This window comes from Bactrocera tryoni, chromosome 2, assembly GCF_016617805.1.
Source record: "Bactrocera tryoni isolate S06 chromosome 2, CSIRO_BtryS06_freeze2, whole genome shotgun sequence".
In the NCBI taxonomy this organism is placed as follows: Eukaryota; Metazoa; Arthropoda; class Insecta; order Diptera; family Tephritidae; genus Bactrocera; species Bactrocera tryoni.
In genome coordinates this window covers 34,681,696-34,933,079 of record NC_052500.1, presented here as the reverse complement: position 1 = coordinate 34,933,079, position 251,384 = coordinate 34,681,696, and the positions used below count along the sequence as shown (strand labels likewise).

Genomic DNA, 251,384 nt, shown 5'->3' with positions numbered 1-251,384 from the left:
TTTTTTTTATTTATATGAGTAGATAAATCTAAAATTATTGTGGACATCCCACAAATGCAATATTCGCCGTGGCCAACACATAGAGGATCATAAATCTTTCGCAGAACCTTTCTCTCAAAAACTCGTAACGTTGACTCGTCAGATGATGTGTATGCACCATATAGCAGGACGGGAATAAAGAGTGACTTATAGAGTTTGAGTTTTGTTCATCGAGAGAGGACTTTACTTCTCAATTGCCTACTTAGTCTGAATTAGCACTTAATCTGCATTTGATTTCGAGGCTGACGTTGTTGTTGGTGTTAATGTTGGTTCGAAGAGAGACGAAATTATGTATATACGACTTTGAAGTTATGACTGTTAACAGTGACGTGGGAGCCTAGCCGCAAATGCGACGACTGTTTTTTTTTATTTGATGACAGGAGATACTTCGTCTTAAATCTGATCGACTTCGCCGGGGACCGAAATATGGTTATCTGTAGTACTAGATTTCAGCATAAGAAAAAAAATCAAGCTACCTGGCTGTCTCCGGATCGAAAAGCCACCAACCAGATCGATCATTTTGTGATGGACGGAAGACACGTATCCAGTGTTCTTGTGTGTACGCTTCGAGGTCCAAACATCGACTCGGACTAATATCTTGTTGCAGCCAAGATTCGAACACGAAATTTGGAAATGTTTCCTTATGGAAGCTGAATTCCCCGAGCGTTGTCAAAAAATAGTTACTGTCCTCACCCAGCCGTTAAAGTCGCTAGGCGCTGGTGTAAATGCCAGGACTCTGCGACGGAGTCTCACTTCCACAACGGGTCCCATATCGAACTTTCGCTCCTTTATATGGCCACTGCAGTAAATGCCACAAGGACCTACTTGTCTGAGTCCTTGTCCATCAACTAACTGAGCGGCGCTTGACTTGCCCAATTAAGGGACCAGGTACATGCCCTTAAATCGTAATCCTTAAAGCGTTTGCAGTGGGCGTTATTAAAGGGGAATTTCTCTTCCGAGATTGTGTATTGCTTTTCAGTGGGGCGTTTTTTAGGTAGCGGGCCACAACCCATCGCATAACCTGGCGAGGATGGTTCGCCTTCTTACTTTAGCTCGCCTTCAAACGGATGTCGATTTAGCCATGTCCGCCTGTCTGTCCATCCGTCAGTATATACGCAAACGAGTCCTTCACTTTTTGAGATACGATCTTGCACATTCTTTTCTCCACAAGAAGCTGCGCATTTGCCCATATCGACCACCATACCCTATAACAGCCATACCAACTCAATGATCAGAATCTAATACTTGCAAGAGAACTTTTTCATTTCTCGAGATATTTTCAAGAAATTTTGTTAGCCGCAATTGATATTACTAACTGCACCTCAGACACGACATACTAATTTACGTTTATATGTAATTAAGACGCTTCCCTGCATTTGCATCATTTTGCAAACTTCATGAACTTTTTAATATTTTAACAAAATTCGCTGAACTTTCGCAAATACCGTGAGGGAGCCAATGCCCAGCTTCAATGGAATTATATAATATATTTGCTTGTAGTGGTTCAGCTGTGGCCAAGTGCACTCTAGCAGCGCCACAGCAGCTAAATATCATTCATGAGCGCTTTGTTGATAAAAGTCTGCAGAAAGAAAAAAACTGAAAAATATTAATGCAAACATTTAAAGGAATGTACATACATACGTATGTATACGAAAAGAACAAAGATAAACGCTTAAGGCTAATAAATTAAAAGTGAATGGCGGAGAGTGTCGTACGGATTAAGAAATTGAAAATAAAAACATCAGCGACTAAAGTAAAAACCACAACAAAATAATCACAACAGCGACCCACACATATACACAGCAAGCAAAGCAAAATGCAGACAAAAGCAAAAATGAGTGGCTGCTGGGCTGCTGCTGATCTGGACGCCTCGCTATGCTCACCCCAATCAAAGTAACACTTTGGCAGCGCCGAATAGTGGTAGCGTATAACAACAATAAGAATAACAGCAAAAGCTCCAATGGCAATAGCAACTGTAACAACAAAAAAGTGACACGAGCTGCAAAGATACACAAACCATTGCTGCAACATACATAATGTACTCGTCTATGCACGTTTAACGTCTCCCCCGCCTCCACTATGGCGAACAATGCCGGCGGCCCATCTGAACCACACTCATACACACATGCATTTGTATACGCCCACGCTGATAATGACAGTCACTACAGTTTAGTGTTTGCACTAAATACGTAAAGGCACACACACACCAACGCACACAAAGGTGCGTTTAGTTGAAAGTGAATTGCAGAATGGAAAGGAAAAGGCAGCAGATAGAAAAAGCACACTTGCACCGTAGCAACTTAAACTCTCCACTCTCACAAGTTACAGTGACACAGAACAACAGACACATGGACACACATTTACTTCAATGCAGACTCTTAAACACTCTTCAGTGTAGCTCCCTCTGGCGCAGCGGCGGGCTAAAAGTCATCCGCAATGATTTACGACTTCGGTTGACTCAAGTAGGCACAACCGAAAATAAGTCAACGAGTAAGAAAAAAATACAGCCCAGTGAAGATGCGACAAAAAACTAAAAAGGGATAATTTTTTGCCGGCAGTTTTTATAGCCATTTTAACGAAGTGTCTCGGGGATTAAGAAGCGAGCAAGATGCCTACAACGGCATACACTTACACTTAGTCGTCTCTATGCATATGTACGTTTCATAAGTCTGTAAGCAAGCATGCATGCTAGTTTTTATACTCTCGCAACAATGTTGCTAACGAGAGTATTATAGTTTTGTTCACATAACGGTTGTTTGTGAGTCCCTAAATCTAAAAAAGTCAGATATAGGGTTATATATACCAAAGTGATCAGGGCGACGAGTAGAGTCGAAATCCGGATGTCTGTCTGTCCGCCCGTCCGTCTGTCCGTCCGTCCGTGCAAGCTGGCAACTTGAGTAAAAATTGAGATATCATGATGACAACTTGGTACACGTATTCCTTGGCTCCATAAGAAGGTTAAGTTCGAAGATGGGCAAAATCGGCCACCGCCACGCCCACAAAATGGCGGAAACCGAAAACCTATAGTCATAACTAAGCCATAAATAAAGATATTAAAGTGAAATTTGGCACAAAGGATCGCATTAGGGAGATGCATATTCGACGTAATTATTTTGGAATAGTGGGCGTCGCCCCGCTCCCTACCAAGTTTTTTGTACATATCTCGGTAACTACTAGAGCTATGTCAACCAAACTCTATAGAGTCGTTTCCTTCAGACATTTCCATATACAGTTCAAAAATGGAGGAAATCAGATAATAACCACGCCCACCTTCTATACAAAGCTTATGTTGAAAATCACTGAAAGTGCGTTAACCGACTATCAAAAAACGTCAGAAACACTAAATTTTACGGAAGAAATGGCAGAAGGAAGCTGCACCCAGGCTTTGTTTAAAAATTTAAAATGGGCGTGGCGTCGCCCACTTATGGATCAAGAACCATATCTCAGGAGCTACTAGACCGATTTCAATGAAATTCGGTATATAATATTTCCTTAACACCCTGATGACATGTACGAAATATGGGTGAAATCGGATCACAACCACGCCTTCTTCAAATATAACGCTATTTTGAATTCCATCTGATGCCTTCTCTGTATAATATATACATACATTAGGAACCAATGATGATAGCGGAATAAAACTTTACCAAAATACGGTATTTGAAAAATATGTAAATGACGGATAATGAAATCTCGATTATCACTTTATCATGCGAGGAAATTATAAAATGTTCAGTGACACCCGAACTTAGCCCTTCCTTACTTGTTACTCCGTCGACATCAAGCTGAGTGAGTTAAACATGTAGTTTATGAACATTTAATGAAATACTATAAATCAATTCACATTAGTAAAACTAAAACAGTTGAAATAATTTTTATGAAAATTTTTACAGTTATAGATCTAAAACGTAGTGGAAAAGAAATGGTATTCAAAGACCACTAAGTTCGGGTGTAACCGAATATTTTATACTTTCGCAACCTCTTCAAGTGTAGGCCAAACATTTTATTAAGGAGTGTTGCGAAAGAATGCAACATTTATTATTCGACGAAAAGGTGAAAGGATTACCATCATATTTGATATTATATTAAATTATATTATTTTCTGAGTAAACAACATGTCAGGAAAGTATCGGGAATTTATAAATAAAACGAAAATTTTTCAATCATCATCCAAATTTATTTAATCGCTTTCAAAGTAACATCCATTTAAAGCGATGCACATGTGCCAACGCTTCTTCCAATCGTCAAAACGTTTTTATAGGCACATTCCGGAAAGGCCTTCAGCTCTCGCCTCCAATTTGTTTTGATGTCTTCAATTGAGTCGAAGCGTGTTCCCCGAAGTGGATATTTCAGTGTGGAGAAAGGTAAAAGTCATGTAAAAATGTACCTGTCTGTCCTGAAGAATTCCCGATACTTTCTTGACATGGTGTATTCTTAAATAATTTAAGCTATTAGAGAGAAGTTAATTCAATCCAGTGTTCTCGCTCTTCGCTAGTTTAATCGAAAAAATACTGCATTTTTATCACAGAAGGCATGAGTTTGATCATGTTGACACCCTGGCGGTTTAGTCGAACAGTTCGAATTGTATTTGTTTTCTAAACAAAAAGACATTTAATGTAAGATAAAATCAATCGTAAAAGTCAGTTGAGAATACACTAGCAGACCGTCATTCCATACGTAGACCTACAGGTCTTTTATAATGCCAGAAGGCGGTTCAGATTAATACGAACTGAAATTTACGTCGTGCAGTTTGCGAAGTAAAATAGAGATTTGATATCTAATTCTGATACTTCATCGAGGCCCTTAAACTACGCACCTGCAAGAGAATGCAACTTTTGGCAATCTCATCGTCTATTTCGTTTCCCGAAATGCGCGTGTGGCTTGGCCCCAAATATATGTATGTATATGCTGTAAGGGCATTCTCTGACTCAGTCCGACTCGTAAAGATTAGTCTAATAAGAAATGTTGAACTATGAGCGCTATATGTACATACCTAGATTTGGTGTAACTTGGGTATCAGTGCGTATACAAATATTCGTCGCTGCAACTCAGAATCACTTTTCTAATATATCCCTTTTAAGCACTTGCTTTAATACAAGTACAAAGTATGTATTTCATAACCTTGACACTCGAAGTCATGAGTCAGTAAATACTGCAGTTTTAACTTGCTTAACAGAAAATAAAATTTTTCAAGAACACTTAAAATTTGCACTTAAGATTTCATACTAATGACTGCTTTTTTACTTGAATAAAAAGAGACCAAAGAGTATTAGAGCGGGTTCGCTTTGCTTTCTTAATTTATTATTCTGCCTACAAAGCAAAAGGCTTAAAGATCTTATTGGGATAAGAGAATGAATTACAGTTAAATCTGATAATACATATTTTGCTCTCAAGCAATAGTGATGATAAAAATAAGTATTTTAATAAGCAGTAAAGTAAATGTTATAAGTAAAAGCATTTATTAATATGGTACAGACTTTCATTATAAACCCCTCTAATAGTCATATACATACGTATGTGTTAGTTGCAGTGCGAGTTTTCTATGCACCTGCAATCGCACATACTACATATGCAAGCATTGCACTCACTTCATCTCTCTTAGACGGCAACAGTTGATGGATCGCGTGCTGCGGTTGGACACCCAATGAAAGTGACAACTTTAAAAATTCCGTCTAATTACTTAGCACATTTCAACAACTGGCATTTATCTTAATTTTGTCTTTCAACGATGCTTGCGACAAGCTGGAAATTTGTTGTTGTCATGTTTATGTGTGGTACTGGTGTGAGTAGTTCATGACTGGCTGGCATTTTACTCATTAAGAATACCATAAAGTAACGTAGTGGTGTAAGCTACGCTAAGTTGGAATGGGCGCAGAGAGATTCTGAGGAGAATGCTAAGGTTGTCGCTTATGCCTGGAAGGCAGAAATGTATATAAGCCTAATATCACACTTCTTTATTTGCGTTTACAGCATGCAGGTTAAATGGGCACATATGTATGTATATACTTATACACACATATACATACATATGTGTGTGAAACTGAGTATAGCATTGTGCAAAACATAAGCAGTTAGATATCAAACAGTAATTTTATTAATTTGAATGTCTAATCATTTTCAATTATATTAAATTTCAAGCAAAAATTCCTCAATAGAACAGTTCTGATTATATTACATAGTACAAAAGTTTACTCCTATAAAAAGATGATAACGTGAAGAAAACATGTGCAGAAACAAAATAGTATAAACCGCTATGAAATTTGTAATCAAATTTGGGCTCTGTACCAGGGGAATCAACCGTTGAAAAGATATTTGCTAAGTTGGAAAGAGACGAAATGAGCACCAAGGACAATTACGCCCTAAAGAGGCGAAAGATCTATGCAAAGTGGGTGTCTCGCAAATTCATAATCTAACAAAAACCACGAATCGCTGATACTGAGGAGTGTTTGAGTGCTTTTTAATCGGAATAAAACCAAATTTTTGCATCAGTGTGTGACAATAGAAACATGGATCCATCATTTCACACTGGAATCCAGTCCGCAGTCATTTTAGTGGACTGCACATGATGAATCTGTTCTCAAGCGTGGAAAGACGAAAAAGTGGGCTATAATATTCATCGACTGATTACTGAATCAGTTACAATCTATTGCACTGCGTATTTGGTGGCAGTTCTTTTCTACTATTCCAAATATTTAGCAATTGTATTATTTTTGAGGAAGGATCAGTTTGAAATTGTACGCATATACTTCATCGTTTTCGTTTAAAATGTTCCTCGCTAGAGAGCTCCGATAATAAACGCGTCCGATCGCTGTTAAATTCAAAGTGCTTTAGGGAGAACCGCGGCCTCCGACCCTACGTCCCGTAATTTTTAAATCTGTAATATCTTCGAAAATATTCGTTTAAATCATCATATAAAGATCTATAGGATTAATGCTGTGTTAGTTAAAATCGCTTCGAAAATTAGACAATATTTGTCGTAAAAAGTAAATGACATAAAAATGTTATTGTGGAATATCCATAAGAAATAGGCATATAGCATCGCGGGGGCATATAGCATGTGCAAGGGAACTACAAGGACAAGAACTAGTCATTGGAACCTGTATTATGCTGTAATGATCTCAGTTAGACCTTTTCTGCATATATTCGTGTATTAAATCACAAAAAATATTAATTTTTCAAGACTTTTTAAGAAAAATTATGAATACTTCAAGATGTAAGCTATATTTTTATATATTTCAATACAAAAGTCTATCAATTCTTCTTCTACAAAATGAACAACAATTTTTGAAAAAATTTTCGATATTTCAACTCAACATACACAAACTTGCTTCTCATTTTAAAATGTTTGAAAGAAGGAGGCACACTCTGCATCTTCAATGACAAGCTGATTGATGACGTGCAATAAAATGTGTCGTTTGGTTGGCCCGCAACGCTTCATAAATTTGCTAAAATGCGCATATGGCAATCTAAAAATAATTGGATCAAACCCTTAGCACACAAATTACATATACAATGTATATTGGTACATATGCATGCATATTTATATTTGTGACATAATTGAAACCATCTGCTCCCGGTATCAAAAATTTCGATCATTTAGAATGAGTTTAAGTGGTGTTCAGTATGATTAAATATACCATAAATATTTGTGTATTTATTTATTTATTTTTATATATTTGATCTTTTTATTCTACTAAAATCTCCTAATATGGGTTATTGATTATTTGTGCAAAAAATTTTAGATGCTTTTTTTAATATTTCACACTCCTTCAATAAATACAAATTATTGCGTCCGAACTATACTTCCTTTCTATAAGTAACAAATTAATTTTTACTCTAGAGATACGTATGTACTATTATTTCACCTTTCTTGGTTAATCCTGAATGCATGTCCTTCAGCTAAAAAGTGAAGCACATAAATAAACAAAATGCAAAGAAGCACTTATTGCAGTACGTGCAAAATGGACGGAAAATTTATGTGCAATCCAGATTATAACGCAATGTAAAGTGCTTCGCGCTTTTGTCTAACAAACAGTGATAAAGGTAAAATAGCTTTTCTATTCACTTAACTTACAATTGGCAATTTAAGATATTTTACAATCTTATTAAAATTAAGGGTGTAACTTTTTAGGTCTTTCTTGACTATTAGAGCGGAGAAATCAATGCTTGGAAGTTGAAACCTTTAGCAAATAATTTAATGATGTTTTCAGTTATTTTGAGTTATGCAGCTTTTGCTTTAAACCAGAGAGTATATGAATAAAAATCTAAGTGGCTTTGTTTGTACTTGCGGTAATATTTAAAACTATACAAAGTGAAAAGAATTATTAAGCAGCAAGGTTCAGAGTAATGAAGAATGCATTAGGATTACAAGGACATCTGTTGCTAAGCGTGGCCACTGAAGCTACTGCGTTCAACAATTGCCAAGCGATTATGTGTAATGGAGATGGGGATTTAAGAAACGAAAACTACTATTTACATATAAAACTACCAAAAAATAACATTTTGAAACAATTAAGGACGGTCTTTCGTATTTTACAAGAATAAAAGCCGGGGAAGCACCTTCAAGGGCTTAAAGTATTTCGGTTAGGGAAAGGTTTGGACTGAATAATGCATTTGGAACTTTTGGAATTATTTTGTTAATTCGAGAATATATTGTAAGTAATTTCGTGAAGGTACTCAATATTAACGAAATTATATGGGAGCTGAGTAATTTGTGGACATTAAAATATGGGAAACCCAATATTACACGTCAGCCTAGATAGTACTGGTGTCCTTTCGGGTTCAATTAGTGCTGAATGCGCTATTTTGATGCACAATCGTCGAACCTCTATAATCTTCCTACATATATCGTTGAATTTTTACGCCCATTTAGTGCTCTCAATGAAACTACTTATGTCGGCTACGCATTTTGTAGATAGTCGTTCAAGGTTTGGTGCTTGATGTTCCAAATATTCCGCGTATGGTTTGTGTTATAGCGAGATATTCACAGAGAAAGTAGATAACTGTTTCCTTATTCCCTTCCAGCTTGCAGCCGCGGCAAGCATTTCTATAGGGCACACTCATTTTTAGCTCGCTTTTTCCAAACGGCTAGTGTTCCGTTATAGTAGCTGTAAGTCTGAACTTACTATTCCCGGAATTGTGTAAAAAGTCCTTGATTCTAGTCTGATCATACTTGAGCCATATCTGATTAATTATCTTGCAGTTGGTTATTGAGTTTCTGCTGCATTGATCTATTTCTACAAAATGAGTATTAAGCTCTCTTTTAATCGTTCCCAGCGCACGTGGTATTAACTCCGCTTCGGTTTCTTTAAAGAGGCTTCCAGTTTGGCCAACTGGTCAGATCTTTCATTACCGAAAATGTTCCTGTGGCCGGGAAAACAAATTGAGAACTAATGGAATTGATCTTCTCGTGAGCTTAAAGCCTTTCTGCGATTGCTAGTTACGCTGCAATTAACGAATGGCTTCGACAAGGCAAGCAGTGGCCTGGCCTGGCTATCCTGGCTAAGGTTGCTTTTTGTATCCTCCCATATTTGTTTAATAGAGCACCACAGGCCCTCTCTATATATGATGCTGGCTGAGTTTGGTATTCGGATGGAAAGAGAGATTACCAGAACATTGGAGTATACCCCTTCCTTACTATGCAGTCCTCTGCTCCATTCCCGTTTAGAGGGTACCCTCACCCGGAAGTGGCTAAAGTGTTTTTTTAATTCTGGCCAGCAAACCAATGCTTAAGATTAGCCTGATTTCGGCCGTATTCATTCACATAACTATTTAAGGCTGCAGCACCTGCTAATTATTCTTTCGCAAGTCAAGTAGGCCAAATACGCTTTATTTCTTCTTTATTCAATATTAATTTTCCACCATGTGTCAGAGAATTGATTCTCTCGTGCTTATTTCTACATTGTTGAAAGCTCCTTCTATGTCAAGAAATTGATCTTATGTGCAAATCCAAGGAGGTGAGGCTTAAAGGTGTGAAATCTTATGTGTTATCATGTGTTCTTCTGCTTGGTTCAGGGAGGAATATCACTTTGACTCTTTTCCAGTTTCTTGGGATGTGAGATAGTAGGATACTGGCCTTATATATCCTTTCTATCCTTAGAACCATAATGGCATCTGGACATGGCGCTTTAAATGGCAAGGAGTTGTATTTTATATGGCACAGATTTATTCTTCAGCTTGATGCATCTCAAGAGTTTTCGCCTGGCTCCTCCAAAAGGGGCGGCCAATTGCGAGCACGAGATCTCCTTTCATGCTTCTCCACAATCTGTTTTTGGCGCTTTAAATTCTGTTCTTTAATTGATATGTGGCAGCCTTTTCCTCTCCCGACGTAGAGACTTTTTTCTTTCTTTCGTATGACCTCCCCTTTAGCAGGCAGTGCACCTTCGTTGATATTCATAGAATGGAGGGTTCCATATTATTGTTATAGGTACTTTGGTTGGAATCCGTTGTATTCACTGCTGTGTTCTCCGGCTTACAGTGGCTGGTACATCCAAGAGCTCAATCATCTTCTGACTGGAGGCGAGGAGGGTGTCTTCTTGGGTCTCAGTTAAGTTTAGTTGTCCTGGCCGTTATCTCTGTCGTAGCGTTGGTCGTCAAATTATTTGTGTATATTTTTTTTGTTTGTTTTCAATTTCTATTTGTTGTCCCACGAGTAGGTCGGAAGAGATTGGTCTCTCATACGCAGATTCGATATGCACAGAGGAGGAGTTTCATACATTGAACCTCATGCGAGAAACGGAGGGGCTCCTTCGGGATTATTCATTCATTCATTCAGCCATCAGAAAACACTGTTATTAGAAAGGGATGTTCTGAATTGTATTGTCGAATTACATATTGATTTATATATGATAGGGGCTAAGGGAATCTTTGAACCGATTTTACTCCATTCTGAAAGAAGAGCATGGTACACTATTATCCGGAAACGATTTTCTCTGCATACGTATATCTCGGAAATTTATCTATATTTTTAATAAAATATCAGTAAGTGACACTCAAGTCAACATATGCGGTAACTTGTGGCTTGAAAAGTCATTAGCTTGGTTGTTGTCCGATTTCACTGATTTTAAATATACATATATCATATTTCTATCTATTTTCCCACTATCGGAGGAGTTCAGCTCAGTTGAGTTTGGATATGCCAAAATACGTACTATCGATGCGACTTTGGACAGAACCTGCAGAAAACGTATTTTGGCGAAGAGTTAAACTAGTTCGAATATCACCGTGTCAAGTGTATCAAGTTAAAAGAAGTCTATGTTGAGAAATAAATAATCATTTTGGCAAGTTTTAGGTTTTTATTTTGTAGGCTTAATACGGATCGCCCTCGTATACATACCTGTACATCTCAGGTTTTGATCAATGGTTATTCTCGCTTCACTTCACCACCATTAAAAAAAGTTCACCACAGATATACGAAGAACTTTACATAAAACTTTTAATCTCGCCGCATCGCTTTGACAATTTACTATTCTACGTTATTCTGGTAGTATGGTTGCAACATGCCCAGTTTTTCAAAAAAAAACAGGGAACCATTTGCAGTCTACTGCTCTTTACTCTCGGGGTCATACGCGTAAATCCCCGATTCATCATCTGTAACAATATCAACGCGAAACAAGTAAGGAAGGGCTAAGTTCGGGTGTCACCGAACATTTTATACTCTCGCATGATAAAGTGATAATCGAGATTTCATTATACGTCATTTACATGTTTTTCAAATACCGTATTTTTGTAAAGTTTTATTCCGCTATCATCATTGGTTCCTAATGTATATATTATACAGAGAAGGCATCAGATGGAATTCAAAATAGCGTTATATTGGAAGAAGGCGTGGTTGTGAACCGATTTCACCTATATTTCGTACATGTCATCAGGGTGTTAAGAAAATATTATATACCGAATTTCATTGAAATCGGTCTAGTAGTTCCTGAGATATGGTTTTTGGTCCATAAGTGGGCGACGCCACTCCCATTTTCAATTTTTAAAAAAAGCTTGGATGCAGCTTCCTTCTGCCACTTCTTCCGTAAAATTTAGTGTTTTTCAACATAACCTTTATATGGGAGGTGGGCGTGGTTATTATCCGATTTCTTCTATTTTTGAACTGTATATGGAAATGCCTGAAGAAAACGACTGTGTAGAGTTTGGTTGACATAGCTATAGTAGTTTCCGAGATATGTACAAAAAACTTAGTAGGGGGCGGGGCCACGCCTACTTTTCCAAAAAAATTGCGTCCAAACATGCCCCTCCCTAATGCGATCCTTTGTTTCAAATTTCGCTTTAATATCTTTGTTTATGGCTTAGTTATGACAATTTATAGGTTTTCGGTTTTCGCCATTTTGTGGGCGTGGCAGTAAGCCGATTTTGCTCATCTTCGAACTTAACCTTCTTATGGAGCCAAGAAATACGTATACCAAGTTTCATCGTGATATCTCAATTTTTACTCAAGTTACAGCTTGCACGAACGGACGGACGGACAGACGGACGGACGGACAGACAGACATCCGGATTTCGACTCCACTCGTCACCCTGATCACTTTGGTATATATAACCCTATATCTGACTCTTTTAGTTTTAGGACTTACAAACAACAACAACAAAACAACAATATATGTGAACAAAACTATAATACTCTCCTTAGCAACTTTGTTGCGAGAGTATAAAAATGTTTATACCCTGAACAGGGTATATTAAGTTTGTCACGACGTTTGTAACACCCAAAAGGAAACATCGGAGACCCCATAAAGTATATATATAAATGATCAGTATGTTGAGCTGAGTCGATTTAGCCATATCCGTCTGTCTGTATATATACGAACTAGACCCTCAGTTAGTAAGATATCTTTTGAAATTTTGCAAACGTCATTTGCTCTTCAAGAAGCTGCTCATTTTTCGGAACTGCCGATATCGGACCACTATAACATATAGCTGCCATACAAACTGAATGATCGGAATTAAGTTCTTGAAAGCTTTCACATTAGACAATGTATCTTTACAAAAGTTGGCACAGGTTATTTTTTAGGGCAACAATGTAATCTCCCAAGAAATTGTTCAGATCGGCTTACTATAGCATATAGCTGCCGAACGATCGGGATCAAGGGCTTGTATGGAAAACTTTCGCATTTGACGTGGTATCTTCACGAAATTTGACATCAATTACTACATACTTAAGGTAATAACAAAATCTCCGAAAAAAGTTTTCGGATTGCTGCAGCATATGGCTTCCATATAAACTGAACAAATAGTTACTAACAGAAATGCACCTGTGAAGGGTATATTAGCTTCGGTGCAGCCGAAGTTAACGTTTTTTCTTGTTTAACAGACCTTCATGAAATAAATCTTTGAGTAATCCCCGACCTGGATCGGAGTCACCATAACATCGATAAACACTAGTCTTTGATGGAGATTAATCGCCAAAAATTTAATTAAGTTCATCGATGCACTGTTCTGAGATAATCCATTCGAAAGTTTTAAAAAATAATCGCGCGAAATTGTTCGCAATTTTTTTCATTTTTGTTTGTATGTCAAAACGTTCTGAACTTTACGATAAAGTTGTGAATCGACAGATTGCAACACTAGGGTTTCCAGATTCCGAAATATTAAAGGCAACCTATGTAAACATAAAGAGGTACGATTTAGATAAGTAGCGCGCTCAGGATAAAAGAAGAAGATTTGCAGAGATAAACGTTGCAACACCCAGCACATTAGAAGATAGTGCCAACTATGAATAAATTTTCTCTTAAATTAATTTAATTATTAAAATAAGACCAATTGCAATTTGGCGAAGATTAAACATTCTTTAATGAAATCATACAACTTTCCTCTATCGTACACTATAAAGCCGTAACTTACAATTAAATTGTCGTTAAGGTGAACAAATTGTAAATACAGTGACAAAAAACTTACTGAGCTGAACAAATGCATAAATACGTATGCAAACAACTATAACACTATATACGTACATACCTTAGGAGAAAGCCACCCGCCGCGGCGAGGCGTTAAAATGCCCATAAAACTGCATGCAAATGGCCATGAAATCCATGCTTAGTCTAGTGTATGACAGTTGCTGTTGCTGTTGGCGGCAAGCAAATACGCCAAACTGCAGATGCAGTGCTAAACGGCGTGAAAATGTTTAGTTGGTCCAACAGAGGCAGAACATAAAAAACGAAGTCGCAAATGGATATAGAAATACATACATAAATATGTATGGTATGTATGCAAGATAGTGGCAATAAAAAGAAAAACAATGGTGGGGCAGCAACCGCAATGGTTACCGATTGTTGGCAACAAAAGTCCGTTCGTGCAGTTGTCGTCCGTCCATCCATCCGCCCGTTCGTCCGGTCCGCAAAACAAACAAACGAAACTATAACGGCAAAACAACGGAACTGGCGAAAATTGTTGCGCTATTCTCGCTGGATATTGTTGTTAAGAATGGAAGAACTTTCCAACACAAAAATCAGAGCTCACCACAAACGCAGACGCAGCAGCGGGGAACTAAGCAGAACGAAGTGATGCGCATGAATTAAAAGAGTTAGCACAACTGAATTGTTTTTTGTTAAATTCATGTACAGTTACCGATAGCAGAGCGCTTAGCTAAATGTTCGAAACTTCATGTGGCGGTTGTGGGTGTGGTGATAGTTGCTATTGTGATTTAGGTATGACCACAAAAAGGGTGTCGTCGCTTTCCTAGTTTATTGAAGTATTTAAAGTCATTGGTAGATTTTATTTATGTGTGTTACTAAAGCTTTTGGCTCAAGTTAAGTTTTTACGGCAACAAATATCACTTTTGTTGGCTAGGACATGGAAACTTGTGCGGTCGAATAACGGTTGACAGCATAACGGCAAAAAAACTAGTTGCGTTAATTCGCAGAGAGAGTAAAAAGGCCTTTCTACTGTCAATTAAAGGCAACCTCACCACACAATGAAAACTTAGAATCACATAATTATTATTCACTTAAAAGATTAATAGGAAGATAAAGGAGTAATGGATCGGTCACTTTCACAATTATATAACCAAAGTTTAAAAGCCGGCGGGCTTATACATTAGCATATGAAGAGTTCCTCTAGTTGAAATACTTTGTCTTCGCCTTTCATCTCTCTTCTGCGCTAATGGGGACAGTCAAATAATACACTAAAAACGCTCAAGAAATCATACCCACTCAATTTCAATAACTGAAGGTGAACCAAGCTGTAGATATTGAACCGAATGGGTAAGATAACCCATACCCATACATTTTCAACATTAAATGGCTAAATTTAGGGCTCCCCTTTAATATTATTGAAATGCGTCACATGCGCTATAATATCAACTAGGATATATCCTATATAAATTATTGGTAAATCCCATTATTGACTGTTACCGATATCGCTCACTCAATTTCACTATTATACCGCCCAGATTGACTACATACAAAATAAGAGTGATAAATAAGTTGTGGATCGATTTATCATATGTTTAGATAAACTGTGTCATATTGACACTAAGGTTTATTGCGATAACTTCACTATTACTTACGTAAAAGAAGTTTATTTAATTCGAGATGACATTTAATTAAATGTTGACTTAAGTTGTATATGTACAAGGTGTGTTCCAAAGTAAACAGGACTTTCAAAAAAAAAAGGATAAATGGTTTTTTCGGCAAAATCAATTTATTTTATTTAAAATACTCTTCTTCTGCTTCAATACAGCTTTTTGCACGGTCCAGAAGCATTTCGAACGAGTGTTTTAGCTTGTTGGTCGGCATGGCCGCCAGTATGCCGATGCAAACCTTTTGAATGACCTCTACGTCTGCATTACGCTTTCTTTTCATGGGTAAATGCATTTTTCCGAACAGGAAGAAGTCGCACGGTGCCACATCAGGTGAATGGGGAGTGGTTAATGGTAAATATGTGATTTTTAGTCAAATAATCGGTCACAAGCGTCGATCGATGAGACGGCGCATTATCGTGCAACAAACGCCAGCTTTCATCTTCGCGATATGGCGCACTAAATGCTTCAAAACTCCAATGTAGAATACCGCATTAACGTTTTGGCCGAGTGTAACAAGCAATCAGCATTGTCTTCACTTTTAACTTCTTCATGCGCGGTTTTTTGGGTTTCGGCTCGTCCGGTGCCTTCCATTCTGCACTCTGGCGTTTCGTTTCGGGATCATATTGGAAACATCACGTTTCGTCACCAGTCACAATATTGTAGAGGAAGTTTTTTTATGATGTCCATCGAATGTTGGATTCTGAGCATTTTTTGATCGTCAATCAATTTGTGCGGAACAAACCGTGCACCCACTTTTCGTAAGCTCAAATGTTCGGTCAAAATGCGATAAATCGATGTTTTGGAGATGTTAAATTCCATTTCACGCACAGTTTCGATGGAATTTCTGGTGATCACAGATTTTGATTGGCTCACATGTTGATCGTCATTTATGTCCTCACGACCACTTTGAAAACGTTGAAACCACTCGTGCACTCTGCTACGTGATAGGCAATCATTGCCATAAACTTGTTTCATCAATCGAAACATTTCGGTAAAAGTTTTACCAATTTTAAAACAAAATTTAGTGTTGGCTCTTTGTTCGAACTCATTTTCGCACCGATAACACAAACATACAGACATTTAAAACGCAATAACTTCACTTCCAATATATGAAATGTCATGAAAATTACACTGGACAACCGATAAAGATAGCAGATCTAACGCACCAGTGGACATATAGATTGCACCACCAGGGGGTGCTAGATTCAAAAAGCCTCTTCCTGCTTACTTTGAAACGCACCTTGTGTTTCTTGCACCGTTGTACAGATATACCAAAACCTACACCATGTAAAGAAGGTATCGGGAATTTATAAATAAAACAAAAACTTTTCAATCATCATCTAAATTAATTTTATCGCCTTCAAAGTAACAACCATTTGAAGCGATGCACATGTGCCAACGTTTCGTCCAATCGTCGAAACATTTTTTATAGGCACTCTCCAGGATGGCGCGTCGAATTTGTTTTGTTGTCTTCAATTGAATCGAAGCCTGTTCCCCGAAGTGGATATTTCAGTGTGCAGAATAAGAAAAAGTCACAGGAGGCTATATCAGGTGAATACAGTGCTTGCTCAATGATATTTGTTGAGTGTTTGGTAAAAAATTCCTTCACAATAATGGCTTTGTGCGATAGTGTGTTATCATGATTAAGAATCCACGAATTGTTGGCCAACAGACTCGAACGTTTACGATGGATAGCGTCTCGTAAGCGCCTCATAAAACCAAGAAATTCTCTTTGTTGACGGTTTGATCAGTTGGAACGTATTCATAGTGGACGACACCACGAATATCGAAGAAAGCAATGAGCATTACCTTCTCTTTCGATCGGCTTTGGCGTGGTTTTTTCGGTTTTGGGCCGCCATTCGAATGATTGCTGTTTAGTAAGTGTGTCATATTTGTAGACCCATGTCTGTCACTTTTTCAACGTTGTCATCGATCACACTTCAAGGCCGTCCAGAACGAGGCATGTCTTCGACGGTCTCCCGACCCCTCTTGACATAAGTACGAAAGCACTGATAAAACGAAAGGGACGCGAGCAGAACAGTACAGAAATCGACAAAATTAAATGGCAAACAGACGTTGAACAGTCAAATTATACAGAAGAGAATTGAAATGAAATAATAAAGAATACCAAACATAAACCAATTTTCACATATATACATAATTGACTCGAAAACTAATATCAAATTTAAATTTGGATTGACTTACTGTAACATCCTTTTTCTATCAAACTCATTTTACAGGAATAGGTTAAAACCTCCATATTATTATGCAAGCATTATCAATGTTTCGATTACCATATATAGATACACATACAAGTAAGTACCATCTGGTCACTTCAATTAATTGTGAACAACTCACAACTACATAGTAACTAGTATGAAATTCAAGACTAACGACTGCTATTTTTTCCAGATTTTGATTGAAAATCTGCCAGTCTCTTACTTTCTTTAAAGCAGACGAATAAAATATAGTAGTATACAAATATTCAATTAAATTCTAAAATTGAGTCTCCGATTTTTTGGCATTTAATTCTATTATACCGTTCAAATAAATTATAAGCATTATTTTGAATTTTCATTAAATTTGATTCTTTGTAACTATTAAGATTTCGCTCGAATGGTTGTAGTCTAATACATTTTCTATCTAATTTGGTGCTTCTCTGCAAGGCATATATGTATAAATTCCGTTTGTATGCATAAGCAAATCTATAAGTACATATATGTCTGTGTTTATTATTTTCGGGGAAATTACGTTAGCTCCGATTTCAACATAATTGCAAAATATTAAAAACAAGTAAGGTTTGTTAATGTTCGGTGGCGGCCGAATATTAAGCATTCTTATCTATGATTGAATAGATTGCTTTAATTTTTGGTAGTCCATAGTTTCATTAACACGTTTGACTAATTTTGTTAGATATTTACTTTTAATACCCTGGACAAGGTATATTAAGTTTGCCATGAAGATTATAAGACCCAGAAAGAGATGTCTAAGAGCCAATCAAATATGTAAACTAGTCCCTCGGTATTTAAGATATCGATCGTACATGTTCTTTTCTTCATAACTAAATGACCATTTGTTCGAACCGTCAATATCGGACTTCTATAGCATATAGAATATGTAGCTGCCATACAAACTGAACGATCAAAATTAAGTTCGGAATAAAAAATTTTTATATTACCGTAAATGTATGTTCACCAAATTTGGCATTATTACAGTCCAATACTACTATACCCGAATAAACGTTTCAGATCGCGTCTCCATATTAAGGATAAGGAATTGAAGGAGGAATAAACACTTGGCTAAATTCGGGGCGAAAATCCTCTTCCATGCCTATTATCATGTTTTTTGCAAACCTTCGTTAATATTAAATTATCTAGTTTAATATAAAGGAAGAAAAAATCTCTGGTGCAATATGTTGCGAGTGTACAAAAATGAAAATTATTTACATTTTCCGTCAACCCTTGTTGAGGTTTCTTCCCTAAGGCGATGGTTTTGGCTAGTGGCCATAGCAACTCCATTAGGCTAACTACGTGTGCGCGAGCCAGAGAGTAAGCCAAAGTTTGCGCAAATGAATTTGGAAGGGGTCGCGTCAGCGTTGAACGTAGCAAATTTTCGGTCAGCAACAAACACAATGCTGCACACACATACGAGTAAATTGAAATGTAAACAGAATGTTAGCGAAAAATGCAGTAAATATGCATAAATATTGACTTTAGCCGCTGTGGTGCGTTCGTGAGGTAAAGTGGCGACTAACTCAACCATATGGGTATTCAGGAAATGTAGGAAGCAAACAGACCGAAAAAAGTATAAACAGCGCTGTAGCAGAGTGTCGAAAATGCAATTTGATATTAGTTTTTCACTTGGTAAAAACTCGGATTTTTAGTTTATTGTTGCTTTTTTGGGTTTTTGAGTTAATGGCGTTTCAGTAAAATGTTGTTGTAATGCTTTTTGTTTTTTAGCTGTTAATGTATGGTAAGCAATATATTGTTTTAGAGGTAAGGAAGCCATTATAAAATATTATGAAATATTTTGCATTAAATGGTGCAACCGAAGAACGAATAGAGATTTATTGAGTTAAGAGATGTGCTTGTGTAGAAGGTGGCCTAGAAATGCATAAATAAACCAATTTCCGTGAAAGTGTCAGCTTTGAAAAAACGGAAAAAAGGATTTTTAAACTAACTACATTAAATTATTACTGATTTGATGAACAGGAAGAGCGCCTAGTGCTATGAGCTAGGAATAACGAAAATACGCAACTAGGAAAATACATTTTTGAATAGATGATTTTTAGTTTTAGTTTTATCTGGTTGTTGTAGCTATTTTAATATATCCTAGGTATCCGTAATATGTACGAAGGTTGTATCACGAATTAGTATTATTCTTTCAGTCCTCTCACAAATTCTTCAAAACGTTTGTACGTCACCCAATTTATGCTGTGATCCTTTAGTAGAAAGGGCAAAATAGAGTGCGATTAGGGCTAGAAGACCTGAATTTTTTATTGACATCTTCATTACATATGTACGTAGCGGGGTGAATTTACCGTTTCAAGGGTAATTAATGAACCAGGTCAAGGTGTTCTTTATGGAGGATATCGTGTGTGTGAAGCGTTTTGAGCGCAATCAGATCCGTAAACGAAATGTGCATTCACTGTAACACCATACAACATAAATCAAAAAGCAGTCGAAGCAGAGGATTTTGTCAATCAAAACTTTTCTATAGAAGGCGAACACAATTCTATTTGGCTTAAATGTGTTGGCCACCGTTTTTTGAAATTCACTGAGGTTTAAGTCAAAAATGGTTAGAGCAATAACAGGTTCTGGTACATTTATAACGAAAATGTTTACAAAGATTTTGTATTCCTATAGTAATAAAAAAAGAAGACAACAGGAAGAAATATGAATCAAAATTGCAGGAGCATCAAAATTCCATAGTCCTGCTACAACAATATTGTTAGACTGCAAAGAATAATTTTCAATAAACAAAAGAGGTTATCAGCAATCATAGGTTTCTACTGAAAACCTTCGAAAAATTATTTTTTAGGCACAAAGATACACTGTTATGAATAAAACACCGTATTTTATTTTTATTGAGATAATCTTTAAATGAAGTATATGGGGGCTAAGAGAAGTATTGGTCTGATTCAACCTATTTTTGACACACAGACATACCATTATAATAGGAGTATTATCCCTCAATTTCAATTATATATCTCACACATTGACCGGTATTTTCAATCAAAAGTGAACTATAGGTACCGGGGTCTAATTATTCGATACGTAGGGGCTTAAACAATTTTTATTGGATTTAAAAAATTTTTAGGTCATGAGGTGGCCTACACTAAAGACATTATTCTTTCAAAGTTTCATGCCATTATATTAATGGCTTCTTGATTTGTACTCTGCAAATTTGGTTATTGTAGTGGTTTAAGAGATACATATGTACATTAAACTTGTTACAGTGCGCGGCCACGACCACTTATTCAAAAAATTTTGCTAAGAGCTGCCCCTTGCTACTGCGATCCTCTGTGCCAAATTAAAGTTTATATCTTAATTTAATGCAAAGTTAAGTAAGTTTCATCAAGATATCACAATTTTTATTCAAGTTAGACCTTACACGGACGGATAGACAGACGGACAGTCAACCGGATTTCAACTTATCTCGTCATCCTGACCATTTATATGTATACATGTATTAGTTTTATGTGATACGTACAACCGTTATGCGAGCAAAACTATAATACTCTGTAGGAACCGGTTGCTTAGTATATGGGTTATACTAATTGTTGCTCATGAACAAGGCAGCATTTTTTAGGACGAACCCGTTAGATATTTTTAACATCACAACAAAAAATGGTATTGAATGGCGAATTCATTCATAACAAACAATAAAAAATAGCGGAATAACTACAGTGCTGATAAAAAGTTGTATTATAATTCGAGCTATGCAGAAATATTCCTCGAAGCATTGTACAGAGCAGTCCAATACTCAAACGGAAATGATGAAGTATATGCGTCCAATTTCAAACTGATCCTCCCTTAAAAATAATAAATTGTTAAATATTGGGAATGGTAGAATAGAACTGCAGCCAAATACGCAGGCAATGGATAGTAACTGGTGATAATTATTATACCACGTGCATCCTAAAGGACTGATGCCATAACCTTGTCAGCCGACTTTTTCGTCTTTCCACGCTTGCGGACCGGTTCATCATATGCAGTCCACTAGGTTGACTGTCGATTGGACTCCAGTGTGAAATGATGGAGCCATGTTTTTACGGTCACACACCGACGCAAAAATTCGGTCTTATTACGATTAAAGAGCTCCTCAGTATTGTTGTTTTTCTTGGATTATGATCTTTCGCCTCTTTCGTCTCTTTCCAACTTTGCAAATATCTTTTTAACGGGTGATTTTCTTAATGCAGAGCCCAAAATTGACAGTATTTTTCTCCAAAAAAACAATGCTTTATTAACACGCGAAATATTTTTTTGATAAATTTTTAGTAAACTAACACAAGTTGCTTCACCCAAAATGCTATATTTCATTAACTAATAGTTCCTCAGTTGTCAAATTTGTATACGTATCCTTTAAAGATAGGTGCTGACTAGAAATCATATAGATGGCATAAGCAGTACCATCTATGTATCAGCCACAGTAAAGCGGTGAAATATATATTCTCTAGTATATATATATATAACCTATATCTATCTCGCTTAGTTTTTGGGGATTCATACAACCGTTGGGTGAACAAATCTATTATACTCTGTAGGAACCTGTTGCAAGACTACAAAAATCGTTCTTAATAATCTCATTAACGTCCTTCGTGGAAAAAAAGAACGTTGACAATATGACTTTGTTGCTTATGCAAAGTGGTATAACAACTGAAAATTCAATACGAGATGAATTTCTGCTACATGCATATATTCTTAGCAGAGATGTAAGTATATCACTTCCTTGAATTCATGAGCACTTTGAACATCACATTAATTTGCCACCAGCAAACTTTTTCGTATTTGCCATGGAGGGTTTTTGTGTGGTGAGTCTCACACATCCGCATAAATTCTTGTCAGTAATTGAATACCTTGGGCGCATTGCGTATAAAGTCAGACATCGTAGGTAAATAGGTAGGTACGTTTCAATGGGTATGTATGTGGTTTCTTATTTTTTTCACTTGCCCTAAATTTCAATTTCATTTGCCTCTTCGAATTATGTATTTTCTTACGCCGCATTATTTACCTTCTATCCAATTTCACATGAAATCTTCATTCACATTTTTCAATTATTTTCCTTCCTCCTTGGGCAATGAAATCAACATAAAAAGAGTATAACTTTACGTCCGTTCTTTAAAAACAATAGTGCATAGTTTCAGGCGGTTGCTCTAGACTTTATTTTCATTAATTTCACTTTTGTGGGCAAACTTTTTTTAAATGTTTTTTTGTTTTTGGTTTTAATTTTTTTTTGCAGTTTTTGTTTTTTTTTACATTTTTTTTATTTTTTTTTTCTAAACGACCAGTTTTGTGTACAAATTTTGAGTCAATTATAGTCAAACTAACGGAGTTACAGGGTTTAACATACAAGTTAAGATTCGATTTATATCAAAATTGATATATAATGCTTGGACCAAGGTCTAAACCTAATCCATTCATATATTAAGAGCCAAACCAGATAATATTTAAGAAAGTTTATCTAATTGATTTCACTAAGATATCACACATTAAGAAACATTAAGTATATTAGAGACAAAGAGGGCTTGTGCTGATTGGAAAAACTTTTGAAACTACTCTGGTAAACTCGAGAACATATTTTCAAGCAAGTTCATAAATATGTAATTCATACACTGACCGACATATTCGATGCTCTCTGAGTTTCAGTAAGGTTACTCTCATACCATTACCACTATGTGCAGTTGTATATTTGCAGTTTTTACCCGAGTTTTCCGATTATTCTCGCAATGAAAAACACAGTTGTTAAAAAAACACGCTCTCTCAATTTTATTAAGATAACTCACATATTGGACAATATGTGCAAAACCATAATATTATTAGGAAGGGATTTTATCCGAATTTCCATTGTATATCTTACACATTGACCGAAATTGCGGTAGAAAGTCAGCTATGGGTACTGGGGTCCACATATTCAATATATGAATTCTTGAACAGTTATGTCCGCTTTTCATCTATGCTGTGTGACATTTCAGATATAGGCATCGCTGCTCTCTTTTTTTATTTGCTCTCATTGCGTATGTTTTGACAATTCGAATTGGGATATGGTATTCATGCATGATAATTTGCATTAGTGATATGCCGTGATCAAGAAAAAAATGATACCAGGTTTATTAATATCTGAACGTTATCGTAGTTTAGTCAACAATCATTGCTGTACTAGCATATGTTCGAAACATATGGCTGACTTGCTTTATTGCAAGCGAGTTCATAAGCCCAACGCATAGTTCATTTAGTAAAATTTAGTCCCATGTTAGCTGGAATTTCGAATTTCTGCACAATCGCTTATACGCAGAAGGACAAATGCGTATAAATTTTTACATATAAAGCTTAAACTACATCGATTGCAAAAACTTTGGCTTAATCATTGCCCTATGCTCTAAATACTTTTTGCCATTTCGCTTATGTATTTCCATTTACCCATTTGTAGCCCTAAAAGCGCTGCGCTGCTTGTTTATCTAGCTGTTCACTACAAACGCCACAAATTGATTTTCAACAACTTTTTTGTCAACCAACTGCAGCCAAAAGCAACGGATTTTCGGCAATTTCACTGCGAAGCGCTGTGGGCATTTTAGACAAGCAATGTTTCGCTTTTTGCTTAGATAAAAGTGTTTTGCGCTTTTGTTTTTTTTCTTTTGTTTTCGTTTTTTGTTATCCGAAAGCCACTGCTCCGATTTTGCAAACAAGCCGAAAACCGAAATTGCTTTTATAGTTGCAGTCAATGAATATCCCTAAATAACTGTAAATACCTCGAACACATGTCGCTTTGTGTGTTTTTTTATAAATTTAGCGCCGGTTTTAAATTGTCACAGCAGCTGAAATTGATATTCGCTAATGAATCTTCGTTTGTTCGTGCGTACAGCCATCTTTTAAACTATGTACAAATATACATACATATATGCATGGAAACTATTTAAGAAATCGGACCATTTCCTCTGAAATATGTAGTGTGTGCCCATTTCGGGTGCTTTATCCTTTCTTGCCGATGGCCTTTTGACTAAAACTCTCTGCTCCAACTCTAGCTAACAAAGCAATACTGCCACTTCTCACATAGCAGTTAAACGCTTCTGTTGTCCCTTTGGCTCTTTGTTTTGCACAAATACGGCGCGCTTTACCCATCTTCCCGCACTGAAGCGTGAATATATGTGAACGCTCTATTCATGCCCCTGGCATGCCCAGTGTAGTGTCTCGCGATAACTCTTTGTTTACTCGTTATGCCAGTAATGCCGGCACTTAGGCACATGGACACTCACTTCTTCGGCTAGCTGGCAGCGACAGCAGCACCCACACTATATGTACTCCTCGAGCGCTACAAGTGCCTTTTTCTCTTTCTCTAAGGATATCCCTTTTTATAGTCGAGTGCTCGGGTGTATGCATGTCAAGTGTTGTGTGCTCATTTCCTGTTTCACTTGCTGTTGTCCACGAGGATGAGTGGACCGGCGGACGGAATGCGAGAATTTGTTCGTTTTGTTAGAAGATTCATTGAAATGATTGTCTTATTACATTTAATTCACAATGACCCGAGCACGTATTCCAATGCATTTGCATTCATGCGCTTATTTATATAGATATGTACATATTCACATAAATATATAGTATAAATAATTGCTATTCACGCTGCAATCTTTTTTGAGAAATGGAGACAGAAAGAGGACTTAGAAATTTAATTTTGATGATCAAATCTTCCAAGTAATTCTGCTTTGCTTATTTAATGATACAACTAATGTACTATGTATTAAATTAATAGACTTCAGTCTGGTCGACTTCTCTTCAGATTTCGCATTATCTTGACACATGTGAAAGCAGCTGGGGACTTAGTGTTCAGTGATTGCAGAAACTTCAAATAGACCAATTTTACCTGGTCTATTTTATAATCACTCAGAACACATTTTGTACTGTTATGAGCTGTTGCATACCAATTTTTTATGAAAGATATGTAGAACACTTTTTTCTAATATTAATATTAATAGTGTCAGCTATGTCGATCAATCTTATTTTACGATCACTCAAAATCAATTGGGACATTACTCACACAATTTGATATCAATATCTTTTTCACAAGAACTTATTAAAAAGGGAAATTCGTTGTTGTAATATTTCTTCCAATTACCATAGCTTTCAACAATAGAATTTGTACACTTATACACATTATTATATTATATTATTTATCTAAAAAAATGGCTTATATGTAGTGGGCTCTAGCATTTCGGCGTACTTGCAATTTGAATTGAATTTAATACAAGAAACATGGCTTTCTTCAACATTACAAGTTATGGTCTTGCAGATTCTGACATTGAAACCAATGGATAACTTACGTGTTTTTTAATCGATAGGCAAAATATCAAAAAAAGCTTCAGCTTAGGTTGGTCTCTTTAAGATGCTCCCATCCTCAATGAAATACTTGTATATATCTCCTATGTCATATGACAATCAGTTTGCAAAATTCTTCAAGTAAAATTACTGTACTAATTCTGTTCAAAATTTTTCCTATTCGCGCGTGCACAGTTCGAATACTTCAACTAACCCTCCAACTCCTTCCGAAGAAGACGTCTTACTTCATTTAAGTAAATTAAAACCTTATTTAATGATGAGCCAAATATGACACCCTCATATCTCCGCAAAAATCGGGCCGGATCCATACATACTATCTTGTCTTTGACAAGAATATTTAATTTCTTTCCTTCCAAGGTATATTTATTTCCTGGAAACTGTAACTGGACGCAAATCGCAATTAACCGAAAATCTATAAAGTGCCATAACTTAGCATTAAATTAAGTTATAAAACTATAATTTGGCACAGGGGATCGCAGTAGTAAGAAAAAGATTTTGAAAAAGTGGGAGTGGCCCCGTCCTCTAATAAGCTTAATGTATATATCTCCTAAACCACTAAAGCTTCAACAACCAACTTGCAAGAGTATAAAATATTCGGTCTCACCCAAACTTAGCATTTCCTTACTTATTTAATACTAGCCTTATTCGGCTAGGATACGTGCTCGGACTGCGCCCTTCGCTTCGGTTGGGTTATCATTGGATTATTATTATGTCTGCTGCCAGCTATCGGAAGTTAGGAAAAGTTTTTCCATCAGAAGCCTGCGTATTGACTGCAGTTAAAAATGGACTAATAGTTTAATATAACATCGGGCTAGTGATTTTAGCACACAAGAAACTTCATTGTTCGCCGCAATCGTGAATAGATTACAATCAAATTTGGTATCATATTAATTCATTTTGAAGTTCATACGCTTAGCATAATTACTATATATTATTTCCCGTCACCGAAAATTATATTAAACTCACAGCGGACAGAAAATGGAAGTCGGATGACATTAATTTTGAACATTGCGTAGGAAAACTAGGGAACATATTTTCAAACAATTTTATAAATATATAAACAAATGTATATATGGAGTAAAGTTTGCCGGATGCTTCACAATATGTTATAAGGTGGCTAAGGCAAGTTTTTTTTTCGATTTTATACGATTTAGGCACAAAGACACACTAATATTAGCAATGAGACGCTCTATCAATTTCATTAAAGAAAACTCTCACATTTGCCGATATATGTGGTTTAAAATCAACAGGAATTATTGAGCAGATTCAATGGATTTTTGACACAAAGGTACATATATTTTTATCAAGGAAACATTTCACCTGGATTCGAAAAACATATCTCACAGATTTTGGGAAAAGCTAGCCATACGCACTAGTGTTCACAAATTCAAGCTTGGAAACTTATGGTCTGGTTTTACAATTTTTAGACCCGATGGCATACCTCCAAGGCACTAAAGTTTTATCTGAATATGTTTATTGATGCTTGATTTGTGTAGTAGAAAAGGAAATAACCGTGGTTGTAGTCCGAAGCGCCCAAAATGACATCGGATCGACAGAATTATGTGGTCTACCGAAATTGGCTGCAATTTCAATTGGTAGAGTAGGCCCGAAGGTATGTGATTTCACCTAAATGTGCGTGGTGGCGGCAGCTCCTATAAAGACTTCTTCTACCATCCTTGATTTAAAATTTAATGTCTCTGGCCCATTTGGTTATTGATTTATTCCCCTTTAAGTTGATTTTTGTTAGAGGATTTTGTAGGATTGTTTATATAAATATAACCTTATATCTATCTCGCTTAGTTTAAGGTGATACCTGTTAGATGAATATAACTATTATTCTCTGCAGCACCAGAGTATGAACAATATGTAATATAAGTTAAAACAAGTAGCGGATGTAACCTTTTTAAGCATAACTAATATCTAAAACAAGAAAAAACGTTAACTTCGGCTGCACCGAAGCTAATATACCATTCACAGGTGCATTTCCTTTAGTAACTATGTATCCAGTCCAGTCTAGTTTGTATGGAAGCTTTATGCTAAAATAATCCGATCGGAACAATTTTTTCGGAGTTATGTTATTAACTTAAGCACTAATCCATGTCAAATTTCGTGAAGATACCACGTCAAATGTGAAAGTTTTCCGTACAAGCTCTTAATTCCGATCGTTCGGTTTGTATGGCAGCTATATGCTATAGTAAGCCGATCTGAACAATTTCTTCACATATTACATTATTGTCTTAGAAAATAACCTTTGGCAACTTTTGTGAAGAAATATTGTCAAATGTGTAAGTTTTCTATACAAGAACTTGATTCCGATCGTTCATTTTGTATGGAAGCTATATGTTACAGTGGTCCGATATCTGCAGTTCCGACAAATGAGCAGCTTCTTGAAGAGAAAATGATGTTAGCAAAATTTCAAAACGATATCATAAAAACTGAGGGGCTAGTTCAGATATATACAGACAGACGGACAGATAGACAGGCGGACATGGCTAAATCGACTCAGCTTAACATACTTATTATTTATATATATACTTTATAGGGTCTCCGACGCTTCCTTCTGGGTGGTACAAACTTCGTGAAAAACTTAATATACCCTGTTCATGATATAAGAAACTAGAGCTGGTAGGGAAAAAATGATTTTATATTTAAATTCAGCGTCCTAAATATACATAGTTAAAATCAACTTAAACAACCTGGACACCAAAAAAGCTATTTTCTCTCTTCACATTCTGCGTTGTATGAAAAATAAGTAAAATAAGCTTTGAAAAATCTTTAATAAATGTATTACTTACCAAAAGTCTTTTTTTTTTGGGCTATTTAACAATACTTCCAAAAGAACGAAGATTTTGCGACTAAATTTCCAGCCAAAACTAAATACGTAGCATCGTTGGAGGCCCATCAGAAGATTACCACTATCAGAAGCAACCGTTTTGTTCTGTTCGGAAACAGGAAACCGTCACATGGGGAGAGGTTCTAATCTGTCAACTTATTATGTAATACAGCTTATAAAGAAATATTCATTCAAGCTGGTGTACAAGTATATCGACTGCAATGCGTTCTGACAGTACCTATGTATATGAGTGTTTGCAGCAAAGATGTCTACCGTATAAATAGTGTATGCTTGCATGTGCATTGTTGTATCGAATTTGGTGTAATTACATTTGAACATACAAATAATTAGGCAACTATGTATGTTACTTATCTTTGTTGCGGTTTTGAGGAAAAGGAAATATTTACCATGATTTATGAGTTTCATTGCTGAGTAAGACGTCATTCCGTATGAATACATAACTTTATAACTTATCTGCAATTAGCAGGATTCATAAATGCATGCCGCAAGCGTATGGCTTTGCGTAAAGCTTTTGCTGCTTAGTGCACAACAACTTTCATGAAATTAACTTTGCATTGCCACACATGTAAACTTATACACAGACATGTGTATGTCGCTTAAATGAGTTATCCTTGTGCCTGTTGGAGCAAGTTCGGTTGATTGTTCAGTTCTAATTAAAGTTCAGGGCGATAGGCAGACAATTGCGAACTGTTTGAAGAGTCGTTGACATTTATTATATGGCGAAATGAGAATTATTCGTTGCAAATACCTATAATAACCACGGTTATGTAGTATATGTACATATGTATATTATATGTATAAGTATATCATAACATAAAATGCAAAATAACCTAAGATCACTTTTCATAATTTTACATGGGGGTGAAGAAACTACTTATATTGAGCAAAATTTGAATTGTAGTTATAACTTAGTTATATTAAATAGTGGAAGCTTATAAAAGATTTGTGCAATATGTAATATAGTGTAGTCTATATTGTGAATCGTACTCAATAAAAAACCAAATATCGATTTTTTTGATTATACGTTATTTTGCATTGCAATTGACGATAAGTTTGGTTATTTGTTTAATGTATGTCTCCACTCGAGCAAATTACTATTTAAGGTACAAACCATCTGTGGCTTTTGACCGCAAAATAAACTGTGAATATGTTCATTTCAGAAAATCAGAAGATTGTGCATTGGTGCATGGTCAATGCTCGATTTTGCGTTAATGTCATTGATCCAGTGTTCGCTTATGTTGAAGTCAAAGAGAAATTATTTCACTGGATAAGTAGAACAAGAGGTAACTGTGGACCAAATCCTTTTGTGACAACATCAGAGTGATATTTTTTGCCTCCATATTACTTGAGTTATCTACTGCAAGATAATAGAAGGAAATAAAGTGGAAAATGTCGATCAGTAGCATGACATATAATTTTTATCTTTTGCACAGGGTAACATATCCAGTAAGACTTTTTAATTTAAGTTTCACGCGAAAACCCATTCGTCAAAATATTTTTTTCTATATTGGTATGACCGTCAGTGACATCTGCGCCAAATGTCGCATCAAAAAAATAATTAGTGTGTAGTAAATGCCTGCTTTTTAAAGTGCATAAAGAGCGTTCGTCGATTTTTACGGTGAATAAAATTATTATTATACTCTTGCAACCAGTTGCTACAGAGTATTAAAGTTTTGTTCACTTAACGGTTATACATATCACCTGAAACTAAGCGAGATAGATATAGGGTTATACATATATATATAAATGATCAGGATGACGAGAAAAGTTGAAATCAGGTTGACTGTCTGTCTGTCCGTCCGTCCGTAAACACCTCACTTTAGCACAAAAAAAATTCGAGTTCATGGATGAGCGAAATCGAGCCACAGCCACGCCCACAAAGCGCCATTAAGCGAAAACATGCGTGGGCGCATCTACATATAACAAATTTAACATACATATCTCCTAAAACACTTAAGCTTTAATAACCAAATTTGTTGAGTACAAATCTTATAAGAAGAAGAACTTCTACCTACAGTTCCCTTATAGCACAATTTAAATTCCAATTGATTCATTCAGTTTCCTGTACACAAATGAAGAAGCGATTTATAAAACAGAATTAAACTTTGCACGAATGATGTCATTACTGTGTGCCACCTTATGACCAAAAATTGTTCAAATTCAATAAAAACTATTGAAACCCCTAGACATCGAATATTTAGACCCCGGTACCTATAGTTGACTTTTGATCGAAAATATCGGTCAATGTGTGATATAATAACTGAAATTACGATATAATCCTATTACCGTTATAAGAGGGTATGTCTGTATGGCAATTATTGCTTTAATCGAAACAATACTTCCCTTAGCTTCCATATACTAAATATATAAAAATTTTCGGACTTTCGGTTGACTTTGTACCGCATACATGGGCCAATATGTGAGTTATTGCAATGAAAATAAGAGAGTGTGTATTACTCATAACAGAGTATCTTGTGCCTAAAATAAATATTCGAGCTGTGACCGGAATCCAATTGCTGTTGTGGAAACATTCAGAATGTTAGAAAAGGCCTTCGGTTATGATTGTTTGTCGCGTTGAAGACGAACCACGTGCAGGACATCAGCTGAAGATCAACATGACAATTTAGTAAAGGAATAGGTGTTTGAGATTTTTCGGTTCAGATCAGCGGTTTTTAAAGTCTGTGAAACAATCGCCAGTAATAATAGGTTTAACAACTTTCGGAATATCAGAATGTTGTTAAACCTATTATTACTGGCGATGAATGTTGGATCTATGCTAAGGACTTGGAAACAGACGATCAATTGGCCGAATATCGTGGCAAAGGTGGGCCGAAGCCGAAAAAACCACGTCAAAGCATGTAAAATATCAAAATTATGTTGACAGTTTTCTTCAAATATCGAGGTGTGGTGCACTCCGAATTTCTTTATACCGATCAAATTGTCAACAAGTAGTATTATGCGTCGTTTGCGTGAAACTATTTGTCAAAAGAGGATCGAAAACTCTTGGTTTTTGCTCCAAGATGAGACACCGTAACATACTATATTCATTCTTCGTAGGTTTTTCGCCAATCGTGCGTCAACCACCGTACTCGTCTGATCTGTGTGACTTCTCCGGGGAAACCGTTTTGAGTTAATTGAAGAAGGCGGAGAATTACTTTAACAAATCTTTGAAAAGATTGGAAACAAGTAAGGAAGGGCTAAGTTCGGGTGTCACCGAACATTTTATACTCTCGCATGATAAAGTGATAATCGAGATTTCATTATCAGTCATTTACATATTTTTCAAATACCGTATTTGTGTAAAGTTTAATTCCGCTATCATCATTGGTTCCTAATGTATATATTATACAGAGAAGGCATCAGATGGAATTCAAAATAGCGTTATATTGGAAGAAGGCGTGGTTATAAACCGATTTCACCCATGTTAAGCAAATATTATATACCGAATTTCATTGAAATCGGTCTAGTAGTTCCTGAGATATGGGTTTTGGTCCATAAGTTCGAAGATGCCACACCCATTTTCAATTTTTAAAAAAAGCCTGGGTGCAGCTTCCTTCTGCCATTTCTTCCGTAAAATTTAATGTTTCTGACGGTTTTTTGTTAGTCGGTTAACGCACTTTTAGTGATTTTCAACATAACCTTTGTATGGGAGGTGGGCGTGGTTATTATCCGATTTCTTCCATTTTTGAACTCTATATGGAGATGCCTGAAGGAAACGACTCTATAGAGTTTGGTTGACATAGCTATAGTAGTTTCCAGGATATGTACAAAAAACTTAGTAGGGGCGGGGCCACGCCCACTTTTTCAAAGAAATTACGTCCAAATATGCCCCTCCTTAATGCAATCCTTTGTGCCAAATTTCACTTTAATATCTTTATTTATGGCTTAGTTATGACACTTTATAAGTTTTCGGTTTTCGCCATTTTGTGGGCGTGACAGTGGGTCGATTTTGCCCATCTTCGAACTTAACCTTCCTATGGAGCCAGAAAATACGTGTACCAAGTTTCATCATGATATCTCAATTTTTACTCAAGTTATAGTTTGCACGGACGGACGGACAGACGGACAGATAGACATCCGGATTTCAACTCTACTCGTCACCCTGATCACTTTGGTATATATAACCCTATATCTGACTCTTTTAGTTTTAGGAGTTACAAGCAATCGTTATGTGAACAAAACTATAATACTCTCTTTAGCAACTTTTGCGATGTGTAAGAGGTTTACTTTTAAGGGTACGACTTAGGTTTTGAAGAATAAACTAAGAATTTGAAAATTATGAAAAAAGTCCTTCTATTTTTTATCATAGTAGTATATATCGTACATAAAAAGTACATATTTTTGAACTATATGAAATATGGGCGTAGTGAAAAATATTATTTTCACTAAAGTTAGCTTAGGCAACTCTAACAGTTTCCAAGGAAAGCTTTGAATTTTTTAGAAGGCCTGTCAATTGCTATATTTTTAACTTTAAACCATAAATGTGGAAAATGAAACCCCTCATCGTCGCCTTTCAGTCCATGACTAGTTAAATATTAGTTTTTGCAGAGTAAATGAGAAAATGCGCTCGGTTCCGTTGTAAGCGTCTCCTCCACTGTCACCCTTAGTAGTAGAACAACATAAAGTTCGAAACAGTCGAAAAGATACGCCATTTTTCGCATAAGCACATGGTTTTTATTCATTTGGCGTGGACGCAAAGCGGAGAGTAAGAGATAACTTTTAATTTAATTTCGAAATCGCGCCGAATACTTTCACAATTAAGAGTGCAAAGATAGTAACAATAGATGTCTCTTCCTTATCCCTTGACATAGCAAATATGGCTGCAGTTGCAGAAACATCAATATTGCTAGGATTATCACAAATTTACTTTGGTTTAGTGTGGATCAGTGGCGGAATCAGCGGCGAAAATGGGGGACATACGGAGACGATGCTATATCAGTTCGTGTAGCACAACAATGGTTCGCTCTCTTCCATTCGGGAAATTTCGATATGAAAGATGCATCTCGCTCGATGAAATTATGGAAAAGACTAACCAGTACCGTCACATAAGTAACCATAACATCGCTAAAGAACTAAACATTTATCATCAAACGGTTTCGAATCATTTAAAAAATGCTGGTTTCAAAAAACGAAACCATGAATTGTCTGTGAAAAATTTAATGTACCGAATTATAATACTATCTGCGATTCTTTGCTGAAACGAAATGAAATCGAACCATTTCTGAAGCGAATGGTAACAGGACGAAAAGTGGATCAAATACGACATTAATGTGGGAAAAATATCAGGGACCAAGCGTGGTGAAGCTCAACAAATGGTCGCAAAGCCATGCTGTGTAATTGGTGGGATTGGAAAGACACCATCCAATATGAGCTGCTCCAGCCTGGTCGAGTGATTGATTCTATATTTTACTGTCAACAACTGATAAGAGTGAAGCAAGCAATCGAAAAAATGGCCAGAACTGATCAACAGAAAAGGCTTCGTCTTCCAACAGGACAACACACACCTTTGATGACTGGCAAAAACTGGGAAGTTTTGATGCATCCAACATATAGTTCTGACCTGGCACCATCACGCTACCATTTGTGTCGGTCAATACAGGATTCCCTTAATGGAGTAAAGTTGGCCTTAAGAGAAGCCTTTGAAAATTCGTAGTTTTTCGCCGAGAAACCAGAAAAGTTTTACACTGAGAGCATAATGCCTTTAGCGAAAAAATGGCAAAAAGTGGTCGACCAAAATGGTACATATTTAGTTCATTAAAGTTCGTTATAAATATAAAAAATATAAAAATAATTTGAAATTTGATTAGAAATACAAAAAGATTTTTTCGACTACCCAAAATACCAGATGTATTTTAAACCGAAATTTTATCTTTCACTTATTTCCCTACAGCACAGTTTTATAATCTGTAATAAGGTTGTGTAGATTTTCGTATTTGTAAAAGTATCCTTCAATTAAATTTAGCTCTAATGAATAAACCTCATTTGTTAGGAAATCAAAACACCAGTTTTTTTATATATCATAAGGTTACGACAATTCTTTCAACCTCTGCATTGCCCACTCATTCTGCTTATATAAAATTTAAATAATTTATCAAATTAATTAAATTGATTCAGACAATCTACTCAAGTAATGTTTTTAAACACTGACGAATTATAGCGCCTTTGTATTCGTTGCAAAGCAACTACAAACAAATTAACAAACTTAATATGCTTGAAAAATTGATTTTATACCCGCCTTTGGGGAGCTTCCAATTAATGCTCAACGCATGTTTTAATTACTTATGGTGTTGATGCCAAGGCTTTAAGGCAATACAAGTTTCAGTGAAAAATGCAAACATGTCATCTCACATACATACAAATATAGCTGCAAATTAATACGTGCATATACATACATATAAATGTTTGAACGAAAGCGTAATTGTACACATACATATACATACATACATATTTAGCAATTTTAGCGCAAACTTTCGCTGATGCTGCAAACAAGAACCAGCCAAAGTAGCCAACAAGCACTGAACGAGTGAAACAATTTGCAGCAAATGTGCAAAGTTGAATAAATGAGTGTAATTTTTAATTTGTTTTGTAATTACCCGCATTTCGTTTGCATTCCTCTCGTTTTATTTGTTCTGTATGCCGTATGCGCTGTACTAGTTAGCTAGTACTTATGAATCCGTTTTGTTGCCATCCTTCCCAGCTGTTCAAGTCCATTCACAGCCGCGTGACATTGAGAAATGCCAATTTGCGCAACGCCGCCAATATTATTCGTACTGTAATTGCATAGACGGAGTTGTGAAGCGGCAGAAGTTATACTCAAACTACAGTTCGATCGGACAGCAACAGTTTTTGTTGGGTATGGATTTTCTGCTGCCTCTGTTTCCATAACATTTTAAGGGGTTAGGCCAGTCTGGCGATATAAAATATTATCTAATATTGATAATTTCCGGTAATCTGGAAACTAGATAAAGCTAATCAAAAATGCCTCTTACAGGTTTTATTTTAAACTCTAAGTTTTGTTCTCCAAAAAGTTGATTACATCACCTAAACAAAATTGAGATAGACATGGTATGTTTATATATGTATGTATATGTATATATTATAAGTTATCGGGATAATGAGACGAGTTGAAATGTGGACACCGTACGTCTCGCTGTGCAAACTGTTTCTTGGTCAAATCGGGAGGACGAATTGGTAATCAGAGCACTGCCACCCTACAAAGCGTCTTTAATAGAAAAGCTTTAAATTGCCTTAAGGCGAAAATAAAATTGAAAAACTGTAATTTGGTGGCCTCGCCCGCTGATAGGTTTAATAAATATATCTCTCAAACCATTAAAATATAACACTCAAATTTGCAAATTAGAATCATTTCTCTCTCTTGCGTTAGCGTGATAATAAGTAAAATCGTGACAAATCAATAACTAAATACATAAGAGGGCTTCATAGGAGCAGGTGTCAAAAGGCGTCGACCACATTTAGTTGAAATTACATATAACCTTACCTGTTCAACCAATTACTTTGACATTTCCCTGTTACAGTGCGAAATTTATAGTATATCCAATATTATACCTTCAATTAGTTTTGGTAAGATATCTTACTTATTGGACGATAATAAATCAATACTACTCGAACCGTTTTTATCTATTTTTTGCTATTACCAGTTATACAATGTAAGCATTTCTTTCCTCTATCCAACAAATTGAAAAATATTCTTAGTACGCTAAGTTTAAGTAAAAGCCAAAAAGATATAATGTACATATGTAGGTGTACTATGTTTGGACTGGCAACACCTCTTAAGCGTAATTACAGTACTGGGCACACCCCCTTCTTGAAGGGATACAAAGTGTTTTATTTAATTACACTTACGACTTTAATCGACAATAGCCGACAGCAACTGTTTCTCGCAAACACCCTGATATGAAAACATACACGCAAACCATCATGAGAAAAGTTTTTCTTTGACGCAAACTTTTAAAATTCAATGAAATGTAGGTTGATGTACTATATGATAAAAATTTCTATTAAACGTTTTCCATCGCAATATTTTCTATTTAATTTTGCGAGAAAACGATTCCGGTTTTAATAATAGACAAACAAAACCCGGGTAAGTAACATTTGTAATGTATGTATGTCATACATTGTATACATATATAAGTACTACCTCGTATTCAGCAACTGCAGCTGCACTGCACTCTTTGTTAAATATGAGAGTTTAGAAAAGTTTGACAGTGGAATGAAAACTACGAATTTTCGATACCACTGAGTACTAGCGAATTGAGGGGGGTTTTTTTGTTGGCTGTTACTATCTTTTAAATTGATATCCTTTGTCTGATTTTCCTTTTGCTGCTTTGACAAATGTCGGCAATTTGCTTAGTTACTTTTGAAGAGATATTATTTACTTGGCCGGGGCATTTCGACTGCTTGAAATTCATACGACCATGCAGCTCGCCACAATTTTTGAATATGGTGTGCTTTCCAGTAGAGAATATTTAAATTATGACGTTGTATTAATACTTACATCCAATTTGAATGTGAAAATTTCCTTTGATATAGTAAAGTAATACTAGCATAATATTCAAATATTGATACTTTTAAATAAATTTTCCTAATAAAGTTCCAATCTACAAGTTTTCCATGTTTCTTGATAATTTCGCTGACCGACGACTATCACTCGGTATTTCTAATAGCCAAAGTAATAATAATATCTACTATCGAAAATCGGCTGCACCGATGCTATAACACCCCTCATTGGTGTAGTTTGTATAGTATAAATGAGGTAAAAAGATATGTAACTTGACCAGTTCTACTTGATTTTCGTTCTTCCGTGTGTATATCAGCTATATCTTATTGTCGTCCGATATCGGCGGGTTCGACAAATGAACTTTTTGAAGAGAAAAGGACGTTTGCAAAAGTTAATCGCTTTCCTTAAAGGTAAAGAAAAGAGTGTTCGTCGCTTTTCGGTTGTGACTGAAGCCAAAATCTAATACGACTAATTACCGACTTTGTCATGCAACATATACATACATTCAAAACTTGCGCAAGAACTTTTGGTAAACTTAAGCTTATTCGCTCGTATGGTCTATCTAATTTATTTTTTACCTTTTAACACCTTTGTATTCGTAGTATCAATGTTAAAAAGCAGAGTTTTCAACAGCTCTAGTGGAAAGTCACTGAAGCCGGTCTTGAAAAAACTGTTTGACTATCTCAATTAATCAAATGTTCTTTCCCAAATTCTTAAATGATCACAACGCATTGCATCAAGAATTTTGAAATTAAGTACTCATTCATTGTATTCATTGATCGGAAAATCCTAAGTATAATGATTGTCAAATCCATCAAATCCGTTCAAATGCTTTCGAAAACGTATTGTCATTTTGATACAGCATCGTAAGTCCTTATCTCGATATCACGTTCCATTGGGGTATTCAAACCATTTGGTGCCCTCAATGAAACTACTTTTTCTGCTTTTTGCAAATAGAAATTCTAGATTTGGTATCTGTCCCAAACTTCAATTTCTGATTTGTGATAAAGATAGGAACTCACTGAGGAAGTGAAGAATCGTTTCCTTGCTTCATTCGAGTTTGCAGCTACTGCACATGCTATTGTGTTTTTAACGCGTGTATCCAAATGACACGTGTCCCGTTATGTCTGTATACACTTTTTCTGTACCTATATAATAAGTCTTTGGTTTTTGTTTTGGTATAGTTCGGTCGTATCTGTTTCATTAACCTGCATTTGGATTTAGATCTATATTTACTCTGCGCTCTTTGTTAAAATTGCGTAATGCATTCCCCCTTGCGGACACGGTATTGTCTCTGCCTAGAGAGGCTCCTGACTTAGCCAACTCATCGTTGCCGAAAATGTGCCTATGACCGGAAACCCAAATTATGTATAAACATATTTAGCGCCTCATTCGGACATAACATGGAAGCCGGTACACCTGCACACGCTGCTCTCTGAATTCCATTTAACTTCCTGATGGAATATTCTTTAGTAAGCATTGGTCTAATGACGGGGTTATACTTGGTTTTAGAGCCCAGCATCTGCTAAGTATCATTTTACACGCGTAATACGCTATATAAGCTTACTTAGGAGGAGTCCCTCTGCTTGTTCGTGTCACTGAATCCTGTGATGCTATGGCGCCCTGTTTCTGAAACTCAACAATGGTGGTTATCTTCATGTTGTTAAAGGCTCCTTCTATGTTTAGAAAACAGACATTGTATATCGCTTGAGATGTAATGACTATTCTATAATAGTACATTTACTACTATCCGTTAGCCTCTCTAGGATGTTAGCCTATGCCATTGAACACCACCATCTTTGGATATGTTATAACTAGATGCAGGCCTTAGAACCATAGGTTACTTTAGCTACTGCAGCATTGTCCGCCTCTTCAAATGGTATTTTTTGACAATGAGACCGGATTGATCTAATATACTTGCAGCTTGCTCTGATTGAGCATCTATCGCCGAAGATTGCTGATTATCTGGGAAGTGCGTTTTCATCTCAAGTGATTCTACAGCAGAAGAGGTCCAAGCACCACTTTCTGTCTTTAAATATGTAACATTGCTATGTTCTTTGGATAGTATCTTACTCAGCCTGGCTGATTCCTTGCAATTTTCTATTTGATGAACAGAAAGACTGCCACAAGTCTGCAATGGCCAAAACCAGAGTTCATACAAATATATAGTATGTATACATACAAACATCTGTATATATTATACATACATATGTATGTTTATTATATTTTCATGTAGAGTTCCAATTAAAAGTTTATTTTTAAATGTGATGTGTATTTCGAACCATTAAACAAAACAGCGCATTTCACAAAAGGTTATTGAGAATGACAGCGATGCGTTATTAAATATTTTTAACGCCGCTGTTATTTTTTGTTGCAGTAAAAGTAAAAAAATAAAAGTAAAAAAGAAATACGTAATTAATATATATAAAAATTTAATGAAATTAAACAGGTCTATTAAATATTCATTAAAAAATTGACACGTTACGAACACAATGGCTCATGGCCATAAAGGATACATATACACGAAAAGGCAAAATGTGGACGAGCAAGAATTAGCGTGTGGCCGACATGTCGATGTCTACAAATAATTTTCATAACCATTAAAAACGAATTTAGAAATTATTTTTCAGTCTGAAAATTAATTCTTTTAAATACAAATACATACATACATATATTCCCCGACGAGTTTGATGAAAGGAATAAAACAACAATACAAAATGGCGATTTGCATGGAATACAGCGAAACATATCACGTACATATGTGTATGAATGCCCCGACAAATTTTATTATAGAAATAATATTTCGAATCAATTCAGTGGAGTCTCAAATTAAAATTATGTTAGGTTCAAACCAGGGAGAATTTTGACCAAGTTGATTATAGCTAATACAGCATTAATGAAAATATGTATTTTTTAAGAAGACACTTGAAAAAAAAATATTCTTTAAATTTTAACATTTGAATTTCGTACATCTTAAGCTGTTAACCTCATTAAGTAAGTTAAGAAAAGTAGAGGGCTGGCATGAGTACTCTAGGTTCAGACATATATTCAAAAAGAACCTAATCATCATTGGTTATTTTAAGGTTGTAAATGAAAAGTGCGCCTTGAGCAGTGAAGATACACTTAAGATGTTCCTTGATTGGTGTTACATACGTTCATCCCGAAGACTGTTAAGCCAAGGACTTTATGCACGTCAGCATCTCCCGTTTCTTACTTTTGAGAGGCTGATAAGGGCCGCATTTCGTTTATTGTAAAGGTGAGTCAATGGATACTGCACTGCATACATACTATCGCGTAATAGGTTGAGGGAGCTGTTAAGTTTAAGGAACTGCCTGTTGGGACTTTCTAAGATATTAAGTGTTCTTTCAATAACGTCTTGCTGGAAGCAGTTGCAACAGCGGTTTTAGAGTTTAATCGAACGTCAAGCACCTTATTTGTGACACGGTAACGGAATGGGATAACGCTCGAGCTCGGCGAACTGGAGCACCTCATACGGTGGAGCCCTTCTGAGAGCTTTTTTACTGTTAGGTCATGGTTGAATATGGTTCTACAACCCTTTATTTTGGATTTTGGAGTTCTTTCGAAGACTAGGTTTCGTGAGATTGAAAACAAGAAAATACGTTAACTTCGGCTGCATCGAAGCTAATATACCCTTCACAGGTGCATTTCTTTGAGTAACTATGTGTCCAGTTTGTATGGAAGCTACATATTTGCTATAGTGGGCCGATCTGAACAATTTCTTTCGATGTTAGATTACTTCTATAAACAATAACTCATACCAAAATTCGTGAAGATATATCGTTAAATGAGGAAGTTTCCCATGCAAGCATTTTTTTGTTTTAATATATATTTATTTGCAATCTATCAATTGACAATCAACAAATTTTTTAAATATATTAATAGTGACAGGATTGATTGCTCATCAATATATTCTTAAATAATTTTATTTGCTTAAACTTCTTAAAACTACTTAAAATCTATTTGGAAGAAACAAAATGTGAGTTCGTTTTAAGCGTCTAACATCCATATTGTTGTCTAGTAAATTTATTGCCAGTAAGTTTTCATGATTAGACAATCTATCTAAATACTTTCGACAAGATTTGCTGATTTCGTCTTCAACAAAAGATATATTTAATTTTTTGTTGATTTCGAAGTTGCTTACATACCAAGGAGCACTTACAATGCTTCTTAAAGTTTTCCATTGATATCTTTGAAGGATTTCAATGTTGGATATACTCGCCGTATGCCATAACTGCATTGCGTACGTCCACACTGGCTTAACATATAGCTACCATACAAACTGAACGTTCGGAATCAAGTTCTTGTATGGAAAACTTTCACATTTGACAATGTATCTTCACCAAATTTGGTATAGATTATTTTCTAAGGCAACAATGTAATCTCCGAAAAAATTGTTCAGATCGGATTGCTAGAGCATATAGTTTCCATACAAACTGAACACATAGTTACTAAAAGAAATGCACCTGTGAAGGGTATATTAGCTTCGGTACAGCCGAAGTTAACGTTTTTTCTTGTTTTAGTTTTAAATTTGAGCTGCTTCGTTTTTTCTTTTATGTGTATCTTCCAAGTGAGACGTCTGTCCAAATAAAGACCAAGGTATTCCACAGTTTCACTTTCAGGTATTATGGAGCCATGTAATGTTACGGGGGGACATTTCTCAGTCCTTAACGTAAACGTTATTTGAACGGATTTCTGTGTATTTACTTCCATCTTCCAATTCTTTAGCCATTTTTCGACAATATTAAGTTGTTCTTGTAAGTGAAGTAACAATGTAATCTCCGAAGAAATTGTTCAGATCGGTTAACTATAGCATGTAGCCGCCATAAAAACTGAATGATCGGTATCAAGTCCTATTATGGAAAAATTTCACATTTCACAAGATATATTCACGAAATTTGGTATAGATTATTTTCTAAAGCAACAACATAATCTTCAAAAAAAAAAAATTTCTCTTCGGTTATATATAGCATATAGCTTCCATACAAACTGAACACATAGTTACTAACAGAAGTGCAACCGAAGTTAACTTTTTTTCTTGTTTTTTATCTTTTTATGTTATAATTCAATACAATTCATAAATATAAAAATATATTTTAAATCAAAAGTATTTCTTCAAAATTCGTGTAAGAATATTTTAAATTTTCATTTCAAAAACAAAAATAACAATAATAAAAACAATAAAGAGTGAGGTTCTTTATATACCGGTTGGAAGGAATTCATAATGCACAACACCACGATATTCGAAGAAAACAGTCAACAAGACCTTGATTTTTGAGCGACTTTGGCGCGATTTTTTTGGTCTCGTCTCTCTTTTGGCACAATATTCGCTCGATTGATCGGTTGTTTCGAGGTCGTAAGCATAGATCCAAGTCTCATCGCCAGTTCTAATGAATTTCATGACACCCTGGGAGTCGGAAAGCATCGTCTCACACACTTCAACGCCTTTTTTTCCGAAAAATTCAATGTTTTCGGTACCAGTCGAGATTTGACGAGCTTGTGGCCCAAAACATCCTTCAAAATGGTATTGGCTGAGCCTTTCGATATGCCAACTTTATCAGTAAGGTCTCTAATTGTTAATCGACGGTTTTTTAACACCAAATCTTTGATTTGTTGAACGTGAGCTTCGTCGGTTGGACGCTCTTCGTCTTCGACACGTTCACGGCCGGCATGGAACTCACTATACCATTTATAAACAATTTTTTTAGACATAGCCTCATCCCCAAAGGCTTTCTGCGCCATCTTCAACGTATCCGCAGGAGAAAATTGATTCCGTAAACAAAATTTAATGCAAATTCTTTGCTCAACAAATTTCGACATCGCAAAAACCAAAAAACTCACTTTTGGCAGCTCACAAAACGACACGTATCTCAAACGCTAATGAATATTTTGTTATTAAATTTGACATAAATGTGACTAACAGTACTACCAACATACAAAAAAATAATTCTCCAAATCCTTCGACGCACGCAGTTTAAATTCACATGTCACCTTATGTTTTTGGGCACAGTAGTATATATATCCAATTATAGTATATCTTTATATATAAAAGAAAGTCGTGTTAGTTACACCATTTATAACTCAAGAACGGCTGAACCGATTTGGTGGGGAGGTAGCTTAGAACCAGGGTAAGGACATTGGCTACTTTTTATAAGCACAAAAATTATATTTTAAATCATAAGCATTTGTTCAAAATTCATGTAAGAATGATTTAAAAATTTCCGTAATTCAAAAATAGAAAGTAATAAGTAAAAATTTGCATATCCATACATGCTTGGTATTCGAATTATACTGATTTTGCTCCTGAACCAGGCAGTTTTTTTAGGATGAACCCGTCAGATATATTTATATAGAAATAACTGAAGTGTTGAAATAAAGTTCTATTATAATTTGAGATACACAGCAGTATTTTAGAAGTATTGCACAGAGCAGTCCAATACTTAAACGGAAATGATTAAGTATATACATACGTACAATTTCAAACTAATCCTTCCAAAAAAATAATAAAATTGCTAACTATTGGGAATAGTAGAATAGAACTACAACCAAATACAAAGTGCAATGAATTAAAACTGGCATCCTAAAAGACTGATGCCATAACCTTGCCAGCTGATTTTTTGTCTTTCCACGCTTGAGAATATGCAGTCCACTAGGTTGACTATCGATTGGACTCAGTTGATTTCACTGGTCCACAGCCAAAATTCAACAGTATTTTTTCTCCAAAAAACAATGATTTATTAGCGCATGAAATGCCTTTTTAATAATTTTTTTGTAAACTAACACAAGTTGCTTGACATCTGTGAATGGCACGCACCTTGTCGTAGTGCAGGGACTTAAACTGCAATACATTACGGCATCTGCCAACCTTCATGGGTGCTGCTGCATGTCATCTCTCCTGGGGGTTGGCGGAAGCTGCATGTGTGTGGCGACCAAGAGCTACCACCTCCTAATCCAGGGTGTTATTCGACTCCCGTGCCCATTGGATGATTTGCATCTAGGAGGTTAATTCAGCTGTATTCGAACGGAGCCTTCGCAACAACGGGCCGCCTTGGGAAGTAACGGTGGCCTTACCGCGTCAAGGGGCTCTGGCGTGGCGGAACTTTGTGTTTCCCCAATAAAAGAATAGACCAGTAGGCCCACCTATATGGGCCGAATGGTCGTACGAGACAGATGAATAAAAACAAAATACAAGCAACAACAGCAACAACCACGTCGACAACAACGACAACCAAAACAAAAACAGCAAATAGCTGTAGCACGAGTAACGCAGGTAAGAGCGGCCCAGGGGCTAAACGCAATTTAAGCTTCCTGGACGCTCTTTCGCCGGAAGAACGTGCACTCTTCGAGGAGCATGTGCGAGATGACGATGAAGTGCCCTCTTGTAGCGGCGCACACCGCAGAGCGTCCAACACTTCTATTGCAAGTCGTGCGAACCCCGCCCCCACAATCCCTTCGAGCAGGATCGACTGCACCTAGGATGGTGGATTCAAAAGAGTTGAATCGAGGGGCGAACGGAAGAGGAGACAGCGAGGAAACATTTCACGCACTCCAGAAGCAGGACGCCCAGGAGGTCGTGACGGCCCATGTAGAGCGGGCATGAGTGGTGCCACTCTCAAGTGGTACTTGAGATACTTACAGGACGGCATGACACCAGAGGCAGCAGAGAAGCGGTCTCTGAGTAAGAGCAGGGGCAGCAACCCTTATTTTAACAATGCACAACGTGCAGGTGCCAACGCAGAAGTGAAGACATACCACCACTGCACAACATTACGTCATTCTTTCCCCGGAGTACGGATAAGACATACGACTTCGCGCTTGGTTTAGTAAAGAACCAAAACGAGGGCTTAAGTACCTCGCCGTGGAAGGTAGTAGTGAGCAGCGTTGAAAGGTCAGGGTGGAATCTCAACACTACAATAGACTATGAATCAGTCAAGTTCATACGGCAGAAGGGGTTCAAAGAACTAATTAACCTCCCCCGTGACAAATTCCTCCTCCTCGTCGCGCTCTACACAGTGCATTGCAGGCTCAGGAAGCGCTTGTCCAACATGAGCATAGTCTCCTGCGCTAACTGCCGGTTCTGCGACTTGGAACAGAAAACACCAGCACACCTAATTCTGGGTTTTACAGCAATTTGCAGAAGAAGGCTTAAGGACCTGGGTTCCATATAAATTGGCAGGGATCACGTCACCTCAGTAGCGCCCCGCAATCTCCTGGAACTATTCAGGCTCCTAGAACTTGGTGAATATATGTGATATAGGAGAGGGCACAATAGACTCTAGGTCGCGGTGCAATACCTCACTAACAATATCTATCTATCTATCTAACACAAGTTGGTTCACCAAAAATGCTTATCTCCTTAACTAATAGTCATAATCTAATTAATAGAAATCATATAGATGATATTAGTAGTACTACCTATGTATGTAACAGCCACAGTACAACGTGGACGGGTCCTGCAGTATAATATATACTATACCTATATATACTCATAATACTCATAAATTGAATTTAAATACATATGTATTACAAAATATTGCCGATATTGCTTGTGAAAAAATACAAAATAAAGAATAACAATACCACAATACGAAAAAATTATTACCTTGATAATACGCTTTTAATCATTACTTAATTACCTCATAAATACAAAATGTTATCAGGAAATATTTTTTAAATTTTAATGCAGTTGTACTTCGTTTGTTTTCTCTTTTTTTAATGAATGACTCCATGCGAAACATTTGTATAAATAATTTCACAGTTATGTCCTATGCAACGATTACATACATACTTTTTATAGATAATGTACCATCCATATACATATGCCTATGTAGTACAAAAGCAAATGAGTTTGATTGTGCGTGTACATAAATTTATCCGCATAAATGGATAATTTTATTGGTGACCATGTTTAAAGGATAATCAGAAATAATGATTTAGTGCTATGGTCGCGCTCCAACTGTGAGTAAGTATTTAATGAAAATTGCGCTCATTTCATGCCCAGGAATTGATGAATTATACACTTAACATAGGCTGTGTTTACGTCGTAGTTATCATTCCATAATAAATTTTCGTTGCTCTAAAGGTGTGGTCGCTCTACTATAATTAGTTTAATATTAAATTTATCCAAAAATAATATTTCAATAGTAGAATAAGTAAGGAAGAACTAAAATCGATGCAACCGAACATTGCAACTTGCAAAAATTAATGCCCACACTGTATGTGTGCAAACAGATAAAATGGATCACCGGAAATACCATACATTGAAATATTAAAATATATTTAAGTGCTAAAATTTATTATTTTAAAATTTGAACTTTCTGGTCGTTGAACATTTCAACAGGACAACGACCCGAAACAGACATCTCACAATACAAAGCTATGGATATTGTAAAACATTCCAAAAGTTTTAAGTACGCCCACTCAGTCCCCAGATCTTAATCCGATTGAGCACTTGTGATCAGATTTGGCTATCCACAAACATAACATATTATACATCCAAAACCGGCCTTCAAGACGCAATTTTCAAAGATTGATCACTGTACATATGTCGCTTTATTACAAAAAATTGTCTACATCAAACCAAAACTATTCAAGCCCTTAAGTATCGAATGTGGAATCCAACACTTTTTTACCGAAAATGTCGGTCAATGCGTGAGATATAAAATTGAGATTCAGAGAGAATCATTTTCTGATAATAGAATGTCTGTGTATCAAAAATGGGTTGAATCGGGTCAATATTTCCATTAGCCCTCATATATCTAATATAAAGATTTTTTTACTTCCGAAAACGAGAAATCGTGAGCTACTCGTAGCACTTTATCTTTTTGTCTAAAATCGATAAAATTCGGCGAAACCTTATTTAACTAATATAAGGATTTTTGAACATCTAGCCGACTTTGCTCCATATGAGGTAACTTAAAGAAACCCGGGAAGTATTTTATTAGTCTACGGCATGTAAGTTGTATATGGTATTGTCAAAAATACATAAATACTCGTACTACCCCCAAATCCCATTATTGATAAAATTGCTTGAAAATATTCTGTCGAGTATACCCAAGTAGTGTCAAAAGTAATGCAATCAACCAGCCCTTTCTCTGCCACCAATATGCCCCAAAAAATGATTACCGTCTTTCCACATACATATATTTAAACCATTCAGGTTTGTGAAAATATGTTTTGCTCATATACAAGTATGTATATAATTTGTTCACCTAACGATTGTTTGTCTCACCTCAAAATAATCGAAAAAATATAGAGTTATATATATCAATGATCAGGATGATGAGACAAGTTTGAAATTCGATTGACTGTCTTTCTTATCCGTCCGTTTGTCCGCCTGTGCAAGCGGTAACTTGAGTGAGGACGAGTGGGCGTAATCGGATCGAAATAACATAACTGACCAATAATTTTAGGTATATAACTGTATTTAATGTGGGCTAAAAATGTCTACCAAGGCCATCTAAGAGGTTTAATATAGTAAATTTTTCCTAAGCCCCACTAAAGTACAATATTCAAATACGAACCGGGGTCAAAATTGTATTATGGGTTTGGCACCAACCACATTTCGTTGAAAAGCCATATCTCAGGACATAATCACCCGATATCTGCCTTATGCGTCTGAAGGTATTTTCGATCCTGGCAGGTTTCAAAAGAATGGAATGTTCGGTTACACCTGAACTAAACCCTTCCTTACTTATTGAATATAAAGTATTCGCAGCAGCTACTTATGTATCGGGCTTTCCAATAGGGACCTATAGCTCAACTAGCGAACACCGCAAAACCGCAGCCCGAATCAGCTGATACGACCTATGTATATTATGAGAGCGCTATGTAATGATTAGTCAGCGGACGGTAGACGCTTTACCGTACGTTACCGTTATACAACCCACCAATTGGATTTTACCTGTTGAAGAGTTGCCAGTCTCGATATACTGTAGAAATTATAAAACTTGTCTTCAATATATATGAAATTTTCTTAAACTAACTTAAAATCAGAGTCGAATGCTATTATTTATAATATATAAACTATTTTTAATAGTTTGATCTCAGTTTTGATATTTTATGTTATGAAAAATTATAATTGAAAAGTTAAATGTTTATTGAGCAACCGAGCAATGGCAACATTGTTCAAATGAAAACAAAAGAGAACAGCTGAATTCTACATTACTACTACGGGCTCAACTTTTGACAAATTTTGTTCACTACGGACGGCAACTAAGGAAGGGCGGAGCGGAATACGCTAGTTCTACTAACAAAATATTTAGTTTTATTATCAAAATAATCCTTTTCCAATTACCATTTTTCGTGCGCTTCTGCCATAATCGTCCACCTTTTCTTTGCATCAAGTGTTCAAAAGGAAATAAGACAAAAACCGCTCGAACGCAATTTGTCGATACCAATACCAAGCCAAGAGTTGGGCTTGCGTCCATATAAAATTGTTCTCGCTCGAGAAGTGAAGTCATTGGAACACCGTAAACGTCGGGAATTTGCTGATTTTGCCTTAAAACAACTTCAAACCGATAACGTCATTTTTAAGAAACTCATCTTCTTCGATGAGACTCACTTTCATCTGAGTGGTGCGGTAAATAGTCAAAACTGTGGATCCTGGTGCGAAGGAAATCGACTAATTACTCATTAACAACCATTACATTCACCTAAATCGACGGTTTGGTGTGGTGGAGTCATCGGTTCGTACTTCTTTCGAAATGAAGCTGGTGACACCGTTACTGTCAATGGAGAGCGGTATAGATCGTGGATAATCTTTAGCTTTACGAGCCTATATTGAATGTGTTATTCATGGCATATGATTTGATTTAGTGGGAAAAGTAATCGAAGACCAACCGAAGTCGTGGAGGCCATTTTAATGGTGTTGTAATCAGAAGTTAATTGTATCGATTGTACTTCATAATATATAAAAACACATTTGAAAAAGCACTTCCTGAATCGGCGTTGTAAACTATCCTGCTTACTACTGTGATCAAATTGAAAAGTGAAGTTTGTCCATTTCATCTCCTTCAAAGTAATCCCCTCAAGCTGCAATACACTTATGCCTATGAATTTCCCAGTGATCATAGTACTTGGAAAAATCCTCCGTCGTGATGGCCATGAGTCTTCTTCGATTCAGCTTCTACATCCTCAATTGAGTCAAAACGGTGTCCTCGGAGTGGTCATGTGAATTTGCTGAATAGCCAGAAGTTACACGAAGGTAAATCAGGCGAATGCGTTGGTTGCGGCACGATATTAGTTGAAAATGTGGCGAAATGACCACGAATAACCAATGCAGTATGAGATGGTGCATTATTGCACTTCTTTGTTCAATAAATCACCCTCAGCCTCACAAAACGACGTGTATCTCAAATACTAATGAATATTTTGACGTGAAATTTTACATAGATATCACCTACAGTACTACCAATTTACAGAAAAAAAATTACAGATTTGAAAAACACGCGAAGTATAAATTAAAAATTCACCTTTCAATTTCATCACAGTAGTATATAGATAGCTTGTTGCACTACTGTATTAAAATAAATACCTCTATACCATTTTAATATCCATAAACAGGTTAGGGAGCGTTTTGTAAAGTTATTTTTTCGTATGTGTTAGGAAAAGGGTCAACATATTAAAATTATTGTAAATGGCACACATCAGAATATTATCATATTCTTGCTTTAGTATTGATTATAATCACATCTTATATATAGCTAATGTGAACATGGTATGAACTTTAATGCAGTGTTTATTGAACAAACTATGAATGCAAAATGGTATGTTGAGCCATGTAAAGGTGCCCCTTTCCATACCTGCCCAAGAAATTTTATTGGGCTTACTTGTTGTTGTGTACAATATTAAAATACTAGCCTATTTGAACAAACAAATGAAAATTCTATGATATTGTTAAATTTTTTCTATACTATAATATTATCGTATCGTTTTTCATATGCCAAATCTGGATTGACCTCCCTATAATTTTCTATAAGGTGGGGTGAATTGTATACAGGTTATTTATACTATAATATTAAATTTTTATTTATTTTTCCACAGCACATCTCATTTTTATATAATACAAACACAAGTATTTACAGACATATGTATATATATTTTTATGTACAATATAATACATACTGATATGTACATACATATCTACACATGTAACTATAAGTACGTCGCATAATTTGGTTGAGTTATTTTGTAATTAAAATGCACAAATTAATAATTTACTAAGCAAATATCTTCCGGTTTGAGCTTTTTGTGACAAAAAATATTACAATATATTATTTTATTTTTTTCGCCATCAAGATACTAAATACTTGTGAAGTATTTTTAGTCGAAAGTCAATATTTTCCATTATTATAATTCAATGAACGTGTGTTAATATTGCTAACAAAAACACGCCTAAGTAAATATATTTGTGCTAATTAATGCAAAAGTTAACGAATAAATCCAAAAGCATGTTTTACCGTGACTTTTTTTGCATACGTATGTATATGTAAAAATTATATATTAATTTATAAATATTTAAATATTTTATATACGAGCCTCCATTGAGTTTTGTAACATTATATATGTAGCATTATCCAGTGCCGAAGAATTTCTGACATGTGTGAAAAAAGAGTTGGTTTTATCTAAAATCAGAGTTTCTTCGATTTCTTAATGTCTTAATTTGAACCTGCAAACTTTTGTTAAGCTTAATTTCTGTTTGTTAGAGCAGTTTTGCTCGATGGAAGCCATCTCATTTTACTGTCCTAGTCGTTTTTTAATTTGAGAATTACTATCCCCGTCTGCGTTTTTAAGTTATTACATTAGTAACAATAGAAAGAGTGAGGGAGACAAGATAAAACTCAGATAATTAAAACTGTTGGTTTCACACAGAAGTAGTTACAGTTAAGAACGGAATCTGAAAAAACTAGTCTGCGTTTAGTGCTTCACGACACGAAGCCACGTATGTTAAACCAACTAACTTTAGTCATTTAGTCTAAACCGTATTACGCTTGTTCTTCCGTCATTACATTGTCGAAAATCGCCCCACATCATACAGTCTATTGAAATCATAAGTGAGGATCTAAGAATATATATAAGAGTTAGACAAGGCAAAGAATGCATAGATTATAGAATCTATCTCTCTTACTAGGACACGAGGCGAGGATATTATACATTTAAAGCTTGAGAATATGTAAAAATCGTATCGATCCTAAGCCCTCCTTTTATTTGCTTTACCAGCAAATATTATTTTGCGCAATATATAAAATCTCTTCGTTGGGAACCTCTACTAAACGGAAGCACCTTACAAACCAACTAACGAAAGTTTAATATATAAATATATACATATATATTATATAGTTGTATTACAGAAATAAAATAAACTAGGTTTCTTGTAAACCATATTTTTTACTTGTTTAATCATTCCAATGCCATGAATTACACAAATAACGTTATGGTATTTAAATCGGTTTTCCATTTCTGAATGCTCTAACTCATACATTCGTTTATATAAACTACACAGTACATAGTGAAAGTGCCATCACATACTTATACCCAATATATCATAGTATCATATGTGTTAAATGGCAGTGTAATCCTAAAAATGCTCAGCGTGGCAGCAGGACATCTTCGGCAGCAGACAATTTTCTGTATCGCCCCTCCTCACTTAACTGTAGAAATGCAAATGTATGTATGTTTACACATTAGTCTCAGATAACTTTTATTTCCCTACAAAAAAGGCTAAAACTTTCAAGAAAGTCAAAACTTGGTCTTGTAAAATTTTAACTCTTAATTTTAACAGTAAAAGGTGCCTGTTTGTAAATTTCCAGTTTGCAAATTAATGGCATGCGAAAAATATGTTGTTTATTCTTTTTGTAGTCTGATTTCTGAGTATTACGTATAAAGCCGAGCTATAACAATATTCTGGCAGAAAATTTAACATTCTACAGAAGTCAATATATATGTATATATATTTAGTCGTAATTTCATTCATTTGGAATTTGAAGTTTAAATATTTTTAAAGCCGTTCACTGAGTGATTATGTATGTCAGATCTTTTTATAGAACTTTAATTTTTTAAAATAATGTTACAGTTTTAGCATATTTTTTCCATGTCATTTATATGGAAAATAAAAATTTAGACTCTTGATATTAATATTATGAGTTCAAATTTAAGAGGGTACTTTTTTTACTTTACTGAAATTTTTTAGCCTGTTTTTTTCTTTAAAACTAAAAGTTGCTTAACTTTGACACAGCCTAATATACATATGTACATACTTATATAAGTGTGAGTTCTGACTAAACCGTGTGGTATATGCTGGCAATCTCTGGCACGAAATCACATTTTGGAAGATGCTATTACTTGTATACAACTATGGAAACTACAACAATTCAGTAATGCATTATGCATACGAGTGTATCGGCTATGTGCGCCCAGTATGTCTATGCATTTATAACTATCCTGCTACGATTTCCCACATTTGTGTGAGTGTGTGGATTTGGGTAAGCATTTTAAAATTCTGTACGGAACTGTAGCACCAGAAATGAAATAGTCATTGCAAAAGTTGATACCACAAAAAACATACAAAGCAACAAGGCGATTCTCCTGAAGATGCGCAAAATCAAGCAACAAATATTACACACAGATGTACACATATATGCACGGTTATATTGTATATATTTTTTATTTGTATATAAAACGCAGTTGGTATTTTAGAACGTGATTCAATTGATAGCTCCACTTGCTTTCCTCATGTGCAAGGTTAATACTCATATGTACATACATATCTACCATATATATATACACTATATGCATGTGCATCTGTGGCAATTGCATTTTCGGCCGAATTGTAGTATATTGGAAGATATTGTGCCATTTTCAGCTTAGAAAGTGTGAGCATTAAAGGAGTTATCACAAATATCTCTTGCTCACTTGCAGCAATTCCAATTATACTCTTAGATAATTGAATCAATGTGAGAAATATTATAAATTTTAAGGAATAAATAGTAAACTACAAGTTAATTGTAACACAAAAATTGCACTAAAGTTATGAAATCTAATTTAATCGTTAAATTTTTAACAAAGCATTTTTTTATCACAAAAAATAAGAGCAAGCTTTTTTTCTTATACAAAAATAAATCTAGTTTTGTTGCATAAATGTCACAGAAATATTAGGCACGACAGGTACCTAAGTTCGTTTTTCCACTTTCAGAAATGTATGGTATAATTTCCTTAGCCCCTATATATCTAACAGATATATTTTTGAACTTACGGCTGATTACTGCATACATATATCAGCCAATATTTTTGTTATGTTAATTAAATTTCCCTATTATTTTTTTAATAACGTTGTATTTTTGTCCCTAAAATGGAAAAAATCGAGTAATGTCAAAATTTTGATTGGACAAACTTTCTGCCCCAAAATACCCTGTCATCTGAGTGTGACCTTGATTTTCTGCATTTTTTTAATGTTGAAATTAACAATAGGTCCGGTTTTTTTAATAAATAAATAAATTCTTGACGAATACAAAATGATTTTTTGTTTTATTTATTTATACGTAAAAAAAATATGTACGAAGCTTTTGTTGTTTTTTTTGTTTTTGAAATTTGGCAAAATGGGGGCGGTTTGCACAAATAGGAAGATTTAAAAAAAAAAAAAGCTTCCATAACGCGATAGAGTATGACGTTAAAAATGTTTTCTTCAAATAGGAACAAGATTTCTTCAAAACTCTTCCTTTGAGAACGGAAACTGTTTCGAAAAACACCATTCTGAGAGAAACGCGTTGAAAGATTGGAGTCGCTGCGTTCCTTGCTCTGTTCCCTTTCTACAAGAATCGCTGTAGCGATCGTAATAATTTGATGCAACAAGAAAAATATTTTTTTCGAAAATTTCATACTGAGGCGATCCCTTAAACCGTTTAGGGTGGTCAAAATGTGTGGTATTAAGTTGGCAAGTTTTCTTAAAAATGTTGCGGCTTAGCGCTTAATGTGGTTAAGACCTTGATCCCAATCTTATATCCCTAATGTAATAAATTCCGATCCTTTGAATGAGGTTTTGTTCATCATCTCAATATATTAAATTCAGCCCCTTCGATTGAATTTATGTCAAATATGCCATTTTTATTTATGTCAGATGATTGTAATATAAATTTCGCTGATGGAAAGTCAAATATAGTTATGAAACTAATTGAGTCAGTGGTCTGTAATATAAATTAATAAAGTACCAAATTTGATTTTAAACCGTTCACGATTTTGTCGAACAATGAATGCTAAATTCTCTCGCAACATTTTGAAAACCAAGCTCTTTTTACACGTAAAAGTATTTCCCCGGCTTGATCCATGCATGTTGCAAGAGTATAAAAAGTTCATTTACACATGAACCTGGACTTCTGGACCACTCAAATCAATTCGAACTTTCTTATAGTAAGTAAATCAAAGTTTTATTGATAATTAAATGGGTTTAAATAATATTTATTGCAAATTTATAAGTTATTATTATTTTTTAAATGAGGAAGCAAATTGTTTTTATTAAATCAGAACTAGGAAGGTTACAACAAACTTTTTTTGTTTTGTAAATTTAAAAAAAAGTTTTATTATAAAAACAATAACTAAATTCCATAAAAATACGATAACGATGAATTAGAACAGTATGACAATAAATGAAAAAAAATAATTAAATTTAAATTAAATAAAAAAAATATTTGTACACTAAGAGATTATATTTTCAAAAATATCCTGTGAAGTCGGCAAGGTTGTATTTTGAATAGTTTTTAAATGGCAGCGTTCTTAAAAGTGATCGCAAGTGTTTCGCAGAGAGTTGAAACTCGAAACGACGTTTTTCAGAATTGCTGACATCATAACTCAACGAAAAATTTACTGATCGACTTCAAATTGAATCTGAGTATTCTTGAATATGTTTACTATCTAATGACCTGCGACCTACTTAAGTAACCTTTTTGAGTATTTTTGTTTCAGCTACTCATTCGGTCAGAATCATGTCAGCAGTTTAGGGAACTTTTTTTTGGCATCTTCGAAGACAGCACATAACTCCGTTATTTTCCAAAATCTTTCTAAAAACAAGAAACGTTAACTTCGGCTGCACCGAAGCTAATATACCATTTACAGGTGCATTTCTTATAGTAATATGTGTTCAGTTTGTATGGAAGCTATATACTACAGTAATCCGATCTGAACAATTTTTTCGGAGATTATCAAAATGCGTCAAATGCGAAAGTTTTCCATACAAGCCCTTGATTCCGATCGTTCGGTTTGTATGGCAGCTATATGCTATAGTGAGCCGATCTGAGCAATTTCTTAACAGAATACATTGTTGCCTTAAAAAATAATCTATACTAAATTTCGTGAATACATCTTGTCAAATACAAAGGTTTTCCATACCAGCACTAGATTCCGATCGTTCCTTTTTAAAAAAAATTCACGAAAATCGCCTAATTTTTCATGGGTTATACTGGTATAGCCCCTTAATTGAATCGAAAGGGAAGGTGTAGGGAGTGGTATCTTTTTAATCTTATACGTTGTAAACCATTGTTCAGGAGTTGAATCGCAAATATATTTTTATGATGCTTCAAGGGTACGGTTGCTAATTCTTCGATTGTTTCCTTTATAGTGAACAATATAAGATCCCGGTGGAGGACATTTATGAAAAGCTTGAATTACTTATAAATTTGAAGTCGCTACTTTCCGCGTATTTGAATACTATACGTCTAGTTTACGTGAAGTTTTCAAGTGCGACTCTTATCAATTTACAATGTATTTGTAATGCCCATAATGTAGGCATGGGTTTGTTGATAACAACTGACCATATAAAGCCACTTGAGATCAGTTATTAAGAATGCAAATGATTTTAAGTGTGGGCTGCTGCAAACTACGATATCTATAGTAAAACACGCATGACTGCAAAAGAGCAAAGCAATTCAATATTTTAATTTTCCTCAAAAACTGTATTTCTAGGTGTAGTAGTTTCTATAGAATCTCTACATATATTCGCGCACTTTGCACAGTCCTTAATTTACTCTTAATGTTTCCAGCATGTATCTTCCACTTTCAGTCCTTAATCATATTCTGAAGCTCTAGATCAACTTTGTCCTAATAAAAAATATCATTAATGACCAAGTTACTGGATTCCAGTACGCCAAAACGTTCAAAAGAAAACTGTTTTATAGAATGAAGTGCTGAACACATAGAACGCGACAGACTGCAAGCGACATCTGTCAATATTAAAATACACACGTTCTTAAGTACACAGTAATTTAGATAGCTGCACGACTACACGACTGCAAGCCGTCAGTTGTCGCTCTCGCTACCTTTAAAATATTCTTAAATTTGCCGACGACAGTAGAACGACATTAGAGTTGACAGTAGAGAGAAGTGGTGCCACTAATACATATGTAAAATGTAAAATTATTCAAAGCTCTAACAAACCTGACGTTATTTTACAAATAAAAGCATAAAATAGCTCTGTTTTATCATTTGTAATAATAATTGATAATTTAAAACAAATAAATTTACCTATTTACTTATTCTTTGCATAAAAAATTTCACTTTGAACAAAATATTAAAATTTCATGGAAGTGAAAGGTATTAGTGGCCATAACGAAATTGTGTACATGCAAAATGGACAGCTGTGTTGTCTTGTGTACATGTCGGCCATTGTTATGTCGCTGCCTTCTTACAAATGTTCATGTAGAAGGATTCTCGACGTCATTTGCAGATTACTGTCGTGCTGCCATGTCGTGTCGAGATCTATGTTTTCAGCACTTATAGTCGAAGATAATTGCAGAATACGGTAAAATAATTTTTGAAACCTTAATGCATGGAACGACAAGCGGCAGGCAGCATCTGTTATTTAAGTCTGTCGTTATTTTATTTATTTTATCAACAGAAGCATAAAATAGCTGTGATATTCATCAGTTTTTTTATATGTCGCTGCCGTCTTCAAAATGTTTAAGAAGCTTGCTTCAAGACGACATTCGCGAACAAAAAAATTTCGCTGCCGTGCAGTCGTCTTGGTGCTCAAAGGATAAACATAAATAAATATGTACACAAATAAATGATATATGTATCTCATCACTCCCGAGATATATCTGGATCAAAATCTTAACTTATTTCTTTTTATTTGACAAAGTGTCTCCACGAAAATTAACACGGATTATTGCCCAATTTAATTCTATTGGAGATTCTTTAAAAATTGGTGGAAATGGATACATGACACTATCATTATGTGTAAGAAGAAGAGACTCTTTTTTAAAGCATACTTATTTTGCATAGAATAAATAGTTACTTACATAGATATGTGTATATATAATGGCCTATTTAATCCTGTATGGTATGCATAATATATAAACAATATAATTAATGGAATAAAAATATATCTATTGTAATAAAATGGTTCTGACAAAATAACGGATATTATTGTCACATTAACATAAATCGATTGTTTAATATGACCAAACACTAAATCTTTGCTTGTAACAACTTTTATTTGTTCACACATATGTAAGTATATAGAATTTACTATAAAATACTGGGTATGCCATATTGTTTTGCTATAAATGCTTTTTATTTTTTTTTAATAATTTCTTAGTAGTTGTCGAATCGAACAAACTGTATACATATATATCTTACGCTAATATCTCATGTGACGCATGTGTAATTATAATGCATTTCCTGCATGAAGTAATCGTTCTTTCCTTCCCAAATAATACTGTATTAACCCCATATTTTTGAATAACATTCATGTCTAAAATTTGTATAAAGATTATTTCAATTATTAAATTCATAAATTAGTAAAAAAATGTTTTGTATATCCCTTTGTGACTGTAATTTATTGTTTGAACCATTCACAATGTTAAAAACAGTCTAAAATCTGAAACACAAAACTTTGTAGCATTGGAAAAAGTTTTGGCACTTTAATGATATTTTCTATTATCGAATTCAATTCGCTAACTTTGGTCCAAAATTAGCGAGCAGAAAAGTAGCGCATCGAAGACGTTTAGTAAAACAATGTAGAATGATAGTCGGGGTCTAACAGATACAGTTGGCAATGCCAATATGGAAGCTGACCTAATCTATCTGAAACATATAACGACTAACTAATGACTATAAAAAGTATATTACTATATATACAAATATTTGTATCTTGTAAGTGTATTTCACTGCTCAGATGCCAATAATTCTAGACATGCTTGCGATATTAAAAGAGAAGTTCAATTCTAAGGTACTCAATTCTCAAAGGTACTTAAAAGCCTCACTATTTGTTATAGTAGGTACACAAAATCACTGTAATACTGTTTCTAAATCAAAAGTAAATAATTTTTCTGCTCTTAAAGTCACTTTTTTGGGGAAAAAATTTAATACCTATGTTTTTATAAGTCCACAATTATTTTGGGAATGATTAGCTTGAAACTGAAAACGTACTTACGCTACTAACAAGTATTATTAAAAAGACTTAGATTAAGTCACCGTTTATAAAATTTATTTCCGATAGCACGAGAACCTTCGTCGTCCGACCATTCCATTATGGAATATGAGTCTGCAGAGTGGTCAGGTAGTCACTATTTGCATCTCACTTCATGTTTAAATCAGAAGAAGAAAAATTGGATTCGTTTTGTGCTTCTCTCAGAAAAAATGTTCAAAGTTCTCTGTCTAGCCTAACCCTTTAAGGATTTATGGTCTATATGTTTATTTGGCCTAGAATAAACTTTGTGGGTAGATCGTAATTTAAAATAATATACTAATGCTTTTTCGTGGAGTCGTACAGACCCTTAATAAATGTAATGTTTTTATGGTGAATAAAAGAAAAGGAGCACCATGTATAACTACAGTAACGCGTTTATACACTTATAGATATATATATATACCATATAATGTGAAATATTTGATGATTGCATGCAAATATATAACTATGAACTATTATATAAAACTACATTGTACTAGTTGTTTAAATGTTTGTAGGCACTTTGTAAATATGCTTGTGTGCACACACACGTAAATAACGAAAAACTATTCAATTGCAATGAAATCGATGCTTGGTGAAATGCAAATTGACACAACCAATGTGCAACAGGAGCAAAAAAGGAGCAGTGGTAGTGTTAGTGGTGTGACAGCAGCCAATACTTGTGCAACAGCGTTATCGGACTTGGCCAATATCCTCTTGTCTTGCTGAGTTCAGGTCAGGCGTTATGTTCTTGTTGTATTTATTTGCTATTTTTTGTAGTTTTACTGACATTTTTTATTTGGCCTTCTGATGGCGAAAAGCCAAACAAGTTTCTGGCAACGATCACTAGAAACAGACAAATGTTGGCAATAAGTGGAAAAACTACGTGAAGAATAAAAGCGGACAGGCAATAAAATAATGCGATTCCTGCAAAGGACTTACTTGCTTATGTAGGTAAGGAGGAGACTATGTGGCCAACTGCAGCGCTCTATATCTGTATATATTTAAGTGTTACTTGTTCAGTTGTGTGTATGTATGTAAATGTACGTGCGCTTGTGCGTATATGGCGTGTTTGCAATTACGTAAGACGGATGTTAGCATGAAAAGGGAAAGTCAAAGATTATTTGCTTTATTGCTTTTGTAGTCTTTTTGTAATGTTCAATGCCACAAACAATTGAAAAGTAATAAAAACTGCGATATGAGCAATGCCGCTCAATTGAAATAAAAAACTCCACTCTCATATCTATTAAATTAATTATCATCAAATCTACCCCTGGCAACCGTCCGCCTCAGTAATTGATTTATATTATAAATTATTCTTATACCTATAGCCGGCATTCCCGAAAGATAAAAATTGAGCGACCGACAAGTTGGCACACCCCTATTTTACAAATTTTAAGTCAGCCCAATAAGCGGTGGAAGCGTTGAAATTGTTTATTTTTCTTTTCAGCTGCCACATAGCAACCTGCTGAGCAGTTTCGGAAATTCGAAATTGAAAAAACTAGTCATCATCCAGAATTTGATTTCTAAATTGATTGAAATTGAATTAGTTACAAAACCAACAATTATACACAAAACCGGTCAATTTAAATGATCTTATTTGGTTTTCAGATAATTTTTCAAAGTTCGAAAATCTTTGGCTTTCAATAATTTTAATTGTATGTATTTCATAAAACAGTTCGTAAAAGCTTATTTTCTCTTATTACTATATCTTTTTTTTTAATCAAGAAGGATAAAATTTAACCCATATTGTATATACTGTTCAATTTACTAGTACCATATATACCGTTAAATATTCCCGCCAATATTTTTATTTAATTAAATTCGTGTCATCACATTTCAGTGATCACTACATATGTTGGTAATTATTTATTTTCTTTTATTTCCAATTTTTTAACTAAAAACAAAAGAAATTTAACTAGTCCGAAAATAGTATACAAATGAATGTCTATACGAAATATGACAATGAGCAACTCATAGGAACTCACACATTAAAAATATTTGCTGCTTGTATGTACATATATGTAGAAAAGCTTATAAAATATACATTCGGCTGTCAAGCTACATCAATGGTGCATACTAGTTACAAAGTAATTTCAACTAGCTTCTTCGACTACCGGGTACATACCCACCTATACGTGCTATATACCATACTTATACGTGTTTCTACATGCGGTTTTAGTTACTTCCAGTTCACACGCCAGCCACTGAATGTTGGTAAAATTCTTTGCTCAACTCTTGGCTGCTTTGCTTGCACCTAATGAAGCAAATCGTAACTAAATTTACCTCGTAACGGTATACCAAGTATAGGAACCTTTACCGGTCAACTTTACGTGAATGAAACAATTTCAATTTTGCCTATTCAGGCACTTTCCTTGCAGTACATGTAGTACATACATACATGCAAATGTTCCAGTTGCGAGTGGGTGAACAAAGGTAGAATGAACTTTTTTGTCAATTGTTGTTTACTGTTCAGTGGGTTACACACAGTGGGTTAATATCGAACAGTGACACAATTGGCAAGCGCACAGAGTTTTTGAGCTGATAACCAAATATGATTATTAAGTTCGGTACAATATCACGAGACCTTAATTTGTTTTATATTTGTCACTGTATCTCTTTTTTCTGGAGTTTTTCAACAAACGCCCACTTCTGGGTACCCTTGCATTGTTATTACCCAAATATATTCCAAACAAGTGTGTTTTAAAATTAAAAGCTTTTCAAGATTAGCAACATCTTGAATATTTTAGCGCTGACTTAAATTCGCTGGCAAGGTCAGAATAAACTGTCTATCTATTGTTATCATGCGATGCTTATAGAGTAACATCTTGATATTTGGTACCGGCTTGGAATATGTTGAAGTGCTAGTTAGATACTCACAGAGGGAGATATTTATATGTTTGGAGAATAATCACGCGACTATATTATATTTCAAATTCGAAATTCTTTCAACCTATTTACAAAACTTTTATAGAAGCTCAACTCCATGAAAGCAACGTTCGTTTGTTAATCGTAGTTTAATACATATTTTTCGAAGACAAAATTACCTTCTTCGCTTCCAACAGATTATCCACTAGCCAGTCAGAAATAAGCATTTTATGTAATAAATAAATATCATGTACTTTAATAATCGGCGATTAATTTTGGAAAAATTGATTAGACAAAACTTTGATTTTTGACGGCTTCCAAAAAAAAATTATGTTTTGTGAAAAAAATTGCACTTCAGAGTGGTTTAACAATCCTAAATTACAAATCATATTTCTAGATCAAATTTATTAGAAGGTCGTGTGCAAATTTCAAGTAGATTGGTTCAGCCGTTTCAGAAAAATTCTTCTCATAGACTCTGAAAACAGTTTTTCGAAAGAAGGATACGCTCATATCTACGAAACTATTGGGCGAATCAACATACAATTTTGGATACAAGTTTGAAATATGTGCAAACTCGATATAAGTATGTACATATAATATGCAAAAAAAATTGATTTATGCTTTATGTATTTTGCGTAAAAAACATAGCTTCTTATGTAAATGTTTGAAACTTAGTTTTATTACTAAGCTGACATGATCCTGTAATATAATATATATTTTATTTATAATTTTATATGTATTAATGTGTATACAATACCTTTTAATAATATTTCTTAATTGATTTCTTATAAAAAAAATTTTATTCATTCTTAATCGCGAAACAAAACACTGTACAGTAACAAGAAATTTCAGTAACATAGTTAAACTTCAATAAATGGCGAGTTGTTATTTTTGGTGAATGAATTTGTGGTCATGAGAGAATGAAACCGATATGCATGCTATAGAATGAGCCACCCATGTACATACATATGTCTATACATATAAGCAAACAAACGACGAAAGCGCAACGCCTTTGAGCAACACCTCAGTCCAATGAAATTTGTAACTATTTATTGCAATAAGAATTTCGTAAACGACTTTAAATGAAGTCATTAAAAAGCCAAGACCGCAAGTAGTAAAATTTAAAGGCCGTTAATTAACCCGACGTGCAAACTCCATGCATTAAAAGCGTGTTAAAACGCGAACATTAATAAGTGAGGCAACTGCTGCACATGCGCGCCACACAAATAATAAACCCAGAAAGATATTGACTTTAACGATGTCGTTCTCGTTGAATTTGACAGCCTCTGCGCCGTAACGGGTAGCAGTTTTGTAAGTTTCTCGGAGAAGGAACAGAAAAAGCAGCGCGTTAGCGCCTTAACCAATATTTCAATAAGAACGTTTCAAGAAAAATGGGAAAATAAAATAAAATTCAACTCAACTCAACTGCGCACACAAAAGCCAAAAAAAAACTCAAAAGACAAAAAATATTAAAGCCACAGCTAATTTATCATTAATCGTCGACGAGCAGATGGCTTTCTGGCTACTTCGGAGCCTGCGCCAAACAGCGGGTGTCGAGCTCACATGACACAACAGGCAGCACAGGCAGCGGCGGAGCCAAAAAAACAACGAATTACCGCAAATGGTGGAGAGACAAAAACTACAACACAAATAAAAAAAATATAAAATAACTAGTAAAAAGTGCCACTCGTACGGACGCACGCCTTCTGCTGCGGTACGCGATTGAAAGTGCATAGGAAGGAAGGAAAGAATGCATAAAAATGCTCATAATATCATTTAACAAAAATGAGCAGGCAAACTGTCTGTGACCGACGACGGCGCGACAGCACATCGCTATCGGGTAGCCACCGCGTCATGGACGACAGGCAACTGGGCTAATGTGGCTGGCCGTGTGGAGTACTTACTTCCTTACATACAGTCAAGCTGCGGCATAGGAAAAAACGGCGACTAAATACAAAAAAGGCAAAGTTTAGCCTTGTTTGCGTTCATTGGTTTTTATGTTAGAAAAGTGCTTTCTTGCGGCAGCGAAAAGACTGCGCACAGTAAGTACGAAGTTTGTTTAGCAAACTAAAATACTTGAAAATGGTTTACATTCAAAAATTCTTTGCACATGCATATGATGGCATGAATAATCAGGTTAAGTGAGATAAATTAAATGAGAGGGTTAAAATTCAATTATTTATTTTCAAGTCGCTCTATAACACACGAGCACAACTTAGTATATGTATTGACCACGGTACCGCTAGAGGCGCGTTTCTTTTCTGTAGCAACATAAACTTTTATCAAATGCTTAAGCACCTAAATGATACACCCATTAATTACTTCTCTCTACGCAAATATTAGTAAGAGTCGAATGTTGTTCTCAACACCTTAAATTTGAAACTAATTAAAACAAAGTTTCATAAATTTCAGAGGTCCCAAACATTTTACTTTAAACGCTTAGGTTTTCACATGTTGGAGCAATACCAACATAAATTTAAATATATTAATTTTTCGACTCAGCTTGTTTATATGTATCGGGTGATTTTTTTGAGGTTAGGATTTTCATGCATTAGTATTTGACAGATCACGTGGGATTTCAGACATGGTGTCAAAGAGAAAGATGCTCAGTATGTTTTGACATTTCATCATGAATAGACTTACTAACGAGCAACGCTTGCAAATCATTGAATTTTATTACCAAAATCAGTGTTCGGTTCGAAATGTGTTTCGCGCTTTACGTCCGATTTATGGTCTACATAATCGACCAAGTGAGCAAACAATTAATGCGATTGTGACCAAGTTTCGCACTCAGTTTACTTTATTGCACATTAAACCAACCACACGAATGCGTACAGTGCGTACAGAAGAGAATATTGCGTCTGTTTCTGAGAGTGTGGCTGAAGACCGTGAAATGTCGATTCGTCGCCGTTCGCAGCAATTGGGTTTGTGTTATTCGACCACATGGAAGATTTTACGCAAAGATCTTGGTGTAAAACCGTATAAAATACAGCTCGTGCAAGAACTGAAGTCGAACGATCTGCCACAACGTCGAATTTTCAGCGAATGGGCCCTAGAAAAGTTGGCAGAAAATCCGCTTTTTTATCGACAAATTTTGTTCAGCGATGAGGCTCATTTCTGGTTGAATGGCTACGTAAATAAGCAAAATTGCCGCATTTGGGGTGAAGAGCAACCAGAAGCCAGTTCAAGAACTGCCCATGCATCCCGAAAAATGCACTGTTTGGTGTGGTTTGTACGCTGGTGGAATCATTGGACCGTATTTTTTCAAAGATGCTGTTGGACGCAACGTTACGGTGAATGGCGATCGCTATCGTTCGATGCTAACAAACTTTTTGTTGCCAAAAATGGAAGAACTGAACTTGGTTGACATGTGGTTTCAACAAGATGGCGCTACATGCCACACAGCTCGCGATTTATGGCCATTTTGAGGGAAAACTTCGGAGAACAATTCATCTCAAGAAATGGACCCGTAAGTTGGCCACCAAGATCATGCGATTTAACGCCTTTAGACTATTTTTTGTGGGGCTACGTCAAGTCTAAAGTCTACAGAAATAAGCCAGCAACTATTCCAGCTTTGGGAAGAAAGACAACATTTCCGAAGAAATTCGGGCTATTCCGGCCGAAATGCTCGGAAAAAAGTTGCCCAAAATTGACTTCTCCGAATGGACCACCTAAGACGCAGCCGCGTAATAACATTTAAAATGAAATTATCTTCAAAAAGTAAATGTCATGAACCAATCTAACGTTTCAAATAAAGAACCGATGAGATTTTGCAAATTTTATGCGTTTTTTTTTAAAAAAAAGTTATCAAGCTCTTAAAAAATCACCCGATATATTAAATCGATTTGGCGGTTTCATTTTGGGTCATACAATAATATATATAATATAATATACTATATAATTTTAATCCCATAAATTAGACGCTGTGATGATCCAACCTGTTTAACCCGTCTCAAAAATACTTTTGATAGAAGACAAACTTTTTACTCAAATTTTTCGGAAGCGGCTGTGTCGGAGTATTTTACTCTTCGCTGAAATTTCTGTCCGGCAAGTGACTTTGGAAACAAAACGAAGTCTCACTAATAAGGTGAATGGGGAGGCAGTTCGTAGCCAAATTCGACCAATTTAACCGTGGCGATAGCCGAGGAGTGAGGCGTTGCGTAGAAATGATGGAAGAGACTTAGGGTTTCCATGCATATGGGGCATTTTTCTGAAATTTGAAATCGAATCAATGTTTACCTATGTAATGTAGGTAGTCTTTACCTTCTTCGAAGACCATCAAATGTGGGTGTGAAGTGGTCTCAGGGTTGCGCTTCTTGCCCCGAGGGTTCAAACGCAGCAAACTTTTCGCCAGCGCCATTCCCAATATTGCTAGTAAAACGTGGTAGTAGTATTACCCACGTTGTCCTTTGAGTTATCAATTGCCTCAGTTACAGCTGTTGACAGCTAATTAGAAACGACACCTATCTTGAAGTAAATGTTGTTATTTTCCAATAAATTACGTATATTTACTGTTTTTTCACTTATTTTATTGAAACCTGTGTCAATCTTAAACTCTAATTGTAAAAATTGTGTTTAAAATTTGTTTTTGTTTAGAAGATTTTACCACAAACATGTGGAATCAACTTACAAATTTTAGTGCGATAACTAATTAGAAACGAAAATATTTTATTAGTAAAAACTAATGATATTACAAAAACTTGCTTACTTTCAGTTAGTATTTTGTTGGTTATCTCTTTCACTTTAAAATTGCTTCACATCGATTCCGAATCTACGTTATAAGACTCTGACAGCGCACCAATGGTGTAGCTTGCCATGCCGTTCTAATTTCATCGACATCAGATTCGATAAAACTCCCGGTAATTGTTCTCTTGGATATTTGGACATTGTATTTGTCTTGAATTTCACGTAGAATGTCGGGGAACTCTTTTTATGGGTCTCAGTAGTAGGTCTGCGGTACATTTCTGTTGAAGTTTTTCGGGTTTTTTCTTTGCGTGCAATATTGAAAATAGTTGTAAAATGCTGTATATGCTTAAGGACATTCAAAACCATGTTTTTGAGCATTTCACCTTAATCCAAATTTCTTTGCACATCTTTCCAGACCGACGAAGTTTAAAAATGTAGCTGCTAAGGGTAGCTGTACAGCGGCAGCTTTTCCTCGTTAAAAAAACTTGAATAATACATTTTAGTATATTTTAAACCACAACTTTGAAACAAATCCTTACCAGAAATCAATAATATTGCTAATAAAAATTAGCACCAGAAGGAATTCTAATACTTTAAAAACCCGTTTCTATTTAGCTGTCGCATTTATTTCACCTTCTATATCGCAACGCATTTACTATTTGAAAATTAAAAGAACTTTAACTTCACAACTACAAAACGGAGTGAATTTAGTAGTAAATATTTTAGCACGAACAATGTTTCTTCCGTTGACATGTTTTCTTCGTTTGCCAAAAACGATTGTGTTAGGGTTTTGATGATAATTAAACATTTATTATTTATAGTAATAACGCTCTCACTAAAATATCACAAAAAAAACTTTCGCTAGATAAAATAGAAGACCATTGCGAATTGCAACCATTTGCTAAATATCGTAGTAACTCAACCACGACAAATAATACAACCACTCAAGAAAGCCATAACATGTATACAATAACATTAATGAACATGAAAATTTTACGGAGGAAATATTTTTGCATAGGATCATCTTGTATTGATCAGACACAATAATAATGAGTTTCTCCTTAAAAGCCGGACAACTTTTCAACATTACTCTTGTGGGCACGGTGTGGGAATCACATGAAATCACATTCCTACAATATTTCGAACGTTGTAAAACAACCAATAAACACTATAACTGTGTGTGTAAACCAAGGACTTTTCAACCGATGAAGAACATCATATGTAGTAAATTATTATAGAGATACACATTTGGTAACTCAAAATTGAATATATTCTATTTTATGCTGTATTATTTTATTGAACCTGTCATTGATAATATAATTGTACATGCATTTTATAGTTAAATATACTTTGAACCTAAATCCGTTTTTTGAACAGATAACTAGATTGAGTAACTAGTAAAATTCTGGAAGCAGATCTAAAAAAAACAGTCTTATACCGGATATCTATACTGTGATACAGTCACAAGTCTCTAAATTTGAGATTTTAAATTAAAAACAATTTCAATGGCTTGAGACGATTTTGCAATTCAGTACGTGACAGTCACAAAAATCTCTTCAATGAAAACGAACAAGTCTAATCAGCTCTTACATTTCATTTTCATTAGAGATGCATTTACGTGTTTTAGTTGCTTAAAAATATAAAAAAATCACAATCGGTTAATATCTATGACGATCTCTATTCAGTACTATATATTCAAAATGGCAAGCAAGATTTTTTTTTAGTTTTGCGAGCCGCTAACTATGAGACAATATTTTGTGACTTGTGTTGTGAATAGTAACTTGTCAAAAATTGACACTTTACTTCAAAATGTCTCAAAAAGTGAGTAGAGACTGTTTACTGAATTGCACTATTAAATCATTATTCTTGTTATCCTGTCAATACATAGTATTTTTGCATGACTGAATATTTTGCAAGAAACATGCACTACATAATTCCACTACCCAAAGAGTTACTCTGCATTCAGCTGTATGTCTGATTAGATAAGATTAATTTGATAAGAATAAAGCACTGATATTCCAAAAAACGAAAAAATTTTAACATACTTATGTAGTAGGGCAATTCAGAATCTGGTGCAAATGGTCTTGCATCTTTGCAATTGCAAATTAGCGAGCATATTTTTGCTTTTACACTAACAAAATGTATAGCGATGCATCTGCTACAGCCTTGCAAATAAGCAACACTAAAACGCCATTGTATTATTTGCAAAACTGGTTGGCAAATTATCAGCTGCTGTCAAAAATAAAAACATTGTAAAAAAATAAAATAAAAATAAACTTTGTAAATTAAAAATCAAGAAATTTGAAATTTGTGCTACGTGCCGCATAAAAATAATTCTTACCTTCAATGTCTATAATTTCTTCAGCAGCTTCATCAAATAAAACGTCAGTTAATTTTTCCCTAAAACTTTTTTTCGGCATATTTTCCAATTTGTGCGAAAATTTTGTTTACATAAAAATGTTTTTCTTCACCGATCAGCTGTGAATAAATGGTCTTTGCAAGGGTTGCACAGAAACCACAAAATGGACGTTCATTGTTGATGGTAAATATTTGCAATTGCATAATTTCGCAAACTCAGATTCACAAGATTCTGAATTGCCCTAGTATGAATTTAGCTGTGCATCCGTGCATAGAGATTTCAGTTCAGTTTGGAAGTAAAAACATCTTTCTTTATAACACCAAAAATATTAAGACAACAGTTCACCACATTTGTACACAATGCGTTGACCAGGAGCTGCAAATATCAAGTAAATATAAATTCTCAGATGAGCATCATCAAGCGAGTTCTGTGTGTGGTTTGTTTGTCGTAAACAAATTTGATCCTTTATTGAAACGAGACTACTATTTGGACATTTTGGCGCCATTTGTCTGACATTTCTTCATCACCACATGTCCATTTATACCCTCGGTTTGACCTACTCAAATATCGATAGTTCAAAGAATCCCGTGGACGTTGTGAAAATGATGTTCTACAATTACATATTCCATTAAAATACTTACACAGAGACTTAAGTTGAAGAATGTTTTGAAGTGTTATTGGAAACCGACGTTTTTCAACAGATTAGTCAAATTTATTTGTCGAACGCCCACACTTTGTTTGCAACAACAAATATGTGAGCCTCTCTTTCATACATATAAATTAAGTAAAAGGCATTCTTATCATTTTCGAGTGTCTGTCGTAAAATGCAATCCTTGACACTTGCAAGCGGAATGCTTGTAAGACTGTGTAAGTACTTGTCTTCTAACGCGTGCGTGCGTGTGTATCTGTAGTTATCTCAGTTGCCGTCTTTTCATTTAGCTATTGTTGACGTTGAATGCTGGCTGCCATTTCTCGTCTTTCATTGTTTACTCGCGCCACGAAATCACGCAGCGCATGCTTTTGTGTGCCTCTCTTCAGTTGTACATACGTAATCTTATCCTTAATAAGCTGAAGATTGATAACAAGGAGAAGTGAGGCAAGGCTATACAAATTTTACAATATTTGTGGACTACTGCAGCGTATTTTAACAAGGCGTGTCAAAATAAATAAAAATTATCTAAGATGTGCGATTTTTTGTGCTTATCTCAGCCGAGTTGTTGATATCTGTCACTTAAACAAACAAAAGTATTGTTTACCACCGAGGGATAAATGTTGTCATGTTTACAGTTATTTTATAAGTTCAAAAGTTGATCTAAGTCAAAGAGATTCATAAGCATAAGGTGCTTATTAAAAGTTATAATTATGAAAAATTTTCGTACATAAAATTTGTATGACGTAGCGTAGAAAGTTGACACTAAGAAAATTATTTGACTTATTTATGCATAAAAATATATTTTAGGTATTGAGCAAAATGGTTAATTTTTTTTTACATTTTTTGAAAATTTTCTGATCTAACCGGAGTCACTGCCCTAGTAATTTCCCATTGAACTCCATCAAGGCGTTAACACGTTTTCTCGCTAAAGATTAATTTATATGCCAAACATTAGTAAAAGATGTTACAGTTGCGACATTAAGCATCTCTTTTGAGCTAAAATGATCAGTCGACTCGACTTCGTGTCGAAACGAGCTTTACCTAAACTAGGATTAAATTTACATTAAATTAAAATATGGAGACCTTCTCATCAAACACTTGTTCGCTATTGACTAGAATGAAAGTAACTAGTGGCTTCCACTAATCTCTATGCAGAACTATTAGAGAAAAAGTAGAGAAACTAATCGCTCTCAAATAAAAGGAGATATTTTCTAAAATAATTAAAAAGGTAAGTAAGAATTTAATATTTGCAATAATTGTAATTTATTTATTTATCAAATTTTTTACATGTTTGCAATTATTGGTATATTCGAAAGCAAGAAGATTTGGAAACTATTTTGAAATTGAACACAAAATTCAAAAATCAAAATTTTACTATACTCTTCCAACCTGTTGCTATAAAGTATAATAGATTTGTTCACCTAATGGATGTATAGTATGTAGATAAATATAAGGTTATATAATATAGGCTATGTTCAAAATCATGAGTTTAAGCAAAATTTTAGCAGCACTAACGTTGCTATACTCTTCCAACCTGTTGCTATAGAGTATAATAGATTTGTTCACCTAATGGATGTATAGTATGTAGATAAATATAAGGTTATATAATATATTTATAAATGATCATTATAACGATCCGTCCGTCCGCACTACGCACCAAATTAAGATAAAGAACTGTAATTTGGCACAGCAGATTCCAGTAATAATAGGCTAAAGATTTAGCACTTTCCGTCAGACATCTGTAGTTAAATGCAGTAAACAATTTTTTGATATAAAATTGGTATGATTACAGTTGATGTGAAGTGTTGCTTTTTTAACGCTTGATTATTGCAGTGTTGCAATATTGCATTTCTGAACGTTCTGTTTGTTATGCAATCGTTATGATGCGCGTCATGATGCATTTACGAACATAGCCATATTTATAAATGATCATTGTAACGAGATGGGTTGAAGTTCGGGAGACTGTTTGTCTGTCCGTCCGCACTACGCACCAAATTAAGATAAAGAACTGTAATTTGGCACAGCAGATTCCAGTAATAATTGGCTAAAGATTTTGAAAAAGGGGCGTGGCCTCGCCCTCTAATTTAATGTAATACAGATGGTGTGAGAGGGCTTAAAAGAGGGCGTACTTATTAAAACGATATAAAACTTTGCGCGAATAGTGCCTTTGAAGTATGCCACCCTATTTCCAGAAATTAAATTGTTAAAGCCCCTAAGAAGTTAAAGTTGACTTTAGACCGAAAATATCGGTCAATGTTTTTTTACAGTACAAGACAGTAGTTGAATGGATGACAAACTGGAAAAAAAATTCGGCTGTATAAAATACTAATATTTAAGTAAGTTTATTTTTTTAGTAAGTTTAGTAAAAATTTGCGAACTAAAATTATTTCTTCACAGGTGATTACTATATTATATATAAGACCCAAAGGGCCTTTTCGGATCGATATTCTTATAGAACATAAGTAGAATATCTCCGTAGCACGTAATTAATCTATTTGACGGGAATCACTGAAACTAACAAATTTAAATTTAGTCGATGTTAAACATTTTGGCCAACAGTGGTTGATACAAAGATATGATTAACGACAATGTAATCACAACTTAACGATTTCTATGTACTCTGGTTAACTGTAAAGTTTATGAAGTATAGCTTTTACGAATGTAATTCGTCAATGATTAAAATCCTTACGTTTTCAAACAAATTTTCAAATAGTTTCAGATAGTTTCTTAACCACCGATATTTCAGGAGGTTCATCATACCTTCATGGTTATTTTGTCAATGAAGTTGTCAGATCATTTGCGCTAACTCAACTCGCCAATATCACTTGAATTGTTCGATGCTGCTGCTCGACTTCAAACAAAACAAAAAGAAATAGTAAATAAGTGAAAAAAACTGGGTAAAAAATTGGAATTTTGGTCTTTTATTTAAATTTATATAGATACCCACGAGTATTGAACTAAAAAATACACAACAATCGTTATGATGGAGTAAAATCTAGAATAATTTTTTTAACTCTCTAAAAACAACGTAAAATTGGCTGCTTACCGATAACCTCAAGAGGCCTCATCCAATTTAAACAAGACATCGTAACAGGTGTTAATGCCACGCGTACCTATTTAATTGAACTACTGCAAGGTTTCTTTAGCATTAGCACCTGTCGTTCAGAGAGTTTCACACAACGACACATCCTCCCTCTGGGGTTGGGGATGTTTAAACGTGAGAGTATTTAATGCAGAGAACATATAACATACGGTTGCTCTTCGTAAAGGATCTGAGTAATGCCAGGTTAACATTATTTATTATCTGTATAACAGTTATTGCAAGAAATGTAACCGTTGACAGAGTTCGCTGCTGTAAGAGCGCGCCGCTTACATGCGGCGAATTCAACAACAGCGCATTAGCAGTGCGTCCAGCATTTACAGCTGCTTTCATGATAAAATTTCATTCTAGAGTAATGACTGTAGTTTCTAACAGCGCCTGACCCAGAAAAATGTTAGCTTTTGGCCCACTTTAGCCTTGTTCGCCGCTCTTTCACGCACTGCTCCACATTTGCTCCGCTGCTAAATAAATGCTGCTCACTTCTGGCAAGCCTCATTTGCTTACCTATTCTCTCTTCCGTGCACATAGAGCGCTTGCACTCTGAGCGCCAGCGCAGCTGTTATCAAATTTAGCCGGCTTGTCAAACCTCTCTGTGACTTTTTATGTACTCTTATCAGCAATGAAATTTGGAACACAACAATGGCACAGCAATAACAAAAGGCAGCTGTAATGCATTTACTGTGCAACTCAATTGAAAACAAAATTATAGCTGACACGCAGTACGCTCACGGCGCTCTCAATTTATGCTCCAATACGACGGCCGGGGGTGCAAGAGACAAACGCTACCTACTACCTAGCTACACACATATTAGATGTTTACTTTGTCCGCTTGCCCTACACGATGACAGCAAGAACCAAGCGACAACAACAACAACAGCACACATATATACGTGTGTGGCAGCCAGCTGCTTTTGCTCGCTGACTGTTCGACTCAATGGCACGCGTTCCCTTGCCAACCGACGAACAAATTATGCTGTTGCCGCAGCCACTGACTACCAACAACACTCTGACGCCACCACCGCTAGCACCACCACCAACGCCAACGCCAGAACCACCGACAACGTCACCGCCGTCGTCATCGTCATCGTCGACGCTGTATGCATTGCCTTTGCTCTTTACTGCTCCGGTGCTCTGTTTATTGGTGGCCCATGTCGGACACTTGGCTCGACTTGCTGTGCTGCCGAGGAAATTCAGTCATTACAGACGCGCGCGCTAAGAAGGTTCGTTACATACGGATATTCACTGTCAGAGAGTAATTCAAATCTTTCAAATTCAAATAACTGTAAAAAGCAGCTATAAAAAAAATTTACAAGTGTATTTGTGCGTTGTCGGGTTTGGCATGAACCATAGTTAATCGCCGTTGATTGACAGTTTGCCAATTTGAAATCGAAAGTGCTGTTCGCAACCATTACCACATTGAGCTTTGGCTATAATTAACGGTTACACTGGTTAACGGAGCCGTATAAATTGAAAGGAAATATTTTTGGAAATACAAAAAATAACGGTAAAACATAACACCTTTAAAGGGGATTAAGTGTATGGTTTAGTTAAAAAAGCAAAATTTTAATGAGATTCCAAACTACACATGTACCTACAAATCTCCGACCCAATTTTGGCTTCAATTGGAATGTTTTGAGTGCTTTGCTAACAGCATAAACCGTTAAAGTGATTTTTACTGCCAAAAACGGAAACAACATAAAAGGAAACAAACGTAAACAATTATTGCCGTTTGTTCTTTTCAATTTAAAATCAACAGTAAATGTGTGCATTTTAGTAGTGTTAATAACAGTTAATTGAGAAAGTGATCGTTTCTTGATTTTTCAGTGTCACGACACTAACCACTTTATTGTCCTCTTGGAATGCTATCAAAGTAGGTACATACATAAAAGTATATGTAAACATTCACACATTCAATATAACCCGCAGACGATATGTCAGTAATTTAACTTATTTTCGATTCTATTTCATAACATAAGTCACAGTGAAACCTGCTTTGTACCTACTAACCAAATTTTCTGCTTTCGTTTGAGTTCTCAGCCAAACTTTCCAAGTTCTTAAATGGTTGTAACTCTGAAACAATTTTTTTAAAAAGTGCGCGTGATCTCCAACAGTAAGTAATAAAAAATAAATACGAAATTAAAAAAAAAATAATACTTTTCTGGGGAAACTGTAACTTTTCTAAAGCTGTTTTAATCTATGCGATCAACGTCAAACTCAAAGGAAATATTATTGGATATTATGTTTTTCAGATAAATGTATGATACCATATTATCTAAGCAGGCAATATTCAAAGGTGTCTTTTAAGAGATGAGTCGCGATCGTAATAATTTTAGTTCAGAAAATAGTGCTCCAACATATTATTCCATCCTTAAAATAAATTACATTAATATGTAAAATATATAAAATAAAAATATTGAATGCTGAATGTAAGATGCGGTTTATAACCATTAAATTCTGAATTTATGAATTTCAAAATTTTTAATTCTGAAATTTTTTATTTGCCTGGTGTATTACGCGATCATTTCTTATTAGATATAAATACATAAATATTCATAAGTACAATAGTATACATGATTTCGATCCTCAAATTTGAAGATAGCAGTTTTCTTTCTGATTTTAACACGCGCGATCTTTTTATCATATATGTACATATGTATGTACACTTGTATGTTAAACTTAAACGTTGAATATTATCTCTGAGTGTTAACTGTGTTTTGAAAAAGAGTTAGCTTCATGTTAGGATATTTATACTACATTAATACCGCATATAATGTTAAGTCATCTCAGCGTTAAGCTTTGGAGTTCTTAAGAGTAACCGTAAGCATTTTAAATTAAATGATCATAAGATTGCAGTACTTTTAAACGACCGTAATCCACCTCGAGATTAACGCGTAAAGACCTACAGTAGGCATAAGTTATCTGAAAAAGTAAGCAGAAAATCTGCTGAAAAAGTCAGTGTCATTTTATCCTGCAACTTTTCACATATTAAAGTTCGATCTTTCTACAATAAAACCTACAAGATTCGACAAAGTGCAACTGTATTCTGTTATTTATAATTTTAGTATCCAGATTCTAGGCTTTAGTTCATTAGTATCTTATCTGACCTCGGACATACTGCTGTGATCAAATTGAAAGGTAAATTTTTGATTTTGTTTTTCGAATCGGTAAATTTTTTGTGTAAATTGATATTACTGTTAGTGACATCTATGTTAAATTTCACGTCAAAACATTCATTCGTATTTGAGATACGCGTCGTTTTGTGAAGCTTTAAAAGAGAATCCTTTGATTTTTACTATGTCCGAATTGATTGAACAAAGAAGTGCAATAATGCACCATTTCATACTGCATTGGTTATTCGTGGTCATTTCGCCACATTTTCAACTAATATCGTGCCGCAACCAGCGCATTCGCCTTATTTACCTTTGTGTAACTTCTGGCTATACAACAAATTCACATGACCACTCAGAGGACACCGTTTAGATTCAATTGAGGATATAAAATCTGAATCGAAGAAGCTATCATGGCCATCACGGCGGAGGATTTTTCCAAGTGCTATGATAACTGGAAAATTCGTTGGCATAAGTGTATTGCAGCGGGAGGAGATTACTTTGAAGGAGATGAAATGAACAAAATTATTTTGAAAATAATGCCTTTGAAAACGAAGTTTTCTAAAACTTTTTACCTCTTAAAAGTTGTGAGTTTCCTCACTGTATGTATTTCAACTTACTACGACTAAGAATAAATAGAATCAAAAAAGATAGATCTTTATTTTTTGAGATACTTGGTTAATATTATTGCGACAGGGGTTGGTAAATTGTAAACTGCTTGTTAAAATTTTATATATTTGAGACTTATTGTTTTATCAATTGTCTGTTATAAATGCAAATAAAACAATTGACTTCTTTAAAACAAGTATTTTTCTGGCCTATTTACAAATAGTGTTTCTTTTTTTAAAATGTCTTCTTTCTTCTTCGAATCTTTCTGAAACATTTAATTGATTTATAACTTTCATAGAAATATCTTAGCTGGAAAATGATCCTGAAAGTTATAGTGCTAAGTTTCTTTAATGTATGTAATAGAAATATTTATAAACAAGAAAAAAGCGAAATTATAAAATCAATATATTGAAAATTCTTTTAAACGATCGTTGATCAAACCAAAACTTTAAGATAGATGTGTAATGTGATGTGTAAATAATTTTATGTTGCTGGATTAATACTGGACTAAGTCTTTTATATGAGAGATATAAACTGTCTTCGACTAGCCGAACGTTGGAGAGAAGCGAATGGAACAAACAATATCGTTTTTTCTACTGCGGTGCAATCCTATGCTAACATGTTGCGATCCTATCTTTCGTGGAAAAATTCAGTAACTCTTTATTATTATTATTTTTAAATCTTTGAAGAGGTATCCGCATACTGTCTAATACGAATTCAACTCCATAACTTTGCTGTTAAGCGTAAAAAAGGCGAATCAAAGACTGCTATTTCCCATTATCTTAACTTATTGAACCAACACAAATAAATAAATTTTGAAATATTCAGTTATGATTGTGGGAATCTGTTACTTATTGTGGAATATACAGTAAGCTTATCCGAACACTGCTGTCTTTGAAATACAAATAATAGTATATTGTGAGTGAGATCGCAAATTATGCAAATTAAATTTACAAGAAAATCTTACGAAATTTATAAGGAGTTTATAACTGAATTGAAATAGAAAAATCCTCCCCAAAAAAATAATGAACAAACGAAGCGAACACTGTATAAACATTTAGCCTGCGCTGCATGGGCAATTTTATCTATTTTGCCACACCATCTGGGCTGGTAAATACCCAAATGCGACTGTGGTCAATAATCCCCATGAAGAATGTGCCTGTCGATCAGCGATTTGTAGCTTTCAGTTTTGGGCGATTTGTTATTTTAGATTTGATTTAATGATACTTTCTTACTAAACACATTGCTACTAAATTCTCTGTTTGTACTATATGTGTATGTGTGGCATCCAATCGCAGGAAGGCGTACCACTAAAAAAGTGTATGTGCACATGTGTTGGTAGTCAAGGAAGCGTCACAGCGATCAATGGATATTTTCGGAAAGAAAATGAAATATCGACACAGCAGAGCTGAGTGGAATTATTTTTTTTCAAAAATTTATTTTTAATTTTAAAAGCATGAAAAATGCCAGTGCGAAGTGAAAAAATCGAAAATGCATCCATCAAAGTGTCAGTGGGACTGTCGGCAGTTTAAGCACCCACAAAGTGGTTGAGAAGTTGAGAAGTGATTTTCAATAATAAAAAGCAGCAACAAAAACAAAAACGCTGTCAGCAATAATAATAAACGCACACACATTTACAACAATCAGCCGAGATGGCGTGAAAATCGGAACACCAACAACAACAATAACTAATGCAACGTGAAATGCGAAAACAGAGTAATGACAGCAACGGCAGCAACAGGGCTAAATGTAAATTTTCGCGCATTTTTCACAATCGGCTCACACACACACACACCCACACACACACACACACACGCCAACACATCAACTACCAATAGCAAATGTAGCTCCGTATGGCTCAAACCTACTGACAATTTGCATATAAGCGAGTTTTTATTTACGCGCGTTTGTATGTATGCGCCTGTGTGGGTGTTGCTTTGCATACCGCTGTAGAATTTTTCTGCGCATGCATTTGACTACAATACACCGTTCTGCAAAAAACGAAATCATTGCAAAAGGGGAAATCGAAAAACCGCCAGTCAAACTGGAATTTCGAAATGGAAAAAATCCGAGCGCACGTCAAGCCATGCCGCCGCGCTTGGGACGCGTAGAGGCCTGTGTGAAAAACGCTGCATTTTTAAGCAAGACCGCTCTGAAAAAACTATGCATGCATATGCAATGTATGCGTAAATGCTTAGCACATGCAGTGCTTCAATTATTTTTGTGTTTTCCTTTTCTTTTCTGTTTTTTTTTTTTGATGCTATACCGAAGAAGGGACCTACAACAAAAAGAAAACATGCTTCCATTGAAATGGAAAGTCAAAAAACAGACAATGAAAACAATTTGTCGCTTTTAGAAAATCCTACACGAAGGCAACATACCGTCGCGCCCCCGCACATCCAACAACACCAATGCCTTTTCGGCTTTTGCTTAATGAAAATGCCAGCAACGCGCTGCCAGACCGGCGGCCACGTCGCCCGCGAAGCGCGCACGTAACTGTCAAATTCACGGCAGCTCATCCGCACTTAGCGCATATTGTATATGCATATAACTGTACATATGGACATATGCATATCGTCGCCTATTCAGCTATTAAGTGTGCGCGCTGATTGATTTTTATGGTGCGCACCGCAATTTGCCTGAACGGGGACTCACCAGCGCAATCTTAAGAGAATTTCCCACTTTGAGGAATTCCACGAGCGCTCGACAAATCGCACAGCCACCCTACACAACAACAACTTAAGTGTGTGTGTGTGTGAGCGCTTAGTGCGCGCTATTGAGTGTGAAGCGAGTGATGCCGGGAAAGTGGTCGTTTTAAATACCCTTGGCTGTTAATATGCACTTCGCCAAAGCACAATAAAGGCAAACAAAACAACTAGCAGCCACGGCCACAAAGAAGTAATTTGAATAGTCAGTCATGCATTCGGTGCGAGTGTATTTCTATTTAAGACACACACTTCGGCATGGTTGGTGTAGTGGTTTAGTCATTTGCACCTCACCCACTGACTAATGAAAATTCCAAACGCAATCTCAGCATTGGCTGTAGCGTGATTTGGTGTTGCACTGCTGACTGGCTGCCAATGATGCTGATAATAATAATGAATTTTGCGGAAATTGCTGCCCTCAAGCGTGTGCAGTTGGCCCTGTGCTGTCGTCGGATGCTGCTGCCGCTGCATATTTGCGTGCTCTCGGGACCAGCAAATCAATGACAATTAAGCATGTCATACATGTGTTTGTATATTGTATGTGCTCCCACATCCACGTTGTTCTAAGTTTCTCGGTATTTCTGTTATATCTCTGTCCAACAAGCTTATTTCTGTTCATGCCACCCGTTCGCCATCACAACTATTCTTGGTCATAGGAGCTTTGGAACTCTCAATGCTTGCTCGTTGCACATGTGAGTGTTTCACCCAGTAAACACGAAGAAATTTTTATGTTCTTTAGTGGACTTATGTTCATAATGAGAGTATGAAAGCCGTGACATTTTTATAATCGAATTGACGACTACAGATATCTATGGCAATAATGTGTAAGGTAAATAAGGTCAAATGTTGGCCGCGGCTACTTCTCAGATTGTCCATCCTATGTGTGGGAAGTAGCGCCATCTTGTTGAAATCAAATGCCGCCGATATCACGAGTTTCAATTTTGGACATCAAATAGTTATTTGAAATGGGACTCATCGTTGAACAAAATTTGTCCCGAAAGCGTATGATCCTCTTCGAACTTTTCAAGAGCTCATAGAGCGAAGCGGTATCGCTTGGGAAGGTCAAGCGGCTTCAGAGCTTGGAGAAGCTGTATTTTTGTGCGTTTTCAATTAAAGATCTCGGCTTAAAATGCGCCAAGTCGTTCCATACGTCAGTCCGAGTTGCTGCGAACGGTGCCGAATGAACTCTCCATGGTCTTCGTGTACACTCTTAGGTTCGCCTGCTACATTTTCTTCACTGTGTGCTGGACGTGGTCTATTCGGTCGAATATTATTCAATAATTAATACTGGGTCTTAAGATGGGTGATGGTGTTTCGAATAGTACGTTCAGTATGCCGATTATGTTGACCATAAGTTGAGCGAAGTGCGCGAAATACTTTCTTTACAGAACGTGAATTTTCGTGATCTTTTCATGATGATAAACAATACTGAGAAAAATTAACAGACAGTTTGACATGATTCATGTGTGATCTGTCAAAAAAAAGCTATTGAAAAAAGAACCTCCACTAGTATCATCAGCATAAACCGATTTTAAAAACTAATACCGACCTCTAACACCATCCCGGGCTTTGTTTGATCTTGATTCTATGGAAAAAACGTTTTTATTTAACATATTCTGATTCTACTCGATTAAAGAGAGCAGAAAAAGCAATTTTTAATAAAAATAATTTTGATATTTTGGGACGAATTCAGAAACTTTGTTCAATGGCAGCATTTAGCACCGCACTTTCCCGATTTTTGAAACTTTTTTCATCAAAACTAATTTACTGATTTTTACTCTACGGATAAATATTGTATAACTTATTCTTGGGAATCGTCGAATAAAGGACGAGAATGACTAAACCTATAATTTTTCAGTTTGAAACTGATAAATAGAAAGCTCTAAAACTAATACTAATAAAACTTATCTAATCTTAAACTGAGTGTTATTAAATGAACTAAATAGAAGAGCTTTCAATGTAAATTTTTGGTGATGGGTTATTATCAAGTGCTTTTCAATTTAAAAACGTTTTCAGAAGCGTGTTTAAGATGATAGGACTCTGGAATGAAGTAAAGGCAAATAGGTGCTAAAGAAAATATTAGAAAAAGAGAAAATCTAATCCTTCTTCACTGAAATTTTTCGAGGTGGAAATATTTGTTACAACATAACACAAAACTTTCGTTATAAATCTCTTTACTTGGCATAATCAAACCATCAAGTGTGTTTTCTATTCAAAAAGTGCTTCAGGAGTGGAATGAAAATGGCAGGACTATGAATATATTGTAAGATAAAGTCGAGATGTCCACTAGAAATTATTGAAAAGGACATGCAAAGGTGTAAGAATCATAAAATAAAATACATGCACAATTTTTTCTAATAACTTTTCGTTGAAGTTTTACTATATATTTCCTTGAATTACTTAAAGCTTGTTGCAATGTCTGCCGTTGTAATTCCATAGATTTTAAGACCATTAGTTAAATAAATTGTGGAATACTGGGTATGATATATGAAAATAAATGCATCATCTAAGCATATTTATAAATTTCTATGCAACACACAAAGTTGTAGCATACTAACTTCTAACGAATAAATCACTTAACGGTTCGCAGTATATTAATATCGACGCGCATGTACTTGTCTTTGGTTGTAGTTATGTATATGTGACTACTCTTCTGCATAAGTGTAAGTGCAGCAGAAAAAGAGGGGAGCAAGCATTATCGTGAAAAGTACCGTAAGTAAGGACTTGTGCAGCCAACACTTTTCTCATACCATTGACACTTTATCAATCGGATAAGGAAATGGATTAAATTCTCGCTGTGCAACATTAGAAGCGCTTACTTCCCCCAAGTCGGCTAGGAGTACATACGTACAATACATACTGATATATGTACATATATGGAACACAAATCGCTATATGTAAGCGTCTTCATATCTTAGAGTGCGAAGCTTATTGTGGGGAAGACGCGTTGTTAATTATTTGCTCTGCGGCAAAGTGTAAATCCAATATTTTTCTTCCAACACTGTCATAATGCGATGAGGGTGTCTGCACTGAACTATTCAGCCCAACATATGCATTTACCATATAATACATATCTACTCGCACGTAAGTCGGTACATGAAGTAAGCTTTATGTGCACATTCACACTCGTTCAGTTTTCCAATATCATAAATGCACTTGTGGTTTTCACTTTTAGTTATTATGATGAATGTTGGCTCTTACATTCTCTGGTTTAAAAGTGTTTTAGTTTAAAAATTTTATTAGAAAAATCGTTGCCACCCTCAAATCAGTGTGTATTTTCCTAACACATTGTTTAATTGCTCTCATTTTTCGGCAAAATCTTTTAGCCACTCAACACACATTGGGTTGATTGATTTTATTTGCCTTGGAAAGCCATACAATTTTGTGTACTTGTGGCAATCACTCGAGTGTCTGTTGTTTGTTATTGGATTAGGCACACTTGTTCGCCCACAAAACAGTGTGAGTTCTTTCATGCACTTATTTTATGTAATGTGGTAATATTTATATGTACTAGGTATTTCCAAAGTTGAATATTTTTATATTTTAAGAACAAACAAAGCTCTGTTATTCTCGAAACTCTCTAATGGTAATTTTTATAGTATTTAATATAATATTTACTGTTTTTGCTGATTAAATCTTGATCGATGTTATTTTTTGTCGATATGAAAGCTAAATATAATCGTTTTTTATTTATTGTACTTTATTATTTTTTAAAAATCTTTACATTGTTGTAGTGGTTAGAGAAAAAACTTGTTTGGGTTTTAATTGATATTTATTGCTCTTATTTTGAGAGGAATCGTTTTACTTTTTCATAAATGGTGAATGATTATTTAATTGGCATAATGAATTTTTTATTGTTTGATGAATATAAATATTTTTTAACGAGTCAACTATTATTGCCATGTTTTTAATTACAATTGTTATTAAGTTCGGGCATATATATACACTTATGGCTAGAATAATAGATGTGCACTTTTGATAAAATAATAGGTCTCGAAAATCCGAATTTAGCCCCAAATATTGGTTAATCAAAAGAATAACAGCGTCCAACTAAGCGTTTTATTCAATTTTGGTCCATCCTATTATTATTCCAAGCTGTTTGTATATTTTCGGCTGTTGGTTTTTATAAAAGAAACAGCGTCTCCAATATCGAACCTAGTGATTCTTAGTATGACTGGTGTCGAGAAACTCGACAGCCTCAGAACCACCTCCTAACGAGATTATAAGCGTTTTACAAGTCGTTAAGTGGTTCGAACGTTCACAAAAGTGACAAATAAATCGCTGAACATGATAGTAGAATTTTGGTTGCTAAATGCTGTTTCCAATCTCATACTTCAATTTACCGTACAGAATTTACGGTTCTTTCCCGAAATGAATATTTCCATTTTCAACACAATCCTCGGCGTATGATATCGTCTCTAATATGTTCTTTTATACCAAATTTCGTTGGTTAACCCTCACGCTATGATACTTGCTTTTTTCATTAATGGAGCTTACTTAAAAATGTTTGAAATATTTGATGCGTCGCTTCGGAGAATGTTACACAAATTTTTGACTCCCCAGTTCAGACCAAATGTTGTAATCTAAAAACAATTGCTAGCTTAAAGTAATTGGACTATTTATTCTCTAATTTTTATTAAGAAAGTTTTGCCCCATGGAAGAGATTTTATTTGTGGGTACAACGTGGTACATAATTTTATATCGATATATTTCGTGTGCGGAATTGTTGCGAATGTTGGAAAAGGCTAACGCTGATACAGTTTCATCAAAAACACAAGTCTACGAGTGGTCGAAAATCGTTGAAGACATGACTAGTTATGTACAACCTTCGACGTCTTCAACTGATGAAAATATTTAAAAAGTGAAGGATATGGTGCTTGAAAATCGTCAGGCAAGAGTTAGAGAAATTGCAAGAGAGATCGGCTTCTCTCGTGAGTTCGTTCGAATGATTTTGGTGAATTTTTTGGGTATGAAAAGCGTTTCAGCTCGACTCGTCCCGCAGAATGTTTTTCAAAACGCAGACCGTAAAAAAGTTTCTTTGAACATGCTTGATCGTACGAATTCCTATTCCACATTCATGAAAAGCATTATAACTACAGATGAGGCATGGGCTTTTGATTTTAATATGCAAGCAAGTCTACAATCATCGGAATGGAGGGGAAAAAAACGAAACAAAAAAAAAACCGCGAAAGACGTTCAAAAAGCCAAGTGATGCTCATCGTTTATTTGACATTCGTGGTTTGCTGTATCATAAATTTGTTCCAGAGGGACAGACGGTCAATAAAGAGTTCCATTTGGCAGTATTGAGACGTTTGCGTGAGAATGAATACCATCGATCAACCACCGTATTTGCCAGACTTAGCTCCGTGGGACTTTTTCTTGTCCCCCAAACTGAAATTGCCGATCCGTGGAACCAGTTTTCAATCGATTCGAAATTCCCAGAAAGAGCTGAAGGCCATACCAAAAAGTGCTTATGAAAAGTGTTCCGAGGACTGAAAAAATCGGTGGGGATTGCTTTGAAGCCGTATTGATGAACAATAAAATGTTTTGCGTTTTATTTACAGCTTCCTGGATTTTTTGGCACAATGTAATGTAAAAAAAAAAAAAATTATTACTAAAAGTTGTATCCAATAACTGTACCTGATAGCGGTAATTTTAACTTTTGCTAGCTCTTTTTTAAATTTATCGATAATGCGTATTACCCTATGATAAGTTGTAGTGGTTTATAAAAGTTAAAAAAAAAATAGAAACATATCTAGCAAGGCGCTCACTAAAACAATATTGCTCAATTAGGCCGATCATGTTTAATAAAAACAAATTTTAATCCACTTGTGCTGACAATATCGCAGCTATAATTGCTTTCTATAATGCACTAAGAGCAATTGAAAACTCGTGAATCAGCAGTTTTGTAATAAAAACTTCTGAATGTGACTGACAGCATGCGGCGCGTGTGGGCCTGCAAAATGTCAATCATGACTCTTACACTCGTCTTTTGTGCGCAAATGTATGCATGTTGTGATATTGAGCAGAGAGTTAATAGCATATTCACACTCTTCGTGCTTTCATAATAGCTTTGGCGCCATTGCCTTGAACATACAATGATAGATATGTCAAAATATTGAGCGCTTAATTGTTCGAAATAAGAATTCATGTAAAATTTATTTTAATTGAGGGAACTACTGTTGTTTCTTGAGTTGAAATAATTTCAAATAAAATTTAATTAACAATTAACACTTACACTTCAAGCAAATTTCCACGCTGTTGTTGAGAAATATTTTGATTTATATTTGGATTTGTGGCAAGGAGCCTTATTATTTTGTAATTTGTTTGACAAGCTGCTCTATCAGCCTAGTAAAATATTGATATTTCATTTTCGGCGAAATACCGCAGGCAGCAGCAAGTAAAAACAAGAAACATGCATCGGCAGTCAAATATAAAATAACACCATACACAAGGAAATACGTACATATTTATGTATCTAATAACGTGTGTGGAAGCACATTACCGAGAGCAATGCTGCGCAAAGAACTTCCAGCGTCGAAGTGCTCACATTTTACAGCTTCCAACTAGTGCCGGAGGAAAATGAAAATGCGCATCATCAAGCTAGCGAGTGAAAATCCTTTTGATGTCAGCGCAGATTACGCCGCAGGCAAACGATGTGACACGCTGCCACTGCCGCCGTGTCGCCCGAAAAACATTTGAAACGATGACGCTGTGCGCGTTAAAGAAAACAAAACACACATACGAGATACCACCATGTGAAACAGTTGCAAAAGCAGTGTTGTTATTGTTACAACATATGTACATACATACATATGTATGTAAACGGTGAAAACCAGTTAACAACTAGACCGGAAAGCAGTTTTGGAAAGCTGGATCAAAACAAGAAAACTCGTTAAACTTCGTGAAATATCTCGCCAAATAAAAGAGTTTTCCATACAATCACTTGATTCCCATCATTCCGTTTATGATAATGTTTTCGGATATTGTAGCCTTTTGTCAAATATAACAGCTTTTCATATAAGTTATATGAAATAAAATTTAGTTTACGGTTTCTACTAGTTACTCGTTGAAAATTAGTTTTTAACTAGCTGATTTTACCACAGGTTATACAAATACATATGTATATGTGGAAATGCAGACATATGCATTATTTATATTCCTGTCATATATTTAAAGTTACAAACTTTAACTGCATCATTCGGCAAGCGAAACAAAATTATTATTAGAACAGTGAGCAAATGCATTGAAAACGCTATAGCGCTAGCGCTGCAGAAATACAAGGACGCATGTGGGCTTTTGATTACTGACGTCTGTGCGAGAAAGCAGTCAAAATTTCAAAACTATTCTTATTAGCGAAATTGGAAATTCAAACTAAACATGCTAATTCGATATTAAAAATGCAAACGAAAATAATTCTGTGTGAGCAGGATATTAAAACAATGCATGTGTATATACAGTATTCTCTAGATAATAGCAACCTGTAAAAATGCTAGCGGTTACGTGGTTTAACATTATTGCTATAGACTAGTCACAAAAAGACAGTTTACCCTAATCTTATTTTATCGACGGTCAAATCTCTCTGATTGGGAAGTTAAAAAAGTAATATTGTTCGACAGATGCAGGTGCAGATAAGATGTTAATGTTTACCTGGCAAGTGTTTCTTGTTTTGGTCATGGAAAGTTTATGCCTGTTTCTCCTTCGCTCTGACTTCTTGAGTATATAAATAAGTATAAACAGGGCTTGGGTAAGCATCGTTTGTCAACTTGCTAAGTTCTTGCCGAAAAAAATTAGGTAAGTGATGGATCAAGAACGCAAATGACTTGTTCCTGTAGAATGCTCGTTGATATCTTTGAAATTTTCTGAAGCAGGCTCAATACAGTATTAAAATTATATGTTTTGACATCTTCTTTTGTACAATAGTTTTGTCAAGCTTGTGATAATGTCTTCCATTGGTTCTAGAGATATAGAGTTCGGTTAATTACATGGAGTAAAATTCTTTAAAATGTCACAATTTAAGAATCATTATGGTAGAAATTGAGGATTGCTTTACCGACGCCTATTATTTAAGTTGTGCTGAGATCCGAAACTCGTGAAGTCTTCTTCTTGGCTTTAATTGTCCATAATATTGCTTCTATTTTATTTACTAAGCAGTATTAATTAAAAAACAAGTAAGAAAGTGCTCAGTTCGGGTGTAATCGAACATTTTATTCTTTTGCAACTTGCAAAGATCAAATCCTGTAACACACATTGCTTCTTAACTTATTCTTCAAAATCTATGACGTCCCCCCAACGTAATCCACTTCGGCTCTAACACACTAATGCCAACATTTTTTCCAATCCTCGAAATAGTTATTAAAGCCAATTTCCAGAAAAGCCTTTAATGCGAATAGCGATTCACGTTTATGTGTTCAATTAACCCAAATTGTTTTCTCCGTAGCGATTGTTTGAGTTTGCTGAATAGTCAGAAGCCAAACGGAACTAAATCAGGCAAATACAAAGATTCCGACACGATATTAGTTAAAAATTTTGGAAAAAATACTCAGTTTCATGACATCCTGGTAGTCGAAAAGTATTGTTTCACTGAGATTAACGGGACGCTGTTTTCCAACAAAAGTTCTTTTTTCTTAGTCCCAACTGATCTCTCAAAATGGTTTTCACTAATCCTTCCGATACTCCAATGATGCCAGCAAGATCTCTGACTATTAATAATCGGTTCTCAAGCACCCATTCCTTTATGTTATAGACGTGTTGATTATCAATTGATGCTGGTGGCCGTCCCGGACGTGGTTCGTCGTCAACGTGTTGTCGATCCTCTTTGAATAATTTGTACCAAACAAAAACACGTGATCGCGATAAACAATTATCATCGGATGCATTTCCCAACATTTTAAACGTTCCGGAAATTTGATTCTAGACACAAAATTTAATGAAACTTCTTTGTTTAATAGTCGTAAAATCGTCTAATGCTGTATTGTTTCACTGACAAGCAGACGGACACACGGACAATTGTATGAAAAAACGCGTCTTGTAGTAAAAGTAAAGATCCGTATAATTTTTTGCTTTATGGTTTGAATTACATCAATCTCGATATTTAGTTCCAAAGTTCACCATCAAATGTTATTTTTCGACAGGAATTCATTTTCATATTTGGTCATATTGGACTAGAGATAGAAATAAACAATGACTTTATGTAAGCAAAACGTTAAGTTATTTAGTAAAGTTAAACGAAAATAAGTTTAAGTTAAAATAAACTAAATTTAAGTAAAGTTTTACATTATTCGCCAGAAACTCAAAAATATTCATGCTTAGGATTCGGCGACGGATAAAAACACGCAAAGGAAAAATTTTAAAATTCAATTATTATTTTATTGCTACTAAAATATTCCTATGCTCTTATAAAACTTAAAAAAAGTGACACAATTCTCTATATTCACTTTTCATTTTCCTAAAATCTTTCCGAGCTTCTCGCGCAACAAATTATGGATGATATGCACATCTTAGTATTAACGCATTATTATTATATAATATATATGTATTATAAAGATTGCCATTGATTTGGTTTTATAAGACTCTTATAATTTTGTTTACAAAAACAAATTGTGGAATCGGAAACAATTTTTAATTGCTAGTCATTTAATTAGTATTTACGGCAACGTGAGACAACCTGATTCTTCCTATTTCATACACTTGAAAATTGCTTCAGGCCTTGGCCAAATTCGACATTAAAAAATGTTGCGAAAGAGTTCAATACTTATTATTACAAGAAATCGTGAATACGTTACTATAAAATTTGGAATATTCTGACTTGTATTGAAGAAATTATCTTCTACTTTTTTATTGCTATACTTTAGTTCGCGTAAGCTAAAATTATATTAAAAACATCTTCAACTGAGATACATATGTATATGATATTAACTAATTGTAATATATTGAGTTAATGTGGAAAAAGTCAACCAAGGGTCGAAATTCTTTAAAATAGGGATATGAGGTTTAGACCAATTCCAATTTAATGTCTCTGACGCATTTATTTATTAATTTATTATACTTTTAGTAGTATTTAACAATACCGTTTTAAGAATAGTGGATAAGAAGAGTTGAAAATATATGTTCTGTGCAAATATGGGTAATATAGCTTTATTGGTCTGAATTTGATATCCCTGCAAAATTAATGCGGCTATGAAAAGGCGACGCTGTTCAATACCAGCATCCCCGTCAGGATCGGGAAGTAACTCTGCGCGCTATAACCAATAAAGAAGAAGAAAAAGCTTTATTGGTTTAAAAGATATGTTCTTTTAGGTTATAAGAGGCCGGACCATGCAAACTTTTGCAATATTTTAAAACCACTGGTACATTACAGCTTAGTTATGGCACTTTTTACCTGTTCGATTAATGACGTCTTGTGGTCGTGGCAGGGGTCTCGTCCTTAATTTTCCGTCAGAGAATATGTGTACCAAGTTTCATAAATTTATATATATTATATCTATCTCGATTATTGGTAGGTGATACAAGCAACCATTAGGTGAACAAAGCTATTACACTTTGTAGCAACATGTTGCAATAGTATAAAAGTACCCAATTTCAACAGTCAGCAGGATCCCAAGCACGTAAATAAGTGGGCTTCCAAGTGTTTATGTGACATAAACAAACCTTTTCCGACCGCTATCCGCTTTGATTGCTGTTAAGTGAATTGTTTTGAGCGGCGAAGTAAGGCCGCTGCAGAAAACTTTCCTAAACACCCGCAGCTTTTTACTTTACCCCAACAAATCTATTTTCACATTAGTTACTTCCCGTTGCCAGTTATCCTTAACCAAAAGTAAAAGAATGACACACACATACGTGTAAATGTACTTGCATATGTAGACATACATGTATGTGTGTTCATATGTACATACATACATATCTATGATATATGTGTGTCTGTATATGCATCAAATAAAAAAACGAAAACTTGCAGAAATTGTCACGAAGTGCTGGAAATGAAAATACTACTTGCTGTTTACTTTACATTTCGAAGGCAAAAGTTATGTACGAGCACCATGTATATGCCTTCTTTACACTTTTATTCTTGACGTATCCTTCTTATTTTCTTTTCTTTTGAATGGGCAAATGTAATTTCCAAGTGGAGTAAAATGTGGCGCATTAGTTTGCAAAGGCCATTAACAGCAACTGTTATATCTCACAATTGAAGAAGGAGCGCAACATGTACAATACACATATGCTCTCACAAATAAATACAATTTTACACACACACACAAAATATAAAAAATAAATATATAAGTTTGTGTAAATAAATATGTTTTTGAATTCAGCTAAGAAATAAATAAGGAAGTGAAAAACTTTTGAAGCATTTGAGCTAAAACAAAGCAAGAAAAACAATGATAAAACATATAGGAGTGCGAATGCAGGAATACTCATACACACATACACATATTGAAGACATGTGCCAATTGTAAGCTACAGTACGGTCAATCGGACAGCTCGTGGAAGCCACACATCTGCTGCGGTGCCGCTGCAACCATACGAGTACGAAGGGTGGCCGTCGCCGTCGCAGTCGCGCTTGTTGCCACAGCCCCACCGGTGGGTCATCCAAGTGCGTTCGTTCGTTAGACGACCGTTGGGTTCAGCACAGTCTGCTATAGTTCTTTGTTTATTTTTTCGGTTCTTTTTAGTTTCTTCTTCTTTTCACGACTTCTGTGCACTGCTTCAAAAGCCCTGTGAGCTTTGTTTGCAATAATGGTTTTAATAATTGGATAACACATTGAAATGGCAAAAGTATGTCGAATCCGAAATCTGGGTAACATGGGTTGGTGTACAAAGTTTCTTTGATCTTTTTTGGGCGGCTGTAGCTGAAAGCATTGGTTTTTGCATTCTTAATGCCCAGAAAATAGGTTACCATATCAAAAAGGTAATAAATATGTACTTAAATATGTTTGAGGGTTTACTAAAAAATCTTTTTTAAAATTTAAATCGACTTTGCCTTAAAAGCTTATGAATCATAAATCATTATGGTTTCACCTTTGCTACACATATTTTCTTAATCATCGAATTACATATATTCTATAAAGTATTAACCCTGATCGTAGTGCCGGTATTACAAGTATACAAGCTGGCGACAGAGCGCTTTTTTAAATTTTCTCTCTAATATTTCACAAGCCAAGTGACCTATGTATACACACTCTTACTTTCATCAGCTACCTTCCGATGTTTTTGGAAAATGAAAAACTTTGATTCTGCTTGTAGATTATTTTTATTTGATATTTTAGATCTTTTTACTCTCAAGTCGAGAATATGATATCATGTAAATGGCCGCCGCCACAGTTGATTGTCATTTGAGCCATTTTTATGGAATTTGCTATCACTTTGGCTAGAACCTCCGGCGATAGGTCCTCACATTCCTGACGGATATTGTCTTTAAGAGATAAACCCTCGACTTCAAAAAAGCCCAACAAAAAGAAGTCTGGAGCGGTGAAATCAGGCGATCGTGCTGGCTAGTGCAAATCGCCAAAACGAGTTAATTTTTACCATAAGTAAAAATGAGTCAAAAGAATATATTTTGAGCAGCACCGAAATGTGTACTCTTTATTTATACTCTTAAGACTAACTTATTACATGGTTCTTACTTCTATTTATACTAACTAATATGTTTACTTATTACTAGTTGATAGTTTGTTAAGATACAGATTATATTATTTGTTTAGGTTTGTTTATATATATATTGCTTGCTTAGATACAATTGCTTTGTTCTAAGATAAGGTTGTGGTATTCAAACTCAATGTTGTTTTGATACTTGTTTGTTTAGGATTATTTGTTGTAGTGACAGTGCACTTCAATTGTTCTAACTCAAGGTTGTTTCTGCATTCTGTTTACTGAAACAAAAGGTTGTTTTGATGTTTGTTACTATTATAAGGAATACATTCCTTAACTAACGGGAGATTAGGCGCCCGGGAAATGCATCTTTCAGAATATCGGTTGTGACACGCAGTGTAGTGTACCATTGTTTATTTACGTGAGTTCCATTAGGTCACTTAGTGATTCCTTTCACGTTTAAATTATAGAGAGCAGAAAAAAGGTGGACGAAGAGCGTATTGTTTTATTTTAGGCTCCTCTCTACGGATTTACTCTGCAAGTAATCGGCGCTAGAAGTTTTTGCTACTCCCAAACGACTAATGGATTTTAAGAGAAGCACAATCAAGGCGAATAAACGACATATTTGTGATTTGATGGCGTGCGTTACGTTCGAGTGGGTTGAAATAAAGGACGGTTTTTAAGATAAAACTTGCTTAATTCACTGCCGCATCCACAGGTTTGACATTCAAATTCGAACTAAATCTTGTGTGTTGAGACTATTGATTCACTCTGAAGAATCCCTAAATATGGAACATTCCTTTACTTTGTTTACTAAGTTTGCTAGGTATACTACACTCATTCAATGGTTTTCTCACTTCATTAGTGGTATCTTCGGCTTTGTTGATATATTTTTCGACTCTCTGGTGCTTGGCGAATAGAAGATATTATACTAGTAGATCGAGAGATTGAGAGCACTGAACTGGAGATATGCTGTCATTTTGATGTATATATTAGATGACTATTCTACAAACTTGCAAGCGCTAAGCATTCTAATTAAAAAGATCATTTGAGAAAAAAATCTGAAGAAATTTTGAAACTAAACTTCACTTAAAAAATCGTTGGCTCGAAACCGGCTGCGAAGTTGTTCAGAATATTCATTGAAAAAAAAAACCCGACCTGCTCTAATGTTTATACTCTTTTATGTCAAATTCAACTCGCTAACTTTGTTGGTACTTCTATATGTCAAATTTTTTACAAAACACATTGAGGAGCATAGACATGGCGAATCGATGACGGCTATCAATCCTATGTCAAAAATAATGTAATCAGCACGGCCCTCGTCTTTTATTCGGCTGATATGTAGTGAATCAAGTTAAGCTGTCATCTTTCTTTCAAATGCGCGTGTGTGTGCCCAAAGGTTTGACAAATGGAGATATTGAAATGATAAGGAACACATAAAAAGCTGTAATATTTCTTCACTTAGTCGCTAATACAAGAACTTAGCACGCGACTAAGTAAACATTTGCCAATTTACAAATATGTAAACCAGTTACTGGTACATATGTACATATGTGTAAACAACTATAATACACAAAATAGTATGTGTTTACTCGGGACATTTAATGCGAATGCCACGAGCACTCCAACCAAACCTACATATACATACATATGTACGTATAGGTGTATATGCGGGAGCAAACAACAGGCGTGCCGACAATCGCGGAAGGAGTAAGTAAGCCAGCGCCAAAAGGTATTTCGTGTACAAATTGCCACTTGAAGCGATCGGCGTGCCACTAATCAAGATACTCAGCTACAAGCAGCAACTTAGGGACACTACAAAGGCGAACGTAGAATAAACAGGCGGCGAACGCACACAGCACAAGGTGGTATTAACATAGCAATGCAAACACATGCATACATACATACATACAACAAATTTGCTAAAAGCCAGTACCGTTTGCAACCAAACAACCGGCGGTTATGATGAAAGTGGGCGTAGCAACGCGCTACAAAGCACACACACTTCCATACAACCATTTATCTACTTGTACACTTATATAATATATAAGTATGCATACATTAACATTCATACATATGATACATAGGTTCGCGCGCTGCGGCTTTTGTTGTTTGTATGTATATGTGGAGTGCACTTGTGTGCGAGTGCCCGAAATGGCAATTAAGTAATTGAACGGGCACGCAGCCGCATTGTGTGTGGTGGCGCATACCTCCTCTGTGCCCCACACCTCAACGCACTTCACCTCAGCCGCGCCACCGCCTTCCCGCTCAATGAGTATTTGCTGACCAGCGACCAGCATGCTAGTCAGCCGGCAGGCAGAGATATTAGCGCCACATAAACATATACACACACTTTAATACATTCAGATGTATCATCAGCAACCAACCAAGCGCGGTCAGCCTAATGGCATAAAACGTAACTGCGATACGACTAACTACTATTTTACTACTTTGTCTGCGGCAAACTTTAAGCGCCACAGCATGTGCGTGTGCCGGCTTGTTTGGTAGCTTACTAACTATGTTTGTGTTATAGGTGGCAAACGAAGGTGTATGCGGCACAGCAGTTTATAGGCCAATGAATTTGTTTAGGATCGCTGTTAAATGCGACAAGGTGCGAAAGGAAGAGGTGTGTCGTGGCACAACACTTTACCCGACTTGGTGACTTTTGCTTGTGGTTAGCGATGAGGTGTGTCAAATGGTCGGCTGTTAAGTGGGAATCCCTGTGGATTTTGTTAAAGTGTACATTTAAATACAGTTAATGGTTTCGGGGCTTTATTTGTGGTCTCATTTTTGACAGTAGAATGTATGAAAATGTTTTTGTTACTGAATAATTTATTTACTGACATTATTTTTACAGTTACAACAAAATTGCCTGAGTTCTTAATTGTGGCGATTTCAGCACTGCACTGAATATTTTCGTAAGTTCTACAAAAAAGCACTCACAATGTGGCACTGGCTGGAAATTGCATTGATATTCCTCATCTTTCAAGGTAGGTAAAACACATATACAAATATTTACCAAACAGTTACTAAATTATTTATTAGCGTATTAATTTCAATTTAAAATGAGTATACATTATAATTAAATAAATAGGAAAAAAGTTGCCGCTTCCGGCTTAACATAGTACACCAATTTTGGAAAAAGAATTTTTTATTTAACGGAAGAACCACCAACTATTGTATTAACCAAATCTAATATTGTAACGCATAATAATTTTGGAATAATCTCAAAAAAATAGTAGCAAAACTATGTGTACACATCTAACACATAACGTTTCGTCTCGTTTAGGGTTGATCTACCTATATTAGATTACGCTGCCTAAAAAGGGATAATTTGAAGGATTTTTTCACTTTTATGATTTTCAGTATCGTTAAGTAAAAAACCGATTATTACAAAAAAGGGAGGAAACATATATAGGGATAGAGACGAAGGTATGTATTCTGGACTTAGCGTTATGTGGTAAATCGAAACTCGCCGAGCTCCAGATATTTCATAATAACTACAATAATATTTTGTATCCCGCAATGTTGAAAAATAACTTCTTAGATTGCATAAACAAGTACATATCCAGCCAAATATTTCAAAACCATATCCAAATATCGTTTGGTCGCATATATTATAATTTTGACTTAAAGGTTTGTTTTTTCTTCATTGCCAATAAATTCATTACTAGCGAACCTTCCATTGAGATCTATGACTGGTCAAGACAAAGATAATACTGTGGGTCCCGGTTCCATCCATTCTCTCATACAGTTGGGTTTATTATGATTTAATTTCTCCATATATTGGTCAAAATCAGCAATTCTTTATTTATTTAGACACAGCCACATTTGTCACGTTTCTTTGTTTTCTTTAGGGTGTTCATTATATTCACCTTAATTTTTACAAGTAAATCTATGAAATGGAAAACAACATAAATTCAAGATCATAACAGTCAAAAAAAAATATTTATGTAATGCTATCATAACATATCTTATATAACAACAAACAAACCGAATTTCTATATACTGGGATTTAACCCTTCCAATCAGGAAAAGGTACATGGTGAAATATCAGTGTTGGTTAGAACCGCGTGCTGCAATCTACTTACAAGCCATAGCAATATCTTTAAAAAATAGCGGTAGTGATTTAAAGCTAACGGCTATATTCTCGCCACCCCGTTTAAAAATTGCAAAGTGACAGTTTAATGACTTTTTAGCAACCCAAGAAATATATTTCTGGCAGGTGGTGATTATAGTGCAACATATATATTGGATCTCACGTCTAATTAATCCAAAAGAAAGGTATTACACTATTATCAATGGTACCAATAACTTTGACATAATATCATTGAGTATGCTGGCAGATCGAAACAAAATACCAGACTTTGCTGTAATCAAAAATATAGATGGCAGATCGCTTATATCGCTAATGTTGAAGTAAAAAAGCTTATAACTGAAAAAAGGCGAACTAGACGTGAATGGCTGGTAAATCGTTCTCATTTCATTCATTTGAAGTTAAAGAAAATCGCATAAGTGTGCGGAAAAATACAACACTGAAAATTATATAAGGACACTGTGACCAAACTCAACAAATTAGAATAACTTACTTTGGACGCATTAAGCCACCAGTAGATTTCAACAAGCCCACAAGAGACGTGAGTAGTAATTGTTTTCGGAGTGAAGATGAAAAGGCAATTTGCTTTGTAAACCACCTAGGAAAGGCACTTCAGCCTAGCTACCCCAAAAACGATTTTAAGCTTGAAATGTTGCCGGAAACCGCCTATCTATCAGGAGTCCAATTTTTGAAATTACAACATCATAAAATAGTTTGAATCAAAAAAGTCGTCAGAACACGACAATATTACTTCAAAAATGCTTATGCAGCATTGTAGAACAAGTAAATAGAATTACTACCGAAGTCATAAAGGCATTTGAGCAGAGTTCTTTTAAGCAATATTCCTTGATGCTCATTCATTCGATAAGGTGTGGCATGAGAGCCTTTTATGGCCTTTCGAATGGCGAAATCTTATTTAAAAAAAGGAAGTTTAATGTTAGAGCGCTAGGCCCTACTCTATATGTTTTATGTACAGAAAGTATTCCTACAGCTAAAAATATATTGATATCCACTTTTGCGAATGACACAGTCCTAGTATGGCATAATACTAAATGCTCCATCAGAGCGTCAAAAGTACTAAAAGAGCACTTAGCTTTTGTCGAAGAATGGGTAGCTATTATAGTTGGCGAATGTAAATGATCAAAAAGACCAAAAAGCTTTCAGTGATTAAATTCATTTACTTAAAGAGAAGCCTTACTTGGAAAAAGACACATTGAAATAAAAAAAATTGGGCAACATAAAATGAAGGAAATTAAACTAGCTTTTAAAAAAAATTGTAGTTCTGTTAAAGAACGCGATAATATGTATTTGGAAGTATGGTTTAAAAGTGTGAAGTATGATCTGTGCAACCGACATTGACCTGATATAAAGGTTTGACTCGGAAATTCTTAGTGCAAAGAGATGCGTCGCCATGGTGAAATCGTAATGAAAATATTCACAAAGATCTTGGTATTCCCATGGTAAAAAAAAATAGAGAACAGCAGAATTAAATATTAAATGCGAACTAATGCCTTACTACAATTCTGTACTTAAACCCATTTTAAAAGAAGATATCTACGAGCCCTCTAAAACGCAACGTACTACCACAATCTTGAGCTGGTCTAGTTGCAATGCGAATTGTTTGAATTTCAACAATATTTAATCAATAAATAAAGAATTATTAAACACGATATTCATTTTGTGATCATTTAAAAACAATTTTTGGATTTTTCGTGTTTTCGTCAATTCGTTTGAACGCCCACTGAGATAATTGGCTTACTTACTAGTATGACTTATAATTAATCGATTAAATTCCTCCTTAAAAATTTTTTTTTCTAGAGTACCAAATTTGAATCACTCAAAATGTTGTGTTTCTTGAATTGTTCCTCTAATTTAATTTAGTAGTTTTTGAAGTTTAAAATGCTGTAGTTGGATTCCTAATTAGAAAATATTAATTTATAGTGACGTTCTCCAAATGAAACGATGTGATTGAACCTACCTAATCTGCAAGTGCTTATAAATATATTTCATCCTTCCCAAACTACTCTTGCACATTATCCAGTCTGGTGCTTTCTTCAAAATATTTTCATATTCTGCAAATTTTAGTTCCTGAGAGTGATTACGAACTTTCAAAAGATATGCTCCCATATTTAATAAACATACACGGTCAGGTGTATTTACGTAAAAGTCCAGTTATAAGCAGGGTGCTATATATACTTAGTATATCAAACCATTGTGGCACATGCCACATTTATTTATTTACTTATTTATCGGAATGCAGTTCAAGCGAACACACATACTTACATATGTACATATACATATGTATATGGAGTTTGAAAGGTGTATATATAGCGCTGCCATAGTGAGATATTCATTATTGTGTTAATGCTATAATGTATACAGAATTGTTGTTGCGGTTTGGCTGACTGCCGCAATCTAATAATTCTTTCATGTATTCGCGTATGCGGTATGTTTGTTTAATTTCTGTGCAAATAAATAAATAAAGCAGCTACATAAAGTAAAATGAAACAAAAAGCTGAAAAACACACACAGCATGTTCCGCAGGTAAACAAATTATGATTTTCTGTTTGCGAAATGAAGTTTGCTCTGGCTAAAATAATAATAGAATTAATGTAGTTTATATGCACTTGTACATACATACATAAGTATGTATGTATTATATTGTTGAAAGCGGGTGAACGTACACTTTTAAATGTTCTATGAAGTGTAAATTGAATCGGCAAAACGAAAAGCTGAATGCTAAACCGCCATAATATGCGAAAATATCCCGTTTTTTGTTTACAGTTATACGTGTAGACTTATATGTGTACTTACATACTTATGAATATGAATGTCCTACTGGGTGTTTAAGTATTCAGAAAGTAAAAATTGATAGAAAAATCTATCATATACCCCAGGACAGAGAACTTCACTAGAATTAGAAATTAAAATGTTAAATATATGTATATAAGTATTAATAATAAATTGATTCTGGAAATTAAGTAATTCGTTTTTATACACAAATATATACATATGTACATATAGCTTCTCTTCCTCACAATAGTAGTTGGTAGCATCTCCGAACGTATAATGAATTTTATACGAAGCTGTGACCAAGCTGAGCTTAGGGTGTCCGCAAAGTAGACGCTTAGAACTGAGCCAAGCGCATTTTCATAATTAAGCAATATGCGAATTTACGCTCGACTCGGCTTTGAGTGTCCATCCTGCGGGAAACGATAGTAGGAATAGTCATTTCAGTGCGATATTTTTCACGGTTTAATAAAAGTTTGAACATAGCAAAGTCAATAGTATTGGTATCCGAATAATTTCTTACGAACATTGTATCTGCTAGTATTGCTTTAAACTATAGTTTGCTCATAACACTCTCCTAGGCAAATTAAATGTAATATTGGAACTCAAACTCGATTTTAAGGCGGTGTGTAGCTATTTAAAAAAAAATCCTCAATATTAGTCATTTGTCTTTAAAATTTTATTATGTTCGAATTTAAGAGTTCGCTTTTTTTTTGTTTTCCAACGTATGCAAGTAAGTGCCGTTATGTTGGCTTTATGTCTTCCACCCACAACTTCGTCTGAAAATTAAGAAAAACGGCTGCATAAAAGTCTAGCAAACATTAAGTATGAATTTGATAAGGAAATATGCGTGTGAAGATTGGCTCTTGTTCACTTAAAGAAGACTAAAAGTGGATATACCATAGTTTGGCTGGTCCAAATATGTAGCGACCGATAAAACAAACAAACTGCACATTAACATTTTTACGATGTGCTCGTGTTCGCACGTATGCACCCACAAGCCGCGAAGCTGTGGAACTTTGGTGGCGAGTTAACCGGTAAGCATTCTTAGAGGTACTCGGTGGTTAGTATCTGATAAGGTTTTATTGAATAAAAAAACTTAAAATAGTTAAATTATATTTTCATTTTTAAAATATATTAATCTTCATTTATAAATAAGTAAGGAAGGGCTAAGTTCGGGTGTCAACGAACATTTTATACTCTCGCATGATAAAGTGATAATCGAGATTTCATTATCCGTCATTTACATATTTTTTTTATTTTGCTGTAAAATTAGTTCCTGAGATAAGGTTTCTGGTCCATAAGTGGGCGACGCCACGCCCATTTTCAATTTTTAAAAAAAGCCTTTGTGCAGCTTCCTCCTGCCATTTCTTCCGTAAAATTTAGTGTTTCTGACGTTTTTCGTTAGTCCGTTAACGCACTTTTAGTGATTTTCAACATAACCTTTGTATGGGAGGTGGGCGTGGTTATTATCCGATTTCTTCCATTTTTGAACTGTATATGGAAATGCCTGAAGGAAACGCCTCTGTAGAGTTTAGTTGACATAGCTATAGTAGTTTCCGAGATATGTACAAAAAACTTGGTAGGGGGCGGGGCCACGCCCACTTTTCCAAACAAATTGCGTCCAAATATGCCCCTCCCTAATGCGATCCTTTGTGCCAAATTTCACTTTAATATCTTTATTTATGGCTTAGTTATGACACTTTACAGGTTTTCGGCTTTCGCCCTTTTGTGGGCGTGACAGTGTGCCGATTTTGCCCATCTTCGAACTTTACCTTCTTATGGAGCCAAGAAATACGTGTACCAAGTTTCATCATGATATCTCAATTTTTACTCAAGTTACAGCTTGCACGGACGGACGGACAGACGTACGGATGGACAGACAGACATCCGGATTTCAACTCTACTCGTCACCCTGATCACTTTGGTATATATAACCTTATATCTGACACTTTTAGTTTTAGGACTTACAAACAACCGTTATGTGAACAAAACTATACGATAATACTCTCTTTAGCAACTTTGTTGCGAGAGTATAAAAAATGTAATTAAATATATATTAAGTATTATTTTTGTCTTAAAAATTTTTGTAATAAGCTTACTCCTATCCATTGAAAGTCTATATGCGCTCTTAACAAAACTTACCGTTACTACATCATCTAATGTCTGATGGGTTGCCGTGCAGCAGCGCCTTGCATGCATTAACTATACGAATACTAACTATAAAAAGCTACTGCTCTACGATTTTCGTCTGCGCAACATATTGCAGCGTTCAATGTCCCTCGATCCCAATATGAGAGCGCATAAAATTCTATTATGTTGCCCGAGATGTGGACAAATGGTTAATACAGCGAGTTGCTGCACTTGCACACAGGCAACCACACACACTTATATATACACATACATACATATGTATGTACGCAAATATGAATTCTGAGTCTCGAAAAAACGGGCTGCTGCAAGAGCGCTGCATGTTGGCCATGAGGCGTTGTAGCGGCATTCCCGTGCCTTCGTGGCTGATCGGCATACGAAATGAATTGAGGCGAAGACTGAACGCAAAAGTCAAGCAAAATAAAAATCGAAAACACCAAGAAACAATCGCGTAGGCATAATAAGATATTGTGCATTATGGCGCGCTACTAACTTGCAAGCTGCGAGCGCTCGCCAACTGACAGCGCCGGCCGGACGTGGAGCTCACCTTTTCGGACTGGCTGCACACATGAATGCATATATCCTATTATGTGCTTGTGTGTATCTCCTCGTTTACCTTCACTTTGTATGTGCATGTGTAAAATAGGTTATATGGACTTAATGCGATTTTAATACGATAATGTGACATAAAAATTCATTTCGATTTACGACACGACAAATAAATTGCTGGTAGTCATCAACTTTGTTGCCTCTTTCAATATGCCTGCTCATGTGTGAGCGCACGTGTGTGTTTAAGCCTGCACTGGAAAGCATTTACATATAGAGACATGTTTGAGTTAATACTCACACCCTTGCATGCTTGTATGTACTTTTGAATATTCAATCAGATTCTTCGTAATTCTTTCCGCATGTTTATGTTAATATACTTACGCAAAGAATACAACTTTGTGTTCAGGCATATTTAGTAATTATATACACACCATATAATACGCATACATACATAAGTATCTCATTCTATATGTATATACATATATGTACATTCATCTGTAGATAGCAATGTGTTTTTAAAATTTTAATATGAGTATTCATTAAGTTCAATCCAGTTTTAATACCATTATGTATGCAAGGTTTAGAGAGATTTAATTATAAATACTAAATTGATTTTAATTAGGTTTGAGCAATTATTTCTTGATACTAAGGTTTCTAAGTAAAAAAAAATTACAACTTTTTACTCGAAGCTCACGTGTTTCTAGAAAGCCCGTTGTTTTAAATATACTTTAAAAAGATTATATGCACATTATAATTCAGTTTTTATTTGTGTGGAATAATTACGTATTTAAATCGGTAAGTACATAATTATAGTGGCCTGCCGCCTAACTCTCGATTCAGCACTAGGTCAAAGAGGCTTAAATTATTCTAAATTAACTAAAGGTTCAATATAAAGGTTAAAATACACATATGGATTTGATAGCTGTTCTTATATTTATTAAAGCTCATGCAAGTGCCATATTGAAAATAGGTAAATTATGTTAGGTTAAGATTAAAGACCGATCGTGCTAAAATCGCCAGCTGGATTATCACTGGGAGAACTTTGAACGCTGGTTCATTGTGGTACCTAAAACTCTCATATTATGATCATAAAGACCATCATAATTTGACAAAGCGCTATGCGTAGATTACAAATTTTTCGAGACGGTTAATATCAGTTTCGAATATATCTCAACCACAATTTTAAGTTTCAACCACAATTTTAAGATCCATCCAACTTTGACAATTTGCGTACGAAAATATTTTTAACCTTACCGCATGTACGTCTATTGGTCAATGCCAGTTCCTGCGTAATACTCTAGGTGATAGTAGATAAGAGAGTTGCATATCGTCAAATACAGAAAACGATCAGAGATCAACAACTCAAAAAGATTAAAAATATTCAAAGTTCTCTAAATAATTTGAAACAACTATTTAAGACATACTACTATGAGCAAAAAATAGTAAGACTTTGTTCATAATTTTAAAATTTTCAAAACCCCTATCGCCCAATTCAAAAAAATCCCCTTGGCCCCAATACACTTGTGCCAGCGTTTTTGCCAATCTTCGAAACAGTTGTTAAAATCAATTTCCCATATTCAATACGTGTAACGATTCACGTACACCCAACTCTTTTTTTACACGGTTGAAAAAAAAAAAATTTATGAAAAATGTTTAATCTAGTCCAGTTCGTCGCAAACAATTGCGCTTGTTATCAAGTAGCGACGAATAATTATGAATCTATAAAAATAATTGTATTTATTTCTATTCTAATTTTTCTGTTTCTGGATTAACAAATTTCTTTTGTTTTTTGCTTAATCTACCAATTTTTCACCAGTATGAATTATGTATTTTAAGTTTTAATGCTCAATAAAATGCCATATGAACATACAATTTGTATGCATATCTGAAATTTTATAGTTTTCAACATTTTTTACACGATTTTTCGAAGAATATATACTTAGTTCTTTATTTCATCTTACATGGTTTTCAGATGACATGGAACGTATCCCCCATTTTGCTATAGAAAACGTCTCTTTTTATATCCTGAACAGGGTATATTAAGTTTGTCACGAAGTTTGTAACACCCAGAAGGAAGCGTCGGAGAAACTGTAAAGTATATATATAAATGATCAGTATGTCGAACTGAGTCGATTTAGCCATGTCCGTCCGTCTGTCTGTCTGTATATATACGAACTAGTCCCTCAGTTTTTAAGATATCGTTTTGAAATTTCGCAAACGTCATTTTCTCTTCAAGAAGCTGCTCATTTGTCGGAACAGCCGATATCGGAGTACTATAACATATAGCTGCCATACAAACTGAACAATCGGAATCAAGTTCTTGTATGGAAAACTTTCACATTTGACAATGTATCTTCACCAAATTTGGTACAGATTATTCTCTAAGGCAAATATATAATCTCCGAAGAAATTGTTTAGATCGGTTAACTATAGCATATAGCTGCCATACAAACTGAACGATCGGAATCAAGTTCTTGTATGGACAACTTTCACATTTGACAAGATATATTCACGAAATTCGGTACATATTGTTTTCTAAAGCAACAATATAATCTCCGATGAAATTGATCAGATCGGTTAACTATAGCATATGGCTTCCATACAAACTTAACACATAGTTACTAACAGAAATGCACCTGTGAAGGGTATTTAGCTTCGGTGCAACCGTTTTTTCTTGTTTTACACGGATTTCTGAGGAACGTTGGGTGTATAATGTTTTCAATTTACTTAAACGGTTCCCACGGAGCGTTCGTTTGAGTTTGCTGAATGCCAGAAGTTTCACAGACGTTAGCGCTTTAAAAAAAAAGTGGTTTTGGAACTAATCGTCACTTTTCTTAAACCGAAATGATCTTTTACATTTCGGTTCATCATTAACGCGTTCTGGACCCTCTTTGAATAAATTGTACCAATCAAATACACTGGCCTTTTCCAACGTTCTGAACGTTTCGGCACCAGAAATTTGATTCCGAACACAAATTTAATGGAACTTCTTGAACAATATACTAAACTATAACATACTAAACACTAATAATTTATTTTGAAGGTAAATTTGGCACAGATGTCACTGATAGTCATATCAACCTAGAAAAAAATATTCCGACGAATGTGGTTTCACGCAAAATTTAAATTAAAATGTCCCATTATTTTTTGCCCACAGAAAGCATATTTACGACTGAACCAAGCATATTAGTTGTTTTTAAAGGTGTTTTGATCATAATTCTTCGCAGTATCACTTATTCCCTATACTCGTAATTGTAATCACTGTAATCAATCGTCAAACCCCGTTAAACAATTTAGCTCCATACTGTAAATATTCTGTTTATTTTTTTATAATATGATCCTTTTATTTTATTATAAACAACCCAGAGTAAGTCTATTATAGCTTTAACGGTTTGCTTGTATATACTTGTACATAAATTGAGTGAAGGGTTTTTAGTCGTTATTACATAAATTGTTTCTGAAGTGTGCCATTCAAGGCATCGAAGTTACATAGTTTTTATATAACTATGTATATTCGTGTGGTTTGGTAACAGATAGCGTAATTATTATTCCATTGTTCCATTACTTCGAACAAGCGCTGGAAAACCGTTGTCCTTGTGCGTCTTTTTCAAATATGTCGAGCTTTGTGTTTGAAAGTGTTTTTATGTGGAATCCTCTTTATGACTTTAACATGAAGAAAGGCTCAGATAGAAGATTATTGTCAAACACAAGAACAGTTCGCAGAATATCTGGCAGTCATTTATGTCATTTAAGCAGCAATTTCAAACCGATTAAAAGTCATTCGATGCATTCAAAAGAGGGGAAAATAGGTGATTTTACTTGTAAGGATTGCTGCCTGAATGCATAAAAAGATTCGTTTTTGAAGCAAAATGAATCCATTACTTAACACTAAACGCAAGACATCATATGTGAAACCTGGTTATCGAGCCAATTCAACGGCAAAGCCGAACATATGTAATGGCAGAAACGCTACTAACCACAACTCATCAAATTGAAGTGAGGGATTGTCAAAACTGCTTTAAAAACAGAAGCTGGGAAGTTTTATTTCACCCTTGCATTACGACCGACGCAGTTTGTAAGTATAAATAAATGCGGGTTGTTCAATGTGGAATATCTTTTTGACAAAATATACTGTGTGAAAGCACTGCCCAAGTAAAACACGGCCGCTGAAAAGTACTCGATCAAACTTTACATTTGATATGACATCATTGTTTAGAATAACCTTGCAAGCTTAAGTGAAAACAGTCCTGAATCAATTTATAATATTCTATGCCGTAATAAAATTCTCCAAACAAATTTAAAGCTAATTTTCTTAAAGTAACAGTGAAGACAAGCAAATTTGCATTAAGATTCATTTAGTATAATTTCATGATAATTGACATTAATTTAATTGAACACAATAGCCAAAGTGCGGATCCCTTTCAGGCGAGGAAAGAGCAAATAATAATGGCAAAATGAAGCATCTCTGGGTATGGGTGTATGGCACAGAGTTTGTCAGCTGATTAGTCAATGTCATTGCCGTCAGCAGAATAGCATGGAAGTGCAAAAACAAAACACAACAAACAACAAACATTTAGCATTAGACAAGGGGTATTCTTGAGAAAAGTGGTGACTTTGACGACCTCATTTTGCGTTTCATTTATTTAGATGCTGAATGATTTGGACAGTTCTTTGTAAGGGTCTGTGCATTACGATGAACTGGTCTGAGTGTCTAAAGAAGCTGCAGAGTTGTAGTAAACAGTAGAAAAACAAAAGCTGAAATATGTTAGACAGCTTCATATATTTATATGTCTCACCACTAGGATTATTGCTTGCCGGTCGCCGCGTCACACGCTCCTTGCGCAAAAAAATTGCATTCACTTGGCGGACAGTTGGGTATTTTTCAATGTCTCACATGTTACGCGTAGCATGCAACCACGCGACGCAGTGCAAATATTACTGCGGCGACGGCATACGTGCGTGCACTCAACTACTTACATATACGTGTAAGTCTTACTCTAACCCGAACGGCGACGTCGCATGAATGCATGCGCTTATATCCACTGGAACCCCTACGCATCATCGAGCTTTCCTGGCTGGCAGATGCGCTTAGTTACTTCATATATTACGCTTGCCGCCTTTTCCTTGTTATTGGGTTCCCTATTGCGTTGTCGCTTGTTTTCCGTCTTGTTAACAAAGTGTCAGGCGAGCAGCCGACTTGTCATTTGACGCGCGTTTCAGGAGACTATACCGCCACACACACAGCGCCACACCACGCCATACAACACAACGCGATGGCTTTGCATTTCACGCTAAGGGATTTGCCATTGTACGTTGTACGTTCGATGTGGCATTTAGGCGACGGCAGTGAGGCGAGGGACGCCGCGTCGTCATCGACAACGGTAGCGGTGCCACAATGTTGATGCTCAATTGCGTGCGTTGACGTTACGTCGCGTCGCGTTGCATTTCTGCGCGTAGTGTAAGCCGCGTACGTACGTAGGCATCACGTTGCGTCTTGGTGATCCGCGGCGTCAACCGCTGCCGCCTGACATTTATTGTAAGTGAAAACTTTAATTGCGATGCGATTTTCCAGTCTTTGGTTTTTTGCACAGAGCGCACTATTAATTGAGGGAAACATTGCACCGCAATTTGCTTGCCGAGTACCCTTGCAATCCAAGGTAATCAATGAGACAGCTCAAATATTTTTAAGTAAAATTCGACCTGGGATTTCGGAAATGAGGTTAACGAATAAAATATCTGCCGTTGGAATCTCAGAAAGCAATGGTATTAACCCGAATTGGGGTACAAATACGGCGAAATAAATCAGTGAAGCGATTTAGTGAAAATAAAATAGTGACAATAAACACCATAAATACTATATAAATGTATATTATATTCCAATGTACCTCTTACAACACTTTATCATATGCAACTGTATATGTGGTTGTATTACTTTCCGTCTTATTATTTCCACTTGTCTCTGACACACCCATAATTCAGATAATTTTCCTTATTGCCACTTCGTGCTTAATCGCTGTAATTAACACTTCCGAAATGGACCTTGAGACGTGCTGTGTCGCGTTGCCGTAGACGCCCCCAACCACCAGCTGTGCTGTTATTGGGCGCCTGGCGGGTAATTCGCATCGATGAAATCCAATAACCAGAAAACAGGCCTGGCATGAATCATGTGTCTTGCACATTGCGGATTGTGTTTTTTGCACGCTGCTTCCTACTTTTTATACCTCTGAAAACAATCGTATGAAACTTTAAGTATTTTGTTTTTATTATCTTATGTTATTGTTAGATATGGGAAGGAAAATATAGTGTTAAGTAAGGCCAACGACAGCTTCGCTACTCTTAACAGAGGTATCAGGAACCCTCGGCTATCGGCCAAATAATTAGAGCGTATCTTAAGCCTGATGAGACGGCGAATTTCCATTCCAATTAATTCGACGGGTTGATTGAAAAAGACGCCTGATTCCACGGGTCAGTCGTGGAGAAAGAGTCGATATGTTTCTATCTCGCCTTCCTCCACAAAACTATGGATATTGACTTCTAACCCCATTGACAAATGGATATTGGCCAACCCTTACAATTTGGATTGACCTTGCTGAGAGCAAGCAGGTTAATGGAGTTCTTGCTTTCTACTCACGACTACAAGTATCTCGACACCGTGCAAGTATTGGTTGTAGAGCAAGTCCCTTCGTCATGATTGCAATAGAATACAGAGACTCCTTCTACTTTGTCCACACAAGATGATCTAAAACAAATTTCAGAATTATATAAAAGTGCTATTATAGTTTGCATACTATGCCTGAGTTTGGTTGAAGACTTTTCCCCGTAAATTTCAAAAGTTCCATTCTCTGATTATTCTCCGCATGCTATAATCCTATATCTTTGGCTAATTTTGATAATATCAACTTAGATTAAAATCAACAGACAATACTTTTGCAGAAAGTATTAAATCTAATGTCAAGAATTATTATCAAGATTTGAGTTCTGTGTAGAGCCCGCTTCAGAGACATCATTAAACATGAAGGACAAGGAAAGTAACGTTCAATTTCTTACTTAAGATAAAAAGCAGTAAGACTATCGAATATTCGGTTTTGAAAAGACAAAACTGTGTAGGATTAGGACTAGTCTTAAAATTCTAAAAATCTACCTCTTCTTTTCTGAAAGCTTTACTGTGCGAATTAGCTTAAAGAAACGCCCTTTAAGAACTTCATGAAAAATACTGCGGGTAATAAAGTAAAAATCAGTTTAAACTTGGAGCGAAAGACGCAAAGCAATTCATTCATTCCATTTTTCCCTACTATAAAATTACATTTTTTAGTTCCTTTTACGAAGCTAAATTGATATTCAACAATTTCAATTTTCCCAGCACTATGCATAAAAGGCACTGAGAAAAGCCGATGGTGGGAAGAAAAGTGAAACAATAACAATTGCGAAACAAAAACTTTGCAAAATTTGTTTTTCTTTGCGTTATTTCGTTGTTGCTATTGTTGCTGCTGTCGGTTTTTTATTGCTCAAGCAAGTGTGTTAAACTATTTGAAATAGCGATGCGGCATGCGAATGCCATTGTACGGGTATATTGTATTTCCACGTGGCAGCCCCTCCCGCAACACTACAACGCACACATCTACGATATAAGTGCAGATGGCTGTATGTAAGTTCGTGTGCCTAATTCAAAGCACCGGTACAACATTGAATTTCTTTCACGCAAAGTTTTTCCATTACCAATCGGTGTTAGCAGCAATTGGATTCTCTGCGCATTCCACGGCGCGTTACGCTGCAAAAATGGCACAGATTGTTGTGGGTGGCACAACAAGTGGCTGCTGTTGCTGCCGCTGCAAGAAGCAAGCGGTTTCGCTGCGAAGTAGCGCTTGTCGCTGGCGTCGCTTATGGCCATCGTAAAACTTAGTGTCAAACGCCTGGATTCGATACTTTAAGCGCCGAGTCAATGAGAAAGTTCAGCGCAAAGAAATGCCGCGAAAGTCTGTTAGGTGGGTTAGAATCGTACTTGGTTTATGCTGGTGCAAGTACATGCCGTATTTCCTTGGAGGTTTGGTGATGGTTTGATTTGCCTGACTACTTATGAACGCCACTCGCTTTGTAATTTCAGCGCCTGGCATGAAGTGGCGCATAAAAGAGCTTTGCTTGACTTTTGGTTTGTGAGCAAAAAACATGCAAAAAGATATACCAAAACTTTGGAATTAAATGGAAAAAGCGAAAAGGTGCGCATTTTATGCTCACATTGACATAATAAAAACAGCATTTTAAATCAGCAAGCTGCAATGATTGCTTTGAGCTTGTTGTAATGAATTTTCAGGTTGTGAGCAGAAATAAAATTTTCAGACATAGCATTTTTAACATTGAGCCTGATAATTTGTTGCTAGCAACGAAAATTTTATGACTAAAATAAATGTTTGGCCCAAAAGGTTATTGTGCCACTAATTTTTGTGGCACATGTATCAGACTGGATCCTAAAAAGTGTTTTTGTTAAAAGGGTTGTTGTGTACACTTGCCTTTAGATTACGTATAGATTAAAATTGAGGATAGCAATGCGATTTTGGTCCGTTGAGCCCTGTGTACATACCAGTGAACTTGAACTAATTCGTTATGCTGATGGAAACCTCTCACGAATAATTTCTCATCTTGTATTCAAAACAATTGCACAACATTGATCCAATCCACGATTTTTATCAACAATGCTCCGACGTTTGAGATGTCCCAAAAATTAAGGAAACTTAACTAATCTCACTTTGGCATTAGCACAACACACTCCGAGCATTTAACGTGGGCATTTAGCCGCAACACAATGTGAACATATTGCGTTCATCGTTCAAATGTATCCGTACATACTATTATCCATCTGACTGTTGTAATTAAAAAGAGCACGCATCATTTATGCCAAAATAGCATGATGCTTCCAGCGGTTGCTCAGAGTTATTTTTAAAAGAGCCATTGGAATGATTAAAACTCAAAGTTTGATAAAAGAACAAAACAAAATGTTAAGTTCGGTTGCACTAAAGCTTCACAAACCCAAATGATTTCTTAAAAGAATTTGATTCCGATAGTTCCGTTTGTATTTTTTTTAGTGGTCCGATATCGGCGATACCAACAAAGAAAACAAAGTATGCCAAAATTTCAGATTGATATCTCAAAAACTGAGGAATTAGTTCGCGTATATACAGACAGACGGACATTATAATCTTCTTGGAAAACTTAACATACACTGTTTGCGGTCTAAAAATGAACAAGAAGCTTCTAAAACGGAGGTCATCTAAATTTTAAATACATTAGTTATCGTCATGAGAGTTTACTCATGTTGTTCATATTTACAAATATTTCATATTTACAAATAACTGACACCTGCTTTCTACTCAAATAACTGGAAGCGAGTGACTTTAATGGCTTTATAGAAAGATGGCTGTTTGTTGAAGAAAAAATAATTAATTTTCAATTATTATATTCATAATAGACATTCAATTGAAGTATCAAATTTTTATACATTCATAGATATTTGATTATAGAGGAACACCTTACATCCGCTCCTGCTGGGACCGTACTAATATAGAATGTTCACAAAATATGGTACATCAATTTCAGCTGGAAACAAATATCTCTGAAAATAGAAATAAATTAGGTATTTTTAGTTATTAGTGCCTACTTTAGAATGAACCATTTTAATGCTTTCTTTACGGGGGGTTCCCTTGTTTAATCTAATCCATTTTCAAAGTTTCGCGAACAATTCCGATATCACATGAATCAAAGAAATTTAAAATGATTTAAACAGTTAAACCTTTAGAGCTAATTATGACACAAATTATTTCATATCTATGTATAATCTCAAATTTTTCTGAACTTAACTGTGAGTTCTAATGAATTAGTATGTGAATGTCGTAATCAATTAAGCTGCTTTGGGAGTAATTGTCAATAAATAAAACATATTTTGCGTAGCAAATTGAATATGTTTATATGGTACAAAGGCACAAACAAACACACTGTTAGCAATATTTCCTTTCAACATGCACATTCACCTAAATTTATTGGTGATTTCAATGAAGTCATGTCCAGCCTTTGTGTGCGTGTCTATTTGTATATGTAAACTTAATAGTGTTTGTGCACGTATAAATAATATTTATCTAACTCACAGCATCAAGCTACTTCAGCAAATCTCAATTCAACACCACTCGCTTTCTTGCTGCTTTGCTCCAGGAGTGCCCCCATTCCTTATGGCGTTGGGCGGTCGATGTGCTTTTGTGTGTTTTAGTCTTTTATCAGTGTGATGTTGCTGTCGTTGTTGTTGCGCAGCTATAAATCTCGTTGAATCATTTCGATTATTGCTCATTCAGGCAATCGAACACATGTGTCCGCCTGGTGCTGACTGTGCCTGCCCTGTTGCAAGCGCCGTGGTGCGGTGTGGCATGCCACATTCGGTTAATGCCACACATTTGCTCATATGCATATTGTGCGTGTGGATATGTGGTCACCCCTCTTCCCACTGTTAACGGCCAGGGCAAAGATCATATTTGAAATGTGTGAATTTTGCATGTAAATGGATTTATGGCCATAAATTATCTGAGCATTTGTAGGCGGTAGAGAATATCAATTGATACACTTAAGCTAGCGTTGTCATGCCGTTATTTTCATTGAACATTACATCTCGCACTGGATGAGTAAATAGTGTGTTCATATGAAACTTAATAAAGATGTCTCCCTAATGTCAAAAATGTATTTTTAAAATTTATTAACGGTCCAGTGTTCAAGGTGAAATATGTGTTGCGGAAACAATGAAATTAAGTGAAATGATGGAGGGTAAATAATATTTTTTATAAGTAATTGATGCTTTATTTATGGAGTATTTTAAATTTGTTGAAATTTATTTGAAATTTTGAGTGTTTTTGTAAGCATTTTTGATAAAGCACTTTATTAACGGGCTGGGCACATAACGGAATTTTTTCTTTCGCTTTGCCAGCCGATCTTGGAATAAACCATTATTATTTGTTTCATTAGATCGTAACTGCTTTTTGATCTCTAAGAACTTCGCTATTTCTTCATCGGCAGTTCCTCCAGGTGGCAGATGACTTCATAAATCGCATTTTGCAGAAAGTTGTAACACAAACGGAACTAAAAAACACTGGGCATTGGTGTGATGGTCGCTAATCAAGTGACTTTGGATCTTTAATTATGAAGGGTATCAGAAAAGGTTAGAAGAGTTTAGTGACATTTGTACTCGATATCTGCGAACGCTGCTCCCAAAAATTAAAAAAAAAACAGAAAGACAAACAGAAACAGAAGCCGAAGGCTTTAAATTATATGCATAACAAGATATCTTTACGATATTTATACCCTGAACAGGGTATATTAAGTTTGTCAAGATGTTTGTATTACCCAGAAAGAAGCGTCGGAGACCCTATAAAGTATATACATAAATGAGCAGTATGTTGAGCTGAGTCGATTTAACCATGTCCGTCTATCTGTCTGTCGGTCCGTCCGTCTGTATATATACGAACTAGTCTCTCAGTTTTTAAGATATCGTTTTGAAATTTTGCAAACGTCATTTTCTCTTCAAGAAGCTGCTCATTTGTCGGATCGGATATCGACCACTATAACATATAGCTGCCATATAGACTGAACGATCGGAATCAAGTTCTTGTATGGAAAACTTTCACATTTGACGATGTATTTTCACCAAATTTGGTATAGATTATTTTCTAAGGCAACAATGTAATCTCCGAAGAATTTAATCAAGTTCTTGTATGGAAAACTCTCACCTTTGACAATGTATCTTCACCAAATTTGGTCTAGATTATTTTCTAAGGCAACAATGTAATCTCCGAAAAAATTGTTCAGATCAGATTACTATAGCATATAGCTTCCATAAAAACTGAACACATAGTTACTAAAAGAAATGTACCTGCGAAGGGTATTTTTCTTGTTTGTTTAAAAGAACGCTATAATCTCCAAAGAATGGCACACTGTAATACGTAGCACCATTCCAACTAAACTATAAGAATGCAGATAAAGTTCTTGCCCAAAAGATCTTGTTTCCTTATTAAGTTGTCTCAGTTGAACTGTGAAGGTTACTTATATCAAACAACGTGTCTACAATAAACTGACAAAGCGTTTTTCATTGGAAGCAAGTCATTGGCCGGTTATGTTTTGAGATTTTGTCTTTCATAAAATTGCTATAAGATATACACATCTGAACGGTATAATAAATTCGATGCAGCTAACGTTTTCACTGGTTTTTACTGACTTTAGTCCGGTATTACAAATGTATATGGTTGACATGACAAAAAATTGTTAAAAATTTGGCCTATGGTCGTAGAAAAAGGAAGGTATATTGCTAATTGTAAACTCCAGATTGAACCCAGATTAATTTATTGCCTAGGGTTTCTTTCCACTATTATAATAAAATTTTTCTAAAACTACTACATATGTACTACTAAAAGGTGAATTTTGTCCACTTCATCTCCTTCAAGTAATCCCCTCCCGCTGCAATGCACTTATGCCAACGAATTTTCCAGTCATCATAGCACTTCGAAAAATCCTCCATCTTGGCGAATGTGGCGAAATGATCACGAATAACCAATGCAGTATGAGATGGTGCATTATCGAACTTATTTGTTCAATAAATTCAGACACAGTAAAAATTGAAGAATTCACTTTTAGAGCCTCACAAAACGACGCGTACCTCAAATACACATGAATATTTTGACGTGAATATGATTTAGCATAGATGTCACTAACAGTAATACCAACTTACAGAATAAAAATTTACCGATTCGAAAAGCGCGCGAAGTATAAATTAAAAATTCAATTTGATCACAGTAGTATATGAAAGTTCAAGGTCGGTCGCAAAAGAAACCGAACTTTTTAAATATAACTGTTTCTGGTGGCGCCACCTATTGGTGGGTATATGAAATAAAAAGTTTGATCTCTTGTTGACTTTTCGTAAAAATTTGAAGACAATTGGATAACTACAATCGATGTTATCGATCAAAAAGTGACAACAGCTTTTGGTCATCGGTCGTAAAATGCAAAAAGCAACTATTAATTTTTTTACTTTTAAACTTGGGAAAACGTTTACTGAAACATTTCAAATGATGAAAAAAGTTTATGGTGATCAGTGCCTATCCCGTAGTAATGTGCATGAGTGGTTTAAGCGATTCCAAGAAGGTCGTGAGGACCTCTGTGACGATCAGAAGTCGGTCGTTTTCAGAAGTCAAAAATAAAGACAATGCTGAATTGTTTTTACGATTCCGAGGGTATTGTATACCGAGAGTTCGTCTCACCTGGCCAAACGATTAATGCTGTGTTTTACCTTGGTGTTATGAAGCGTCTTTTGTCACGCATTCGTCGTGCTCGACCACAATACCGTGAGGCAGGGTCCTGGTGCCTGTTGCACGATAATCCGCCGTGTCATCGGTCGACGCTTGTCACTGATTTTTTGACAAAAAACTCCATAAAACCACCCTGTGATTTTTACCTATTTGGAAAACTTCATTTGCCCATGAAAGGACACTAATTTCAGGACATTTAAGCTATCCAAAAGGCGACGACCGATATTCTCAAGAGCATTCCGAAAAATGACCTTAAACAGTCATTTGAAATGCTAATTGACCGGGCTAAACGCTGTATCGAAGCACAAGGAACTATTCTGAATAAAAAAATATAACTTTTGAAAAATATTATTTTTTTGTTGTTTTTTTAACAGTCCTGTTTCTTTTGCGACAGACCTTGTATATACAAATGAACTTTGAAATGAAATTAATGAAGGTATGACTCTTTGTATCTAGGTCAAGTGATCGACATGGGTTTTCAACAATCAACAATAACTTAAGCCCAGAAATTATTCCAGTAATGTTACGGCTTTAGACAGACATATATACGATATATATACATAGGTATATATAGTATGACCTAAACCAAAAATCAAGTAATATTATTGAACTCTAAAAATAACGATTTTTCCAAATACTACAAACACAAACAGTGTGGTAGAAAACAATTTTCGATTTCTACATGGCATTTTCCAGTTAAACTTTTAACGATTTTCGTTGAAAATAAAATGAAATCGTACTATATCGTACACAAAATGGCTGCAACCCAAAAAATAAATATTTTACAAGCACAGCCGATCAGGCATGCACACATACAGACACATGTGATATGTTTGTGTTTAGTGAGTGAAGCGTTCATTTAACAACCATTATAAAACTAAATACCTTGTGAAAATCCGAAAAAGCAAACGCAATAAAAAGGAGTCAACAGAGATCAACAAAATGCTGTACAAAAGTCAACCGCAAAAATTTGGAAAAAAACGCGAAAAAATAAAAAAAAACAACGAATGTAAAATCTATTAAATGAAATGCAATAAAAATGATGCCAACGCCAATCTTTTTGTTGCTGCCGCCGACGCGTTGCCTGTGAATAGTTGATGCCCTTCAGCTAACTTCGCGAATATTCAAAAATTTCTATTCAACTTAGGGCGCCGGGGAGTTATGTTAGGGGCAGCGCTATATTGCATTGCACAGAGACGAAAATACCAAAGAGATTGAATAGGATGTCGGCTGGCAGCGTAGTTTTTTTAGGATTATGCGCAAGTTGTACAACAACAACAAAAGATGCTTGGAAAAAATATGCTCAATGAAAGCAAAGTAAAATTGCCATAAAAATTTAAGAGGGAGAATTAAAATGTAATAAAGCGTAGGAAACAAGAGCAACAAACCGAGCGTAAAATAAATTAGCGTCACTGTCGGCTATGAAAAATGTTGGCTAGCTTAGGCGTGCGCGTCGGCAGCGGCGTCCAACGTGGCGACCTCTTCCGCGAGACAGCACTTGTGGGCTGTGTGCGGACTTGGCTGGACCGAAAGGGTTACGCTGCTTAGCGGGTGTGACACTCTCCACTAAAAAAGTGTGCTATTTTATTTTTTATTTTTTTGCATTCCAATGTATTCCCGCCTGTTTTCCATTCTTTGTTGATTCTGCTGTTTTTTCGTTGCTATGCCTTCATTTTGCCTCTTTTGACTTATGTTACCCGTCGCCATTTCAATTATTTAAATCTTTCGGATACCTCGCTTGCGGCATCCACTTGTGCACCAGAAGACAAAACAACAATCATTTGTGATCATCCGCAATATTTATGTTGAGAAAAAAACCAAGGCGGAGGGTGCAGCGATTTATTTTTCAAGAAAACTCATAAATTTCCGCGCTCTCACAAATATATTTTTCGCCTGGCTACGGGAACTTCTTTGTGGTTGCAAATGTGTTGATGTTTTCGGGGAGAAAATTGTGTGTCAGTCAATTGGATACGCACCATGATGTTCCCTGCTTGTTTTCGCAGATTTTCTGTTATGTAGTGTCATTTTTTAACCGGCTTCATGACAATTACGCTGAGATTTAATTTTAAATGAAATTGCTCCTCTACTACGAGGATTAAATAGTTAAAAACAAGTGAGTGCAATTCAGATAAAAGAATGTTTTGGTTAAAAATGTCTGGAATCAAAATTCTTGTTTTTAATTATTTACCGATAAGTGTATTGACGCAATGTGTGAGCGTCATTGGTTTCGCAGGACATTATCGTAGTGTAATAATTTTCACCCAAATTACTTACGAGGTGATACTAAATTGGTAAATTACAGTTCAGTTGTATAGTTGTAAATCCAAGTCTATTTCAGCCAGAATTTTAGAACTCACACACACAATAAATTATTATTCTCAGAAACTTTTTTATTTTTATTAAAAAAATTTCAAATTTCAAATCATTATTTTTAATCCCCTAATTGAGAAAATCAAACTTTGTCACAGAATTTTTTAAAGTTTGAAAAGCGAACTTTCCGAATATGTGATGGTTATTTTTGAGAGACGAAAATTAGTTGGTGAAATTTTAGTTTGAATGAAAAAACGAAAATTCCTACGATAAATGTATGAGAACCTAAAAAAAAATAGCTACCTCTTAGAGTTAAGTTACAGCGCCTGGCTTGAGGGAGGATGTTTTGTTTGTCAATCACTAGTATTAGAGTTGAAATAAAAAAAATTTTTTTGAAGCACCCTAATATATATAGTTAATCAAGATGACGAGACGAGTTGAAATCTGGGTGAGTGTCTGTCCGTCTATCTGTCCATGCAAAAGTAAAAATTGAGATATCTTGTTGGAATTGCGTACACTTATTGCTCGGCAAACAAGTAAGGAGGAGTTTGTATGTGGTCGTTATCGGACCACAGCCTCGCCCACAAAACTTTGGTTAATTAAACGTATAAAATTCAACTAAGCAGTTAATAAAATTATAGAACTGCAAGTTGGTACAGGCACTTGCCGTATCAAAGTTTAATTCACATAGCACCTAAACTACTAAAGCTACAACAACTGAATTCGCTTAGGAGAAATCCTTAAAAAAAACTCTGAGTTAGTTGTAACCCCACACCCTCCCTATATAACGATTCATTTAAAAACTATTAAGGGCGCAATAAATCAACAACTTAATGCTGTGAAGATATACAATTTCTTCCGCTTTCCAAAACACAAATCAAGTACCAGTCAAAGGGTCGGGATAAAACTTGCACAAATAGTGTTTTCAGGCATTTCATTTTGCGTCCAAAAAATTGTCTGAATTGAACCAAACTATTCAAGCCTCCACATATCGTGGACCCCAGTAAGCATAGCGGTATTTTTCTGATGTCGATCAATCTGTGAGACATATTAGTGATTTTAGGGAAAATGTTCCCTTGATGTAGCAATGTTTCCCCTTACGGAAAAAATGAGTTGAATCCCTTACACCTAACATTAAGGTTTTCGAACTCGGAAATGTGCCACTTATTTTAAAGAAATTGATCGCTTGTTTTTCTAATAAGAATTGCTGTTGTCAGTTGTGTAGGGTCAGCTGGGCATGCAAAGAGGTGGTTAGTGTCAAACGGGGACTCGTTGCATGCTGGACATATATTTGGTATGTCGGGATCGATTCTGGATCAGTGGGAGTTTAGCCTGCTACCTTATTCTGGGTCCTGCTTTGACTCCAAGTATTCCATTCACCGAGACGGAGTCTCCATTGTGAATGGCGGTCAGTGCATGTCTGAAGTTAGTTGCGTTCGAAGTTTATGTTCCTAGGAGGCAGCTTCGCTTTAAGGGGCTATACCAGTGTGACGCATGAAAAATTAGGCGATTTTCGTGAATTTTTTTAAAAGAAAGTACTAGATTGAATGTTTCGACGTTCTATGGACGTAATAAAGTATATTTTTAGCTATATTAAAAAAAAAAAAATTTTTCAAAAATATTGAAAAATAACGGAGTAATGTGCTGTCTGCGGATGTGCCAAAAAAAAAAGTGCCTCAACTGCTGGCATGATTCCGGTCGATTGAGTAGCTGAAACAAAAAAATTCAAAATGTTTATTAAACTTAAATATATTTTCTATACAATGGACTACGATCTTTGAAAAATATCAAAAATTAAGAAAATGGCGCCATTTTGAAAAAAAAATCGTTTTTTTACGAAAAAAATTGTCGTTTTTTTAATGTCAAATTGACAATTTTCAGCCAATCAAAAAGATCGTAGTCTATTGTATAGCAAATGTATTCAACTATATCCAGTTTTAATTTGAAGTCGATCGGTTAATTTCTCGTTGAGTTATAATGTCAGCAAATTTGAAAAATGTCGTTTCGAGAAAAACGCGTTTAAAGTTTCACTTATGTATATATGTTTGCACCTCTGAGCGGTCGCTATTTAGAACGCTGCCATTCAAAAACTATTTAAAATACGACCTCGCCGATTTCACAGGATATTTTTGAATATATAAGCTATCGAAAAAAGCAAAAAAAAAAAAATTTTTTTTTGAAAGTGTCACACTGGTATAGCCCTTTAAGCAGGCGACCGCAGACATGGTTTCTACGAAAACACTTCAGCAGAAACTGCTAGGAGAGGAGTTCACTAAACTTCTTAACAGAGAGCATACAGCTCACGCTGTGTAGATGTTCTATCGGAGATATGAAGAGCCATCCCGTTATAGTCCAGAAGTGTAGTGTTCTGGCATGCCTGAAGCTTCTTCATCAGCGCTTCACTGCATTCAGGCGACCATATTAAAAATTACTTAATCTGTCGAACAAAATATATTATAATATTAGAAAACAAATTAAATTAAGAAACTCCTTTAGCCCAATATATATTGTGTACTCTACAGCACGACTAATTGAAAATATTTAATCAACACACCATTTGTAGCAAAACCAATTCGTTCTCTGTACAAAAGTGTAAGATCAATAAAATGTTTAGAGAGTACTTAAAACTACCTAAAACTCGTTTTTATCTGCACTTGTTGCTACAAATTGAATTTAAAGTCTAAGTCACTTGATTTGTCGACGATCGTAAAACCTGTGAAATATGGTCAGAAAATGTCAAAAAGTTTATTGTGATTTCGATTTTACGATCGTACAAGTAAATACTTCATAAAATGCCAAAATAACTATAATCCAAAGCATATGAACATGAAAACCCATAAAGCAATGTGGCAATACATGAGTATTCCCATACGCATATATGTATTTCGTGCATGTAAACATGTGTAGTTATGTATACGCATGACTTTAGTGTTTTAAATTGTGTTAAAAGTACATGATTTGCCTTACAAACAAACAGATTTGTGCACATTAACTTGTGTCAGGTTCTATGGGTGACTGCACGCATCCACTTTCCCCATTTTAATCAACTAGAAGTGCATCCACCACACACGCACACACACACCTACACACATTTAATGTCGCGCAATGTGTGACTTGTCAGCCAGCTTTGTGCGCGCCAAAGTATATTATATTATTCTATTTCGTTACAATCTCTGTCATTGTGTTCTTTTTTGTGCTCGACACTTGTTTGCTCGCATTCGCTGTCTTCGCTTTGTCTTTAGCGCCGATAACGATACTTTTATCGTCAACAGGCTGTAGATGGAGCGGGCGCGACAATATGAGTTGAACGACAGCATAGCAAATGACTTATGACAGCTGTAAAGATTTGACATTTGACATCGACAGCGTATTAAGTTACAATTGTTTGTTATTTTCGGCGATGCGTCGAATTTGAATCACATTGAATGCTATTAAACTCCGACGACTTCTGTGGTGTATGGGACGTGAGGAGCAAATTTTAAAAAAACTGAAAGAGAATCGAAAAACAACAAATGATTTGTGAGAATCGCTTTGTGCGTTACAAAGAATTTCTAAGTGTTTATATATGTACATATGAATATGTGTATGTAAGAGGGTGATCTAATAACTATTTAACCTAAAAAAACTAAAACTTTGGAAAAAATGCAATTTAGTTGTTAACGTAACTATCTGTTAGCTCGATATCCCTGACCCAGTGGTTCCTTATATTAAGTTGTTTGTCAATTACTTAAAATAGCGGCCCTTCCAGTCGATAGAACAGTGCTCCTAGCAGGTTCACCGTTGAAGTCCAATATTTCGACTGTTTCTTGGTTGTTGGTGGGTACCGATGACGGTCACAAAACGTCACCTACTGCAAGGAAATGGTGTCACACCCAACGCACCGACAAGTTTCTCTTGTCTAATATTTCATGCACGATATGATTAACGCGATCTTTTGTGCTCACGTTGAACCTCGTTGAACCAAGCCAAAGCTACCAAGTATAGAATCTGCGCGATTTCAAAAGAAATATTTAAATCACCGAGCGATATTTCTTTTTTTTCCACATTCCTAAAAGCCCCCAACACGTTTGCTTTCACACGCGATCAAAACAAAACTACAAGTCCCACTCGGTAGAAAATTTTACAACAATGTAGTTCTCTTGCAATAGTAGCGCAATCATAGTGGACTGAGCATTATGGGACTGTCCACGTATACTTTAAAACTTAAAATTTTACTTTTACTTAATTTAACACCTACATAATCGCATAATAAGTGTTTATAAACTCATTTGTTAATGAAAATTTAATTCCTTCTCATTTATTAGTTTAAATACCGAATTCAGTTAGGTGTTGCCATATCTACATGTCTGTAATTATTTATGCACCCATAGGACTCATGAAATGCGCACCTTCTTAACTCAACTTATTAAATAAAATTTATCACGCATGGTCGTCGCTGAAAGTTGACATTTTTACGATTTTAATTAATTTGACATGTCCCTCCCGCCACCCTTCTTTGGTGGTGTAGGCAAATTACTAAATAGTTTATGCTGCGCTGCGCCAAAATGCCAGCGAAATTGAATAAGACACGCAGTTGGCCTTTAGCTGCCGCAACAAATTACAGCCAACTGCAGTGACACACGCACCAACTGACTAAATACTAGACAGTCGCAGAGCTACATGGTATTTTTGGGCGAAGCCCATACGCCCACACAAAGTTTAACCCAATTCGGTTGCATGACAGCGAAAGAGGTGAGGGGCCGCAAGCGTCCACCGTGGAGCGGACGAATATGCCTACATATGTAAGCATGTTTGTGTGGATGTGAGTGTGTATGTAGCCGAGTGATAGCACCGGCGTTGCACAATCTTCGCTTCTCATGCCACACAATTGACGACCTAATGCCATTCCGTTGGCCCTTCTGGTAAGTGCAAAGAATGGCACACAAATATATGGACAAAAAGTTAAAGGCCCACTTGCAGTACCAAAATGAAAATGAAGTAGACTAAAAGTGGAAAGTTCGAAATGAGAAAAGAAAATTTATGAAATGGATCAAAAGACATTTAAAGTGTCATTAATGCGCGGGCATAAAGTCATTTGCATTTTTTAAGAGCATATTCAACATTTTATGCACTTTTAAGCAGGCCAACAACCAAATTTAGTTGTCGTTAGCCGTCGACCCGACACTCAACATATAGTACACATACCTACATACCGTCTTTCTTTAGCCTCTCGCACTGCCGGTTCATCCTTTTGTAGGCATGGCATAACAGAAGGGCTGCCATCCGCTTTTAATTTAGTTGATAGTGTGCGTTGTTGGCTAAAGCTTTTTGCTGCTTTGTGTTTTATGGCATACGAAATGTCCGCCTAAGAAAGTTCAATGAATTCAAGAAAAAGGGAAATTTATAAAACGAGTTTATTTTCCAATTAAGTTCCGTCATTCTGAAAAGCTCAGTCGCTTAAAAGCTTAAGCATGCAATGGAATTTCAAATAATCATGTTATTTAAGTATAACATAAAATGAAAAGGCCAGGCTCTGTAACATATATTTATTGATAAAAAATAGGTAATTTGATAATTATTTTTATAATTTTACTGGTTTTAGCAGACGTTTTAACAACTTTTCCTTACATTTTCATTTGTTAGGATAATTCTCCTATGTACTACTTGAACTGTAGTCTTAGTGGAAACCCCTGAAATGGAAATTTAAAGCATTCAAACCTCTGGGATTAAAAATCAATTAGTCTTATTCACACCAGACGGTAAAAGCAAATAATTAACTTTTATATTATTATATAAGCTTATTATATAAGCCGTTTAATATTTCAAATCTAAGAACTATACTTAATTAAAACAACCATATAACTGCAGAGGTCGTCGTAAATTTAATAAGTTAATAGCAAACTTATTATATTATCCTATGATTGAGGGAGAGTTAAGACTTGATCGAAATCTTTCTCTTTATTTATAAAAGATATCCGGTGTAAATCAAATTCTATTTCAAATTTATAAGAAAATAATATTGTTTCAACTGAGCTGAAAAACAAAAATATTATTTTAAAACAAAAGCGTTATAAAAAAGAGATAAGATTCTAAATTAGTATGCAGTTGTTAGGGAACACATAAGCCTATGTACCAGTAAAATCCCCCTACTGATAGATTAGTCGAAATCAAGGAGACGCTAATCGAGCACCGATAAAAAAGCCGAGGACTGTGAACTAATCGAAATGAAAAATACTTAAAATGTTACAAATCTAACCATTTAAACTGCAATATTTAAAATAAAAATTAATAAAATGCTGTACGGTGTTAAAATCACTTCCCACATAAATTTTTCATTACTTTATTGAAAGATTTGACTAAAAATCAGTCAAATGACCATGGTAATACTAATATTTAAATTCAACTTTAAATATATCGTAGAAAAGGACTGAAATCATAAAGATCATATATATAGATCGAAACAAAGCTTACTTTTGTTTCCTCCTTCCTTTAGCAGGAGATGCCGATTAAAAGGCAGGCTTAAAAAGCCTATTTAGAGTAGCAAGCTTAAATGTAGATGCTTACCGTAAAAGTTAAACAAAATATGGAACAAAGTTAAGAAGCAGATCAACAAAATAGTGAACAGCGTTAGATGCACAAATATTTCTTAATACAATTCTTATCACAAAATAACTTCATTCGATTTCATTGGCATTGTTAAGTGGTAATAATTTAGTAAATATTGTGAAATGCGTTTAATTTAATTATACCCTAATAAACTGATTTCAAAATAATCGTTTTCCGTTTTCAAATTTGAAGTCTTTAGTCGTACACGTATTGCGATAACAGATAACAACGTCACTTTTAATAGCGTCATATTTTTATAAATCTTAGTATGCGTCTTTTAAAGAATTTATAAGATATTTACTTTTCTAAACAAAAAAAATTGTTTATTCAATTCAAAAATTTTATGAACATTATATACACATTAGTATACACATACTTATACATATACATATATGAAAGTTAGGAAAAATATTTTGAACTTTTACTGAACTTAATTATCAAATTTATTTGCCGCAGTAAATTTTATAACGAAAAATTTTACAAAATGTAATTGTGCATATAATTTTCCGGTTATTGAGATAATTGACTCTGGTGAAAAATAATATTTCAGTGATTATTAATAGCAAGAGTTTGCTCTTTTATATATAAATACACTAATAATAAAAAGGATTTTATAAAATATTCTAAAAAAATATGAAATAAAAAAAAGATCAAAGCATCTTTTTGCTCTTGTTTAGAGTTCATTTAATACGTATTTTGTTTGTTTTATTATGCTGAGATGGCTCAGAACTTCTTTTCAGGGGGTATTTAGAATTTATTGGGGCGACTTTATTTAAGTACATATATATATATTAAGTTTGCCAGGAAGTTTGTAACACCCAGAACGAAGGGTCTCCGACGGATATATATATTGATCAGTATGTTGAGCTGAGTCGATTTTGCCATGTCCGTCTGTCTGTCTGTCCGTCTGTCTTTATATATACGAACTAGACCCTAAGTTATTAAGATATGGCTCTCAAATTTTGCAAACGTCATCTTCTTTTCAAGAAGCTGCTCCTTTGTCGGAACCGCCGATATCGGACCACCATAACATATAGCTGCCATACAAACGGAACGATCGGAATCAAGTTCTTGTATGGAAAACTTTCACATTTCACAAAATATATTCACTAAATTTGGTATCGATTATTTTCTTAGGCAACAGTGTAATCTCCGAAGAAATTGGTCAGATCGGTTAACTATAGCATATAGCTGCCATACAAACTGAATGATCGGAATCAAGTTCTGATATGGAAAACTTTCACATTTGACGATATATCTTCACGAAATTTGGTATGAGTTATTGCTCATAGAAACAATGTAACATCTAAAGAAATTGTTCAGATCGCCTCACTATGGCATATAGCTGCCATACAAACCGAACGGTCGGAATCAAGGGCTTGTCGCATTAGACGCATTGTGATAATCTCCGAAAAAATCGTTCAGATCGGATTACTATATCATATAGCTTCCATACAAACTGAACACACAGTTACTAAGAGAAATGCACCTGTGAAGGGTATATTAGCTTCGGTGCAGCCGAAGTTAACATTTTTTCTTGTTTTATATTATAATCGATTTAATAGTGAGTTTACACTTTAATTACATACCTTTGAATGGGCGAGTGTAATGGAGAGAAGCCCTCATGTATCCAAATACATACACACGAGTCCATATGTGTACACAAATATAATATAATGCATTATGTGATTTTTATGCTAAAACTAACCTTCTCGTCTGCTTTATTCCTGTATACTACAAGTATGTACTTAGTACATAACCGCACGCATGGAAAGCCTTATATTTTCCACATATATGCCTCCGTATACTGATGTATGTACATATGTATGCATTTGCACATATGAGACTAAATCCCGCATTGTATTTCTCCATACACTAAGCGCCACTGGTATTTATCGAAGGTGAAATGAAATAATTTTTATTGTGTTTTTTCTTTGCCTTTCAGTGATATGGCGGACGGCTGCATTATGCGGTAACTATGTCAATATTTCATGCTTTGAATGATACTCGCACTCACATGCATACCCATTCCGGCTCGATACCAAGTATATACTTTTTTAGCACAGTATCTATATATTTATATATATAAGAGTGCATATACATACATATGTGCCTACATACTTACACTTTGGCAAAATGCATTAAATATGCTCTTGTAAACTCGTCCAACAAACGCTTACTCCAATACGCCTTTATACACACCACTATATACAAATGTATATACATACATGCAGATAGGTATGGGGTTAGAGTAGCAGCGGAATAAATTATTTAAAAGCAAGAATCATTTTAATTTCAACTGCTGTAGCGACTATGCATGACCCCATTACATTTAAGTGGAATTTGTTAGTGTGCAAAAGTGACAGAGAGAGAAAGAGAGAAAACATTAAACAAACAATGAAAAATAACTAAGAAAAATATTTCAATTCTTTCAACAATTTGAAGTGATTTAAAGATATCACGGTATTTCCGATGCTCAAAATTAATTCCCACTACTCAATGTATATTAAAAATTTAACTGAACTGGTAAATTAATTTAAATTGCTGATAATCAGTGAGAATATAGGGAAAATATTGAGAACAATTTGTACAAATAGATATGTAAATTTGTGAATCAGATATCACATCTGCAAGTATCTATGAAGAGAGGGTAGAAAGCGATATCCAATGTTTTCAAAATGGTGGCATGTGCCAAACAAATACTATCAGGAAGGTATAACCGGATCAAAAGCAACTTCGGTTGAAAAAAAAATATACAGTAAAACCTGTCTAAGTTGTCTTTTTGTCCAACTTACGCGAGTGCCCATGTTATAAAGAAATGATTATTTTTTTATTTTATGGACTTTATTTTAAAAACTAGTTAAAAAAACGCATATTGAATTCAATATATGTGAGCTGGTCTACGAAAAGGGGCTTAGGTGTCAAAAAAAAGGAGAACAATTAATGAGATAACGAGAAACTGACGATTATTTTTAACAGCTTTTCCCAGAAAACTAGTTTTCGCACGTTAGCCCCCTTTTCGTAGACCAGGTCACATATAAGTGTGTAATAGACTTTTTAGAATACGGATATAAAGTGGGGAGCAAAAGTGAATCCACGATCAACATTTTCATGTTTGAGCGCGCATAAAAAATAACCGAATGAAATAAATGACAAAACCTTTTTTTTTTCTGAATATCTAGTATATTTGTAACAATTAGGCATAAGTAGCAAAATAGTAACAGAGGCAATGGCATAGTTATCATTCAAAAACAGAAAACACGGCATGTACTCAGTTTTGCACCATCCGTGGAAAAATAAAAGAAATGCATTATTAATATTTTGTTCATAGACCCTTATTTTCTATTTATTTATGCTGCCTCAATGGCATTAACTTTTCTCCTGTACTGCTGCATCAAAACAATACGCTCTCCTTTACAAACTGCGTCTTTTGCAATAAAGGTTTTGTTTCATCCCCATTAAACTGATTCTCAGGTAAATAATTTTTTAAAAGTTTTGGTAGTTTTTCTTTCCAATCTGAGGCAGCTTTAACCACTTCACCACTTAAAGCTTTAAATTGAATGTTATGTCTCAAGCGGAAAGATTCTAACCACCCATTGCTTGTTCTAAAGTTCTCTATTTGTAACTTAGAAGCCAATAGCTTAGCCTTTTCTTAAATTCTTGGGCCACTGATCCGAATATTCTTAGACCTGCATTTTTCAAAAAACGATTTCACTCCCTCATTTATTTTTTGCTGTCTAATTCTTTTATAATATGCTCCTTTTTATTTTTAATATTAGCGATTGTTGATTTGGAAACTCCATATTTTTCTTACAATTTCCTTACAGATAGGCTTTTATCTATTTATCTATTCTATCAATATCTCACTCTTAATTTTCAGAGATAACTCCACTGGGTGTTTTCTTTTTGACATGAATGCAACAAATGATCAAATATGCATAATTGTGTCATAGCTAATCCATGAAATTTGATGCATACATAATTTCGTAAAACTAACGGCATTACAACGTTTGAAAAATTTCATTGATGCCGAAGTACAAATATGTAGATTTGTGTGTATTATATATAGGTATAATACATAAGTAAATAGCATACAAATATGCATACGTATTAAATGTATTGTCCAAGATTTAAGGAGATTTTAATGCTTGCTGTTTAAAAATTGAGACAAATTTTGTCCAACTTCCAAGATAGACAGTGTCCAAATTAAGCAGTGAATATATGGATATTTTGTACTATATTATTTTGGTACAGAACATTTTGTCCAATTTGAGCGAGTGTCCAAGTTATAAGGGTGTCCAACTTTACAGGTTTTACTGTAATATAATAAATGATAGTTGCGGTTTATACGGACAACCTTTAGTTTTTATTCCTATAGCGGGGTAGGTTTAGAAATCGATCCTAAAAAGCTCTCTTACCTAATATGACTCGGTAACATCCTATTATGTCGAATTTGTCAGGTCGGTTAGACAAGCGAAGGTTGTGATTATTATTATTTTCTATAAATCCGAGAAGGAAGCAAGAGTTATAAGATTGTTAACTGTAAGAATTATTACACCACCGTAGACTTTTGTAAAACTCATTTGAAAGATCTTAGATTTCATATGGGTTGAATAGCTAGAAAACGCTTCAAAATACAGGCTTCATCATATTTTATCCCGTTATGATTATAACAAAAAAAATATTTTTGAGATATTCTTTGGAGGCCAAAGGTGGCTCTTATTACTTTATAATATCATTCTGGTGAGTTTTATGAGTTCGATTTTTTGCCTTTTCAGGAAGTAAGGAAGCGGTCAGCGACAGATCTGTGCGAAAGCACTCTGATCAGCTGAACTGTTTTTGACATCAGACGTATTTCCTAACTGTACATAACGGCACCGTGCGACTTCTTCCTTCTCGGAAAAATGCATTTGCCCATGAAAGGAAAGCGTTATGCAAACGTAGAGGCCATTCAAAAGGCTTGCATCGGTATACTGGCGGCCATACCGGCCAACGAGCTAGAACACTCGTTCGACATGCTTTTGGACCGTGGGAAAAGCTGTATTGAAGCAGAAGGAGACTTTTTTGAATAAAATAAATTGATTTTGCCGAAAGAACCAGTTGTTGTGTTTTTTTTAAGTCCTCTTTACTTTGGAATACGCCTTGTATAACTTCCATTCCCTTAATTTGATATTCAGCTTAGTAAGTATTTATATGTGTTCCTTTATACCTTTTGCAGACAAGACAAGTTTGTACTGCCATTACCACACATAATTGGAAGTGTTCAAAAATATTGCTTGATGAATTAATTTTCTGAAAGACGTAATGAATTTTTCTAAATGTTTTTATAATGCTAAAAAATTAAAAATTTTGGTAAATAGACGGGCATTTCGTTCATAGAGTTGACACCAAATTTTTCTCGAAAATACCGAGTGCGGAAATTGTAATTATGGATATGGCAGGATGAACTATGTACGAGGGCTGCTATATATATTTCTGGCCTAATAATGAAAATAGGAATATTTATCAACGAAAATGGTTTTATTGTTTTTCAAAATATTCTCCATCAAGATTTATACACTTTTGCATGCGCTCAAACCAATTTTCGAAGCACTTTTTCTACTCCGATTGAGACACCTTCAAAACAAAAACCGTAATTCTTCCCAAAAAATGTTTGCACAGTGAACGACGAGAGGTTATGCTTCGAATTGGAACATCCTCTCCTAATGATAAGTACGACAAATTAAAAGACACATGAACACATATGTATGTATACACATATCTCGTACCACAGACTAACTAACTAACTGTTACAATGAGAAAAATAAGTTTTAAATGTTTAAATTTTTTTACTGCTGGGTACAACGTAGTATTACGTGGTAGTCAAATCGGAAATTGTGTTTGTCTATACTTGTAAACGATTTTGATATCACACCCACAAAGCCCAACTTAACAATGCGAAGCTCTAAAGAACCATTGAAATCATATAGTATTCCCTTTGTTTATAAAATAACATTGTCCGTATACAAATAATAAAAACATGTGCCTACAATTTTCAGGTTTTATGCATAATTTACCAAATATTTGATCCTAAAATAATGTAACGGTCAGCGTAGACACTTTTCGGCTATTACCTATGTTGTATATGCTTTCACAGGAATCAAAATTAGAAAGTTAACCGAGTGTAAAATGAGAAAAAAATCTCGCCGAATAAATAATAAAGTCGCTACAACAAACAACAATGAATAAAGGTTCTTATGTATATAGGCGTGAGTGTGTGTTCGTGTAAAGTGATTATGTCACGTATGATTTAGTCGAGTCACTCGTGTGTTAAGTGCAGTGTAGACGTTCCACACACACACGCACAAACATGTATATATTGTCCGATATACTATACACATTAAAGTAGATTAATATTTATACAATGGCGAAACACCTTCATTCATTTTAACTTATGTTCAGCACCAGCACATAGATGTGTATATATGTGTAAGTGTAAAGCCTTTGTTCAATTTTTTGTGTGAACATTTATTGGTACATATATTGAGGTTGTTAAGTGAAATGTGAAACATGTCAAAGCGGGATCAATGCATCAATATAATGCCACTGTAAGCTTAGAGCGTGTTTTTGAACACACACACACACTCATGGGTTTATTTCGAATGTGCAAGCTTAAGAGTGGGTGTGTGTGTGTACAGGTTTCAATCAAAAATCCTTACACATATACATATGTGTATGACTTACAGCCCAGCTACCGGTGTATTGTAAAAAGATGTGTTGTTGCATATGTACGGTTATGTTGACCAAAGTCCTTATCCGAAATAATGTCGGAAAATGCTTTATCACTCGTCCAGTTGACAAGCCGCCAGTTGGCGCATTGTATGATGTTCGCTTGTACGGGTTGAATATGTTGCAGGGTAACATGTCCATACGTATGGATGTAGGTGTATGTAAATGCGAACGTGTAGATGCTCTTATGCCCAGTAATTTAAAGTTCATCCTTGTAAATAAACAGGGTTTATCAGTTGGACCTCTCAAATAAAATTTAAAGATCAAGCAGATTTTATGATGTACTTAGGGGGTCAGGTTAACCGAGAGAGGGCCTAACTTCGGCAATTTATTCGGAGTGTATGAATAAAGGAATCTAGTTTTTATTTATATTGACAACAGATAGCCTTCTACTTCGAGATTTATAGGTTAATGGTAAGCTATGTTGTAAAACCACTTTTAATGCAGGATCAGGTTCTATAAGTTCAAACGAAAGCTTATAGCACGGTACAGAACTTTCTAGAGAAAACTTCGTTTACATATAATAGCTCTATCTAAAGCTTCCTTAAAATGGCTGCAACTAGTAGGAAATCAGTAATTCCTGTTGAGAGATCTTCTAAAGTACCGCATTTCGTTTACTGCTTACATGCCGTAAGTCTGGGTGAGGACATAAATATATTGGTTTGCTTGTTGACTTTGTTGGCATGGCTGCCAATACCTAAAATACGTATTCATGTATATATGTATGTGTGAGCTAAGGTAGGTGTAGTATGCTTGTTTTTCCTTTACCACGTACTGCTATTGACTATTTAATCCTTTTTGTATAGTTGAAACGTGTATTTGCTTGCGTGTCTGCCTATGATACACTGCCTGTCTGATGATGTTTCGCACACTCTCCATGTGCATTGAAGTGTACGCTTTTGGATGTGTAATAATGTTATAACTAGTCGTTGAATCGGATCGGACGTATTGGAGCTACTCGCCACTCGTGCGGAAAGCCTTTATATGCTCACTTACATCTAGGATTCGCGTAAAGCGCCATTGTCGACCTGTCACTGCGCTTGCGTTTGCTGACACGAAGTGAGTGGCATAAATTATAGTTGCTATTGTGGGCAGTGCATTAAAATTTCGTGAAACGATTTAGGTGCTTAATTAGTTTTGTTTTGCATCATGTAACCTTGAGTTATCGTTCTTTTATCGTTCGCCGTTTAAATGGCGATATAAACTAATTTTAAATTCTATAATAATACTACGTCATTGATAATGTTATGAACAGCATTTAATACAAATATGTCGGGTAGTTTGTGGGAAATAAAATTTCTATTGACCATGTTTCTGTCACTGTCGATTTTCGAAAACGGCCACGAGAAGATATACTTGTATTTACAAAGCCTTAGAAAGAAAGACGGGGTGAAACCATCAAGACACTTTTTTCATGACTGTTCAGTTTTAAACATCTGGTTATCCATAGTTTTGAAATCCAATGCAATATATTGGACTCTTATCTCTAGTATAATTGTTCTGTACAAGGTGGTTTCCAAAGTTCACAGGACTTTTTGAATGGTGCGTTAGAATCTGCTATCTTTATTGATTGTCCAGTGAGAATCTCATGACATTTCATTGATTGGAACTGAAGTTATTGCGTTTCAAGTGTCAATATGTTTGTGTTATCGTATACGACGTATTCGGCCCGAATATCGTGAAGATGAAAGTTGGCGTTTGTTGCACGATAATGCGCCGTCTCATCGATCGACGCTTGTGACGACTCCCCTTATTCACCTGATATGGCACCGTGCGACTTCTTCCTTTTCGGAAAAATGCATTTGCCCCTGAAAGGAAAGCGTTATGCAGACGTAGAGGTCATTCAAAAGTCTTGCACCGGCGTACTGATGGCCATACCGGCCAACGTGCTAAAACACTCGTTCGACATGCTTTTGGACCATGCAAAAAACTGTATTGAAGCAGAAGGAGACTATTTTGAATAAAATAAATACATAGATTTTGCCGAAAAACCCATTTGTTCTGTTTCTTTTTAAGTCCTGCTTACTTTGGAACGCACCTTGTATGTATGTTATTTGTATGTTGAATACATCTCTTATCCCACTCGAATCTTTTGAAAAGCTAATAAGTACCAATGTGCTAAGCAAGTAAAGTTAGGTTAACTTAGCATGTATCCGCTTGCTAAATGCAAGGTTTCAAATTGGAATAAGAAATTGTAATAATTGTTATATAGTATACATCCTCACATGCGTATTTACATACTTATGGTACATGCAGACACATACACATTTGTCATGTGGCATGCAGCAATTGGAATAACTCAAATATTTGTTGTATCCGCATCGTGTCAAATTGCAGTTTTAGCGTAGAAACGCTTTCTAAAATTGCTAGCTTCTCACAGTATTGGCTCATGCCAACGCACACACATACACACGATGTCAAAGTGGCAGTCAGTCAATCAATATTTGTGAATTTCAACAGCAGTTTTCATTTTGCCTTCTCCTTTGTGTTTGTTGTTTGTTGTGTGCTGTTTGGTTTTCATTTTAGCTGCAGTTATTGAATGCTAGGAATGTTGGCTTAGCGGAATATGGCAAAGCAACAACTCTGCGAAAACAAACAACATTTACACCGACCACATTGTAATTGTAAACGTTTGGCAATATTCGAAAATAAAAATGAATATTTTGTGTCGTAAAAATAGCTTAGCTAGGAGCGAGTGAATATTGCAGTGAAAAGGTTCAACTTTCATACGCTAAAATGCGTTTATTGACGAGGAAATGAGCTGATAAAATTTTGTATACATGCGGAAATGTGTAAAACCTAAATACTTGTAGGCACGATTTTGTTGCTCTAGCGTTAGGCAAAATATTTTGGTTAGAAGTTTTGAGTCGGCATAAAATTTAATATTTTTCCAAACGCTCGAGTATAAAATGGTAGTCAAATGAGCGAATGAATGGTATAAAATCAACATAACATGAAACTATTGCTAATGATTATTACTAAAATGAACTGAACATTGCGAAAAAAACAAATAATAATTTGCTGAAGTGAATTTCAAAAATATTAGCATAAACGCGAATAAATTAGTCCTCAGATGTTCAATTTGAGTATCATAAGACCACAAATCTTTGTTTATTATTATATACATACTTGTATATAAGTATATGGAGGGATAAGAAATGATTCGCTGTAAACGGGTAAGACCTTAGTTTCAAATTATCAAGTCATTCAAATAAATTTTGACAACAAGAGACAAAATCATAGATAGATTTTTTCGAAAATGTAGTTAACTTTCGTCTACTAGAAAGGTTTGAAATTATTTACTGAGTTTATGTATGTCTTCAGACTTCTTTTATTAGTATTTAGAAATGGTAAAAAGTTGTTTACTAGAAAAGATTCATAACTTTCAAATTTCTTGAAAGAGTTTTTGAACTCACAGATTTATATTTCTCTTCAGATCCTCCCTCTTTTTAATGAAGGAATACTATATATACGTTTTCGGTGGATAATCGGTTTCGTATGAAGTCTAAATATATTGGTTATAATTTAAGGGTATATGTTACCTTAAGCGGCTATAAAAAAACAGTGCAAGGATCCACTTTATTTAAATAAAATAAGTGTTTTAGAAACCTTAAATACTCATTCGTTCACTCAATAGAGAAAAAGTAGTCGTTTGCTAAATGAAAACTAGGGTCTTGGGAATTTTAAAGTAGAAAATCAGGCCTCTTTGTTAGCTCTGACTTTCTACTACTGAGTCGATTTAAAAAAAATTATTGAACCAATCCTTACAATTCTGCATCGATGCAGCGCATTCGAGCATTGAAGGCGTAATGGAAGACATTCTCTGGAATAGCCTTGAGAGCCGAGGTGCATGCTGTTTAGATCCCCTCTGTCGTCTTGCTTGCCTTTAATCGGCCTTTGCATGCAAGGAAACAAGAAAACAGCCTAGGGGACTACATGTGGGCTGTAGGGCGGCTGCGGAAGTGTTGGGTAGCCGGTTTTGGTTAGATAGCTGTTCACAAAAAAGGCGGTGAGAGCCGGGGCGTTGTTGTGGTGCAAATTCCAATCGGCTGCGTTGTTTTGTCGGATCCGGTTAACCCTTCGTTTGAGTCTCTTGAGGACTTCCACGTAAAACTGGGCGTTGACGGTTTGACCAGGAGGAACAAATTCATGGTGGACGATGCCTTTGATGTCAAAAAAACAATGAGCATCGTTTTCATTTTGGATTTGCTCATTCTTCCCCCCCCTCCCAACAGGCCCTCCAAAAAGGCCTTGTGCCGAAATACACCACTTCTTGCTGAAGCAACATCTGAGTAAGCCTGCTTGATCATATCAAACGTCTCTGTCACAGTTTTACCGAGTTTCACACAGAATTTAATCGCGTACCTCTGCTCTAACGAACGCTGCATTGGCTTGCTCCACTCACAGCCACACGTTGCGCGAAAATGTTTGTCCTGATTCTCCAGGTGATCGGAGACAACTGATCAGCCGCTCGTTCGTTAGTTAGGAACGCCTCTACCGAATCCAGTCGGTAAATATTAGAATTTAATACTTTAATTAATAAGATATATAAATAAATATTAACAATTTATCTTTGACCACCATTGAAAGATTTCAACTTTTTTAAGTTCACTTTGACAGTAATTTGAACTTTCGCAACAATAAAACTGGTCTAAGTGCTAGAAAACTTATACTGGAATACAAGAAAAATGTTTGCTTTTTATTAACTCAACTCACTATTTTTTTATTGTTTCTGCATGTACTTTCTAGAGTATTTAGATACGTCATAAGCTTGCTATAAGCACAGAAATGAAGAATCGATGACGGTTTATTTTAGATATGAGGATATGGTTATGAATATGACAGATTCTAAGAGTTGTTTCATATTCGTTCATGACAATTTTCTTAATTTTCTTTAAACATTTTTCACAGAAGCTTTGCTTCAAAGCAATAAATTTTGTTATTGGTAATTTGTGGAAGCTTTCCTTAACTCATACTCCACTATATAATTTGAATCTCAGTGTTTAACGAATCTCATATGCTATAGTATGTATGTTTTGAGTCAGAGATTATTAGCAGGGTTAACTCGAACGCATAGCAGATGTCATATACACCACCCATTTGCGATCCCACATAAAATATGGCATTAAAAAAGTTGGCCGGACCGAGAGAACTCTTAAGCACATACTTCAAAGTGATTTATTTGTGTGCAATACCAAGTAAATAAATACGCATAACTATGAAATATGAGTTCGGAAAAATTGTATTAAATGAAATAATCGTAACCATATGTAGAAATGTATATCTGTATGTACCTTTACGAACTACTAGTTTTTTTCAAGTGCACACAAGCCCAGAAATATATTTAAATTCATGCAAATATACCGTTAGTATTTGTAGTTTTCCAGTATTTGTACAAATGCACAAAATCATGTCGTAAATGTTTATATGTATGTAGCTTATGCTATGTTATGCTATGTGCGCCACTTTATGCGTACGTAAGAACTGTTTATAAATAAGTGAATCATTAAAAGTGTCTGTCGTCTGCTGCTCTCAACAAAAAATTTAATGAAAATAAAAAGTATATAAATGTGAATGAAAATACAACTAAAAGAAAAGCATTAAAAAGCAAATGTCAATAGTTGGGTACATCGTAAATCCGGCAACAATAAATGTGCATGACAACATAATTGCTGCCGATAACACCGACCTGCAGCTACACGTGCGTACAAGGCACCCACACTGGTTGTGTGGTGAGGTGGTGAACTCAAACTGAATGCCGAATTGCTGTGGCGCAGTGTTGTTGGTAGCCGGCGCTTGTGGTTTTTTTTTTCGTTGGGTGAGATGGGTCCTTCATTTGTGTGTGCGTGGAGTCAGACGCACATGAAAATTTTTTCGTGCTTGAGAGCTCATACCCACACACCTGCACTATTAAATAACTACATATGTACGTGTATGTATGTGTGTATATAACGGCTTCATGCCTTAAACTACTCGCAGAGGCAGAGGACTGACATTGACAGTGGCTATGCGCTGGAAAATTACTTTTCAATTTAATGTGCTCCAACAAACGATCACGCACACACGCACAGACACAGGGTCACATACACATACGCATACAGTTGTGGACATAAAAGGGATGTGCCTTGTTATAAATAAACAAAGACAGCTTGTAATTTACTTGTGAGTTTGCAGCTATGGATTTGTAATGGTGGCACACTCGCCAGGGGCCCTTTTTGCCCCGTTTGCGTAGAAAATTAAAGTGTTAAGGATTATGGCCTGCTTTTGGCAGCTGTGCATATGTGCTACATTGGCATAGTCGGGCTGGAAAGTGCTTGTGTGTGAATGCGCATGTAATTAACAAGTAAAGGGTGTGCTGATGGCTATCTGTAATAGGTGTTGAGATAAAGAAATTACCGAAGCTGTAGTGATTTTTATTGTAAGTGGCACGAAAAAGTGTTTGCTGATAAAAGGCATTAGCAACAAAATGTTGCTAAAGTTGTTATTTGGAATAGCTTGCAGGTTAGTAGTTGGAAAAAATAAAGAGAAGCATATAATATAAGTATGAAGCGTGCTAAAGATTTGGAATGAACAACTATTTCCAGTACGTGATCAAGTGTCAACGTGGAACTTGTATTTGAACTGCGATATTATACCCTGAACAGGGTATATTAAGTTTGTCACGAAGTTTGTAACCCCCAGAAGGAAGCGTCGGAGACCGTATAAAGTTTATATATAAATGATCAGTATGTTGAGCTGAGTCGATTTAGCCATGTCCGTCTGTCTGTCTGCCCATCTGTCTGTATATATACGAACTAGTCCCTCAGTTTTTAAGATATCGTTTTGAAATTTTGCAAACGTCATTTCCTCTTTAAGAAGCTGCTCATTTGTCAGAACTGTCGATATCGAGCCACTATAACATAGCTGCCATATAAACTGAACGATCGGAATCAAGTTCTTGTACGGAAAACTTCTGCATTTGACAATGTATCTTCACAAGAGCTGGCACAGGTTATTTTCTAGGGCAACAACGTAATCTCCGAAAAAATTGTTCAGATCAGCTTACTACAGCATATAGCTGCCATACAAACTGAACGATCGGAAAAAAGTTCTTGTATGGAAAAGTTTTGCATTTGGCAAGATATATTCACAAAATTTGGTATGGATTATTTTTTAAGGCAACAATGTAATCTCCGAAAAAATTTTTCAGATCGGATTACTATAGCATATAGCTTCCAACTAAACTGAACACATAGTTACTAAAAGAAATACACCTGTGAAAGGTATATTTGCTTCGGTGCAGTCGAAGTTAACGTTTTTTCTTTTTATATATAAAATTTGTACCATTTTTTTGGCAAATTATTAAAAGTGATATTTTCCGCGTTCTTTCACATACTTTTCAGTGTTTTTTTAGCGTGAAGAAAAAATTTCAATTGTTTAACAAAAATTTATATAAAAGATTTAAAATATTTAAACAAACGGACCATGAAAAAATATGTTTAATATAGCACAAACATTTTTCTTTGACTTCACAAAAGTTCACCGATTTATCTCCAGTAGCTTATGAGAAAGTAATTTTACAATTTTATCGTCCTCTAAATTCAATAACTTTAACAAGCTGGATCACTGGACGTGCTTTGACCCAATTCTGTTTTCTTCAATACTGCCTAGCTTTGGTTTACAGTTTTCAAACCAATTTACCATCGTGATTGACGAAAATTTTAAACGTACGTCAAAAATTGCAATAAAAATTTTGTTTTTAAACAAAATGTGTTTATTTATTAATTTTATTATCTAAAAACTTGGATTCTTCGTCCTTGGATTTACTCTTTTATTATTTATATAAATAATATTATGTTTTACAAAAGAGTAAATCCAAGCACGATGCTTTGAGCTACGGTGTTTAAAATATATTATATGATACGGAAGAGTTTCTTTATCAATAAGAAAAACGAAAGTATATGTATGTATTAGTAGCCAAGTTTGTGTGAACTGCCAATATAGTTGGGTCGAATTGATACTCTCGATTGCCGAACGAATAGCTGATTATATGTCAATGAATAACTTGTTTTTTCATATGTATGTATATAAAGAGATCAAATCGTATAATTCAAAATGATAACGAAATAAATAAATTATTTACGAACTTCATTAAATTAAAATTTAATTTTTTTAAATGCGCCTTCGAAGACTTTTAATGTTGCCAATTTCCAAAAGATCTTTCAAGCATGTTTTTAATTATCGATAGTAATCTATAAGAAGTCTAGAGGATTCCTTGAAAAAGGTTTAAAACAATTAAAGTTTTAAAAATTATAGTTAGAACAACTACAAAGCAATAGTATATTTGACACTGTAATATACATATTTCGTTTGCCATGGTCGTCACCAAAAGAGGGGTTTCTCATCCGAGGCTCTTTGTCGCTTTTCATTGGGATAGGCTTTTTACGTGGCGGGTCCCAAACTCAGCGCACAACCCTGCGGAGGGGATGTTTCGCCTTCTCACTTTAGCTCATCTTCGAACGGATGTTCTTAGGCTACCCAGAGGATACTTGGTCAAAGACCGGAAGTCGTGAGCTGCTTGAGTCATATGTAAAAGAATCGTTTCTGGCCACTCCCAAGTGAATGGCGATCGGAGATCATGACCCCATCCTCCATTGATATCATCGGCCTTAACACCCGCGCCGTTAGTTCTGCTTTCTCCAGACTAGACAAGGAAGCAAAACAAATAGGTCTGGCAGTGAACGAGGGCAAGACGAAATATCTCCTGTCATCAAACAAACAGTCGTCGCACTCGCGACTTGGCACTCACGTCACTGTTGACAGTCATAACTTTGAAGTTGTAGATAATTTCGTCTATTTAGGAACCAGTATTAACACCACCAACAATGTCAGCCTGGAAATCCAACGCCAATTGAAAAGTAAAGTCCTCTCTCGACGAACAAAAGCCAAATTCTATAAGTCGCTCATAATTCCCGTCCTGCTATATGGTGCAGACGCTTGGACGTTGTCAACAACTGATGAGTCGACGTTGCAAGTTTTCGAGAGAAAAGTTCTGCGAAAGATTTATGGTCCTTTGCGCGTTGGCCACGGCGAATATTGCATTCGATGGAACGATGAGCTGTACGAGATATACGACGACATTGACATAGTTCACCGAATTAAAAGACAGCGGCTACGCCTGGACTCCAATGGACGAAAACACTCCAGCTCTGAAAGTATTCGACGCTGTACCCGCCGGGGGAAGCAGAGGAAGAGGAAGACGTCCACTCCGTTGGAAGGACCAAGTGGAGAAGGACCTGGCTTCGCTTGGAATATCCAATTGGCGCCACGTAGCGAAAAGGAGAAACGACTGGCGCGCTGTTGTTAACTCGGCTATAATCGCGTAAGCGGTGTCTACGCCAATTAAGAAGAAGAAGAATATACATATTTTTGCTGCCAGAATTGCTTTGAAGTAAATAAGTCGAACTGAGTAAAATTCTGATCAACAAGGAATGTATTTGGTTAGTAATTTTTAACTTTTTCAACATATTGAAAACAGAAACTCTCACATAATGATATCAAAATTATTATTACTATTTCTTTTTTTCTTCGAAAATCAACTTATTGTGTTTCAAAATGATGCCACTAGTTAACCCACCAATAAATTGACAATTCTTTCGCACCACCACCACTTCACTTTGAAAATAAAAATAATATCAACATAAAAGTAACCCATAAATATACGAAAACCTTTTTCTACCCCCGAAAACACCAGTCCATGCCAGACATTAGTGCCATAAATTTACCCAACCACTGTTTATTTCTACACATTCCAAATAACAGCTGTTCGTTATATCGTCATTTCGTATTATCTTAAAACTTTTGTTCTATGCGTTTATTGACAAGAGGGGTGATTGTATCAGTGGTAAGACTCACTCATTGAATGACTTTATCTCACACTCCAATTGACCATTACTAACACCAGACACTGTAGCACACGCACAGATCGCCTGATTGGTAGGCCGGCAGTGTGTTCGATATTTGCTGGAACACAGCCAGTAATCTACTTAGAAATAATTTTACTTGTATGCATGTAAGTTATTTAATAAAATGCATAGACACACAACAACCACTACATATGTACGTACATACATTGCATACAACTAAAATTGACCTCGATCCTTTTTTATGCGTATTTCATAAACACATTTCATTTGGCTCTCTAATTGTCTCCGCACCCTATCACCGCGTGCATTCGTCACGCTTGACCACGACACAGCATTATTAGTATTAGTGCGGCTGCCAGCCGGACAATTGGCCAACTGTCGTATTAGTGGCGAAAGAGAATTTATTGACAAACACGGGGGGCACTATGCGCACGTTGGCACCCCGTCGTGTTGTTGACCTTTGTATAGTATGCGGGTGCGGATGTTTTGGAAGAGCATTTATTTTTCGGGTAATAATAATTTTATGCTTACTAATTGCGTATTGATAAAGCGTAGATAATTAAGTAGTTACTTATTCATGAAATTAGAAATTAATAGTGAATTATATTTAACATATACATACATACATACATATATTGAATTGAAAAATGCAGGGAGTAGTGGTCAATTTTAACGGTATTTGCACTGTTCTGTGGAGATAAATGTTTGTTTACAGCAGAAATTTTAGTAATTTATTAGCAGTAAAACCTTAAGTACTAATATTATGTTAATCTTCATACTATTCAGACTGTTCGGCTGGGTTAAAATTCATGAGATCGCGTCCCAGAAATTTCATAAAGCGGATTTTACAAAATGCAAAGCCTGCACGAAAAAATAGAGAGATGTTAGAATATTATTTTTGAAAATAATTTAATGATATAGTTCTCAGCTTTCAGTGCTCCTACTAAAAGATTTGGTCAGCAATAATAAAACAAATTAGATATTTCCTCGCAACCATCTAATTGTTGAATGGTGCTTAGGTGAAGCTCATTTGGGAACACCAAAAAGTCTGTATTATTTGTAAATTCAAACAAAGTTCCCTATAATATCAACAGCTTCGGAAAAGGTGCTCAGAATAAGAAAAAACCCTATTATAAAATACATAAATTTTATGGATTTATATCAAGTAAGTATATAGTAAATTCGGAACAGGTGCGAAAATAAGTATTTGACTTACCATCTTACAAGTAAAACTAGACACTCCAGTGATCCATGCAAGTAGTATTCATTATATTGCTTCCACACCACAAAAGGGTCAACGTAAACGAAAGGCCGGATTATTTATACGGCCCACATTAGTGTTTCTTGGCGTTTAATGAACAACATCAGTTTAACTTTATTTTTTACCGTTTAAAATATAACTTCACTTCCTTTTCACCCCGAAAGCGGCAACTAACTTTATAGTTTTATGTGCCAATAAAAGATTTCTCTGAAAAATTCACACTCTTTACAAACGTGCGGTTGTTATCGCTTGCAATAAAAATAAAGTCGCTTAAATGGAATATCGCACGCTGGGGGTTATTGACATTTCAATTTAAACAATTGACATCGGAGCGATAATCATTTACAGAAACCATAAAATTCGATGTTATACAGGAAAGTGCAAGGAGACCCATAGAAAAGAACGCGAGAATTTACAGCAATGCAATATTTAAAGTGTTGCAGTTTTTCTTAATCGTTAAAATGCCACTAATTGACGTACACGCACGTCCCGACAAAAAATGCGGAGCGCAAGCCAAGTGAAGTGCGCGCCACAGTGAGTGAAGTGAAGCGCAGGACAGCGAGACAGGCTGCTGGCAAGCGCAAAGGGAGTCGCGAAAGCGATTTTATCTAGTAAGTGCCGTATGAAAAACGAAGTTTTGGAACAGAAGAAGCCAGTACAGGAGCAGTTGCTGGGGCGCAACAGCAATAAAAATAAGAAAATGACATAAGAATCGAAGCATGTGAACAATAAAATTACTGGAAGGAGATGTGTGAGATGGATAGGACGAAAGGGGTGCGAGCAACGTAAGATAAGAGGCGCTATGGGCGGCACCATTGGACGATGGCAGTGAGTCAAGACAGCAACGGTAATTGAAAATGTCTTACGCTTCTCCGATCAACCAAACAATCAGCCAAGCGGTAACCGGCGCAACTGGTAACGAATCGCTGGACCGCACGGGTGAGCTAAGACCATATAATTGTGTACATACTTATGTGAAGACGTATGTGTTATACCTAAGTATATTTTCTTTAAAATCAAACTTTGTTGTGCATTCCGCTTAGTATAGTGGGAATCATTCTGCATTTACGAGTGCGGTCCGCTGCTCCGGTGGTTATGTTTTGACCGCATTCAGAAGAGATCATGTCCACGAATTTTAGAAAAATGAAAAAAAAGATTTGGTTTTTGGTTTTGGTAGGGAACGAGTTTCTCACGCCAAGTATTGATTTTTATAATGAGACTCTTCAAGGTGTAAAAAAGTCGACAATCTCGTATTGGCAGACTTTCAATGGAACGCGAGGTAGGCATCTCAATCAAAAAATGTGGAAAATGAGAAGCTATCGACATAAAATATGAAACCAGAGACCAAAGAACAGTCGAAACGTGGGCTTTACCAAGTGAAGTTGTCCCAACGCAAGGCAGTAAGCTGATGGTCATTTGATGCGAAATCGTACCAAAAGACGTCCCATTTGGCGATTGAAAGTATTCACCAGAGTTGGTGACGGTCAGTACGTCTTCTATTGGTTTTGGTGAGCTGAAATTTGCTTCGAATGATGAGACCTACACACATTTTTCATATGCATTAAAGAATTCGGAAAACCACATAGTCAAAAGAATAAAGTGAGCTAAATGTCAAAATTTTCGCTTTTCTTTTGGAGGCTAAATAATTATTGGCTACCCTCGTGTGAGCATGGCTGCGTAGGACACTTTTTGAAGTTTTGGACAGACGCCTAATCGCTTTAAACTACACATCGATTGCTGGATTATTATTGCTGTACTATAGCTAGCAGTGTTGGTGGCATTACGTGCGGTTTATTTAATTGTTTTTTTTTTTTTGCTTTTTTATGCTGTGGCTATAGTTGCTGTTGCCGCCAGTTATTGTGGCACTATTGGCACACAATGTGTCATCTTTATTTGCACGCACGAGCAGACAAAATCCACACGCAACAAAGCCAACTTGTACGCGCCGACATTTCTGCAAATAATAAAATGAAAGCTGACAGCGCACAAGTAATACGCCACTAGCAAAATATTTGTCGATCTCTGTGCGATCTATGAGCGAAGGGCGCTTGGGGGCGTACAGTTGGTCAGCGTTAAATTGCTGGCACCGCTGCTGTTGCTGCTGCCGCTGCTGCTGCCGAATGACACTTATCCTGCACGCGCACTCGCAACTAATTGAAATGGTAGAAGATACTCGTGTACACAAGTAATACGTACAATTTTCAGAAGGCAGAAGAAATATATCCCCCACCAACAAGGTTTTTCGCATCTCAGGAACTTTTTCGCAGCCATTGATATTTGTCTAGTAGATAAGTCTGCGCTGCGATTGCATTGCTGCAGCATATCTTGTCATTATTCTTACTTGCTGCTGCTTATTTTCCTACTTTTTCAGCGTGCAGCAGCAACACGACACGCTGCGTGTTGTCAGAGAGAAAAGTTCGACATGTCATTTGCCAATGCGGTATGCAGCACTGGGGATGGCTGTGTGCTTTATTGTGTTTCGTATTCTTTCTGACGCTTTTTTTCGAAATTTCTCATATATAACTGTGCGCAGTTTTTGTTGATGTTGCGCTTTATTGGTCTTCCTTCGCGGCACATTGCTTGTCCTTTGGAGCGCACAAAACCACAATTTTAGTTTTATGTGCAAGACAGCCATCGCAGCTTTACTGCGTCCAGCCAGGGACTTAACTTCGCTGGGTTTATTTTCTGCTTTACTCCCATTATATATTGCACTGTTCAACTTTTGGTTCTTCTCCTTTTTTTGTGTACTCGCAGCTAAAATCTCCCGGGTGCTGGGTTAAGCTCGCGCGCTTTTCCTTTCACTAGTTGTTGTCACACATTTCCTTATGTCAGTGTTGTGTTTTCGGTGCTCAATTGATTTGTTCGGAACTGCTTTTCCTATTTGGCGTTCCGTGAAACTCGTCTTTCTTTATTAATTTGAACTTTTTTGCCGCTGTTTATTGCATGCTGCGTTTGGTTTGTGGAAAGCAATGAATGTCTTTATGGACTATCTGGATATTTTCGTAAATGGAAAGTGCTGGAGTGTAACCGTTATGTTTGGCTAAAATCGTACATTTCACAGTTTCAGAGTGCGGATGCACATAAAGCGTTGTTTGTGTAAAAAGTGATGCTGACGTACGTTAATCTGGCGTCGTCTCAGTTGTGAGTTCATAGACCCTTGTATAACACAAATAGTTTAGTTAAGAGCTCATTATAGACTCACAGGGTAATAATTGTGAAGAATTTGAACTTTATATAAAGCAAATCTGGACATCCAAGTCTATTTTAGCTTTCCATCCATTATAGCTGGATTTATACTTAGTCAATGACTTAATGCTTCATTCTTAACTGTTACGTCCTTGTAAAACCTTATCAAGCGTCAAGTGCGGCTGTTCTTAAGCATAAACTGCTTAGCTTACGAAAAGAGGTTAGACGAAAAATTTGATAATCCCTGCATATTACTTCGTAGTTGGATTTAGTGGGCTAGACCGGAATTAAGACAATACGATTTCTACGGGGTTTCGCGATTGAGGGTACGCTACAGTGATGCTATTGAATAGAATTGTAGCAGAAGAGCGCTTATGAGACAAATATAATATAGATCGTGACCTTTAAAAGTGATTAATAGATGTGACAACTGAAGGCAGTGCCACGAATTCATGGAATTAAAGGAGTTCATTAGGGCTTTGTGTAATTTGATTGTATTGTATTTGCTATTGAATAAATCCTAATTACGCTCGTTTAAAAACCAATTCGTTAAATTTTTTTATATGTTCTATTGTCGTTGTATAAATATAAATGCGTGTAAGTGCCCATATTAAATTTTGTGATTGTTGTGTGTTTCCGATTCTAAAATATTTTTTTTTAATTCCAGGTAATTGCAACACTTCGTGGCTTTTGTTATCACAGATATGGTAAGCACCAAACTAACTCTTTTGCACAAAAAATGTCTTTACATATGAGCTATTAAATTTGTGGAATTTTAATACCCTTAAATTTGTGCATAAATAATATTTAAAATTTTTGTGCTACAGTTAACTGCAAAAAAAAATAAATGTTTAGTTGAATTTCCACTAAATTTGCTTAATTGCCATATAAAAGTGGTGGCATTTATTGTTCTTGTTACTTTTTCCAGATGACATTTTTCCATAAATGTGTACGCATTCATTTGCATTTATATGTGCTTGAAGTTGAGATTTCGATTTTTTATAAAAGTCTTATCTGCAGTATGAGTTATGACAGAATTGCTTAATAGTGCATTTCGTGCAGACTATATGTTGTGCAACTAGAAATTGAATCCACTTAATTTAAATATTTTCTACATATATTTGCTGTATATACAGTTTCACATATTAATGCATAGCTATTTATATTCAGCAGGTATTATTTTAAAATAATTTCATATTCTGGAAAACTACGATAAATTGAATCAATGCGATATGCATGAGGGAGATTGTAGTCAAAGAGATAATTGTGCAAGTTTTAAATCTTACCCTTTATTTCCATTCAAGTTAGCGATTATAGCAATTTAAGCTTCATAAAAGAACATTGTTCGGTTTCTATCATGTGTCTGAGTGCTCTATACAGAATTCAAGCTCATTTTTGACAAATCCGGCACTTCGACGTGTTTAGAGGTATTGATACTAAATATATTTAACTCTCAGATATGTATTATTAAACTCTTCCTAATGTAGGTATTTGACAATACCGACGGAAGTATTGAGATTAATTACTTAGTATCACATGAAAATTTATTTTTCCGAAAAATGAGAGTCAGTGTTCAGAAGCTCCTCCTTTAATAATGTAAACGATTTCTGGTGAATGTTTGGACCAAGTTGGTACAACTGTGAATACATTTTGCTGAGGACTCTTCCTAATTTCGCCTATAACAAGTCTAAATTACATAATTTGAATTTGAAATAAAGACAATATATCACACCGATATTTTGATTCGCCATGCTGCTCGCCTTCGATAAGAAATCAAGTTTAGTTCAAATGTTATTCTAAGTTATTAAAATCAATAAAAATCTTGCAACATGTTGCTACATAGTCTGATTGTTTGTCTTACCTAACGGTTGCTTGTAACATCTAAAACTAATAGAAATAGATAAAGAATAATGATGAGACAATATCGCAAGCGATAACTTGAGAAAAAAATAAGATATCTTATGGTACATATCAATCAATGCGTGAGAAAACATTAAATTTTACATCCATAATGGTAAAAAGAGATAAGAGCCTGAGTCAAATTTGCAAAATGGACGTGGCATCGCCCAACTTAGGTGAAAACGTATATGTCCGGAACTAATTTACTAATTTCAACCAAATTCGGTGCATATTCATGTAATACAGTTACCACGATAACTCCGCATAGAACATAAATTTAAAAACACCCGATTCTTTAACTAAGGGATAATTAAGGGATAAAACTTTGAACAAAAACTGCCTTTAAAATATTGTCGAAAACGGAAGTGGATATTGGTCAATGTGTGAGGTATACATGTTATGGAAATTGTGAGACAGTTTGTTCCTGATAATAGAGTGTCTGTATATCGAAAATGGCTGCAATCATGTGAGTACTTCCCGTACCCCCCACATACCTAATGGAAAATCTGCGAACCGGTTGACTTTAAGCAGCACATATTGGACAATTCGCGAGTTTTAAAATAATTGAGTTGCCGTGTTTTTCTAATAATTGTGTGTCTTTATGCATAGCATTTTCACACATCCTGTTGACTTAACGCCCTTTACAATGGTAATGGTATGTGAGGTACCTTAACGAAGCAATAAGTAGTAATGCCAAAAATAGATAAAATAGTGTCAATACTGTACCACCGCTATTTCCATATACCTAATAAAATATTTTAAAGCTGTAAGTATTATATTTTATATATTTTTGTAATATATAAGATATATGTGTAATTGTAATATGTAAAATATGTATATGAAATTTTAGTATAATACATATGATGATTTTCCCTATTCTACCGTACCGTATGCCGAATATGCGGGTCAGTTTGTGAGATATTAATTTAAAAACTGTTTCAAAATAAGTTCTCGCTTATACCTGAGATGTAATTACAGCAACAAGCTCACATAATACCCTATATAGTGATTTCAACCTGACTTTAAACCTTTTAGGTTCGTAAAAATATGTGATTTTTTAATGAAATTGAGTGAATAAGTTTTTTCAAGAATGAATTCCAATCCTCTGGTTGATATTTTCTACATTAATTCAATATATCAAATATTATTTGTTACAAATTTAGCCTCTTCCTTGAGTTTATATTACATATGTACATATATCTCATTATACTCTCGCAACAAAGTTGCTAAGGAGAGTATTATAGTTTTGTTCACATAACGGTTGTTTGTAAGTCCTAAAACTAAAAGAGTCAGATATAGGGTTATATATACCAAAGTGATCAGGGTGACGAGCAGAGTTGAAATCCGGATGTCTGTCTGTCCGTACGTCCGTCCGTCCGTGTGAGATGAAACTTAGTACACGTATTTCGTGGCTCCATAAGAAGGTTAAGTTCGAAGATGGGCAAAATCGGCAAACTGCCACGCCCACAAAAGGGCGAAAACCGAAAATCTGTAAAGTGTCATAACTAAGCCATAAATAAAGATATTAAAGTGAAATTTGGCACAAGGGATCGCTTAGAGACGGGCATATTTGGACGTAATTTTTTTGGAAAAGTGGGCGTGGCCCCGCCCCCTACTAAGATTTTTTGTACATATCTCGGAAACTACTATAGCTATGTCAACCAAACTCTATAGATTCATTTCTTTCAGGCATTTCCATATACAGTTCAAAAATAGAAGAAATCGGATAATAACCACGCCCACCTCCCATACAAAGGTTATGTTCAAAATCACTAAAAGTGCGTTAACCGACTAACAAAAAACGTCAGAAACACTAAATTTTACGGAAGAAGTGGCTAGGAAGCTGCACCCAGGCTTTTTTTAAAAATTGAAAATGGGAGTGGCGTCGCCCACTTATGGACCAAAAAACATATCTCGGGAACTACTAGACTGATTTCCATGAAATTCGGTATATAATATTTTCTTAACACCCTAATGACATGTACGAAATATGGGTGAAATCGGTTCACAACCACGCCTTCCTCCAATATATGTAACGCTATTTTGAATTCCATCTGATGCCTTCTCTGTATAATATATACATTAGGAACCAATGATGATAGCGGAATAAAACTTTACACAAATACGGTATTTGAAAAATATGTAAATGACGGATAATGAAATCTCGATTATCACTTTATCATGCGAGAGTATAAAATGTTCGTGACACCCGAATTTAGCCCTTCCTTACTTGTTTTAGGATGATTTTATGAAATTTTATTGACGCGAATTGAAATAATATTTAACAATAAAACTGAGTGAGTTACTTATAATGTAGTCTAATAAAACACGAAATTTAATTGTAATCCATTCACCATTTCGTCGAATAATGAATGTTGAAAGTATTTCCCGAGGACTGAAAATATTTTCTCAGCTTTGCTCTTTGGAAGTTGCAATAGTGTAAAATGATCGGTTACACTTGAACTTAGCCCTTGCTTGCTGATTTTTATGTAATTTAAAATTAATCTATACTTATTTTGGACAGTAATCGGTAATTTGAGACCTTCACAGTTGCAAAATTCGTTTATATTATTTTAAACAAAATCTCAAAATTCTTGGTTGTATTTAAAAAAGCAAGTACACCACTGTAGTACATATTTTCATATTATCAAATTTATTTAGCTAACTTCTTTGTCGCTTTTGTTCACAACAAAAATGGCGAATCGAAACACATTATTAACATAAAATACTGTGTTTCAACTAAGCTACTTTGTATTCGCAAAACTTATTTAAACTTGTAGAAGACTGAGTTCATCAGAAGAAAAAAATCGTTAAAAATATTTACCAACAACCGGCAGGCGTATTTCAAACCGCAACATCAAAAATTGGATTCTAAAGGTATTAAAAAAAAAATATTGAAAATTAAAATCCGACAAGAATACTCGATCGTCAGGCATATAACTCATACATTGCAGACTGCTTAAATTTATGCGCGCTCACATAAACGCACACGCGTATATGTATATAGAACAGCGTTGTCGTAAAGCCTTTAAGGCTATCAACTTCACTCAACTTATTTTTATGGATACTAAATTTATGGATATTTTATTTTCAATATAACCTTTTCCAATTTACATAGACACGGCTTTGTTAGCCTTAGCAAACGCCCACAACATATCAAATACGGCGAATAAAAAACTTCATCATATTTAGTGTAATAAAAAAAGCTGTTATCTGCGCTTATATGTACATCCATGTAAATTCTTACATATACATATGTACATATGTGAGTGAGATTGAGATAAACGAGTTGGAAGAGATACTGGAAAAGTTTGCAATATTTACTTATTTTAACTTGGCCCAAAACGGATGCTGCAGTGTGCTTCTCGGCATGTACATGCATACATATAGTATGTATGTATATATGTATGTATGTATGTATATAGCAGCATATGTACGCTAAGGAAATATATGTTATTGCACTTACATAACTTTTTGCTCAAGCATAAATGAAGCTGAAGACTTGCTTGGAAATAAAGTCTTGGTCTAAAAGCGCAGTAAACATTTCAAATGTGCAATTTATGGGCAACTTGAAGACACTCGTGTCTAACAGCCAATAAAACCCGTTGAGGCACAACTGTTCTCTCTACGTTTTTCATATACTCGAACAGTGGCACTAAGCGGTCGAAGGGCAGAAAGCAAAGTTAAAAGTGTTGATGCCGGCTGCTGTTTAAATTACGGACATACATACATACTAAGTGGAACTATATTTGTGTATGTATATATAGGGTGCTTCAATTTGTATGTCTGTATAAAAACATGAATATACAAATCGATTGAGTTGCTTACACAGGTTTTGAGAATCTCAATTCAGAATAATTATAACCATGAATCGGTTTAAACCGAAACAAAGCGATCAAACAGGATGAAAATTTAGATTGGAAATATTATTCAAATTCCTTTAACTCAATGCGCATATCGTGGAACTTTCTTTACAACGTATGTACGTAATAACCAAAAATATCGAATATTTCATTATTGATCAACATAGAGCAAAAAGCTGTTATACATTGTGACAAAAAAGAAACCGGAAATTGTAAATAAATCGCAAAATAATATTCAATTATTCATCAATATTGTGTTATCGCCTTCAAAGTAATCCCCAAAAGATGTGGTACACTTATGCCAACGAATTTTTCAGTCCTCGAATCACTTTTCATAAGCACATTTGGGATGGCCTTCAGCTCCTAAAGCGAATTTTTTTTATTTCTTCTATTGACAGACAGATTGTTCGATATTTTTATTCATCGCAACGCACTACTGAGGTATACGGCAGCTGCTGTAAACAAACTGGTTGACAGATCGCGCTCATATTTAGCATATTAATTAAGGACAGTCCTACCGACTTAGCAACATACATTATTTTTAAACATTATTTACCCGGGGAGTTTAATTACAGTTTCCTGGTGTTTTTTGTCCCGATGTATGACCAGCAAGGGACTATTTTGGCTACGATTTGCACCTGATCTCCTATTAGCAATATAAAACGACAAGCTTATATTTTCTATTGTTTTCAAAGTATTTAGGTTCATATAGAATAAAGATGTAGAACAAAATCAAATTTCAACCTCTTTATCTCTGTATCCTAAAGACTAAGTATGATTGTGACCTGATATATGGGGTCGCTGCTATCTTCGGCATTTTTCAAAGAAATTATTCGAAATTTTTAATATTATGTACTTATACATAAAAATTGTATTATGTTTGAAGTTAAAATTTTTTATTTAAGTTATATTAAATTATATTCAGTTCGTACTCTAAAAAAAACAAGTAAGGAAGGGCTAAGTTCGGGTGTCACCGAACATTTTAAACTCTCGCATGATAAAGTGATAATCGAGATTTCATTATACGTCATTTACATATTTTTCAAATACCGTATTTGTGTAAAGTTTTATTCCGCTATCATCATTGGTTCCTAATGTACATATATACTCGTATTATACACAAAAAGGCATCAGATGGAATTCAAAATAGCGTTATATTGGAAGAAGGCGTGGTTGTGAACCGATTTCACCCATATTTCGTACATATCATCAGGGTGTTAAGAAAATATTATATACCGAATTTCATTGAAATCGGTCCAGTAGTTCCTGAGATATGGTTTTTGGTTCATAAGTGGGCGAGGCCACGCCCATTTTCAATTTTTAAAAAAAAGCCTGGGTGCAGCTTCCTTCTGCAATTTTTTCCGTAAAATTAAGTGTTTCTGACGTTTTTTGTTAGTCGGTTAACGCACTTTTAGTGATTTTGAACATAACCTTTGTATGGGAGGTGGGCGCGGTTATTATCCGATTTCTTCCATTTTTGAACTGTATATGGAAATGCTTGAAGAATAGCTATAGTAGTTTCCGAGATATGTACAAAAAACTTAGTAGGGGGTGGGGCTACGCCCACTTTTCCAAAAAAATTGCGTCCAAATATGCCCCTCCCTAATGCGATCCTTTGTGCCAAGTTTCATTTTAATATCTTTATTTATGGCTCAGTTATGACACTTTATAGGTTTTCGGTTTCCGCCATTTTGTGGGCGTGGCAGTGGGCCGATTTTGCCCATCTTCGAACTTAACCTTCTTATGGAGCCAAGGAATACGTGTACTAAGTTTCATCATGATATCTCAATTTTTACTCAAGTTACAGCTTGCACGGACGGACGGACAGACGGACGGACGGACAGACAGACATCCGGATTTCGACTCTACTCGTCGCCCTGATCACTTTGGTATATATAACCCTATATCTGACTCTTTTAGTTTTAGGACTTACAAACAACCGTTATGTGAACAAAACTATAATACTCTGCTTAGCAACTTTGTTGCGAGAGTATAATAAAAGTCCAATTTTATTGAATTTTTCGTAAAGTTTCACAAAATTATGCACCCTGTATATGAATTTTAAAGTGGTCAGTACGTGCACTATAGACACGCAGAGCTCTTCCTGATACATAGATTACATACTGCTGACTATGTACGTCAGTATGTTGATGAAAGTTGAAATACCAGCAGTAGATGAAAAGTTTATGACACATAAAAGACGCGCGTTAACCCAAAACGAGGCTACAACTGCACACCGAGTAATATCAGGAACTTTAAACTTCAAAAAAATACATGAACGTACTATACATACACACACATACAGTCACTGCCGAAAATTATCTGCAAAAGGATATATTTTTTGTAATGGACTTAATTTTGCGCTTAAAAGCGGATAAAGAAGCAAGAAGAAAATTTACTGGTACTGTTATGTACGAAATAAGAAGCGGTATACTCGAAAATATATATGAGGATAAACCCGAACATATTGTATACGTAGTAATTGTACGTATGTATGTATGTACGCAGCGATGTATATGTGAAAATTGAAAAATGACAGTCACAGCAACAGCTGCTTATGCAATTGGCAAATAGCTGTCAATATTTAAAATGCGCCAAGATGGACGGCACCTGTCAGCAAGCAGGCGTACAGGCAGGCAGCGTGTGAGCACTGGAAAATGGAGTCAAAAGCGGGCGCATACACATGCAGGCAAACACTCAAATAAATTTCGACACAGACTCCACAATGAGGAAAAAGTGTAAAGCAGAAATGTGTGGAAAAAAGTGGCAAAGAACAGCAGCTACTCGCTGCCACTTTACGTCGTGTTAGACAGCTGCGCAGCGGTTCACTGCCGCTGTCTGTCAGATAAAAAAATCCAGCGGCATGCACGCGTCTGAAGGTTATGAGCCATAGCTGCCGCCTGCTGCCGCCTGCTGCACACCGCAACCCACCTCACACCCCTCTTAGCGATTTTCGTAGCATTCGCTGCTACCGATGCGATATAAATCTGCCGCGAGGATAGCAATTTTTCAACGAGCCTGCAATAAAGCAGAGGTTTGTATAGTGGAATTTATGTATGGATAGGGAGAAAATCTGCGTGTGTAAGTTTGTGTGTGGTGCTCTTATCTCTATCGCTATCTGGTGCTCAAGACCTGCGTATTTGCAGAACGTCGCATGCTTTTGGCATGTAGCAGCAGCGGCCTGAGCAGCGGGAGTCATATTTTATGACTGGCAAGAAATGCAGGAAAATGTGTGAATAATTTCTTTTCACTTCTTCCTTTCCATTTTAGATTGCATTTCAAAGTCGATGAGCACGTTGAATTGAATTTTTAATAACTTAATATTTATGCCGCTGATACAATATGTGCCCGTTAGTTACTTATGTGCATTTGTATCCTAACAGAAGATTCCAGTAAATATGTTCTATTGGGTCGCTTGCCAGCAAACACCAAAGCAACAAGCAAAATATGTATTTTGGTCTGCATTTGAAATCGATTCATACTTTTAATTTATTAGTTTGTTCTCAGCAGACAATAAAAGCATTTAATAAGACAAGTTCTGAAGAAGAAATCTGAACAATAAAACGTGTGCTTTAATATTGTCTGATATCCAATATTATTTTTCAAGCGTATTATATAACAACAATTATATGAGTGCATCACAGATATTTTGCACTCATCACTTCTCTTCTTATGTACAACGAGTGTTAGTAAGAAAATTACAAGTTATGTAACTGCTTTGATAAACCGGAAAAATTTTTCTGTTATGGTAGCAGTAATTACAAAACATAATACTGTTGTTATTCCTACGAAATTTAAGCGTACTCTTTGTTATTAATTTTTTTCTCGTTAACCAAGAATAATCGGATTTAGATAAACTCTAAAATAAAGGAAATTATTGTAGTTTGGGTATTGTAGGGCAGGTTGATTTACAAGGAGCCAAAAACCGGAAAAATTTCGTATGCGGGAAATGTTCCACGGATCATTCTGAACAACTTTGCCCAACAGACTATGGATCTAAAACCGATTCTTTAGCGAAGTTTTTTAGGGTTATAAAAATTCGTTCAACAGTTTTTGAGATATTCAAACGAAACTTAATACGTAGGTGCATTTTGATATTCTGTTGATCATTTACATTGATATAACTATAACATATATCTCCCATACCAATGATTATACCAATTTTTTAGACTTTCTCAAAACTATTATCAAGAAAGGAATATCTATATTATAATTATATATCTCGATCAACGATATTGGCGGTCAAAAGAAAACTACAGCTACTAGGGTACACATATTCCTTGAACTGATTCGCTCCGATTTGGATCAAATGGAATTTAAAATTGTGTTGTATGAGAAGTAGGCGTAGTTATTATTCGATTGCGCCTATTTTCGCTCTGTGACATAGGAATTTTAAAAGAATTTATTGGTTTAAATTCGTCGAGCGGGTAACGAGATCTGTGATTTTACATAAAAGTGGGCAATGGCCCACACATTGTCCAACTTTGACCCCAGCTCTAATAAATATGTCCCATACCGGAGATGGTAAAACTTAATGTATCTGGTGTATGTAGTTATTGATAGTAGTAGTACCGTTATATGGGGATGGAGCGAGGTTAACATCCGACTAAATCCATTTTTTAACGATCGGTAGGGGTTCTTATTTTTAACATTTGCATTTAAGAATATTGGCATTTTGGCCTCTTCATCGTCCACTGGCAGTAAAAAAAGTTAGGTTGGTAATTCCACTGTATTATATATTGGGCATGTTTCTTCAAATTTGTTAACGATGTTTTGTGTGGAATTGTTGATTTGCAAATATAACATTTCGCATAGTATATATTCTGTGCACTACTTATTACATCGGCAAGACTTCAAAAAAAAACCTTGACAAATTTACTGACATTATTAAAAATCATGAGAACGTTACACTTAAAAATTAAAACCGCTTTTTACGGAAAATCGCATACACTTATATAGTTTACCTTGAAGAAAGCAGCTATTTTTCTGCTAATTGGCTATTCTGCTATTGCGAACACAAGTAACCTATTAAATCGTAGAACTATAAAATCGCAATTTCACAGAATCGAACTGCTATCGCAGTCGCAATTCGTAAACAAATTATAAACTGTGAACAAGAACAAAGTTCTTTAACGTTTATATTGTCAATTAAGAAATAGTATACTTAATAATACAAATATTTATTGATCTTTAAATTAGCCAAATTCCTGCAATGGCGATTAGGTAAATTCAATGAAGTTGTAAATAATGTGCACAGTGCAACAAAATATATTCGAAAGTGCATGCATATATTTATGTATGTAAATGTATGAGCGTTTACCTTTCTTTACACAATCGACATTGTCTTTTGTAATTAACTTGTTTGCTCATATCTGTTTATCGTGTCACAACGTTTTCATTTAACTTTCACATCAGATACATTTCACTAATTAAAAACAATGTATGTATGAAGCATTAGATATATTCAGCGCCTACAACACAATTGCTACACAGCGTTGCCACATTGGGTGGTTTTAACCATAGATGTTGTTTAATTTTTTTTAGAACATTTTGTTTTTTTTGCTGACAATATTTTATACTATACTTTAGTATTAGTTACTCTAAAAACTTTATTTTAAAAACTAATTTTAATAGTTACATTTCCGCTGAGGATAATGTATTACTTTAAGATAATTCGATAACTATGAATATTTTTTGCAACTAGCAACCAAAACCCAATTACCTGTCCCCAACATTACAGAGCATATAAATTTCTGGATATTTAATTACATGTTAGTTAGAAAAAAATGTTTATATTTATTGTATGAAATACCGTTCACCCTCACCCACTTATATTATCAATTAGAAATAAATGATGAATTTATTTGAAGAAATCCTGTATAAATTAGATTTGTAAACATAACAATGCTTCGAAATTTCCTGAAGGGATATCCTGTCTTGGCTGTCAAAATGAATTAAAGTTCTCAATTAATATTTAAAAAAAGGAATAGAGTTAAATCCAAATTAAATGATAATTATCAAGAAATGGACTCGACAATTGGTCATATACTATTTAGATTGTGCGATTTAACTATTTATTATTAGTTGATGTTATCAAGTGAATATTCCAGGCTTACATATACACATATCACTAGTTTGTCTATAGTCTTTTTGTACAATAGTTTATTGATCAATTAACTGAAGTTTGTTCGATTAAAGCCCAAATTTAGATCGATTTATTATACAAAAGAAACATCTGATTTAATACATTAATTCTTAATCGAATACAAATCGAGTTGAAACTCGAATGCAACTCGATGGGTTGTTGTCCACACTGTAAATTTGGCGATGTTTAATAAAAAAATTAATCAGCTAATGAATTTTAATCATTAAGAAAAATACAAATGAAAACACAAGGAAATACATAGTATAACATCTGATCGTTATCGAGCCTGTACGAAAGGAGAGAAAGTGATCAAAAGCTTCAAAGTTCAAAGGGATCTAATTTAATTAGCTTATATAATACAACAAAAATCCGTTTTTTAGACGTTGTTTAATATGGGTTCAATTTTATTTACTAGAGCTTATATCCATTAATTCTAAAATGTCCCTTCTTATTCTACTGAAAATTCGAAAAAATAGGTTTTGATGAAAGTTATTGGACTTATAAAGTATTTCGTTTCATGGCAACATACGTGGTTTTTGGGAGAACGTTAACCGTACAATTAATTTAGATGTGGCAACGCTGTTGCTACTACTTCCTAGGTATTGCTTTGTCATGTCGTAAGTGTACTTACACATATGTTGTATGTGTAAATGCGCCTGACATGTGCTGCTTTGCATAGGCAATTTCCAGACAAAATGACAGTTTATTTATGCTTAGCAGACGCATAAAGTTCAAACTTTATGCACAAATTCATGGTTGCATGTCAATGTTGTTATGTGCGCACTCTTTGTTTGACAGGCAAATATTGCGACATGCACCGTCAATACTCAACATATCTACATACATACTTTTATATATTACAATTTACTTTCATGTTTGTATATATATATCTGTACACAAATATAAAATATGAAATATTTTAGCCTTTGTGTCCACAAATATTAAATTGGGATAAAATAAAATAATTATTTTTCATTTTACACCGTTTACCTAACTACATTTGTAGACAAGTTTCTCATTATACCCTGAACAGGGTATATTAAGTTTGTCACGAAGATTGTAACACCCAGAAGGAAGCGTCGGAAACTCTATAAAGTATATATATATAAATGATCAGTACATTGAGCTGAGTCGATTTAGCCATGTCCGTCTGTCTGTCTGTCCGTCCGTCTGTCTGTCCGACCGTCTGTCTGTCACGAAATTTGGTATGAGTTATTGCTCATAGAAACAATGTAATCTTCGAAGAAATTGTTTAGATCGGTTAAATATAACATATAGCTGCCATACAAACTGAACGATCGGAATCAGGAGTTTGTATGAGAGACTTCCTCATTTCACGATATATTTTCGCGAAATTTGGTATAAGTTATTGTTCGTAGAAATAATGTAACATCGGAAAAAATTGTTCAGATCGGCTTACTATAGCTATAGTTGCCATATAGATCTAACGATCGGAATCAAGGGCTTGAAATCTTTCGCATTTGACGTGGTGTCTTCACGAAATTTGACATGGATTACTGCTTAAGGTAATAATAGATTCAGATCGGATTTCTATAGCTTCCATACAAACTGAACACATAGTTATTAAAAGAAATGCATCTGTGAAGGGTATATTAGCTTCGGTGCTACCGAAGTTAACGTTTTTTCTTGTTTTATTTGACATTTGATTACCACTGATTTGTGTACATAAATAATTATAATTCATTTACCAAAATTTTGATTTTTATAGGAAATGAGAGGCATATGTATTTATAAGTTCGAAATTGAATAATCACGATGTGCTTTGTCGAAATTATATTTACTTAAGCTACAAATGTAGCTTATGAATATCTACAAGATATGTCCTTAGTTGCTGGACTTTTATGATATTTCATTTACCGCCTTCAGCTTGTTATTAAATATTTGATTGCCAGCCCGTTTCTCTGATATATGGTCTACATTCTGGCGGATTTTATTGCAGATATAGTAAATTTTAGTTATAATTGACTAAGTCCAATGGACTCTGTTAACGACTAATTCCTTCCTTAATATATGCTTGTATTATATATTATAAGGAAGATGCCTTAATTATAATCAATAGGTACACAATAATATGAACATACTTTACCGCTCTTTTGAATATTTAATAAATCTTCTAGATACTCAATAGATATTGCTGCTTATTCATTCATTACGGTACCGCATTTCAATTTTCGGATAATGCACTTTCGTTTCTTTCTCTCTCCACTCCTTTTTTCTAATTCTATATTCTTTCTTTTTCCACTTTCCCTCGATTTAATTACACCTTGTTGAATTATTTTGCCTTGAAATATGTTTACTTTAGTTTATGTATGTATATACTTGGTAATGTAAACTAGTTTATGAACCCATTACTTTAGTCAAAATTAACCTTTATCTTCGGTTGAATTTAACGGTGCTTGAACTTAGTGTACCACAATCTAGAATATGCAAAACAAGTGACTTTACCAATTATATTCACATAACTAAGGTTGCCACTTGGACCAAAATCCATAATGACAACTTTTGGAATGCACCTTTTCTATCTGTTGGCTGTAAAGGTTGTTTATGAAAATTATTTGCATTGGAAAAGAACTGTTCCATAGTCTTCGGTAGCTATTATGTAATCAATGTTATTATTTTAGTTATATGGGGTCTCAAGGAAGTATTGACTCGATTCAACCTATTTTTGACAAACAGACATACTACTATCAGGAAGGATTTTCCCTGAATTTTAATTACATATCTAACAGAGTGACCGATATTTTTGGTAAAAAGTCAACTATAAGCACCGAGTTCACATATTTAGTACCTAGGGGTTTGAACAGCTTTGGTTCGATTTGCGCAATTTTTAGACATAAGGTGGCTCATCTCAAATGCAATTTTTATATTCTCGCAACAAAGTTGCTAAGGAGAGTATTATAGTTTTGTTCACATAACGGTTGTTTGTAAGTCCTAAAACTAAAAGAGTCAGATATAAGGTTATATATACCAAAGTGATCAGGGTGACGAGTAGAGTTGAAATCCGATGTCCGTGTGTCCGTCCGTCCGTCTGTCCGTCCGTCCGTCTGTCCGTCCGTCCGTCCGTGCAAGCTGTAACTTGAGTAAAAATTGAGATATCATGATGAAACTTGGTACACGTATTCCCTGGCTCCATAAGAAGGTTAAGTTCGAAGATGGGCAAAATCGGCCAACTGCCACGCCCACAAAATGCCGGAAACCGAAAACCTATAAAGTGTCATAACTAAGCCATAAATAAAGATATTAAAGTGAAATTTGGCACAAAGGATCGCATTAGGGAGGGGCATATTTGGACGTAATGTTTTTCGAAAAGTGGCCCCGCCCCCTACTAAGTTTTTTGTACATATCTCGGAAACTACTATAGCTATGTCAATTTATAGAGTCGTTTCCTTCAGGCATTTCCATATACAGTTCAAAAATGGAGGAAATCGGATAATAACCTCGCCCACCTCCCATACAAAGGTTATTTTGAAAATCACTAAAAATGCGTTAACCGACTAACAAAAAACGTCAGAAACATTAAATTTTACGAAAGAAATGGCAGAAGGAAGCTGCACCCAGGTTTTTTTTTTAAATTGAAAATGGGCATGGCGTCGCCCACTTATGGACCAAAAACCATATCTCGGGAACTACTATACCGATTTCAATGAAATTCGGTATGCAATATTTTCTTAACACCCTGATGACATGTACAAAATATGGGTGAAATCGGTTCACAACCACGCCTTCTTCCAATATAACGCTATTTTGAATTCCATCTGATGCCTTCTCTGTATAATATATACATTAGGAACCAATGATGATAGCGGAATAAAACTTTACACAAATACGGTATTTGGAAACTATGTAAATGACTGATAATGAAATCTCGATTATCACTTTATCATGCGAGAGTATAAAATGTTCGGTGACACCCGAACTTAGCCCTTCCTTACTTGTTTTTTTTAATATTCATATCGAATCATATATTTATGTACATTCCTAGCATACACACCCAAACACACGTAGTTGGACACATTAAAAATGTTCCATTCATCTTCGTGTCAGGCAGATCTCGACAAAAAGCATCCATGTTTGCAGGCGTTTTCTTGTTTTACGCCATGTGTGTGTGCACAACTCAATGTACTTATGTATGTATGTGTTTGTGTGCTTTGGTGCACTCTCCGTTATTGTGTTTATAGGCAAAAAGCCGCCGGTGCAGAAAATGCAATTTATTTTTCTTGTATTGTAAGTGTATTGCATGAGATAGCGCACAGAACTACAATTGTAATTCTAAGTGAAAACACACACACAAAAATGGGGAAAGACGTAGGAAGCAAAACACGGCGTGTACTCATTTCATGCTTTTTTCATTCCATGCATTTCTGCTGCGGCGACAGCGTGTGCACCTGTAAGCTTAAAGCACATATGAATGTGAATGCGTTGGGAAAAATGTCTATAGAAATGGTGAAGCTCGCAGTTCAAGAGGCAGATTAAGAGTAGTACAATGGTTTTGGAAAATATTTGTAAACTTTATTAGAACTCATAATGTTAGACCCACAATAATTGTTATAGAAAGCAAAAAAAAAAAAACAAACTAACAAAAAATCTACAAAAAAACTAATAGTTTACAAAAAAAAACCAAACGAAATTATGAATTAAAAGCTATTTAGTATTTTAATATAACAGCAACAAAGTAATATTCCATTGTCAAAACTTGCTTAAATCCGAGATGTTCATTTAAAAATCGACCAAATTTTCTACTACAAACGACATTATGCTAACAAAAATGTTCGCCATGTAAACTTAACCAACCTTACTAAATTGAATTCATTGTATATATGATAAAAAATCAACTAGATATCCAGAAATAATTTTATTAGAGGCAGGACATAAAGCCTGCCATGAGGTATACATAATATGAATATTATATGAGCTGACCCCAGCGCTTTCTCTTAATGGCACTGTTTGTTCAAGGTTATATAACAATAATGTGATTGTTATTTAGTATATACATATATAGCATAATTCAAAGAATCTGATGCAATTTATTATTGTGTTAGGCTTAAAGTAGTCATGTTTGTAGTGCGATGAACATAAGAAAATCAGGGTTATCCTAAATACCAACTTCGGTTTTTAGATTAGTCGAGCAATTTCTGAGCTGTGCTATATTACCTATAACTGAGCGTTGTCACCTGCATTAAGTGTTATGCAGATATCTTAATCTTAACTATGGACATGACTTGCAAACACTGCCGGAACGACGAACAACTCGTTCCACGATCCTGATTTTTTTCGACTACGTATTTGGATAAATTTTAACACAATATACTGCAAAGTATAAAAACTATTAAACTCTCTTCATCGTATTGCGAAGTTTAGTATGGTTAGTGATGCATTTGAATATAAGTATATATTTGAATTTTAATTTCCATGACTCAGTGAATAAGAATATTATTAGTTACAATATTTATATAAACATAATATAATAACATAATTAGTCAAAATTAATGATCATTTTAGACATATCTCTTCAAATTGCTCAACATCAGCCGCCGTCTAAGGCAGTTATGATTTGGTCATATCATCATTTGTGCAACTAATAAAGATTCCTCAAACTTTATACTATTCGAATTCACACCATCTCTAGCAGACCCGTAGACCCCATTTAAGTGACTAAAAAATAAAAGATGTATCACCAGAAATGCCAACAATCAAGATTTGTTTACCTATCATAGCAATTTCCAAACCACCAAGCTCCTTTAAAATGCAACGCACAATTTCCTTGATCATCAGCATCATCATTATCTCGATCATACGTTGAAAACTTCTTTCCTAAATGCTTAGTTAAGGAATCACCAGCGGTGCCACTGTAATCATCCAATATTTTTAAAGCATAGTCCTCTGACTCAGCAGCAATAAAAAATTGTGAATATTTTGCATAGTAGTCTGAACCATTATGACTTCTCATTTGAATATACAACTCTTGCTGACAGCTGCTAGTGAGTGCGTATAGATTTTTCAATCCAATAGTTTCCCGTTAAGTCACCAAATCCCTCCTTATAGCCATGCCAATCTCTATAAAAATCGACTGAGCCCCAAAATCCACGTCCTCTTCACAAAATATCTCCAGGTCTGTAATATTAATTTTTTGAATATGCTGAAAAAACGTTACTAAGTACGAGTACTATTCCAAATATATCGATAGCAACTTGATAAATGAAGAGTATCAACACCATAATACAAGTAAAGAGCTTATAGCAAAATTAACATTGTTAAGAGAAAATACGTTTACCGATTCGGGAGAAACTGCTTTTCGATTTCGGAATTTTTAATGTCGATTTTATTTTCACCCTTCACATTTTCCACAATGTCATCATTAACAGCTTCAGTTTGCACAACACATTTGCAATTGCATTCGCATACTTCGTTTGTCTTATTACGCTGACTAAAACAAAATCTGATTGGAAAAATTAATATATAATGCAGCCAAATTATGATAACAGAGCGAAACATTTTTCCACGAGCTGCGCGAACGGTGTGGATGCACACTTAAAACTGACAATTCCTGAAGTATTGATTCAATTGAAATAATCTAAATAATTACTGCGTGGATGTAGTTGCAGCTGTTAATAATAAGTAAGGAAGGGCTTAGTTCGGGTATCACCGAACATTTGAACAACATATTTTACATATTGAATGATATTTTCGGTAAACAGCCAATATGAGAAATGTGTTTGGCTGCATAATTTTTTTAAATCACATGTAAATGACGCGAAACAATAACGCTACATCTAACGGGATACTAGCATTACAATACAAAACAAATTTTTATTGTGATGATTATTATTCTATTTCTGCTTTGCTAGTTCTCGGAGACACTTGTTATTGCTTTCCACAAAATAATAGGAGTGTTAGATCTTTCGTTCTCAAAATAGTCCATAACATAAAAAATATTCCCAAAATTAGAATAGTAAGTATAGCTCCATATTCTAGCAGCAATTTAAATTAGTTATTATTTTATTTAATCATTGGGGTCTTCTCCAGTGGGTAGAGGAAATCATTGTATAGAGGAAAAGCGGAAAACTATAAAAAATTGAGAAAACTAGGAAAAATTTATAAAGGGATCCAAGAAATCGTAAAATGCTCTCCTCAAATGATAGCAAATGCCATAAATTATAGAAATAAAAATGAAACTCGTAGACGAAAGCGAAAAAAATCCACTGCAGACGATCGCAATATAGTACGCTACTGCAAAATTAATCCCCTTGCTTCAGCCAGGAGCATCCATGACGAATTAAATTTGTCAGTTAATACTGAAACTGTTCGTAGGAATATGGAGCAGAACAAATTATTTGCCTGAAGTCCACAAGGGAGCCCGCATACCATTTGCAAAAGAACATGGCTCCTGACCCACGTCCAAATGGCGAAACATATTGTGGTCAGATGAATCCAAAGTTTAGCTGTTTGCTAGTACAGGCTCTAGGAACTTTATTCGACGTCCCCCTATAATCCCCGGATTACCACAAAAACCGTTATACATAACGACGCCAAATCATGGTACGCGGTCGTTTTTCACATTGTGGTGTTGGTTCAATTCACTCAATTGAAGGCATCATGGACCAAAGGGCATATGTCAAAATATAATATGAGGTATAGTTGACACAATCCTCTTGGAATACGTCATTGATATGGGTATATCAACTGGATAATGACCCTAAACATACTAGCAAGTGAGCAAAAAAATGGTTTAGAGCCAACGAAGTTGAGGTTATGAGTCTCCTGACTTCAAGTCCTTTGAAAACCTGTGGACAGATATAAAGAAGAAAGTAGCTGAAGAGGAACTAACCAACTCGAGATATTTATGGCAAGTAGTGAAAGAGGCTTGGAAAGGAATACCAATAAAACGTTGCCAGGATCTCATGGACTCCATGCCTCGGAGATGTGATGCTGTGTTAAAAAATAGAGGTTATTCATCGAAATATTAATTATTGTAATATTTTGTGAAACTTTGGAAGCATTATATAATGGGTTGTCAAAAAAGTCTTGCGGTATTTTTATTAATTTTTTTTTATTTATTGAAATCGAAATGAATTTTTGATGACTCATGCCCAGCTCTTGACCGATGCTACGGCTGCTACTACGCCGGTCTCTTTCGACCAATTCAGCGATTTTATCGCAATTTTCGACGACAGGCCTTCCGGAGTGTCATCTTCGACCACCTCTACACCAGAACGAAAACGTTGAAACCATCGTTGTGCGGTGGAAATGGAAACTGTATCGGGTCCATAAACTGCACAAATTTTATTGGCGGCTTGAGATGCATTTTTGCCTTTATCGTAGTAGTACTGTAAAATATGCCGTATTTTCTCTTTATTTTGCTCCATGTTTGCGACGCTATAACTCAGACTTAAAAGAAACGACAATCAATCAAACACATGTTAGCGCGTGAAATGAGCTTTCCAAAAAGGTATAGCACGAATAAAACTAGAACTACACGCTTTCAGCGCTATCTTGCGAAAATACCGTAAGACTTTTTTGACAACCTATTATTAAAATTATAGAACGGTCTCGTATTACATAAAATACTTCTATTTTTTTGTGGAACTAGTTTTTTAGTTTACTTGAAAAATACTGCAATATAAAATTTTGTTTATTTTTAATTGAAATAGATGAAATATGGAAATATTAATAGATCTTTAGCAAATTACATTATGCAAAAATTTTGAAAAAAAAAAAACATTTTTGTTAATGAAAATTAACAATTCGTTTTTCCCATGTGGTCACTCCTATTTTTTTGTGGACAACTATACATATGTAACTCGATTATAAACAATTATACTACAGCTACATGTTGCGAGCCTATAAAAATGTTGCGTAAGAATTCAAGAATGATTATTTCACGAAGCCGTAAATAGATAACAATCATACCTATTTAGTATATTTTTAAATTATACTGTTCGTGATGTACTTTCGTCGTTTCATTACTGCATTTTGCATTATGTCCAAGAATCTAACTCATTTATTCAAACGAGAAATATTTGAAACAAGCTCAACCAAAGAGGTTAAATTTAATATTATGGGTGTAAGTGAAAGATTCTAACATAAAATCCGTAGTCACTGCTCTGGATATAGAGTTTAGATAGAGTTCTAGACCGATTTGGTCGTATCACACATTTCGACGTACATTTACGATGAGAATATTATAAAATTTTTTTGAAATTTAGTAATTAAAATTTTTACCTCTTTTAATAAAATTGCCGTGGTTATTGCCAGAAAACTATAAAATCAAACGACGCTAAAAATTCTGCCTGAGTTTTTGAACATTAAAGCTCATCTTCCCTGTACTCTAACATCAGCTGATATACGCATTTTGCCTAAATCGTGTTCAGAATGTTTCATGCGAATATATCAACATTTTCTTCATCATGTGGTCAACGTTTCTTCAATTTACCGTATATTGGAAATAAACATATACCGCTGCCATTGTTCGCAGGGGTGATTCTATATTGATTTTCAAGTATAACATTTTTAGAGACATACGATTTTAGAAAGACAAACTGCCTAGAGAAACAAAAATGTGAGGACCATGAAGTTAAGATGTAGATACTAACTTAAGATCTAAGTTGAATCAAACCGTCAAAAAAGAATATTTCTTGGCCGTTTTAGACACTTACGTGAAGCAATTCGTCGAAGACGAGTGGGTTTGTGGACAGAAAATCTTTGAATTTTGGATGATGATTTTGACAGACCTGCTTTGAGAAACTATTGAAATCATTGTGGAGTTTCGGGTCGTATACAAACAGCTGCCAATCACACACTAATTGACATATGGAGATCAAACTACAGTTGAATATAGGAAAGAGTTGCGTTAATCTAGGAACAACATTTTTATCGCTTTGGTTTGCGAACGTAGTTTATATAGATCAGCTTTGTCCATATAGAACTTGGTGACAGGAAAAAAACCCAGAACGGCATTTTTGCCTCTTTTTTGCCGTGACATCAGAATATTAGAAGATTACAAAATTTCTTCTGCATAAACTACATATTATACCCTTTAAGAGTTTACTATTTATTTCAAAAACTAATATTAAACTTAAAACAAATTAATATTCCTGCATATTAAGCACACGTAACAACAACTATATGCATAAAGCGTTTCTGATGATGTAGTTTTTATTTTACTTCTTTAAATAAAAACGTAAATAAGGATATATGCAGATACAAACCTTTGGAATATTCTTGTTTAATATTCCGTTTATCACCAGGACCTACCATTCATAAAATAACTTCTTTGAAATGCTACAAATTAGCTTACGCTAAAAACTGTAGTAGCTTGCTTAAAAGCTCCAAAGTAGCTTTCACAAAAAACTCGAATGTCTTTTTCTCGCAAAGATCCAACGTGACTTTCATAAAAAGCTCTAAAATAGCTTTTGTAAACAGCTGAAAGCATCTTTCACAAAATGTTTTTAACAAATATGCTTTTAAAACGCCAAAAAAGTGCTTCGTGGAGCAAAATCTCATCGCTAAACAAAGTGAGATCATTACCATTTCTGGTTAACCATTTAATCCAACTTTTATGGTTACAAATCCGCCAAAAAGAAACATATTAATTTTAAAAGTAATTTCACAAGAAAAGCCTCCATTTTCAAACAAAACGGAAGTGAAGAAGTTATGTATGAAGAACAGTCCATTTTCATTCAAGTCAAATTCCGTGTAAATGAAACTTTTTAACGAGATACTAACTCAAGTGCGATGGGTAATTTAATATTTTGAATGTTATAACTCCCACTTGTTTGCTTTAAAAAATTAGCAGCATAAATTTAGCCGCTAATTAGACGTTAAATTTTAATATCGAAAGATATGCTGAATAACCATGGAAACTGCGTGGCTAGGTGGGAGTGACAAATCAGGTACGCACCTCTCTATGTATGTGTGTGCTTATACACGAAAATTCTCTCCGTTCCCAACCTTACTACGGACACGCAAATGAAAAGTTAAATTTAAGCCAAGGCGTAGCCGTAGACATTGTTAGAAGTAATTTTTTGTTGTTGCGCACTTATTAAGAGGAAAGCGTACACTTAATGGCTCACCTACGGTTAACAAATAAAGACAAACATTCACACATACATTTATATGTACATGCATATATGTGTATGTGCGCAAGATGTGAATGACTTTTGTTGTTATGTTTCTGTTTGTTGTGTAATATATAGCTGTTTCTGCTTATGATTTTGGTTTTTGTTGCTCACAACATCGGCCGCAAATGGATTTTCACCCTCCGCGACAGCGCGTTGAGCAGCAGCGGCGCTCACCTGCAGTATCTGCACGCCTCCGCAGATAACTAGATATGCCTTTTATCTATGTGTTGGCGCTATGTGCCGTATATATTTAGTGCTCTGCATTTGCCTGTCCTTTTTGTCGCCCTTCTAACGCACACTGCCATGTCGAATGCCTTGCTTATTGTGTCGCTTTGTTTATCCTTTGGGTATAATTTTGTTGGCGCGTTTGATAAGAAAAGTGGTTGAGTTTCCTTATTGCATTTTTTGTTGTTTTAATTTTTTTTTGTACACATGTGAGTCTGTGTGTGAAATTTATGAGCAATTTTTCCTCTATTTTATGTGTGCACACACACTCTACTTACTTTGCTCATTGCTATCTCTGCCTCTGTTGCTGTTGTTACTGATGATATTTTCATCTGTTTGTTGAACAACAGGCAAGAAAAAAGTTAAAATTACTCAAAAGCGAAATGCGCAAAGTTTCATGCTACTGCAACAATATAAGCCCGTTTCGGCAGCATGATTTGCGCTTTCTTTTTTGTTAGCGCCAATTTCAACTGCGAGCATAATCGCACACTTTCAAGGTAGCGTACGGGAAACTCAAGTCTGCAAAAGTGATTTATTTTATTTTCCTTACCCACTATCCGTTAAACCCTTAGCTTACCGTGTAGCTGCAGCAATTGGGCGCGTATAATCGAATTTAAGCAGTCGTTCGAAACTTTTCCATTAAAACGGAAATTTCGGAAACAATACGCGTTCATATTTACTAATTTATAGCTACCCTATACTTACTCCATCTGCTCCTGCATATTTACATTTATTAAACTCTTGCATATTGCCTGTCATGGCGTGGCAAATGCCTTGTGTAATCGATATCCATTTTGTCTGGCGTCCAGCAAGTGGCTTCTGCATGCCTTCTGACTTCTAGTGCGAGCTCCGAGTTCAAATGTCAGTTTGGTATGCAACTTTTCACGAGTATTTCGACTTGCGTAAATAATATCAGCATTCATTAGCATTCCCACACTCCCTGTCCGCCCCTTCATCTGATCTACTGATCTCTGCGCTGCTGCTGCTTTCATTACAACAGTACAAATTTGCTTTAAATAAATTTGAAACTTCAATCACGTGGGAGTGTTGCACCGGTCACCTCATTTTGCCGCACTTCGCACGCTTGCCACAGTGGTGTTTCATCTATCTTATTGTACGGTATATATTGTATTGGTATGCACTCCTTTAGTTACTTCGAAGCGAATTCATTGTATTTCGCATGCCGTAGCTAAGGTGTAAGTGCATTCCACCTCATAAAAGTTCAACTGTAATTGGACCCTACGGAAATTATACGAGACTATCTTTCATCATACTTAATTTTCGTATTGCTTTGTGTGCGGACACTTGGCATAGCACGGCTGATTGCTTTGTGCATCCTTTTTCTGTATTTTGTATAACTGTGTGTTTGGCTTACACTTTATAACTCTTCACAAGTTGCAAGTTTACTCCCACTGGTTGGCGCTTTGCCGCATCTGCTGGATGTGTGTGTGATATTTCAGTGGTAAGTGTTCATAAACTGCTCTTTTAGTACTCTGTTAACTGCTTTAAAGTGTACATACCTTTTGTTACGAGGAATTAAGTGGATATATTAGATGCTGTGTTGAAATAACTCTGATATGAAGGTTAATTAAGCATTTTATAGCGGTCAGTTATTGCGAACATTAAGATGTCAACTTCTTCGGAAGTTATGAGGCAACAGTCCGAGGTTAGTTTACAGTATATATTTGGAGAAGGTATTCATTTCTCCAGTTTCCTCCAGAACGTACCGATTACTTGCTTTATCATGAGCTCAAATCTGACTGACTCAATGAATAGGGCTGGGCGGTAGAGAAATGAAAATTTTGACAGATAATTGTGAAACTTTGATATCTTTCGTGGTGATTCCGAATGTGAAAATTTTATCCAGCTCCCGAGCTAAGTAAAAATTTGACAACTTATAAATATGAATACAGTTATACACTCAGGAATAAACGTATTAAAAAAACCGCTGCATACATAATAAGTATTTTATAAAATATGTTATTATTTCGTAATTATACATTTATTTGTGTTGTTATTTATTTCAGTCAATACAGAAATTATACTTTAGAAAGGAAAGTTCATGTCTTCTTTTGTATTTTATATTTCTTTATTTAGGCAAGAGGTAGAAATAGTATTAGAAGAAATATTTAATAAACCTGAAATATCAATAATATGAGCTCTAAAATAATCGCTTCATTGTAAAAACTCTAACACTTCAGGAGCTTGAATTTTTACGTTTAAGAAATGATAAACTTCCACAAATCTTTTCAATTGCTGGAAGATACCGTTACGGTTTGGTACATGGCCTAATTGGAGACTAAGGCAACGAATTTTGAAGTTGGAAAACGATGCTGAAGCATCTGATTTCAACAACGAAGAGAGTATATTTAAAAAGGCATAGAACGTTGTTGATGGTAAACACCGTCTCAAGATAGTCCATGATGCAACATTATTTTCTTGGATGGAATCCACTCTGGTAGGCCAATAAGCCACGCATAGACCAGTTTGGTTCTTTGCGCTATTAGATGGAGTTTAGTTGCTAGGTCTAAGAGGAGTAGTCATTATTTAGGATGTCTACGCTTGACGCGAATTTTAATAAAATCGGAGGCCTCACTATCGATACCTCCTCCGGTGTATCATACCGTGAGGACCCAAGACCCAGCGTAGTTTTGCCAATGCGGGACAAGTGCATAAGAGTTGCTCTATTGTTTCCCTGGAGCCCAACTCTAGACATTACCTGTAGTCTTCTCGACCAGTCAGCCCCATTCTGCGGGCATGTGCGGCCACCATCTTGTTCCTTCAGTCTCTTCTATCGAGTGCCAATAGGAATTTTGTGTACTTCCTATCTACCATTTTGAACATGACTTTTGTAGTTTTGCACCCAGGTAGCTCGTTCCATCGGGTTTTGACAAATTAGTTTTTTAAAGACAAAGCATGGGTTTTCCAATGTTCGAGCAGCTATAGTAATCATTACTTTTCAATTTTGATTAACCCAAATAATCAATTGATAGTGCAATATTTTGTAAAATACAATACCGGTATCTGCATTCGGTTTGTTGAACCTTCCGACTCTTCTTAAAGTCACATTCAGTCACAGTGCATTACTTTCGTGTCTTCTGTGCTTTTCTCTAACACCTTACCCACCTACACCGGCTGTCGTTACACGCCTGCAACTTGACTGTAATGAAGGTAATATGGGTATGCAGCTCACGCTTTTGTAATTTATTTTCCTCCCCATTTTTGCTGGTTTGGCTTCCTTTTTCGACGCTTCTCACATTTGTTTGTTAATTAATTTTCTTCGGTTGCATACAACTTTCACTTTGTCGAAGGACGCTTTGCCAAATGAAACTTTGCACTTTCACCACCCACGCGTTGCTCCACCGTTATAGTGCGTTCACTCACACTTGTTTAGCTTCAATTACATTTAAAAGGTAACAGCAAAGTGTAGCGGTAACTCAATACTTATCCGTGCACGTATAATATATGTTACCTGAGCGTGCATTAGTTTTTCTGATTACTATTGCGTTCGGTGCGAAATGTTAAACACACCATTGTAAATATGGGGTGGCACTAACTTTGGCCAGATAATAAAGGTTGATTTGTGACTGTAATTATTAGCTGGACGCAGTCAAACTTAGTTTTCCTCTTTTTATTGCACATTTGTATTTAAATATTGTGAACTGAGTGAGTTGAAATACGAGCTTTTTTGGTGTCACACAGGGCAACTGCAAAACTTTTTAGTTGGTACATAAACTAGTTTAATTGGAAATTAGTGTAATGTTTAGACAGAATCATTTATTGCGTGAAAACTGTAGAATTCTATAGTTCTACACAGATTTCTCTACAGATTTCTTGGTAATTGAAGGCTAACTTTTTTATATGGAAATTTATTAATTATAATATTAATAGTGCCATTAAACAGCAAATAAAAACACAATTACTCAAAGGTGTGAAAGTTAAAAAAAAAACTAATTCTGAATAGCTCTCAAATTTAAAATTTCCCTCCTTATAAATCTTGCTTAGAATTGGTTGAACTTCGAAATTTTTAGGAAAAGTTTGTACTACGGCCATATACTTTTACCCAACCCAACACATCTTTCTTTGGACATCTAACTAGCATTATACAATGGTGGGTTGCTTAGAAATACGGATTGTCTTATATTCCTCTAATGTCATTGTTGCCTCGGGGAATACCAATGTAGGTAAACAATTATTCTTAGCAGTGTCTCTATTTTTGAGTGATTCAAAACACATAATAAAATGAACTTACCCAAGGTGTTCCAAAACGACGATAATTATTTCGTTGTGTAGAGAGTGATTGTAGAAAGGTGAGACTACGCCGAAAATGCATTTTATAGTAGAGCGAAAGGCGCTTGTGATAATTTCGAAATGCCTAAAAGTTCTCAGGAGATAACAGATCACTATTTGTTGGTGGAAGAAAGCGAAGTATAAAAATGTTGTGATCTTCATACCGAAACTCCGTGTTATATTCCTCTTATAGTCACACAAACCCTTTTGAAGTACATCGGGTTGAAATGAATTCCAGTAGCATAAATTGAAGTATTCTATTCATAATTAGCTCTGCATGACTCCTTCATCTCTCCACACATTTTTTGGAGGCCAATTTTAATATTACTAACATATCTTTGATTTTTCACAAAACCTCATGGTTTCATTGCTACAACCGCAACGTCTATGAGCTTACCAGTTTAACTCAAATATTTCATTGTCTGTCGGCTTTATTGAAAATTGATTATCCATTCAACCATTGCGATCAAATTCTATGCGGATATGTTTAATGAAATCCCATAAAAGGCGCAAAACCCACTAGACAAGAGTTTCAGCTTTCAGCAATGCTTTTTGGTTTACACTTTGAAGTTCAATAAAATTTATAACCTCACAGATAAGCTACAAAGGCCACGGCAAAGGCCGCCGAGCGGGATCAAAGGCATGAGCAATGAGTAGCTAAAAGCTCGCAAGCATACCGAAATTTCACTACAACCGCACAGCAGTGGGCGTTGATTCCGGCGTTTGGACACGCATTTGCCCAACAACCAGCAATCAACATTGGTTTGTGCTATGCAGCTGCTTGTTGCTGCCGCATTGTTATGCAGGATTCGTGGTTAAGTAAAGTTGTTATTTGTTGTACTTTCAGCTCATCTATTCGGAGTTGGAAGTGTGAAAATTGAGCAAAATCCCCATAAGTATTGTTAACAGATTGATTTAGACGATATGCTAAAACCATTTGTCCATAAACGGAAAACAACAGCAGCGAAGAGCCAGCAGCAAAAGGCTGCCAAAAGAACAGCAACAGATAAGTAATGTAATAACAACAACAATGATGCTGTTGATGACAGTAACAACAGCAACACGTCAGCCTATATACACACACATTTCTATAGAGCTATCTGTTTAGTGTATCAGAAGCCAAAACGCAAAATTCAATGAAAAATGAGCAGACCAAAACCAAAAAAAAAAGAAACCGATGAACGATGTTAAACTCCAAAAGATAAGCCAAATATGCATGGAGCGTTGTGCTTGTGCGCTCGACTTGGTCCCTTTGAGTGGCGCACAAGAGGTTACCTGCGGGTTATCGCTGGGATTCATCGGCCCCGCTGCTGTTGGTTCAATGTCCGTCGCTCCAGTCGCCTGAAGAAATTCCATACATTCATTTTATACGGTTGTTGTTGTTGCGGATGTCGGATGTCGCTACCATGATGCGCAATTATTTTTCAATAAACAAACAATAAACTTACAGCCGGGCTTTACCGGCTATAAGCGTTCGAAATCGATTGCAGCTGAAAGCAAACGCTTTCTTCACTCCAAATCTCCGCCTCTGCTCATCGCCTGTTTGCCTACCGCGCTGGATTGCTAAGTATTTGTGGGTTTACGGTAATTTGTCGTATTTCTAACGCTCATTTGTCTGACATCGTGGACCTACCTACAGACGCCACAAGACCGGCATAGATTATCCGTCCTCAAGCACGCTTCACTTTATATCGTTTGTCAATGATTTCATAGCTGCCGCTTTTTTTGCTTTTGTACTAACTGCATGTTGCTGTAAGCAATACTTGCTCATTTCCTGCTGTTTTCTGTTGATTATTAATTGTTTTCAATTCATTGCCAAACAGAAATTATGTGTAGTTTGTGTGCTGATATATGTATGTGTATTTGTACGACCTTCCGTTGAATGATTATCGAGTGTCTTTCACTTCTTCCGTTTTCAATTGTCTCCATTCCCTTTTTTCTTGCAGCATAGGTCACTTAATTATGTTTGTCGAATGGCTTGTCGTACTGTTTGTCAACACAAAGTTATCACGTGCTACGTATAAATGTTCATTTTTATGATACTTTTCAACGATTATAAATGCCGTCTACCTCATGACAATTGATAAATTATTTTCCGTTTTTACATTACGAAGGAAGTGTAAGTTTTTTACTTTACATCACCAAAAGTATTTAATGTAAATATTATTCTAAATACTTGGACGTTCAAACATATACCGAAAGCACGTATGTATTTCGAAATAGATAGACGATACTTAAATATCGCTTTTTGATTCAGTCAAGTCGCAATATTTTGAATTTTGATGGAAAAATATGTCGATTATTAGGTGAAAAACATGATCCTTGTAACCAAAATAGCTTCATGGATGTGGTTCGGACTCAGTGTGACAACTTCGAACATGCCTTTTGAACACAGTAAACGCCCACAATCACATGCTGCAAACGAATATAATCAAAAGTATAAACAAAATATGCAAAAAATTAATTTTTAGGGCCATAAAAATTGGTTGTTCCAGAGCTGAAACTATACAGATATCAAAAAATTATTGTACATATTGCTCGGGGGATCTACAAAGACCAGCTACTACATAGAATTGATGATCCCGAATAGCTTTTTCAGATTTTTAATAATAATAGAACCAATATGTATATTCGTATTAATATGCAAAAGTGGATGAAACATATCGCCATCTTTCGTTACGGATCCACTCTTCGGTAATCCAAGTAGACTGCACATGAGAAATGGATCCCAAAGTATGGAAAAATTCAAGATTATAATGTCTTAATTTACAACTATGTATAATTACTACCCTTCCACAGTGATTGTTATACATATATGTTTATGTATTATGCAGTTAATGGAACACTTAAAGGGCGAAATCGTTCAAAGCCAACACCATTTAAAGAAGAATGCTTATGTTTTATGGAAGCAAGAGCGAAATTGATTAATTTGAGTTTCGAACTGCTTTCGGATGCAACGCAAGTCCTTGATCTTGGGATTTTGAGTTTTAACATCGCTGTAATCGGTAGATCTACCTCAAAGTAACGTTAATTAATCAAGCTAAATGAAGTAAAAAAAATATGTGAATATATGTATAGACTGAATGTTAATCTAATAAAAATTATTAGTTAGTGGAATTTATTTTTAAAAAATAAAGAAGTGATGTACGAAATATAATTGTAATCAATGCAAGCAAAAAATGCCGGAAACATATTGCTACTTAGAGTGAAAGACATTTCTTTGAAGCACTATAGTATTATTAAACATTGGAAGAACAAAAATCACTACCCAAATATATCATAGCACACCCGAAAATTAGCTATGGATACGAGAGATGGAGCAGATTCATCCAAGTAAAAAAGAGATAACAATAGCAATAATGCCGTACGAATTAAATTTTCATAATATTTTAACAAGATGACATGTTTAAGATATAATTTTGGCTATAATTTTTTTACATTCCGAAATCTGTTTGAATTACGCCTTGAGATTGATATAAAAAAATAATAGAAGAAGATCTGAACCGATCCGTATAAAGGTACATGAACGATGTCATTATTTTGTACGGTATTTCGTTATAAGAGATTGGTTACATGTAAGCTTTCACAAAGTGTTTATGAATATCTTGTACCACTTATTCTCATATAAATATTAATTATGTCTATAAAGAGTTTCATCTTTAATAAAACAAAGCGTCACTTCTAAAGCTTCTCTTCGTGCACACACTTTGCCATACACCTTTGCACAGAGTAGCATAGTATAGTAACAACAAATGAGGGCAGATTAGTACCCATAAGTGTGTTTATGCGCACATATATTTAACACATTCAACCGACATAGCGCGACTACTAATGCCGTTATGCGAAGGGAGCACACTTTGAGCGCTTTTCGTATCCTGCGCTTTACTTGCAATATCATATAATTGAACCACAAATCTTTCAACTTTATGCGTCCCACTGATAATAAATTAATTTTTATTTTTCCCACATGTTGTTACTCAGTGGCCGCAGGACCGCAAGGCCGCAAAAACACTTAGTTACTTGCATATTCGCCTATATGTATGCTTAACGCACAGACTAACAAGCAGGAGCAGAGTTGTGAATATACAATATTTGTATAAATATGTGCGGACGTGTGTTTGTTGTAGCGCCTTGTGTACGCTGCATGGCCATTGGTGGCATTGCCACTGCCATTGCTAATATCTTTTGCATTTTATTGTTATCTCAGAGCAAATTGCCACAGGTCATCCGCCGTCGGTACACACACACACATGTATATATGTACATGTATGTATATATGTATGTACATATGTAAATATAAATACAAATGGAGCGCCGGCAAGCATACTAATGGATGCACATTTGTGTTAGTGTGTGCTCGCTCTATTCCCCAAATGCTGCGCTTGAGGCAGAAATATGTTACATTTACACTAAGCGTGAACTCTTTACGTAATACGTTCTCACTGATAATGCAACCACATGGAGCAACATCAACACAAGCATATAAATGTATTACTTTGTTACTTAACCAAGCAGTAAAATCAACGATAAACCATACTTGAAGCCTCAAGAATTGCTATAGAGAGAATGAAGACAGTAGTGGCCACAGCTCTGTGAGGGAATTGCAATTCTCATTATACAAAAAGTTACAAAGGTTAGGAACGTTTCGAGAAGTGAAGCGCAATTGAAGATATTCACATGTTAATAGGACTTCAAACAAATATCTCGACAGTTACAATTTCAATTTCATATGCATATGTGTGTAGAGTCTATATAAATTCTTATTAGTAACTATATATATGGCTATGTAATATTTATTCAGAGATTTATCACTTGTTCCAATCTATATGATACGGGATTTCGATATATAATCAGATATATACTCATATACAATTTAAATTATTTTTTCACATGTCCCGAACTATGTAAACTAATGATCTCACAACTGGTCAGATAGTTTATTATATCCGAGTGAGCTAAACATACAAACTTACTGCATACATACTGTACTGGGTTATTTATGCTTTCAGTAAGAGCTTTATTCTATAATGATAGAAAATGTGTAGCTTTCACGGTAAGCACATCAACATTTATCCCCACAACGAACGAGAACTCTAATATATGGTACACTAATATCCATTGCACACTAATATATTGGTTTTCTATTATCGTGAAATAAGTGAGTACATAACCCCTTTGACTCACTGGCGACACTTACCACCCACCGCTCAGAGTGTATATAGTATATTTATATTCATTCATGCTTGGCTGGAAAACGTAGATTTGGTGGGTGTTCGTGCATATTTCAACGGCTTGTTCTATTTCACATGTCCATCACGATATACGAGTGTATCCAGCTTTAAGCTTTTATTTTCCATTTGCAGGGTTTTATTTCGAAAAGAAAGTTTTGTCTATTCTAGTAAACGGAAAAGTGTGTTAAAAATGTTTGTCATGTGAATAATCGTAACTATTAGCTTTGTCTCTCTGCAGCTGGGAACAGCGTATGTGACACGAATTGAAACAAGCCCTGGAATACGAGAAACAATTTTTGATACATTTTTAACTTAGCAACAAGTATTTCAACTGCTAATCAAAAATTATTTATCAGATATTACAGCTTATAAATAATGTAAGTAATAGAAGCTGTAACCATTGGTCGGTTAAATTTAAAGCTGATTCCCACCTGGGAAATATTTATGATCTGGACACTCTTGCCTATTTATCAAATTTGCTAAAAAACATAGTTAAACGTGATATCATCAAAATACATACATTAGTTATAAGTGTATAAGGTTAGGGCATCGAGAGTCACATAGTTTAAGTTACAGACTGAATATTCATATTTATTCCCAAATTGAGATGCTATGGTACAAATAACAAATCATATCTTTTTATATAATAGATTAGGTTAGATTAATCTACCAATAAGCCACGCATACACCAGTTTTGGTTCTTTGCAATACCAGATGTAGTTCAATTACTAGGTCCTTTCTTTATAGTAATTGCTGATTGATCCTACATGATCGTATTATTTTCAGCCTCTTAACACCTAGATATTACCCACACTATTGATTTCTTCTTTGATTTATTCGACTCGTAAAGTACTTATAGAGTACTGACATAACCTATAAAATTTCTTACGCATATTGCGCTGGCGCTTTCACTTCCGCCTTTTCTGGAAATTTCCGGCAAAACGTTGATGGGTTTCCTTTAATATTCATTACAACTGCAACAGCATAATGATTGCCCGCCTCCTAACGATGACGTTACGTTAAAGTTAGCCTACAAATGTATTTAATGGAAGAACAAAAAGAATAAAGAACTCGTAGGCAGTTACTAAATATAGTCAGTTCTGTGCTACGGATGTCAGTTAAGATTTCACGAATAATATTAGGCTTACACACATTTTTCTTGTCGTTTGTTTTGTCGCTTTTGTTTGGCACGTGTCATATTGATTTGTAGGTGTTAGCGAATTCTTTCCTCCTTAATCAAGGAGATTGAGAATAGAAGTGCAAAAGTGTAAGAAACTTTGGTGCTGTTTAAGAGCTACTTTTATTGTTTGTGAGAAAAATTGAGTAATTCTATACAGAAAAAATGAGAGCTAATTTTATATCGTTGTTAGTTCATTGACCTTGGTTTTTCCATAAGAATTGTGACGTTTTTGTTAATGTCAAGGTAATTCCAATAGCACGTACTGGCAGCCATAGACTACGGACAAATCTGCTTTCAATTCATATGAAAATAAAATATTTTCGACATAGAGAGTATGTAATCTGTTGGAAGGAACCGATGAGAAAGATATCACAACTCCAACTCGTTGCCATTTTCAAACTTCACAATTCAAATAATAGTTGAATATTTTGATAGCCGTTAGGTCTCCATATAAAAAAGTGACGTAAGCGAGAAATGGAGACATATTTATATAATAACTAACTACCTTTGGGCAAAAAACGCTGGCGATAACTAAAAGTTTAGAATTGAAAAAATGAGCTCTAGTGAGTACCTAATTGTAAATCGTTGTATTATATTAATTTTGACGTAGGCTTTGAAAAAGTTAAAAGTCAGTATGATATTCTGAATGTCAAAAAAATAGTTATATACATATACATATGTACATAATCACTAGTTACTTGCCTTAGCGGGAAAACAATTCTTCAAATCTCACAAAAAATTTCTAATATCCATGGAGGATGCTGGTAGTGAGAAAACGAAAAATATTTATCTCTGTCCAAATTCATAATGAATCACTCCTGTGACCTTTAATGTACTTTTATTTAATTTCTATAGGTAATAGTTGGGAAATTTTCCCTAAAGTAAAGGTATCAACTCTTTTTTCATCACAATAATTGAATGAATGTATTGATGTGGTTATTATATAAAATGTACCTTTATTTTATCGTTACATCTATAAATGGAATATCAAAAAGTACATACATACATACCGCAAATCTATTCAAAGCTAATTCTATGAATGTCAATTAGTCTTTGAGTGAATTCAATTGAATTAGCTCTAAATTAACATATTCTTGATTAGCGTCAAATTATGAATAACTAGTTTGTTGTAGAAAATGAAAGCAATTATCTCTTCTTATCTTTCACTACTTGAAAGCATTATATCCGTACAATTGATAACAGTATAAAACGGAATTCGATCGAATTTCTCAATAAACACTAATACTGGTTAGATGTCGGTATGTGCATTTGCATGTGTACTGTGTAAATTATGAAAATAAAGGATGATTACAGAAAATATTTGAAATGCAAAATAAATATTTACTCTTTATGAAAGCATACTTAAACCATTAATTGAACGTAGAATTATTTCTAATTTTACCATTGAATGAAATTAAAATCAGATATAATACAATACTAATTGAATTAAAAGAGTGAACACTTAAGAATATAGTTACAGTGCTTACATATGCAATTTTATTTAATTTTTGTAAATAATTAATTGCTTTGGCTTAGATTTTTAACCTAAAAAATATTATACTTCTTTCCTAAAAAGTTATTCAATCCGATTTACTACTGTCATGAACTTATGCCATGCTTCTGAGTACAATGAGGCAAATAATGACTTAATTTCGGTTGCTTGTGATTAGGTGTTACTCGAGTTTCGATCACCTCTTTCAGCAAACCAAGGTGTATTATATATACATGTACTATATTTATACAACTTTTCTTTACTCGGAGTAATACTGCCACGTATATAATACTAATATCTTGTTTTTTCCGGATAAACTCTATTATGTTTTTCCTCAAAGTAATGATTTTAATAGTACTTTTATGGAAATATCAGTTAATAAACCATTATAAATTATTTCTCAGAGTACAAAAATGGTTTGAAAACTAATAATATCCAAATCTTTCAATGGTTGCAAGCAAAACTCTTATACCATCTCCTAATATAGAAGAAATATTTAGTAGGTGTTATAATCCTCTCACATACATATAAGTGAGAGTTCTCAATATGTATAAATGTAATATAAGTACCTATAAAATATTTTTATTTCATTATAAATACACATTTAAAGCAAGTGTCAATAAAAATTTTGAATTTTAGATATACAGATACCTCACAAATGATATTGGTTAATGAAATTATATAGTTGCCATATGCTTAAATTTTTTTTATTTCTTATTATATTGCAAATATCTTTTCCTTGCATCATAGATGGACTTCATCAATGTCACTTGACATTCTTTTATCTGTTCTATGAACATTTTCCAATTTGAATTTGAGCTCATCTCTCGTATTCGATAATTGGATTGGTAAATAAAAGTCACCTGATTTCTGATATAAGTTCGTTAACATAAATCAAAAAGTTCAACATTTACTTTAGCATAACTGCTAATTGAACTACTAACCAATGCAATAAATTTATTTAATATTCGTATACACAGTAGACAACTTTTACTTTTCTTAAATTAATAACGTTATAATTGTTTTTAGTTTGTACTGTTATAATAAAATAAACTTGCGTCAATAAATATTACAAAATATGCAAAAAGGAAACGATTCGATTAGGAAAATGGAATATACCAATGTAGATAGAAAATTTTGGTTTTCTAGCTTTCTCTAGTAAATCTATGGTATAAGCTTTTTCTCTAAATTGCCCACGTTTTATTAGTTAGTCCAATATGGACATGTATGTTCTCAGATATTAAAGTGTACTTTTCATCTATTTTGCTACATTGTACCTCACGAAAATTTGGTAATCCAAAATCAAATTGTTCACTTAATAATAGCTTAAAAACTGTTTCCTAATTGCCGTTGTTATATTAAAAACAAAAAATTGAAATAAACTTTTTTGATTTGCTTTATTTAAAATCAACTATAAACTTGTATATTGATTACAAAATTGTTTTATCTCCAATTCAATCGGTTTTTACATTTGCAGCGAAGTTATGTAAATATCCAGCATTTATTTGCATATTGTTGTTTACCCATCGATGATGTACAGTTATATTCAATAAATATGGCAGATAGGAGGTAAAATATATTGTCGCAATTACGCGTTTACCTTAAATCAATGCCCGACAAATTTAGTGTTTATTTATTAAATGATGCGTGCAACATTTACATATTTCCCACATGTGTGTGCAAGTAATAGCATTTTGATCTGTATCAGTTGCAATTGCTTATTTACTTTAGATGCAGTTGTACTAATTTGCTGTAATGCACAGGGAAAATATAATTTATTTTATTTGGTTTATTATCAAAAAAGATAGTTTATGTGCATAAGCAATAAGTATGGTCCGCAGGTATGTTATATAGTTGCAGGTAAACTCATGATTTTATTTAATGCAGTTAAAGGTACAGACATTCTTAGTGGATTAGCATGCAAACCAGCTGTCAAAGTCATATGTTTGATATTTATGTTAGTATAGCATGGGAAATTACCTTGCAAAACTGAACATTGTGAAAAAAACTAGACTATTTTTTTTTAATTTTTGCCATCTTATTATTTCAAGCGATTAGGCATATTTCTGACTAATCGTATACATAAATAATACGCCGTATTTAAACTGAGAACAATACAGGTTCTCTTGCACCTAGAAAGAATCAAAGCCTGTTAAGGTTTGTATGCTGAAGATATAATTGTTCCATACATTCTTAAATGTGAATAAGTAGCCAATTTTACCGCAAACGCCAATGGTGACTACTAGAAGCATGCTTTGTTTACTTTCCCACTTTTTGGTTCCATACTCCAATTCGATTCTTCCAAGTGTTAAGTAATACGGTACAACACAGAGTACTTGAAACCATCAATAGATGGACCTGTCCATTGGGCACTAAGGTGAATTAATTTGAAAAAAATTGTCGACTTTTGGTTCGTTTAGTCTGTGTCCGTCTAAAGCCAACATTCATTTATATTAACGAAACACGTAATGAAAAACAATTAAGGCAGGGCTGAGTTCGGAATATTTTATACTTTTGCAACATCCAAGAATCAGAGTCAGGGAAAAACTGTAAGGTGAAAAACGTCAACATACACTGCCAGACACATACGGTTTGTTAGAAAAACTAAAATCCATGAAGTTCGAAAATCTTTATATTTGGTACTTATATGAGGGCTAAGAGAAGTATTAGACCGATTCCACCCATGTTTGACACACAGACAAACTAATGATAGTGAAGGATTATCCCTAAATATAAATTATATATCTCACACAATGACCGATATTTTCGATCAAACGTCAACTTTAGGTACTAGGGTTCAAATATTGGGTACCTAGCGGCTTGAATAGTTTTTCTTGGATTTGAAAAATTTTAGGTCATAAGTTGGCATACACTAAAATATTTGTGTACTGGAAAGCTAAAGAATCAAGTGGGATTTACAATTGTGCTATATGGGACGTAGGCATGGTTGTCGTCCGATTTTACCCATTTTCATGCTGTGACATAATAAAATAAAAGTGATGCAACGTACAAAATTTTGTTGAAATCGGTCAGTCGGATCTTGAGATATGGGGTTTCACCAAAAAATTAGCGGTACCCACCCAACGTCCAACTTTCACACCGACTCCAATAAAGCCCTTTTATAAAATCTCGAAGGTAAAATTTATTTGATTGCGCCCATTTACGAACTCTTAATTTTTTTCAACAAGATATCTCAATTTTTACTCAAGTTACAGCTTGCAAAGACGGACGGACAGACAGACAGTCACCCGGACTTAAACTTCTCTCGTTATCTTGATCATATATATATAACTCTATATCTATCTCGAATAGTTTTAGGTGGTACCACAACCGTTAAATGAAAAAAAGCTGCTAGTATAAAAATATGTAGCAACAGATTATAACAGCAAAATAGGAGCGAAATTTGACTTGTAATACGGTTTTTGTAAAAAGTTGTTGCTACACAGCAACCATCTGACCAAAATCAAATATAAATATGCCAACCAGTAAAACCAAACTCTGTATTCGAAAATAGTTTTAGAGAATTAAAAAAGTAGATGCTGAATAATGCCAACAGATGACCCCTTAAATCTCCTTGAAAGCTAGGGATAAACGAAAAGGTCGATAGAACCTCGCGATCGAAAAACATGAATTCATTAAAAAAGGTAGGTAATTAGAGAACTATTAAAGCAACGGTAGAAAGTTATAGGCTAGATTAGCTGCTTAAAATTTGAACGCTTTAAATCGAAGAAATGTTGAATAATAAGTTTTTAAGTTCGTTACGGTTCTGATTAAAGCAATTTTGGAAGCATGAGTATTGTCTAATTTTTAAGCTGGTTTCGAAATCTTTTGTCCATATAGTTTACTTTAGTGGCTTAAATTCTCAGAACATCTGATATCGTATTGCCTTAATATATTCTGTTTCATTTTGTTATTCTTATAAACTTTATCGAACACTTGGGTACAAATACATAGCTTAATCCTATAGTCTGAGAATATTGCAATTTTTAATTACAATTCTGCCAAATATTTTGGAAGGTAAAATTTTTACTGATCACTTTGAGTTAATTTTTTAAGTTTAATTAAAGACCTTTTTGTCAACCAAAAATTTTAATTCCATTAATTATACACTTATTGTTTTATACTGAATCCACAAATGACTGCGACTACGTGATAATTAAATCTTTACTTTACTTATTATTACGAAATTCTGTCTGAAATTATCTCACCAATTTCTGCATACTCACTTTACTCACACTTTTCCATCTTTTCTTCTCTTTGCTGCCATCTTCTCGGCGCTCGTTTCATTTGCAGATTACACACAAAGTTTGCGGCTGGTCGAAGTGCGAATACCAAATTACGTGGTTAAGGGTTCATCAGCACAACTGGAATGCCTCTATGATTTGGACGGTGAGTCGCTGTACTCGGTGAAGTGGTACAAGGACGGCAACGAATTCTATCGATACGTGCCACGAGACATGCCACCAGCACAAACGTTTCTGCTGCCGGGTGTAGCAGTTGAGGTGAGTGAAAAATAGCTGCAGTCGTAACGGCACTTACAGGCGCGTACGTGCGTGCACCCATATGCATGTGTTGTATGTGTGGAGAATTAAGTGCAGCACAAAAGCAGCACACAACTTTTCGCCGAAATTTAAACTCACTCACACAAAATCATAAATTCACGCGTTACCAAGCCTTCAGCTCTGCGTGGGTGTGCAGGTGTGTTAGAGTGCGGGGCATTGTAGCAGGCGACATGTCTAACAGCGATTGCACGATCATCGATTGTATGCAAAACTTTTGTGTATAAATTTCAGTCATGTTTGCATTGCACCTGCATTCTGCATTCCTAAAGACAGCCGAGTATGTCAGCTGCCTTGGTAGTGTGCCGTGTGTATGTTTGTGGGCGCGTGCGTAGCAGAAAAAGCGAAAGTGCACGCAAATAAGTTTTGCTTTCTGCTTGTATTACTTTGCATTTTTGTTGGTAAAGGATCCGTGAACGCGTCTGAGGTGAACATAATGCAGCACAGCGTACGCCGTCCATACTCGCTTCCAAGTCAATGGGGTGTAGGAGAAACTTTGCGCTTTTTGTGCGCGTACGTATACAGCCAACTGAAAGCGATAAATTTCGGTAAAAGCGAAGCGCAAACGTGAGTGCCAAAGAGATAAAAAAGTGTAAAGAGCGTAATTTGGCAGCCAATTGGTGGTCGCTTTTAGTAGTAGCCTTGTTGCACTAAAACGAAAAGTATGGACGAGAAGCTGTTTCATGCGGCAGTGACTTTAGATAAACTGCAGCACAACTCCTGTAAAGAGAGCAAGGAGAGTGGGTAAGCAAACATGCGCTTGCCATGAAAAGTTGCACACACAATTCCACGAACTAACCTGCAACAACTAGGCATGTAAGGTAAATGCGGTTGTTAGTCTGCTTCTATACACAGCACATTTGGCAAAAAGTACACTGGCGCTCCAAGTAGTTCTGTAATATTTGCGTACATGCTTCCAAGAAATAGACATAGAAAAATGTTTGCCAAACTCCGTTATAAAAATGTACATTGCATACCTGCTACATGCCTGCCAATGTATGCACAACATACATACACGTAAGGCTAGTAGTTCACAGCTGCAACTGTTGTGGTTAAAGTTCAGCGCATTTCGGTCGGAGTTTCTTAGCCGACTTCACTTTCAAGTAAAATAGTAATAAATTTTCTGATTGCGGTGCATGGACTTCAAAGTGAACGTGTCGAGTTGTTGCAACGTTCGTTTCAGGAAACATAAATACATAAACGCTGCGGAGTAGCAGGAGTAGATACAAAATAACTAAATCACGCTCTAATAGATCAGCATACAAAAGACTATGTAAACATAATAAAACTTTTCTCAGTAGACACGCACAACCTGATAAGTCCCAATACACATACAGTCGTGGAAATAATCTAAAGTCGTGACTTTATTCACTCAAAGTAAAATTCTAATATACGAGTACAGGACATAAATAAGAAACTACAATAAAATTAAATTGTACATAAAATTCAGGAGATTTTACAAAAATTTTGATAACTCTATTAAATAGAGGCTGGAATATCGTTAAGTACGTCAGTCTGGCAAACAGATCTTATAAAACATTTTGTTAAGCAATTTTGCGAAGAATTCACTTTGCAGGATCTTGAGTTTAGAAGATAGAGCTTTAAAATTTTGGGAAACATAAACTTTTAATTTTTTAGTAGGCTAGGCTGCACACACTTTTTCAAAATGTTCTAACTACACTATTCCAAGAAATATCTCCATAATGTTTCATTCGTTATTAATTATACTACTATACTTCCTGCAAAATGTGTATAAAAATTGAAAAACTTAGAATATTCAGAAATTTATAACCATTATTCAGTAAATAATAAAAGCAAATTCATATATAACTAATATGAATATCGGTTAAACACATCGATTTGAATTTCTCAACATCACCGTCTATGTAAGTAGGGGACGGCCGCATCATCATTTGCGCAAGTGATGACGATTCATCTTTATCTTTATTAGTCAATGGCTCCGGCATTATTATCTCCGTACAATTCATTTTCATGGCTGAAAAATAAAAAGATAGGCCAACGCAAACCCTGATAGGCAAAATGTGTATAATTCTGCATATTTTGCACATTGTTCTGTGTCATTTTGAGTTCTTGTTTAAATATTCAACTCCTGTTCACAGCTACTAGTGAGCGCGTATAGTTTTTCCAAACCGATCCAATAGCTTCCCTTTAAATCAACAAAACCCTCCTTATAGATATACTAATCTCCACAAAAATTCAGTGAGCAGAGTTGGGAGCATTGAGTGACTATCCATCCTTCAAAATCCACGCCCTCTTCAAACAACATTTCGAAGCCGGTAATATTACCATAAGAGTTTCTAACTGAATTTTGTAAATGCCACTCCTTAAAGTATTACCTGATAGGCTTTTAATAATTATGAATACTATTTCATAACTAGGTAGTAGATTCTCTAGTAAATGCAGTGTCAATTTTTGCCACTCCCCAAACCTTTGACAAACAATATATTGACCGAAGCAAGATCTGATTTGAATAATTAATACAAAGTTCAGAGAAATAATAGAAATACAGCGAGATTTTTCCTTAAGTTACGGTAATAGTTTGTTTGCTAAATTAAAACAATTTGGATTTAAGTAAAATAATCTGCAATTGTATACTTATATTGCACTTGCCGCCATTTATAAAATATTGCGATGAGCAATTCATTTATAGCTCTGTAAATTAGATGTCCTCTGGTAAAAAAATATACATATATATATGTATATACCTGTATATACATGTGCCAATCTTTGTTTGAAAATTAGCAAAATATCACCGTACTTCAGTATTTTTCCCATATTCCAGTAAATCGTATCAACATATTTTACTCTGCAGAGAATTTCTCGAAATATGATACTCTGAAAATACCATTTAAAAATTTCTTGTTTGTGGTAGCCACACGACACGAGGTGTACGAGTATCAGTAACTTTAGTTGGGAATTTAGTTCCAAATTGACCGCATGTAAAATTTAGCCTCTGTAAAATTGTGTCCATAAATGCTTAAAGTCAGACAGTAGCCCTAGCCCCTATTAATCCATTCTTCAATCAGTCTTGAAATCAATCTCTTTGTCACAGGTAGAAGTAGACATACGGTGTCACATTTATAATGTATGCAAGCTGCAATGCATTTAAACTTTTCAATTCTTCAATAATGAAAGATTGCATGTCACTGGTTATTTCATAAACTTTAGACAAGAAAAGGAGATAGAGAAAGTTACAAATTAACTTGGCAGCATGATCTTATTGAAAAGTCTATCGATTTTGCCTTATTTTTGTACTTTATGAAGAAAAAAGACTGCAGTTAAGTACATTTAAATGATAAAAGTTAGCCACTCCTGGAAAGATTTGTATTTCTATTTTTTTTTTAAACAAACTGCTTATATTTTCCTCTCTTATTGTCTTAAGAAAATTACATTTTTGTCCAAATAATATCGCAATTAATTTTTTCCAGAAATTTCATTTGATGTCCACTACACTTTCTGCAACAAAGTTTTAAGAAGCATCGGTCTATTCCTAAGGAACTGAAATCATGTTTACGTCCTCTTCATTTCCACGCATTAACTGCAAACTCTAAAGACTGTAGGAATACCAACAACTCGATTTTCTTCCCCTAAGATTGCAATTCATCCTTTATTTTCAGTGCCACCGTAATCAATGTAGGCTGCAACCTGTTCTATCTTTCTGAGCTAAAACAAGCCAATTAATCAGTTAGCTATAGTTTTTTTTTTTTGTATTTTATATTTATCAAATATGTGTAATATATGTAGGCAATGTTTTTTTTATATACAATACACTTTGTATTTATTTTATTTTAATTCACATTTGCAAAGTTTTAGTTTAACTGATTTTTATTTAACATTTAATTTTTCTTAACACTGCGACTTGCTCGCAGCGCTGATCAACTTCAGCTGTATCGTTGTCATCTATTGTTGTACGTGTTAGGGCTCGTTTCATTAGTTTCGTCAAGTTCGGTCAATACGTCAGGGATGTAATTATTAGTATTTCTGTCCGCTCCTGTGTTCCCTTCCTACATATATTTGTATGTAAATTATAATATTTCTTACCAGAATTGATAGCGTTCCATGCGATAACTTCACTCTTGGACATACGAGTATAATATTCTTCTACCACTCAAAAACAATGTCAAAAACCAAAGTTTTAGAAAAAGAACCTTTAAGAAATCATATAATTTCATCACTACGCTTTGTGCACATTTTCATGCCCACAACTGTGTAGACTGACATGTTTATATAAAAAGCACGTTTTGACTGTCAATTTAGTAGCAAAGTTTAGTCAGCAGGCTAAATTTTACATGCGGGCAATTTGGAACTAAATTTACATTAGCTTCCCAACAAAAGTTACTCATACGCCCCGTGTCGTGTGGTAGCGCAAACAAGAAATTTTTATATGGATATATTTTGGCAACTTTATATTGACTGCTTTTTATGTATTTACGGTACTTTTTTTTATTTTTGCTGCCTAAATATGTTTATATGATTTTCAATGGAAATTACTTGCATTTTCCAGCTTCACAACTCCAGCGATGCCATAGTTACGCTGCACAATGTCAACCTACAGTCGGCGGGTCGCTTCCGCTGCGAAGTTTCCGGTGAAGCGCCTTCTTTTCAGACAGTCACTGAACATGGCGATATGGTTGTGGTCTGTAAGTACAATTGATTTGAAAAATATATTTAAGTAAATATTTACAATAATTTATATAAAACATTTAACGGCAAATGGGATGGTTAAGATTCTGATGATTTAGCATATTCACAATAATTTGAAGTAGTTTAACTATGTATTTCACGGGTAATCAGAATATTGTTTTGTTAAATAATATCAAGAATAAAAGCCGTCGTAGCCATTCGATATTATCACATTTCTCGTAATTCATAAAAATGTTTTTATCATGGCCCAATTCGTCCTGATATTTTTTAGTTGCACAACCTTTTTGCATATGCTTTTTAAATCACTAGCCAATTTATTCGTTAATCTAGCGTAATTAACAGTTATTTGCTCAAATTGTGCAGCTTTTCACACCAATTTATAGTTTAGCGCGCAAAACGCAAATGATTCGTGTAGCTTTGAAAATATGCTTTAATTTTTTCTTCCACTATTCCGCCAGCGCGTTTTTGTCCGTCTGTGGTTTTACCAATTGCTTGGCTGTAACTCAATTCGTCTGGTGGTGAGCCAATTTATTTTTACTCTGCTCATTCACCAATTTTCCGTGCAATTTTTTAGTTTTCAATTCCACCTGCAGTTTTTCTAGCGTTGAAAACGGAGCAGAAGCGGGTGATGAGGTAAGTGTTTGTGCAAATTCATATTGCGTCGAATCGAGTGGAAATAGAAAATGATAATTCAAAGACGTTATTATTGTTAAGGCATTCATGTACACATATATATTTCTATATAATACTGTCAATGTTTCATGGAATTGCCTTATTGGACTCAAATTAATGGTCTCGAAGGGACAATAGTTCCGTTATTTTTATTTACATGGGAAAAGTGCAGTATATTGAAGGAATTTGAAGGTTTCGAAACTTCATGAACAGGTATCAAAATATTTAAGCGCCGTTAATAATAACTCCAAATTTTTATTCCAATAAAACTTTGATAATAATCAAGTCCAAATCTTAATTTACAAATCACATTTAATATTTTAATTGTTATGATATATTTCACTTATTTTATTTTAAGCTCTACCTGATCAGGGTCCACCGAAAATTACTGGTGGCCGTCCACGCTACCAAGTCGGCGACTGGGTGCGCGTAAACTGTACAGTTGGCCGCTCAAAGCCAGCCGTTGATCTGTCATGGTTCGTTAATGGTGAACCAGTTGAACCGCGTACTTTGAGAAAATATCCCTCAGTCATATCTGGACGTGAAGGCTTGGAAACTTCCATCTTAGGCTTGCAGTTTCGAGTTGAACAGCATCATTTTCGAAACAGCGATATGAAACTAAAGGTTGGTACATTTTTTAAATAAATGTTAGAGGCTAGATAGTTATAGTACATGACCGAAACTACCGACTTTGATGAGCAATAATTTGTTGAATTCGTCTTCGCTGCGTATAGCAGAGTAACATTTAATGATCGGCAAATGGAACAAAGTAGGAAAACTTGACAACGCTAGCTGCATCGTAGCTATAACAAATACCCTTTACAACTGAAGTAAATCTAGCGGCCTGTGTTTTTCTACCAACTGAAAATATTTTGCTAGATCTGAAAAATTTGTGCTTTGAACAGTACTCTATGGTTAACTTCTTAAAGATATATCGTCGAATAAGTTTTGATTTGGTTTTCATCGATCAGTTTGTATGGCTGCAATTTATTCTATAGTGATTCGATATCGACGATTTCGACAAACGTGATCAATACCTCATTAACTGATATAAAAGAGTTGCTTTTGAGTAGTAACGATTTTGTTACAAATCCAAGAAATAATCAAGTCTTTTATTTTTTAAGATTGTAACGCCCAGAAGAAAACGTTGGGACTCTATAAAATATAGATGTATACTTTTTTCAATAGCCGTCTCATCATGGAAATACTTTCGCCTCAATAACATTTGTAAACCGTTCAACTTTATTTTTTTACAAAACTTCTCGTTTAGAGTCAAAATAATCGGCCTACTGAGCATACTATTCGAAACACCATCCCCCATCTTGAGACCCTGCATTAATTATTGAATAATATTCGGCCGAAAATATAGCAGCCATAGCTGAAAGTGTACACAAAACTCGTGGAGAGTTTCTGCAAAAAAAGTAGGGAACCTCAAAATGGATCACTCCTTACAAGTTCAGTGTCACGGGCTGAGTTGACTTATCCATATCCGTCTACTCGTCTGTGTATACGTGGATTATAATCTCAGTTTTTTGAGCTATTGATCTAAAATTTTGCACACGTTCTGAACTTATCGCGCAATGTAGGAATAATCAGAATCAATTTCTTATATGAAAACTTTTTTAGGTGGTCTTTCTTCGGTGCACTCAAGATTAACTTGGTTTTCTGGTATTTTAAGAAATATTACTTTATTGATCGTGGAAAGAAACAGGTTTTATTAGTCGTTTTACCACCCTCAATTTATCTTATAAATACGGCCCAATTTTCCTACAATAAAAACATCTAAGTATATAAATACCTCCATAAACAGTAAATGTGAAAAAATTTTAACATTGTTTTTTTTTGCGCTTTTCATTTTAGTGCGTTGCATCGCTGTCCACTTTGTATTGGCGCAGCAACGAAGAGTCCGTCGAGGGCGATCGCCCGCAAAAAGCGCCCGTCTTAGAGTCGCGCGAAACCGTTTACGCCAGCAATTCGCGCGCCGATCCAGTGCAAGGTATGTCACTCCGGGAAATATTTGTTACCAAAATCTTATCGTTTTTCATTCAACCAAATGCAGCCAGCAAAACGGACTCACATCTAGTGGCGCATGCGCCCAGTTTGTTGCTGTTGCTGCTGGTGGCGACGGCCGTTGCCAGCGGCTGCCTCGAACAGTTGCACATGTGGCAGCAGTTGTTCACCAAGCAGCCAACGCTGCGCCTGCACGACAATTGTATGCAACAGCAACAACAACAACAAAAACGAAAAGACATCGAAAACTGCGCGCAACAGCAAAATGAACAAGTAACAACGCAGCAAGAGCGACATGAACAACAACAACGAAAGACGGAGAAGCAATTAATGCAATGGCAGCAGCAGCAGCAACAGCTTGTAAAACGAATTGTTGCCGGCGAAATCAATCAGTTGATGAGCACAGAATACCAAGCTATAATACCACTGTTCCAAAGCCAGCGCCAGCAGCAGCAACAACAACATAGCCAACACTGGCAACAACAACCAGCGGAGAATCAAGTGTGCCGACAGCATTGGCATGTTAATGAGAACAATGAAGGCGTGGCACGGAAATGCAAAAGCGCGTACGAATTGGAATTTGTTAATTTATGTGCGGAAATGCTGCCGGCATTGACAGCAATGACAACAACATCCGCCGCGGCGACATATGCCACTTTCGCCGCTGCTCATTGCGACGCGGATGCAGTGGATTCCGCCGATGTTGTCACAGCTGTCGCCGCGGCATTGCCAATTAAACGATTGCTGGCTGTGAGGTAACTGCGCTGCGCAGCGGTGAAAGAAGTGTAAGCGAAAAAAAGGCTTCTCTACCATAACTGGACTGTCGCGTCGCAATGCTGCAGGGTAACGAGCCATGCAACTGAGCTATTGGCCAAATACAAGAACAAGCGAAAGAAGGACAAAAATGAAAAGTGTAAATTTAATTTCAATAAATTCGAAGGACAGCAGTCGAATGGAACTGCTGCCGATGACGCTTTGGATTTCAAATTACAATTACGGCAAAAAAAAATTGAAAACTTCCTTTGAAACCAATTTGCGTAAATAAAATGCAGTAAATGAAAATCCAACAAATTAATTATTTAAAGCAAAATTTTTTGAAAAATGTGAAATGACCAAAATTAAAATTATGTATAATATGGAGAATGCAAATCAAAAGTGCACGCTTGTGAGTTGATGGTTTAGGTGTACCGGTGTGTGTGAGTGAATGTGATTTAAATGTTGGTGTGTGTTTGCAAACGTGTAAGATCAATTCGAAATCAGTTGGAAAAAGCGCGAATGCTTATAAGTATGTATATGTGAATATAAATGAAAAGCAACTACTGAATTTTTATTAAATTTATTTAAAATGAATGGAAAACATTTAAACTAGTTGTAATTCAATTACCATAAAGCTAGAATTAGACTCCATGTCTAGTCTAAATGAACAATGAACATTTACATACATAACATACAAATTACTGTTAAATGTAATTAGTTAGCAAAAAATAAAATTTAAACAAAAATAGAATTGTTATATTTGTTAAGAGGCGGTGAGGTGCAACGAAATGTGGACGGAGCCAATTGAGGGAATTTGTAAGTGTTCATTCGAAAATTAAAAATTTATTTGAGGTTTTCTGAATTAAATACATAAAAAATGCATTACATATGTATAACTGTCGCTTTGACCACAGCGAAACGAACTTACAAAGTGACACAAGGAAAATATCTCCGACCCTTGAGAGTAGTGTTGAATTCGATTTGACTGAGTTTATTAATAATTTCCCTATCTTCACTTATTTCGAGTAAACGTGAAAATTAGCGAGCAGCTAACATTCGCAACAATCTTCTGAAAACATATCTTATTTGTGTGTTTGCTAGTACCAGCCAGTCCAAAAACTGATTATGATTTTATTACACAACATACCATAGTGGCAACCGACGAGTGTTTATCGAAGCTTATAGTGATTTTCCAATTTTTCAAAATTGGCCTAATATTCACGGGAGTTGCTTTTTGTCGCTGAATTTGCTTCCAGTGACCAATAACGTTCGGCCGAAAGCCACCAAAAAGTCATTGAAAGCAAAATTCGTGAAAGTTGGTATTACCATTTGAATTATTTAGAATCTCGGAGAAGGTCCTTTAAATTTTATTGGAAACAAAATAGTAATTAATAAAATCTTCATTAAACTGTCTTGAACTATGCCCGCTGAGTTTTGAGTTTAATAAAATAGAATAAAAAGGAATCTGTAACTATTCTAACAATTGTGAACTATGACATAGAAGAAAATTACTACAAACACAGTAGCTCCATTTTTCTTCCATGTTATAACCTATAATCTCTCTACGTAACTCAAACATTTTTGACCAATTTTGTTTGTAATTGCTTCACAATTTCGGTTGTTATCCGTTAAGAACCAACAGAATACTATCTTATGTGTAGTTGTGGCAATTATCTCCGAAACAAATAGAAGCGGATAAAAGCAAATAAAAGAAGAAAATATGAAATTACTTGAAAGTCTTTTAGTTTCCTCTTAATTCTAAATGATTATATCTACATACAATACCTTCTTTGAATGATTCTGTATACTTTTCTACCAAACTTAGCAGAATAACACTGAAATTTCTAAAAATGTGTATGGCGCTCAGTAAATTTACTACTCAAGAACGATGACATTTCAGTTGCACGTCGTCAAATTCTTTGAAATTTAAAAAACGACATTTTTGTAAATATATACACACATTTAACTACATACAAGTATATATTATACATATATTATTATACATATATGGCAGTATATAATTTTACATACAAAAGCATATACGTAGTATATGTGTACCATATATGTATAGCTAATAAGAAATTGATTACAATTTAGTACTAGCGTTAAAAATCAAAATCAAACTCCATTACTGTTGACTAATGAAAGAAAGTCTTAAACTTCAACACAAACATATCGAACATTTTATGAATTGCCAAAGTTTTTACTAATATAAATATGCTGATAGTGAGTATAATTACGATAATGAACATTTTTTGCCACGTAACAATGTAGTGAATAATATAAATATTTTTGGATAAAGAGTTTATTTTTCAAATTTTCTTATGTATTTGTGAAGTTATGATTAAAGATTGAACTTCGTAGGTGCGCTGTGTATTCTATGCAATTATTTGAGTCGAGTAAAAAACTACTTTCATAATTTAATAAGGAAGATTTCTTTATAACAATAAAACATTCCAGGACATTTGCCAAATCAACAGTGATAAGTAATATTACACACAAGCCAACACCCACATACATACACTTGTAAATGCAGCATTTAAGAAATATACTAGTATATAACAGGCAGAAAATATTAAAATTAAATCAACAAATGGTAATAATTTGTAACTTCTTCACGCAGTCAATCAAATCAGCTGTATTGCTCAATTATGGCGAGCGTCTAAGACAGTTCACTTTGTAAATTTATTGCATTTATTTATTATTGTTATTGGTAACAGTAATAATGTGTGGTCTTTTGGTTAAAGGAAAAATAAAATGTTGCATTTAACGCATTTCAACTGTAAATATATGTTTTGTAACTTAACTTAAATTTAATACTTAAAAAATTTTAAATCACATACAGACTAATATACATACAAACATGATATACATATATATGACCATGTATTTATGTCATGCATAAACATTTAGTTAGTAGAAGGTTAACTGTTGTAAATACGTACGTAGTTGAGGTGTGGCAATATAAAAATGTGTAACCAGCTCCGCAGGGGAGTTTTAATTAAGAAAACAAAAAAAACAAAAAATCAAAATGAAATCAAACTCCAAATGTGCGCCAATCTAACCAAAAATTAATGCTAAGTACTCGTACAGTCCAAATTTTCTATTTATAAGCCAATACATGTCAGAGGAATAAGGAAAAAAATCAAAATTTCAGATATCTTTGAAAAGTTTAACTAATATGTCCGAGCTCAATTAAGCGCTAAACTAAATATTAAAAACAAAAAACAACAACAACAAGCATATACATGAAATGTGTTTTGAATATAATTAACTAACTAAGAATTCGTAACTGTAAAATAAATATTGTGTATTTACTTGCAAATTTAACAAATTAAATTAAAAATGCCATAACTATATAAAGTAATAATAACGAATTCAAAAACTAACAAAATCAATAATAAAAACTATTTAAAATGTATTATATGTATTTAGTTAAGTGCGGTAATTGATATATTGTAAATATTTGTCATTATGACTACTGTAATTCAATGTATGGGCAGGAAATGGTGTGAAAACAAAAGAATTATTAAGTCAAATATACATAAATTATAATAATAAATATTTGTTTGACGATGACCGACGCGACTTTTATTTATTTAGAACAAACTGATAGACAATGGTAAGTCGAATTGGATGTTTTTAAGGCAACAAAAATTAAAAAGTAAGCGAAAACTTGATGAGTAAATGTACAACATGAATAAAAATAACATGCTAAACCTATTCAATGCTCCGGTATGTTAAAAGCAACTCCAGGTCGAAAGTCTCTTCTTCTTCTTTATTAGCATAGACACCGCATACGCGGTTATAGTTACAACAATGCGCCAGTCGCTCCATAATTCTTCCGCAGAACCTATCTCTCGAAATCTCCATTCAATCGCAATCAATCTTTAATCTTTTTTGGAGAGATTTAACGAAACTGCCTTCTTAATTTCAGCCCTATAAAAATATCTAAAAGTTATTAAAACAAAATTTCAACAAAAATCCCCCGAACATTTTTAAACATCGAATAAAATCCGAAGTGCATGCTGCCGTGGAGAAATATTATTTGTTTTTACACTCCGGTTATGGTAAAAGACAATCTAACGACTGCACAGAGAACAATAAACAGAACAGAGAATAAAAATGTGTTTATCAAGCCGATGCAGTGGTCAATGATTTACAGTTTACATAAAACAATAACCCCAAGGTAGATATAGTACCACAAACAACTGATACTTGCCACAGTACTACTACTTCGTGTCGTGTTTATTGACTAAAAATAACATAGAAACCCTTTACGATTTCATTCCTATATATAAATAAATTTTCTGCACTTATACAGTACCATATTGTATGTACTATATATGTATGTCCTATGTCAATAAAGCTTAAATTTTGAAATTTCACAGTGTGAAGCTGCATCGATCTGTGCACTTTCCTTCGTCACTCCGTGGAACCCTATTTTCCGATTTAATAACAGTTAGTTAAATTATACATAACGGTTAATGAAATGAGAGCTTCGAAACACAATAAAAGAAGCTCAGCCTTTTAGTTGATTTTACATCGCCGTTATTACTCAGAATGTAAAACATCTCAATTTATTTCGGAAAAGCTAATATTTGGTTTGGCAAAATGTAAATATAAGCCATAATTTCACATTTTACTCTAACAGCCATGAACACACTGACTACTGTTAGCCATGACCGTCGAAATCCTAACAAATGATAAAGTCTATACCACGGGCATTAAGCAAGATATCTGAATTAAGTGGGACCTATAGCACTAATGTTTTTTGTATAAAAAATTGTTCGTTTAATTTTTTTAATGCCGAATGTTGAATAGATACTGGATATTTCTTTTAAATGTAGAAAGGCACCTCGCAACTTCATACACTTTTCAACCCAACCCGTTAAAGACTAATTTTCAGCTTATCAATAGCAGATCACTTCCCTCCTTGCCCTATCAGATAATACAGATTTTATCAGTCTAAAGAACAAATCTTATTGAAAGTTTTGTTGTATGAAATAATACAATATACAGTGAAGATTCCACTTGCTAGATAGAGACGAGTAGTGTTACATAACATCTTCTGAAATATACCAAAATGCATTGCCTACGACTGAACGTCACTACAGCTTTATTCAAATAAATATGTACTAATATGTAAAGGTGATAGAACGTCGAATACTTTATTAATGTCATAGATTTTGTGACAAATCTATAAGCTTACGTTATCACTCTAATTGGCTTGACATTCCTCTGGCCATCCCTAATTCTACGGGAAGCTTAATTCATCTGTATGGATATAAATTTATCGTATGTATGCATGTATATACGTGAGTAAAAAATAATTTCACAGATATAAAGGCATAAACCGACTGCGATACAGGTAAATAGTGTGTGGTAGAACATAATCCTATTTTATTAATCGTCCACCATAGCTATGTAATTCCCCAAAGTAGCAATCTACTATCACTTTGGTGAATACCTGAGAAACATGACCGTCGAAATCCTAACAAATTTCTCTATGCGACAGCACAATGACAGAAATTTATTAGTCTTAATACTTTAAATGGGATCAAGTAGAAAAACGGCTAGCAAAACCGCACACAAATTAGATATACATATATTTACGTTTGTATGCGCACAGTTACATAATGACACACGCCACTAATGGACGGTTGGTTTGGTCTGGCTTAAAACAAAAACACATGCCCACACACACATTCTCACTCACCAAGAGACACGCGGTGCAATCAAGAAGCAACGCTGAAACACAAGTTCAAGGTGGCAATGTGGTTACAATCAGGAGCGTAGTGTGTGTGTGCATTTAAGTAGCAGTAGTTAGGTGCTAAGCTGGTCAGCTGAGTATCTTAAGAAGTAGCGCTTGGCAGTTCAACTGGCATATTACAGCTGCACATTCGCAAATACATACTTTTGCATATAAAAGACGGTCGTTATTCTTGACTCGTGTGCTGGCTTAGCAAGACTTCAAATATCGCATAAATCACACTTGTCACTTCTGGCCGAACTTAGTAGTTATATGCGAACAGATAAAGAAATATGTATATAATTGTGTAAATATAGTTCCAAAGTCTTATGCCGCTGGTAGAGCTCAGCAACTAGCTGTCTTTTATGTACCACAAGCCTTAATTGGATTATTCATTTGTTTTTGTATTTCCGCAATACATTATCACACGGAGGCTTTCCGTAAGTTTTATGTGAGGTTAATTAAGCAATTGTGTTACTAAATAAGGTATTTGTATAATTAATTAAACATTAAGTAGCACATCTTATACATATACATCAATTTGTGTATAATTTCAAAAATTTACATTACAAGTCTTAGCGGATATAGCCTAGACAACAAGGAACTTTAGACTTCAGTGGAAGTCAACAAGCTTTTCATTCTTCTTCTTCTTAATTGGCTTTTCATTCACCTTATTTAATCTGTATTCAAATAATTCCTTTTCCGGACCACTGTAGTGCAGTATTAGTTTCTACAATCCACTCTTTATAGCATTATTCAAAATTTTAATTCCAGTTAGAGCTTTTCCTTCTCAATTCGATTCTTTAATATTCGAGAGACTTACCTCCAACTCTTTCAGATAATTTCGGTGAATATAGAAATCACAGTTAGTACTTTAAGCCTTTAGGTTTTTCCCAAATATCAAAATCATCTTCACTTACTCTTAATTGCACATCCATATAAGAAAATTTGCAGCAAACTTCTTTGGAAATCATTCTTTAAGGATTTTCAATGAGGGGAAAAAATAATGTAATATCGGAAGATATATCCGCTGCATATTTTTCACATAGAGAATAAAATCACTGCTCATACAACTCTGAAATAATAATTGAGAATTATCTGAAGCAATTAAGATTTTGTTCAATGATTTTAATTGCCTCACATAATTGACCCTGTTGAACATTGCAAAAGTATCAGCGACTTTAACCTATTAATAGCGGGATTCTGTAACTAGTCTCTAGTCTCTATTTGAGACATTTTGAGGTAAAATCTCAATTTGTGACTAGTTGCTATTCACTAAACAGTCTCTATCGTTAGTCTCAAAATATTGACTCAAACTTGAGACCTGGTAATTAGCAGGTCACAAAACCAAAAAGAACTCTTGTCTGCCATTTTGAATATACTGAATAGAGATCATCACAGATATTAATCGATTGTAGTTATTTTTTATTTTGTAAGCAACTCAAACACGAAAAGGTTAAAAATAAATCAATTTTACATAAATTTCGTAAATATTATGAAAAAAAGTCAACATATATTTTTACTTTTATTGATAATTATGTTTTTTGACTATGTTATAGCAAATTTAATGTTTGTTATCGACATATTTATTTTCATTCAAGTTTAAAAACATCTCTGAATAATGAAATGTAATAGATTTTGTGACTGTCACTTACAGAATAGCAAAATCGTCTCAAGTCTCAAAAATTGTCTCTAACACAAAATCTCAAATTTAGAGACTTGAGACAGTATCACAGTACAGAATCGCCCGTTAAGTATTATGTATGTATATGTATGTATATTTCAAATCTATGTATATCCTCTTCTCCGTTTCACCTCTTTTTTATTTCAAGTGAAATTTCCTTCAATCAGATGCATACTTACTTATAATGAAACCTTATTCTTTCCTATTAAACATACATACATATATTTATGATACTTTGAGCAAATTGTTGTGAAGATGAAAACTTATTCTGCTAAGCATTTTTTTCTAATTCGACTTGCTCAAAAGTTATTCATGACCAAAATCCAACCATAAATAGTAAAGGGCAACATAATAACAAAAATAATATTGTTTTACAAAATATTGCATCAATATCATAATTTTTATGACTTTAGCTATTTTAAGTAAAAAATATATCTTGATTATAAAAAATCGGTGAAAATCATATAATCAAAAGAATTAAAAAGACTGCAGATTTGTAGTTTGTTATGAAATTAAAGATATTTATTACTGTTTCTATATAATGTATTTATAATTTAAATTATTAACTAAAAGCGATGATGGTAACTTTTGGTTGAATGGGTAGGTTAATAAATAAAATTGTCGCATTTGGGTGATGGTAATGCACAGGCTATTGTTTAGACTACGGGCAGGGAATAGCTATATCCATATCCACACTTCTTGAAAATGAATAAAGGCAGTCAACTGGGACCGCTATAGAGTTGATTAATGACTTTTTCGTGCCAGAAATGGAGGATGTTGATGTAGACGACCTTTGGCTCCAACAAGATGGAACTACATTCCACACAACCAACGAGACAATCAATTTATTGGAGAAAACTCTTGGCGTCTTGCAAGATCCTGTGATTTTTCACCGCTGATCTATTTTTATACACTTGCATCTTGAGTTTGTAGATTGGTGTAATCGATTGCGAAAAAATATAGTACGTGGCAATCTTTTTACATTCTTATGTCATAGTGTGAAAATGGGCGAAATCGGACAACAACCACACCTTCTTCCAATATAGCCCAGTTTTAAATTCCATTGGTGTCTTTCGGTATCGGTATATGTGTGATATATATATAACTGAAATTGTGTAGGATCGGACCAATATTTTTCTTATCCTCCATATACTATATAAATAAAGATTTTCGAATTCCGGGTCACTTTGTAACGCATATATCGCCTAAAATGTCAGTTATCCCAAAGAAAATAAGAGAGCATGTTTTATGCATAACATAGATAAATGCGAGCGAAAACTTGACCTAGCCCCTAACTAATATCAGGATTTTCGAACAACCGGCTGACTTTACTCTATATGATTGGTTTTACACCTTAAAGTATATCCCCGGTTTTGATTTTTGCAAGTTGCAAGAATATACGAGTAATATGTTCGATTGCACCCGAACTTAGCTCTTTCTGACTTGTTGTTTATTAGTTTATTCGAGCAAGCGGTCACGTGCTCAAAATAATTTTCAAACATAATGGCGAACCCTTATATTTTTAAATAAAGCTAAATTCTTGCTCATAACATAAAATTATATGCGATTTATTGCTTCTTAAAAGCACATGTCGAAACACCCTTTACTATTGATATGTGACAATTTTTCATTTAAAACTTCCATGTCTTCTAATATCGATTACCAAAATGTGAACAAATCTATATTCTTATTTTTTTCTAAATGATCGAATAATATCCCCAGTTATCTAAAATTGCTTCACCCAAAACATTTTATGTATTTTATCTTTAAATAGGTATTTGTAATGAATATTGAAAACTAAGTTGCACTACCGTATGCATTTACAGCTTTAACTGTGGCACTATGAAAGTGTGTAGAACGATTTATGTGTAGAAGTGTTCATGCTCAAGTGCAGTCACGATTTTCAAGTACAGAAATAATTTTCATGTCACGTACAGGCAGCGAAATAAAATCATTTCATTTCTGAAATCTCTTTTTCCTATCATTTATAACAAAAAAACACATGGAGACAAGTGTTGCTGAATTTGGTGTGAATATTTTCTATTATAGTTATTCTTGAATTGCGGCTTACAATGACTACCGAAATTCAACGCGCGAAAATATAATTTCTATAACTTCTTTTTAGAGTCAAATAAACTTATAGAAATAAATATATTTTGATTATAACACTTCGTGAAACCAACCAACTAAGCACTAAATTAAGATAGAAAACTGTAATTTGGCACAGTGTATCGCAGTGGAAAGAGGCTGTGAACTAAAATTTTTGAAAAAGTGTGGCCCCGCCCTCTACTATTTTTAATATACATATCTTCTTAACTATTAAAGCTCACTCCCCATATAACGATACTGTTCAAAACTACTAAAAGCGCAATAAATCAATAAATATTACCTTCTAGATAGTATGAGAAGGCTTCAAGGGAGCCGATGGAAAAATTTGGATGTGGTACAGCCTACTTTTTAGTGAAATCAGATATCACATGCCACCTCATGCTCGTAAATTGTCCAAATCCAACCAAAACCGAATATGTGGACCCCAGTATCTGTAATTGACTTTTGACCGAAAATAGCGGACAATATGTGAAATGCAATTAAAATTCCTTCCTGACAGTAATTCTGTTTATCACAAATGGATTTAATTGGGTCAATACTTTCCTGAGCCCCATATAACAAATATAATAATTTCGAACTTCAGGTGACTTTTTGCCGCATATATTGCGAAATGATTGAGTTATTACAAAGCATGTTTTACTCATAACAGTGTAACTTTGTGCCTCAAATATATACAATTGGATTTTCGAACATATGATTGGTGATTGTTTCTGGGATTTCTTAATGAAACCCTGGGAGCAGTTTGTCTGTTTGTGGCATGATAATAGTTAACAGATAAAATCGGGACGATACTACCATAACTCCGATATACTCTATATAATAATTTCCGTTTTTCTAGCAAACCTTATGTCGAATTTGTCGGTCAGTGTATGAGCTTTACAGGTATATATGTAGTATATGTATGTATATACTATATAAAATTGCTTGGATTTCGATTCTCTCGTAGACGATTTACAGGGATTTCACTGACTTTGATTTTTGTAAGTTATAAAAGTAAATTTTGAAGTTATGTAAAAAGGTGTAAACACAAAAGGTGTAGATAGCCTCATTACCTTCACTTTTGCCGTAGAATATTTTCTAGAGGATTCATATTTTGAACGGAAATCGAGATGGATCGTTTTATCCTTTTCCCGACCTCAGATCGTCCGTAATTTTTTTCTTTTTAAATTATTTTATTTTCCGTTTCAAAAGGATTTCAACATACTATGAATTTCTATCACCTATTCTGCATTGGTACATGGTTAGTTTGTCTTTTAACGAGCGAAGCCACATAAGTATAAAAAGTCCCAAATCACATAAAGGGTAAGCATGCTAACATAAGGCCGAGCATGTTGAAGTCTGTCTCTCCTTATTTTTTAAATGACAATAGTATTGAGTTACTCGCTAGATTCATTCCTATTTCTGTACAGTTTTCATACTGACTGTACATCTTTAAAAATTGCAAATACGATTATATTTGTTTATTTGCTTAACATTGCATACGGTCATTTATACCATTCAATAATAAATAAATTTTATTTGTTTCTCTTATTTGAGCGCACAGTTTTATTATGTACACATGTATTTTCGGTTGAAATTCGTAATTTTCTTGTTTGGCTCTTATTGGTCGTGTTTTGTATTTGAGCTGTTTTGTTTTTATGTTCACATAAAAAACACAACTTTATGTTTCACCAAAACAATACGTGTGTATCAATGTGGCTATAATTTGTAGGCGCAGTTGTGTATACATATGTACATATGTATGTATAGTACACAAATGCATACAGGAATACGTTGTCCAAAATTTTTGTCTGAGCATAACTTGTTGTGTGTTTAAGCGTGTTTGTACTATAGCAAAAACAACAATTATTTATTTGCTCATTTTGTTTTTGTACGTATCTTCACTGTTTCAAAGTGATCTTATTTGACCAACAAAAATAGCAGCAACAACATCGATTACTGCAAACTCCTTGCAGTATGTCACGGCGTGTCAGTGTCGAGTCTTGCGAAACCACCAGCATGAGAAGATTCCGAACGACGACGCACAGGCTGCCCTTGGTCAGCCTCAGCTGCAGCAGCGCTTGCCAGCTTCAGAAAACATTACCAATTGTTGTATATTGTTGTAGTACTGTTATTCTTGACCATCTGTTTGGACAATGCCGCAAGCTTTAATGTGTAGTTGAACATAAATGACCAAAGGAAATCATATGAACTCACGCACGCACACCAATATATGCATCTGGTATAATACGTTACGTATGTATAAGAATTCATGTGAACCACATTGCTTATGGGTTTATGTGACATGCCATTCTAGCAGCTTTGTCTCGAGTATGAAATTGTTGTTGCTTTATATTCCCTGTTGTAATGATTTGGTTATTTCAACAGCATCAGCAGATATTTTGCTATTCTCATAGTCAACCGTTCGGTTTTCTCAATGTCTTTTAGAAGGGTGGTATGGTTTGCTGCCCCTGGAACAAGCCACGAACACAAATTGTGTCAGACACTCATATCATTTCATATAATATATACTTATCTAAAGGTCTTCCCAGCAGCGATAAGTGTCGCAAAGGTTCCAGACTGCCAATCGATCACGGTTATCAGTTATACTGGCCGATATAACTGCGATATTTTCCTCAGTTTTCACATTACGTAGGCATATTGCTTATTTAAAGTTCAACAATGTAAATTTAGTCCAAAATTTGTTCACAATAACATCAATAGTCGCCTGAGTAGGTAGTTGAAACGGAACATAAAATAAAATAAGCTTATTTGAAATAAAATTTAATCATTTGCAACCGTTGTTCGTTCGAAAGACAAACTGGAAGATGCTTGACAATGATACAAGACATGAATCGTGGGTGAGCTGTCAAAACCAGTGTTGCGAAAAAAAATCAACCTTGTAAACTCCCTAATAGATTTTTAAATTTTTTATTTACAGACCAGTATCTTGAAATTCGGGCTAGACGCATTTCTGCGAGCAGCTTAAGAAAAGTTTTCATCAGTTGTGTTGCTGGGTTTCAATCAACAGCGCTCATTAGCACAAAAGCTTATGTTCAGTTATCTGTATATTGTGGTTAGTTTATGTTGCAAGGATATTCAATTAAAATAACAAATTGACAGTTTCAGCTTTAGATGTCTTCAAAAGTTGTTTTGCGGAGAGTGAATGAGCATTTCACAAATGTGAATTCACACCTAGTAAAATATGTTCACTAGCCGTAATGCAAAGATATGACATTCATAGTATGTATGTAGTATGTCTGTATGTGCTTTTGAAAGTAAATTATGTTATTTATCATAAATGGTGCTTTTAGTATTTTATATATCATCATATATATAATAATATATTGAAAACATACCTACGTACAGGGTGCTCTATCTTTTATAATAGAATGTATTGCTGAAACCTGTTTCTACCCTTGAGCACTAAATATAAGTATTGGACAAAACCGTACTAGCTTTGTTTACCACTGCGGTACGACAGTCCTCATCGTACCAGCTGTTTTTACTACTTTTCCAAAAACCAATGGTTTCGCCTGCAGTCTTAACTAAGCGGTAAATCACAACATAGTATGTATAAAACAAAGTCGCTTTCTCTGTCCCTATATCCCTATGTATGCTTAAATCTTCAACATTAGGCAACGGATTTTGATGCGTTTTTTTAATAGATAGTGTGATTGAAGAAGAAGGTTTATATGTACATATATTAACATTCATTAAATTGTGTAGAAAGGCTCTTATTTTTGAGGATTCTAATGTGATGTCGTAAATAATGCAATTTTTTCCGCTTACGCAGGTTGAACCCTACGAGATTTATCAAAATAATGTACTAAGTATTGTATATATTGAAAAGGTCTACAGAAAACTCCGGGATATGCCTATATGCCTATCTCTTATGGGTATCCCACAATAACATTTTTTTGTCATTTACTTTTTACGACAAATAATGGCTAATTTTCTAAGCGATTTTAACCAATACAGCATTAATCATTATTATTAAATACCTTAATATGGCCCTTTACAGCTGTTCTTTTGCATTTTCCGAAAACCAATAGTTTTACTTGCAGCTGTACGTAAGGAGCTGGTTCCGCAGTTGCTGATAAGTGCTCTCAAAGAGCTGGAGTACAAGCCGAGTAGGAAATCGTTCGGCTGTCTGTTGTGATTGCGGCTTTTCGACGTCGAACCTTCCTTGTGTTTGTTGACATGCGTGTTTTCTTAATAAGATAGTGGTCCCAGTCGATGCTAGGACCTCGGAGCGTACGTACGTCTTAAACACTGAAGACGTGTCTTCGATCTGGTTGGTGGCTTTTCGATCCGGAGACAACCAGGTAGCTTGCTAAATTTGTCTATGCCCGGCGAAGTCGATCAGCCTCAACCCATTTGGCGATGTCTCCTCGTGGATGCTGAATCTATTGACTGTTGTGCCAAAGATACCTTCCTTGCTCATTCTCGCGTTAAAGTCGTCAAGCCCGATTTTGACATCGTAGCGGGAGCAGCTCTCATGGGTGCGCTTTAATTAAGGGACCGGACATTCCAGGTACATGTCTTTAAATCGTTATCCTTAATTCCTCTGCCATGGTCGTCATCAAATGGGGGGTTTCTCTTCAGAGGCTTTTTGTTATTTTTCCTTGGTAGTGTTTTTGACGTGGCGGGTTCCAAATCCAGCGCACAACCATGTGGAGGGGATGTTTCGCCTTCTCACTTTAGCTCGCCTTCAAAGGGATGTTTTCTGGCTACCCAGAGGATACTTGCTCAAAAACCGGAAGTCGTGAGCTGCTTGAGCCTTTTGCAATTTTTTTCGAATTTTCGAAGAATCGTTTCTGGCCACTTCCAAGTGAATGACAATCAGAGAACTGTCCTCACTTGCAATAACTTCTTCACATGACTCCATCCTCCAATATAAATAGATACTATTTGTATATATGAAAGAACGGCTTAATCGATTTGAAATCAGAAGCATGTGTTCAAAATCCATGTAAGAATCATTTGAAAATTTTATTACTTCAAAAAAAAAAGAAAAAAATAAATAAAAAAAATAACAAACACTAATTATCGTATGCATGCCTTCTTACATAGTATATGGGTTATACTGATTGTTGCTCTTAAAGAAGGCAGTTTTTTTTAGGACGAACCCGTCAGATATTTTTAATACCACAACAAAAATTGGCATTACCATTTACGTCGTCAGGCCATTGCGGCTACTCTACTAGAAATTAAAATGATGGAGCCATGTTTCTATTCATACACCGACGCAAGAACTCGGTTTTATTACGATTAAAGAACACTTAAACACTCCTCACAATCAGCAATTAATTTTTTTTGTTAGATTATGAACTTGCGCGTCACCCACTTTGCACAGAGCTTTCGTCTCTTTAAGGCGTCCATTGCCTTCATTGTCTTTGGTGTCATTTCACCTCTTTCCAACTTAGCAAATCTCTTTTCAACGGTTGATTTCCCTGAAGTAGAGCTTAAATTCAACAGAATTTTTTCTCCAATGCAATGCTTTATTAACGCACGAAATGCTTTTTGGTTCATTTTTTGTAAACTAATACAAGTTGCTTCACACAAAAAGCATCATTAACTAATAGTTCTTCAGTTGCCAAATTTGTATACGTATCTTTTAAAGATAAGGGCTGACTAGAAATCATATAGGTATAAGTAGTACCATCTATGTACCAGCCTGTAAAGCGTGGACGGGTCTTCTAGTTAAGATATAAAACAAAAGCTTTTAGAGGGGTTCGCACTAACAACTTGTGGCACTTGTGGGCAAAAAAATTCGAAAAATCGAGCGTTACTACGGCCTCTAACAAGTTTAATGTAAATAACCCCTAAACCAGTAAAATTACAACAAACAAATTCGCCTAGCGCAACTACGATAAAAACTTCTGCCGATAGCGTGAAAAGGGATGAAGTCGGTTGATAAACCCACGCACTCCCCATATAAAGGTACCATTAACAAGTAAGAATCGGTTGAGTTCGGGTGCAACAGAACATTTTATACTCATGGCCAAACAACTTAAACTTATCGAAAAGAAATTATTAGCGGCTGGAAAGAGAAATTTATCGACAGTTATCAAATATAACGACGTCAATACGAAAAGTTAAAACCAAACAAACCAATCTCATCTCAGTTTTGCAAGACTTTGGGATAATTTCGGCTGAGGCTTACTAATGGTATGGAACGCATGTTCAAATTCTGGAACAGTATCGTTAGAAGGTATGTATGGGTCTTTATGTAATTTAATACTTGGCTTGCGTTTTTGAAAACTCATATAAAAATTTTTGTATTCTTTGTATTTTCAAGTTTTTAACGTATGCAACTTTTTTTACCCACATGTATCCAAGCTAGTTTTTGAGTATTGTATAACGGTAACCTTAAGCTATACAATAACCTTTGGTCGAGTATCACATGGATCCCCAATAATTTTAAATTATTTTGTTCTTTCCAGATCGAGTTTGCTCTAACATATATCAAAAATGGAAGCCAATATGATGATTGAATGTTTTTTAAACAAAAATCGCAGTTGGTTAGAAGGAGCAGATATACAATTTCACCTACGAATGGAAAACCCCTGTCCTACCTCATCAACTGGAAGCAATCGACCGCAAGGTAGACTAAAAAAATTTTTGAAGAATCATCTTTTAAAACGAAAAAACGGAGGGTTGAAGAGGGAGCGCCATCGAGTTGATCGTAGCCTGAAGTAGCAAATCGCTTGGAGTTTGAAATCTACCAAAAATAAGAAGTCTGGTAATATTACATGCGAAGGCAGGCAATTGACAAGTGATGAGGCATTAGCTTATTATGTGGATTCTAAATGCACAAGTTACTCGTATAAACAGACGCGAAAATGGTCATTAAGTTTTTCCATAATATTTTTGTTTACGTAAGTCTAAAAATTTGTGTTACCCTTGCAGCATATCTTGGTAGCAGAAAGGCGCGTCGAAATTAAACTTCAAGCCATTTTGGATAAAATCGTTAAACGTTTAATTGAAGAGCAAAGTGAAGTTTTCAAAGAAAATATATCTTCTAATTCGTCATTCACACTAATCAGCAAATGGGGATGTGACGGGAGCTCCGGCCATAGCGCTTATAAACAGAAATTTGAGAGCTGCGATGCTACTGATGAGTATCTGTTTGTTTTTGCTATTGTTCTATTGAGGTTGAGTGACGATGCCAGCCAAAATATTATATGGAAAAATCCACGACTTTCGTCCACACTCTATTGTCGCCCAATTAAGCTGATTTTTTCAAAGGAAACAACTAATTTTTCTACATCAGAAACTAACAAGATTTTGTAAGAAGTATCTCAACTTCTTCCAACACTTTGTGATAGTCGCGGTTCTCAAATTTCGGTAAAACATAATCTTTTAGTTACAATGGCAGACGGAAAAGTATGTAATGCTTGACTGGTAAACTTTCTTCACAAAAATGTTATATCTGTGATGCTACTGCCAAACTAATGAATGGCGAAATGAATTATCTATATCAGGTGAATCTAACAGTGATGATGAGTCATTTAATGAGTAATAATATAGTATATTAAGCATTTTGTTGTTGGGTGTTATTTTTATTTTTATGTTATTGTTATTAATAGGTAGGTTCGTAGAAAAATCCCTTATTAGTCAACGCATTTCTCATTAGTTGAAATGTAATGGACTTACAAACAGATTTCTATGCATTGCAACCAATGAAAAACGCGATGATTAGTAAGGGATTTTCTACGAACACACCTATTATTTTTATTGTAATTTTCTCTATTTTATACGTTCAAGTAAATGTTATTGTATGTTCTGAAATTTAAAAACATAATTATATATATTTTTTACACAAATTTTTGTTTTCTATTTGTAAATCTAAAAAAATATATTAATTTATTCAATGAAACTTAAAATAATTAATCAACACGTCCAAAATAATTAAATTCTTATCTAAAATGTTTTTGTCACCTTAGTTTATATTAAACGATACACTATGCAACGGTGTGAAGAATGTGCTTGATTTCATGTATGTATTTTCTTAATTTCTTCAATAGAATCAAAAGTAGCTAAAAATGTGTTTAAAGGTTCTCAAGTTTTCCACTTGAATTTATTTACGACTATCATAACATCTAAACCTTGTTCTTTTAAATTAGCGATAATATCACTAATGCTACACGAATGATGGAGGTTTTCAATCATAACCTTTATTGGGCGCGTTTGTTTGCCTTTAAAGGAATACCATGAAGCTCCCAACGCAGACAACTTTTTTGTCACTGATCTACTTGTATAGTCATCACTTGATGTAACGTTTACTTTATGAATGTCGCTATTTAATTAATTTTTAATACAAATGAACTTTTGGTATTGTCTTTAATTATGTAGGTTATTTAGTTCTTTATAATTAGAGATATTTGAAATCATAATAGGTGGAGGCCGCGGTTCATACTTTCATTTTTAGCTGTTGTTCACCACTCGATGATAAAGTATTTTCATTTATGATCACTTTTGTATTTCTTTCAAATCCAGTCTGTTTCCAGAACTAATTCTTCGTCATCAGTTTCGTATTGTGATTGACTATAATAAGGCACAAAAGGGTGATTACTTTGTTCTTTAAGCTTTTGATTTTCACTTTTCAATTTATCGCGTAATTGTTCTAATTCTTTCAATATTTATTATAGCTCATATATTTCAGAAACTAGTTTTTTTTCGGTTGACAATTTTTTCAGAGATTATATTATTACCTTAAGCAGTAATCCATGTCAAATTTCATTAAGATACCACGTCAAATGCGGAAGTTTTCCATACAAGCCCTTGATTCCGATCGTTCGGTTTGTATGACAGCTATATGTTATAGTGGTCCGATATCGGCAGTTCCGACAAATGAGCAGTTTCTTGAAGACAAAATGACGTTTGCAAAATTTCAAAGCGATGTCTTAAAAACTGAGAGAACTTAAAGACTGAGAGACTTGTATACAAACAGACGGACAGACAGACAGACGGACTTGGCTAAACCGACTCAGCTCAACATATTTAGTGATCATTTATATATATATTTATAGGGTCTCCGACGCTTCCTTCTGGGTGTTATAAACTTCGTGGCAAACTTAATATACCCCGTTCAGGGTATAAAAATACATATGTGGCAATTATCAGATTAAGCGTTTACCAGTTTCGGTGTATACTTTTAGGCTAATCTAGTTCAGGTAACAAATATTAACTATAAAGAAACCTAATATAATTTGGTTCTTGTATTGGATAAAAATAAAGCTATATGTGGAAATGACTTTTTCAAATTCCCGTTTGCTGGTTAAAGTCCAATAAGAAAAAAATATATTAAGTTCCTTGCAACTACTGAGAAACTTTTAGCGGTTACAAACAGTCTCTCTACTCAATCATCTCACGGCACTTCAACTTCCAGGAGATCTCCGTAAACAGCACTTCCGTGTAGAAACAAGTTTTTTAATTTAATTATTGTAAATATTTAAAGTTATTTATTCTAACCAATCTTATTATATTAATGATTTAGTGCTACTATACATGAAAGGAGTTGGTCAAGACCTCGTTCTTAATCTCATTTCGTTATTTCAATCAATTCCGATCTTTTGCACATCAACTCAATTTATTAAATTTAGCCTGTTCGGTTATGTTAATGTCAGATATATGAATGTACCTCATTTGAGGATGATTTTAATATAATTTCGGTAACGGGAGTAAAATAAAGTTACGAAAATAATTGAGTCTATGACCTTTATTGTATTGTACCTTTATTCACAATTTCGTCGAAAAATAATTATTCGATGATGGGAGACAACTCATCTTGGGCATCAATTGAATTTGTTATTTTCAATTATCGCATTTCCACTAGATAGAAATATTTTTTTCCATTTTTACAACCGAGTTAAGAAAGATCCCTTTGTTTTGTTAGTGCTGTATTAAAACAACAAAGTGATATACTGCCTAAACTACAAATGTGAACATTATTAATATATAAATATAAGTGAGCCTTAAATTATTCACAGAAAACTATCGAAAATGTTTATATGTATGTGTGAACTCAGCTGTAAATGTGTACCCTTTGCGCCCTTTTAATTTTGAAAAAAAGCACCATTATTTTAGTGGCAGACGAGAAAATATCATATGTGTATTAGCCCTCTGGTTATGTAAAACTACCGTTAATCCGTGAAACATAAATTGAAATTTATACACATAGCGGTATTTTCGCATATTACGCAGTTTTCTTTCTTTCTGCCGTGGTTGCTATGCTACACTGACTTTTGACGGTAATTTAATAAGCCTTTGCTAGTTAATACTCATATGTATGTATATATTTATTTATATACACATATGTGATACCTGCATAATATGGCTTGGGTGTATATGTGGATAACTCATGAGTCTGCAGTGCGCAAGCCAAAGCGTCATAGAGACTGAAAATTGTTTGGCCTGCACTAAAATTATTCGCCATATTGCTTTTTAATTAATTATGAATAGGTAATTACGTATGTAAGCGTAGTCTGATATAAGTATTCATGCAAGTGAGCTTTGTACCCAGAGGCAACTTTTGCGCAGGGCTTTGTTTTATTTGAGTCGTTTAAACACATGTTTAGCCAGTGTTATTCGGGCTTCGCGTAACGCCATTTTTAAGTAGTTGAATGCAGGCAATTAGATCACCGAAATCAGTTCCAGTAGATGTTTGAAAGAGGCAATTACGCAGTAATCAAAAACCAAGAAAAAACGTTAAAATCGGCTGCATCGAAGCTAATATACCCTTCACAGGTGCATTTCTTATAGTAACTATGTGTTTTGTATGGTAGCTATATGCTATAATCAACCGATCTGAACAATGTCTGCGGAAATTACATTCTTGCCTTAGAAAATAACCTGTGGCAACTTTTGTGAAGCACATTGTCAAATGTGAAAGTTTTCCATACAAGAACTTGATTCCGATCATTCAGTTTATATGGCAGCTATATGTTTTAGTGGTCCGATATCGCCAGTTCCGACAAATGTGCAGCTTCTTGAAGACAAAATGACGTTTGCAAAATTTCAAAACGGTGTCTTAAAAACTGAGGGACTAGTTCGTATATACTTGTATACAAACAGACGGACAGACGGACATGGCTAAAACGACTAAGCTCAACATGCTGATCATTTATATATATATACTTTATAGGGTCTCCGACACTTCCTTCTGGGTGTTACGAACTTCGTGACAAACTTAATATACCCTGTTCAGTGTTTAATAAACGGTTTACTATGTTCGTGCCGACATTGAAAACATTTTGAAAACACATTTGTATGTTGTGGAATCTAAGTCGTTCGGACCGACAATGTGTGTTTACGATGAGTTTTCACTGACAACTATCAATAGCGGCATTCTCTTGCTCTTGCAAGATTGCACGATGACACAAAATGAAAAAATCCTATACCGAAATATGCAAGGCCAAGAGAGCACCCATTGCAGAATCTAGTGATATATTGCGGAACGAAAATAAACGTGGGTTTTGGTCTGACATATTTATAGCCATTGCAAATAATTTTCTGCGTGTGTTTGTTGTTGTGCCGTTGCACCAAGACGAAAATTCTGCAATTTCTGCACCGTGCAAGGTTTTGCAAGAGCCAGAGGATCCGCTTAATATGAGAATATCAGGCGACAGCTGTTTTTGTATATGGGTCATTCCATCAATTGGCGACATGGTTTTGTACCCGTGGTTCCCCGATTTTGACTAAACTTTAGAATATCATAATATAAGCCAAAAGAAGAATATCTGTTAACTGTTATCTAATTTTATTTAAAAAAATCTCAGCTCTCTGATAAAAATATTTTCAAAATCCAAAAAAATTCTCAATATTCAAACAAACATTGTTTTTTTCCAAAAACCCGGGTTTATGTGCTTTTCCCCCAACTTTTTTTCAAAATTGACTTTTCCATTCGATTCCTCGTTAAATTCTACATAAGAATCAATGTTCAAAAGTATGGGACTCTGATCCCATGAACAGCAAAAAAAATGCAAAGTTGTCGCTATACGGCGCATATCTTTATGAATGAAGACACTGATTTCTTCGTTAGTTCAAGTCTAAGAATACAATTTACATATTTACCTTCTTCACACAACCTTCTAAGCGAACAGACTGCGCTGTATAGCGACAACTTTGCATTTTTTTTTGCTGTTCATGGGATCAGAGTCCCACACTTTTGAACACTTATTCTTATGTAAAATTTAATGAGGAATCGAATGGAAGAGTCAATTTTTAAAAAAAGTTGGGGGAAAAGCACAAAAAACTGGGTTTTATGAAAAAGAAAAAAAGTTTTTTTTGGAATATTGAAATTTTTTTTGGATTTTGAAAATATTTTTATCAGAAAGCTGCGATTTTTTAAATAAAATTGGACAATTTCAAAATTTTTTTCACTCAATTTTGAGGTCGTTAAAGAATAAAAGAAATAGTCATTTTTTGTTTGATCTCAATTTGAATTGCGCGCCAAAAAACAATGGAGCAACTTTGACCACTAAAAAGTTAACAGATATTCTTCTTTTGGTCTATATTATGATATTCTAAAGTTTAGTCAAAATCGGAGAACCACGGGTACAAAACCATGTCGCCAATTGGTGGAATGGCCCATATGGAATGTAAACAAATATCAATTGACAATTTAGGGCCGGCAAAATATGTCATCCAAAAACATCGATTATACTAGAGCAGGCACTGATTATAATGAGTGGAATGTATTTTGAAAACTGTGTTTTCGTGTGACAGATTTTACATGGACGAAACACAATTTTTCGTGCGAAAACCAGTTTTTCCCACGAAAACATGTTTTCGTTGTCGGTCCGAACATAGTGTTATAATTTACCGTACGTTTAGTTGATCGAGATTGTTGACACTATAAATACTTCATGAAAATTCCTCTTCAAGGGAAAGTCGGACAACTTCACAGTTGACCAACCACTTCAAAGAATATACGACTTAGAGCAGTATTTTGGATTGCAATCGGTAATCGTTAGTGTGGACTGCAATGATAAACCAAATCTAAAATGTGGAAGGCACCTGACAAATATGACATGAAAACTGGTTTTTAATTTAACAATCACCAGTTATTGTTATATAGCGTTAGTATTATAACAACACCATTTTTCAAGATTGATAATTAGAGATAATTTTGAATTTCTACGAGTCGGACTTTGAATTCATCGGATTAAACATTTTTTCTTGTTCTGAGGTCTCATGTAAATAATCATTGAAAATAAACTTAATAGCAATTAAAAAGTAATCGTCAATACTGAAACTTATTTTGAAGAAACAAATAAATTATGTTACCTGGATGGAATTGAATAAATTAAGGGGGTATTCTGGTCTAGAAGCGTGAATTTCAGGTACTTTTTAAAGTGTCGTAAAAAAACGGCAATCAACATTTTTACTATACATTTTTTTAGTTATTTGTTAGTTTTAGAAAAAAATTAAATACTAAAAAATTAAATACTTAAATACTAAAAAAAGTAAAAAATTTCAAAAATTATGAGCTGACGAAGTGGTCCACTTGACCATTCCCATGATTTCAACCCTCCTAGTTATCTGAAACCAAAAAAAAACAGATTTTTAATCTAGAATAATAACGCAATGACCAGAACTACGGAAAAGTGGGAAACATTTTTTTTCACAAAATGGCGACTGCCTGAAAAAAAAGTTTTTTTGGATCACTTTTTCTGACTATTTCGGATTTTTTAAAAATAATAAAAATTAAAATTTAGGGATGGGGCTAGTTCAAACCATAGACAAGCCTATAAAGAAGACTCTATAAAAATTTCAAGTAAATCTGTCCAGTAGATCCTGAGAAATCGTGGGTATCGTTCCGAAAAAGTCAGTTTTGAGAAATACGCGTTTAAAGTTTAGGAGACAATTCTAGTGAACACGGACGCCACGTCACAAAATCAGCTGTATCTCCGAAAATAAATCGAATTTTGAAAAATCCTTCTAAGGTCATAATTTTGAAAGTCTAAGCTTTCAAGATATGCAAAAAAATCGATTTTTTCAAAATCCTAGACAAGAATACCCCCTTAAACATCCCTGAACATGCCCTTAACGACAATTATTTTGAATAAGAAAGTGAAATTTTATAAGCAGGTGGTGTCGAAAACATAAAAAATATCCAAATTTTTAGGAAAAGTAATGCCAAATATTAGCAAGTTATGCTAAAAATATGAATCCAATTATATACAAAAAACTATTAACTGCATATATTCAATTCAACATACGCGAAATAAATTCTGCAAATATTTTTAACCGACTATGTTTTAGAATTGCGTTGAAAGTACATGGTTTTAAACTCTTATAATACAAACATGCATATTTAATATGAACTTTCGAAATCTATTTTCGAAACAGTATCACACGTCGATAAGCGTGTACTTATGCCATGTTTCCGGAGTTAGTGAAAAAATGTTTAGTAGTTGAGCACCATTTAGCACCATCGCTGTAAAGGGTGATCCGTTTCGAAGTTCCCCACTTACCTAAAGATAAAAAAACAGAATCCCCAAATTTAAAGAGGAATGTTTATTATCATTCGAAAGAACATTCTTTGGCATTTATTTTTTGAAGATTATCTCTTTCAAATGTTGGCCGTGGCTAGGTCTCAGATAGTCCATTCATTGAGTCCAATTTTCAATGACTCGTTCGAGCATTTACAGAACGTGAATTTTCTTAATAAATTTGAGCAATTTATAAACGTTGAACAAAAGTAACATGACAGCATAACCCGACTCTGACGTGATCTGTCAAAAAAGGGCTATTGAAAAAAGTACCTCTACTCGGATCACCCGTTGCATTTTATGTTCACAAGGTAAAAAGAAATCGATATACGCTACGCAATCTTTTTTGATCGAAAATGAATTATGTCTTAAAAGGGTTTCCTACAAATATTTAGGCAACCAAATTTAGACACATACCAATTTCAATATTAACTGCTGGAACTATCATATTTGTACAAAGAAAACATTTTTAACTTTAAGGAGCTTTTTATTAAAATTATGATATTCAAATATGCCATTATATTTTTAAAAATCGTTTCTAAATCAATTATACATATGTACATATACATTAGAGTGATTCAAAAAAATTTTTTTTTTTCGTTTCGTACTTGGAAAAATAGGTTCCTAGACACCTCTAAGAAAGCCTCTCCAAACATGAGTTTTTAATTGTAACGGGAAGGTCCTCCTACATACAGTTTTCTATTTTTTCTTATTATCAGATTGAAAAAATTATATCTCGCTTCCAACTCCTTGAAAAAATATCTTGTACCTTGGATTTTTTAGGAAATTGAATGCTATACAAAAAAGGTCTACTGTGATTTTTTCGTAAACCCAACCGTTTAAAAGATATTAACGGTTGAAATTTGATTATTTTTGGGAAAATTTTTTATTTCTTATGAATTTTATAACTCAATGAAAAAAAATTATTATGAATGATGAAACTCATAATTTTCAGTACGAAACGAAAAAAAAAATTTTTTTTTTTGAATCACTCTAATATACATATGTATATTGGAAATAAATATAGAAATACGAATTTAAAAAATATTAATTCAATTTAATAATATACTTAAAAAATGTTTCGAAACACATATATGTAAATATAGTACCACCAGTAAATACAAGTATAAACGTGAATATTCGCAGTTTTATGCTGATACATATGTACATGTTATGCAGCAGATTTTAAATGGAGACATGTACAAGTAGATAATATGTAGGCCTCCTGAAAATTAAAACAAAACATTGACGATAATTCATAATATGGCCAGAATTGTCGTATCTGCATATACTCGTATACCTTGTGAAGTGTGGTGAACTATAACTGCATGTGTATATGTGTATGTACAGTGGGAGTGTTGTAGAGATAGAATATTTATTAAATTTTGTCGAATCAAACAATTTTCAATTAATCGGAAATATCAGATTGCTTAAGGTTTTATATAAAAAAAATTAATAATTAAAAATTTAGTTTAATTTTTTTTAATGTTGCTCCGACTAACGAGCATCTTTCGATTCATCCTTCACCCTTTTTGAAGTATGATAATGATATTGGAACTCTTTCTTAAAATATTAACTTGTATAGGGGATACACTCAAAATAACGAAATTCAAAATGCCGACACATCAAAAAACCGACAAAATTTAAATATGCAGCCAAATCAAAACACCGACAAATCAAAACACCGACAAACCAAAATGCCGACATGTGAAAAATGTTTTATCTTATCCGCCCTTATTTCTATCGAAGCACAGAAAGAGAATTCTGCCAACTAAGGGTTATGATCCTGAGCGTGTTCGTGGCCGGAGGCCGAAGGCCGCAGGGCCTCGAACGAACAACGCCACCTTTTCTTAATTCGTCGGTATTGTGATTTGTCGGTGTTTTGATTTGTCGGTATTTTGATTTGCCGGTATTTTGATTTGTCGGTGTTTTGATTTGTCGTTATTTTGAGTGTCGGGTTTCTAAATTTCGAGATTTTGATTGTCGGCATTACGTTATACACCCCTTTTATAGGTTTAAGCGTATAGTTGATATTATATCTCATTATTAGATAAATTATATATAAAGGCAATGTTCTTATTAACGATTTTCTGTTATTTTAAAAAACCAAAGGTTCCTCACTGGATTCAGATCTGTGCTCAGAGCTGGCCAGTCGAGAGTGTTAATTCCTTTGGATTCCAAAAACTCTTTAGTCTTCTTCGACCGATGAATCGCAGCGTTATCCAGCTGAAAGATGAAAGATGAACACAGGATCTACAAAGTATTCTGCGAACTTGTTTCAACAGTTGCAAATAATAGTCTGAGTCCATATTGGAGTGGTAAAAACAGACCCATTTCCAAAGTTTCGTCTTTTCGAGTTTCCTTGGAAGGGTTTTGGATCTCCAGTATTTATCATTTCCATCCGTTCATTTATATAGGACTTTTTTTCGTCTGAAAAAATAACATTTTTCCATTCTTCATCCCAAAATCTGTATTTCCCCTCGAATAGGAGTCTTGCTATTTTTTGCCTTGGCAAAAGTGCAAATTTCGAAACTTTTTGTTTCATAGACGAAATTTAAATCTCGTTTCAAAATTTGGTGAACACGCCGTTGACCTACTGGTAAGTCCAGTTTTTCAATAATCTCTTTCGAACTTAGCTTTTCACTGGCAGCAATGCGTTTAATCTCTCGTTTACTCTTTTCTCCAATAAGTAGAGCCCTCCTGATCGTTTATTTTTTCTATAGCAATTACCCAATTTAATAAAATTGTCTACGACATTTCCAGATTTTTTGATTTGCGATGAGATAATCCTTCATCATGGTATGCTCTGATTTCTCCTCTTTCTTCATCTGTCAATTGGTTTCCGCGCGGCATTCTTGTAAAAAAATTCTACAAAAAAAAGTAAAAAACAAAAAATATCTGAAAATAAAAAAATTAACTTTACATTTGCTAAATTTTTTCCACTTATTTACACAAACACTGTAAGTTTTCGATTGATTGCCTTTATGATTGTTTCGCACTGGCGCAAAACAAAATAACAATAATGATTTGTGACATACATTTTTAGTCGGTAAACACAAGAGGTCAAATCTATCCGATATTTAAATTAAACGCATTCACACAGGTAGGCGGACAGATCGGAATTCTTATAAAATATAGATAGATAGTTAGACAGATCAAAAAATATACCAAACAAGTAAGGAAGGGCTAAGTTCGGGTGTCACCGAACATTTTATACTCTCGCATGATAAAGTGATAATCGAGATTTCATTATCCGTTATTTACATGTTTTTCAAATACCGTATTTGTGTAACGTTTTATTCCGTTATCATCATTGGTTCCTAATGTATACAGAGAAAGCATCAGATGGAATTCAAAATAGCGTTATATTGGAAGAAGGCGTGGTTGTTAACCGATTTCACCCATATTTCGTACATGTCATCAGGGTGTTAAGAAAATATTATATACCGAATTTCGTTGAAATCGGTCTAGTAGTTCCTGAGATATGGTCTTTGGTCCATAAGTGGGCGAGGCCACGCCCACTTTCAATTTTTAAAAAGGCCTGGATGCAACTTCCTTCTGCCATTTCTTCCGTAAAATTTAGTGTTTCTGACGTTTTTTGTTAGTCGGTTAACGCACTTTTAGTGATTTTCAACATAACCTATGTATGGGAGGTGGGCGTGGTTATTATCCGATTTCTTCCATTTTTGAACTGTATATGGAAATGCCTGAAGGAAACGGCTCTGTAGAGTTTGGTTGACATAGCTATAGTAGTTTCTGAGATATATACAAAAAACTTAGTAGGGGGCGGGGCCACGCCCACTTTTCCAAAAAAATTACGACCACATATGCCCCTCCTTAATGCGATCCTTTGTGCCAAATTTCACTTTAATATCTTTATTTATGGCTTAGTTATGACACTTTATAGGTTTTCGGTTTCCGCCATTTTGTGGGCGTGGCAGTGGGCTGATTTTGCCCAGCTTCGAACTTAACCTTCTTATGGAGCCAAGGAATACGTGTACCAAGTTTCATCATGATATCTCAATTTTTACTCAAGTTACAGCTTGCACGGACAGACGGACGGACGGACAGACGGACGGACAGACGGACGGACGGACAGACAGACATCCGGATTTCAACTGTACTCGTCACCCTGATCACTTTGGTATATATAACCCTATATCTGACTCTTTTAGTTTTAGGACTTACAAACAACCGTTATGTGAACAAAACTATAATACTCTCATTAGCAACTTTGTTGCGAGAGTATAAAAATCAATAAATATTATGGAACAAATCTAACAAAATAATCGATGTTCTGTCCGGTTGGATTTCAGATGATTTCTAATTATAATCTGGTACATTTCGTGGTTAGTCGAATTTAAAATAATTTCAAGGTTCAGCATGGCTATAAAAATTATTTATATATTATTTTCCAAAAATTTTGAAATCTCTACAAAATTCATACGATTTTCGTTAGTCTGTATTCATTGTACGAGTAACTTATTTCCACGATATCACATTTACCTTCTACATATGCATCTACATGCGTATAATATTGAACATATCAACGCACAAATTTTAGTACAAATTTTGCCCGAGTATGTATTTTTCAGTAATGACAATATAGGTAAAGTAAATTATGATTTTAATTAATTGCATGAAATGGAGTACCCTATCGAAGGCCCGCAGCAATGCAGGCAAACATTGAAATGCTGAATTGCGCTATAAGCGGATGTATGTGTACTTTTAACTTTCATAACCACAATTTCATTTTATACATTTTCAATTTTTGCGATAAGAAGATATCTTATGCGAGCGTAATGACATTTGATGTATCTGTTTATATATTGCTAGGGGGTTAATTGTTAGAAATTTGTTGGTATTCAATGGTTGGTTAACAGCCTTATATCCTTTGAATACATATGATATATAATATAAATGAATGCAAATATAAATACATACTTATGTGTTTTAATTGAAATATTGTGTTGAAATGATCCCGTACCGAAACCGGAACAATTTTAGCAGGTTTTATGTTTAGACGATTTTCGGTAAGCGGTTTGGTATTAGATATAAATACCTTTTAATGTTTATATTTCAGCATATACTTTTTTTATTTTCATTATTTTATTCTACAATATGTCAGCATTCAATATTCCATATTCCGGAAGCACACCCAAAACATTTAAAGCTAACCTCTTTCTCCTTAAATTCTGGTCATAATTTCAACGCTGCGCTTTTCTGTCTTCCAACTAATTTAATGTTGTAACTCTGATGCAAAATTACGAAACTTTACCAAACCTTGTTTCCATTTTGTATTAACAAACTTTTTTCCAGCATGACCAACTGTTATACGAGTACACTACGGTTCGAGCAATTAGTAAAATGTTCATGAATATTTTGTTGCACTAAACGGTATTATGGTGGATGAACTTACGGACTGACAGTTAATTGCATTGCACTCACTATTAGAAAATTTCGTTGAAAAGTTAAGCATGAGGTTTAATGCTCAAAATACTTTGTGGATTTGGCTATTGCACAATTTGAAGGGGTGGAGTGGGATGAAAATGCAAAAGAATACTTGGTAGTAGATAATTGAAGAGGTAGGATGAAACCAAAATGGTTTAGAAGTTCAGGTAAAAATTTTATAACCAATGTTAATTAAATAGGCCTCGACCTTCAACAAAGAGAGAGAAAGTATAGTATTTCAATAAAATCTGTTAAGTTATTAGCTAGTACAATTACATAGCTTCTGGTACTAGTCACAAATTTATATTAGTTTTGTTCTTGTATCATACGATTTTCCATTTATGAATTTCCTTTCAAAAAGAGCAAAAGAACTGACTACCAAATTATAACGGAAGAGTTTTTATACAGGGTAAGTTTTTAATAAGGCAATACTTTTTTAAGAGTTAGACTTTTTATAGGTGTTTTTAGATTACTACTCAGTTGGGTTTCTAATTTCATAATGAACAGACCGACTCCGAATCAACGTTTGCAAATCGTGCATCGCGTGATGCCTCCAATCTAGTGAGAGTAAAATTCAACTAACAACAAATTTTATCAAAACTAGATAAAAAAAAAAAATTGACCAAGGAAGTACTAAATTCGGATGTAACCGAACCTTTTTTATTCTTGCAACTTACAGGAATCAAAGCTTGGAAAATACCTTCAGATGCTTGAAAAGATTCCTTGAATTATAAGTATATATTAATGGTCATAAACGTCGATGTTTTATTGTTATATTTTAGTTCACGTTGGCTAAAATTCAAAAGATCATTAAATGAGATACTTGTGAAACGAGATCTTAAATCGACCTTATTATATTGAGTTAATGTGGAAAACGTCAACCAGAAGCTCGGAATTTATTAAATAAGGTATATGAAGTTTTGACCAAGGTTTAGGCCAATTCCATTCTAGTTCGGCACCAAACCATATAATTTGAAAGAAAACTTGTCTAAAATATTACAAATTTTGACCAACCAGATTTTTTTAAGTATATTGGTGGGAAAGAAAGGGACGGGCAGATTGCAATAATTCGAGATACATAACACACACTAAAGAACGTTTTCGGCATAAAACTTGTTGGGGGTAGTATCGATCCCATTTTATCTAGTTTTGCTAATGCACATAGTTACTAATAATATGCTACATAATAATAAAATTACTCATGCTACGCACCTTATATACCATCATCATCTATATGGAGTAAACTCAGCCGGATTTTAAGCAGAAAGATACACCCATATTGTGAACCACCTCTCACGCTCTCACGTTTTCACCGGGAAGCTGAAAAATGTTTATATTAGGTATATGACGGCTAAGGGAAGTATTGACCCAATTCCATTTTTGGAATTAAAACATGCTATTATCATAAAAGGATTCTCTTCCAATTTCAATATACATGGTGACAAAAAAGTACCCGGAAATTAGAAACGCAAATATATAATTATTCACGTTTATTTAGTTTGTCACTTTCAAACTAGTGCCCACTAGATTAATACTCTTATGCCAACGATTTTTCCAGTTGAAGAAACACTTTTCGTAAGCATTTTTTTTTCAGCGAATTTTGTTTTATCTCTTCGACCGACTGAAAACGGGTTCCATTCCGATGATTGTTGACTTGAGTGCATGTCAGACTCATAAAACCATGCCTCATCGGCAGTTATATTGTTCTCCATGACTGTCGGATCGGAATTCTCATGATTAAGTTTGTTCAAAGAAACCTTTTTAGGGTACTCTTTTTGAAAAAAGTCTACTTAATAGGGACGAGTCGAGCAAGAATGCGTTTCATATCCAAAATATCTACCAAAATGAGCCGAAGGAATATGCAAGAGATGTCGAGCTCTCTTGTCAACTCTCTAACACTTGCCTTACGATTGTTCTTTCATCCTTTAATATTCTCATCAGTTCAAGAAGCCGGGCGACCTTCAGAACGAGGCATGTCTTCAGCGATCTATCAACCTTCTTTGAAGGTGATAAAACTGAATCAACTTTCGAGCGTTTCCTCACACGAAATTTTGATAGAAATACAAAAATGTTGACAAATTATTTGTGCAATATTTTTATCCATTGTAAAAATCGCAACGCACTACTGAGTTGTTACGTCTTAAGCGGCTGTTGGTTGATAGATCGCGTTCATGTTTGGCATAGTAATTCAGGACTGTCCTACCAACTTAGCAAAATACATTTTTTTGAAATACCATTTACCGTGGGAGTTTAATTAAAATTTCAGGGTTTTAGACTGTCAGCAAGAATTCTCATAGGCATTTTTTTTTAGCAAACTCTGTTATTTTAGCATGAATGATTTAAGAGATATGTACAAAAAACCTCTTAGGGAAGGGAATCGTGCTCACTTTTTCAAAATTTTAAGCCCCCTGGTGCCCCTTTTTACTGCAGTCCCCTGTGCCAAATTACAGTTCTATAACAGCATAGCGGTTGGAATCATCGGTATACTCCGAATCAAAACTTCCTCACCTTCGAATTTTCCTTTGAGTATTGCAACACAAATCACATCGTTCATCGTTACTTACCACCAAACGCGTACCGTTACATAGTTTTATTTGGTTTATGTTTCGAAGCATTTTTACTATGGAGCAAGCCATTAGGCGTAAATTGTGCGTTGGCAAGCCAGTCTTATTCAAGCAGTTTAATTATTCAATTGATTAGTTAGTGGCTTCATCTTCATTGATTACTTAACCAATAGATTTGAATTCATGCATTGATCCGATGCCCTCATTCAGAACTCGTAGGTTTAGTTCTCTACATCTCTATTCTTTGTCGTTAAAATTGCTCGCTCACTCAACAATTTATTACCTTTGTAGTTAGTAATGATATTTGTTCGTATTTCGATGAAACAAAGTTACAGAAATTATCGGGGAAATTAAGTCAATCCGCTCGGTTCATCAACAGGTACTCAACTATTACCGATAGTCAAGAGCAACCTGACAAATAAACAATTGCGCATGACATAACACATGTCTTCGATCAAGAGTAAAGCCCTATAGATATAGATGTAGAGAATATGAATGTAATGCAAAATATCTTCAGAATATTGTACTGACTTTTTTTCGGTATTTTTCGTTAGTTCGGAATTTTTTTCAATTTGATTTTTATATGTTTTTAGTAAGCATAAGCAAACTAAATTATATTATCTAATTATAATAATCGTTTTTAATTTATTACGTTTAATGAGTAAACCACACACTAGGTTTTCTGTGCTTATACAAAAACGGCCGATATTATTGTTTTTAACGTAATACCACGACAAAACTTCGTGTTTCAATAACAAGAAAGAAAATTAAACATTAATTTCAAATATAGTGTCAATGAAATTAAATTAAAAAAAATAAAATATGTAATTTTTTCATCGCACGTAGTTTCTTACATTTCGAGCTCGTTTTGTAAAGCTCACTAACTTTCAAATGACTTTGTCTATAGTTGAATGTGATTTGTTTTTTATTTTTAGTATTTTTGATAAATTACATGTCATTAACTTATTTCTAAATAAAAAACTGCTACAATGTGTTGTCAAATATGCACAACACATGAAAATTTTGAGTGGTAAGGTTTGCGGCCACGATTGTACTATGTCCCAGGGTAAGGACTAAGCTATATTCCCACCAATTTTCAATCGGTTCAGCCGTTGTTTAGTTATAAATGGTATAACCAACACGAGTTTCTTATATACTTATATGTATATAGATTTTGTTTCTGGAAAAAAGGTTTCTAAAAGTTTTATCTTTCAAAATGGTTTTGACAGCTCTCTCAGATATTCAAACGATTCGAGTAAAATATCTGATAATCGGCGATTCACAAGCACCGCTTCCTTTATTTCATTGGCGTGTTGATCATCAGTTGGTTGCGACGGCGGTCCTGGACTTGCGACAATCAATTATCACTGAAAGCCTTTTCCAACGTTCTGAACGTTTCGGCACAAAATATTTGTTTTCCCAGACAAAATTTTATGGACCTTCTTTGTTGAATAATTTCTCTCCTCGTAAAAATCGCCAAATGTACTTTAAGTACTTCAGGTACGACAAGCGTATACTAAATACTGATGATTATTTTGATGTGACATTTGGCACAGATGTCAATGACAGTCATACCAACCTTGAAAAAAATATATTTCGACGAATGGGTTTTGGCAGAAGTTTAAACTAAAAGGTCTTACTACTTTTTGCCCATAGTAGTATCTTAGGTCGCTGGTCCAATAGGTGCATAATAAAATTAAAATTCAGGCAAATTCTTGCACTGGATTTGCTGGAATGCAGAGAATGGCGCTCACTTTCTAACCGTTTGACTTTTTTAAGTCAAAAATAAGTTGCACAGCGCCAACTCCTAAGAACACGGTGGATGAAGCGGCAACTCATACCCTTATACGACCAATTTGCTCGGGCGACGATGAATATGAAAGCCGTCAAGTGTTCAAGATAGAAGAGTCTTTTTTCTTCTTCAAATTACGCTGGTTTTCTGCAATTCGACAACAAATTGGTCTATATCATTAGGCAAAATAATGCTCTGTAAGCATTTTGCCTATTTCGTTTTAGCAATGTGGATTATACCTTTTGATTCCTAGAAACGAAGTATTTCATTTCAGTGACCAATAGAACAGTCTTCGCTTTCTTCGAAAAGCTTCGCTCCTGCTTCAAATGTTCGAAGTTTTGTCGACGCCATTGTTTAAACCTTTAAGGATTAAACATTGCTGGTTTCAAGCGCCAACTTCTGCGTTCTCAAGCTTAAAAATTTCTCAGCTAATATAAAATCGTGGACTCGTGTCTGTTAGTAGCAAATATGGGAAATGTAATCGGTGTAGGTTATAAAACACGAGACTAATCTGCATGGTTTATACTGATACATAATGCTAGATTCCGTATTCATTCAAAGAATTTGACCTTTCAGAAAACTAATTTTGTATCTCCAAGCACTGTTCCCTCCTAGGCCAGTTTAGTATTATCATAAAATACCAAGGTAATTGGAGATTAAATACGTTGGAGAACAATTGTTTAAATAAATTTACCCGATATTTTAAAGTATACAAAAAGTTCAACTTGCTTGTTTATTGGACTTAATTTGGACAGCGCTGCACTCTTGCCCATTCCCTCGTTGATTTTGACTTTCTTATGCCATCGCTGTCAACGCCCACGCCTCTTGGTCAGGGCTATAAGCATATTAATCTAAGCATATGTAGTTGCTTGAACAACACCGCTTGTCTACGCTGTTGTTGTGTACAACTGCATCCATTGCCAAGTTTAGAATTTCGCACGCTTGTGAACTGTGTCAATCGTATGTATATGACTCCCTCCTGCCTTTCATTGTGGCCTTTTAGGCGCTAGCATACTGCGCATACATATAACGTGTGAGGACCTATGCAGTGTCAGAGATACTCAACTCGAATTTTATGCGCCGCAGCGTTTGCACTATTTATCATGCTCCAAATATAGCGAAAATATAAGAATGTCTATATATAGTATGTGTTGAGGTTGGCAGTCGAAATTGCTGGTACTATGATGCAACATATTATATAAACTTTAAATATTATTTAATTTATTATTGCATTTAAATTTTTATTATTTTAGTTTAATATTTATATGTAAAAATTTCGTGCCACTTTGTTTGTCCGCGAAGAACTCCTGAACTACTGAACCGATTTTAGCAAAATTTAGCAACCTGTGTCCAGTTCGAACCAACTTAGAAGATAGGATGGTAAAAACAATTCATAAATAAAAAATACAGTGAAGGTTTTAATAAATGGACACTATATTAAGCGGACATCTCCATTTACCACGCACATTGGACCGGCCACAATTTGTTGATGTTTACTAAGTACAATCCATTAAAGGGACAACTTTATTAACTGGACAGAAAGGCTGGTAACCAGACATTGAGAAAGCAGCTTTAAATTCATTATTTTTTGCAATGAAGTGTTTGTATGAACATATTCAAAATTAAACCTCAAGCACAATGCCTTGGATTTTTATATCGACAAAAACGTTTCCGCCTTTACTCGTAAATAAAATTTTTTCTGTATTGAATAGTTTATTATATGAAAAATACTTGTAGTATAAAATGTATACCACAGCAACGCGTGGCCGGATCCACTAGTGTCCTATAAAGATTAGGTATCTTTGTTGTATGATATATAAAGCCTGGTACTTAGAAATTTATCGATTGAATTTTTTAAACACTAACGATCTGAAACAAATAAACTAATACAACTGTAATCACAGTATAACATTACTTCAATCCCTGACCTTTTTATTTACTAAATGTCTTAAGATCTGCTTAATTGAGAAGAATGAAAGTTCGACATTCAAGCATTTCAATTAATCTGACGACGAGGATGTTACAGTTCGGCTCTGAAGACTGTCATTGGCAAAAGTCGAAAATCGTTCACAAAACTGAAAAACAATTGTTTATGATACTGCTGACATGTTGCAAATACTTAACTGCAGTTGTGCCCCGCCACATGCCTTTGGATGACATAGCGGATAAATCCAAAACTGTATATGCCCACTAAGGTTATTTTTGCTGTCTGAAGTGCAGTAGTGTAGATTTGATAATAGTGCAGCTGGGTCACGTTTCATCACAACAACGGTACAAATATACACATGTACTTCTCGCTGTACATATGTATCCGAGTATGTATTTCCGATTATTCTCGCTCCTCGTTAGCGCACATGCAGCTCTGCCGAAGTGGCATAGCTGCTTGGGAACTTATGGGATTTACACTGATGTGAGCATGCAAAACAATGGAGTTGATTGTGTCAAAGCGAACCGCGAAATAGACTCATCAAATTCATGGCGATGCAAATTTTGGCACGTCTTTGCCAAATTAAATCACTAATTGTCAATTAAATCCATATGAATTCGATTAAGCAGCCTTCGTAATGAATTTAAGTAGTGTTCATCATTTCAATTTAGAGTATGCTAAAAATCCTTCATTTATATGAAATATACGGATTTTGTAGTTGGTTGTATTTTATCAACTTACAAATTATTCATAATTGTTCGAATTGAGTCACGTAAATTCCAATAGTAAATGGAATTTAGAGCACAGTTACACTCTGATTTGATGAACATTATCAATATAAAATATCTAAATATAACAAGAAAGCGTGTAACTGAACATTTTATACTCTTGCAACTTGGATTAAAGCCAGGGAAGTACCTTCAGGTACGTAAGATTTGTAAGTAATATGGGGTCTAGGGTGAGTTTTCACACAATTTTATTCATTCTAAGCACAAATATGTACCTTTATAGGAAAAACAGTATATGTCAATTTTATTAAAACAACTCACATATTGGCCGATATATGCGGTATAACGTCGGAAGTTCGAAAATCTTTATATTAGGTATATGGGGGCTAAGGATAGTATTAACCCGGTTCAACCCATTTGTATGGCACAGACATACTACTATAAAGAGTAGATTCTCTGAAATTAAATTATAAATCTGACACATTGACCAATTGATCGATCTTCTTCTTCTTTACTGGCGTAACCACCGCTTACTAGGTTATAGCCGAGTTAACAACAGCTCTCCAGTCGTTTCTTGTTTTAGTTATCTGGCGCCAAATCAAGCTAGCAAGTGCAGCAAGGTCTTTCTGCACTCTGATCTCTACAACGGATGGATTCCTTCCTCTTCCTCTGCTACCGCTGGCGGGTTTTGAATCGATAACCTTCAAAGCTGGAGTGTTCTCTCTCATCCGGACAACATGACCAAGCTAGCGTAACCCCTGTCACTTGATTCGCTACCCTATGTCAATTTCGTCCTATACCTTGTACAGCTCATCGTTCCACCCAATGCCATATTCGTCATAGCCTGTACACTACGGTGTGTCATTCTGAGTCAACCTTTTTTTTCAACTCAAAAACAGGCTAAAAACTTTCGAAAATGTGAAAAAGAAAGTCACTCATAAGATGAGCTCTTAATATTAATATTAAGAGGTGCCTCTTTCAAATTTTCTGTTTTTCATATAAATTACATGGAAAAAAATCATTTTTTTTGTGGTGGTTATTGTGCGGAGGTTATTATATGTGCACGCGATGGCTGCCAGTAGGGATGGTAAACTCGATTCCGATTCTACTCGAAAATCGAGTTTTCTCGTAAAAAAATCGATTTTTCGAATGTAAAGAATCGTTTCTTAATCGACTTCGACTACTGAAGATCGATTCCGAACAAATTTCAAATTTTAATAACTTCTTCATTGAGATCGACAAAAACTTAAAATTAAAAAAGGTATATTTTCTGGTATCAATCTTAATTGCCAAAACTTTTATAAAATGAATTTAAAAACAATAAGCTATCAACTGAACATGGTCGGAGCCTATTTCTTTTTTCAGTTATAATACTTATTTCCAGCTAAAGAAAAAGACCGCTCAACGGCTGCGCTGCTGGCAGGAACCACCCGGTACGACCAAACGGTATGATTATGATCGAGCTGAATGCAAGCAACAATCTCGAACATTCTTTGCTGCTCACACTAGGCGTTCGATCGAACAAAATTATTACGAAACAAGCAACAGTGATTGGAACGGAATGTTCGCTTTGAGCACGCTCGCTTACGATCATTCATTTTTGTTGAAGCAAAGTTTTTTGTCACAAAAAATCCGAGTCAATGATCGGGTATGATTGAAAAAATTGTGATCGTTGCAGCTCTCTGTTCGGTACCTAGCGCTTGAGCAGTTTTTTTTGGGGTTTTGACAATTTTTGGCCATAAGTATACCACACATGCCTCAAACGCTCTATTTATGCAAAATTGTATGTCGTTATAAATATTGCTTCATGATTTGTATTGAATTTGAAATTGTGTTATATGGGAAGTGGCGTTATATGGGCGTGGCTGTAGCTCTAATTCTCCCATTTTCAAACTGCAACATGGATGTGTCAGAGGAATATTACATACCAAATTTAAAATTAAAATCGGTCAAACGGGTCTAGTGATACATATGTGTTTTCATCTATGTAAATGTGGTCGCTGCCACGCCCATCGTCAAATTTTCACTTGGGTTCATTAATGCCCTATTATATCATCTCGGTGGTAAAATTTATTGTCTCTGGCATATTTAATTATCGATATATAGCCCTTTCAGCAGCTTTTAAAAGGTCCGTTATATGGGGAGTGAGCAGGGTTATCATCCGATTTCATCCATTTTTCAAAGTCGGTAGAAGTTCTTAATATATTTGTGCGGTTTAGGAGATATGTGCATTAAACCAATTAGAGAGCTGGGCCATTTTTCGAAATTTTAGCTTACGGCTGCCTCCTGTTACTGCAATCCCTTGTAGGGTCATCTTGATCATTTACAAGGTGCGTTCCAAAGTAAACAGGACTTTTTGAATCTGGCGCCCCCAGGTAACCCCATCTAAGTATATGACGACTGGGACGTCAAAATCTGCTATCTTTTTCGATTGTCCAGAAAGAATTTCATGAAATTTCATAGATTGGAAGTGAAGTTTTTGCGTTTTCATTGTCAGTATGTTTCAGTTATCGGTGCGAAAATAAGCTTCGAACAAAGAGCCAACCTTAAATTTTGTTTCAAAATTGGTAAAACTTTTACCGTTACGTTTCCATCGAAACTGTGTGTGAATTCATCATAAATAAGCCGAACCGAACATTTGCTTACTAAAGGTGTGTGCACGGTTTGTTCTGCACAAATTGACTGACGATCAAAAATTGCTCAGAAACCAACATTCGAAGGACATCTTGTGACCGATTAGTTGACCAAAAATCATTATCAAAAAACATTTTATATGGCACCGTGCGATTTCTTCCTTTTCGGAAAATTACATTTTCCCATGAAAGGAAAGCGTTATGCAGACGTAGAGGCCATTCAAAAGGCTTGCACCGGCATACTGGTGGCCATACCGGCTAAAGCATTCGTTCGACATGCTTTTGGACCCAGCAAAAATCTGTATTGAAGCAGAAAGATACTATTTTGAATAAAATAAATTGATTTTGCCGAAAAAACCATTTGTTCTGTTCTTTTAAAGTCCTGTTTAATTTGGAAAGCACCTTGTATCTATATGTAAGCTTATATCCAATCAGAATAGTTTTAGGTGATACAAACGACCATTAGGTACCATCATGCTGCAAGTTTATAAAAATGTTATCAAAATGTTATGTTAATGTCTCTATTATATAGAGATTTCGAAGTTTCCTCGATATAATGGTTGTCAAAAAAGTCTTGCGGTTTTTTCGCTAGTTGGCGTTGAAAGCGCGTAGTTCTAGTTTTATTTGTCGCATCGTCATGCTATACCTTTTTGGAAAGCGCATTTCACGCGCTAACACGTGTTTGATTGATTGTCGTTTCTTTTAAGTCGTTCGTGAGTTATAGCGTCGCAAACATGGAGCAAAATAAAGAGAAAATACGGCATATTTTAGAGTACTACTACGATAAAGGCAAAAATGCATCTCAAGCCGCCAATAAAATTTGTGCAGTTTATGGACCCGATACAGTGTCCATTTCCACCGCACAACGATGGTTTCAACGTTTTCGTTCTGGTGTAAAGGTGGTGGAAGATGCGCCACGCTCCGGAAGGCCTGTCGTCGAAAATTGCGATAAAATCGCTGATTTGGTCGAAAGAGACCGGCATAGTAGCAGCCGTAGCATCGGTCAAGAGCTGGGCATGAGTCATCAAAAATTCATTTCAATTTCAGTAAAAAAAAAATTCAATAAAAATACCGCAGACTAAATTATCTAGACGAACTTCATTATCAGCAGGTCCGAAATCATTTTGTATTATATGATGTTTATGCCCTTAAAAGTCTCTTTGGGATGTGCGTTACGTTCTTGAATTGAATGAAATTAAAGGAAGGGAGATTGGTTGTCTATGTATTTTTCTGAGTAAAAAATATTTTGCAATCTCCATATGTGCACTTGACACCCATATAACTTCTTCGAGAATTCCAGCTGCACCTCATATATACATATTTCCCTTAACACAACATTCGTATTTGAAAGGAGTCATACATTAATGTAGTATAATGATAAATAAATCCTTGTTATTAGTTTATTTTTCGGTAGTCATTTGGATTTATTTTCTTTACTATTTTATATTATGCAAAAAGTGCATCAACCCCCTTTCGCATGCATCTTCCTCTCCATAATTTGATATAAAGCCGGTAAAACTACTTTACCTGCAGGAATGACTTATTGCAATTTTAAATTTTTATAGTAGAGCTTTCTGGAGGGCATACATGTTTGTGCACATGTCACCCTGAAAAGGAGAAAATCATCATTTGCATCGAAAACGAAATATTTATATTTCCCTGCATTATCTGTGCGGTATGTTAATATAAAAACTTTAATATAAAGTCCAACATACACATGAGCGCAGATACATGTACTTTCCTTATCTTTTTGTGCCGGATTTGGTTTTGGAGACTTAACGTCATTTGGTCGGGATCTCAAAACTCGGGATTTGCATGAACTAAGAATAAAGTTTACCTAGAAAAAGTATTGATTATAATTTGGAAGTTGTTTTTTGCTTGATTCAATAAAGAAACATTTTTCGAACGATGTGGAAATTCTCTCTTACAAGAATATAATTTCAGGTCTTTGGGAATTTTAAATTATGACACTTTAGAAATGAATGTAAAAGTTTGGTCAAACAGCTCTCAAATAGGAAAAGTTTGTTGAAAAATCGAAAGTAAGTGGCCTACCTTAAAAAAGGACAGGGTAGTTTTCAGTGAATAATTTAAATGGTCGTTCTTAAAGCCTTTCCCAAAATTGGTGTCTAGAGTTTAAAGTAGGGAAAGCTGCATAGGTAACAAACCGCTTAAGTTAACAGGAATGTGGTTATTATTCGTTAATTGATTAGTTTTCAGTGCAAAACTCATCGATATCATGATTTTAAGTAACCAGTTATAATGCATTTATAAAGAGGAGTTTAATAGGGGTTCTCATGAGTTCGATCGACCTTACTTTTACTCATATTAAAAATTTAGAACGTTTCAATTTATTTCGGGATTGAATGCCTCAATATTTCAATTTATTGAGCATTCGCAGAAATACATACATATGTGCATATATACAAGTATACATATGTTTGGAATAAAATATAAATATATACACATATATAACGGTTTACACACATACATGTGCATTAACGCACATATTTGTGAGGGCAATCCGTGACTGGCAAGGGTTGGGTAAATATAATTTCACTGACATGTTGCATCTATCGACAATATTTAAGCTTATTAAATATTGAAAAGATAAACTCGGCAACCGCAGCATATTTAATGAACTGAATGCAACTGAAGACTTTTCGCAACTGACGCCAAAGTAAATACTGTGCATGAAGAGAGACGAATGCAGTTGAAAGGAAAAACATGAACATGAAACGCTTTTCGATTTTCGACAGCTAAAGAGCAGTTAAATTTATAGGTATTCACTGTGACTTATGAAAAAGTGGTTTGGCGAAAGGAGAAAATGAAAACACAAAATTGTTTTGATCAGCTTTTCACAAAAATAAGAAAAACAAGTAAGGAAGTGCTAAGTTCGTGTGAAACCGAAGATTTCATATCCTTACAACTTGTAGAAAAGGTCTGAGCACTTATTTTCGACATTGCTCAGGTGTACTTGAAATCACAGTTTTAAACAGTTTTGAAATACAATTACTATAGTTTAATGCTGAAATTATTTGAAATTGGTCTCCGAATTACCCAAATTTTAATATACTACACATTATGATTTTTACACCCTGAACAGGGTATATTAAGTTTGCAAAACCCAGAAGGAAACGTCGGAGACCCTATAAAGTATATTTGTATTTAAATGATCAGTATGTTGATCTGAGTCGATTTAGCAATGTCTGTCTGTCTGTCCGCTGTCCGTCTGTCTGTATGTATACGAACTAGTCCCTCAGTTTTTAAGATATCGTTTTGAAATTTTGCAAACGTCATTTCGTCTCGGACCACTATAACATATAGCTGCCATACAAACTGAATGATCGGAATCAAGGGCTTGTATGGAGAACTTTCGCATCTGACGTGATATCTCCATGAAATTTGACATGGATTACTGCTTAAGGTAATAATATAATCTCCGAAAAAATTGTTCAGATCGGATTACTATAGCATAAAGCTCCCATACAAAGTGAACACATAGGTACTAAAAGAAATGCACCTTTGAAGGGTATATTAGCTTCGGAGTAGCCGAAGCTAACTTTTTTCTTATTTCTAACAAACTTTAGGCCGAAAATGTTTGTTAGTGTATGAGTTATAATCAGGGGCGGATCCACGGGGATCCAAAAGTTAAAGGTATATATTATTTCCATCATACATACATAAGTGACAATCCGCGACGAAAGTGACTTTGAGTTACAAGTACAAAATTATATAATTCAGATAATTTGACTAATATGTGTTACATATTGTCCAATAAATACTATATAAAGAAAACCGAAGGTTTGAAAATATCATATTGGGCATATGGGAGATATGGTCAAGGATTAAACCAATTTTATATATACTATACTATCAACAGAAAAAAGGCCTCATGAGTTTTATTAAGTTTACTCACATACCAAGAAGATGTTTGAAAATATTGATATTAATTATACGGAGTCCGGTGCAGGTTTTTACGCCTTTTGAGCAGAAAAATGCACTGTTAATAGAAATTAACAGTAAATTTTATTAAGTTAACTCACGTCGTACTTTAGTATTTTGATTTACATCCGAGATATTGTTATTAAAATCAAACTACTTAACTCAAATAAGATATACTTTGAAGTATAGATTGAACAGAAAAAGGAAAATTTAAATACATAATATATAGAGAATCTGATATCAGTTCAGACCAATTTTAGTCATATTTGGCCCTACAGTCGCTCCCAATTGCATCAAAATATCATTAGAGAGTCTGTTAACATAAATAAAGTTTGTATATACATATATACGTAATACTCGTATATAGGAGCAGGAGAACTTTGGTGAGTTGTTTTACATATTTTGGGAACAAAACTAGAACCGAGATTTCAAATAAGGATGATTTGGTCTCTAGGAGTCGTTTCGGTCATTTGTAATCTCCTATCGACGTTGTGAAAATGACTGAAATCGGTTGATAAGCCTACTTTCCACATAAAACAATTTGAAATTCCATTTTAAACTTCCACCTAATAACCCAAGTATAAGTCTATAAATTTTCGCAGACCCTGGGTACCGAATATGTATACCTCAAGGCCTATAATTGGCAATAATTTTGACCGAAAATATGGGTCAATGTGTGAGATATGTACATATGTAATTGGAGAGAATTTTTTCCTGATAATGGTATCTTTGTGTATTAAAAATATACCTAATAAAAGGTGCACCGCTTACGCGATTATAGCCGAGTTAACAACAGCGCGCCAGTCGTTTCTTCTTTTCGCTACGTGGCGCCAATTGAATATTCCAAGCGAAGCCAGGTGCTTTTCCACTTGGTCCTTCCAACGGAGTGGAGGTCTTCCTCTTCCTCTGCTTCTCCCGGCGGGTACTGCATCGAATACTTTCAAAGCTGGAGTGTTTTCGTCCATTTGGACTACATGACCTAGCCAGCGTAGCCGCTGTCTTTTAGTTTGCTGAACTATGTCAATGTTGTCGTATATCTCATACATCTCATCGTTCCATCGAATGCGATATTCGCCGTGGCCAACGCGCAAAGGACCATCCATATTTCGTAGAACTTTTCTCTCGAAAACTCGCAACGTCGACTCATCAGTTGTTGTCGTCGTCCAAGCCTCTGCACCATATAGCAGGACGCAAATTATGAGTGACTTATAGAGTTTGGTTTTTGTACGTCGAAAGAGGACTTTACTTCTCAATCACCTACTCAGTCCGAAGTAGCACCTGTTGGCTGACATTGTTGAAGGTGTTTATGCTGGTTCCTAAATATACGAAACTATCTACAACTTCAACGTGAGAGCCAAGTCGCGAGTGCGACGACTGTTTGTTTGATGACAGGAGATATTTCGTCTTGCCCTCGTTCACTACCAGACCATTTGCTTTGCTTCCTTGTCCAGCCTGGATAGAGCAAAACTAACGGCGCGGGTGTTGAGACCGATGATATCATTATCATCATCATACGCCTGCAGTTGTACACTCATATAAAAGATTTTACCTGTTCGATTAAGCTCTGCAGCTCGAATTAGTTTCTCCAGCAGCAGGTTGAAGAAGTCGCACGATAGGGAGTCGTTTGGTATTAAACTGCTCGGAGAGGTCCTTCAGGATCTTGACGGAGCTTTTGGTGTTGCTCAACGTCAGTTTACACAGCCGTATTAGTTTTGCGGGGATACCAAATTCAGACATCGCGGCATAAAGGCAGCTCCTTTTCGTGCTGTCGAAAGCAGCTTTGAAATCGACAAAGAGGTGGTGTGTGTCGATTCTTCTTTTATGGGTCTCTTCCAAGACTTGGCGCATGGTGAATATCTGGTCGGTTGTTGATTTTCCATTTCTGAAGCCACACTGATAAGGTCCAATCAGTTTGTTGACGGTGGGCTTTAATCTTTCACACAATACGCTCGATAGAACCTTATACGCGATGTTGAGGAGGCCTATCCCACGGTAGTTGGCGCAGATTGAGGGGTCTCCCTTTTTGTAGATTGGGCATAGCACAATTAAATTCCAATCGTTGGACATGCTTTCGTCTGACCATATTTTACAAAGAAGCTGATGCATGCTCCTTATCAGTTCTTCACCGCCGTGTTTGAATAGCTCGGCCGGCAATCCATCGACCCCCGGCGCTTTGTTTTTCTTCAGGCGGGTAATTGCTTTTCGAACTTCTTCATGGTCGGGCAATGGAACGTCTGCTCCATCGTCGTCGATTGGGAAATCAGGTTCGCCTTCTCCTGGCGTTGTGCGTTCACTGCCATTCAGCAGGCTGGAGAAGTGTTCCCTCCATAATTTGAGTATGCTCTGGGCATCGGTGACTAGATCACCTTTGGGGGTTCTACAAGAGTATGCTCCGGTTTTGAAACCTTCAGTTAGCGTTGTTTTTTTCGTAGAATTTCCGAGCATTTCCCTTGTCGGCCAGCTTGTCAAGCTCTTCATACTCACGCTTTTCGGCCTCTTTCTGTTTCTGTCTGCAACAAGGTGGTGGTCCGAGTCGATGTTAGGACCTCGAAGCTCACGCACATCTAAAACACTGGAGACGTGTCTTCCGTCTATCACAACATCATCGATCTGTTTGGTGATTTTTCGATCCAGAGACAACCAGGCGGCTTGATGAATTTTCTTATGCTGGAATCTAGTACTACAGATAACCATATTTCAGGACCCGGCGAAGTCAATCAGCCTCAACCCATTTGGGGATGTTTCCTAGTGGAGGCTGAATTTTCCGACCGCAGTGTCAAAGATACCTTCTTTGTCCATCCTGGCGTTAAAGTCGCCAAGCACGATTTTCACATCGTGTCTAGGGCAGCTCTCATATGTGCGCTCCAAGCGCTCATAGATATGTTGAAGAACTTCGCTTTGATGCGGATTGTGGCAAGACGTTCATCCACCGGAGTGAATGATAGTACTCGGAAAAGGAGTCTCTCTCCCCCCACGAATCCCACACCAAACTTGCGCTCCTTTATATGGTCACTGTAGTAAATGCCACAAGAACCTAATCGCATTTCTTGACTCTGACGAGGACATCAACCAGCTGGGCAGCGGCCCCTTCCCAATTAAGTGTCCGGACATTCCAGGTGCATGCCCTGATATCGTAGTCCATATTTCGTTTGCCATGGTCGTCATCAAAAGGGGGTCTCTCCTCCGAGGCTGGTTGTTATTTTTCATTGGGATATCAACGGATGTTTTTAGGCTACCCAGAGGATACTTGGTCAAAGTCCGAAAGTCGTGAGCTTGAGTCATTTGTAAAAGAATCATTTCTGGCCCCTTCCAAGTGAATGGCGGTCAGAGAACTTTCCTCACTTGCCTGAACTTCTACACATGACTCCATCTGAAAGTATTACATCGCTTTAATACTTGCAAGTTGCAAGAGCATAAGATGTTCGGTTTTATCCAAACTTAGCGCTTCCTTAAATGGTTTTTTATCGTATTTAAACATGTTTACAATATCATCATGGGGAGGTATACGGAAGAACTACGTCGATAGCAACTTTTCGTGAGCTTTAGCCATTGATAGTCGTAACAATCCTCCACCTGTGCTCGCTATTCGTCGAATTGTTGAAAATCTCTAGCGTACATTTTCTTAAGATAATGTTCAAGTGCCAATAACACATAGAACAGCTCGAATTAATGAAGATATTTCTATGAATATATATTTATTCAGGCAAGAGTTGCTGAAGAGCCAGAAGTCAATATTGAACGTGGAAAAGGTACTCGAAAATTGGATTCATCAAATTCGTCTCTGCATAAGAATTCGTGGACGCCCCTCGAGTGATGTTATATTCAGAAGTTAGTGGTAGCGATATATACATATTTCACAATAAATCAAAAAAATTGAATTTCACAATTAGTGTGTTTTTTTTTAAGATATCGTATCACTCTCATTGGAAAACCCTGTGTATGGTACAAGATAAACCGGAACTTTGAAAATTATTATGTATCTCAGAGCTTTGGAATCCAATTACAAGATTACTTTATTGCAAAGAAAAGATGTTTTCTAAATTTCATTCTTGTATCTTAATTTATTCTATCTGGGGGCCTAATAAGTTATTTTTCTATTTCAATTTTTTTGAGACGTTAGTTTTAATATCTTAAGGGAACTATCACATAAGTATTAAGTTTTAATACTCTTGCAACCAGTTGCTACAGAGTATTATAGTTTTGTTCACCTTGGCTTGGCTCAGCTCTCTAACAAGTTTAATCTACATATATCCTAAACCATTTAAGATACAACATTGGTGACTGCAAATCTTATAGGAAGCTTTATTAACAGTGTGAAAATGAATGAAATCGGATATAACCCCGATCTCTCCTCATATAACGGTACTGTTGAAATCTGCTTTGATTAACTGTGAATGTACTCGCGTGCGGATGTACGATGGAAATCCACGGCGAGCAAACGAGATAGTATCCGGATGATTAAGTATTAAGAACTGAGTGTAGCGTGCAGGATTGATGTCGATCGAAGTGAAGTAACGTAGGTGTCGACGCGGCACAGTGTATTAGTGAAATTATATAAAACGATTGTGTTCGCTATCCTGTTGCCCATTCGTTTTGTTGGTTGGGTTGGTGTACACGGATGGGGAGTTGGGTTGCGTCATTTGCCAAATAATAAATATTTTCACCGAGATGATATGAGAGATCTTTATGAGAGCGAGAGTGAAAACACGTAGCGCCCATTTTTTTGGTGAAATCCCATATCTCGGGAACCGACTAACCGATTTCGATAAAATTTTGTTCGTGGCATTCTTATGTCACAAAATGGACAATCGGTCATCAACCTCGCCTACTTCCTATATAGCTCAATTTTAAAATGTAAGTATAAAATGCTCGGTTGCACCCGAACTTGGCCCTTCCTTACTGGTTTTCCTATAATTTCATTGGTGCTTGGTTTCTATACTGTAATTCATTCATTTGATGGAAAATAAAATTTTCTTATATCGAAGGAAGGTGTGGTTGTATTAAAATGGCAAAAACAGTCAGTCAGAATTCAACTCGTTCATCCTGATAATTTGTATTTAAGTAACTTCGTATACATCTCAATTAATTTTAGGTAATAAAAACAACTGTTAGTTGAAAAAACTGTAATCTTTTGTAGCAAGACTTCGCGGGAGTATAAAAATGGCAAACCTTTAAGTATATCAGACATTCATTCCCTAAAATTTTAAAGAAGAAGCACAGAAGCTTCAAAATTAATGGGGAATGTATATTATAATCCGAAAGAACATTCTTTGGTATTTATTTTTTGAAGATAATCTATTTCATATGATGACCGCGGTTACATCTCTGATGATCCCTCTCTTGAGTCCAATTTTCGAAGACTCATTCAAGCATTTCGACGGGTAACTGGCAAATGACTCGCGTGATGTTTTGCTCCAAGGCCTGAATCGAAGCGGGATTGTCCGCATATACATCAAACTCTACTTATCCCCACAAGAAAATATAACACGATCATGGTAGCCAATGGACCGGCCCAAAACTTGAAATTATCTGCTTACCGAAGTGTTCTCTCAATAAATCCATTGATTGATGCGAAGTGGCGCCGACTTGTTCAAACCAAATGCCGTGAAGATCACGAGCTTCAATTTTAGACATCAAATAGTCAGTTATTGTGGCGCGATAATTGTCACCATTGACGGTTATGTTCTCACCGGCATCATTTTTGAAGAAATATTGACCGATGATTCCACCGGCCCACAAACCATACCAAACGGTTGCTCTTTCTGGATGAAATTGCGGCACTTGAATCTCTTCAGTTTGCTCTTCATCCCAAATGCGGCAATTTTGCTTGTCTAAATACCGATTGATCTTTTTGGAATTTTCTAAGAGCACATAAACCGAAGCGATGTCGGTTGGGAACATCGAGCGGCTTCAGATCTGGCACACGCTGTATTTTGTACGCTTCAATTAAAGATCTCGACGTAAAATTCGCCAAGTCATTCCATATGTCAGTGCGAGTTGCTGCGAGCGGCACCGAATCACTCTCCACGGTCTTGGAGTACACTCTCAGCTGCGGCTCAAGATGGGCGATGGAGTTGCGAATAGTACGCTCAGTCGGCCGATTATGTTGGCCATAATTTGAGCGAAACACATTCTTTACAAAACGTGAATTTGCAAACGTTGTTCAGGCGCAAGTCTTTCTATGCCAAATGCCAAACAATACTGAAAAAACAAGATTCTACAAAACTTAGAAAGAAAGATGACAACAAGCCTTTAACGAATATTGCATCCTTTGTCCTTGGTTTTGGACCTTCAGCGTTCTCTCACTATGGACAAAAAGCTGCGTAAATTTCGTAATCTTCATGTATATTGTAAAGTTATGGCTATTCTTTGGACATTTGCATGTTAGGCTTAAGACTTCTGTGTACTGAATTATAGGTATATAGCTTTCAAGTAGTGATATAACTTCGATTACAGTTCTTTGCTTAACTAATTAGCTTAGAATACAGCTTTTTGCTGAAATTTACCACTCAAGTGTACCCTACATACTTTACACACATTTGACCTTTAACTAATTTACCAACAAGCAATTCCAAGTCGCTCAAATAAATACAATTACTCAATTAAAGAAGGAAGTGACAGAATAAAGAAGAAGGAACACTAATGCAAGTGAAAAGTAAAGTTGACATTTTCTAAATAATTTCACGCACCAATGCCAAAAGTCCTGATGACAACAGGAAAAGCAACAAAAACGACAACAACAACAACAACATTGACAACGGCACGAGCAACACAAAAGTCCAAAAGTCGAGTGAATGCTGTCCGCTTCAGAGCAATTTCCCTAATCCAATAACAGCCACAGCCTCAAAATGTCACCGGCAATTTAAAGACGACGAGAAAGCATTAAAAAGTCGTTGTTGTCTCAATTTGCAATGCGCATTTGTCCAGGGAACGTGTGCTGCTGGCTACTACAATTTCTCTACTTCCGCTCCAGCATGTGGACAATTCGCACCAGAGAGAATGAACGCGTTCACTACATAGTACTCCGTAATAGAAATGGTTCAGTTAGTAGGGTCGGTAGGAAGTACATTGAAAATATGTTGCTACTGTTGCTTCTTCCTTTTGAGCTTTCCAACATTAAGCAAATTTTTCGATTTCATTTTCAAAAGTGTTGTTAGAGAATGGTTGTGTCTTCTATATAACTTTTGTATTGTTTGTTGTTGCCCTTGGTACACACCAACTGTTGTTTTAGTTGTAATCAGGCAATTTTGGTGTTGCGTTTCTTTTCTCGCCTCACTCCCTGCTTGTTATCCACTTTCTAATTCGTTTATGTATTTGCATTTATGTACTTGCAAATATATTTGTGTTTTTTTTCGAGTTTGCTATGTATTTAATGCGAAATTAAAGACAAACGCACATTGCTACAGCTTCCTGGCGACTGGAATTTAAATTAGTCGCTCGGGCGGAAGCGTGCGACTGCGTAACGAAGGAGAACAACAGCGCAGAAAAAATATGATATAAACAAACAATTGGAGAAAAACTAAACGGATATCCGGCAAATCAGCTAACTGATACGCTTAAACATCCTGGTAGCTTATTCTCGTAAAGAAAACGAATGATGACAGCTGCGCTTTTAATGGTGGCGGAAATAGTAATTCGTTGCAAAATATTTATGCTGTGTACAAATACATAGGGACATATAATTATTATTCGCGCTTCTTGTTGCATAAGAGTATAACGATTTGAAATATGTTGCTGCAGAGTATAATAGTTTCGTTCACCTAACGGTTGTCTGTATCACCTAAAACCCATCGAGATAGATATGGAGTTAAATAGATATACAAATGATCAGAGACCAGTTAAAATCCAGTTGACTGACTGTCTGCCCATCCGTCCGTTCATCCGCACAAGCTGTAACTTGAGTGCAATTTATATATCGTAATTAAAATTGGTATACATACATATATATGTTCATTGGCAAAAAATTAAGAACAAGTTCGTAGCTGGCCGTAATCGGCTCAATATCTCACTCTGTCCCCATATAACGGTACTGTTAAAATTACTAAAATAGCAATAAATCAATAACCAAAAACTGCAAACACATTAATCACCAATTATCACCGAGACGGTATTAGACTACATTATAAGAGCTGGGGACTAATTTGGACTATGGGATTAACACTGCCCTCTTTTAGGTAAAATCACATATGTATCTCAGGACTTGTTCGACCGATTTCAACCCAGTAGTTAGTATGTAACATAACTTTAACATTACCATGTTTCAGTGTAAAAATGGGCGAAATTAGTCTACAACTACGCCTACTTCCTATGTAACACAATTTTAAATCTCATTTGATTTTTTTCCGCTATACAAATCAAGAAACAATAAATGTAACGTGATAAATTTTGCATGAATATGCCACCTTCCGGCCAAAAATTGTCAAAATCCAACCAAAACTGTTCAAGCCCCTTGGTACCGAATATTTGGACCCCAGTACCCAAAGTTGACATTTACCGAATATATTGGTCAATGTGTCAATTATACCACTGTGAGCAAAATAATAAGACTTTTTAATTTAAATTTCGCGTCAAACTCATTTGCAGAACTAATTTTTTTCTATCTTGGTTACATCTGTGTCAATGTCACATCAAACTAATAACACTGATCTGCAAAAAAAAATTTTTCTGTGTAACAAGAAAATTTTTGGCTGACTGTTAGGATATAATATTATATATATATTATAATGAGTGTTGTCTTTCTGAAGTACATAAAATATATTTTAAAAATGAGTGCAATTATTGTCAAAGAAGTTCCATTAAATTTTCTGTGCGCAATCGAATTTCTGGTGGTCGGAATTATGGGCCGACTTTAAGACTTTACTCCATAGCATTTTAATAGCCTATGGCCTTTTAACTGCATGTAGCATTTCTAAAAAATAGATAAAATCTGTCTTTTATATACCTAATATAAGATCTTCACACAGTCACAAAATATCACAGACATACTCTTTTAGGAGAAAGATTATCCTTTAATTTCAATTGAATATCTCACACATTGAGTGACATTTTTCATCAAAAGTCAACTATAGGGTCCTAGGCGCTTGACCTGTTTTTGTTGTATTTAAACAATTTTTAGTCTTAACGTGGCGCACACCAAAGACATTATTCGTGCAAAGTTATATCCCGTTATATTAATTGCTTCTTGATTTGTGTACTGGAAACTGATCGAATCAAGTTGAATTTAAAATTGTGCCATATGGGAAGTAAGTCTGGTTGTTGTCCGATTTCTTCAATTTTCACACTGTGGCATAGAAAAATTAAAAAAATGAACTCGAGATATGGAATTTCACCAAAAAGTGGGCGGCGCTCATATATTATTATCATATTTACTGATTTATCGCGCTTCAAGTAGTTTTTAACAGTTCCGTAATATGGAGAGTAAGCGGGGTTATACTCCGATTTCATCCACTTTCACACTGTTAGCAAAAATTCTTATAAGATTTGCACTTAGCATTGTCGTAGATTAAATGGTTTATGAGCCCACTTTTTCAAAATATTTTGCCCACAGGTTCCACTTACTACGGCGATCTACTGTACCAAATTAGCATTATAAATATATAATTATTTTCGTTACCCAACCAATCCTAATGGAGTAATGTTTAGAAGTTCACGCAAGTGAGGAAAGTTCTCTGATCGCCATTCACTTGGGAGTGGTCTGAAATGATTCTTTTACATATGACTCAAGCAGCTCACGACTTCCGGTCTTTGACCAAGTATCCTCTGGGTAGCCTAAGAACGTCCGTTTGAGGCGAGCTAAAGTGCGAAGGCGAAACATCCCCTCCGCAGGGTTGAGCGCTGGGTTTGGGACCTGCCACGTAAAAAAAAACACCCCCAATGAAAAGGAACAACAATCCTCGGATGAGAGACCCCCTTTTGATGATGACTATGGCAAACGAAATAAGGACTACGATATCAGGCCATGCACCTGGAATGTCCGGACCCTTAATTGGGAAGGTGCCGCTGCCCAGCTGGTTGATGTCCTCGTAAAAATAAAGGCTGACATCACCGCCGTCCAAGAAATGCGATTGACGGGACAAGGACAGACACGAGTAGATCCTTGTGACATTTACTACAGTGGCAATATAAAGGAGCGCAACTTTGGTGTTGGATTCGTGGTGGGAGAGAGACTCCTTTGCCGAAAACTATCATTCACTCCGGTGGATGAACGTCTAGCCAAAATCCGCATCGAAGCGAAGTTCTTCAACATATAGCTGATTTGCGCCCACACCCCGACTGAAGGCTTGGAGCGCACCTATGAGAGCTGCCACAGCCACGATGTCAAAATCGTGCTTGGCGACTTTAACGCCACGGTGGGCAAAGAAGGTATCTTTGGCACTGCGGTCGGTAAATTCAGCCTCCACTAGGAAACATCCCCAAATGGGTCGAGGCTGAGGCGGGCCGGGGACCGAAATATGGTTATCTGTAGTACTCGATTCCACCATAAAAAAATTCATCAAGCGCCAGGTTGTCTCCGGATCGAAAAACTACCAACCAGATCGGTGATGTTGTGATAGACGGAAGACACGTATCCAGTGTTTTAGATGTGCAGGAGCTCCGAGTTTCTAACATCGACTCGGACCACCACCCTGTTGCAGCCATGATTCGCACCCGACTCTGTGTAGCAAAAAACGCACGTCAACAAACACAAGGAAGGTTCGACGTCGAGAAGCTGCAATCACAACAGACAGCCAAACGTTTTCTACTCGGCTTGCACTCCTGCTCTCTGAGAGCACTCGTCAACAACTCGATATAAGGGAACTGTAGGACGGCATTTCAAACACCTTACGTACAGCTGCAACCGAAACCATTGGTTTTCGGAAAATGAAAAAGAACAGCTGGTACAACGAGAAGTGCCGGGACAAAACGTGCGGGATGGAATAGATACCGAAAGTTGAAGAGTGAAGCGAGACGCATTTGCAGACAGAAAATGAAAGAGGCTAAAATGCGTGAGTACGAAGAGCTTGATAAGCTGGCCGACAGGGGTAATGCTCGAAAGTTCTACAAAAAAATGCGGCGACTTACAGAAGGTTTCAAGACCGGAGCATGCTCTTGAAGAACCCCCAAAGGTGATCTAGTCACCGATGCCCAGAGCATATTTAGATTATGGAGAGAACACTTCTCCAGCCTGTTGAATGGAAGTGAAAGTACAACGCCACGGGAAGGCGAACCCGATTCCCCAATCGATAACGATGGATCAGACGTCCCATTGCCCGACCATGAAGAAGTTCGAATAGCAATTACCCGCCTGAAGAACAACAAAGCGGCGTGGGCCGATGGATTGCCGGCCGAGCTATTCAAACACGGCGGCGAAGAACTTATAAGGAGCATGCATCAGCTTCTTTTTAAAATATGGTCGGACGAAAGCATGCCCAACGATTGGAATTTAATTGTGCTATGCCCAATCCATAAAAAAGGAGACCCCACAATCTGCGCCAACTACCGTGGGATTAGCCTCCTCAACATCGCATATAAGGTTCTATCGAGCGTATTGTGTGAAAGATTAAAGCCCACCGTCAACAAACTGATTGGACCTTATCAGTGTGGCTTCAGAAATGGAAAATCAACAACCGACCAGATATTCACCATGCGCCAAATCTTGAAAAAGACCCGTGAAAGAAGAATCGACACACACCACCTCTTCGTTGATTTCAAAGCTAATTTTGACAACACAAAACGGAGCTGCCTTTATGCCGCGATGTTTGAAATTAGTATCCCCCGCAGAACTAATACGGCTGTGTAAACTGACGTTGAGCAACACCAAAAGCTCCGCCAGAATCGGGAAGGACCTCTCCGAGCCGTTCGATACCAAACAAGGTTTCAGAAAAGGCGACTCCCTATCGTGCGACTTCTTCAATCTGCTGCTGGAGAAAATAATTCGAGCTGCAAACTTAGTCGAGCAGGTAAAATCTTTTATAAGAGTGTACAGCTGCTGGCGTATGCCGATGATATTGATATCATCGGCCTCAGCATACGCGCCGTTAGTTCTGCTTTCTCCAGACTGGACAAGGAAGCAAAGCAAATGGGTCTGGCAGTGAACGAGGGCAAGGCGAAATATCTCCTGTCATCAAACAAACAATCGTCTCACTCGCGACTTGGCTCTCACGTCACTGTTGACAGTCATAACTTTGATAGATAATTTCGTCTATCTTGGAACCCGCGTAAACACCACCAACAATGTCAGCCTAGAAATCCACCGCAGGGTAACTCTTACCAACAGGTGTTACTTCAGACTGAGTAGGCAATTGAGAAGCAAAGTCCTCTCTCGACAAACAAAAACCAAACTCTATAAGTCACTCATAATTCCTGTCCTGCTATATGGTGCAGAGGCCTGGCCGATGACAACAACTGATGAGTCGACGTTGCGAGTTTTCGAGAGAAAGGTTCTGAGAAATATGTATGGTCCTTTGCGCGTTGGCCACGGCGAATACCGCATTCGATGGAACGATGGGTTGTATGAGATATACGACGACATTGACATAGTTCAGCGAATTAAAAAATAGCGGCTACGCTGGCTAGTTCATGTTGTCCGGATGGACAAAAACACTCCAGCTCTGAAAGTGTTCTAAGCCGGACCCGCCGGGGGAAGCAGAAGAAGAGGAAGACCTCCACTCCGTTGGAAGAACGAAGTGGAGAAGGACCTGGTTTCGATTGGAATATCCAATTGCCGCCACGTAGCGAAAAGAAGAAACGACTGGCGCGCTGTTGTTAACTCGGCTATAATCGCGTAAGCGGTGTCTACACCAATAAAGACCAATCCTAATGCCATAAATATCGGTCAGTGTATGAGTTATATATACATATGTATGTATATGTGACCTGGACTACAGGAAGGGGGCTTAGGTGTCAAAAAAAAGGAGAACAATAAATGAGATAACGAGAAACTGACGATTATTTTTAACAGCTTTTCCCAGAAAACTAGTTTTCGCACGTTAGCTCCCTTTTCGTAAACCAGGTCACATATATATAATTGCTTGTAATGCGAACCTCGTTGTCGGTTGTCGTTGTGCACCGTAAGGTATTTCCGTGGCGGTGGTCAAGTTGAAAAAATATAAGATATATAGAAATTAGTAGGCAAGCTCTAAGTGGCAAGCGCAAAAGCGGTTTTATAGGTTGACCGATATAAAGTAAATCGGAAGTTCAAATATTTTTATTTTAAGCATATGGGGACTATTGACCCGATTTTACCAGGTTTGGGCTCAAAGGCACTCTATTACCAAGAGAGGATTATCCTGAAATGACATAATAACACTCAGAGTTTTAGAGAATAAAAAATAAAATAAGCTATAGATACTGAGGTCCACATGTTCAGTGTTTGGGGACTTGAAAACCTATTTCCCGAATCTGACTATTTTTGGAGAATTTATAAGTAGTATGCTACAAAAGCAGTATTTGCTCAAGTTTAATTCTCACCATTCAATTGAAGGTTGATTTATATTCTGTAAAGTTGAAAGAACAGATCGAATTTAGAATTTGTTATATTCAAGCAAGGCGTGGTTGTATTCCGAATTCTCTTTGTAACATATGAGTCTTAGAATAATGTCACACACCTAACTTAGTTGAAATCGCTTAAGTAGTTTCTGAGGTTAAGGATTCCAAGCGGCTTAACGCCCATTGTCCAATTCTTACAACTGCTCCTATTAATATCTTCCTAAGTATTTGGTTTGTGAAATGTAATGCTTGTGGTTCATTTATTTAGTGAGTTATATGTACATATATTGGGTAGTCGGAGGTCTTTTCGTATTTTGTCAATAGATGTCGTTGCAGTCGTATATCTCCAGTGCTACCAATCACATTGATATATACATAGTTTCGGAAAGGTGAGATTTTTAGCTTAATTTAAGCAAAAAAAAAATTAATTTGAAAAAAGTGACAGCGGTTCAAAAATGAGTGAAAATAATGAAGAAATTCGCTATATATTTTTTGTATTTAAAGGGAAGAACAGCACACAAGTCACCAATAAAATTTGTGAACTTTACGGAGGCGATGCTGTACTCGTATTAGTTCGGAGTAGGACAACAATGGTTTGCTCGCTTCCGTTCTGGAAATTTCGAAACTTTGATTTACAGGGATGAAAAGTTCTACACTGATAGAGTAATATCTCTAGCGGAAAATGGCAAAAATTTGGTTGACCAAAATGGTGCATATTTGTTTATTTATTTATTCTTCTTCTTCTTCTTAGTTGGCGTAGAAACCGCTTAAGCGATTATAGCCGAGTTAACAACAGCGCGCCAGTCGTTTCTTCTTTTCGCTACGTGGCGCCAATTGGATATTCCAAGCGAAGCCAGGTCCTTCTCCACTTGGTTCTTCCAACGGAGTGGAGGTCTTCCTCTTCTTCTGCTTCCCCCGGCGGATCCGGCTTAGAACACTTTCAGAGCTGGAGTGTTTTAGTCCATCCGGACAACATGAACTAGCCAGCGTAGCCGCTATTTTTTAATTCGCTGAACTATGTCAATGTCGTCGTATATCTCATACAACTCATCGTTCCATCGAATGCGGTATTCGCCGTGGCCAACGCGCAAAGGACCATACATATTTCTCAGAACCTTTCTCTCGAAAACTCGCAACGTCGAATGATCAGTTGTTGTCATCGGCCAGGCCTCTGCACCATATAGCAGGACAGGAATTATGAGTGACTTATAGAGTTTGGTTTTTGTTTGTCGAGAGAGGACTTTGCTTCTCAATTGCATACTCAGTCTGAAGTAACACCTGTTGGTAAGAGTTACCCTGCGGTGGATTTCTAGGCTGACATTGTTGGTGGTGTTTACGTGGGTTCCAAGATAGACGAAATTATCTATCAAAATTATGACTGTCAACAATGGCGTGAGAGCCAAGTCGCGAGTGAGACGATTGTTTGTTTGATGACAGGAGATATTTCGCCTTGCCCTCGTTCACTGCCAGACCCATTTGCTTTGCTTCCTTGTCCAGTCTGGAGAAAGCAGAACTAACGATGCGTATGCTGAGGCCGATGATATCAATATCATCGGCATACGCCAGCAGCTGTACACTCTTATAAAAGATGGTACCTTCTCTATTTAGTTCTGCGGCTCGAACTATTTTCTCCAAAAGCAGGTTGAAAAAGTCGCACGATAGGGAACCGCCTTGTCTAAAACCTCGTTTGGTATCGAACGGCTCGGAGAGGTCCTTCCCGATCCTGACGGAGCTTTTTGTGGGCTTTAATCTTTCACACAATACGCTCGATAGAACCTTATATGCGATGTTGAGGAGGCTAATCCCACGGTAGTTGGCGCAGATTGTGGGGTCTTCTTTTTTATGGATTGGGCATAGCACAATTAAATTCCAATCGTTGGGCATGCTTTCGTCCGACCATATTTTACAAAGAAGCTGATGCATGCACCTTATCAGTTCTTCGCCGCCGTGTTTGAATAGCTCGGCCGGCAATCCGTCGGCCCCTGCCGCTTTGTTGTTCTTCAGGCGGGCAATTGCTATTCGAACTTCTTCATGGTCGGGCAATGGAACGTCTGCTCCATCGTCATCGATTGAGGAATCGGGTTCTCCTTCTCCTGGTGTTGTGCGTTCACTGCCATTCAGCAGGCTGGAGAAGTGTTTCCTCCATAATTTAAGTATGCTCTGGGCATCAGTGACTAGATCACCTT

General features: G+C 35.3%; 2 protein-coding genes across 5 annotated transcripts; one reads left to right on the top strand and one right to left on the bottom strand.

Annotated features, from left to right (window-relative positions):
• Nucleotides 1-73,811: 73,811 nt before the first annotated feature.
• Nucleotides 73,812-194,174, top strand: LOC120767855 (transcriptional regulator ovo). Of its 4 annotated transcripts, none has more exons than XM_040094160.1 (7): nucleotides 73,812-74,107; nucleotides 74,428-74,473; nucleotides 94,470-94,602; nucleotides 184,298-184,506; nucleotides 189,089-189,224; nucleotides 190,259-190,524; nucleotides 191,761-194,174. In XM_040094160.1, the coding sequence occupies exons 3-7, from the start codon at nucleotides 94,557-94,559 to the stop codon at nucleotides 192,667-192,669; spliced, it is 1,566 nt and encodes a 521-aa protein (XP_039950094.1). In that variant the 5' UTR covers nucleotides 73,812-74,107; nucleotides 74,428-74,473; nucleotides 94,470-94,556; the 3' UTR covers nucleotides 192,670-194,174. The 4 variants fall into 4 exon arrangements, with proteins under 4 accessions (XP_039950094.1, XP_039950097.1, XP_039950095.1 ...); XM_040094163.1 differs by having other exon boundaries at nucleotides 73,812-74,473; nucleotides 191,761-191,896; nucleotides 191,960-194,174; XM_040094161.1 differs by lacking the exon at nucleotides 74,428-74,473.
• Nucleotides 161,952-162,493, bottom strand: LOC120767856 (ficolin-1-like). The gene is made up of 2 exons (XM_040094164.1): nucleotides 162,175-162,493; nucleotides 161,952-162,121 (listed from the first exon to the last, which is right to left on the bottom strand). The coding sequence occupies exons 1-2, from the start codon at nucleotides 162,414-162,416 to the stop codon at nucleotides 162,025-162,027; spliced, it is 339 nt and encodes a 112-aa protein (XP_039950098.1). The 5' UTR covers nucleotides 162,417-162,493; the 3' UTR covers nucleotides 161,952-162,024.
• Nucleotides 194,175-251,384: the final 57,210 nt, after the last annotated feature.

Coding starts and splice junctions, on each gene's coding strand:
- LOC120767855 (XM_040094161.1), top strand. CDS start 94,557: ATGTGGCACTGGCTGGAAATTGCATTGATATTCCTCATCTTTCAAG. Junction 184,507..189,088: donor TGCCGGGTGTAGCAGTTGAG/GTGAGTGAAAAA, acceptor TGCATTTTCCAG/CTTCACAACTCCAGCGATGC. Junction 190,525..191,760: donor ACAGCGATATGAAACTAAAG/GTTGGTACATTT, acceptor TTTTCATTTTAG/TGCGTTGCATCGCTGTCCAC.
- LOC120767856 (XM_040094164.1), bottom strand. CDS start 162,416: ATGAGAAGTCATAATGGTTCAGACTACTATGCAAAATATTCACAATTT. Junction 162,122..162,174: donor TTTGGAAATTGCTATGATAG/GTAAACAAATCT, acceptor TTTATTTTTTAG/TCACTTAAATGGGGTCTACG.